The sequence below is a fragment of the Rhinolophus sinicus genome, chromosome 18 (assembly GCF_057876585.1).
Source record: "Rhinolophus sinicus isolate RSI-liver-muscle chromosome 18, RSI-T2T, whole genome shotgun sequence".
NCBI lineage: Eukaryota > Metazoa > Chordata > Mammalia > Chiroptera > Rhinolophidae > Rhinolophus > Rhinolophus sinicus.
In genome coordinates this window covers 93955877-94244234 of record NC_142518.1, presented here as the reverse complement: position 1 = coordinate 94244234, position 288358 = coordinate 93955877, and the positions used below count along the sequence as shown (strand labels likewise).

The window sequence follows — 288358 nt, the reverse complement described above, 5'->3', positions numbered from 1 at the left end:
TCCAAGTATGTTGGTTCTGGGGCCTGTTGGGAGGGGCTCTAATGCAGATCCCTGTCACCCATGCCTATGATTTGCTGGGGACTACCTTGTAAGAGCTACAAAGCAATCTGTGGTTGTTCACTGCTTGTGCTAAACCTGGAAGCGTGTGGGAGAGGCTACACTGCCAACTGAGGATGTCTGCCACCAGTACTGGGCCTGGGGTAGCTCCACAAAAACTAAGATACCCCAAGGCCTGCTGCTATCTGCCAGCTCCCTTAAGGTTTAGCCACTGATACAGCTTCATGCAGTACACAAGGTGGGTGAAGCAGGGTCTCAGAGAGTCACTAGAATGGGAAGAGTTGTGGTCACCAGGTTAATGTAAATTCTGGTTTGGTGCTAGTGCTGAGCCTGGAATTACTCAGCAAAAGTCTCAGAGCATACCAAAGCCAGTCACTGCCTGCCTGGGGCCTATGGACTCAAGATAGTTTTCCAAGAAAGAGTGTAATGTGGGCAGGGCTTGCAGAGAAAGTGCCTCTGGCATTGGGGGAGTTGGTGAGGCAGGTTCCCAGTGAGTCAGCAGGGTGGAGCAGTGGAGCACACCAGACCAGCCAGATTCAGATTTGGTCTCATAGGGGAGGGCTCAAAACAGGAAAGATGCTTAAAGATGGCGCCAGCCTGGGAAGAGGCCCCCTCACAGGGAAAATGGTGACTGTCATCCAAGGCAGAAAATGGTGACTGCCTTCACTACACACCTCAGTCTGCCCCCTGTATTCCTCTGACACCCCCCAAGTCACCATCCCTTGTGCTGAGTCACTATCCCTGCATCACCATGCCTGTGAATGAGTGAGACTGTGCATGGGCCCATTAAGAGGATGTCTGGGTTTCCTGTAGCACTCCATCCCACCTGCATGGTCGGAAATCCCTACTGTCTTTCTCAGTCAGATATTGTGGGGGTTCCTCTTCATGGCACGAGCACTGTGGTCTGGGGAGTCTGGTGTAAGGCAAGGCGGTCCTTTGCTCCTTTGGGGGTAACCTCTGCAGCTGAGATATCCCTCCTGATTCTCAACTGCCACACAGGTCTGAGGCCAGCCTGTTTTGTGTTCTGCCCCTCCTCCCAGTCTCAGCACTGCGTCTTCTTTAAATTCTTAGTTATAAAACTTCTGTTCAGCTAGACTTCAGATGATTCTCCAGGTTGATTGTTCTAGAATTTGGTTGTAATTTTAATGTATTCATGGAAGAAAGCAGGCACAATGTTTACCTACTCTGTCATTTTCAGACCTTATTCTGTATGAAACTCTATCATTGAGTGTGTTAGACCGAGATTGGTCATCTTACTGTGTATGTCAAAAGCAAAGGGAAATGACTTTCTACTACTTATAATAATGGAATGCAAGGTCTAAGGACCTTAGCAAAAGATTGCAATAAAGATAAAAGGGTGATATACCATTTTCTGTCAACACTTTTATAGGATTTGTTTTTGTTAAATAATTGAATGTTCTTTACTTCACACACAATCTAATTGCATCATACAGTTGGTGAACAAGTGCACCTGGGAAGGCTTAGAGGCTTTTAGAATTCTTAGCTCATGCTTAGATTTAACATATCTCACACCTCCTCTCTGATGCCACTGAACATCTTAACCTGATTATATCAAGTACTAATGGAACTGGTTTATGACCTCTGAAGCATTACTGGATACCACCAGAGTGGGTCTAAATAGTTTGCTTTGACATAGATCACTGCACTCTCTGGTGCAAACCTCATTTTTTTCCTATGTAAACAAGAAATCATCCGATGCCATCTCCATTATTATAGGCTATGAAGCTGTGTTCCTCTAAGTTAAGAGGCACTCTTCCTTTTTCCTCTTCAGACTGTGCTCAAGGTAGAAAAATAAGTGGCAGAGCCAGAATTAAATGCTTCAACTGACCCCAAGGCCCATGTTCTTTTCACTACATTAAACTGCCTCCCACGTTGTCCTCACAAACCAATGGAATATTTCCCAAATTGTAGCATTTCAGTGTCCAACCCACCTCTTCCTTGTGAATTCTTCATTCCAAGAAGCAACAGGAAATATCCTCCATGCTTTTCTTTATCAGGAAGATTTTACATCATTCAGAATAAGGTTCATTCTGCCAACCATGGCAGTAAGATATTTACATTAAGTTTTCATGAGGACTCTTCTAGGATAATTGCTTAAAATACTTCATCTAGCTTGTTACTAATTACATAGGAGCCTTCCTGCCCAACTGTTAATGTATCTTTATCTGAGGATAGGAATGCTAACACCTTATTTCCTTCTGCAAACATCTGCAACTATGCTGTGCCATCATTCCTGGTCTCTTTTTATCTAGCCTTGACTGTATTTTCCTCCACTGGACAATAAAGTTCAGTTTCTTTTTATTTTAAATCTATATTTAATCCTTTACTCATTACCTGGAATTGGATACACCTGTTTTCAAATAAAGAGCTTGGAGTTAACAGGCGTAGAATGGGGATGGTTGTCAAGGAAAAGGGAGGAAGAATTTCAACATTCTGAACCCCCAAATGATGGGGAAAATGATGTGATGCTTGTAAACATCATATAACTATCAAAAGTACGTGAAGCCAGCTATGTAACATGTTATACACTAATTTGTTCAACAAATATTTATCAAATGTCTGTTATGTGTCAAGCTTTATTTCAGATGCTGGAAATACATCAGTGAACAAAAATGACAGAGATTTCTGTTCCCATGGAGCTTACATTCTAGCAGCAAAGGAGAGACAATAAATAATATACATAAAAATAACTAAATTATATAGTATGTTAGAAGGTTATGAGTGCTATGGAAAATTTAACAAAAGATAGACCAGGGTTAAGGGGATTGGTAATGCAGGGTGTGTTGGGTAGGATGCTCTATAGAATAGTATGATCAGGGTAGACCTTACTGAGAAAGTCACACTTGAACAAAGACCTGAAAGAAGGATAGGAAGTAGCCATCCAGATATCTAGGGAAAAAATATTCTAGGCAGAAGGAAGAGACAGGAATAGTGCAAAATTCACCAAATTTTCATCAAGATAGAAAACCAATGTCTAATATTATATTACTAAAACAAAGTAATCAGCAACTTTGTCCCTATTTATATGTATTTAGTTGCATTGTGCCTATATTTCTAATTACAAAGATCTCAATTTGTTCCTGAATCTGCTATCTAAAAGGCTGTCTCCTTTATGGGCTATGTTATCTTGAAATGACATCTAGGCAGAAAGCAATGTTTTTAAAGCAGAAGTGCCTATAGCCAAAGATGTTACTACTCAATCTCTTATTGCAGCTCCTGAAGAAACTGGTTTAAACTAGGTTTTTCAGACTATTAGGATCTTGCCTACCTGTGTCATGATATTATCTACCTCTTAAATTATTGGATACTTCATCACATTTTTACTTTTTGTTTTACTCACACTCTGAAACAGATATAGCAAGCCAATAGGTGGCTGCTAGGAATTATCAACCAATGTAAAATTGAGAAGCCACACTTCAAGGTACTGTGCCATACTGTCTGTGCAGTTTTCCTTAGGCTTACCTATCTGCCTCTGCAATCTATAGTACCACTCTTTTAGCATTCGGAGCAGTAACTGCTATTTGTCTTCTACTTGCCTCTGGGGGGTGCATGCTACTTTCCCTCCCCTGCCTCCTGTTCCAGGTTCTTACTCTACATACCCTGCACTCTCATTTTCTTAGCCCCGACCATGTGCCTCCTGTCAACACCTCATCACTGCTTTCCCTGGACCCAGTCTGCACACTTACCCCAGAATGCCTCTTTAAGCCTGCAACCTCACCTGTTCTTTCCCACTTTCTATAAAGGAGCTTTTTCACTAGCATCACCCTCTGGACTTTATGAGATTCCGGCTTCATAGAGTGCATATTCCCTTTTCATCACCAACACTTTACTCCCCTCTTCCCTTTACTGGCTTGTCCTAAATGAAACTTGACTTTGCTCAGAACAAGAGACCTTTCTCAGACCACTTATTTAACACAATTATTCTACTATTTTTTACTATTCATTTTTAAACCATAGGTGTATGTGTTTATAGTGTTTGGGGGGGAGGTTTAGAGTTACCTCTGATTCACTTCAGAATTCAGGTTTTATTTATGTTAATTGCTCTTTATTGAGATATCATTCTTACGCCATAAAATTCACTTGTTTAAAGTGTACAATTCAGTAGTTTTTATTATATTCACAAAGCTGTGCAACCATCACAATGATCTAATTCCAGAATATTTTCATCACCTCAAAAGGAAATCCTGTACCCATTAAGCAATTGCTCTCCATACCTCCCTCAAAACCTAGGCAACCAGCTTTGTGGTCATAAAAATGGTGACGTGAGGTGAGCCTCTTGAAATCTCCCCTGAAATTCACAACAAATTGAACAACTATAACTCCACAAAGGACTCCCTGTGCAGCAGACAGGCAAGACTAAGAGGTGCACTATGGAAATCATCTAAAGGTGGGCAAATTGCATGAGTGGGGGAGGAGGGAAGGGAGAAGTGTGGAGACGGGGCCGCAATGGCACAGGACGCAGACATAGCTTGGTGCTCCAGGCTCTCTACAAACTACCACAGCTGTGGGACAGGGAAAACCTAGGACTGCTACGGCTCTGCTATGGCCCACAGGGCTGAGGGGACAGCATATAACATGGCTGAATCTAATGCTCATGGGAGATAGGTAGAAAAGAATGAGGGAAGAAAACTGAAAATGGTGGTTTATACCCTAATTGCCGAGCAGAGAATAGAAGCCTTAGGCACTGAGCCTAGCCATCCTCTCCCTACCCTCCCAGAACTTGCCCTGCCCCCATGTCTAGCAGTGGAATGGTAGCAATGTCACATCAAAAGAACAGAATATTTGCTGTTCTGAGAACTGTGGTCCGCAGACAAGCGTTTACAGCCCAATAGTTCTGGCAAAGAGGAGGGACCCCTGGAAGCAGGACTCGCTGTGGTGGAGGTTGCCACTATTGCTCTGGGCCACCACCCAAAATCCACCCAGCCCTTGTCCTCACCTATCTGGGCAGATTCCTGAGGAGTAAACAGAGCTGCTGAAATACACAGGCTCTGAATCTGGTGCAGAAACAGCTTTGGAACTTCAAAAGCTCTCCGCATCCCCCCTCAGAGGCAGCACCCTGTGACCCAGCTGAACTGTTTACAGAGGAGAAGCTTGCCTTCCAGGGAATCCTCACATTGTGGGAGAAGCTGGAATAGTGCATAGAAAATTAACACTATAGTGTCAGAGAGAAAAAAAGGCTGCAATTGGAGAGAAAATAAAACATTCTACCAACACCTACTGGAAAACAAAAGGAAGACCTCTTTCTATCAACTAGTTGGAGAACCCACTCCTGTAGAAGTCTAGGAAGAGAAATAATAAATAATTAATTGCCATGAATAACAAAGGCAAAAAGACAGCTCAAAAGAAAATGAAAAGTCTCCAGAAAATGAAATTAAAGACATGGAAATATGTGACTTAAATGATGAGAATTCAAGATTGCAGTTTTTTTTTAAATTTTATTTTATTAAATTTATTGGGGTGACAATCGTCAGTAAAATTACATAGATTTCAGGTGTACAATTCTGTATTACATCATCTATAAATCCACACAATGGGATTTATAGATGATGTAATACAGAATTGTACACCTGAAATCTATGTAATTTTACTAACGATTGTCACCCCAATAAATTTAATAAAATAAAATTAAAAAAAAAAATCCCATTGTGTGTTCATCACCCAGAGTCAGTTCTCCTTCCATCACCATATATTTGATCCCCCTTACTCTCATCTCCCACCCCCCACCCCCCTTACCCTCTGGTAACCACTAAACTATTATCTGTGTCTATGAGTTTCTCTTTCTCATTTGTTTGTCTTGTTCTTTTGTTGCTTTTGGTTTATATACCACATATCAGTGAAATCACATGGTTCTCTGCTTTTTCTGTCTGACTTATTTCGCTCAGCATTACACTCTCAAGATCCATCCATGTTGTCACCAATGTTCCTATATCATCTTTTCTTACCTCCGAATAGTATTCCATTGTGTATATATACCACAACTTCTTTATCCATTCAACTATCGAAGGACATTTTGATTGTTTCCATGTCTTGGCCACCGTAAACAAATCTGAAATGAACATTGGAGCACACGTGTCTTTATCTCTAAATGTATTCAGATTTTTTGGGTAGATACCCAGGAGAGGGATTGCGGGGTCATATGGCAATTCTATTCGTAATTTTTGAGGAACCTCCACACTGCCTTCCATAACGGCTGCACCAGTCTGCATTCCCACCAACAGTGTATGAGGGTTCCTTTTTCTCCACAGCCTCTCCAACACTTGTTACTATTTGTCTTGTTGATGATAGCCATTCTGACTGGGGTGAGGTGATATCTCATTGTGGTTTTGATTTGCATTTCTCTGATGATTAGTGATGTTGACCATTTTTTCATATGTCTATTTGCCATTTGTATGTCCTCTTTGGAGAAATGTCTCTTCAAGTCCTCTGTCCATTTTTCAATTCGGTTGTTTGTTTTTTTGTTGTTGAGTTGCATGAGTTCCTTGTATATTCTGGATACTAGCCCCTTATCGGAAGCACAGTTTGCAAAAATCTTCTCCCATTCAGTTGGTGGCCTCTTTATTTTGTTTCTTTTGCTGTGCAGAAGCTTTTAAGTTTCATATAGTCCCATTCGTTTATTTTATCTTTTACTTCCATTGCCTTTGGAGTCAAGTTCATAAAATGCTCTTTGAACCCAAGATCCATAAGTTTAGTACCTATGTTTTCTTCTATGCAGTTTATTGTGTCAGGTCTTATGCTTAAGTCTTCGATCCATTTTGATCCATTTTGAATTAACATTGGTGCATGGTGACAAATAGCAGTCCAGTTTCATTCTTTTGCACGTGGTTACCCAGCAACATTTATTGAAGAGGCTGTCTTTGCTCCATTGTATGTTTTTAGCTTCTTTGTCAAAAATTATCTGTCCATATTTATGTGGTTTTATTTCTGGGTTCTCAATTCTATTCCATTGGTCTATGTGTCTGTTTTTCTGCCATGCTGTTTTGATTATTGTAGCCCTGTAGTACAAGCCAAAGTCAGGAAGTGTGATACCTCCATTACTGTTTTTTTTTCCTTAAGATTGCTTTGGCTATTTGGGTATTTTGTGGTTCCAAACAAATCTGATGATTTTTTGTTCTATTTCTTTAAAATATGCCATTGGGATTTTGATGGGGATTGCATTGAATCTGTATATTGCTTTGGGTAATATGGCCATTTTAACTATGTTGATTCTTCCAATCCATGAGCACGGAATGTCTTTCCATTTCTTTGTGTCTTCTTCAATTTCTTTCAAAAATGTCTTATACTTTTCAGCGTATAGGTCCTTCACATCCTTGGTTAAGTTTATTCCTACGTATTTGATTATATTTCCTGCAATTGCAAAAGGAATTGCTTTTTGTATTTCTTTTTCTGAGATTTCATTGTTACTGTATAGGAATGCAATAGATTTTTTAAAAAAAGATTTTATTGGGGAAGGGGAACAGGACTTTATTGGGGAACAGTGTGCACTTTCAGGACTTTTCTCCAAGTCAAGTTGTTGTCCTTTCAATCTTAGTTGTGGAGGGCGCAGCTCAGCTCCAGGTCCAGTTGCCGTTGCTAGTTGCAGGGGGAACAGCCCACCATCCATTGCGGGAGTCGAACCAGCAACCTTGTGGTTGAGAGGACATGCTCCAAACAACTGAGCCATCCGGGAGCTCAGTGACAGCTCAGCTCAAGGTGCCATGTTCAATTTTAGTTTCAGGGGGCGCTGGCCAACATCCCTTGCGGGAGTCGAGGAATTGAACTGGCAACCTTGTGGTTGAGAGCCAGTGCTCCAACCAACAACTGAGGCATCTGGGAGGCAGCTCAGCTCAAGGTGCCGTGTTCAATCTTAGTTGCAGGGAGCAGAGCCCACCATCCCTTGTGGGACTCGAGGAATTGAACTGGAAACCTTGTGGTTGAGATCCCACTGGCCCATGTGGGAATCAAACCGGCAGCCTTCGGAGTTAGGAGCACGGAGCTCTAACCACCTGAGCCACCAGGCCGGCCCATGCAATGGACTTTTTTGGTTTGTTTGTTTTGTTTTGTTTAATTTATTTTTAAAATTTATTGGGGTGACAATTGTTAGTAAAATTACATAGATTTCAGGAGTACAATTCTGCATTACATCATCTATAAATCTCATTGTGTGTTCACCAACCAGAATCAGTTCTCCTTCCGTCACCATATATTTGATCCCCCTTACCCTCATCTCCCACCCCCCACCCACCTTACCAAAAACAACAAAAGAACAAGACAAACAAATGCAATGGACTTTTGTATGTTGATTTTGTAGCCAGCAACTTTACTGTATTCGTTGATTGTTTCTAATAGCTTTTTGGTGGAGTCTGTAGGATTTTCTATATATAGCATCATGTCATCTGCAAAGAGTGAGAATTTAACTTCTTCATTCCCAATTTGGATGCCTTTTATTTCTTTCTCTTACCTGATTGCTCTGGCAAGGACTTCCAACACTATGTTGAAAAGCAGAGGAAATAGGGGACAGCCCTGTCGTGTTCCTGAACGTAGAAAAAAGGGCTTCAGTTTTTCACCAATAATTATGTGATTAGCTGAGGGATTGTCATATATGGCCTTTCTCATGGTAAGTTATTTTCCTTCTATACCTACTTTATTAAGTGTTTTAATCGCAAAAGGATGTTGTATCTTGTCAAATGCTTTTTCTGCATCAATTGATATAATCATATGATTTTTGTCCTTTATTTTGTTTATGTGATGTATCACATTGATGGATTAGCAGATGTTGAACCATCCTTGTGGCCCGCAGATGAACCCCACTTGGTCGTGATGAATAATCTTTTTAATGCATTGTTGTATTCGATTTGCTAGAATTTCGTGTAGGATTTTGCGTCTGTATTCATCAGAGATATTGGTCTTTAGTTTTCTTTTTTTGTGTTGTCCTTACCAGGTTTTGGTATCAGGGTTATGTTGGCCACATAAAATGAGTTGGGGAGTACTGTCTCTTCTTCAATTTTTTGGAAGAGTTTGAGCAGGATTGGTATTAGATCCTCTTTGAAGGTTTTGTAGAATTCACTAGTGAAGCCGGACGTTTGCTTTTGGGAAGGTTTTGGATGACTGATTCAATTCCTTACTGGTGATCGGTCTGTTTAGAATTTCCAGTTCTTCATGGGTCAGCCTTGGAAGGCTATGTGTTTCTAAGAACTTGTCCATTTCTTCTAGGTTATTGAATTTCATGGCATATAGTCCTTCATAGTATTCTTGGAAGATCCTTTGTATTTCTGTGGAGTCCGTGATAACTTCCCCTTTTTCATTTCTGATTGTGTAATCAGTGTCTTCTCTCTTTTGATCTTAGTAAGTCTAGCCAAGGGTTTGTCAATTTTGTTAATCTTTTCAAGAACCAGCTCTTTGTCATACTAATTTTTTCTATTGTCTTTTTGTTCTCTATTTCATTTAGTTCTGCCCTGATTTTTGTTATTTCCTTTCTTCTGCTGACCTTGGGTTTCACTTGTTCTTCTTTTTCTAGTTCTTTAAGGTGTAACATGAGGTTATTTATTTGGGAGTTTTCTTGTTTCTTGAGATAGGCCTGTATGAGATAAATTTCCCTCTTAAAACTGCTTTCGCTGTATCCCAAAAATTTTGGTAGGATGTATTTTCGTTGTCATTTGTTTCTATGTATCTTTTGATCTCTCCTCTAATTTCTTCCTTGACCCTGTCGTTCTTTAAAAGTATGTTGTTTAATCCCCATGTATTTGTGTTTTCCCCTGCATTCTTTTTGCAGTTGATATCCAATTTCAAAGCCTTGTGTTCAGAGAAAATGCTTGGTATCATTTCAATATTCTTAAATTTGCTGAGGCTGATTTTATACCCCAATATATGGTCTATCCTTGAGAATGTTCCGTGTACACTAGAAAAGAATGTATTGTCTGATGTTTTAGGATGAAGTGCTCTATTTATATCAATTATGTCCATTTCATGTAATGTGTCATTTAGGGCTGCTATTTCGTTATTTATTTTCTGTTTGGATGATCTATCCATAGCTGTCAATGATGTATTTATGTCCCCTAGTATAATTGTGTTTTGGTCAATCAATCCCTTTATTTCTGTTAGTAGATGCTTGGTAAATTTCGGTGCTCCTTGATTCAGGACATAAATATTGATGACTCTTATGTCTTCTTGTTGTATAGTCCCCTTTATCATTATGAAATGTCCATCTTTGTCTCTTGTTACCTTTTTCACACTGAAGTCTGTTTCATCTGATATCAGTATGGTACACCTGATTTTCTCTGGGTACCATTTGCTTGGAGTGTCAATTTCCACCCTTTCACTTTCAGTCTATTCTTGTCCTTATAGTTGAGATGTGTCTCTTGGAAATAGCATATGGTTGGTTTTAGTTTTTTGATCCAGTCTGCTACTTTGTGCCTTTTTATTAGTGAGTTCAGTCCATTTACATTCAGGTTCATTATTGATATGTGAGGATTTCCTGTCATTCTATCTAGTTTTTTGGTAAGACTGTGTGTCCATCGTTTCTTTGCCTTTTTGTTGTTGTCTATGATTTCTGTGTGGTGGTATTCTATAATGTTTCCCTCTGTTTCTTCTTTTATTACAGTGTATATTTCAGTTCTGGATTTTTTTTTGAGTGGTTACCCTTAAGTTTATGTAAAAGAAAGTTTGATTCTTAGAGTTTTCCGTTTTCTTCAGCACGCTTACTTTCTCCATTCCCATATTCAGGTTCAGGCCTTTACTCTCCCCCTTTTTATGTTTTGGTTGCCACAAATTGTCCCTATTGATGGTGGTCGAATAGCCTCCTTTATTATTTCTTGTACTGTAGGTTGTGTATTAGAAAGTTCCCTCAGCTTCTGTATATCTGGAAAGGTCTTTATACCTCCTTCATATCTAAATGATATCTTTGCTGGATATATTATTCTTGGCTCATAATTTCTCTCTTTCAATAATTTGAATATTTAGTTCCACTCCCTCCTGGCTTGTACGGTTTCTGCTGAAAAATCTGATGATAAACTAATGGGCTCTCCTTTGAACGTTACCGTCTTCTTTTCCCTGGCTTCCTTGAGGATTCTTTCTTTGTCATTGATTTTAGACAGCTTCAATACAATGTGCCTTGGAGAAGGTCTATTGGGATTGAGTGAATTAGGTGTTCTGCTTGCTTCTTGAATTCGAGGATCCAGTCTTTCCAAAAGTTTGGGAAGTTCTCATCAAATATTTGTTTGAATATATTCTCTGTTCCGTTCTCTCTTTCTTCTCCTTCTGGTATGCCCATTATTCTTATATTGCCCTTTCTGATGGAGTCAGAAAGTTCTTGCAGAGTTCTTTCATTTCTTTTAAGTCTCAAGTCTCTTTCTTCTTCCATCTGTGTCATTTCCAGTTTTCTATCTTCGATGTCACTGATTCTTTTCTCCATCTGGTTAACTCTACTACCTAAGCTGGCTATTTCATTCTTAATTTATCCTATTGAGTTCTTAATCTCCAGAAATTCTATTTGGTTCTTTTTAAAAATTTCAATCTCTTTTGTAAAATTCTCATGTTGTTCTTTGATCATGTTTCTGAGTTCATTAAACTGCCTTTCTGTGTTTCTTGCATCTCATTGAATTTTTTTCAGAACTGCAATCTTGAATTCTCTCTCATTTAAGTCACGTATTTCCATACCTTTAAGTTCCTTTTTTGGATGCTTTCACTTTCTTTCTGAGTTCTCTTGTTGCCTTGGTTGTTCGTGGCAATTACTGATTTATTATTTCTCTTCCTAGTCATCTACAGGAGTGACTTCTGCAACAGGTTGATAGGAAGAGGTCTTTCTTTTGTTTTCCAGTACTTGTTGGTAGAATGTTTTATTTTCTCTCTATCTGCAGCCTTTTTTTCTCTCTCACACAGTGGTGCTATGTTTTCTCTGCACTATTCCAGCTTCTCACAAAATGAGGGGATTCCCTGGGAGACAGGCTCTCCTCTGTTAATAGTTTGCCTGGGTCACAGGGCGCAGTGTCCATTTGGGGATGCTGAGAGCTTTTGAAGGTCCAAAGCTCTTCCTGCGCAAGATTCAGAGCCCGTATGTTTCAGCAGTTCTGTTTACTCCTGCAGGGATCCACCCAGATAGGTGGGGACAGGGTCGGGGTGAGTTGTGAGAAGTGGCCCAGAGCAATGGCGGCGACCACCACCACAGCCGGTCCTGCTTGTACAGCTCCCTCCCCTTTGCCGGAACTAGTTGGGCTGCGAATCTGTGTCTGTCGTCCACAGTTCTCAGAACAGCAAATATTCTGTTCTTTTGATCTGACACTGCTACTGTTCCGCTTCTCACACCATGCAGGTGGGGGCGGGCGAGCTCTGGGAGGGTAGGGTGGGGGCAGCTAATCTCAGTGCCTAAGGCTTCCGTTCTCTGCAGCAGTGAGAACTTTAACCACCGTTTTCAGCCTTCTTCCCTCAGTCTTTTCTCCGAGGTCTCTACGGTGAGCATTGGGTTCAGCCGTGTTATATGCTGTCGCCTCAGCCCTGTGGGTCTGTCACGCCGGGTGGCCTGTGGGTTGTCTGCTCCCGCTCCCCACATAAGAACGCCGGATGTGGGCAGGCCAAAAAGGAACACCCACGGAGTCATAGGTAGGGGAGTCTTACCCCTATAGTCTCACTGGAGGCTGGATTCACACCTTGTGCGACCTGCTGTCTGCTTTTCTGCCAGCTGACCGATGACTGTCCTCAACTCCATTCCCCAGTGCAGCCATGGCAGTTATATTAGTGGCCAATGGCTCAATGGTTACAGCTGATGGCCAACTAGCTACAGGTGATGGCCATCCAATCACTGTTGATGGCCATTTACTAACCGAGCCAGCACCTTTCCATGTGAGGCCGAGAGGCTGAAAACTGCACTCCTGGCTCTGTCCCCCACAGGGCCATCAACGGAGCCCTAGCAGTCCGAATTCTTCCCTCTCCCGCAGCTGCAGTAGTTCCGGGATGCAGTGATCTCAGAGCACTGAGCTAGGTCTTTGTCCTGAGCCCACGTGACTCCATCTCTGCACTTCTCCCTTCAGTCCTCCCTCGCTCACGCCATTCGCCCACCTTTAGGTGAATTCAGTAGTGGGCCTCTTTGTCTGGCCTGTCTGCTGTGCAGGGTGTCCTTTGTGGATTTATAGTTGTTCGATTAGTTGTAAATTCTAGGGGAGATTTACAGAGGCTCACTTCATGCCGCCATTTTGATGATGTCTCCACTGTTCTGCTTTCTATCACTATCAATTAGTTTGCATTTTCAAGATTTGTATACAGAGGGTGCCCTAAAAATGTATACATGTTTTAAGAAAGGAAAAAAGCTTTTAAAATTGTAATAGTATACACCGATAACAAAAGATGAATACAAGTCACATTTGACTTCTGTAACTACAAGAGGTGCTCAAAGTGGTTACCATTAGCGTCCAGACACTTCTGATTACAGCAAACTACTGTTTGAGCAATGTTGACCAAAGTGTCCACTTGTATAAATTTTTTGGCGCCCCCAGTATAAATGGAATTATGTAGTGTGTACTTTCACTTGTCCAGTTTCTTTTGCTCAGCATCATTATTTTGAGATTATCTAAGTTGTTGCATGTATCAATAGTTAGTTCCTTTTTATTGCTGAGTAATTTTCCACCACAATTTGTCTATCCATTTACCCAGTGATGAATATTTGAGTGCTTTCCAGGTTCAGGCTATACAAAGGGAGTTTCTATCAACATTCTTGCACAAATGTTTATGTGGAACTATGCTTTCACTTCTCTTCAAGTAGATACCTAAGAGTTGAGTGGATTATATGATAAGTTCAGGTTTGATTTTTAAAATATATGTCAAAACATTTTCTAAGGTGGGCACCTTTTAAAATTTCTACCAGCAGTATGTAAGAGTTCCAGTTCTTCCACACACATCTTCATCAACATTTTGTATGGTCAGACTTTAATTTTAGTGGGTGTGAACTGGTATCTCATTGTGGTTTTAGTCATTTCCCTAATGATGAATGAGATTGGCCATCTTTTCATGTATTTATTCAGTATGTGTATATCTTCTTTGGTGAAGTATATGTTCAATTATTTTTACTATTTTTATTGAGAGTTCTTTTCTGTATTTCTAATATTCTGTATTTTCTGCTATTCTCTGCCTTACTTCCATTAGGTGGAGAATGGTGTTAGAGATCAAGGTCAGCTTTTAAAAGGTGTCCAGTATTTATCACCTTGCAAATCATTCTGGATTTGGGGTTCAAGTCTTTTATTTGGATACACATCTTTCACAAGGTTTGCAAATATTTTCTCTCCATCTATGTCTTGTTTTTTTTCATTCTCTTCACAGTGTCTTTCAAAAGCAGAAGCTTTTATGTTTGATGAAGTCCAATTTATCAGTATTTTTATGGATTGTGTTTTTATGGTTGTATCTAAGAAATCTTTGACTACTACAAGTTTTTTTTTTTTTTACTTTTTTTTTTGGAAATAATTTCAAACATACAGAAATGTTGCAAAAGTAAGACAGTGTAAGTATATGGGTATAACATGGAACCTAGTTTTACCTCTTCTAAACATTTGCCTCCTTTGTTTTTATCATATCTATCTATCTATCTATCATCATCATCTATCTATCTATCTCTATCTCTATATCTGTATCTATACTCCATGTCCCTCTGTTTGTCTTCTCTTTTCCTGAACCATTTGAAGGTAAATTATGTATATCATGTTTCTTTACCTCTAAATATTTCAGAATATGCTTCTATAGGGAAGTTATCGACTTCAAAAATTTACATTGATATATACTATTTTTATGTAATCTAGCATCTGTATACCCATATTGCAATCTTTTCAGTTTACCTAATGACATCCTTTATAGCATTTCCCTCACTCCAGTACAGAATTTAGTCTAGGATCAGATATTGCATTTAGTTGTCATGTTTTTTAGCCTCCTTTGTTCTGCAACATTCCACAAACTTGCTTTCATTTTATGACATTTCCAATGTTCCTTTTTCGGAGGTCAGTCAGGTTCATGATCATATTCAGGATATGCATTTTATGCTGGAATATGGTATAGGTGTTTTGTTTGTTTGTTTGTTTTTATTTGTTTGTTTTTTTAATTTAATTTTATTAAATTTATTGGGGTGACAATTGTTAGTAAAATTACATAGATTTCAGGTGTACAATTCTGTATTACATCATCTATAAATCCCATGAAGGTGCACAATGGTCATCTGTCCATGATTAGTGATGTTAATGTCGGTCACCTTGCCAAATAGTTGTCCACTGTGTAATTACTATGTTTCTCCTTGCAATAAGCAGTCTACAGGAAGAAATACTCTGCTCCTCACCAGAATTTCCACTTAGATTTAATATCCATTGATTTTCATTTTATCCCGTCTGTATTATGATGCTTACAAAATACTGATTTTTCAACTCCAGCACTTCGTCCTCATTTACCAGTCAGTATTCAGCATTCAATTGTAGGCAGGAGCTTTTCCTTCACCCTAGCTATTTATTATTGTTACAACCTCATGATTTACTACCTTTTCTTTTTTTTTTTTTTTTAAGTTTAAACGTTCTTGGATTTTTTTAATTAAATTTATTGGGGTGACAATTGATTTACTACCTTTTCCACAATGGTTTATGGTTATTACTTAATTATCTGTATGCTCAAATAGTTCCAGATTTGGCCAGTGAGAGCTCCTCCAAACTAGCTCCTGTGTCCTTGTGACATGCCCCATTATTTTTTTTAACACTTCATTGCTTTCTGATATGATAAGATGTCCTAGGCTCATCTTGTACCTTCCCTATTCTTGCCCTGGAATCAGCTATTTCTGTGTTGGCTTAGTTCCTTTAGGTGGGGCATGATGTTAGAGACGTTCAAGGTCTTGGCTCAGATTTTTTAAAATTTCCAGTAATTATCATTTTGCAAATCATGATGTTATAGATGCTAAGTCTAAATAGCTGTTTGGAGAGTTAGTAGCCTAATATTATTGTATCATTTTTACCACAAACTATATTTTAAACATATGTTTTCTACAATAATGCCATTAGTCTCAATTGACTGCAGTGTGACCTCCACATGGAATCTGAGAAAGCAGAGCTGCAAGAGCCTTTTGTGATCAGCTACTCCACTACCTCATTTAATAGATGAAGAAACAGTGTCTGACAAGTTAAGAGTGTTATCTAAGATCATAAAATCTGCCTATAGCAGGTATCATCTGATTTCTGTCCAGTGCTACCTGTTTCCCCGAAAATAAAACCTAGCTGGATAATCAGCTCTAATGCATCTTTTGTAGCAAAATTAATATAAGACTTGGTATTATATTATATTATATTATATTATATTATATTATATTATATTATATAAGACTCGGTCTTATATTATAGTAAAATAAGACCATGACATATATTATATCCAGGTCTCCACCAAGGAGTCTCCATTTAGCACAATTTCATTGATAATTTTATTAATGATTTTTAAAGAGAAGGGCAGTTATTCACCAGCTTCACAACCTTTAGACAACAAAAGTCCAGAGCCAAAATTTTAATTAGCAAAGCCCCACTGCAGCCTGTCAACTGCTTCTTCCTCCATTTAGCAAACAAGGTTATAGAAACTCACGGAGTTCAAGCAGCTTGTCCAAGATCAACAGGCAAAATTACAATAAGTGGCATTTGATGTGAGACCTGGTGCCTCTTAATCCTAATCCCTGTAACTATCTCCCTGCTCTTCACCTCTGCAGCATGAGGGTGGGGCACAGAGTCCATCCCCTGAAATGACTGCATATATTGACTCATGGAGCAGCAGGCCTGGAAAAAATGAAAACCTGCCCCGAGTTACTGCCTTTGGCTGACACAGATGTCTGAGGCAGGCAGAGAGCCTAAAACCAAGAAGTTATTAAGTGCTGCCAGACTAGATTGTAGAATGGAAAATGTAAGCCTGTGGACTCCCCTTTTGGAGGTGTTTAAGATATATCACTCTCCTTCTGGAGTTATGTGAAATATACCTGGAACCAGGAATTCGTTTACACAACGGTTCTCTTAAATTTCTGATCACAGAACTCTTGAAGGGTGGTGAGGTGGGATGGTGTTGGAGAAGTTGCCTGGAGTTATATGCCCAATAAATGTTGTCTGGAAATTGAATAAATAATACATTTCTCGCATATATATACTCTTATTTTTCAAATGTATCTAGATGTTGTGACTGATACAACACTTATTACTGAATTCATAGTAGGTTTTTTTTGTGTTTTTTTTTTGTCATTGTGCATTTGCTCATTCAACAGATAGCAAAAGTTCAAAATGCTATTATGGAGGGTCCACAACTTTTCTTATGCTCATACTCTAAAAGGCCAGTGTCCTCTGGACCCTGAACTCACCAAAGCTTTTTTATGCAAAAGTATAGTCTCTCACTCATAAATGTATTTCTGGATAATTTTACAGAATCTACGTCCACCCCTGAAATAGCACATAAATCGTTCAGGGATCTTCAGGTCCAAAAAGAATGAACAAATTAGAGAGAATTCTGGAAAGTACAATGACATGATAAAAAAAGACATGGATTACAGAGAATTCTTATGAACAAAACTGAAGTGGACATGAGTTTGAATAAGCATCAGCAAGAGAATAAACAGGGAGGGGAAGATAGCATTATGATTACCTGGGAGATGTACGTGCCAAGAATACAGAAGTATTATTTTGCTGCATACAAGTTAAAAGTAGGCTATCTGGGATTAAAGTAAGGAAGAGCAGGAAGTTTGCATTTCCCACATGTACTTCCTATTTCACAGTGATCATGACACAATAGAATTCAGAATAGAAAAGCAAAGAAATAAATCCATTGTGCACTCAATATTTGGAAAGGGGAACCGTGGAAAAACTGGACGCTAAGGAAAACACTGAAAAGTTGAGTTTGCAAATTAAATAACTTACAGGATGTCTGAGGACTATTTTAAAATAACTTATTGGAAGCTCAGAACAAATGTATGCCAGGGTTCAAAATTATTACATGCTTGGAAAAGAAAGTCCTATATGGCTTGATGGACAGATGGTAAGAGATTGCCAATGCTTTGTTTGTTTGTTTGTTCGTTTGTTTATTGTGGTTAAAAAAAAACAATCTCACATAACATAAAATTTACCAACTTAACTATTTTTTTTTGAGAGATTGGCGGAATACCTCACCACCCACAGGGTAATTTTATTGGGGAAGGGGAACAGGACTTTATTGGGGAACAGTGTGTACTTCCAGGACTTTTTTTTCCAAGTCAAGTTGTTGTCCTTTCAGTCTTAGTTGTGGAGGGCGCAGCTCAGCTCCAGGTCCAGTTGCCGTTGCTAGTTGCAGGGGGTGCAGCCCACCATCCCTTGCGGGAGTCGAACCAGCAACCTTGTGGTTGAGAGGACACGCTCCAACCCACTGAGCCATGTGGGAGCTGTGTCAGCTCAGCCCAAGGTGCCATGTTCAATCTTTAGTTGCAGGGGGTGCTGCCCACCATCCCTTGCGGGAGTCAAGGAATTGAACTGGCAACCTTGTGGTTGAGAGCCCACTGGCCCATGTGGGAATCGAACTGGCAACTTTTGGAGGTAGGAATAAGGAGCTCCAACTGCCTGATTCACCGGGCCGGCCCCAACTTAAATATTTTTAAGTGTACAGTTCCACAGTGCTAAGTGTATTCACATTATTGTGAAACAGATCACCAGAACTTTTTTCATCTTGCAAATCTGAAACTCTATACCCATTAAACAACAAATTCCCTTTCCTCCCCTCCCCTCAGACTCTGGTAACCACCATTCTATTTTCTGTTTCTATGAATTTGACTACTCTAAGTACCTCATGTAAATAGAATCATACAGTGTTTGTCTTTTTATGACTGGCTAATTTTACTTAGCATGATCTTTTCTTTAATTAAAATTTATTGGGGTGACAATGGTTAGTAAAATTACATAGGTTTCAAGTGTACCATTCTGTAATACATCATCTATATGTCACATTGTGTATTCACCACCCAAAGTCAGCTCTCCTTCCATCACTAATATTTAGCATAATCTTCTTAAGTTTCATTCATGTTGTAGTATGTGACAGGATTTCCTTCCTGTTTAAGGCTGTATACTATTCCACTGTGTGTATTTACCACATTTTGCTAATATGTTCGTCCATTGATGGACCTTTGGGTTGCTCTAACTTTTAGCTATTGTGAATAGAGCTTACCAAAGGTTTTCAATTGTAGTTTTCATCTTAGGCTTAATCCATTTATACCTTATTTCCCCGAATTTGGGGAAACCCATATTTCCCCCAAAATAAGACCCAGCCAGACAATCAGTTCTAATGCATCTTTTGGAGCAAAAATTAATATAAGACCTGGTTAATATAATAAATATAATATAATATAATATAATATAATATAATATAATATAATATAATATAATACAATACAATATAATATAACATTATATAATATAATATAATATAATATAATATAATATAATATAATATAATATATTATATTATATTATACCCGGTCTTATATTATAGTAAAATAAGCCTGGGTCTCAGATTTGTCTTGTTCTTTTGTTGTTTTTGGTATATATACCACATATCAGTGAAATCATATGGTTCTCTGCTTTTAATATAATATAACATAATATTATATTATATTACACCTGGTTTTATATTATAGTAAAATAAGATTGGGTCTTATATTAATTTTTGCTCCAAAAGACGCATTAGAGCTGATTGTCCGCCTCGGTCTTATTTTTGGGGAAACATGGTATGAACACATAAAATGTTTGCTATTCCTTCTGAACTCAAGGGACAGAGTATTAACTATTCAAAACTGGTCTTTTCCCTCATTAAGCAAATAGACAAAAAGAAAAGAAAAGAAAAGAAAACGAAAGAAAAGTAAAGAAAAGAAAAGAAAACTTCCCACCAACAACAGCCAAAAGAAACACACAAGCAAAACAACACCGAATATCTGACTGCTCTATCACCAAACAGCAGTAGAACCACTGGATACTTTTTAAACTATATGGTCTTTTTTTATCCTAATTTTTAAAAATGTATTCTTCATTTACCATTGACAGACAATATTATACTAGTTTCAGGTGTACAAAACAACATAGTACTTAGAAATTTATATCCCTCACAAAGTGATTACCCCAATAAGTCTATTACCCATCTGACCCTGTACATGTTAATTACAATATTATTGACTATATTGCCTATGCTGTACTTTACATCCCTGTAAGTTATACTTTGTCTTGAAAAGAAAGGGTACTGTTTGCTCAAATATCACAGATTTTAAAATAACAATTATGTATAAATTATTTATCAATTATATAACTTTTTTATCTTTTTTATTAAATTTATTGGGGTAACAATTGTTAGTAAAATTACATAGATTTCAGGTGTACAATTATGTATTACATCATCTATAAATCCCATTGTGTGTTCACCACCCAAAGACAGCTCTCCTTCCATCACCATATATTTGATCCCCCTTACCCTCATCTCCCACCCCCCTCCGCCCTTACCCTCTGGTAACCACTAAACTATTGTCTGTGTCTATGAGTTTTTGTTTCTCATTTGTTTCTCTTATTCTTTTGTTGTTTTTGGTTTATATACCACATATCAGTGAATTCATATGGTTTTCTGCTTTTTCTGTCTAACTTATTTCGCTTAGCATCATACTCTCAAGATCCATCCATGTTGTCACAAGTGTTCCTATATTATCTTTTCTTACCACTGAATAGTATTCCATTGTGTATATACACCACAACTTCTTTATCCATTCATCTATCGAAGGACATTTTGGTTGTTTCCATGTCTTGGCCACCGTAAACAAAGCTGCAATGAACATTGGAGCACACGTGTTCTTATGGCTAAATGTTTTCAGATTTTTTGGGTAGATACCCAGGAGAGGGATTGCTGGGTCATATGGTAATTCTATTCGTAAACATTTGAGGAACCTCCACACTGCCTTCCATAACGGCTGCACCAGTCTGCATTCCCACCAACAGTGTATGAGGGTTCCTTTTTCTCCACAGCCTCTCCAACACTTGTTACTATTTGTCTTGTTGATGATAGCCATTCTGACAGGGGTGAGGTGATATCTCATTGTGGTTGTGATTTCCATTTCTCTGATGATTAATGATGTTGAGCATTTTTTCATACGTCTATTTGCCATTTGTATATCCTCTTTGGCGAAATGTCTCTTCAGGTTCTCTGCACAAATTTCAATTGGGTTGTTTGTTTTTTTGTTGTTGAGTTTCATGAGTTCTTTGTATGTTTTGGATATTAGCCCCTTATCGGAGGCACTGTTTGCAAAAGTCTTCTCCCATTAAGTTGGTTGCCTTTTTATTTTGTCGATGGTTTCTTTTGCTGTGCAGAAGCTTTTAAGTTTCATATAGTCCCACTAGTATATTCTAGCTTTTACTTCCATCGCCTTTGGAGTCAAATTCATAAAATGCTCTTTGAACCCAAGGTCCATAAGTTTGGTACCTATGTTTTCTTCTATGCAGTTAATTGTGTGAGGTCTTATGCTTAGTCTTTGATCCATTTTGAATGAATTTTGGTACATGGTGACAGAAAGCAGTCCAGTTTCATTCTTTTGCACGTGGCTATCCAATTCTCCCAGCACCATTTATTGAAGAGGCTGTCTTTGCTCCATTGTATGTTTTTAGCTTCTTTGTCAAAAATTATCTGTCCATATTTATGTGGTTTTATTTCTGGGTTCTCAATTCTATTCCATTGGTCTATGTGTCTGTTTTTCTGCCAATATCATGCTGTTTTGATTATTGTAGCCCTGTAGTACAAGCCAAAGTCAGGAAGTGTGATACCTCCATTACTGTTCTTTTTTCTTAAGATTGCTTTGGCTATTTGGGGTCTTTTGTGGTTCCAAACAAATCTGATGATTTTGTGTTCTATTTCTTTAAAATATGCCATTGGGATTTTGATGAGGATTGCGTTGAATCTTTGGGTAATATGGCCATTTTAACTATGTTGATTCTTCCAATCCATGAGCACAGAATGTCTTTCCATTTCTGTGTGTCTTCTTCAATTTCTTTCAAAAATGTCTTATAGTTTTCAGCATATAGGTCCTTCACATCCTTGGTTAAGTTTATTCCTAGGTATTTTATTCTTTTTGTTGCAATTGCAAAAGGAATTGCTTTTTGTATTTCTTTTTCTGAGATTTCATTGCTAGTATATAGGAATGCAATGGACTTTTGTACGTTGATTTTGTAGCCAGCAACTTTACTGTATTCGTTGATTGTTTCTAATAGCTTTTTGGTGGAGTCTTTAGGGTTTTCTATGTATAGCATCATGTCATCTGCAAAGAGTGATAATTTAACTTCTTCATTCCCAATTTGGATGCCTTTTATTTTTTTCTCTTGCCTGATTGCTCTGGCAAGGACTTCCAACACTATGTTGAAAAGCAGAGGTGATAGAGGACAGCCCTTTCATGTTCTTGAACGTAGAGCAAAGGGCTTCAGTTTTTCACCATTAATTATGAAATTAACTGAGGGCTTGTCATATATGGCCTTTATAATGTTAAGGAATTTTCCTTCTATACCTATTTTATTAAGTGTTTTAATCATAAATGGATGATATGTCTTGTCAAATGCTTTTTCTGCATCAATTGATATAATCATATGATTTTTGTCCTTTATTTTGTTATTTTGTTTATGTGATGTATCTCATTGATGGATTTGAGGTTATTGACCATCCTTGTGCTCCGGGGATGAACCCCAATTCGTCGTGATGAATAATCTTTTTAATGCATTGTTGTATTCGATTTGCTAGAATTTTGTTTAGGATTTTTGCATCTGTATTCATCAGAGATACTGGTCTGTAGTTTTCTTTTTTGTGTTGTCCTTACCAGGTTTTGGTATCAGGGTAATGTTGGCCTCATTAAATGAGTTAGGGAGTACTGTCTCTTCTTCAAATTTTTGGAAGAGTTTGAGCAGGATGGTATTAGATCCTCTTTGAAGGTTTGGTAGAATTCACTAGTGAAGCCATCTGGTCCTTGACTTTTGCTTTTGGGAAGGATTTGGATGACTGATTCAATTTCCTTACTGGTGATTGGTCTGTTTAGATTTTCCAATTCTTCATCGTTCAGCCTTGGAAGGCTATATGTTTCTAAGAACTTGTCCATTTCTTCTGTGTTATTGAATTTGGTGGCATATAATCCTTCATAGTATTCTTGGAAGATCCTTTGTATTTCTGTGGGGTCCGTGATAACTTCCCCTTTTTCATCTCTGATTTTGTTAATCAGTGTCTTCTCTCTTTTTATCTTAGTGAGTCTAGCAAAGGGTATGACAATTTTGTTAATCTTTTTAAACAACCAGCTCTTTTTCACATTAATTTTTTCTATTGCCTTTTTGTTCTGTATTTCACTTAGTTCTGCTCTGATTTTTGTTATTTCCTTTCTTCTGCTGACCTTGGGTTTCACTTGTTCTTCTTTTTCTAGTTCTTTAAGGTGTAACATGAGATTATTTATTTGGGATTTTTCTTGCTTCTTGAGCTAGGCCTGTAGTGATATAAATTTCACTCTTAAAACTGCTTTTGCTGCATCCCAAAAATTTTGGTAGGATGTACTTTCATTGTCATTTGTTTCTATGTATCTTTTGATCTCTCCTCTAACTTCTTCTTTGACCCAGTAGTTCTTTAAAAGTGTGTTGTTTAATCTCCATGTATTTGTGTGTTTTCCTGCTTTCTTTTTGCAGTTGATGTCCAATTTCAAAGCCTTGTGATCAGAGAATATGCTTGGTTTTTTTCAATCTTCTTAAATTTGCTTAGGCTGATTTTATATCCCAATATATGGTCTATCCTTGAAAATGTTCCAAGTACACTAGAAAAGAATGTATAGTCTGATATTTTAGGGTGAAGTGTTCTATATATGTCAATCATATCCATTTCATCTAATGTGTCATTTAGGGTTGCTGTTTCGTTATTTATTTTCTTTTTGGATGATCTATCCATAGCTGTCAATGATGTATTTAAGTCTCCTAGTATAATTGTGTTTTGATCAATTTCTCCCTTTAGTTCTGTTAGTAGTTTCTTGGTATATTTCGGTGTTCCATGATTGGGGGCATAAATATTGATGGCTGTTATGCCTTCTTGTTTTATAGTCCTCTTTACCATTATGAAATGTCCATCTTTGTCTCTTGTTAACTTTTTCACCCTGAAGTCTGTTTTATCTGATATAATTATGGCTACACCTGATTTTCTCTGGTACCATTTGCTTGGAGTGTCAATTTCCACCCTTTCACTTCGAGTCTATGCTTGTCCTTGTAGCGGAGATGTGTGTCTTGGAGACAGCATATAGTTAGGTTTAGATTTTTGATCCAACCTGCTACTCTGTGCTGTTTTATTGGTGAGTTCAGTCTATTTACATTTAGGGTGATTACTGATATGTGAGGATTTCCTGTCAATCTATCTTTAGTTTTCTGGTAAGGCTGTGTCTCCTTTGTTTCTTTGCCTTTTTGTTGTTGTCTATTATTTCTGTGTGGTGGTATTCTATGATGTTTCCCTCTGTTTCTTCTTTTATTTCAGTATATATTTCAGTTCTGGATTTTTTTTGAGTGGTTACCCTTAAGTTTATGTAAAAGAAAGTTTGATATTTAGAGTATTCCATTTTCTTCAGCATGCTTACTTTCTCCATTCCCATATTCCGGTTCAGGCCTTTACTCTCCCGCTTTTTATGTTTTGGTTGCCACAAATTGTCCCTGTTGATGGTGGTCGAATAGCTCTGGGTGATGAACACACAATGGGATTTCTTTAATATTTCTTGTAGTGCAGGTCGTGTATTAGAAAATTCCCTCAGCTTCTGTATGTCTGGAAAGGTCTTTATTCCTCCTTCATATCTAAAGGATATCTTTGCTGGATATATTATTCTTTGCTCCTGGGTTCTCTCTTTCAATAGTTTGAATATTTGGTTCCACTCCCTCCTGGCTTGTACAGTTTCTGCTGAAAAATCTGATGATAATCTAATGGGCTTTCATTCGTAGGTTACCGTCTTCTTTTCCCTGGCTGCCTTGAGGATTCTTTCTTTGTTGTTGATTTTAGACAGCTTCAATACAATATGCCTTGGAGAAGTCCTGTTGGGATTGAGGTAATTAGGTGTTCTATTTGCTTCTTGGATTCAAGGATCCAGTTCTGTCCACAGGTTTGGGAAGTTCTCATCGAAAATTTGTTTGAATATATTCTCTGTTCCGTTCTCTCTTTCTTCTCCTTCTGGTATGCCCATTATTCTTTTATTGTTCTTTCTGATGGAGTCAGCAAGTTCTTGCAGAGTTCTTTCATTTCTTTTATATCTCACGTCTCTTTCTTCTTCCATCTGTGTCATTTCTAGGTTTCTATCTTCAATGTCACTGATTCTTTCCTCCATCCGGTCAACTCTACTACCTAAGCTGGTTATTTCATTCTTAATTTCTTCTATTGAGTTCTTAATCTCCAGAAATTCTTTTTGGTTCTTTTTTAAAATTTATTTAAAAATGCTCACGTTGTTCTCTGATTGTGTTTCTGAGTTCATTAGACTGCCTTTCTGTGTTTCCTTGCATCTCATTGAGTTTTTTCAGAAGTGCAATGTTGAATTCTCTGTCATTTAAGTCACATATTTCCCTATCTTTAAGTTCCTTTTCTGGAGACTTTTCACTTTCTTTCTGAGTTCTCTTGTTGCCTTGGTTATTCAGGGCAATTACTGATTTATTATTTCTCTTCCTAGACATCTACAGGAGTGGCTTCTGCAACAGGTTGATAGGAAGAGGTCTTTCTTTTGTTTTCCAGTACTTGTTGGTAGAATGTTTTATTTTCTCTCCGACTGCAGCCTTTTTTTCTCTCTCTCACACTGTAGTGCTATGTTTTCTCTGCACTATTCCAGCTTCTCACACAATGGGGGGATTTCCTGGGAGACGGGCTTCTCCTCTGTTAATATTTCACCTGGGTCACAGGGCGCAGTGTCTGTTTGGGCATGCGGAGAGGTTTTGAAGTTCCAAAGCTCTTCCTGCACCAGATTCAGAGCCCATATGTTTGAGCAGTTCTGTTTACTCCTGCAGGGATCCACCCTGATTGGTGGGGCCAGGGGCAGGATGAGTTGTGAGAGGTGGCCTATAGCCATGGCAGCGACCACCACCACAGCCGGTCCTGCTTCCACAGCTTCCTCCCCTTTGCTGGAACTAGTTGGGCTGCGAATCTGTGTCTGTGGTCCACAGTTCTTATAACAGCAAATATTCTGTTCTTTTGATCTGACACTGCTACTTTTCCACTTCTAGCACTGGGCAGTTGGGGGCGGGGCGAGCTCTGGGAGGGTAGGGAGGGGACAGCTAAACTCAGTGCCTAAGGCTTCCGTTCTCTGCTCAGCAGTGAGGGCCTAAACCACCGTTTGCATCCTTCTTCCCTCAGTCTTTTCTCTGAGGTCTCTGCTGTGAGCGTTGGGTTCGTCTGTGTTATATGCTGCCCCATCAGCCCTTTGGGCCATAAGCGGAGCCCTAGCAGTCCGATTTCTTCCCTCTCCTGCAGCTGCAGTAGTTCCAGGATGCAGCGAACTCGGAGCACTGAGCTAGGTGTGTGTCCTGAGCCCGCTCGGCTCCGCTCCGCAGTTCTCCCTTCACTCCTCCCCCGCTTGCGGTATTCGCCCACCTTTAGGTGAATTCAGTAGTGGGCCTCTTCGTCTTGCCTGTCTGCTGTGCAGGGAGTCCTTTGTGGAGTTATTGTTGTTCGATTAGTTGTAAATTCCAGGGAAGCTTTACAGTGGCTCATGTCACGCCGCCATTTTGATCCGATTATATAACTTTTTCCAAAATGCTGACAAGAATGGATCATTTTAAGTTTTCAAATCATTATTTTTTGTTATCTTGGAGTCTAAAGCCCTTCCAAGGAGCCTCTGGCTTCTTCTTTATGAGCTATGAAGATAGGTATTTGATTTCTTTGTGGCTCTAATGCATTTCTGGGACTTGTACCATGTCAGAACTCCATCACTCTGGCTTCCTTTCCCATGCCCACTGCCCATTGCTCTCCACAGCCATCCTTGACTTATTAGGTTAGTACCTCCAATACAAAGTCCTCTTGTTTCCTTCTCTGGATCAGAGCCTCTGTGATTTTTAAGGTGGCAGTTAGTCAAACTGTTAAATTATTCATGGGGATGTGCTAATAGGTTACCTCTCTGCTCTCAAGTGGTATGGTCCTTTTACAGAACCTTCTAATGATCATGCCTCTTACTTTATTCTCTCTCTCTCTCTCTCTCTCTTTCTCTCTCTCTCTCTCTCTCTCTCTCATTCTCTATTTCTTTAAAACCGGTACCATTTTTGTTGCCTCATCTGGGAAATGCATTTTAGAATAGATGAAAAAGGGAGGGAGAGAAAGATTTAATATATTTATCATTATGCTTTAAATCATCAAATCTCTGGCCTACACTCACCCATATCCAGCTACAGATGGTCTCTAAATTGTCACATGTTTGTCATTTATCCCCCTCCCCTAAATGTTCCTAAACTAACAGGACATTAAATGAGAAAATGCTTCTCCATAAAATTTGCTTATTTTATTATTTTTCTCTCAACATAGCATCCTTCTCATCATCTGTAATGTGCAATCAATCACATACCCCAGGGAAGGTTGTTCATTGGTCATTTACATGATTAAAGAATGGAGAAAATGAGACACTTCAAAGAATTTAGGTGTTTTAGTAAACTCCAATTTGAATCTGTTATCACTATCCACCCCCTACTCACATAATACAGTAAATATCACTACCTTCACCCTCTCTCTGAAAGGAGGTTTCAGATTTTCCCCTATGTGATACAATATTTTATTTATTAACGATGTTAGAAATATGCCAGGCCATTAAGCCTTATGGGAATTCCTATTCTGATTGAAACAGGAAAATCACCATGGATACATCTCTGCTCCACTGGATGATCAGTAACAGCTGTTGAGCAAAGCTTGGGAGCCCTCTCAGACAGCTTATCACACAAATTGTATTAGGTAAAACCATAAATGCCACATCTCACTTAGTGTCATAAGAATTAAACATCTTCAAGTAGCTTTGCCTGAAAGCAAAGTAGTCAACAATTCCCAGAATCTCCCATACCTATTTGAAATTCCCTGACCTTCAGTGACTGCCCTTGCTATCACTTAGATGGATGGAATTCCTCTGTAATCGATCTTCACCAAAAGTTCACCCCCAAACCATGAGCTTAACAGGTGGGGGAAACCATCTTCAAAAGACAGCTTAGAGTCCTCAGTTCTTTGATATTATATCACACACACACACACACACACACACACACACACACACACACACGGCTCCTACCAAATATTTGTTGAGCCTTATAAGAGTGTCAGACTTGCTCTATGATATGTTGTTACCGACTTGCTTTCCAAAAGCATGGTAGACCTTGCAGAATCTGAGATTATCTGATAATCAACAAAGAAGTAAAATAGCTTGAGTGCCTTGTAAGTGTTTGGTAAGAAATTAATTATGGTTACATAACATTGACAGGGAGTCCCAACCCCAGGCTGATTTATTTACAGGCCTCATTACTTCTGCCATGCTTTGTATTCCACACCTGTGACTAGCAGCCTGAGTTCTACTATAAGTGAGAGTTTCTTCTATTGGTCAGAAGAGTGGTGCTGGGAGGTGAAAGTGATGGAGTTCATCTCAGAAATACCAATGAGTAAGATTCTACTTTAAAGTAATGATTAACTCTTAGCTCTCCACTGCCTACAGAGTTTGGTTTCAGAGTTGAAGCAATGGTGGTGTCTGGGTTCTTTGCTATGAAGTCAAAGAAGGACAAGAAAGCCTGATTTTCTTGTAAGTCGTGTCCCTATGAAAGACCTTTCTTGAGAATATCACTGCAAAATTTAAGTATACCTTAAAATAAATCTCCAAAGTTAAATCTCTACATGTGTAGTTTTGTAATAGACACTTCTATAAATGAGGCTTAATAAAAAGAAATTTCAGAGATATTGAGATACATGATGGGGCAGTGTTTATGGACATAACAAAAGTGTAGAAAATAATAAATACAATAAAGTTCTAAACAAACAAATCTGTAAAAGAAAAAGTCAATGAAGAAAACACAACAAGACAATCAAGAACACTCATATTTTCTCTATAAACAATGCAATCTGAAACTTCTCCAAGTGAATACATCAATGTTGACAAACCTGTTTCAAGAGCTCCTAATGAGAGAATTAAAACAACTTGAAAAGATATTCAACTAAGCCTATCTCTTACATGAAAATTTAAACAGAGGATCTGGTCAAGATGATGGAGTAGGTAAAGGATGTGTTTGTCTCCTCTCATGACCGTATCAAAATTACAACTAAAATACAGAACAACTATCATTGATAACTGCCTGATGTCTAGCTGAATGGAAGTCTCACAACTAAGTACATACAAAAGAAGCCACCTCAAGACTGGTAGGAGGGGCAAAGATGTGGAATGGGCTGGTCCCACACACATGTGTGACTGTTAAAATTTTGGAAGGATATCTCGGTTGCAGAGGTCCCCCCTGGAGGAGCGAGGGGTCCCAGCTCCACACCAGGTTCCCTAGCCCAGGATTCTAGGGCTGGGAAGAGAAGTCTCTACAATGTCTGTCTCTATAAATCAACAGAGATTGTGGTTGAGTGAAACTAGGGTGGCTGCAGTCGCAGGTGCCATATACAGACTTACTCTCTGATGGATTTACTTTCTCTGAGCTCCAGTGCTGGGGTAGCAGCTGGGAAGTCAACAAGGACATGCGGGGAAGAATTAAATTGTCTGGCTGCAAGGCAAGGTCCGGAGGGCAACTTTCTCCCAGATAGAGGAGTTGGCAGAAGTCATTGTTTCTTTGTTGAGCCCTCCCTACTTCTGGTGTGCAGACAAAGTTGGCCATAATATCTGAGTCTCCATTAACCTGGCTAACAGCATTCATTTGCCCTGATTTCCCGGGACCCCACCACACCCAAATTTCCAGCATACTCAAGCCTCTTCCAGTGGCTTTTTGGTATAAATGCCTTGTTGTGGCTTATGTTGAGTACTTTCTTAAATTCTCTGAAAGATTCACAAAACACAAACAAGCAGCATCTGGCCTTGGCATGTTCTGTACATCTGGCTGAACAGTCCTAAGACTGGCACTGCCAACAGCCAGCCTCAGTTCGGGGCTTGGCCTAGCAAGGCAACTCCAAACCCAGTGTGAGTAGCGGCCATCTGGGAATTTCTTTGTGGCTCACACTAGCTGGCTCTGGGAAAGGCACAGGCTGTGGCTGAATTTGGCCTGCAGTGGGGCCCCTCCCAGGAGGCCAAAGGGGTGGCATGCCTGGTGGCCAGCTTTGGATTCAGCCGGAGCATCATCTGAACCACCTCAGTGGACAACATATACAAAGGGCACACAGGGCAGGCACCAGAGACCTGCTAAAGTGAATCCTGTTCTGTAGGGTCAGTCCCTGCACAATAGCTCCTCCACTATAATCACAGTCAGTCCTCACAACCAATCAGCCTGAGGGTCAATCCCTCACAGTGATGTGCAAAGAGCAACCAAGGCTCAATAAAACAGGAGGACATACACAAACCACATACACAAAACACAAGGGACATACCTGGAGTACCTGGTTAAGTGACCAGTGAGATTGTGCCACTGAGCCCGATAGCACACCTACTATTATATACTATTACACACCTACATATTTCATACTACATAACATACTACTAATACATAAGGCCACTCTACTAAGACTGGGAGACACTGAAGCCCTACCTAATACATAGAAACAAACACAGGGACGCAGCCAAAATAGAGAAACAAACAAACAAAAAAACATGTCCCACATAAAAGAACAGAGCAAAGATCCAGAAAAAGAACTAAACAAAATAGAGACAAGCAATATAACAAATGCAGAGTTCAAAACACGGGTTATAAGGATGCTCAGTGATCTCAGAAAAAAAACTTCAAAAAGAGATAGGAAACATAAAAGTGGAGCTAGAAAACATAAAAAAGAACTAGTCAAAAGTAAAGGGGATTAAATATATGGTGATGGAAAGAGAACTGACTCTGGGTGATGAACACAAAATGTGATATATAGATGATGTTCACAGAACTGTACACCTGAAATCTATGTAACTTTACTAACAATTGTCACCCCAATAAACTTTAATTTAAAATAATAAAGCACATAATAACAAAAAGGAAGATTATAGGAAATCAACAGTAGATTAGATGAAGCAGAGGATCAAATCAACGATTTAGAAGATAAGGTAGCAGAAAACATGCAATCAGAACTGCATAAAGAAAAAGTAATTCAAAAAAATGAGGCGAGTTTAAAGGGCCTCTGAGACAACATTAAGCATACCAACATTCACATCATAGGGGTACCAGAAGGAGAAAAGAGAAAGCAAGGAATTGAAAAATTATTTGAAGAAATAATGACAGAAACCTTCCCTAACCTGGCAAAGAATAGACATACAAGCCCAGGATGCACAGAGTCCCAAACAAGATGAACCTAAACAGGCCCACACCAAGACACATCACAATTAAAATGCCAAAGGTTAAAGACAAATAGAGAATCTTAGAAGTAGCAAAAGAAAAGCAGTTATTTACCTACAAGTGAGCTCCCATAAGACTATCAGCTGATTTCTCAATAGAAACTTTGCAGGCCAGAAAGAATTGGCAGGAAATATTCAGTGACGAAAAGCAAGGACCTACAACTAAGATTACTCTACCCAGCAAAGCTATCATTTAGTATCGAAGGACAGGTAAAGAACTTCCCAGACAAGAAAAAGCTAGAGAAATTTATCACCACCAACCAGTATTACAAGGAATCTTAGAGGGATTTCCTTAAGACAAAAAGAAAAGATAAAAAATATGAAAAACAAAATGGCAATAACTACATATCTATAACAATTACTTTAAATGTAAATGGATTAAGTGCTCCAGTCAAAAGATAGGGTGGCTGAAAGGATAAGAAAACAAAACGCTTATATGTGCTGCCTACAAGAGACTCACTTCAGATAGAAAGCGCACACAGACTGAAAGCAAAGGAATGAAAAAAAATATATTTCGTTAAAAAAAAACTGGGGTAGCAATACTTATTTATAGCAAACAAAATACACTTTAAAACAAAGGCTATACCAAGAGACCAAGGACTCATTAATCCCACTTCTGGGAATTTATCTGATGAAACCCAAAGTTTCCCCTACTTCGAAGAGAGTGTACATCCATATATTCATTGCAGCATTGTTTACAATGGCCAACATGTGGCAGCAACCTGTGTGTCCATCACTGGATATGTGAATAAAGTGTAGGTGGTACATAGATACAATGGAATATTGCTCTGCCAGGGAAAGGAATGACTTCTTGCCATCTGCGCCAGCATGGATGGACCTGATGGGTATTGTGCTTAGTGAAGTATATCAGACAAAGAAATATAGATGGTTGCCAGATGGAAGGGGTGTTGGAGGTGGGTGAAAAAGGGGAAGGGATTAAGAAGTACAAATTGGTTGTTACGCAGTAGTCATGGGGATTTAGGGTATAGCATAAGGACTATATTCAAAAATATTATCCTCTTTGGAGAAATGTCTTTTCAAGTCCTCTGCCCATTTTTCAATTGGGTTGTTTGTTTTTTTGTAGTTGAGTTGCATGAGTTCCTTGTATATTCTGGATACTAGCCCCTTATCGGAGGCACTGTTTGCAAAAATCTTCTCCCAGGTGGCCTCTTTATTTTGTGGAGGTTCCTCAAAAAATTACGAATAGAATTGCCATATGACCCAGCAATCCCTCTCCTGGGTATCTACCCAAAAAACCTGAAAACATTTAGAGATAAAGACACGTGTGCTCTAATGTTCATTGCAGCTTTGTTTACGGTGGCCAAGACATGGAAACAACCAAAATGTCCTTCGATAGATGAATGGATAAAGAAGTTGTGGTATATATACACAATGGAATACTATTCGGCGGTAAGAAAAGATGATATAGGAACATTTGTGACAACATGGATGGATCTTGAGAGAGTAATGCTGAGCCAAATAAGTCAGACAGAAAAAGCAGAGAACCCTGTGATTTCACTGATATGTGGTATATAAACCAAAAACAACAAAAGAACAAGACAAACAAATGAGAAGCAGAAACTCATAGACACAGACAATAGTTTAGTGGTTGCCAGAGGGTAAGGGGGGTGGGGAGTGGCGGGTGGGAGATGAGGGTAAGGGGGATCGAATATATAGTGATGGAAGGAGAACTGACTCTGGGTGATGAACACACAATGGGATTTATAGGTGATGTAATACAGAATTGTACACCTGAAATCTATGTAAATTTACTAACAATTGTCACCCCAATAAATTTAATAAAATAAAATTAAAAAAAAAAGAAAACAAAACTAAACAAAACAAACAAAAAAAATATTGTAATAACTATGTTGTCATATGGGTACTAGACTTATGGGGGTGATAAATGGGAGGGCTTTTGGGGCAGGGTGAAAAAGGTGAAGGGATTAAGAAGGACAAATTGGTAGTTTCAAAATAGTTATGAGCATGTAAAGTAAAGAATAGGGAATATAGTAAATAATATGGTAATAACTGTGTATAGTGTTGGGTACTAGACTAGTAATGGGGATCACTTCTCAAATTATATAAATGTCTAACACTATGCTGTACACCTGAAATTAATATAAAATAATATTGAATGTCAACTGTAATTGAAAAATTTTAAAGGGGGCAGAAGGTGAATGGGAATAAGAAGTACATATTTCCAGGTATAAAACAAATAAGCCATGGAGATGTAATGCATCTCATAGGGCATATTGTTAATAATATTGTCATAGTATGGTACAGTGTCAGATGGTTGCTGGACTTATCATGGTGATCAATTCTTTAGGTATGTAAATGTTGAATAACTATTTTGTATACCGGAAAGTAATAAAATATTGTATGCTAGCTGTATTTTAATAAAAATCTTAAAAAGGAATAGTTAAGCAGATCCTCAATCCAATTAGAGAATAATTGATGAAAATCAACTCAAATCTTGGGGCCCTAACAACTACAGTAAACAAAGCTATGTATGGAGATTAGATTAGTATCAAAAGGAAGTTCCCAGATTAAAATTAAGAAAAGTAGCTTTAAGATTCAAGTTTAAAAATTCACAATTATAAACAAAGGAAGAGTTGTATATATTTCTTGATTAGAAAAATAAACATAAAAAAGTACATGCACTCATATCAAATTAGTTAGCACAAACCTTACAACTAGGAGGAATAGAAGTCCAATGAGAGTTAAAACCTATGGAGTGGGGGCTTTATCATCAATGTTCCATGCACAACCAAGGGGTATTTTAGCAAGATTTTTAAACAAAAGGACCAAAGACAAAATCTGAAAGGAAGCAAAACAGAGAGGATTCTTATAGTACCAAAATAAGCATATTGCTCTATTGTAAGATACAGCATAAGAGTCATTAATAAAAGGACAGGAGATGAAATAGGTAACAGAAGTCTAAGTCATTGCAAAATGTGGAGGACCATTGGACCATTGACTCAATACAAAGGTGACATTTTATATGAAAAGTTTCCCACATTGGGATTCAAAAAAAATAGGAACAGGGACAGATTCATGGGTGTTTAACTTATGCAGTCACACAGGGCTTCACACTTAGTAGGGCTCTGCAGTTGGTTTAATGCTCTTCTGTTGACATCTTGAAATTCTTAATTTTTTCAAAAAACTTGACCTATTTAATATTCATGCAACAGCATGCAACAGCAACAGAATATATATTCTATTCAAATGCTCATGTAACATTTACCAAGGCAGACCATATTCTAGGCCAAAACACAAATTTCTATAAATTTAACTGGATTCAAATAAAATAATACAAAGTATGTTCTCTGATTACAATAAAATTAAATTAGAAACTAATAACAGAAAGAAATAGAAAATCCCCAAATATTTAAAAATTAAAGAACATATTCTAAATAAAACAAGATACCACAATTGAGATTCCGAAATGTTTTGAACTGAATTAAATAAAAACAAAATATCAAGATTTGTGGGTGCAGACCAAACAGTACATGGTGGGATAATTTTAGTAGTAAATACTTACATTAGAAAAGATGAGATAGATGTCACAGAAATGGCAGGGTGAGGAGTGCTTCTTGAAATCTCCCTGGAAGTTACAACAAATTGAACAGCTATAATTCAACAAAGGATAACTTATGCAACACACAAGCACGTCTGAGAGATCCGTGATGGAATCACCTAAAGGTGGGCAAATGGGTGAGCAGGGGAGGAGGGAAGGGGGAAGTGCAGAAATACGGGCCAAGGGGCCACAGGATGGAGACCAGAGCTCACTGCAGTCTTGGGGGAGGGAAGAATCCAGGCTGCAGGTGCACTCCCTGTGTCCCTCAGTTCTGCCTGAGGGATCAGCATATAATAAAGCTGAACCCAGTGTCCAGGACAGAGACCTCAGGTGAGAACTGTAGTTTAAGCCCTCACTGCCAAGCCAAAAACAAAGACACGGAGCCTGACCAACTTTCCCCCACAAGAGCTCACCTCACCCCCACCCTCCCAGTGTTAGAAGCAGGCTCCAGAAGAAACGGTATTGGTGTCATATTAAAGAACAGAATATCTATAGCCTTGAGAACTGGAGCGATGTTCCCACAGCTGCAGGCGCACACAGTGTGCGAATAATTCTGGAGATAAGGAAAGAGTTGTAGTGATGAGACAGCTGTGGGCTGGCAGTTGCCCGTTGCTTGGAGGTACAAACACACCAGCTACCTCTCACAGCCAACCCCACCCCCACCATTCTGGGTGGATCCCTGCTGGAGCAACCAGAGCCGCTGAGACACACAGGCTCTGCATCAGACTGCAGGGGCACCATTGAGATTTCAGAAGCTCAGAACTATCATCCTCCACACCTTCCATGGAGGCAGTGCCCTGAGATCAAGGTGACCTGCTCACAAAGGAGAAGCCCACCTTTTATTGTGTGAGAAGCCGGAAGAGTGCTGTCATGCAGGGTGTCATGTGGGGTCTCTGGTCCCACTCCCCACATAAGAACGCAGGACATGGTGAGGCCAAAAAGGAACACCCACAAAGCCATAGATAGGTGACTCATACCACTATATTCTCGCTATCAGCTGGGTTGGAGACACAGGAAGCAGGAGCCACACTATCTGCAACCTGCTGTCCACTTCTCCCTGCCAACCAACCTCCAGCGCAAAACAAAATAAAACGCTACAGCATGAGGAAAGATAAAAGGCTGCAGTGGGAGAGAAAATAAAACATTCCACCAACAACCTACTGAAAGTAAAAGAATGACCTTGTGGGGACAGAGCCAGGAGTGCACTTTCCAGGCTCACCCTCATGTGGAAAGGTGCTCACTCGGGTAGTAAACGGTCATCAACCATGATTGGATGGCCATCAGCTGTAAGCAGTGAGCCATTGGCCAGTAATATAACTGCTGTGGCTACGCTAGCAGCAAATGGGGGCTAGCAAGAAGATGGTGGCTGAGCTAGCAAGGACGATTGCAGTTAGCACGGTGGAGTGCAGGTTGCGTATTGTCCCTATCTATGGCTCCATGGATGTTCCCTAATTTAATGGGGAGTGGGAGCTGAGACCCTGCCTAACACCCTGCATAACACATGGCACAGCGAGCAGGGTACGGTGTTGGCCAAAGCTCTCCGAGGGGTGGTGGAGCAGTTTGTGCATATGAACACTCAGTCTCAGGAAGACCAGGAGGAGCAGCTGCTGGAGAGATGGACCCCCGTGGAGGGGTGGGAGGACGTGGGTGGTTCCCCAACCAGCATAGGCCGGAGAAAGCGAAGGTCATTGCGGCCCTGTGGGCTGGGAAGTGCTTGCTGAAGTCCTCACCCCCAGGTTGGGAAGGACTTGGAGCCTTCGCCCTGTGGAGAGGGCACACATTGTGAGGCTAACACACAACCCTGGAAAATGACTGTGGACTATGGGGAATGGGCTCCATCCCTAATTTAATGGACCACTTGACTGTTTGCTTGGGAACGTACCACCATGCAGTGGAACTTGCGGATGTTTGCTTTTGTGTATCGACTGGCCACCATTGAGAATATGTGAGAACCCTGACTGTGTCCTGAGAAACCCTGGCTGTGCCCAGAGAGAGTGGCAGTGCCCTGAGAGGCCCTGGCTGTGCCCGGGGAGACTGGTGGTACCCTAAGAAGCCCAGGAAGTCTGGCTGTGCCCAGAAGGACTGGTGGTGCCCTGAAAAATCTGGGCTGTGTCCAGAGAGCCTGGCTGTATCCAGGATATTGCATTCACCTCCAGGCTCCTTGCACAGGGCCCCTCGCGGAAGATGTTTTTGTGTAGATTGTGAGGTGAGACCCTGTAGGGGTGGAGTGTGGGGACAGAGCCCCAGAGAGCAGTTTCTAGGCTCTCGGCCTCGTGTGGAAAGGTGCTAGCTCAGGTAGTAAATGGCCATCAACTGTGATTGGACGGCCATCAGCTGTGGCTAGTTGGCCGTCAGCTGTAACCAGTGAGCCATTGGCCACCACTATAATGTCTGTGGCTACACTAGCAGCAAATGGGGGCTAGCAAGAAGATGGTGGCTGAGCTGGCAAGCAGCAGAGTGAAGGTTACAGATCGTGTGGCTCCTGTTTCCTGTTTCTCCAACTCCACCGCCAGCAAGACTATAGTGGTATGACTCCCTTACCTATGGCTCCGTGGGTGTTCCTTTTTGGCCTCACCATATCCTGCGTTCTTATGTGGGGAGCAGGATCAGCGACCTCGCATGCCACACTGCATGACACAACAAAACACAGTTAGGCAGTTTAATGAACTCGGAAACACAATCAATGAACACAATGAATATTTTACCAAAGAGATTGAAATTTTAAAAAACAACCAAATACATTTTCTAGAGATTAAGAACTCAATAAAAGAAATGAAGAATGAAATAGCCAGCTTACCTAGCAGACCAGATGGAGGAAAGAATTAGTGATACTGAAGATAGAAATCTGGAAATGACATACATGGGAGAAGAGAGACCCTTGAGAGTTAAAAGAAATGAAAGGACTCTACAAGAACTTTCTGATTCCATCAGAAAGAGTAATATAAGAATAATGGGCATACCAGTAGGTGAAGAAAGGTAGAAGGGAACAAAGTGTATATTCAAACAAATAGCTGACGAGAACTTCCCAAACTTGTGGAAAGAACTGGGTCCTCGAATCCAAGAAGCAAATAGGACACCTAATCACCTAAATCCAAACAGGTCTTCTCCAAGGCACACTGTGTTGAAGCTGTCAAGAATTAATGAGAAAGAAAGAATTATCAGGGCAGCCAGGGTAAAGAAGGTGGTAACCTATAAGGGAAAGCCCATTAGACTATCATTAAACTTTGCAGCTACAACTCTACAAGCCAGGAGGGAATGGAATCAAATATTCAAACTATCAAAAGAGAGAAATTATGAGCCAAGAATAATATAACCAGCAAAGATATCCTTTACATATGAAATAGGAATAAAGACCTTTCCAGACACACAAAGCTGAGGGAAATTTCTAACACATGACCTGCACTATAAGAAATACTGAAGGAGGCTATTTGACCTGACCCAAAAAAACAAAAGAATACAAAACCATGAGCAATGTTATGAAATGACAAACAGAAGCAGGAAATGACAACCCCATACACAAAATAGGGCATTATACACTTAAACATAATATAAAGGGTAAAGAAGATAAAAACATTTTTAAAAAGGAAAAAGAAGAAAAAGATAACTTGCTACAGCAACTCATAAATCTGTTCACAGCATAAGTAAGGATAAGGTATGACAACAAAAACACAAAAGGGGAGAGAGTAAAGGTCTGGATCTGCAAAGGGGAATGGAGATAAGAAACATGCTGTAGAAAAAGGACTATGGTATATATGAAACTTTTTTTTTAACCTAATCTTAATGGTAGCCACTCAAAAAAACAAAACAAAAAAACAAACAGAACTAAGATATTTAATATAAAAAAGAAGGAACAGATGGAAAAATCATAGAATACCATTACATTAAAATAACAGACAGCAACAAAAAGAGAAATAAACAATGGAGACATCAATATACCAGGAAATAAAAGACAAATGGATATAGGAAAACCTCATATATCAATAATCACCCTAATTTAAATGGACTGAACTCACCAATAAAAAGGCACAGAGTAGCACATTAGATAAATAAACTATACCCAAACATGCTGCCTCCAAGAGATGCTTCTCAGGTGCAAGGACAAATATAGACTCAATGTGAAAGGGTAGTAATCAATACTTCAAGCACATGGTATCCAGAGAAAAGCAGACGTAACCATAGTTATATCAGAGGTAACAGACCTCGGGATAAAAAAGGTAACAAAAGACAAAGATGGATATTTCATAATGATAAAAGGGGACAGTACAACAATAAGACATAATAGTTATCAATATATGCCTCAATCAGGGAGCATCAAAATATAAAAGCAACTACAAACAGAACAAAAGGGAGAAATTGACCAAAACACAATCATAGTAAGGGACCTAAATACATCATTGACAGCTATGGATAGATCATCCAAACCGAATAGTAAGGAAATACCAGCTTTAAGTGACACAATAGGCCAAATGGACATAACTGACACTTATAGAGCACTTCATCCTAGAACACCAGACTATACATTCTTTTGTAGTATACATGGTACATTCTAAAGGATAGACCATATGTTGGGACACAAAACTAGCCTCAGCAATTTAGGAAGATTGAAGTCTTGCCAAGCATATTCTCTGATCACAAGGCTTTGAAACTGGATATTAACTGCAAGAAGAAAGCAGGAAAAACAACAAATATGTGGAGGTTAAACAACATGCTTTTAAAGAATGATTGGATCAAAGAAGAAATAACAGGAGAGATGAAAAGATACATAGAAATAAATGAAAATACATTCTATCAAAATTTTTGGGATACAGTGAAAGCAGTTTCAAGAGGGAAATTTATATAATTACAAGCCTATCTCAAGAAAGAAGAAAAATTCCACATAAACAACCTCGAGTTATACCTTAAAGTTCTAGAAAAAGAAGAACAAACGAAACCCAAAGTCAGCAGAAGAAGGAAATAATAAAAATTAGAGCAGAACTAAATGAAATGGAGAATAAAAAGACAATAAAAAATTAATGTAACAAAGAGCTGGTTCTTTGAAAAGATTAATAAAATTGCAAACCCTTGACTAGACTCACTAAGATAAAAAGAGAATAGAGAAAAATAAACAAAATCAGAAATGAAAGAGACAAGTTACCACAGGTACCACAGAAATACAAAGGATCATACAAGAATACTATGAAGAATACTATATGCTACCAAATTCAATAACTTGGAAGAAACCTAAAAGTTCTTAAAAACATATAGCCTTCCTATAGTGGATCACAAAGAACTGTAAAATCTAAATAGAGCAATCAACAGTAAAGAAATTGAATCAGTAATGCAAAACCTTCCCCAAAGCAAAAGTCCAGGACCAGATGGCTTCACTAGTGAATTCTACTAAACATTCAAAGAGGATCCAATACCTGTCCTCAAACTCTGAAGAAGAGGCAGTACTTCCCAATTCATTTTATGAGGCCAACATTACCCTGATAGCAAAAACTGGTAAGAGAAAAGAAAAGAAAAAAATCATATGATTATATCAATAGATGCAGAAAAAGCATTTGACAAGATACAACATCCACTTATGGTTAAAACACTTAATAAAATGTGTATAGAAGGAAAATACCTTAATATAATAAAGGCCATATATAACAAACCCTCAGCTAATATCATAATTAGTGGTGAAAAACTGAAGCCTTTCACTCTATGTTCAGGAACAAGACAGGGTTGTCCCCTATCACCACTGTTATTCAACCTAGTATTGGAAGTCCTAGCCAGAGCATTCAGGCAAGAGAAAGAAATAAAAGACATCCGAATTAGGAATGAAGAAGTTAAATTGTCACTTTTTGCAGATGACATGATTCATTATTTAGAAAACCCTAAAGACTCCATCCACCAAAAGGCTATTAGAAACAATAAACAAATACAGGAAAGTGGCTGGCTACAAAATCAGTGTGCAAAAATCCATTGCATTCCTATATACTATTAATAACAATACAATTTTAGAAAAAAGGGATGAGAAAAATTATTTTTGCAATTACAACAAAAGGAATAAAATCCTAGGAATAAACTTAACAAAGGTTGTGAAGGACCTATACACTGAAAACTACAAGACATTTTTAAAAGAAATTGAAGAAGACACAAAGAAATGGAAAAACATTCTGTGTTCATGCTTTGGAAGAAACAATGTAATTAAAATGGCCATATTACGCAAAGCAATATACAGATTTAATGTGATCCCCATCAAAATCCTAATGGCATTTTTTAAAAAAATAGAACAAAGAAAATCATCAGATTTGTATGGAATCACAAAAGACTCCAAATATTGAAAGCACTCCTAAGAAAAAAGAATAAGGTTGTAGGTATCATACTCCCCAACTTCAGCTTGTACTGCAGAGCAACAATAATCAAAACAGCATTGGATTGGCAGGGAAACAGACACACAGACCAATGGAATAGAATTGAAAACTCATAAATAAACCCACATAAATACAGACAGATAATTTTTAACAAAGGAGCCAAAAACATACAATGAAGGAAAGAAACCTTCTTCAATAAATGGTGCTGGTAAAAGTGGACAGCCACGTGCAAAAGAATGAAACTACACTGCTATGTGTCACTATGTACCAAAATTAACTCAAAGTGAATCAAAAACATAATACCTGAAACAATAAACTGCATAGAAAAAAGTGTAGGCAGTAAACTTATGGACCTCGGGTTCAAAGAGGATTTTATGAATTTGACCTCAAAAGCAAGGGAAGTAAAAGTTAAAATAAATGAATGGGACTATATGAAACTAAAAAAGCTTCTGCACAACAAAAGAAACCATCAACAAAACAAAGAGGCAACCAAGCCGATGGGAGAACATATTTGCAAACAACACCTCTCATAAGGGGCTAATATCCAACATGTATAACGAACACATAGAACTCAACAACAAAAAGACAAACAATCCAATTAAAAAATGGACAGAGACTGACTCTGGGTGGTGAACATATAATGTGATATATAGATGATATATTACAGAATTGTACACCTGAAATCTATGTAACTTTACTAACAACTGTCACCCCAATAAACTTTAATAAAACAAATGGGCAGAGGACATGAATAGAAACTTCTCCCAAAAAGACATACAATCAGCCAATAGATATATGAAAAAATACTCAACTTCACTAGCTATTAGGAAAATGCAAATCAAAACTACAATGAGATATCACCTCACATCTGTTAGAATGGCTATCATCAACAAGACAAGTAATAACAAGTGTTGGAGAGGCTGTGGAGAAAAAGCAACCCTCATACATTATTAGTGGTAATGCAGATTGGTGCAGCTGCTATGGAAGTCATTGTGGAGTTACCTCAAAAAAAATTAGGAATAGAATTACCATATGACCCAGAAATCCCTCTCCTGGGTATCTACCCCCAAAACATGAAAACATTTATCCACAAAAATATATATACTGGTATATTCAATGCAGCATTATTTACAGTGGCCAAGACATGGAAACAACCAAAGTGTCCTTCAATAGATGATTGGATAAAGAAGAAGTGGTATATATACACAATGGAATACTACTCTGCCATAAGAAAAGATGAAATACTGCCACTTGTCACAACATGGAAGGATCTTGAAATTATTATACTAAGCAAAATAAGTCAGACATAAAAAGTCGAGAACCATATGACTTCACTGATATGTGGGATATAAAACTGAAAACAACAAAGGAACAAGACAAACAAATAAAGAAACAAAAACTCATAGATACAGACAACAATTTAGTGTTTACCAGAGGGAAGGGGTGGGGGAGGTGGTAGAAGAGGATTAAGATGGTCAAATATAAAAATAAAAAAAGAAATATCTTAATAATTTCTAACTCAAATGTATCCATTTTTGTGAATAGGAGATTTTTCTATAGGATTAAAAAAAATGCAAAGGTGATATAAATCTCTGAATGGATGATGCTATGGTCTGAATACTTGTGTCCCAAATTTGCCTTTCAAAATTCATGTTAAAATTATAACCCCCAAGGTGATATTATTAGATTGGCCTTTTGGAGGTGATCAGACCATTTTTAAAATGATGTGCCAGAGGGTAAGGGGGGTGGGGTGTGGGGGTTGGGAGATGAGGGTAAGGGGGATCGAATATATGGTGATGGAAAGAGAACTGACTCTGGGTGATGAACACACAATGGGATTTATAGATGATGTAATACAGAATTGTACACCTGAAATCTATGTAATTTTACTAACAATTGTCACCCCAATAAATTTAATAAAAAAAATATTAAAAAAAATAAAATGATGTGTAACTGAGTCTATGTATTGGTAGCTGATTCAGATAAATTTAAATGATGCCATGTTTTGATACAGTGATCTAACCCAGGAAGTATTTTGAATATATGTTAAAGGACATACTTTTCACTGCTGGCAATGGGGATATTCAAAGATCCTTTCAGGCTGCCAACCCTGGAACATGTCTTTTGATTTTCTACATGGTGATGTTTTCCTTCACAAGCACCGGCTGCTATCTGTGCACTGTTCACACTCATTAGGTCAAGTGTTCATCCTAGCTGCAAATGGTAAATATCTCCATTGTATTGTCAAGGTATTTGAATCCTATGATTAATGCAAGAAAGATCACACACAATTTATAGTAGTAACTAATGTAGCTGATAACATATAAGGTCAAAGAGAATACGAAGTCTAATTGAGATCAAAATGTCGTAATATTTTTCTCCAAATTATTTGTTGGAGCCCCCATCTGTTTACATTAGCAGAACTTAAAGCAGTGCTGTCTTTTTACTTTTCTCTTTTCCTACTTCCCATATCCTACTTTCCTTTCTCGAGCTCTCATACTTTGATTGTCCAAGAACTCTGTATAATAACTCTCAAAACCAAAGGGTCATTGTTATGACCAAATCTCATAAAAGAGAAAAACACAAGTATATTATTAATCTACTTATAATCCACAAACTCCAGTTCTCCTTGCTTTGGTCATTGCACACTATGCATCTGTTGGAAGTGAAGATCACATGACATTACTGAATGTACTCCTTATTGTAAAAAGTCCTTCATTTATCCCAACCCCTAAATTAGTTATATTGACTCTTAGAGGGGTGATGATTCTACTGCTTCCAATGTTATGTTCAATAGTATGTTCAATACATTAAAGTATAGTTTCAATTTAATTTTTTGCAAAGTTTTAATATGTATTCTTATACATTCTTCCCAAAATGTTTCCGTTACCTTGTGTTTAGGTTAAAGATGTCCTTGTAGCCTCACTTAAGAATTGCATCACAGGCATATTTACCTCCACAATAATCTAGAGCAGTGCTACTCTAAATGTTCTTTGTTATCAGGAGGTAATGTGATAAGTACAAAAGTGAGATTATGCATTTAGAAACTTTTACGGAAATGCATAATTGTGGCGATGTGCAAGTGCATTATCAGTATAGTCTTTTTATTGCACAGGGTGTAGATAAAGTTGGGTATTGATAAACTCATATGATGAGTTTCATGAGGTGTATACAATTTTTTTTCAGTTGTAAAAATTCTTTTTTTTTTTAAATTTTATTTTATTAAATTTATTTGGGTGACAATTGTTAGTAAAATTACATAGATTTCAGGTGTACAATTCTGTATTACATCATCTATAAATCCCATTGTGTGTTCATCACCCAGAGTCAGTTCTCCTTCCATCACCATATATTCGATCTCCCTTACCCTCATCTCCCACCCCCCAACCCCCACCCCCCTTACCCTCTGGCAACCACTAAACTATTATCTGTGTCTATAAGTTTCTGTTTCTCATTTGTTTGTCTTGTTCTTTTGTTGTTTTTGGTTTAAATAAAACAAGAGTTTGCTTTTTTAAAAAAAGAAAAGATGAAAAATCTCAAATCAATGATCCAAGCTTCAAGCTTAAGAAACTAGACAAAACGGGCAAGTCAAGCCCAAAGTAAGCATAAAAAATGACATTATAAAAATAAGAGAAGGAATTAGTGAAATAAAAAGCAGAAAATATAAAGAAAACCAATGAGTACAACACTTATTTTTTGCAAAGTTCAATAAAACTGATAAATCCGTAGCCAGACTGACAAGAGAAAAAAAAAAAAGACTGAAAGATTAAAGATGACTCCAATATTAGGAATGAAATATGACACATCATTACAGTTGCTACAGATGCTTTAAAAAGTATAGTAAAGGAGGGGGACTGACATCATAGGAATGGCAGCAGCGAGGTGGTCTTCTTGAGTTCCCCTCCGGAACTTACCACAAATTGAACATCTGTAACCTATCAAAGGACTCTGCTCATCACACAGAACAGCAAAGAGATTCGTACGAGGATTACTTGAAGGTGGACAAACTGGGCAACCAGAGGAAGAGGGAAGGGAGTGGAGTGGAGATGCGGTCTGCATCCTCGGCTGTGGAGACACAGGGGGCCCCAGGACAGAACAGAGACCACAAGAGCCAGGAAGTGGGCTCTTTCCCTGTGTCTCATAGCTGATCTCTCCTGCCAAGAGAGCAGCATATCTCTCAAGAGAGCAGGGTTTGAGGCAGTAACCTCAGCTGAGACCTCCAGCTGGGCCCTAGGTCAGACAAAGGAAGTAAACACCACACCTGGGCCCCTCCCCACACTCGCCCACAGCATTCATACCCTCACCCTTCCAGAGACTCAAGCTGGCCCCTGAACTGAGGAGTAGTGTCAGATTACAGAACAGCCATAGCACTCAGGATCTGGGAAGACCCAGTTTGCAGCTGTGACCTAGGGAAGTGGCTGGGAAGTGTGTGACACTGCTGGGCTGGGAAACAGAAGACTCCTACATCCCCAGCCCCCACTTTTTCTGGCCTGCCTAGGGCAGGGCAATTACAACTTCGGAGACACACCCAGGGGTCAGCAGCAGGTGGCAGAGGCAGCTCTGGGATTTCAGCAGCTCAGAAATCTCACGTCTTCCACAACCCCACCCCTACCCGGATGGAAGAAGTGCCCTAAGACTCAGGAGACCTGGGCACATGTCTGGCTGTGGTACTCTCAGCACGTGTATGTGCAGGTAAGAGCAGAAACTGCAATGACTTTGTAAAAACTACCATCCACACCCCATAGCTCCACTCATCTAGAACTGCAGTGCCAGGGTCACTCTGGGCGCGAGGTAGCCGGCTCTGCATGCACATGATGCAGAGGACTCTTTGGTACAGCAGAGGACAACCTGGAGATTACTTGTGCTTAAGCCAACTCTGGTGCTGCTTTTTTTTTTTTTTTTTTTTTGGTATTTTTGATGTTTTTGCCTGTGTTGAGCGTGAGTTATTGGTTGTTTTTACATGTGAGTGTATTTGTGTTTTTTGTTGTTGTTGTTGTTGTGCTTGGTGATTTGCTTTGTTCTGAAATTGCCCTACACCAGGGCCGAGCGCAAGAGGCACAAGATTCAACTCACGCAGAGGCCAACTCCAGACCAAACCAGAGTATTACCGGGTTTGACCTACAAGTGACACACACAGAGGAAATTCTCTACAGGCACAAGAGCCAATAGGGGCCAAACCTCATTTGAGCGGTCAACCTGCATGCAGCAGATCATCCACTGTGGGCATAGCCCAGTCTCACAACTAGTCAGCCTAGGGGTCAATCCCACCTACTGAAAAGCCAAAAGCAATTAAACTTCAACTTTAACAGGACAACATACACAACACAAGGGTCACCTTTGGAGCACATGCACAAGAGTATACGGAAGTGGTCCAAGTCAAATATAAAGGACACATACTACATAAGATCACCCAACAAAGACTAAGACACTAGGGGGTCTACCTAATATATTGAAGCAAACAGAGAGTCAGCCAGAATGGGGAAACAAAGAAACAATTACCAAATAAAAGAAAAGAAAAAACCTCCAGAATTGGAATAAAATGAAATAGAGTTAACAATCTATCAGAGAAAGAGTTCAGAACACTGATGATAAGAATGTTTAAGGAGCTAAGAGGCAACATAAAGAAGGCTAGAGAAATCATAATGAACAACCAGGTAGAACTAAAGAATACAATAACCGAAATAAAGAACACACTTAAAGGAATTACCAGTAGGTTAAATGAGGCAGAGGATCGAATCAGCGACTTAGAAAATAAGTTAGCAGAGATCACCGAAGTAGAACAACAAAAAGAATAAATAACAATGAAAATGGTTTAAGAGACCTCTGGGATTACATCAAGCGCAACAACATACACATCATAGGAATACCAGAAGGTGGAGAGAGGGAGCAAGGGATGGAGAACATATTTGAAGTAGTTATGACTGAAAACTTCCCTAACCAGGTGAAGGAAACCAACATCCAAGCCCAGGAAGTGCAGAGAGTTCCAGCCAGGATGAACCCAAACAGGTCCACACCAAGACATATTATAGTTAAAATGGCAAAATTAAAGACAAAGAGAGAATCCTAAAAGCAGCAAGAGAAGGACAGCAGGTTACATACAACGAAGCTCTTGTAAGACTATCAAAAGAGTTTTCTACAGAAACTTTGCAGGCCAGAAAGGAGTGGCAGGAGGTATTCAAAGTGATGAAAATCAAAGGCCTACAACCTAGATTGCATTATCTAGTAAGGCTATCATTTAAAAATTGTAGCAGAAATAAAGAGCTTCCCAGAAAAGAATAAGCTAAAGGAATTCATTACTACCAAGCCAGCATTAGAGGAAATATTAAAAGGGCTTATGTAAGCAGAAGAAAGATGAAAACAACCTAACAACAAATTAAAAAATGGTAATAACTATGTACCTATCAATAATCACTTTAAATGCAAAAGGTTTAAACGCTACAATCAAAAGACATAGGGTGGCTGAGTGGATAAGAAAACAAGACCCCTTGGTCATCATAATGACGGTGAGAGGTGAGCCTCTGTAAATCTCCCCTGGAATTTACAAGAAATTGAACAACTATAACTCCACAAATAACTCCCTACACAGCAGACAGGAAGGATGAAGAGGCCCACTACTGAATTCACCTAAAGGTGGGAAAATTGCAGAAGCAAGGGAGGAGGAAAGGGAGAAGTACGGAGACGGAGCCGCGCGGGCGCAGGACGCAGACCTAGCTCAGTGCTCCGAGCTCGCTGCTTCCCGGAGCTACCGCAGCTGCGGGAGAGGGAAGAACTCGGACTGCTAGGGCTCCGCCAGGGCTCCACAGGGCTGAGGGGACAGCATATAACATGGCTGAACCCAACGCTCACGGCAGAGACCTCGGAGCAAAGACTGAGGGAAGAAGGCTGAAAACGGTGGTTTAAGCCCTCACTGCCGAGCAGAGAATGGAAGCCTTAGGCACTGAGACTAGCCGCGCCCTCCCTACCCTCCCAGAGCTTGCCCAACCCACACCTGCCTGGTGCTAGAAGCCGAAGAGTAGTGGTGTCAGATCAAAAGATCAGAATATTTGCAATTCTGAGAACTGATGTATGCAGACATAGATTCACAGCGAAACTAGTTCGGGCAAAGGGGAGGAACCTGTGGAAGCAGACTGACTGTGGTGGTGGTCGCTGCCATTGCTCTAGGCCACCTCTCACAGCTCACCCTGCTCCTCTCCCCACCTATCTGGGCGGATCCCTGCAGGAGTAAACAGAACTGCTGAAAGACACAGGCTCTGAATCTGGTGCAGGAAGAGCTTTGGAACTTCAAAGGCTCTCCACATCCCCACACGGACACTGTGCCCTGTGACCCAGGCGAACTGTTAACAGAGGAGAAGCCCGTCTCCCAGGGAATCCCCCCATTGTGTGAGAAGCTGAAATAGTGCAAGAAAACACAGCACTTCAGTGTGAGAGAGAAAAAAGGCTGCAGTCAGACAGAAAATAAAACATTCTACCAACAAGTACTGGAAAACAAAAGAAAGACCTCTTCCTATCAATTTGTTGTAGAACCCACTCCTGTAGATGTCCAGGAAGAGAAAAAATAAACCATTAATTGCCATGAATAACCAAGGCAACAAGACAGCTCAGAAAGAAAGTGAAAAGTCTCCAGAAAAGGAACTTAAAGATAGGGAAATATGTTACTTAAATGACAGAGAAGTCAAGATTGCAGTTCTGAAAAAACTGAACGAGATGCAAGAAAACACAGAAAGGCAGGTTAATGAACTCAGAAACACAATCAAAGAAGAGCATGACCATTTTACCAAAGAGGATGAAATTTTAAAAAAATGACCAAATAGAGTTTTTGGAGATTAAGAACTTGATAGAACAAATTAAGAATGAAATAGCCAGCTTAGGTAGTAGAGTAGACCAGATGGAGGAAGGAATCAGTGACATCAAAATAGAAACCTGGATATAAGATGGATGAAAGAAGAAAGAGACTTGAGACTTAAAAGAAATGAAAGAACTCTACAAGAACTTTCTGACTCCATCAGAAAGAGCAATATAAGAATAATGGGCATACCAGATGGAGAAGAAAGAGAGAAGGGAACAGAGAGTATATTCAAAGAAATTGTCGATGAGAACTTCCCAAACTTGTAGAAAGGCTGGATCCTCGAATCCAAGAAGCAAATAGACACCTAATTACCTCAACCCCAACAGATCTTCTCCAAGGCACATTGTATTGAATTTGTCAAAAATCAACGACAAAGAAAGAATCCTCAAGGCAGCCATGGAAAAGAAGACGATAAACTACAAAGGAAAGCCCATTAGATTATCATCAGATTTTTCAGCAGAAACTGTATAAGCCAGGAGGGAGTGGAACCAAATATTCAAACTATTGAAAGAGAGAAATTATGAGACAAGAATAACATACCCAGCAAAGATATCCTTTAGATATGAAGAAGGAATAAAGACCTTTCCAGACATACAGAAGCTGAGGAAATTTTCTAATACATGACCTGCACTATAAGAGATACTAAAGAAGGCTATTTGACCACCATCAACAGGGACAATTTGTGGTAACCAAAACATAAAAACGGGGACAGTAAAGGCCTGAACCGGAATATGGGAATTGAGACATCCTGAAGAAAATGAAATACTCTAAATATCAAACGTTCTTAAACATAAACTTAATGGTAACCACTCAAAAACAATCCAGAACTGAAATATATACTGTAACGAAAAAAGAAACAGAGGGAAAAATCATAGAATACCACACAGAAATAAGAGACAACAAGAAAAAAGCAAGGAAACCATAGAGACACAGTATTATCAAAAAACTAAAGATAGAATTACAGGAAATCCTTACATATCAATAATGACCCTGAATGTAAATGGACTGAACTCACCAATAAAAAGCCACAGAGTAGCAGATTGGATCAAAAAACTGAATCCAGCCATATGCTGTCTCCAAGAGACACATCTCAGATACAAGGACAAGCATAGACTCAAAGTGAAAAGGTGGAAATTGGCACTCCAAGCAAGTGGTATCCAGAGAAAAACAGGTGTAGTCATACTGATATCAGATGAAACAGACTTCAGTGGGAAAAAGGTAACAAGAGACAAAGATGGACATTTCATGATGGTAAAGGGGACCATACAACAAGAAGACAGAACAGTCATCAATAATTAAGCCCCCAATCAGGGAGCACCAAAATATACCAAGCAACTAGTAACACAACTAAAGGGAGAAATTGAACAAAACTCAATTATACTAGGGGATCTAAATACATCATTGACAGCTATGGATACCTCATCCAAACAGAAAATAAATAATGAAATAGCAGTCCTAAATGACACATTAGATGAAATGGACATAATTGACATATATATATAGCACTTCATCCTACAATATCAGACTATACATTTTTTCCTAGTGTACATGAAACATTCTCAAGGATAGAGCATATATTGCGACATAAAATCAGCCTCAGCAAATTTAAGAAGATTGAAATCATACCAAGCCTATTGTCTGATCACAAAGCTTTGAAATTGGATATCAACTGCAAAAAGGAAGCAGGAAACACAACAAATACATGGAGATTAAACAACATACTTTTAAAGAACGACCAGGTCAAAGAAGAAATTAGTGGAGAGATCAAAAGATACATAGAAACACATGAGAATCAAAATACATCCTACCGAAATCTATGGGATGCAGCAAAAGCAGTTTTAAGGGGGAAATTTATATCACTATAGGATTATCTTATGAAACAAGAAGAATCCCAAAGAAATAACCTCACCTTACACCTAAAAGAACTAGAACAAGAAGAACAGATGAAACTCAAGGTCAGCAGAAGAAAGGAAACAATAAAAATCAGAGCAGAACTAAATGAAATAGAGAACAAAAAAACTATAGAAAAACTTAATGTGACAAGGAGCTGGTTCTTTGAAAAGATTAACAATATTCACAAACCATTAACTAGACTCACTAACATAAAAAGAGAAAAGACACTAACAAAATCAGAAACAAAAAAGGGACGTTTTCACAGATGCCATAGAAATACAAAGGATCATCCAAGAATACTATGAAGGATTATACGCCACCAAATTCAACAACCTAGAAGAAATGGACAAGTTCTTAGAAATATATAGCTTTCCTATTGAATCAGTCATCCAAAATCTTCCCAAAAGCAAAAGTCTTGGACCAGATGGCTTCACTGGTGAATTCTACCAAACCTTCAAAGAGGATCTAATACCAATCCTGCTCAAACCCTTCCAAAAAATTGAAGAAGAGACAGTACTCCCCAACTCATTTTATGAGGCCAACATTACCCTGATACCAAAACCTGGTAAGGACAACACAAAAATAGAAACCTATGGACCAATATCTCTGATGAATACAGATGCAAAAATCATCAACAAAATTCTAGCAAATCGAATACAACAATGCATTGAAAAGATTATTCATCACGACCAAGTGGGGTTCATCTGCGGGGCACAAGGATGGTTCAACCTTCGCAAATCCATCAATGTGATACATCACATAAACAAAATAAAGGACAAAAATCATATGATTATATCAATTGATGCATAAAAAGCATTTGACAAGATACAACATCCATTTATGATTAAAAAAACTTAATAAAATAGGTATAAAAGGAAAATACCTTAATATAAGAAAGGCAATATATGACAAACCCTCAGCTAATCTCATAATTAATGGTGAAAAACTGAAACCCTTTGCTCTATGTTCAGGAATAAGTTAGGGCTGTCCCCTATCACCTCTGCTTTTCAACATAGTGTTGGAAGTCCTTGCCAGAGCAATCAGGCAAGAGAAAGAAATAAAAGGCATCCAAATTGGGAATGAAGAAGTTAAATTCTCACTCTTTGAATATGACATGATGCTACGTATAGAAAACCCTAAAGACTCCATAAAAAGCTATTAGAAATAATCAAGGAATACAGTAAAGTTGCCGGCTACAAAATCAACATACAAAAGTCCATTGCATTCCTGTATACTAACAATGAAATATCAGAAAAAGAAATACAAAAAGCAATTCCTTTTGCAATTGCAACGAAAAGAATGAAACACCTAGGAATAAACTTAACCAAGGAAGTGAAAGACCTATATGTTGAAAACTATAAGACATTTTTAGAAGAAATTGAAGAAGACATAAAGAAATGGAAATATATTCAGTGCTCATATATTGGAAGAATCAACATAGTTAAAACAGCTGTATTACCCAAAGCAATATAAAGATTTAATGCAATCCCCATCAAAATCCCAATGGCATTTTTTAGAGAAATGGAACAAAAATTCATCAGATTTGTTTGGAACCACAAAAGACCCCGATAGCCAAAGCAATCTTAAGAAAAAAGAACAATACTGGAGGTATCACACTCCCTGAATTTAGCATGTACTACAGGGCTACAATAATTAAAACAGCATGTTATTGGCAGAAAAACAGACACATAGACCAATGGAATAGAATTGAGAACCCAAAAATAAAACCACATAAATATGGACAGATAATTTTTGACAAAGAAGCAAAAAACATACAATGGAGAAAATAGAGGGTCTACAATAAACGGTGCTGGGAGAATTGGATATCCACGTGCAAAAGAATGAAACTGGACTGCTATCTATCACCATGTACCAAAATTAATTCCTAATGGATCAAAGACTTAAGCACAAGACCTGACACAATAAACTGCATAGAACAAAACATAGGTACTAAAGTTATGGACCTTGGGTTCATAGAGCATTTTATGAATTTAACTCCAAAGGCCAGGGAAGTAAAAGCTAAAAGAAACGAATGGGACTATATGAAACTTAAAAGCAAACAACCCAATTAAAAAATGGGCAGATGACCTGAAGAGACATTTCTCCAAAGAGGACATACAAATGGCAAATAGACATATGAAAAAATGCTCAACATCACTAATCATCAGAGAAATGCAAATAGCAACCACAATGAGATATCACCTCACCCCAGTCAGAATAGCTGTCATCAACTAGACAAACAATAACAAGTGTTCGAGAGGCTGTGGAGAAAAAGGAACCCTCATACACTGTTGGTGGGAATGCAGACTGGTGCAGCCGTTATGGAAGGCAGTGTGGAGGTTCCTCAAAAAATTACGAATATAATTAGCATATGACCCAGCAATCCCTCTCCTGGGTATCAACCCAAAAATCTGAAAACACTTATAGATAAAAACACGAGTGCTCCGATGTTCATTGCAGCTTTGTTTACGGTGGCCAAGACATGGAAACAACCACAATGTCCTTCGATACATGAATGGATAATGAAGTTGTGCTATATGTACACAATGGAATACTATTCGGTGGTAAGAAAAGATGATATAGGAACATTTGTGACAACATGGATGGGTCTTGAGAGTATAATGCTAAGCGAAATAAGTCAGACCAAAAAAAAGCAGAGAACCACATGATTTTACTGATACATGGTATATAAACCAAAAACAACAACAAAAGAACAAGACAAACAAATGAGAAACAAAAACTCTTAGACACAGACAATAGTTTAGTGGTTACCAGAGGGGTTGGAGATGAGGGTAAGGGGATCAAATATAGGTGATGGAAGGAGAACTGACTCTGGGTGGTGAACAGACAATGGGATTTATAGATGATGTAATACAGAATTGTACACCTGAAATCTATGTAATTTTACTAAAAATTGTCACGCCAATAATTTTTTTTTAAAAGAAAAATACGGGGAAAAAAAGGATTGCTTTGGCTATTAGGGGTCTATTGTGGATCCAGACAAATCTGATTAATTTTTTTTCTATTTCTTTAAAAAACACCATTGGGATTTTGATGGGGATTGCATTAAATCTGTATATTGCTTTGGGTAATATGGCCATTTTAACTATGTTGATTCTTCCAATCCATGAGCACGGAATGTCTTTCCATTTGTTTGCATCTTCTTCAATTTCTTTTAAAAATGTCTTATATTTTTCAGCATATCAGTCTTTCACATCCTTGGTTAAGTTTATTCCTAGGTATTTTATGCTTTTTGCTGCAATTGCAAAAGCAATTGTTCTTTATATTTCTTTTTCTGATATTTCATTGTTATTATATAGGAATGCAACGGACTTTTGTCCGTTCATTTTGTATTCGGCAACATTACTGTATTTGTTGATTGTACCTAATAACTTTTTGGTGGAGTCTTTAGGGTTTTCTATATACAGCATCATGTCATCTGCAAAGAGTGACAATTTCACTTCTTCATTCCAAATTTGGATGCCTTTGATTTCTTTCTCTTGCCTGATCACTCTGGTGATAACTTCTAAAACTATGTTGGAAATAGAGGTGATAAGGGATACCCCTGTCATGTTCCTGAATGTAGAGCAAAGGGCTTCAGTTTTTCATAGTTAATTATGAGAATAACTGAGGGTTTGACATATATGGGCCTTATTATGTTTAGTTATTTTCCTTCTATACGTGTTTTATTAAGTGCCTTAATCATAAATGGATGTTGTATCTTGTGAAATGCTTTTTCTGCATCAATTGATATAATCTTATGCTTTTTATCCTTTATTTTGTTTATGTAATGTATCACACTGATGGATTTGCATATTTTGAACCATCACTGTGCCACTGGGATGAACCCCACTTGGTCGTGATGAATAATCTTTTTAATGCATTGTTGCATTCGATTTGCTAGAATTTTGTTTAGAAGTTTTGCATCTATATTTATCAGAGATATTGGTCTTTAGTTCTCTTTTTCTTGGGTTGCCTTCTCCAGGTTTTGGTATCAGGGTAATGTTGGCCTCATAAAATGTTTTAGGGAGTACTGTCTGTTCTTCAATTTTTCGGAAGAGTTTGAACAGGATTGGTATTAGATCCTCTTTGAAGGTTTGGTAGAATTCACCAGTGAAGCCATCTGGTCCAAGATTTTGCTTTTGGGAAGATTTTGGATGACTGATTCAATTTCGTTACTGGTGATCAGTCTGTTTAGATTTTCCAGTTCTTCATGGTTCAGCCTTGAAGGCTATTTGTTTCTAAGACCTTGTCCGTTTCTTCTGGGTTATTGAATTTGGTGGCATATAGTCCTTCATAGTATTCTTGGATGATCCTTTGTATTTCTATGGCATCCGTGATAACTTCCCCTTTTTCATTTCTGATTTTGTTTATTAGTGTCTTCTCTTTTTATCTTAGTGAGTGCAGCCAAGGGTTTGTCAATTTTGTTAATCTTTTCAAAGAACAAGCTGTTTGTCAGAATAACTTTTTCTGTTTTCTTTTTGTTCTCTATTTCATTTAGTTCTGCTCTGATTTTCATTATTTCCTTTCTCCTGCTGACCTTGGGTTTCATTTGTTATTATTTTTCTAGTTCTTTAAGGTGTAATGTGGGTTATTTATTTGGGATTTTTCTTGTTTCTTCAATAGGCCTGCAATGACATAAATTTCCCTTTTAGAACTGCTTTCTCTGCATCTCAAAAATTTCAGTAGGATGTGTTTTGATTCTATTTTTTTCTATGCATCTTTTGATCTCTCCTCTAATTTCTTCTTTGACCCGGTCATTCTTTAAATGTATGTTGTGTAATATCCATGTATTTGTGGGTTTTCTTGCTTTCTTTTTGCAGTTGATATGTAATTTCAAAGCCTTGTGATCAGAGAATATGCTTGGTATGTTTTCAATCTTCTTAAATTTGCTAAGGCTGATTTTATGTCCCAATATATGGTCTATCCTTGAGAATGTTCCACGTACACTAGGAAAAAATGTATAGTCTGATGTTTTAGGATGAAGTGCTCTATAAATGTCTATTATGTCCATTTCATCTAATGTGTCATTTAGGGCTGCTATTTCATTATTAATTTTTTGTTAGGATGGTCTATTCATCGCTGTCAATGACGTATTTTGGTCCCCTAGTATATTTGTGTTTTGTTCAATTTCTGTCTTTAGTTCTGTTAGTACTTGCTTGGTATATTTTGGTGCTCCCTGATTGGGGGCATAAATATTGATGACTCTTATGTCTTCTTGTTGTAGAGTCCTCTTTAACACTATGAAATGTCCATGTTTGTCTCTTGTTACCTTTTTCACCCTGAAGACTCTTTCATCTGATATCAACATAGCTAAACCTGATTTTCTCTGGATACCATTTGCTTGGAGTGTCAATTTCTACCCTTTCACTTTGAGTCTATGCTTGTGCTTGTAGCTGAGATATGTCTCTTGGAGACAGCACATGTTAGGGTTTAGTTTTTTGATCCAGTCTGGTACTCTGTGCCTTTTTATTGGTGAATTCAATCCATTTACATTTAGGGTGGTTATTGATATGTGAGGATTTCTTACCATTCTGTTTTCAGTTTTCTGGTAAGACTGTGTCTCCATTGTTTCTTTGCCATTTTGTTGTTGTCTATTATTTCTGTGTGGTGCTATTGTATGATGTTTCCCTTTGTTTCTTCTGTTATTTCAGTACATATTTCAGTTCTGGATTTTTTTGAGTGTTTACACTTAAGTTTATGTAAAATAACATTTGATATTTAGAGTATTCCATTTTCTTCAGCATGCCTACTTTATCCATTCCCATATTCCAGCTCAGGACTTTACTCTCCCCCTTTTTATGTTTTGGTTGCCACAAATTGTCCCTGTTGATGGTGGTTGAATAGCCTCCTTTAGTATTTCTTGTAGTGCAGTACATGTATTAGAAAATTTCCTCAGCTTCTGTATGTCTGGAAAGGTCTTTATTCCTCCTTCATATCTAAAGGATATCTTTGCTGGGTATATTATTCTTGGCTCTTAATTTCTCTCTTTCAATAGTTTGGATATTTGGTTCCACTCCCTCCTGGCTTGTAGAGTTCTGCTGAGAAATCTGATGATAACCTAATGGGCTTTCGCTTTATAGGTTACTGTCTTCTTTTCCATGGCTGCCTTGAGGATTGTTTCTTTTTCGTTGGTTTTTGACAGCTTTAATACAATGTACCTTGGAGAAGGCCTGTTGCAGTTGGGGTAATTAGGTGTTCTCTTTGTTTCTTGGATTTGAGGATCCAGTTCTTTCCACAAGTTTGGGAAGTTCTCATCAACTATTTGTTTGTATATACTCTCTGTTCCCTTGTCTCTTTCTTCTCCTACTGGTATGCCCATTACTCTTATATTGCCCTTTCTGATGGAGTCAGAAAGTCCTTGTAGAGTCTTTCATTTCTTTTAAGTCTCAAGTCTCTTTCTTCTTCCATCCGTGTGATTTCCAGGTTTCTGTCTTTGTTGTCACTGATTCTTTCCTCCATCTGGCCAACTCTACTACCTAAGCTGGTGATTTTGTTTTTAATTTCTTTTATTGAGTTCTTAATCTACAGAGATTCTATTTGGTCCTTTTTAAAAATTTCATTCTTTTTGGTAAAATGTTCATGTTGTTCTTTGATTGTGTTTCTGAGTTCATTAAACTTCCTTTCTGTGTTTCCTTGCGTCTCGTTGAGTTTTTTCAGAACTGCAATCTTGAATTCTCTGTCCTTTACGTGAAATATTACCCCATCTTTAAGTTCATTTTCTGAAGACTTTTCACTTTCTGAGCTGTCTTCTTGCCTTGGTTATTCATGGCAATTAATGATTTATTATTTCTCTCCTAGAAATCTACAGGAGTGGGTTCTACAACTGGTTGATAGGAAGAAATCTTTCTTTTGTTTTCCAGTACATGTTGGTAGATTGTTTTATTTTCTCTCCGACTGCAGCCTTTTTCTCTCTCACACTGTAGTGCTATGTTTTCTCTGCATTATTCCAGCTTCTCACTCAATGGGGGGATTCCCTGGAAGGCAGGCTTCTCCTCTGTTAATAGTTCACCTGGTTCATAGGGCACCGCAACCCTGTGGGGATGCAGAGAGCTTTTGAAGTTCCAAAGCTCTTCCTGCACCAGATTCAGAGCCAGTGTGTTTCAGCAGTTCTCTTTACTCCTGCTGGGATCAGTCTAGATAGGTTGGGACGGGCTTGGTAAATTATGAGAGGTGGTCCAGAGCAATGGCAGCGACCACTACCACAGCAGGTTCTTCTTGAACAGCTCCCCCCCTTTTTGGCAACTAATTGGGCTGCAAATCTGTGTCTGTGGACCACAGTTATCAGAACATCAAATGTTCTGTTCTTTTGATCTCACACTGCTACTCTTTCGCTTCGAGCACTGGGCAGGTCTAGGTCTGGGAGGTAGGGAGCGGGCAGCTAGTCTCAGTGCCTAAGGCCTCCGTTCTCTATGGCAGTAAGGGCTTACACCACCGTTTTCAGCCTTCTTCCCTCTGTCTTTTCTCTGAGGTCTCTGCCATGAGCCTTGGGTTCAGCCGTGTTATATGCTGTCCCCTCAGCCCTGTGGGCCATAAACGGAGCCCTAGCAGTGCGAGTTCTTCTCTCTCCCGCAGCTGCGGTAGTTCCGGGATGCAGTGAGCTCAGATCACTGAGCTAGGTCCACATCCTGCGCCCACGCAGCTCCATCCCCGCACTTCTCCTTCCCCTCCTTCCGTGCTCATGGAATTTTCCCACCTTTAGGTGAATTCAGTTGTGAGACCCTTCGTCTTGCCTGTCTGATTTGCAGGGAGTCATTTGTGGAGTTATAGTTTTTTAATTTGTTGTAAATTCCAGGGGAGATTGCCAGAGGCTCACTTCACGCTGCCATTTTGATCAACATTCCATATTTTAAACATAAAAATAATTGCTGTCTCTTTAGGGGCCATAAACTTACTCCAGGGGGATTGAGGGTCTGCCAACACTTGGCCCTTCTCTTTGGGAACTGCCTTCAGAGCCAATTCTTATGATGCTTAGTGTTGTAAATGTTTGGTCTTTTGAGGGTGGATTTAATTTTTGTTAAGGGCATGCAGTCTGAAAAAAGCCAAGTCTGATGAGCAAAGGGGGGTGGGGGTTCGAACTGGGTAATGTTGTTTTTATTCAATGACTGAGTTTGGATCTGAAGGAATGAGTGTGTTTTTCTTGTATGACTCAGATACTAGCTCTAAAGGCATTTCCCTAAGAAGAGTTCCAAGATGTGAAGTATTGGTAATGAAGAGTCTAGTTTTGAAAGACAAAAGTCACTTGTATATTTTAAATGCTGAGGGTTTTATGGAAACAAAGTAGTCTCACTGCTTTTTAGGCAGGTAGTGGTCATTACAGTGTAGAGCAGCAGTGTCCAAACAGCGGCCCACGGGCCAACTGCGGCCCATGATCCATTAATTGGCCCACAGCAAATTCCAAAAATATATTTAGTTTACTTAAATAAACCAGGTGAGGCAATAGGTACTTCATCTCCAGTGAGTGGCCCGGCTGTTTGTGTATTTTACCACGTATGGCCCTTGGTGAAAAACGTTGAAAAAAGTTTGGACACCCCTGGTGTAGAGGAACAGCCTGGTCCCTGAGGATTTAAATAATTTACTTTCACTCACCACACCTTCTGTAAAACAATGCCTTTAACTACTCAGAAGGAGTCATTTATTTTGAAAACCCTAGGCCCTGCCTACTTAAATAATACTAACCCTTAGTAGGCATTACTATAGGATCAAAATGAAGAACGAATTGACTGTCTTGCCAATGTAGGAAACATCTTAATGAAGAGAAGTGTGACTGTTGATTGGATTAAGGAATCTGAAAAGTTAGGTGACTTACTCTAAATCTCCCAAATATAAAGAAACCTGGTTCTATGCAGATTGTACTGTGCTCATAGGAACAGAGATTAAGTTCAGGACTGCGAAACAAATGTAATTGGCAACATTCAACAACCTTTTAATTCTGTGTGGCCACAGTGTTAAAAGGGACTTTAATCAAGGACCCAGTGACAGAAGTGTGCTGAGAAATAATATATAATGGGATTCAAGGAAATCACACTCAGGAGTATTAAGGAGTAGTCACAGTTCTGTGGTGTCTTTCTTCTTTGCTACTGAAATACAGCCAACTCTTGGGGGCAGGGCAGGCAGCCCACTTGTGCACAGCACATGGCACAGGACGAGTGGGACAAAGAGGAGGGGGGCTTTCAGTGCCTTTCCAGAAGGTCACCAGATTTTCATAGTCCTGTGAAGAAACCTTAATGTTTCTCCTTGTAATGCTTTGTCTGGAAAGAGTAAGCATCTGGAAATTGACCTTAGTTAGGGATCTAGGAAGCTATAAACCCATGGAAAAATGTGTTTTTCCATTACATTATGCAATGACATAGTCAGGGGGTTCAATTCTCTGATCATTATACAATAAAGGAGCACACAAATACTCTTTAAGAATATATACTTGTGATTAGAGTTGGCTGCTGTGTCATATGTTTCCTTAAAAGACAAAGAACCCTGCAGAAGGATGGTACTGGCCAGAGAGGGCTATCCTTAATGTATGTTTTGACTTTTACAGCTAAGGCCAGACTGCTCTTTTCCTTTTGGGCTTTGATCTAAGCCTTAAGTATTCATTACACATTGTTATGAACCATTAATTTAAATTCCACAACCTTTTCTCATACTGTCCTCCTTGTTTCACCTTTCTAGATTCATTAAAGGAATTCTTTCATAGAAACCATATTAAGAAAAACCAACAGTCCTTCTATATTTCCGTATTTCACTCTTTCTCCACCCCTGCCCCTCTCATAAAATCACCTGCATTATGAGATCTTATATTTGTACCTGAGTGTTTTACCCTTTTAAATACCAGAAGTATACAAAGAAAAAAACTGAAAAATGTGCAACTTAAGTATACTGAATTTTTCAAATTGCTTTTTCCTCTGAGTTATGTAAAATGTAAAGGTCTAAACAGTTTTGTAGTCACACTCCCACTTAATTGTCACCAGGGCAACCAGAACCTTCAAGCAACTGACAGACATTGCAGCTGGAATCTGGGGAAGCCTACACTGTCCTAGAGACTTGCACTCCATAGCTGGATGCTTAAGTCTTCCCACACAGCAGGAAAGAGTTTGAAGTTGCTTAGAAATATTTCACATATGTAAATTGCAGCCATCAGTAGTTTTGGAAGTAAGGGGATTCTGTGTTTTGATCTGCTATTTGTGGCACATTATTTGTTTTTTTGTGTATCTGAAGGGAAGGGACCAGATTAGTATTAAAAGGGTTGCGTTTACCAAGGAAATACTGCACAATACATGGGCTGTCCCTATGGTGCTAGAACACTTTTTTTTTATTTTGTTTTGGTTTTGTTTTTTAGAATAAACATTGACACAGGATGGTGGAAAAGTACAATTATATAAAAATTTCTCTCTTTGCCTTAGAAAAGAGGAAAGCATATTTTAGCCCATAGGATGAAGGAAACAAAGATGGGAGAGGCAGCATATGAAATATGAAAGATTTAATGCACTTGCCTATAATTTACTATGTTCTCCTGACTCGTTCTATTATCTAATCTTGAACCTATACAAAGTTTGGTTTTAATTGGGGTGGGGACGTATTGATTTGACCTGTGGTGGGGAGTTCTCTGAAGATGTGTAATCCAACCATTCTCGCTATTCATTTGTTTTTTCATTTGTTCTTTTCTTCATTCATTTATTCCTTAAACAGTTTTTAATGCTCACTACATTCAAATGATAGTAATAGAAATACAAGTAAGACATAGTCTCTATTCTGAAAGCATTCACAGCCTAGTGGGGGAGGCAGAGATACAACAGTGCATTAATAGCCAGAATGGGAAGAGAAAGGATTGAGTTGTGTCCAATATATAGTGGGGACACAAAAGGGAAGATGATCACTTTTGCCAAGGCCAGTTTAAAAAATAATAATAATCCAAAGAGTAGATGACACCATTACTGTTGAAGAAAACAACGCCTGGAGAGGGGAAGGGAGCTCTGGGAGGGAGTCAGAATTTGACACCACCTTGCCATTGTCATAAAGGCCTTTGGGGGGTCACATCTCAGCACAGTAATAACACGTTGGCTTTGCCCCAGTAAATACTTAAGGATACCTAAAACATTTAATCAAAGAACTCCACAAAAACAAAATTACATTCTCCTGTGGACCATGGGATGACAGAGAGAATGATTAGAGAGAAAGATTCAGTGCTCCCTCCCTTTTTTATCTTTCCTCAACCTTATTCTGCTCAGCCAGAGCCACTCAAGACAGCCTGGACTTTGGGTCTTTATGAGCCTTTCCTAAGTGAGCCATCACCAGGGTTGATGGTCTGGCTATAAGAGTGAAGTCTTAGGGTTGGTAAATAGTTGTATTTCTAAACATCCGTAACTGAGAGCTTTGATCAGTTAGTGCACAGGTCACCCTCATCCAGGAGTAAAGATGAGTCCACTCTGATGGCACATCATCAGCAGGGAGAAGTTTTATTGCATAAAGGGAAAATAATCATTTCTTCTCCCACATTAATATGACCACCCTCTCAAGTCAGATTTAACTTCTTTTTGGTCACATTACAATTAGGAAGTAAAACTGTGTGCATAAAATATGGAAATTAATGTGTCGTGTATCTACATTATACAGCTAGCCAGTGAGAGGAATATTGTTCCACAAAAATTCCTTTTTACGTGTTACTTAAATGGGAATGTTAGCCATACAAAATAAAAGGAGGTCAATATGATGTTTACTAGTTTGTTCTCAGATTTTTTTTAAACTTTTATTTATATGGCAAGCATTTACATAGGGCTTCTTATGTGTCTACACTGTTCTAAAACTTCAAAAAGTTGTATACTCATTTAATTCTCACAACTACCCTTTGAGGTATACTCACATAATATCATATTCTCCAATTTACAGATATTAAATAAGTTTGCTTTCTTTTTTTAAAAAATAAGTTTGTTTTCAATTCAAATTTGTTAATAAAGGGAAGAAGCAGTTATGTGTTTATCTTCCATAATTATTCAAATGGAGTAGACTCATTTATTCCAATAAAAATGACCACATTAGTAAATATGTGGAAATTAAGCAACATACTCCCAAAAAACCAAAGGGTCACAGAATAAATCAAAAAGGAAATGTTTAAAAATCATGAGACAAATGAAAATGGCGACACAACATACCAAAATTTATGAGACACAGCAAAAACAGTTCTAAAAGGGAAGCTTGTAGTGATAAATGTCTATACAAAGGGGAAAAAAGATCTCAAATAAACAAAGTAATTTACACCTCAAGGAACTAGAAAAGTAAAATCAAACTGAGCCCAAAGTTAGCAAAAGGAAGAAAAACATAATAATTATGCAGCAGAAATAAGTGAAATAAAGATTAGAAAAACAATAGAAAAGATCAATGAAACTCAAGAGTTGTTTTCAAAAGTTAACCAAAATAGTCAAACCTTTAGCTAAACTAAGAACAAAAGAGATAATTCAAATAAATGAAATAGGAACACTACAACTTCTATCACAGAAATACAAGATATCATAACAGATTACTATAAACAATTATATGCCAACAAACTGGACAACCTAGAAGAAACTGAAAAATTTCTAGAAATGTACAACCTAGCAAGACCGAATCATGAAGAAATAGAAAATCTGTTCTATATAGACCAATAACATAAAAATTAAGGATATTTAGTCAGTAATCAACTCCACCCCACCCCACCCCACTCCTCCAAAAAACAAGCCCAGAACCAGATGGCTTTACTGATGGATTCTACCAAACATTTAAAGAAGAATTAATATAAATTCTTCTCAAACTTTTCCCAAAAAATTGAAGTGGAAGAACACTTCCAAAACAACACCTGTTATTACTTGTCTTGTTGCTGATAGCCATTCTAACAGGTGTGAGGTGGTATCTCATTGTGGTTTTGATTTGCATTTCCCTAATAGCTAGTGAGGCTGAGCATCTTTTCATGTATCTGTTGGCCGTATGTATGTCTTCTTGGGAGAGGTATGTTCATGTCCTCTGCCATTTTAAAAATTTGATTGTTTGGGGGTTTTTGTTTGTTTGTTTTGTTGTTTTGTTTTGTTTTTTACTAGTTTCATGTTTACAAAACAACATAGGGAGTAGAATTTATATACCTCACAAAATGATAAACCCAATAAGTCTATTACTGTCCCACTCCCCTCATAAGGACCCAGGATATGGTGAGGCCAAAAAGGAACACCAATGGAGCCATAGTGTGGGGACATAGCCAGGAGTGCAGTTTCCAGGCTCTCGGCCTCACATAGAAAGGTGCTGGCTCAGGTAGTAAATGGCCATCAACTGTGATTAGATGGCCATCAGCTGTGGATAGTTGGCCGTCAGCTGTAACCAGTGAGCCATTGGCCACTAATATAACTGCTGTGGCTATGCTAGCAGCAAAATGGGGACTAGCAAGAAGATGCTGGATGAGCTAGCAAGAGCAGCAGATTGCAGTTAGCAGGGCGGATTGCAGCTAGCAATTTGGTTGGTTGGCAGGCAGAGAAGCAGACAGCAGTTTGCAGGTCGTGTGGATCCAGCCTCCAGTGAGACTATAGTGCCGCCAGTGAGACTATAGTGGTATGACTCCCCTATCTATGGCTCTGTGGGTATTCCTTTTTGGCCTCACCATGTCCTGCATTCTTATGTGGGGAGCGGGAGCTGAGACCCCCCATGACACCCGGCATGACACATAGATAGGGGAGTCATACCACTATATTCTTGCTGGCGGCTGGTTTGGAGACACAAAAGCAAACATCTGCCAGTACCCCAACGAGGGGTCTTCCTGCACCCCCATCTCGCTGGCGGCTGGGCGAGACACAATAAGTAGGATCAACACGATCCACAACTCACAATTCGCTTGCTAACCACAGTTGCTAGCCGCAATCCGCCATCTGCTTCTCTGCCAACCAACCAACCAGCCCCTTGCTAACTGCAATCAGCGCCTGCAAGCTTAGCCACGGCAGTTATATTAGTGGCTAATGGCTAACTGGTTACAGCTGATGGCCAACTAATCACAGCTAATGGTCATCAACTACCTAAGCCAGCACCTTTCCACATGAGGTCGAGAGCCTGGAAACTGCTCTCTGGGACTCTGTCCCCATAATTACTCATCTGACACAGTACATAGTTGTTACAATATTATTGACTACATTCCCTATGCTGTGATTTATATGCCCGTGATTATTTTTTTTTATTATAGTTGACATTCAATATTATTTTATGTTAGTGTCAGGTGTACAGCATAGTTGTTAGCCATTTATATAATTTATAAATTGATCCCCCTGATGAGTCTAGTACTGATCTGACTCTATAGATAATGTCATGCAGGGTCTCAGCTTCCGCTCCCCGTGTAAGAATGCAGGATATGGTGAGGCCAAAAAGGAGCACCAACGGAGCCATAGATAGGGGAGTCATACCACTATATTTTCACTGGAGGCTGGGTTGGAGGTTGGAAGCAGGAGCCACATGATCTGCAATCTGCCGTCCACTTCTCTGCCAACCAACCAACAACCCCCTAGCGTAGCCACGGCAGTTATATTAGTGGCTAATGGCTGATTGGTTACAGCTGATGGCCCCCCAGCCACAGAGGATGGCCATCTACTACCCGAGCCAGCACCTTTCCATGTGAGGTCGAGAGCCTGGAAACCGCTCTCTGGGGCTCTGTCCCCATACATAGTTTTCACGATATTATTGACTATACTCCCCATACTGTAATTTATATCCTTGTGACTCTTTTGTAACTACCAATTTGTACTTCTTAGTCCCTTTCCGTTTCTCACCCAGCTTCCCAACCCCTTCCCATCTGGTAACCATGAATTTGTTCTCTATCTCTATGAGTCTGTTGCTATTTTGTTTGTTCCTTCGTTTTGCTCTTTAGATTCCACATATAAGTAATATTACGGTATTTATCATTCCATATCCATTCCAAATACCATATCATGTGGTACTTATCTTTCTCAGTCTGACCTATTTCACTTAGGATGATAACCTCTAGGTTCATCCATGTTGTTGCAAATGGTAGTATTTCATTCCTTTTATGGCAGAGTAATATTCCATTGTATATATGTACAACATTTTTATCCAGTCATCTACTGAGGGGCATTTTGGTTGTTTCCAAAATTTGGCTATTGTAAATAATGCTGCAGTGAACATTGGGGTGCATATATTTTTTCAAATTAGTATTTTTGATTTCTTTGGATAAATACCCAGGAGTGGAATTGCTGGATCATAAAGTAGTTCTATTCTTTTCTTAAAAACATTTTTTATTAGTTTCAGGCGTACAAAAAAATGTAATAATTAGATATTTATCATTTATATCCCTCACACAGTGATAACCCCCCTCCCCCATCTACTACCCTGACATCACATACAGCCGTTACATTTATATATGTATATTCTTGTAATTCCTATTTCCTATGTAATTCCAATATATATATATATATATATATATATATATATATATATATAATTTCTTGTAATTCATATATATATATATATATATATATATATATATATATATATATACACATATAAATTGTAGTTGACATTCATTATTGTTCAGCTTCAGCTTCAGGTGTACAGTGCAATGATCAGGCATCCGCATCATCCCTGAGGTGGTCTCCCTAATGAGACAAGTGTCCATCGGATACCCTACAAAATCTTGACAACATTATTGATTATATTCCCCAAATTGACTTTCACATTCCCGTGGCAATCTTGTGGTTACCAATTGTGCTTTCTAATTCCCTCACCTTCCCCCTTATCCCCACCCCACCCTCCCATCTAGCAATCCTCAGTTTTTCCTCTATGTCTCTGAGGGTAGTTCTATTCTTAATTTTTTGAGACAATCCATACTGTTTTCCATAGTGGCTGTAGCAAATTGCAACCCCACCAAGAGTGCTCTGCATCCTCACCAACACTTGCTGTCTGTTGATATATTAATGATGGCCATTCTGACAGGTGTGAGGTGAATGTCTCATTGTTGTTTTCATTTGCATTTCTCTGATGATTAGTAACATTGAGTATTTTTTCCTTTTTTTTCTTTAATTTGTTTTTTAAATTTATTGGTGTGACAATTATTAGTAAAATTACATAGATTTCAGGTGTACAATTCTGCATTACATCATCTATAAATCCCATTGTGTGTTCACCACCCAGAGTCAGTTCTCCTTCCATCACCATATATTTTATCCCCCTTACTCTCATCTCCCAACCCCCACCCCCCTTACCCTCTGGTAACCACTAAACTATTGTCTGTGTTTATGAGTTTCTATTTCTCATTTGTTTGTCTTGTTCTTTTGTTATTTTTGTTTTATGTAACACATATCAGTGAAATCACATGGTTCTCTGCTTTTTCTGTCTGACTTATTTCGCACAGCATTACACTCTCGAGATCCATCCATGTTGTGACAAATGTTCCTATATCATCTTTTCTTACCGCCGAATAGTATTCCATTGTGTATATATACCACAACTTCTTTATCCATTCATCTATCGAAGGACATTTTGGTTGTTTGCATGTTTTGGCCATGGTAAACAAAGCTGCAATGAACATTGGAACACACGTGTCTTTATCTATAGATGTTTTCAGATTTTTTTGGTAGATACCCAGGAGAGGGATTTCTGGGTCATATGGCAATTCTATTCGTAATTTTTTGAGGAACCTCCACACTGCCTTCCATAACGGCTGCACCAGTCTGCATTCGCACCAACAGTGTATGAGGGTTCCTTTTTCTCCACAGCCTCTCCAACATTTCTTACTATTTGTCTTGTTGATGATAGCCATTCTGACTGGGGTGAGGTGATATCTCATTGTGGTTTTGATTTGCATTTCTCTGATGATTAGTGATGTTGAGCATTTTTTCATATGTCTATTTGCCATTTGTATGTCCTCTTTGGAGAAATGTCTCTTCAAGGCCTCTGCCCATTTTTCAATTGGGTTGTTTGATTTTTGTTGTTGAGTTGCATGAGTTCCTCGTATATTCTGGATATCAGCGCCTTATTGGAGGCACTATTTGCAAAAATCTTCTCCCATTCAGTTGGTGGTCTCTTTGTTTTGTCGATGGTTTCTTTTGCTGTGCAGAAGCTTTTAAGTTTCATATAGTCCCATTTGTTTATTTTAGCTTTTACTTCCATTGCCTTTGGAGTCAAGTTCATAAAATGCTCTTTGAACCCAAGGTCCATAAATTTAGTACCTATGTTTTCTTCTATGCAGTTTATTGTGCCAGGTCTTATGCTTAAGTCTTTGATCCATTTTGAATTAACTATGGTACATGGTGACAAATAGCAGTCCAGTTTCATTCTTTTGCACGTGGCTATCCAATTCTCCCAGCACCATTTATTGAAGAGGCTGTCTTTGCTCCATTGTATGTTTTTAGCTTCTTTGTCAAAAATTATCTTTCCATATTTATGTGGTTTTATTTCTGGGTTCTCAATTCTATTCCATTGGTCTATGTGTCTGTTTTTCTGCCAATACCATGCTGTTTTGATTATTGTAGCCCTGTAGTACAGGCCAATGTCAGGAAGGGTGATACCTCCATTATTGTTCTTTTTTCTTAAGATTGCTTTGGCTATTTGGGGTCTTTTGTGGTTCCAAACAAATCTGATGATATTGTGTTCTATTTCTTTAAAATATGGCATTGGGATTTTGATGAGGATTGCGTTGAATCTTTGGGTAATATGGCCATTTTAACTATGTTGATTCTTCCAATCCATGAGCACGGAATGTCTTTCCATTTCTGTGTGTCTTCTTCAATTTCTTTCAAAAATGTCTTATAGTTTTCAGCATATAGGTCTTTCACGTCCTTGGTTAAGTTTATTCCTAGGTATTTCATTCTTTTTGCTGCAATTGCAAAAGGAATTGTTTTTTGTATTTCTTTTTCTGAGATTTCATTGTTAGTATATAGGAAGGCAATGGACTTTTGTGCATTGATTTTATAGCCAGCAACTTTACTGTATTCGTTGATTGTTTCTAATAGCTTTTTGGTGGAGTCTTTAGGGTTTTCTATATATAGCATCATGTCATCCGCAAAGAGTGAGAATTTAACTTCTTCATTCCCAATTTGGATGCCTTTTATTTCTTTCTCTTGCCTGATTGCTCTGGCAAGGACTTCCAACACTATGTTGAAAAGCAGAGGTGATAGAGGACATCCCTGTCGTGTTCCTGAACATAGAGCAAAGGGCTTCCGTTTTTCTACATTAATTATGAGATTAGCAGAGGGCTTGTCATATATGGCCTTTATTATGTTAAGGTATTTTCCTTCTATACCTATTTTATTAAGTGTTTTAATCATAAATGGATGTTGTATTTTGTCAAATGCATTTTCTGCATCAATTGATATAATCATATGATTTTTGTCCTTTATTTTGTTTATGTGATGTATCACATTGATGGATTTGCGTATGTTAAACCATCCTTGAGCCCCGGGGATGAACCCCACTTGGTAGTGATGAATAATGTTTTTAATGCATTGTTGTATTCGATTTGCTAGAATTTTATTTAGGATTTCTGCATCGGTACTCATCAGAGATATTGGTCTGTAGTTTTCTTTCTTTGTGCTGTCCTTATCAGGTTTTGGTATCAAGGTAATGTTGGCCTCATAACATGAGTTAGGGAGCACTGTCTCTTCTTTAATTTTTTGGAAGAGTGTGTGCAGGATTGGTATTAGATCCTCTTTGAAGGTTTGGTAGAATTCACTAGTGAAGCCAGCTGGTCCTGGACTTTTGCTTTTGGGAAGGTTTTGGATGACTGATTCAATTTCCTTACTGGTGATCGGTCTGTTTAAATTTTCCAGTTCTTCATGGTTCAGCCTTGGAAGGCTATATGTTTCTAAGAACTTGTCCATTTCTTCTAGGTTATTGAATTTGGTGGCATATAATCCTTCATAGTATTCTTGGGTGATCCTTTGTATTTCGGTGATGTCCGTGATAACTTCCCCTTTTTCGTTTCTGATTTTGTTAATTAGTGTCTTCTCTCTTTTTATCTTAGTGAGTCTAGCCAAGGGTTTGTCTATTTTGTTAATCTTTTGAAAGAACCAGCTCTTTGTCAGATTAATTTTTTCTGTTGTCTTTTTGTTCTGTATTTCATTTAGTTCTGCTCTAATTTTTGTTATTTCCTTTCTTCTGCTGACCTTGGGTTTTACTTGTTCTTCTTTTTCTAGTTCTTTAAGGTGTAACATGAGGTTATTTATTTGAGAGTTTTCTTGTTTCTTGAGATAGGCCTGTAATGAGATAAATTTCCTCTTAAAACTGCTTTCGCTGCATCCCAAAAATTTTCGTAGGATGTATTTTCATTGTCATTTGTTTCTATGTATCTTTTGGTCTCTCCTCTAACTTCTTCTTTGACCCAGTTGTTCTTTAAAAGTATGTTGTTTAATCTTCATGTATTTGTGTTTTTTCCCTCTTTCTTTTTGCAATGGATATCCAATTTCAAAGCCTTGTGATCAGATAATATGTTTGGCATCATTTCAATCTTCTTAAATTTGCTGAGACTGATTTTATATCCCAATATATGGTCTATCCTTGAGAATGTTCCGTGTACACTAGAAAAGAATATATTGTCTCATGTTTTAGGATGAAGTGCTCTATAAATGTCAATTATGTCCATTTCATCTAATGTGTCATTTAGGGCTGCTATTTCGTTATTTATTTTCTCTTTGGATGATCTATCCATAGCTGTCAATGATGTATTTAAGTCCCCTAGTATAATTGTGTTTTGGTCAATTTCTCCCTTTAGTTCTGTTAGTAGTTGCTTGGTGTATTTCGGTGCTCCCTGATTGGGGGCATAAATATTGATGACTGTTATGTCTTCTTGTTGCATAATCCCCTTTACCATTATGAAGTGTCCACGTTTGTCCCTTGTTACCTTTTTCACCTTGAAGACTATTTCATCTGATATCATTATGGCTACACCTGATTTTCTCTGGGTACCATTTGCTTGGAGTGTCAATTTCCACCCTTTCACTTTGAGTCTATGCTTGTCCTTGTAGCTGAGATGTGTCTCTTGGAGACAGCATATGGTTGGGTTTAGTTTTTTGATCCAATGTGCTACTCTGTGCCTTTTTATTGGTGAGTTCTGTCCATTTACATTTAGGGTGATTATTGATATGTGAGGATTTCCTGTCATTCTATCTTTAGTTTTCTGGTAAGTCTGTGTCTCGATTGTTTCTTTGCCTTTTTGTTGTTGTCTATTATTTCTGTGTGGTGGTATTCTATGATGTTTCCCTCTGTTTCTTCTTTTATTATAGTATGTATTTCATTTCTGGATTCTTTTGAGTGGTTGACCTTAAGTTTATGTAAAAGAAAGTTTGATATTTAGAGTATTCCATTTTGTTCAGCACAATTACTTTCTCCATTCCCGTATTCCGGTTCAGGCCTTTACTCTCCCCCTTTTTGAGTTTTGGTTGCCACAAACTGTCCCTGTTGATGGTGGTCGAATAGCCTCCTTTAGTATTGCTTGTAGTGCAGGTCGTGTATTAGAAAATTCCCTCAGCTTCTGTATGTCTGGAAAGGTCTTTATTCCTCCTTCATATCTAAAGGATATCTTTGCTGGATATATTATTCTTGGCTCATGATTTCTCTCTTTCAATAGTTTGAATATTTATTTCCACTCCCTCCTGGCTTGTAGAGTTTCTGCTGAAAAATCTGATGATAATCTAATGGGCTTTCCTTTGTAGGTTACCGTCTTCTTTTCCCTGGCTGCCTTGAGAATTCTTTCTTTGTCGTTGATTTTAGACAACTTCAATACCATGTGCCTTGGAGAAGGCCTGTTGGGATTGAGGTAATTATGTGTTCTATTTGCTTCTTGGATTTGAGGGTCCAGTTCTGTCCACAAGTTTGGGAAGTTCTCATCGACAATTTGTTTGAATATATTGTCTTTTCCCTTCTCTCTTTCTTCTCCTTCTGGTATGCCCATTATTCTTATATTGCTCTTTCTGATGGAGTCAGAAAGTTCTTGTAGAGTTCTTTCATTTCTTTTAAGTCTCAAGTCTCTTTCTACTTCCGTCTGTGTAATTTCCAGGTTTCTATCTTCGATGTCACTGATTCTTTCCTCCATCTGGTCAACTCTACTACCTAAGATGGTGATTTCGTTCTTAATTTCTTCTACTGAGTTCTTAATCTCCAGAAATTGTATTTGGTTCTTTTTAAAAATTTCAATCTCTTTCGTAAAATGCTCATTCTGTTCTTTGATTGTGTTTCTGAGTTTATTAACTTCCTATCTTTGTTTTCTTGCATCACCTTGTGTTTTTTCAGAACTGCAATCTTGAGTTCTCTGTCATTTAAGTCACATATGTCTGTATCTTTAAGTGCCTTTTCTGGAGATTTTTCACTTTATTTCTGAGCTATCTTGTTGCCTTGGTTATTCATGGCAATTACTGATTTATTATTTCTCTTCCTAGACATCTACAGGAGTGGCTTCTGTAACAGGTTTATAGGAAGCGGTCTTTCTTTTGTTTTCCAGTATTGTTAGTAGAATGTTTTATGTTTTCTCCGATTGCAGCGTATTTTTCTTCTCCCACACGGTAGTGCTATGTTTTCTCTGCACTATTCCAGCTTCTCACACAATGGGGGGATTCCCTGGGAGATGGGATTCTCCTGTTTATAGTTCACCTGGATCACAGGCCGGTGTCCCGCTGAGTATGGGGAGAGCTTTTGATGTTCCAAAGCTCTTCCAGCTCTAGATTCAGAACCCGTATGTTTCAGCAGTTCTGTTTACTCCTGCAGGGATCCGCCCAGATAGGTGGGGTCAGGGGCGGGGTGAGTTGTGAGAGGTGTCCCAGAGCAATGGCAGCGACCACCACCATAGCCAGTCCTGCTTCCACAGCTCCCTCCCCTTTGCCGGAACTAGTTGGGCTGTGAATTTGGGTCTGCGGTTCACAGTTCTCAGAACAGCAAATATTCTATTTATTTGATGTGACACTGCTACTGTTACGCTTCTAGCACCTGGCAGGTGGGGGCGGGGTGAGCTCTGGAGGGTAGGGAGGGGCCGGCTAGTCTCAGTGCCTAAGGCTTCTGTTCTCTGCTCGGCCGTGAGGGCTTAAACCACCGTTTTCAGCCTTCTTCCCTCAGTCTTTTCTCCGAGGTCTCTGCCGTGAGCGTTGGGTTCAGCTGAGTTTATGCTGCCCCCTCAGCCCTGTGGGCCATAAGTGGAGCCCTAGCAGTCCGAGTTCTTCCCTCTTCCACAGCTGTGGTATTTCCGGGAAGCAGGAGCTCGGAGCACTGAGCGAGCTCTGCGTCCCGCGCCCGCGCAGCTGGGTCTCCGCACTTCTCCCTTCCCTCCTCCTCCCCCCACTCACGCGAATCTCCCACCTGTAGGTGATTTCGGTAGTGGGCCTCTTCATCTTGCCTGTCTGCTGTGCAGGGAGTCCTTTGTGGAGTTTTTGTTGTTCGATTCATTGTAAATTCCAGGGTAGCTTTACAGAGGCTCACCTCACGCCGCCATTTTTCCTCTCAATCGTCAGGGAAATGCTTTTAACTTTTCCACACTGAGTATAATATTAGCTGTGGGTTTGTCATATGCAACCTTATTATGTCGAGATAATATGTTTCTCTATTCCCACTTTGTTGAGAGTTTTTATCATAAATGGGTGCTGGATAGGGAATGTAGTCAATAATATTGTAATAACTATGTATATTGCTAGATGGATACAAGACTTATAGAGTGACCTCTTGTAAGGTATGAATATCGAGTTCTTATTCTGTACACCTGAAATCAATATAATATTGTGTCAACTGTGGTTGAAAAATAAATGTAATAAATGAGTAAATGAATAAATAAATAAATAAATAAATAAATAAATAAATGAATGAATGAATGAATAAAGTGGTTGCTGGATATTGTCAAATTCTTTTTCTTCATCTATTGATTTGACCATACCATTTTTATCTTTCATTTTATGTGGTGTATCACATAAATTGATTTGTGGATATTGAACCAACCTTGCATCCAAGGATTAAAGCCCACTTGATCATGGTGTATGGTTTTTTAATTTTTATTTTATTTTATTTTTTAAGGAGGGCGCAGCTCAGAGTGGCCCATGCGGGGATCGAACCGGCAAGCTTGGTATTATTAGCACCAGACTCTAACCAACTGAGCTAACTGGCTACCCCAAATGTATGATCTTTTAAATGTGTTTCTGAATTTGGTTTTGTTGAGGATTTTTGCATCTGTGTTCATCAGGCATATCAGCCTATAATTTCTTTTCTGTAAAGTCTGTCTGGTTTTGGAATCAGGGTAATGGTAGCTTCATAGAATGACCTCGGGAACCTCCCCTCCTATTGAATTTTTTGGAATCATTTGAGAAGAACACTAGGTGTTAATCCTTCTTTGAATATTTGGTAAAATTCACCTGTGAAGCCATCCAGTCCAGAACTTTTGAATGTTGGGAGTTTTTTGATTACTGTTTCAATTTTGTTTGTAATTGGTCAGTTCAGTTATTCTATTTCTTCTTTATTCACTCTTGGAAGATTATGTTTCTAGGATTTTATCAATTTCTTTGAGATTGTTCAATTTTTTGGCGTATAACTTTGTAGTGTTTTCTAATAATCCATTGTATTGCTGTGGTGTCAGTTGTTGCTTCTCCTCTTTCGTTTCTGATTTTATTTGAGTCCTCTCTCTTTTTTTCTTGATGAATCCACTGAAAGGTTTATCAACTTTGTTTATCTTTAAAAAAAACCAGCTCTTCATTTCATTGATCTTTTGTATTGTTCTTTAGCCTCTATTTCTGCTCTGATCTTTATTATTTCCTCCCTTCCCCTCACTTTGGCTTTGTTTACTGTTCTTTTACCAGTTCCCTTCAGTGTAGAGTGTTTAATTGATATTTTTCTTGTTTCTTGAGGTAGACCTGCATTGCTAGGACTGCTTTTACTGTGTCCCATAGATTTTCAGTTGTGGTTTCATTTTTGTTTGTTGCAAGTATTTTTATTATTTATTGATCTTCCTTAATCTCATTGTTAATGCGTTCATTGTTTAGTGGCATGTTATTTAGCCTCTAAGTGATTGTGTTTTTCAAGGCTTTTTCTTTTGTAATTGATTTCTAGTTTTATACCATTGCGGTCAGAGAATATGCTTGATATGATTTCAGTCCGCCTAAATTTATTGAGACTTGTTCTGGGGGCTAACATGTGGTCTATGTTGAAAAATGTTCCATGTGCACTTGAAAAGAATGTATATTCTGCTGCTTTGGAGTGAAATGCTCTAAAAATATCAATTAAAGCCACCTGGTCTAGTGTATCATGTAAGGACACTATTTTCTTGTTGATTTTGTGTCTGGAAGATCTGTCCATTGGTGTTAATGGGGTGTTAAAGTCCTCTCTTATGATTGCGTTACTGTTGATCTCTCGATCTCTCCCTTTATGTCAATCAATATTTGTTTTATATATTTAGTTGCTCCTATTTTGGGTGCATAAATGTTTACTAGGGTTATATCACTTTGTTGGATTAATCCCTTTATCATTATGTCATGTCCTTCTTTGTTTCTCACTGTGTTTCCCCGAAAATAAGACCTAACCAGTAAATAAGCCCTAGCATGATTTTAAATATAAGACCTGGTCTTATATTTGCAGAAACATGGTATTATAGTCTTCATCTGAAAGTCTACTTTGTCTGATGTAAGTATTGCTACCCCCAATTTTTTTTTCCTTTTCATTTCAGTGAAATATCTTTTTCCATACCTTTACTCTCAGTCTATGTGTGTCTTTCAATCTGAGCCGCGTCTCTTGTAGACAACATATGAGGTCAGACAATTAAATTCACAAACTCATCCTAGAAAAAGTGCTACATACGTCATTGCTGAATATCACTACAGTCACCTTCAAGTCACTCCCTTTGGGAAGCTATGCACTGATGCCAGCACCTAGTCTACCCTTCAAAGCAATTTTGGAACTCTTTTTCTGGAATGGCCATCAGAGCTGTCGTCATATTACCCTTGATGTCCTGAATGTCATCAAAATGTCTTCCTTTCAATATTTCCTTTATCTTCAGATAAAGAAAAATGTCACTGGGTGCCAAATCAGGTGAGTAGGGAGGGTGTGCCAATACAGTTATTTGATTACTGCCTAAATACTTCCTTACAGGCAGAGCCATGTGAGCTGGTGCATTGTCATTATGCGAGAGCCATGAATTGTTGGTGAAAAGTTCAGGTCGTCTAACTTTTACAAGCAGCCTTTTCAGCACTTCCAAATAGTAAATTTGGTTAACTGTTTGTCTAGTTGGTACAAATTCATAATGAATAATCCCTCTGATATCAAAAAAGGTTAGCAACATCATTGCAACAAAGTTCGTGAACTTAATTGTCAGACCTCATATATACGTATCTTGTTTTCTTATCCATTCAGCTACCTTATGTCTTTTGATTGGAGCATTTAATCCATTTACATTTAAAGCGATTATTGATAGGTACATAGTTATTGCCATTTTATTATTTATATTTTTTAATCTTCTTTTGTTTGTTTGCCTCTGTTCTTCATCTTAAAGAAATTCCTTTTACAGTTCTTGTAATACTGGCTTGGTGGTAATGAATTTCTTTAGCTTTTTCTTGTCTGGGAAACTCTTTAATTCTTCTTCCATTTTAAATGATAGCCTTGCAGGGTAGAGTATTCTTGGTTATATGCTTTTTCTTTTCATCACTTGCCTGCAAAGTTTCTGTTGAGAAATCAACTAATAGTCTATGGGAGCTCCCTTGTAAGTAACTAGTTTTTTCTTGAAACTTTTAGGATTCTTTCTTTGATTTTAACATTTGCCATTTTAATTATAATGTGTCTTGGTGTGGGCCTGTTTGGGTTCATCTTGTTTTGGATTCTGCATTTTCTGGACTTGTATGTCTATTTACTTCACAAGGTTCAGAAAGTTTTCAATCATTATCTTCACACATGTTCTCTATCCCTTGCTCCCGCTCTTCTTGTTCTGGTACTCCTCTGATGAGAATGTTGTTACTCTTGATGTAATCCCAGAGGTCCCTTGAACTATCTTCGTTTTTTAATTCTTTTTTCTTTTTGTTGTTCCGATTGCGTGTTCTCTGCTATCTTGTCTTCTAAATTGCTGATTTAATATTCTCCATCTAATCTGCTGTTGATTCCTTCCAGTGTATTCTTCATTTTAGTTATTGTATTCTTTATTTCTGACTTTTTAATGGTTTATGTGTCCTTCATTATGCTTTCTGTCTCTGTTGAAGTTTTCATTAAGTTCCTTAAGCATTCTTTCAACCAGAATTTTAAACTCTGTCTCCATTAGGTTGGTTGCCTCTATTTAATTTAGTTCTTTTTCTCGAGTTTTCTCCTGTTCTTTCATTTGGGACATGTTTCTTTGTTTTCTCATTCTGGCTGCCTCTCTGTATTTTTTCTTTATTCCTAATTAAAGTTTATTGGAGTGACAGTGGTTAGTAAAGTTACATAGGTTTCAAGTGTACAATTCTGTAATGCATCATCTATATATCACATAGTGTGTTCACCACCCAGAGTCAGTTCCCATTCCATCACCATATATTTGATCCCATTTACTTTCATCTAGCACCCTCTCTCCCCCCTTACCCTCTGATGACCACTAAACTTTTGTGTGTGTCTATGAGGTTTTGTTTCATTTGTTTGTCTTGTTCGTTTGTTGCTTTCAGTTGTATATAACTAATATATGAGCGAAATCATATGTTTTTTTTTTTTTTACTTTTTCTGACTTATTTCACTTAGCATAATAATCTTAAAAATCCATCCATGTTGTCACAAATAGCACTATTTCATCTTTTCTTATGGCAGAATAGTATTCCTTTGTGTATATATGCCACATCTTCTTTATTCAATCATCTATCCATAAAGATATATGTGCTCTGATGTTCATTGCAGTTTTATTTACAGTGGCCAAGACATGGAAACAACCAATATGGGTTTGCTTTTATGTACTAGGTAGATCTCCTATGTCTTTCAGTCATTGCTGGGTGGCCTCGTGTATCCTATGTGGTCCAGTGGTGCTGTCTCCCTCGTCACCTATTCAGGTGTTCTGGAAGTGTGCCTTGTGTGTATTCTCCTGTTGTAGTTGAACCTCGATTGCTTTTGGTGTGTCAGTGGGGGGACTAACTCTCGGGCTGACTGGCTGTGAGGATTGGCTATGTCCAATGTATGAGCTGCTGTGTGGGGGCTGACCTCTCAAAGGGGATTCACCTCAGCAGGCTTTTGTGCCCGTTGAGACCACCCTTTGGGTGTGTCACTTGTGGGGCTAATCAGGTAGTGCTATTTTATGGTCTGAGGTTGGCCTCTTGTTGTGTTGTTTCTGGTACCTCTTGGGAGGGGCTCCTGTTCAGGCCAATTTCAGCCTTGCTTCTCACAGGCCCTTCACTACCTGGTAGGAGCTACATAGCTATATACAGTTAGATTCTGCCTTTGCTGGACCTCGGGTCACGTGGGGTGCGTTAGCTCTGAACAGAGTTTGGCTATCACCAGTATGGGGCCTGGGACAGCTTAACAAAAGGCCCAGGGAACCCCTAAGCCTGTAGCGATCTGCTGGCTGCCTGTAAGTCTCAGCAGCGAAAAGAGCCTCCTTAGACTTGTGTGCCAAGCTTGCTGACCCAGTGTTGACAGTGCCCCTGGTGATACCTCCTGAGTTCGGCAGGACAGGGTCTGAGGGAGTCATGAGGTGTGGCCAGTAGTTTGTTACAAAATTAATGCAGATTCATTTCTTGCCCCAGTGCTGAGCCTGTAACCACCACACGAAATGCCTTGAAAACACTGCAGCCAGCCACCTCTTACATGGGGCCTGCAGTTCTCCAAGAGCCATCCAAGAAAGACTGCAGCGTGATCTAAGGCTGATCACCTGTCATGGAAAGTTTCCCAGGCCATTGAAGGCAGTCCACTCCTGTGAAAGTCTTCTGCAGCTTGTAGAGCAGGGCTGGCTGCACAGGAGCCAAATGTACTGGAAAAATACACCACCAGCTAGACAGTGCGGGTGCATGGAGAGTCATGACCCTGTGGGGGAGGGTTCAACACAGGAAAGATGGTGCCCTTCTGTGGTTGACATATGAGGCAGGCTCTACACAGGGATAATCGTGGCTGTACCTCTAGCCCTTGCCCTGAAGTCCCTCAACCCAGTCTTTCCCTGTATGTCTCTGGCACTTCTTGACTTGCCACCCTTCTGCTGAAGCCCATGGTGAGTGCTTGCAAGTGAGTGAGTCTGTGCACGGGTCCTTTAAGAGGATGTCTGGGTTTCTAGCCACTTTCTGCCTCACTGGGATGGACAGAAGGAATCCCCACTGATTTTCACAGGCAGATGTTGTCAGGTCTCCTCTTCATGGCACAGAACCCCTGGGCTGGGGACACTAGCATGGGCCTGGGACCCCTCACTCTTCAGGGGGCACCTCCACCACCAAGTTATCCCTCCCGGGCCCCAACCACTACTTGTGGTTTTGAGGTCAGCTCCCTTCATATCTCCACCCCTCCAACCAGTCTTGATGTGGCCTCTTCTTTATATCCTTGGTTATAGAGATTCTGTTCAGCTAGTCTTCAGATGATTATCGATGTTGATTGTTCTATAATTTAGTTGTCATTTCAATGTGTTCATGGGAGGTGGCAGACACAGCGTTTCCCTATTCCTCCATCTTGGACCTTCCTTCTGGATTATTTGACATTTTTGTTGTTGAGTTGCATGAGTTCTTTATATATTTTTGATATTAGCCCCTTATTGGAGGTGTTGTGAGCCAATATCTTCTCCATTCAATTGGTTGCCTCTTTGTTTTGTTGATGGTTTCTTTTGCTGTGCATAAGTTTTTTGGTTTTTATCATATGACCCAGGAATCCCTCTTCTAGGTATCTACCTGAATATTTTGAAAACATTGATTTGTAAAGATATATATATATACCCCCATGTTCACTGCAGCATTATTCACATTGTCAAGATATGGAAACAACCAAGGTGTCCTTCAATAGATGGTTGGGTAAAGTAGATGTGGTACACATATAAAATGGAATACTACTCAGTCATAAGAAAAGATGAAACACTGCCATTTGCAACAATGTGGATGGATCTTAAGAATATCATGCTAAGCAAAATAAGTCAGAGAGTAAATTTTGAGAACCATATGATTTCATTTATATGTGGGATATAAAACTGAAAGCAACAAATGAACCAGACAAACAAACAAAAACTCACAGACACAGACAACATTATGGTGGTTACTAGAGGGAAAGGGCAGTGGGGGGAGGTAGGAAAGGGTAAAAGGGGTCAAGAATATTGTGACAGAAAAAGATTTGATTTTGCATGGTGAACACACAATGCAATATGCAGATGATGTATTATTGAATTGTACACTTGAAACCTGTATAATTGTATTAACCAATGTCACCCCAATAAATTTAATACAATTAAAACAATAATAAAGTGTTCATACTTCCTTAAAGCAGTCTATAGATTCAGTACAATCCTATCAAAATTCCAGTGTCATTTTTCAGAGAAATAGAAAAGAATCCTAAAATTTGTATGGAACCTCAAAAGTTCTTGAGTAGCAAGAAGATCAAACCTGGAGGCATCGCACTTCTTGATATTAAATTATATTTCAAAGCTGTAGTAATCAAAACAGTATGGCACTGGTATTAAAAACAGACATGGAGACCAATGGAATAGGATAGAGAGCCAAGAAATAACCCCCCATGTATACAGTCAACTAATTTTCAACAAGGGAATCAAGAATACACGATGGGGAAAAGGTAGTCTCTTCAATGAATATTGTTGGGAAAATCAGATATCCAAATGCAAAAGAATGAAATTGGACCCTTATCTTATACCGTACGTTAAAATCAACTCAAAATGGATGAAAGGATTAAACTTAAGATGTGAAACCATAAAACTCCTAGAAGAAAACATAAAGGGAAGGCACTTAACATTGGTCTTGGCAGTGATATTTTAATATGACATCAATAGCAAAAAACACATAAATAAACGGGCAGAATTGCTTCAAACTAAAAGCTTCAGCATGGTAAAGGAAACAACAAATGAAAGGCAAAATATGGAATAAAAGAAAATATTTACAAACCATATATCTGGTAGGGGGTTAACATCCAAAATATGGAAAGAATTTATACAAATCAATAGCAAATAATACTACAATTAAAAAATGGTCAAAAGACCTGAATAGACATTTCTCTTAAGAAGAAATACATGTCTTTATCTCTAAACGTTTTCAGATTTTTTGGGTAGATACCCAGGAGAGGGATTGCTGGGTCATATGGCAATTCTTTTCGTAATTCTTTGAGGAACCTCCACACTGCCTTCCATAATGGCTGCACCAGTCTGCATTCCCACCAACAGTGTATGAGGGTTCCTTTTTCTCCACAGCCTCTCCAACATTTGTTGCTATTTGTCTTGTTGATGATAGCCATTCTGACTGGGGTGAGGTGATATCTCATTGTGGTTTTGACTTGCATTTCTCTGATGATTACTGATATTGAGCATTTGTTCATATGTCTATTTGCCATTTGTATGTCCTCTTTGGAGAAATGTCTCTTCAACTCCTCTGCCCATTTTTCAATTGGATTGTTTGTTTTTTTGTTGTTGAGTTGCATGAGTTCCTTGTATATTCTGGATACTAGCCCCTTATCGGAGGCACTGTTTGCGAAAATCTTCTCCCATTCAGTTGGTGGCCTCTTTATTTTGTCGATGGTTTCTTTTGCTGTGCAGAAGCTTTTAAGTTTCATATAGTCCCATTCGTTTATTTTAGCTTTTACTTCCATTGCCTTTGGAGTCAAGTTCATAAAATGCTCTTTGAACCCAAGGTCCATAAGTTTAGTACCTATGTTTTCTTCTATGCAGTTTATTGTGTCAGGTCTTATGCTTAAGTCTTTGATCCATTTTGAATTAACTTTGGTACATGGTGACAGACAGCAGCCCAGTTTCATTCTTTTGCACGTGGCTATCCAGTTCTCCCAGCACCATTTATTGAAGAGGCTGTCTTTGCTCCATTGTATGTTTTTAGCTTCTTTGTCAAAAATTATCTGTCCATATTTATGTGGTTTTATTTCTGGGTTCTCAATTCTATTCCATTGGTGTATGTGTCTGTTTTTCTGCCACTACCATGCTGTTTTGATATTGTAGCCCTGTAGTACAAGCTAAAGTCAGGCAGTGTGATACCTCCAGTATTGTTCTTTTTTCTTAAGATTGCTTTGGCTATTCGGGTTCTTTTGTCGTTCCAAACAAATCTGATGATTTTTTGGTCTATTTCTTAAAAAAATACCATTGGGAATTTTATGGGGCTTGCATTAAATCTGTACATTGCTTTGGGTACTATGGCCATTTTAACTATGTTGATTCTTCCAATCCATGAGCACAGAATGTCTTTCCATTTCTTGGTGACTTCTTCAATTTCTTTCAAAAATGTCCTATAGTTTTCAGCATATGGGTCCTTCACATCCTTGGTTAAGTTTATTCCTAGGTATTTTATTCTTTTTGCTGCAGTTGCAAAAGGAATTGTTTTTTGTATTTCTTTTTCTGAGATTCATTGTTACTGTATAGGAATGCAATGGACTTTTGTACGTTGATTTTGTAGCCGGCAACTTTACTGTATTCGTTGATTGTTTCTAATAGCTTTTTGGTGGAATCTTTAGGGTTTTCTATATATAGCATGATGTCATCTGCAAAGAGTGACAATTTAACTTCTTTATTCCCAATTTGGATGCCTTTTTTTTTTCTTTCTCTTGCCTGATTGCTCTGGCAAGGACTTCCAACACTATGTTGAAAAGCAGAGGAGATAGGGGACAGCCCTGTCGTGTTCCTGAACGTAGAGCAAAGGGCTTCAGTTTTCCACAGTTAATTGTGAGATTAGCTGAGGGTTTGTCATATATGGACTTTATTATATTAAGGTGTTTTCCTTCTATATCTATTTTATTAATCTTATTAATCTTTTAATAATGAATAATCTTTTTAATGCACTGTTGTATTCGATTTGCTAGAATTTTGTTTAGGAATTTTGCATCTGTATTCATCAGAGATATTGGTCAGTAGTATTCTTTTTATGTCTTATCCTTACCTGGTTTTGGTATTAGGGTAATGATAGCCGCATAAAATGAGTTAGGGAGTACTGTCTGTTCTTCAGTTTTGGAAGAGTTTGACTAGGACAGGTATTAGATCCTCTTTGAAGGTTTGGTAGAATTCACTAATGAAGCCATCTGGTCCCAGAATTTTGCTTTTGGGAAGGTTTCAGATGACTGATTCAATTTCGTTACTCGTGGTCAGTCTGTTTAGATTTTCCAGTTCTTCATGGTTCAGCCTTGGAAGGCTATATGTTTCTAAGAACCAGTCCATTTCTTCTAGGTTATTGAAATTGGTGGCATGTAGTCCTTCATAGTATTCTTGGATGATCCTTTATATTTCTGTGGTGTCCGCGATAACTTCCCGTTTTTCATTTCTGATTTTGTTAATTAGTGTCGTCGCTCTTTTTATCTTACTGAGTTTAGACAAGGGTTTGTCAATTTTGTTAATCATTTCAAAGAACCAGCTCTTTGTCACATGAATTTTTTTTATTGTCTTTTTGTTCTCTATTTCATTTAGTTCTGCTTTGATTTTTATTATTTCCTTTCTTCTGCTGACCTTGGGTTTCATTTGTTCTTCTTTTTCTAGTTCTTTAAAGTGTAATGTGAGGTTATTTATCTGGAATTTTTCTTGTTTCTTGAGATAGGCCTGTAATGATATAAATTTCCCTCTTAACACTGCTTTTGCTGCATCTCAAAACTTTTGGTAGGATGTATTTTCATTGTCATTTGTTTCTATGTATCTTTTGATCTCTCCTCTAATTTCTCCTTACACCCTGTCTTTCTTTAAAAGTTTGTAGTTTTGTCTCCACATATTTGTGGTTTTCCTGCTTTCTTTTTGCAGTTGGTGTCTGATTTCAAAGCTTAGTGATCAGAGAATATGCTTGGTATGATTTCAATCTTCTAAAATTTGATGAGGCTAATTTTATGTCCCAATATATGATCTATCCTTGAGAATATTCCATACACACTAGAAAAAAATGTGTAATCTGATGTTCTAGGATGAAGTGCTCTATAAATATCAATTATGTCCATTTCATCTAGTGTGTCATTTAGGATTGATATTGCTTTATCTATTTTGTATCTATACCTGTCAATGATGTACTTAGGTTCCTTAGTATAATTGTCTTTTGGTCAATTTCTTCCTTTAGTTCTGTTAGTAACTGCTTGGTATATTTTGGTGCTACCTGATTGGGGGCATATATATAGATGACTCTTATGTCTTCTTGTTGTATAGTACCCTTTACAATTATAAAATGTCCGTCTTTGTCTCTTGTTACCTTTTTCACCCTGAAGTCTGTTTCATCTGATATCAGTATAACTACGGCTGATTTTCCCTGGATGTCATTTGCTTGGAGTGTCAATTTCCACCCTTTCACTTTGAGTCTATGTTTGTCCTTGTAGCTGAAATGTGTCTCTCGGAGACAGCATATGGTTGGGTTTAGATTTTTTTATGCAATCTGCTACTCTGTGCCTTTTTATTGGTGAGTTCAGTCCATTTACATTTAGGGTGATTATTGATATGTGAGGATTTCCTATCATTCTATGTTTGGTTTTCTGGTAAAACTGTGTCTCAATTGCGTCTTTGCCTTTTTGTTGTTGTCTATTATTTCTGTGTGTGGTATTCTATGATTTTACCATACGTTTCTTGTTTTATTATGTTACATATTTCAGTTCTGGATTTTTTTTAGTGGTTACCCTTAAGTTTCTGTAAAAGAAAGTTTGATATTTACAGTATTCCATTTTCTTCTGCATGCTTACTTTCTACATTCCCATATTCCAGTTCAAGGTTTTACTCTCCCCCCTTTTATGTTTTGGTTGTCACAAATCATCCCTATTTATGCTGGTTGAATAGCCTCCTTCAGTATTTCTTGTAGTGCAGGTCATGTGTTAGAAAATTCCTCAGCTTCTGTATGTCTGGAAAGGTCTTTCTTCCTCTTTCATATCTAAAGGACATCTTTGCTGAATATATTTTTCTTGGCTCATAATTTTTTTTCAATAGTTTTAATATTTGATTCCACTCCTTCTTGGCTTGTAGAGTTTCTGCTGAAAATTCTGCTGATAATCTAATGGGCTTTCCTTTGTAGGTTACAGTCCTCTTTTCCCTGGCTGCCTTGATGGTTCTGTCTTTGTTGGTAATTCTTGACAGCTTCAACACAATGTGCGTTGGAGAAGGCCTATTGGGATTGAGGTAATTAGGTGTCTATTTGCTTCTTGGATTTGAGGATCCAGTTCTGTCCACGAGTTTGGGAAGTTCTCATCAACAATTTGTTTGAATATATTCTCTGGTCCCTTCTCTCTTTCTACTCCTTCTGGTATGCCCATTATTCTTATTGCCCTTTCTGATAGAGTCAGAAAGTTCTTGTAGAGTACTTTCATTTCTTTTAATTCTCAAGTCTCTTTCTTCTTCCGTCCATGTCATTTCCAGATTTCTATCTTCAATGTCACTTATTCTTTCTCCCATCTGATCACCTTCATTTATTTCTTGTTCATTTATTTTACTGAGTTCTTAATCTCCAGAAATTTTATTTGGTTCTTTCTTAAAATTTCAATATCTTTGGTAAAATGTTCATTTTGTTTTGCTTGTTTTCCTGAGTTAATTAAACTCCTTGTCTGTGTTTTCTTGCATTTTGTTGAGTTTTTTAAGAACTGCAATATTGTGGAAGAATGAACATAGTTAAAATGGCCATATTACCCAAAGTAATATACAGATTCAATGCAACCCCATCAAAACCCCAATGGCATTTTTTAAAGAAATAGAACAAAAATCATCAGATTTGTTTGGAACCACAAAAGACCCCGAATAGCCAAAGCAATCTTAAGAAAAAAGAACAGTAATGGAGGTATCACATTTCCTAACTTTGACTTGTACTATAGGGCTACAATATCAAAACAGCATGGTATTGGCAGAAAAACAGACACATAGACCAATGGAATAGAATTGAGAACCCAGAAATAAAACCACATAAATATGGACAGACAATTTTTGACAAAGATGCTAAAAACATACAATGGAGCAAAGAGAGCCTCTTCAATAAATGGTGCTGGGAGAATTGGATAACCACGTGCAAGAGAATGAAACTGAACTGCTATTTGTCACCATGTACCAAAATTAATTCAAAATGGATCAAAGACTTAAGCATAAGGCCTGACACAATAAACTACATACAAGAAAACATAGGTGCTAAACTTATGGACCTTGGGTTCAAAGAGCATTTTATGAATTTGACTCCAAAGGCAATGGAAGCAAAAGCTAAAATAAATTAATGGGACTATATGAAACTTAAAAGCTTCTGCACAGCAAAAGAAACCATCGACAAAATAAAGAGGCCACCAAGTGAATGGGAGAAGACTTTTCAAACAGTGCCTCAGATAAGGGGCTAATATCCAGAATATACAAGGAACTCATGCAACTCAACAACAAAAAAACAAACAACCCAATTGAAAAATGGGCAGAGGACCTGAAGAGACATTTCTCCAAAGAGGACATACAAATGGCAAATAGACATATGAAAAACTGCTCAACATCACTAATCATCCTGGAAATGCAAATCAAAACCACAATGAGATATCACCTCACCCCAGTCAGAATGGCTATCATCAACAAGACAAAAAGTAACAAGTGTTGGAGAGGCTGTGGAGAAAAAGGAACCGTCATACACTGTTGGTGTGAATGCAGACTGGTGTAGCCGTTATGGAAGGCAGTGTGGAGGTTCCTCAAAAAATTACGAATAGAACTGCCATATGACCCAGCAATCCCTCTCCTGGGTATCTACCCAAAAAATCTGAAAACATTTATACATAAAGTCAGGTGTGCTCCAATGTTCACTGCAGCTTTGTTTACAGTGGCCAATACATGGAAACAACCAAAATGTCCTATCATAGAAGAACGGATAAAGAAGTTGTGGTATATGTACCCAATGGAATAGTATCTGGCAGTAAGAAAAGTTGATATAGGAATGTTTGTGACAGCATGGATGGATCTTGAGAGTGTAATACTGAGCGAATTAAGTAAGACAGAAAATGCAGAGAGCCATGTGATTTCACTGATATGTGGTATATAAACCAAAAACAACAAAAGAACATGAGAAACAAATGAGAAACAGAAACTCATAGACACAGACAATAGTTTAGTGGTTACCAGAGGGTAAGGGGGTTGCGGGGTGGGAGATGAGGGTAAGGGGGATCAAATATATGATGATGGAAGGAGAACTGACTCTGGGTGGTGAACACACAATGGGATTTATAGGTGAAGTTGTACAGAATTGTACACCTGAAATCTATGTAATTTTACTAACAATTGTCACCCCAATAAATTTTTAAAATAAATTTAAAAAAAAAGAACTGAAGAGAGTACGGAAAAAAGGCGGCGTTAGGTGAGCCACTTTAAAGCTCCCCGGGAAATTACAAAGAATCGAACAACAAAAACTCCAAAAAGGACTCCCTGCACAGCAGACAGGCAAGACAAAGAGTCCCACTACCGACTGAAATCACCTACAGGTGGGAGATTCGCGCGAGTGGGGGGAAGAGGAAAGGGAGAAGTGCATGGAGACGGAGCTCAGCGGGCGCAGGACACAGACCTAGGTCAGTGCTCCGAGCTCGCTGCTTCCCGGAACTACCACAGCTGCGGGACAGGGAAAAACTCGGACTGCTAGGGCTCCGCCTGGGCTTCACAGGGCTGAGGGGACAGCATATAACACGGCTGAACCCAACGCTCACGGCAGAGACCTCAGAGAAAAGACTAAGGGAAGAATGCTGAAAACGGTGATTTAAGCCCTCACTGCTGAGCAGAGAATGGAGCCTTAAGCACTGAGACTAGCCGCCTCCTCCCTCCGCTCCAAGAGCTCGCCCCGCCCCCACCTGCCCGGTGCTAGAAGTGAAACAGTAGCAGTGTCAGATCAAAACAACAGAAAATTTGCTATTTTGAGAACTGTGGACCGCAGACACAAATCCACAGCACAACTAGTTCCGGCAAAGGGGAGGGAGCTGTGGAAGCAGGACCGGTTGTGATGGTGGTCGCTGCCATTGCTCTGGGCCACCTCTCACAACTCACCCCACCCCTGGCCCCACCTTTCTGCGTGGATCCCTGCAGGACCAACAGAACTGCTGAAACACACGGGCTCTGAATTAGGAGCTGGAAGAGCTTTGGAGCATGAAAAGCTCTCCGCAAACCCACTGGGACACTGCGCCCTGTGACTTAGATGAACTTAACAGAGGAGAAGCCTGTCTCCCAGGGAATCCCCCCACTGTGTGAGAAGCTCAAATAGTGCAGAGAAAACATAGCACTACCGTGTGGGAGAAGAAAAATAAGTTGCCGTTGGAGAAATAATAAAACATTCTACCAACAAGTACTGGAAAACAAAAGAAAGACTGCTTCCTATCAACCTGTTGCAGAAGTCACTCCTGTAGATGCCTAGGAAGAGAAATAGTAAACCAGTAATCGCCATGAATAGCCAAGGCAACAAGAAAACTCAGAAAGAATGTGAAAAATCTCCAGAAAAGGCACTTAAAGATACAGAAATATGTGACTTAAATGACAGAGAATTCAAGATTGCAGTTCAGAAAAAACTCAACGAGATACAAGAAAACACAGATAGGCAGCTAAATGAACTCAGAAACTCAATCAAAGAACAGCATGAGCATTTTACGAAAGAGATTCAAATTTTAAAAAAGAACCAAATAGAATTTCTGGAGATTAACAACTCAATAGAAGAAATTAAGAATGAAATAACCAGCTTAGGTAGTAGAGTTGACCAGATGGAGGAAAGAATCAGTGACATCGAAGATAGAAACCTGGAAATGACACAGATGGAAGAAGAAAAAGACTTGAGACTTAAAAGAAATGAAAGAACTCTACAAGAACTTTCTGACTCCATCAGAAAGAGCAATATAAGAATAATGGGCATACCAGAAGGAGAAGAAAGAGAGAAGGGAACAGAGAATATATTCAAACAAATTGTCGATGAGAACTTCCCAAACTTGTGGACAGAACTGGACCCTCGAATCCAAGAAGCAAATAGAACACCTAGTTACCTCAATCCCAACAGGCCTTCTCCAAGGCACATTGTATCGAAGCTGTCTAAAATCAACGACAAAGAAAGAATCCTCAAGGCAGCCAGGGAAAAGAAGACGGTGACGTACAAAGGAAAGCCCATTAGATTATCATCAGATTTTTCAGCAGAAACTCTACAAGCCTGGAGGGAGTGGAACCAAATATTCAAACTATTGAAAGAGCGAAATCATGAGCCAAGAATAATCTATCCAGCAAAGATATCCTTTAGATATGAAGGAGGAATAAAGACCTTTCCAGACATACTGAAGCTGAGGGAATTTTCTATACGTAACCTGCACTACAAGAAATACTAAAGGAGGCTATTCGACCACCATTATCAGGGACAATTTGTGGCAACCAAAACTCAAAAAGGGGGAGAGTAAAGCCCTGAACAGGAATATGGGAATGGAGAAAGTAAGCGTGCTGAAGAAAATGGAATACTCTAAATATCGAACTTTCTTTTACATAAACTTAAGGGTAACTGCTCAAAAGAAATCCAGAACTGAAATATGTACTGAAATAAAAGAAGAAACAGAGGGAAACATCGTAGAATGCCACCACACAGAAACAATAGACAACAACAAAAAGGCAAAGAAACAATGGAGACACAGCCTTACCAGAAAACTAAAGATACAATGACAGGAAATCCTCACATATCAATAATCACCCTAAATGTAAATGGACTGAACTCACCAATAAAAAGGCACAGAGTAGCAGATTGGATGAAAAAAACTAAACCCAACCATATGCTGTCTCCAAGAGACACATCTCAGCTACAAGGACGAGCATAGACTCAAAGTGAAAGGGTGGAAATTGACACTCCAAGCAAATGGTACCCAGAGAAAATCAGGTGTAGCCATAACGATATCAGATGAAACAGACTTCAAGTTGAAAAAGATAACAGGAGACAAAGATGGATATTTCATAATGGTTAAGGGGACTGTACAACAAGAAGACATAACAGTCATTAATATTTATGCTCCCAATCAGGGAGCACCGAAATACACCAAGCAACTACTAACAGAACTAAAGGGAGAAATTGACCAAAACACAATTATACTAGGGGACTTAAATACATCATTGACAGCAATGGATAGATCATCCAAACAGAAAATAAATAACGAAATAGTAGCCCTAAATGACACATTAGATGAAATGGACATAATTGACATTTATAGAGCACTTCATCCTAAAACATCAGACTATACATTCTTTTCTAGTGTACACGGAACATTCTCAAGGATATACCATATATTGGGACATAAAATCAGTCTCAACAAATTTAAGAAGATTGAAATCATACCATGCATATTCTCTGATCACAAGGCTTTGAAATTGGATATCAACTGGAAAAAGAAAGGAGGAAAAAACACAAATACATGGAGATTAAACAAGATACTTTTAAAGAACAACTGGCTCAAAAAAGATATTAGAGGAGACATCAAAAGATACTTGGAAACAAATGACAAGGAAAATACATCCTACCAAAATTTTGGGGATGCAGTGAAAGCAGTTTTAAGAGGAAATTTACATCATTAGGCCTATCTCAATAAACAAGAAAAATCCCAAGATAATCACCTCATGTGTCACCTTAAAGAAATAGAAAAAGAACAAGTGAAACCATGTTCAACAGAAGAAAGGAAATAACAAAAATCAGAGCAGCACTAAATAAAATAGAGAACAAAAAGACAATACAAAAGATTAATGTGACAAAGAGCTGGTTCTTTGAAAAGATTAACAAAATTGACAAACTCTTGACTAGACTCACTAGGATAAAAAGAGAGAAGACACTAATTAAGAAAATCAGAAATGAAAAAGGGGAAGTTATCAGGGACACCACAGAAACTCAAAGGATCGTCAAAGAATACTATGAAGGACGATATGCCACGAAATTCAATAACCTAGAAGAAATGAACAAGTTCTTAGAAACGTATAGTCTGCCAAGGCTGAACCATGAAGAACTGGAAAATCTAAACAGATCGATCACCAGTAACAAAATTGAATCAGTCATCCAAAACCTTCCCAAAAGCAAAAGTCCAGGACCAGCTGGCTTCACTAGTGAATTCTACCAAACCTTCAAAGAGGATCTAATACCAATCCTGCTCAAACTCTTGCAAAAAATTGAAGAAGAGACAGTACTCCCTAACTCATTTTATGAGGCCAACATTACCCTGATACCAAACCCTGGTAAGGACAACAGAAAAAACGAAAACTACAGACCAATATCTCTGATGAATACAGATGCAAAAATCCGAAATAAAATTCTAGCAAATCGAGTACAAGAATGCATGAAAAAGATTATTCATCATGACCAAGTGGGGTTCATCCCCGGGCCACAATGATGGTTCAACTCCATCTGTCTTGTTGGATCCACAAATCCATCAATGTGATACATCACATAAACAAAATAAAGGACAAAAATCATAAGATTGTATCGAATGATGCAGAACAAGCATTTGACAAGATACAACATCCATTTATGATTAAAACACTTAATAAAATAGATGTAGAAGGAAAATAACTTAACATAATAAAGGCCATATATGACAAGCCCTCAGCTAAGCTCATAATTAATGGTGAAAAACTGAAGCCCTTTGCTCTATGCTGAGGAATACGACAGGGATGTCCCCTATCACCTCTGCTTTTCAACATAGTGTTGGAAGTCCTTGCCAGAGCAATCAGGCAAGACAAAGAAATAAAAGGCAACCAAATTGGGAATGAAGAAGTTAAATTATCACTCTTTGCAGATGACATGATGCTATATATAGAAAACCCTAAAAACTCCACCAAAAAGCTATTAGAAACAATCAATGAATACAGTAAAGTTGCTGGCTACAAAATCAATGTACAAAAGTCCATTGCCTTCCTACATACTAACAATGAAATCTCAGAAAGAAAAATACAACAAACAATTCCTTTTCCAATTGCAGCAAAAAGAATAAAATACCTAGGAATAAACTTAACCAAGGACGTGAAAGACCTATATGCTGAAAAGTATAAGACATTTTTGAAAGAAATTGAAGAAGACACAAAGAAATGGAAAGACATTCCGTGCTCATGGATTGGAAGAATCAACATAGTTAAAATGGCCATATTACCCAAAGCAATATACACATTCAATGCAATCCCCATCAAAATCCCAATGGCCTTTTTTAAAGAAATAGAACACAAAATCATCAGATTTGTTTGGAACCACAAAAGACCTCAAATAGCGAAGGCAATCTTAAGAAAAAAGAATAATGGAGGTATCACACTTCCTGACTTTGGCTTGTACTACAGGGCTACAAGTGATGAACACATAACGGAATTTATAGATGATGTAATACAGAATTGTACACCTGAAATCTATGTAATTTTACTAACAATTGTCACCTCAACAAATTTAATAAAAAAAAAAAAAAAACAGCATGGTATTGGCAGAAAAACAGTCACATGGACCAATGGAATAGAATTGAGAACCCAGAAATAAAACAACAGAAATATGGACGTACAATTTTTGACAAAGATGCTAAAAACATACAATAGAGGAAAGACAGCCTCTTCAATAAATGGTGCTGAGAGAATTGGATAGCCACATGCAAAAGAATGAAACTGGACTGCTATCTGTAACCATGTACCAAAATTAGTTCCAAATGGATCAAAGACTTAAGCATAAGACCTGACACAATAAACTGCATAGAAGAAAACATAGGTACTCAACTTATGGACCTTGGGTTCAAAGAGCATTTTATGAATTTGACTCCAAAGGCAATGGAAGTAAAAGCTAAAATAAACGAATGGGACTATATGAAACTTAAAAGCTTCTGTACAACAAAAGAATCCATCGACAAAATAAAGAGGTAACCAACTGAATGGTTGAAGATTTTTGCAACAGCGCTTCTGATAAGGGGCTAATATCCAAAATATACAAGGAACTCATGCAACTCAACAACAAAAAAAACAAACAACCCAATTGAAAAATAGGGAGACGACCTGAAGAGACATTTCTCCAAAGAGGACATAGAAATGGCAAATAGACATATGAAAAAATGCTGAACATCACTAATCATCAGAGAAATGCAAATCAAAATCAAAATGAGATATCATCTCACCCCAGTCAGAATGGCTATCATCAACAAGGCAAATCGTAACAAGTGTTGGAGAGGCTGTGGAGAAAAAGGAACCGTCATGCATTGTTGGTGGGAATGCAGACTGGTGCAGCCGTTATGGAAGGCAGTGTGGAGGTTCCTCAAAAAATTACGAGTAGAATTGCCATATGACCCAGCAATCCCTCCCCTGGGTATCTACCCAAAAAATCTGAAAACTTTTAGAGATAAAGACACGTGTGCTCTAATGTTCATTGCAGCTTTGTTTACGGTGGCCAAGACATGGAAACAACCAAAATGTTCTTCGATAGATGAATGGATAAGTTGTATATATACACAATGGAATAGTATTTGGCAGTAAGAAAAGATGATATTGGAACATTTGTGACAACATGGATGGATCTTGAGAGAGTAATGCTGAGCGAAATAAGTCAGACAGAAAAAGCAGAGAACCATGTGATTTCACTGATATGTGGTATATAAACCAAAAACAACAAAAGAACAAGACAAACAAATGAGAAACAGAAACTCATAGACACAGGCAATAGTTTAGTGGTTACCAGAGAGTAAGGTGGGTGGGGGGTGGGTGGTGGGAGATGAAGGTAAGGGGGATCGAATATATGGTGATGGAAGGAGAACTGACTCTGGGGAATGAACACACAATGGGATTTATAGATGATGTAATACAGAATTGTACACCCGAAATTTATGTAATTTTACTAACAATTGTCACCCCAATAAATTTAATAAAATAAAAAGAAAACATGATATAGGAACATTTGTGACAACATGAATGGATCTTGAGAGTATAATGCTAAGCGAAGTAAGTCAGACAGAAAAAGCAGAGAACCATATGATTTCACTGATATGTGGTATATAAACCAAAAACAACAAAAGAACAAGACAAACAAATGAGAAACAAAAACTCATAGTCACAGACAATAGTTTAGTGGTTACCAGAGGGTAAGGGGGTTGGGGGGTGGGAGATGAGCATAAGGGGGATCAAATATATGGTGATGGAAGGAGAACTGACTCTGGGTGGTGAACAGTCAATGGGATTTATAGATGATGTAGTACAGCATTGTTCACCTGAAATCTATGTAATTTTACTAACAATTGTTACCTCAATAAGTTAAAAACAACTGATTAAGGAAAATTGAAAATTTCCGTTTTTCTTGGAAATAATATTAATGATGTGTCCTCAATCCTGCCTTATATCCAACCCTGCTCTTCTCTCTGACAATGAGGTTGTATTACCATTGGCTTTTTGAAGAAGTTGGTAACTACGATATAATTACTGACTACTTCTCAGGAGCAAATTGGACTTGGGATCCCTGTATCATGACATACCATATCTGAATGTTATTTACAACTCTGTATTCTCTTCCCCAAGACTTCTGCTGTCTCTGGCTAATTTTAGTTGTGTGAAGGAGGAAAAGTGATGGATCCAATTGCCAAGACAGTCAGAGTGTGGACATACAGTGCCAGATTCATGCCGTAACTTGTGATCACACCTCAGTAGAACCTTGCAACACTTCTTTTAATCCCCGCTGGGCCTCCCCTGAGCAGAGACAGCAATTATGAGTAGTGGTTTTCAAATGTAAACAAATGTTCATGGGGGACTGACTTATAATCAGCCAAGTCATTTCATTTATGGGTTGCATCAAATTGAAATGAAGGGCTCTGATCAGGGTAATCGAGCACATTCATTACTGTCTCAGCAAGTATTTTTAGAACTTAGGTACATTTCTCTTCCCTTTCAGAGATATGACAGTATGGTATATTTAAGGCTCACAAAGCACTTTAGAAGTAGAGTGTATCTTAAAAATAACTCTATATCTCCTTTTGTACTTAAGCACATCAGTGTGCATTTGGCCATTTTCCATTGCTATTATTTGTTATGACTCAGTGCCATATGTCTGGAAAGGATAACAGAAAATTATGTTTTATGGGAATTTTGGTGGTACTATATTGCTTCTCTGTCTCTCTCTTTCTATCTCCTATTAACATTCTTCAGCAAATGCTTTAAAATGATGACAACTGAGAGAATCACTTAAAAAATTAGAGAAAAGGCATGCTAAAAGTTTATATAGAGTGTGTTAAAAAGCATATCATTTCTTTCAGCCATTGGTTAGTGTGAAACCAAAACTGTGAAAATGAATGGACTGATGTGGAAAATGTTGGCTACATAGACCAAGGGATTCTAAACCATTATTATTTGCAGTATGCTTGTCCCACTCAAAATTTTGTAAGGCCACCACTCCATTTAAGATCCGTGGGTATGATTTCAATTCAAACACAAAAAAATGCTGGGCATTTTTGAAAGATGACAAGAAGTAAGTGAAGTCTTTAAGAATAAATGCATAAGCTAATATGGGGAACAAGATAATATGCAGGAAAAAAGTTTATATCTACTCTTGTGACTGAGTATTAAGCTGTGAATCAAAGTACGGATTGGTCAGGAAAGTTTCCTGGGTGATTGAGGAATTCAAGGAGTCCTTGAAGAAAAGTAAGATTTGGGATCCATGGAGGAGTTAGGAATTGTGCTAAGACTGACTGATTTGCACCTGGGCTCAAGTCCTGCCTCTTTCTCATATAGTCACATAACCTTGGGCAAATTTATTTTATTTATTCCACAAATACTCATATAACATTCCATATGTGGAAGACACTGTTCTAAGTATTTTGTAAATGTTAATGCCTTTAAGCCTTATAAAAATTATATAAAGTAGGAACTTGTCACGCAGCAGCCTACCTGTCTGTCCCCTTGTACCTACCCTTAAAGAAAGAAGAGTCTGTGAGACGGATCCTTTCAGGGACTTTGCTTCACCTTTGTGCTTACACCTTATGTCTGTCTCCCTGTTTGGCCCCAAAGGATGTCTGGTTAGTCAATGACGGGTAAGATTCCTCAAGGGAGGAACAACCTAAGACAGGCACAGTCTCATAGAGGCCATCAGGAGAACTCACGGGGTTGATAGAGGTGGGCATAGACCCCCACCTTCCCCCATCAAAGGAGAGCTTCTGCCTCTGTGGCTATGTTTCTTCCCACAACCTGCTTGGGAAGTGATTCAGTGGTGTGATAACATCAGTTCTCCATCTATTCTTATCACTAAGTTTTAGCATAAAGGTTTTGTCCCTTGGGGAGGTACATACAACAATTACTAATACATCATGTGACTTTCGGTACCGGCCACTTGCAGGCAAGGGTGATTGGTTTGAATCAGTTTTCTGGTATGATGTATGGGACTCACAGACCATGGAAAAAACAATGCTACTTCCTTGTGTGTACATCAATAAGAGCCATACGGTGGCCCGATTCTGGGCTCTCAGTCCTTTGAGGCTGTGAGACCCTTGGCCCCTATTGCATAAATCTCTTGACTTCAGTTTCTTTCTTAACCTTTCATCACCCCTTCTCATTCTCTCACTGCCCGTGTCGTGCTGGACGTGACAGGAACTATTATTATCCTAATTTTTACTGAAGAGGAAACTGAGGAACAGAGAGGTTCAATAACTTGCTCAAGACCACTCAGCTAATAAGTGGCAGAGCCAGGATTCAAACCCAGGTAGATTAAGTCCAAGTCTATGCTCTTAGCCACTATAGTATGCTACAATTTGCCCAGCATTTCTGATGATCAGTTTTCCCATTTATAAAAAAAAAAATAGAGACAATAATTAATTTTGACCCTATTGTGAGGATAAGGTCAATGAAAGTTCCTGAAACAAAAAAGCAGTCAGTAAAAAGCTGCTTTTCTTAATTTCCTCTCTTTTGGAAACAGCTTTCTCCTGGTTCCTGGAATGAATACTGCCTTGGCATTTTCTTGAATGTGTACCACTTCTATGCTTGGATCTTCTACCTCTGCCTAATTCTCGAGTGCCCATCAGTGTACTCTATTTGTTCTTTGAGTACTTTCTTAGAACATGTTAAGTTATAGTTTCAAGTGCCAGCCTCACCCTATGAAGTAGGTCAACATCTAATATATGACCCTTCCTAGTCAGTAGTTTTTGAGCCGTATCTAGTGTGTTCAAGATAGCATACCCCTGAAGTATTTGGCGACTTCTGACACTTATTTACTCAGCAGGTACTTCATAAATATCTGTTGATTGTGTGCCTGGCCCTGTCTTATGTGATGTATGGTACACAAAAAAAATGGAAAATAAGACAGGATAAAGAGAGTAGGGAAGACTCAAGGGGTAAGGGTGTTCTATGCTCCATCCAGGGGCCCATGTAGACCCTGGCTTTGTTTGGCTTTAGTCCGCAGTAGCCCTCAGGCTGCCTCCAGATGCCCTTTCCCTCTTCCTTTCCTCCCAGTATTATTTAGCCATCCTCCATTGCTGGCTTCATCATCCAGCTTCCAGAAGCTGAGTAATCTGATAAAAGTAATCTGTGCTAAAGTGTTCATCCAGCTAACAGGTTAATGTGTTATTCTTGCTGGGTAATTTGTTCATTTCGAGAGGGATTTTTGAAGACATTATGTATAATGGCAGGACATTTTGGGACTTTTTCCAGCCTAAGGAGTAAGAGTGCCCCTATACGATCCAGGCTTTCAGGATTAGCCTCAGTCTGGTTTCTATGGTCATTTCCAAAGTCTCCCTGTGTCAAAGGCATTACCTTATGGCTTTATTGTGCTCCACTAAAATATGGATCAAGGAGAAAATAGATCATTATCCTCCTTTGTATTTGGTATGCATCCTCCCTGGACCCAGGAAGAAAATTCTCCTGATTGCAGGAGAAGCTAATAAATGGCTATTTGCTTATGGATAAAAATAGCCAGCACTCATGATCTCCTAGGCAACATTCTAAGTGCTTTGCATAATGTTATTTTATGTAATTCTCACCACAAACCCCATGAAATAGGTACTATCATTGTCCCCACTTTTCTTTCTTTTTTCTTTAATTTATTGGGGTGACAATTGTTAGTAAAATTACATATATCTCAGGTGTACAATTCTGTATTACATCACCTTTAAATCCCTTTGTGTGTTCACCACCCAGAGTCAGTTCTCCTTCCATCACCATATATTTGATCCCCCTTACCCTCATCTCCCACCCCTCTCCCCCCTTACCCTCTGGTAACCACTAAACTATTGTCTGCGTCTATGGGATTTTGTTTCTCATTTGTTTGTATTGTTCTTTTGTTGTTTTTGGTTTATATACCACATATCAGTGAAATCCTATGGTTCTCTGCTTTTTGTGCCTGACTTATTTCGCTCAGCATTACACTCTCAAGATCCATCCATGTTGTCACAAATGTTCCTATATCATCTTTTCTTACCGCCGAATAGTATTCCATTGTGTATATATACCACAACTTCTTTATCCATTCATCTATTGAAGGACATTTGGTTGTTTGCATGTCTTGGCCACCATAAAAAAAGCTGCAATGAACATCGGAGCACTCGTGTTTTTATTTTTTCTATAGTCTCTTTGTTCTCTATTTCATTTAGTTCTGCTCTGATTTTTGTTATTTCCTTTCTTCTGCTGACCTTAGGTTTCACTTGTTCTTTTTTTTCTAGTTCTTTAAGGTGTAACATGAGGTTATTTATTTGGGAGTTTTCTTGCTTCTTGAGATAGGCCTGTAATGAGATAAATTTCCCTCTTAAAACTGCTTTTGCTGCATCCCAAAAATTTTGGTAGGATGTATTTTATTTTCATTGTCATTTGTTTCTATGTATCTTTTGATCTCTCCTCTAATTTCTTTTTTGACCTGGTCGTTCTTTAAAAGTATGTTGTTTAATCTCCATGTATTTGTGGTTTTTCCTGCTTTCTTTTTGCAGTTGTTATCCAATTTCAAAGCCTTGTGTTCAGAGAATATGCCTGGTGTGGTTTCAATCTTCTTAAATTTGCTGAGGCTGATTTTCTGTCCCAATATATGGTCTATCCTTGAGAATGTTCCGTGTACACTAGAAAAGAATGTATAGTCTGATGTTTTAGGATGAAGTACTCTATATATGTCAATTATGTCCATTTCATCTAATGTGTCATTTAGGGCTGCTATTTCGTTATTTATTTTCTGTTTGGATGATCTATCCATAGCTGTCAATGATGTATTTAAGTCCCCTAATATAATTGTGTTTTGGTCAATTTCTCCCTTTAGTTCTGTTAGTAGTTGCCTGGTATAATTCGGTGCTCCCTGATTGGGGGCATAAATATTGATGACTGTTATGTCTTCTTGTTGTATAATCTCCTTTACCATTATGAAATGTCCATGTTTGTCCCTTGTTACATTTTTCACCTTGAAGTCTATTTCATCTGATATCATTATGGCTACACCTGATTTTCTCTGGGTACCATTTGCTTGGCGTGTCAATTTCCACCCTTTCACTTTGAGTCTATGCTTGTCCTTGTAGCTGAGATGTGTCTCTTGGAGACAGCATATGGTTGGGTTCAGTTTTTTGATCCAATCTGCTACTCTGTGCCTTTGTATTGGTGGTGCAGTCCATTTACATTTAGGGTGATTATTGATATGTGAGGATTTCCTGTCATTCTATCTTTAGTTTTCTGGTAAGGCTGTGTCTCGATTGTTTCTTTGCCTTTTTGTTGTTGTCTATTATTTCTGTGTGGTGGTATTCTATGATGTTTCCCTCTGTTTCTTCTTTGATTACAGTATATATTTCAGTTCTGGATTTATTTGAGCGTTTACCCTTAAGTTTATGTAAAAGAAAGTTCGATATTTAGAGTATTCCATTTTCTTCAGCACCCTTACTTTCTCCATTGACATATTCCGGTTCAGGCCTTTACTCTCCCCCTTTTTATGTTTTGGTTGCCACAAACTGTCCCTGTTGATGGTGGTCGAATAGCCTCCTTTAGTATTTCTTGTAGTGAAGGTCATGTAGTAGAAAATTCCCTTAGCTTCTGTATGTCTGGAAAGGTCTTTATTCCTCCTTCATATCTAAAGGATATCTTTGCTGGATATACAATTCTTGGCTCATAATTTATCTGTTTCAATAGTTTGAATATTTGGTTCCACTCCCTCCTGGCTTGTAGAGTTTCTGCTGAAAAATCTGATGATAATCTAATGGGCTTTCCTTTGTAGGTTACCGTCTTCCTTTCCCTGGCTGCCTTGAGGATTCTTTCTTTGTCATTGATTTTAGACAGCTTCAATACAATGTGCCTTGGAGAAGGCCTGTTGGGATTGAGGTAACTAGGTGTTCTATTTGCTTCTTGGATTCGAGGGTCCAGTTCTGTCCACAAGTTTGGGAAGTTTTCATCAGCAATTTGTTTGAATATGTTCTGTGTTCCCTTTTCTCTTTCTTCTCCTTCTGGTATGTCCATTATTCTTATATTGCTCTTTCTGATGGAGTCAGAAAGTTCTTGCAGAGTTCTTTCATTTCTTTTAAGTCTCAAGTCTCTTTCTGCTTCCATCTGTGTCATTTCCAGGTTTCTATCTTTGATGTCACTGATTCTTTCCTCCATCTGGTCAACTCTACTACCTAAGCTGGTTATTTCATTCTTAATTTCTTCTATTGAGTTCTTAATCTCGAGATGGAAGGAGAACTGACTCTGGGTGATGAACACACAATGGGTTTTATAGATGATGTAATACAGAATTGTACACCTGAAATCTATGTAATTTTACTAACAATTGTCACCCCAATAAATTTAATTAAAAAAAAATTCTATTTGGTTCTTTTTTAAATTTTCAATCTCTTTTGTCAAATGCTCATGTTGTTCTTTGATTGTGTTTCTGAGTTCATTAAAATGCCTTTCTCTGTTTTCCTGCATCTCCTTGAGTTTTTTCAGAACTTCAATCTTGAATTCTCTGTCATTTAAATCACATATTTCCATATCTTTAAGTTCCTTTTCTGGAGACTTTTCACTTTCTTTCTGAGCTGTCTTGTTGCCTTGGTTATTCATGGCAATTACTGATTTATTATTTCTCTTCCTAGACATCTACAGGAGTGGCTTCTGCAGCCGGTTGATAGGAATAGGTCTTGCTTTTGTTTTCCAGTATTTTTAGGTAGAATGTTTTACTTTCTCTCCGACTGCAGCAGTTTTTTCTCTCTGACACCGTAATGCTATGTTTTTTTCTGCACTATTCCACCTTCTCACACAATGGGGGTATTCCCTGGGAGATGGGCTTCTCCTCTGTTAATAGTTTGCCTGGGTCACAGGGTCCAGTGTCTTTGTGGGTATCCGGAGAGCTTTTGAAGTTGCACAGCTCTTCCTGCACCAGATTCAGAGCCTGTATGTTTCAGCAGTTCTGTTTTCTCCTGCAGTGATCCGCCTAGATAGGTGGGGCCAGGGACAGGGTGAGTTGTGAGAGGTAGCACAGAGTATTGGCGGTGACCACCACTATAGCTGGTCCTGCTTTCACAGTTCCCTCCCCTTTGCCGGAATTAGTTGGGCTGCGAATCTTTGTCTGTAGTCTACCGTTCTCAGAACAGCAAATATTCTGTTCTTTTGATCTGACACTTCTACTCTTCCACTTCTAGCACCGGGCAGGTGGGGACGGGGTGAGCTCTGGGAGGGTAGGGAGTGGGCAGCTATTCTCAGTACCTAAGGCTTCCGTTCTTTGCTTGGCAGTGAGGGCTTAAACCATCGTTTTCAGCCTTCTTTCCTCAGTCTTTGCTCCGAGTTCTCTGCCGTGAGCGTTGGGTTCAGCCATGCTGTATGCTGTCTCCTAAGCCCTGTGGGCCATAAACGGAGTCCTAGCAGTCCAAGTTCTTCCTTCTCCCATAGCTGCGGTAGTTCCGGGATGCAGCTAGCTTGGAGCGCTGAGCTAGGTCTGCGTCCTGCGCCTGCGGGGCTCCGTCTCTGCACTTCTCCTTTCCCTCCTTCCCTGCTGCACGATTTGCTCACCATTTGGCGAATTCAATAGTGGGTCTCTTCGTCCTTCCTGTCTGCTGTGCAGGGAGTCCTTTGTGGAGTTATAGTTGTTCGATTCAGTTGTAAATTCCAGAGGAGATTTACAGAGGTTCACCTCACACTGCCATTTTGATGACGTCTCTCCAGTTAGAAAATGTTAACTGAAAATCTTGGCATGAGAAAGGTGTGTGCAAAAATGGTCCCAAAGGAGCTCACCAATGAACAAAAGCAAAGGAAAGACAAAGTTTGCCAACACCTTTTGGAGAGGCAAGATGTTTTAGGTCGTCATGTTATCACAGGTGATGAAACATGGCTGTACTAATAGGACCCTGAAAAAAAGAGTCAAAGTACACAATGGAAGTCAGCTGATTCTCCACAACCAAAAATGTTCCATCAGTCCAAGTCAAGAGTCAAAATTATGTTGCTAACGTTTTCTGATATCAGAGGGATTATTCATTATGAAGTTGTACCAACTGGACAAACAGTTAACCAAGTCTACTCTTTGGAAGTGCTGAAAGGGCTGCATGAAAAAGTTTGACAAAAATGACCTGAACTTTTTGCCAGCAATTCATGGCTCTTACATCATGACAATGCACCAGCTCACGTGGCACTGTCTTTGAGGGTGTTTTTAGGCAGTAAACAAATCACTGTATTGGAACACCCTCCCTACTCACCTGATCTTGCCCCCAATGACTTCGTTCTTTACCATGATTAGGATCCCTGGTTCCAACACTATGAACATTTTTATGATTTTTGGCCCAGTTTGCAAGGCAATCAGCAATTTGAATGAGCCTGTTCTTCCAAAACTTGTGAAGTATTACTTTGTAAATTGTTATTTTTGTCAATTAAGTATGAAATGGTGCCTCCTAGTTGGAACTATATTTCTTCTGGCTTGACGATATCCTTTGACTATTTGTCCCTTGGGGATCTGGTAATGGTCTTGTAAATTAGTAGAACCTCTGTATACAGTTTGGATGCTATTCATTTATCCATGTGCTTCCTAGTATTTCCACCATTTAATCTTTTGATAATGGTTTTACATTTTTATTATGTTCTCTGACAAGTATTTCTTTTGCAATGTTTTGTATTACTTTCAAACTTAAAAATTTCCTATAATTGAGTTAAATACTCTAGTCTATCCTTAGTACATTTTTTAAAGTTTTCCTTAAATATTTAGTTTTTTAGTTCATGTGGAAAGAATCATTATACGGTATATGGTAAGAGTTAAAGGCTTATGTTACTTCCTTTCCATAGTCATGACCAGTTACCAAAGTTGAATTTACTTAATAGTCAGTACTTTCTCCATTGTTTTGTTCTGCTCTGATCATCAAACATTCAATTCTTACTTTTATTAGAGCCTTTTTCTGGTATCACTATTCAGTTTGCTGATTAATATTTCTGATTTTCATCAGAATTCTGCCATTTCATCTAGTGTAATTTATAATACATTCTAATTTTTTATATTCTTTTAGACTTTTGTTTCCCTATATAGTCATTTACAATTGTTACTACAAATTACTGTGATAACATTTTTGAGATAAGAGATATCTTCATTGTAATTGTTTACATCTATAAATCATCCTGTGAAGAAGCTCTATACTATTGGTCTTCCCATTCAGAAATGTAGTATGATTTTACACTTATTCAGATTTTTCTTCATTTCTGCCATTAAGGTTTCATATTATTTCTTTTTCTCACATTCCTTTTCTTATTAGCTTCAGGCATACAGAACAACATAGTGATCACACATTTGTGCAATTCACAAAGTGATAATCCCAACAAGTCTACTACCCACCCAACACTGTAAATAGTTATTAGAACATTATTGACTGTATTTCCCATACTGCACCACACATCCCCGTGACTATTTTTTCTTTTTTTTCCTTTTTTCTTTTTTTCTTTTCTTTTTTTTTTCAATTGTAGTTGAGATTCAATATTATTTTATATTAGTTTCTGGTGTACAGCCTAGTGGTTAAACACTTATATAATTATGAAGTGATCACCCCAATAAGTCTGCTACCCATCTGACACTATACATAGCTTTTACAATACTATTGACTATATTCCCCATACTGTACTTTACATCCCCATGACTCTCCTATAACTATCAATTTGTACTTCTTTATCCCTTCCCCTTTTCCACTCAGCCCCCCACCTCCCCTCCCAACTAGTAACCATCCGTTTGTTCTCTGTATCTGTTTCTGTTTTGTCTGAAAGTTTATTTTCTTCTTTAGATTCCACATATAAGTGAGTTCATATGTTATTTGTTTTTCTCAGTCTGACTTATTTAACTTCCATGATACCCTCTAGGTCCATCCATGTTGTTGCAGAAGGTAAGAATTCATTCTTTTTATGGTCGAGTAATATTCCATTGTGTATATGTGCCACTTCTTTATGTAGTCATCTATTGGTGGGCATTTCCATTGCTTCTATATCTTGGATATTGTAAATAATGCTGCCATGAACATAGGGGTGCATATATCTTTTCGGATTGGTGTTTTGGATTTCTTTGGATAAATATCCAGAAGTGGGATTGCTGGGTCATAAGGTAGCTCTATTTTTAAATTTTTAAGGAACCTTCATACTGTTTTCCATAGTGGCTGCACCAATTTGCAATCCTATCAACAGTGCACAAGGGTTCCCTTTTCTCCACATCCTCACCAACTCTTGCTGTCTGTTGACTTATTGATGATGACCATTCTGACAGGTGTGAGATGGTATGTCATTGTGGTTTTAATTTGCATTTCTCTGATGATTAGTTATGTTGAGCATCTTATCATATGTCTATTGGCCATCTGTATCTTTTTCTTACATTCTTGTGTATATATTTACTTATTTTCAAATACTTTAATGTTTTTGCTTTATTGTAAATGTGTTACTTTTTCTCCTTTGTGTTGGCTTACTGGTACATATTTTATTGGCTTTTATAATGCTACTTACCTTGCATTTTGTGAATTTGCTGAACTCTGTTGTTTTTGTCTAATCACTTGAAGTTGATTCTGTGGCTTTTCTATGTATATACTAATGTTGTGTAAAATTTTTCTGTCTGAAATTTCTTCCTTTCCAATATTTACTTCTAATTTAATTTATTTTCATACCTTGTTACCAAAACAAGAATTTCTCAGAAACTGAACTTATAAATGAATAAAAGCTCCCCTTTTTTGGTCCAGTTTTTATGGGAAATGACTTTGTTTTTCTAATAGGTAGGACATTAGGTATTTTTTGATTTTTGAATATACATTTTTTATCACTTTAGAGAGATAGTTCACTATCCCTATATTTAAAAGATGTTAACCACAAAAAGGAGTTGGATTTTATCAAATGCTTTTTTGGCATTTACAGGGATAATGATACATTTTTCAACAATATTGTTATCTTTGTCTGAAATCATCTTTACATTTCTGGAATAAACAATACTTGATCAAGGCTTAAAATTATTTTAATAAGTTCCTGTATTTTATTGGTAGAACTTGGCTAAAATGCCCACATCAATGAGAGGCAGTATGGCATACTAGAAGGACCAATTGTCTGAGTTCAAATCCAACTGGACCACATAAGAGTTCTATTTGGTACTGTGTAGTGAAAAGCATGGGTCCTGTCGTCAGAGACAACTAACTTTGAATCCTTGTTCCACCATTTAATAGCTTTATTACTTTAATTTGGACAAGCCTCACTTTCCTTTTCTTAACATGGAAACATAATAATATATACCTTATGGAGATTGTTGTGAGGATTAAATGAGCTAACTTGTGAGAAATGTTTCTTAGTACAGTGCTTGGCATGTAGTATTTCCACATTAAATGGTTGCTATTATAATTACCACATTCCTAAGTGATAATAGCCACATTTTTCTTTTTTATACCATTCTTACCTTCTGTATTATTCTTATGTTTTTGTGTCATTTTTATCTGTATCATTCTTGTCACATTTCACTCTGAAAATAATTTTAAGAAATATACCATTCTTTTCAATACTCAAGGAAATTTTGTATAATAGTCTTCAAAGGCTTAGGGGGAAAAAATCACCTTATAAACCCATCAGGTCTAGGTGTGTTTTGGAGGATGTGATTCTTTAATATTTTTCCTGTTTTATTCTGTGTTTATTAGAACATATTCAAATAATTCTGATGACTTTTTCCAAGTGAAGGAAAAATCTGAATTTCAGACATTTTTTTACAACCTGAGAATTGTTGATCAATTTATTATCTATGCTTGCAATTATTTTGGCATACAAGTAGTTATTTGATTACTGCCTTATCTCTTCTTCTGTAAGAAATACAGTCTGGGTTGGAGTTTCCAGAAAAATGGTGGCGTGAGGTGAGCCTCTGTAAAGCTCCCCTGGAATTTACAACGAATCGAACAACAAAAGCTCCACAAAGGACTCCATGCACAGCAGAGAGACAAGACGAAGAGGACCACTACCAAAATCACCTACAGGTGGGAGATTTGCCCGAGCGGGGGGAGGAGGAGGGAAGGGAGAAGTGCGGAGACCGAGCCGCGTGGGCACAGGACGCAGACCTTGCTCAGTGCTCCGAGCTCGCTGCTTCCCGGAACTACCTCAGCTGCGGGAGAGGGAAGAACTCGGACTGCTAGAGCTCCACTAGGGCTCCACAGGGCTGAAGGGGCAGCATAAAACACGGTTGAACCCAACGCTCACAGCAGAGACCTCGGAGAAAAGACTGAGGGAAAAAGGCTGAAAACGGTGGTTTAAAACCCTCAGTGCTGAGCAGAGAACGGAGCCTTAGGCACTGAGACTAGCCGCCCCCTCCCTACCTTCCCAGAGCTCGCCCCACCCCCACCTGCCTGGTGCTAGAAACGGAACAGTAGCAGTGTCAGAGCAAAAGAACAGAATATTTGCTGTTCTGAGAACTGTGGGCCACAGACACAAATTAGCAGCCCAACTAGTTCTGGCAAAGGGGAGGGAGCTGTGGAAGCAGGACCGGCTGTGGTGGTGGTTGCCGCCATTGCTCTGGGCCACCTCTCACAACTCACCCCGCCCCTGGCCCCACCTATCTGGGTGGATCCCTGTAGGAGTAAACAGAACTGTTAAAACATAGGGGCTCTGAATCTGGAGCTGGAAGAGCTTTGGAACATCAAAAGCTCTCCACATACCCACCGGAACACTGCATCCTGTGACCTTGATGAACTATTAACAGAGGAGAAGCCCGTCTCCCAGGGAATCCCTCCATTGTCTGAGAAACTGGAATAGTGCAGAGAAAACAAAGCACTACCGTGTGGCTGAAAAAAAATAAGCTGCAGTTGGAGAAAAAATGAAACATTCTACCAACAAGTAATAGAAAACAAAAAGACCCAAAAAGACCGCTTCCTATCAATCTGTTACAGAAGCCATTCCTGTATATGTCTAGGAAGAGAAATAGTAAACCAGTAATCACCATGAATAACCAAGGCAACAACATAGCTCAGAAAGAAAGTGAAAAATCTCCAGAAAAGGCACTTAAAGATACAGAAATATGTGACTTAAATGACAGAGAATTCAAGATTGCAGTTCTGAAAAAACTCAACGAGATACAAGAAAACACAGATAGGCAGATAGAACAGCATGAGCATTTTATGAAAGAGATTGAAATTTTAAAAAAGAACCAAATAGAATTTCTGCAGATTAAGAACTCAATAGAAGAAATTAAGAATGAAATAACCAGCTTAGGTAGTAGAGTTGACCAGATGGAGGAAAGAATCAGTGACATCGAAGATAGAAACCTAGAAATGACACAGATGGAAGAAGAAAGAGACTTGAGACTTAAAAGAAATGAAAGAACTCGGCAAGAACTTTCTGACTCCATCAGAAAGAGCAATATAAGAATAATGGGCATACCAGAAGGAGAAGAAAGAGAGAAGGAACAGAGAATATATTCAAACAAATTGTCGATGAGAACTTCCCAAACTTGTGGACAGAACTGGACCCTCGAATCCAAGAAGCAAATAGAACACCTAGTTACCTCAATCCCAACAGGCCTTCTCCAAGACACATTGTATCGAAGCTGTCTAAAATCAACGACAAAGAAAGAATCCTCAAGGCAGCCAGGGAAAAGAAGACGGTGACGTACAAAGGAAAGCCCATTAGATTATCATCAGATTTTTCAGCAGAAACTCTACAAGCCAGGAGGGAATAGGACCAAATATTCAAACTATTGAAAGAGAGAAATCATGAGCCAAGAATAATCTATCCAGCAAAGATATCCTTTAGATATGAAGGAGGAATAAAGACCTTTCCAGACATACAGAAGCTGAGGGAATTTTCTAATACACGACCTGCACTACAAGAAATACTAAAGGAGACTATTCAGCCACCATCAACAGGGACAATTTGTGGCAACCAAAACTCAAAAAGGGGGAGAGTAAAGGCCTGAACTGGAATACGGGAATGGAGAAAGTAAGCGTGCTGAAGAAAATGGGATACTCTAAATATCAAACTTTCTTTTACATAAACTTAAGGGTAACCACTCAAAAAAAAAATCCAGAACTGAAATATATACTGTAATCAAAGAAGAAACAGAGGGAAACATCATAGAATACCACCACACAGAAATAAAAGACAAGAACAAAAAGAAAAAGAAACAATGGAGACACAGCCTTACCAGAAAACTAAAGATACAATCAGAGGAATCCTCACATATCAATAATCACATTAAGTGTAAATGCACTGAACTCACCAATAAAAACTCACAGAGTAGCAGATTGGATCAAAAAACTAAATCCAACCATATGCTGTCTCCCAGAGACACATCTCAGCTACAAGGAAAAGCATAGATTCAAAGGGAAAGGGTGGAAATTGACGCTCTAAGCAAATGGTACCCAGAGAAAATCAGGTGTAGCCATAATGATATCAGATGAAACAGACTTCAAGGTGAAAAAGGTAACTAGAGAAAAAGATGGACATTTCATAATGGTAAAGGGGACTATACAACAAGAAGACATAACAGTCATCAATATTTATGCCCCCAATCAGGGAGCACCGAAATATACCAAGCAACTACTAACAGAACTAAAGGGAGAAATTGACCAAAACACAGTTATACTAGGGGACTTAAATACATCATTGACAGCTATGGATAGATCATCCAAACAGAAAACAAATAACGAAATAGCAGCCCTAAATGACACATTAGATGAAATGGACATAATTGACATTTATAGAGCACTTCATCCTAAAATATCAGACTATACATTCTTTTCTAGTGTACATGAAACATTCTAAAGGATAGACCATATATTGGGACATAAAATCAGTCTCAACAAATTTAAGAAGATTGAAATCATACCAAGCATATTCTCTGATCACAAGGCTTTGAAATTGGATATCAACTGTAAAAAGAAAGCGGGAAAAAACACAAATACATGGAGATTAAACAACATACTTTTAAAGAACGTCTGGGTCTAAGAAGAAGTCAGAGGAGACATCAAAAGATACATAGAAACAAATGACAATGAAGACACATCCTACCAAAATTTTTGGGATGCAGTGAAAGCAGTTTTAAGAGCGAAATTTATCTCATTACAGGCCTATCTCAAGAAACAAGAAAACTCCCAAATAAATAACCTCATGTTACACCTTAAAGAACTAGAAAAAGAAGAACAAGTAAAACCCAAGGTCAGCAGAAGAAAGGAAATAACAAAAATTAGAGCAGAACTAAATGAAATAGAGAACAAAAAGACAATGGAAAAAATTAATCTGACAAAGAGCTGGTTCTTTGAAAAGATTAACAAAATTGACAAACCCTTGGGTAGACTCACTAAGCTAAAAAGAGAGAAGACACTAATTAACAAAATCAGAAACGAAAAAGGGGAAGTTATCACGGACATCACCGAAATAAAAAGGATCATCCAAGAATACTATGAAGGACTATATGCCACCAAATTCGACAACCTAGAAGAAATGGACAAGTTCTTAGAAACATATAGCCTTCCAAGGCTGAAACTTGAAGAACTGTAAAATCTAAACAGACCGATCACCAGTAACTAAATTGAAACAGTCATCCAAAACCTTCCCAAAAGCAAAAGTCCAGCACCAGATGGCTTCACTAGTGAATTCTACCAAACCTTCAAAGAGGATCTAATACCAATCCTGCTCAAACTCTTCCAAAAAATTGAAGAACAGACAGTACTCCCTAACTCATTTTATGAGGCCAACATTACTCTGATATCAAAACCTGGTAAGGACAGCACAAAAAAAGAAAACTACAGACCATTATCTCTGATGAACACAGATATAAAAATCCTAAACAAAATTCTAGCAAATCGAATGCAACGATGCATTTAAAAGATTATTCATCACGACCAAGTGGTGTTCATCCCAGGGGCACAAGGATGGTTCAACATCTGCAAATCCATCATTGTGATACATCACATAAACAAAATAAAGGACAAAAATCATATGATTATATCAATTGATGCAGAAAAAGCATTTGACAAGATACAACATCCATTTATGATTAAGACACTTAATAAAATAGGTATAGAAGGAAAATACCTGAACATAATAAAGGCCATATATGACAAGCCCTCTGCTAATCTCATAATTAATGTAGAAAAACGGAAGCCCTTTGCTCTACGTTCAGGAACACGACAGAGATGTCCCCTATCACCTCTGCTTTTCAACATAGTGTTGGAAGTCCTTGCCAGAGCAATCAGGCAAGAGAAGGAAATAAAAGGCATCCAAATTGGGAATGAAGAAGTCAAATTGTTACTCTTTGCAGATGACATGATGCTATATATAGAAAACCCTAAAGACTCCACCAAAAAGCTATTAGAAACAATCAACGAATACAGTAAAGTTGCTGGCTACAAAATCAACGTACAAAAGTCCATTGCCTTCCTATATACTAACAATGAAATCTCAGAAAAAGAAATACAAAAAGCAATTCCTTTTGCAATTGCAGCAAAAAGAATAAAATGCCTAGGAATAAACTTAACCAAGGATGTGAAAGACCTATATGCTGAAAACTATAAGACATTTTTGAAAGCAATTCAAGAAGACACAAAGAAATGGAAAGACATTCCGTGCTCATGGATTGGAAGAATCAACATAGTTAAAATGGCCATATTACCCAAAGCAATACACAGATTCAACGCAATCGTCATGAAAATCCCAATGGCATATTTTAAAGAAATAGAACACAAAATCATCAGATTTGTTTGGAACCACAAAAGACCCCGAATAGCCAAAGCAATCTTAAGAAAAAAGAACAATAATGGAGGTATCACACTTCCTGACTTTGGCTTGTACTACAGGGCTACAATAATCAAAACAGCATGGTACTGGCAGAAAAACAGACACATAGACCAATGGTATAGAATTGAGAACCCAGAAATAAAACCACATAAATATGGACAGATAATTTTTGACAAAGAAGCTAAAAACATACAATGGAGCAAAGACAGCCTCTTCAATAAATGGTGCTGGGAGAATTGGATAGCCACGTGCAAAAGAATGAAACTGGACTGCTATTTGTCACCATGTACCAAAGTTAATTCAAAATGGATCAAAGACTTAAGCATAAGACCTGACACAATAAACTGCGTAAAAGAAAACTTAGGTGTTAAACTTATGGACCTTGGGTTCAAAGAGCATTTTATGAATTTGACTCCAAAGGCAATGGAAGTAAAAGCTAAAATAAACGAATGGGACTATATGAAACTTAAAAGCTTCTGCACAACAAAAGAAACCTTCGACAAAATAAAGAGGCCACCAACTGAATGGGAGAAGATTTTTGCAATCAGTGCCTCAGATAAGGGGCTAATATCCAGAATATACAAGGAACTCATGCAACTCAACAACAAAAAAACAAACAACCCAATTGAAAAATGGGCAGAGGACTTGAAGAGACATTTCTCCAAAGAGGACATACAAATGGCAAATAGACATATGAAAAAATGCTCAACATCACTAATCATCAGAGAAATGCAAATCAAAACCACAATGAGATATCACCTCACCCCAGTCAGAATGGCTATCATCAACAAGACAAATAGTAACAAGTGTTGGAGAGGCTGTGGAGAAATAGGAATCGTCATAACACTGTTGGTGGGAATGCAGACTGGTGTGGCCATTATGGAAGGCAGTGTGGAGGTTCCTCAAAAAATTACGAATAGAATTGCCATATGACCCAGCAATCCCTCTCCTGGGTATCTACCAAAAAAATCTGAAAACATTTAGAGATAAAGACACGTGTGCTCCAATGTTAATTGCAGCTTTGTTTACGGTGGCCAAGACATGGAAACAACCAAAATGTCCTTCAATAGATGAATGGATAAAGAAGTTGTGGTATATATACACAATGTAATACTATTCGGAGGTAAGAAAAGATGATATAGGAACATTTGTGACAACATGGATGGATCTTGAGAGTGTAATGCTGAGCAAAATAAGTCAGACAGAAAAAGCAGAGAACCATATGATTTCACTGATATGTGGTATATAAACCAAAAACAACAAAAGAACAAGACAAACAAATGAGAAACAGAAACTCATAGACACAGACAATAGTTTAGTGGTTGCCAGAGGGTAAGGGGGGTGGGGGGTGGGGGGTGGGAGATGAAGGTAAAGGGGATCAAATATATGGTGATGGAAGGAGAACTGACTCTGGGGGATGAACATACAATGGGATTTATAGATGATGTAATACAGAATTGTACACCTGAAATCTATGTAATTTTACTAACAATTGTCACCCCAATAAATTTAATTTGAAAAAAAAAAAAAGAAATGCAGTCTGCATCATTTTACAAAGGGGTTACCTTGGAAGCCAACACTTTGGATTGTCTAAACCTTTTTAACAAGCAGATTATGCTTTTTTTTTGTTTATTTAAACGAAACCTTTGTGTGAACCCCAATCCCCCCAACTCTGAATGATAAAAACTTTTCAGAAATGGATGAATAATCAGTGCCTGTAGCTCTTTAACCACCCTTAAATGGCAATAGACTTCTGTGTGGAATGACCACAAATTCTGTTGTGGGGCTGCAGCCTGTGAAGCCATCACTAGAACACAGCAACAACAAATAGTAGCATTTGCTAATAGTAGTAGGCTGTTTGGGATAATTCTACAGGTTCAAAAGAGGATGAAGATCCTTCCCCTTTTGTGCATAGCATGATCATTCCTGTATGTCCAATAGTATATGTTGACTAGCTTTTAAAAAAGAAAAATACGAGTTATGTGCCTTTGCAGAGGAGTAAAAGGATAATTTTGATAGAATATATTGAAAGTTCAAAAACCCCTCAAAACCATGGTGCACTGATATATGAGAGAGTTTAACTTTTCACCTATCCAGCATCTTCAAAATACAGCAACATTTGTTTAATTGTGAATTACAATAATCCTTTTGTTATATTAAGCCATTACATAACTTTTAGAATTCTTTCCTGCATCAAAGTTAATTAAATTTATTCCATGCCACTTAAGAGACTGCTACACCCTAACTTACAGTCTCAGCCTTACATTTGTATGTATAAGTGCCCATTTCAAACATTAAGACACAGTGAGAGCACGGGGAGCATGTTTCCTGTGTTTAAATGTTTGCTTATATGCCTCTATTTGACTGGCTAGGGGAGAGGGACAAGACTGAAAATTTAAATCCAAGTGTTGTGAGACACTGACCTTTGAAGATTCATCAGGAAAAGTGGTTCTGATATTAGCCCAAAATGCAATGGGAGAATGTGTTAAGTATTCAGAGACTACAACATATGTGCATCATTTTAATAACTCATCTAGTGGATCAGTCAACACAACTCGATTTTTCCTGGGTCATGCCCCTAAATCATGCCTAAGGGGAAGAAAAGAAAAGAAAAATGTTGGTTAGCTCTAACCACTCTACTAAAGTAGAAAGTAATTCCAAGGGGATTCCACCCCAGAGAGCAAATGAATCCTTTTAAAACGTTGAGGGGAGGGGACAGCTATTTCCTACCGCCTTTGAAAACACTCTCTAGTGACCTGGTGGCATGGAAATTTGCCTAGCTTCATTTGTGCAGGTCATACCACCCTGGATAAAAGGAGGACAGTTACCAGGCTAAAATTTGTTTATAAGGTTTCTTTCATCTCCAGTGTGAAAAAGAGAAAATAATAGTCTCATTTGCAACTTTTCATTGGTGAGAAATTTCAAGCAAGAGACAATGTTGAAGCTATGCTATCCCCAGAACCAGCCAATTCATCTATCTATGACTTTAAATTTATTATCAAACAAGTATTTCAATATGCAATAACAATAAAATCAAGCCAGTTTGTATGGGATTAGGGAAACCTGGAGTGTCCCACATGAGATGTGGTTTGCAACCGTGGACAGAAAGGTAAGAGAACTGGTGTTGACCCAAGTTATGTTTAGTATAAAGACTCCTTTGTTGACTCACTGTGATAACAGTTCCTCGTTTGTTAGATCGTTGGGTATAAAGTTATATAATTCAGCCTTGCCCTTCTCTCCAGTCTACTGTGGTAGCCAACACCTCCTACTTTTAGCTATGGTAGTTCCTGGACTGCCAAAGCCACTTCCTACGTATATGTCAGCCAAATTTGACTTTTAGAGTAATGCAGGTAATTTGGCAAGTTCAGAGGGAGGTAGAGAGAGGTGGTTTGTAATTAGTCTTTCTTTATTCCCTTTTTTCAAATACTGAGAAATTCCTCTCTTCTGTTTGATTTATGCTAGGAGATTCTACCCATTATTACAATAGCATCAGTCACTGTCCCTGCACATTGTCCTGATAACTTTCACAAAACTTGCCAAACGCCATGGGTTTTTTTCTCAATTATTGAAAGGACAGTTTGTGCCAGTGTTCTCCTTCCAACCATTATAATCTTGCTTCTATTATCTCTCATTTAACGAACAGATTGATTTGTTGCCTAAAATTACCTAGAGAATTCTATTTGGATCAGTCCGGCAGAATTAAAAAAATATATATTATTAACCTGAGAATTCATTCCACTTCTCACCTAATTGCTGCTTAAATATCTCCTGTGATGTTTTTTTGTGCTTTCTGACTAGCATGTAGAAATCTGTCTGGGGGTGAAGTAGTTCATTGCAGGAAAGCAGACCATGCATTGCTATTGAGCTTGTCACTGAGAATCCTGCATATGTATGTGTTGTCAACTACAACTTTCCTTCTAAAATTAAAAGCACGCATTTATTATCATAGGGCTCCAATTAAAGGACAACTGCTATTCCTATTACGCTTGCATTAAATTGAAACTTGTAATTTAGCTGTCCAGATGTACATTTTTAAATTAAAATATAAAGTTGTATCTGCTTTGTTTATTTCTCATTCAAAAGTATCTGGAGCCCTACCTTAGGGCTCCTCCTACCCTTCAAACTCCATTGAAGAAGGGAAACTATTCGCACAGATCAACATTTCCCTCTCAGAGGCTGCTGAAGAGAACTAAAGAATGGGGAATTTTATAGAAAAGAGAGGACCCAAGAAAGCAGCTGGTGAGTATTTCTCTCTCTCTCTCTCTCTCTCTCTCTCTCTCTCTCTCTCTCTCTCTCTCTCTCTCGCCCTCGCCCTCGCCCTCGCCCTCGCTCTCGCTCAACACCCCGCCCCGTCAGTGAGCCGATATATTTATTGACTAAAGTCATTTTTTAAATTACCTGTTTCACCTTATCTGTAGATGAAATGATTGTAAGCCTATACAGCTTTGAACCACTCTCCATTTTTCATTGGCACTTCGGTTCCTGAAGCTCTAGAAACTTTGCTGCATTTCCACCACCACCACCCCCACTCCACCCCTAGGATGAGTGCAAGCTGTTTGTTTTCTCTTTTGTAAAAGCTGAGCTTATGATTTGCACCCCTCTTCCCTTAATAATGAAATGACTAAGAGTATTTGTAACGGGGGCTGGGCCAGGGAGCGTTGGGGGAGAGGCGCCACACCCCCTGAGAATAAAGCCCGCGCTGCGCACTCTGAGAACCGTGCACGAATGAACGAACCACACACAGAATATATTTGGCGATGAAACAGCGCCCTACAGGAAGAAAGTGCCCACATTCGGAGTGTGATCAGAAGCACGAGTTTTTGGCGCTCTTTGGGAGCTGCGAGCAGGAGTAGCCAAAGGACAGAGACTCACAGGGTGGGCATGGGCGCAGGGTTGGCACTCGGCCGATTTCCCGCTCACCCGCAGCTTCGAGCCAGGTGAGGGTGGCGGCAGCTGCGTCGCTGGGTGCGCCGCGCGGCGCTACCTGGCCTGCCGGGGCGGGGATGGGCAGCCGAGGGCGGCCCCGCGCTCCGGTGCCCGCGCGCGGCTCGGCTGCCGGGCAGTTTCGCGGGAGTTGCTGTTTTGGCGCCTAAAGTCCCCTCATTAGCGCCGTCCACGCAGCGCGCCCTGTCTGCCGGGCTCAGAGCACCGGGAGGGCGGACCTGGAGGCCGGCCCAGGCTGCCCGGGTCGGCGGACTCTGCCAGCGGACAGCTGGTGGAGGGCACGCCTTTGGCTGGGGCCGGGCGGGGTTTGGGCCCGGGTTGCCATGGCAGCCGCTTGCCGGGCCGCGAGCCCCCACGCCTGCCGGCCGCCGGGAGGTATGCTCCAAGCAGACTGAACCAAGAGCGTGCGAGAAGGGGGGAGGCCGTGCCCGGGGCCCTCTGACCCTCCCAGCCCGTCAGCCTGTCCCGGGAAAGGGTCCCTGTGTTGTCGAAAAAAGAAAATATTCTTTCCTCTGGGCCTGAAAGGAGGCTTGCAACAGCACGGGGGGTTAGGGGGCAGAGGGGAGCAGAGGGATTGCCGCCTCCATCCGGCAGTCCTCATGTGCGTGTCTCTGGGCTTGACATTTTATACCCCGCAGCGGTCGACTTGGAGCCAGGTTACACGTCCCAGCCATGAAGTTATGTAGTTGGGGCGGGCTTTAATTTGCTTATATCTAATGATTTCAGAGCCTCGCTTTAAAATGGCGGCATTCAGTATGCACCCATGCTAAAGGCTCTCCCGGTACCGGGACCACCTCGCGCAGCGCTGCTTTTGCTTCTGCCGCTAACAGATGGCATGTGCCGCTGTCGCTGCCGCTGCCCCTGCCGCTGCCGCTGAGAGCAGGACCCTTTAGCTTCTGGGTTTGCGCTAGCAGTATAAGGTAAGGCTGGAGATGAGTTGGGGTTCGTAAGAATGGCTGTCTTCCTAGGACGCTGACGAAATAAAACGCCTTTTAAACTTTATTTTTCAAAATGGCAAATAGAAAGAAAAGTAGCCCTGCAACTTTGTTGCAATTTGGGGGCTTTGATCTTTCTTCCTCTTGTTCTTTTCTTTCCTTTTTCTTTTTCATATATATTTTACATATGTATATTTTACATCATGTATATATAGTATGTACCATATATACATTATATATATATATATATATATATATATATATATATATATATATATATATATATAGTAATTGAAAGAAACTTCCTGCATAGTGTTTCAAATGCTTTTAACAACTAATTTCCCCCAGAGTCATGTCATATCCTGAGCAGTGCCACGGCTTCCTTGCAGCCTGTGCCTTTTCCCGTTCTAAATCAACACATTTGGGCAGTTTGCTTTTAGTACCAGCATCTGAAGGGTATGAGGGTAGATTTTAGGAGACTATTAAAAAGATAACTTAAGTTTTTAGCATTCACACAATAGGTTTATATGGCAAGAACAAAATTAAATCATGAGGAGTAACAAAAGTTAACATTTAGGTGATTCATTTATGTAGTTTTATCATTACTGTGGTAGATCTATGCGTTTTTCTGACTGCTGTCCGTGGATTGGTATATATAGGTACTACAGTGATGGTGAATTTATTGGGTTGCTGTAGTGACGGTAGTGTGTTTTAGTGGAGTTCTTTTTTCTTAGATGTTTCTATTAATAAATTGCTAGTGTTTGTAAATTGGGCACAGAATCCCCAAAGCCTATCTCTACACATGTATTGCATTCCTGGGAAAGCCTAAATTAAAACAAAACTATTACAAGATTTAATTTTGGAATCAGTGCTGGTTTTTCACTATGTTGACTCGCTGGTTTAATCAGTAAGTCTGGGTGAATGGTTGGAAAGCGGGCTGTTAAAATAGCTGTACAAATGACTACACATCAATGCTTAATACAATTCATCTGAGCTTTTTTCCCCCCTCTGATGAAAGGCATACGGACAATAGGCTTACCAGAGACCTCAGACTTTTCTGATTATATTCACATTTTCTCTTTTGTCTATGCAAATGTTTAAATACTTTTTAAAGTTGTTTAAATTTTTTTTCCAATATGCAGTTCTTTGGGGAGATGACTTCAATATATAGAAAGTTTCCTAAACATAGCCTAAAAAGGCTTTTGCCCCTAGCCCAGCTAATATAATACCCCTATCTCCTTTTTACTTCTCCCCAAGCAATAGAAGTTTCTTGGCTGGCAGACTGTCCTGCTGTTAAATTTATCAAGCTTCTGGGAAGGGGGGAAAGAGATTGTTTTGCGCCTATTAAAGAACTGTGCACTTTTCCTGCCCAGGTGCTATAGTGTGCCTAGAAAAGAAGAAGTGAACTGTTTGCAATGGAATTTACTATATAATAAATTTTGCACCAGTTTTTCAGATGATCATTGAGAGAAGTGTGTGGGGCAATACGTTGCTTCACGTCTGAAAGGAGAGTTCCTACAGATAGAGCAATAGATACTTACAGTTTTACAAGGGGTGTGGTGTGACCAAAAGCAACTTCTCTCATTTTTAGTGATTACGTATTTAGATCCCAGTTCAGTAAGCTTTGCTTCCTGATGCAATGCCTTGTTGCTGAATGACTTCAGACCAAATGCATCCTTTGGGGGAAAAAAGTGAAAATACTAAACCTTGGCGCCAGAATACACAAGCTAACCTAGTGTCAGAGACCTTAGAAGGAAATTTTGCCAGTTAACATTCTACAGCTTCATATAATGATGATTGGAGACCTTGTATGAAAACATATGTGAAGGAGTTTATAAAAATATTTTGAGATAGAATTGATATAGTGCTGGGCTAGAGGTGGTGATTGCATATTTTGCTCTACTTCTAAAAGCGACTTCATTTCTCTAATTTCCTTTGTTGCTTTAACCACTCATAATGATTTCCAGGAGTATTATGAAGTCCTTTTTTTTTTCCTCAACTGTCCACGCCAGGCATTTCACAACAGCTGCTTTTTTAAGGGGGATAAAACCTATGAATATGAGCTGATATCCAAAGTATCTTTGGTATTGCCTTGCACGCAACCTTTACCTAAGCAATGCTTTGCCCGAAGTAGGTGCTTAATAAATGTTGAATTAAAAAGAAAAATGAGTAGTTTGTAAACTCACAGAAGAGCAGATTTTGTGCACAGATTTTAATTTAAATACAAAGCATTTTTGTATACTTACAAAAACCTAAAAATTTAAAGTAGATTAAAATATACAGCCCCCTAATTTCCTGAATTCTATTTGCCTCAAATTGGTTCTCTTGCTTCTCGTTGTACTTCTAGACACTTGTGTAATCCATCCTTTTGACCAGTAGGTATATTATTATCTGCTCAGCTCTAAAGTATGAAAAAAGTAATTACAGAAGCTTGTGGGGAAGAAAGGTTTTGTCTTTTAAGGCTGTAGAGTGCTGCATGTGCTGGAACAGTAAGTCTTGGCTGCTGTGCAGATGCTGACAATGTAGTTTGAAGTTCAGTTTTGTTCTCCGCCCGCTTGTCTTTATATGTGAGATAGAGGGGAAGGAAGGAAGAGGTGAGAAGATTTTCATTCCTAAAATTTTGTACTTATCCCGCTTATAGCACAATAAATTCAGGAAGGTGGCACAATTTTTCTGTTTTGAAATAAATAATGCCGTCTGACAGGATTACAAACAGGGACTGGGGCAGCGCAGACAAAAATAAGTTACAGTACATGTTTGACAAGTAATTTGATCCTATAATTAAAGTTAGATCATGGTCGCTGCCATGTTAAAACTATCAAGTGTCTAAAAGAGCATGAAGGCTATGCTCACCTTTCCATCATCAAGGTTCTTCCATGCTGTTGGGTTTTCATATAACAATGTCTAGTAGGTTGAACAGATGGATTTTCCTCCATTATAAATGTATGTGATGTCAAGAAAATAGAAATCAGAAGTTTTGTTTCTTTGTGGGATATGTGTGCCTCTCCCTGGGTGTGATAATGGCTCTCACTTCAAAAATGGAAAGAAACCTGTGTCTCAGATAAAATGAGGTGGACATTTTTCCTCTATGAAAATAAACTGTGTTTGGGAGCAAGTAGTTTAATTGCCAACCAACCAAACAACAAACAAACACAAATTATGACCAAAAAGAAAGCAATTAGATCAGTGTTAATGTGGGCTTTTAGATTTTAAGGAACCCAGATGGTTCCATGGCATCCTACTCTTCTGAATGGTTATATGTTGCCTCAAGACAGCCAAATGACAATGTTGGAAAGGCAACTTTGAGAATTAGGATAAATAAGGTATCAGTTATGTTATCAGGTGTGAATAACATCCATGTGACCTAAAAGGGATCAGAAAATATTTTTTTCCAAATGATTCTAATACAGACACAATGTAAATCTATTATTTAGTTCTACTTCGTGCTAAATTGAGTGACTGTTTTTAAAAGATTGGTGGGGAAAATAATATAAGCTGGGAAGATAGACATTATTTTTACTTGAGAAATAAAGATACTCTCAAAGTGTCTGGGCACATATACACAAGCACATGCATGTGCACGTGTGTGCAAATTAGATGTCATTTTAGAACAATTCATACAGCTATTCATTGATTTCTCCATGGAGATTGATGGGAAAAGACAGCATTCCTCCAATTTTAAGAATGAAAGAAAAAAAGGTTCACAATAAACTATAATACGTGTTTGTATTAAGCGATATCTCTCTGAGGCTCAGTAAAAGAGCTGGGGCTCTGAATTTTCAACTCCAGGTAGTTAATTGTCAGGAAAAGGATACATTGCTCAGAACTGAAGAAGAAGCAGTATTCCTGGAAGCATGATTTAAATGTGTGTGTGTGTGTCTTGTGTGTATGTATGTGAATATACAAAATGTGTCTGTGTATATGTATACAGACACAGTCTGTGTCTGTGTATATATGTATATTATATATATTCACATAGATGCATATATTGCGTGTATATATAGGCACATGTATCTTATGTAAGTTTACATACACATATACGTGACATAGATATATATTCTCCCTCTATATGTATATGATGCTTTTCAAGAAACTCAAGCATAGTAATCCCAGAACTCTTAACTCTTTATAACAGCCGTAAGAACAAAGTGTGCAGAGGAAAAAAGGAGCTTGATTAGAGTTTTAGGAATCAATTTGGCACGCTTGTTAAAATATTATGTCTACTCTCAAGTCCTACTTCCATCAGAATTAAGTTGTCCCATGAGAAGAGGGAATGATTTGTTTCCAATTTTAAGCAGGAGTGTTTGTTTGTTTGTTTGTTTTAATGCCCACACAGTGGGTGAACTACAGCAGCACAGAAAGAGATGGCTTCCAATTGAGAAAAACAATCTGAACAGAAATTCAGGGGGTTGGCCCTAGAGACTTCCAGCAGGCTGTTTGATCTCCTTAAAACATGGGAGCATCCTGGAGACTGACAGTTTGCTGGATCTTGTTTTCCATTTTGGATCACTCAAATTGGCTTAAAATTGTCCCCATCCAATTCTTTGAATCCTGAGCTTCTTGGCATTGCCCACAACTGGTGTGGAAATTTGAGAAAGGTTTCTTCAGGCTTATTCAGGTTTCCCTGAATGTACGAGTATGAGCAGCTTTCTATTAGAAAGGTTACTGGGTCTCCTTACCTGATAGCCCCAATGCTTGGCACATAGTAGGCACTCAGTAAAAGTTTGTTAAATAAATAGAATAATAGATTAGTCTTTCTAACTTGGACTTGTATTTTATAAACATCCTTCCTGTGACTTCAAGTAGCGGTATCTCTATTTTTATTGACAAAAAAGTCATCATCAACAACAACAACAAACAGACTAAACACTAGGTTGAATGTCCTGCTGGAGGCCAAAGTAGCAACTAACTCTCTAACAAGTTCAGAGGAAAGCAAGCAATGTCAAACTTTGGGCTGAGACCTGGAGGGTAGGCCTGAAAGCTAGCGGCTATTTTTCTGTCACCTGTAGTTGCATTTAGTATATCTCCTCTAAATCCAAAGGGAATCAGTCTTCAACACGAAGTCACGTAGAAACAGTTCTTCAAACCATTTCACCAAATAAAAAAGGAACAAAATAAGAAATACTGTGACTCAGATGCCTCTTGCCATGTATAGTTAGTTGAGAAAGCAATGAAGTCACAGACAAAAACCAAAAAGGACATTGGGAGCTGTCTCATTTTCAGTCAAACACTGATTGCCCATTTAGAGGTTGAATTTGCATAGGTTTTTGTTTACCAAGATACAGGTATGAATGGCTCCTCTTTTTACTGTATCTAGAAAGCAAAGTCCACACAGTAGAAGAGACAAGAGCTGCCATTTCAGATCCTCCACAATCACCTTTTGTGCCCAGAGGACCATCACTCTTTAGGTACAGCTTTTGCAGTCTCCACTTATGTAGCAGTATGAAGAAAACAAACACGGGGGTGTTTTTCTTTGGGGGGGGGGTGTCCTGTTAGCAAAAAAACGAGAGAATGAAAGAACCAGAGAGCTTGCATTTCACCTTTTGTAGTCTTCAACCTTCATGCAGGAAAACAAAGCAAAGCAAAACAAAAGCACCGTGTATAATATTAGCTTGGTCATATATCCCATAGTATAATTCCTCAGTTGTTTGCTTTACAAACTGAGAAAATGAGATTGTCACATAATATTAAGGTGGCTGCTTTATTATGAACTATGTAGCGGTTTTTCTGAGTTCTATTTAAAATATATAGACACACATTCAACAAGACCCACAGCACAGTGATGGAGATCACGTTTCACCTTAGTGCCCAAGTGGAGTTTGCATTTTTGTCCTCTGAAAAGTAGGTGTTCAATAAATGGTCCAATTATGGGTGCTATTTTGTTAAAGGATGAATTGATGTTTCTCAAAATTCTTAGTGTCTGTGATTGATGAGGATCCCAAAGAAAAGGACTGTATTTCTTTTCAGAAGGATTTCTTTTTGAGAAATCTAAACTCCCAACTAGTTTATGTCAACATTTTTTCCTAACTAATTGGATAGCATGAAGGAAAACCTTATTAGCTCACCCAGAAGTATTAAGTGTAAAATAGCACACATTATAGGGTCACATTTTATGTCTAAGGGCTTCAAAATACAGAAAAACGTGGGGGGGGGGGCGGGTGCCGCGTAATCTGATCTGTTTCTTGAATTCGTAGCGGTGGCCTCAGCTGCCCCCAGAGACTGTCAATAAGCGCTCTGCTGCTTTTCTGAAGCCAGGGTCTGGGCTGGACTCAGATTGACAGGCTCCCCAAGGGAGAGCCTGTTTTTCAGGAAGACCTTGGGCTTTGGTGGAACTTTTGACTGGTCAGCTAGCTGCCCTTTTAAGTAACTTGTATTAACCGTTTATTAATCCTCTTTCTTAGAGAGATAAACTTGATTTTGCTGGGGGACTCACTCAGATATACTGAGAGCTTCAATATAGCAATAATATGAGGGCAAAATAATTTTACTTTCTGACTGAAACTCCCCGTCCAAAGCTCTTTTGTGATTGAGAAGATGACAGGCTGGAAAAATGTAGCATAGGGCTTGACATTTTACAGTGCTGGAATAAAACGAGAATACCTCCATGCATTGTAGAGACTGTGATGATGATGATGATGATGATGATGATGATGATGATGATGATAATCGTGATAATAAAAGGATCTAAAAAGTATTCCCTTAGAGAACTGTCATACGTGCACATACTTTGAAGTTGCACAAGTTGTGTTGTGGGTTGGAGAGAGAGAAAGAGAAAGAGGGAGGGAGGGAGAGAGAGAGGGAGAAAGAGAGAGAGAGAGAGAGAGAGAGAGAGAGAGAGAGAGAGAGAAAGAGAGAGAGAGAGAGAGAGACCAACTCTAAGAAACTAGTTCCTCTTCTAGGGGATACTGTAGTCTGCACTTCTATTTCTTACAAATTAGATGCATGAAAATTATGGTTCTGAGTATTGATCCTAAATTAATAGAAAACAGCAAGGCTAACTAATGTCTGATTCTAAACACTTTTACTTTTATTAATGTAGTATATTATTTCTGTGTTTATTAAATGCAGAAGTTCAAGTGACTGGTTGTGTTACCTGTGCAAAGTAAAATTGTTTTTGGTAAAAGTCACATTTTTTACTTTCAAGCCTAGATAATGTAATAGCCTTCCTTATTGCCTTCCATCTATCCCTGTAATATTTCCGTAATATTTTTAGCTGTCTAAGAAAACAATTCATACGAGGCATTCATAAATGGTGACAAGTGACGACAGGAAATGTTGGTTGCACTGGTCTCCTTCATAACTTAGCGAGGCCACAGCTAGCTGATTTGCTTTTAACTTCCTTTTTGGAGGCTGTTTGGGTCAAAAGTAGCATTGTTTTCCATATAAAGGGTTATTTTTGTTTTGTTTTGTTTTGTTTTTTGCTTTATTCTGTATGGCTACAATAAATCTGTCACTGGACTGCATGTTTCATATATTTTATGGACTGTATCATGTGGTTTGAGTTTAATTTGGAAGGCAGTGCTTTTACAATCAAGATTCCACCCCCCCTCCACACACACACACACACACATGAAGTTTTAGGGTCTGGGATTGCACCAGCCTTCAAAAGTTTATAGCTCTATTTACACAATAGTGATTGCTGAGGAGGGCATTTCCTGCCAGTTAATGACTGGTTGGGAAGGCTAACAGTCCAAATCCAGGGAGAGAGGACCATTCATTAAATGCCACGAAGAGACCGAAGAGACCGGGTTGCTTTTATCATGAAGTGCTGAGGAGAAAGTGAAACCACTTCCTGCCTTTTGAAGAGCCCAGAGCAGCATGGGCAGAGCTAGATAGTGATGTCGTGCCTCCTGGTATGGAAAATGGAGCTTCTTTTCATGCTGGGGAGCAATTAACTTTTCCATAAGTTGCCAAAGCAGGACTTGGATGAGGAGGGCATTTCCTTTAGGTTATTGACTCATTTGTGGAGAGGGGGCAAATAAAGATGAAGGCCCTGAACTTGCCAAGTATTAACTGCCTGAAAATATTCATCACACAGGTGTTACATCTACCTTAAATATGTATAGTGCCAGGTGGGTACTAGACTAACTGGGGGGGATCACTGCATAAATTATTTAAGTGCCTAACCATATGCTGTACACCTGAAACTAATATAAAATAATATTGAATGTCAACTGTAACTGAAAAATAATAATTAAAAAAATTAATAAAATAAAAAAGAATTTGTCAGAAAAACCCTTTAAAGTCATAGGAATGAATTCCCTAATTAGTTGTATAACTGACCATTGCTAAAATGGACAGGAATTGAATGGGAAGAATTATTAGGTTGGTGCAAAAGTAATTGCGGTTTTTGCAATCATTTTTAACCTTTTAAACCGCAGTTACTTTTGCACCAAACTAATATCTCTTTTCAAGGTCAGTTTAGCAGGACACAGATACTCCAGTTTGATTCTCTAATATAATAAAGGTAAAAAATATACATGGAGGGTGCTTTGACTTTCGTGGAAGTACCTTTGAGGGCTGTAAAATTAACCATTTAACCTAAGACATTCCCAGGAAACAGTTTTGTCCCCCCATATAATTAATTCTTGCCTGCTATAAAGCTGCTGAGGTGTGAAGAGTTTGGCATTGATTTAGAGCAAAAACAGAATAAGATCAAGATTAGGTTCACATCTAGGAATTCCTGACTTCTTGGCCTGTCCTTCACTCCCTTAGCTTCCTAAGCCTTCAATTTGCCAAAATGTTAAGTGTTTATAAAAGGTAAACATCTGTTCTAAGATCTTTAGTAAATACTTCCACATAAAGGAGGTTGTGAGACACCCCCACTCCAGAACTTGGCTTGGTCCTTTACTTTGAAATTTTAATTTCGTTCATATTTTCCAAATTTGGTGGGGGATAGCAGGGGTGGGCTGGACCTCTAAAATACAAGCTATCATTATAGGCCAAACACCTGGATTTCTTCATGGGATTGAGTAATCTGTCACATGCAGAAGAAACCAAATGTTAAGTTTCATTTTTGGGTCTGGAAAATGTCATTATATGCTTTAAATATTCAGTAATCCAAGGATTGCCTGCCATTACCAATTCACAAAATAAAAGTTTTCTGAAGTTTAAAACATTCTACAAATGAACTGTATACCCACTTGCTGTTATTATTAGATGATGCCATGAGCAGATTTAAAAACAAAAAAGTGACTGGATGAACTAAAAAATATATATATTTTAAAACATGATTTTATTTTTTGGAATGTTCTTGAATTTGAATGTTAAGATACACTAAAATTTTGCTAGTTCAAATTAAAGACAATATTCTGATTATAAAATTTTTGGAGTAAGCAAAAACAAGGGTTTTCTAAGTCAGTGTTCTAATGGCCTGAGTATTAACACTCATGGGTAATTAGCAACCCGGCTGCATTTAAATAATGATCCAAAAACCTTAGAAGTATTTTTTTTTCTAAGAGGTTAAACACCCCTTCCATCTTTTTGACATCATTATTTTGTTTATCAAGCCTTTCTTTATAGGTTATCTATAAATATATATCAAGCTGGTTCAGGTTCAGGTACTACAGTCTGTACCAGTAGCATCAAAATTAATTAAGATTTACCCTACTATATGTGGAGCCAACAACATTACTTTGTGGTGTTAGAAAAGCCTATTTGTTCTATCATTTGTAGTTTTCAAGTGGTGGGCAACAACTCATTAGTGCATAATGAAATCCATTTAGTAGATTGTGTCTGGCATGTCTTTTAAACAACTTTGAATAAAATAGTAAGAAAATATCAGAATGCATCATGTAGTAACGTTAGGTGTTTTTGGTCAGACTGTTATTTCAGATCCATGCACATATGTACTTAGGATGTAAAATGTGTTTCTTACTATTTGTTGCTGTTGAAAGGTTTGAAAGTCAATGTTTTAGTGAATGTTATTTCAAACTAGGTCAGAGATGTTTTTTCCTCTTCTTTTTGAGGGGAAGGTGGTCAAGGGATGCTGAGTGATGTTGGTTAAGGACCTTGAGAGTTATGTGTCCATTTCACAAACTAAGAAGTGAGACATATTACTATGCTAAGTATGCTATAAGATTTAATGTCTGCAGTATTTTGTAGTCCTGAGTGGATGCACATTAGGTAAGCGTTATGTATTTACCAAGTGGCATTACTAGAACAGGAGACAGAAAATAATGCTAGTTAGGAACAGAAGCCAAAATGGCATCTTAGGAAAAACAACAACAACAACAGCAACCAAAAATCTTGGGGTGGCTGGGTGTGAGGTGCTTCTAGCAGCAAAATAATTGTCAAAAAAAATTTAATGTACAAAAAAGCCCACCTTATTTTAGGATGAGTTAAATATAAATTAAAAGAGTTCAAAAATTAGTTTTGGTTTTCACAAATCAAAAATGGTCACATCAAGAGAATATGTTTGCAAGAAGAAAGCTGATTTTTAAATAAATATAAATGTACATATTTACTATATTCATACATTGGAAGAAAACCTGTGGATGTCTATTTTTTCTGCAATGCACAAAGGCACACATTAAAATGAATTTTATGATTGTGGGATGAGAGGCGTAAGTTGGATCTGTTAAATATATGTGCGATATCAATGGGAATGAATATACAAATAAAGAAGACAATAGCCACATGGCCTTTCTAATTACTTTTTGTACTGATGAGAATTAAGCCCAGTAGTGGGAAAAATTCACTTATATGAAGTACTGAGTATAATCCATTAGAAGATTGGAAATATCCTTAGAAGTCTGGGTAATATTCATTTGATTTAAATAATTGTTAGAGGGGAGGAAAATATTACCTTCTGGGGTACTGTTATATCTCTAGTAAGATCATTAAGGAACTTGTCCGCAACCCCCACCCTCAGGTCCCTCCCCATTGTTCCATTAAATATCTTTTATCGCTGGACACGTTGGCTTCATTCCCAAAGGTCTCTTCCTGTGGACATGCTCCAGAGCCTCAAAGCACTGCTGCTTTCTCAACTCTGAGAATTTGAAATGCAATTAGGCTTTTCATTATAGACATTTAAATGTTAAACTTAAGTTACTGCTCTGAAAAATAAAATATAATTGCAGCTCTAATGAGTTGATAACTAAGCTCTGTCATTCTAAATGAGTTATTTCCCTCTTCAGGTATACCATATTTAAAACTTAAGAATAGAGAAAGACTTACACATTTAATGGTTGTGTAATTAGCAATCAATTTATGAAATGAGATGTAAAACAAATTAAGCACCATAATAAAGTGTTACACTATCACCAAAAAAAGTTATATACATTATTCATGATAAAAACTAAAAAATGTTAATGGGTGAACCTGCTCATATTTCCAAATCCTGGGAGTGACATGTTTTAACAATTTCTTATTGTTAAATTTCTGTTTGTTAAAGCCGTTTAGAAAGCACTGATATGTATGCTTTGAGGCCAGAGGATAACTTTGCGTATAGCATCTATTTCACTGTAAACATTTACAGAGTAGCATGGAGTAGGTGGAATAAAGTGTGGGAAGTTTAAATGTGTGTTATTCAGGATTTTCAGCTTCAATAAGCACATGGCTCGTTGTGTGTTTTAGGCAAACACAATTAATCATTGGTTTGGGGTGTCAGCTTCTTTTTTCACTTTAGCCTTCTAGGTTTTTTGTTATGGAATACTTGGCAAAATAATAGGGATAAGAAAAAGTTATGTAAGAAGATGTGCTCCAGTAAGAAGGTAACTCCAAGCTATCATTCATTTTACATAGCATTCTAGCTTTCCTCAGTTTGTGAAATATTAAGATCCTTTGTGTAACACATCTGCCATTTAAAACTTTGAGGTATACATAGATCTCAAGACCTTTGACAGGTGAGTTTATTTTGTTTATTGTGAATGAAAATTTTCCTCAGAAGTCAATGAGATTGTGAGGACAAACTGTCTTCTAGAATGAAGAAGGAAGGTGGAAAGGAAGAGATGCTAAATTTGCTAGTCTTTTGCTTAGATAATCCCTTATACCATATTTCTCATTTTCGTGGAACTGTATTGGCCAAAAGGAAGTTAAGATGTTGGTGTTGCTGTTGGCAGGTTTTTTCCTAACTGATAAATGAGGAAAGCCCCTTGGTCCTAAGAATTACAACCATTAGCACTTTCAGGAAGCTTGCAATGATTGGATGTAAGGAAAAGAAAAGCCTAATAATCTCAGTTCCAGGAGAGAAGCTCTGGCTCATTTTGTTCCTTATGTTGGATAATAATTCAAACAAAACAAAACCTTCTTGAAATTAGAGGTTTGTTTGATTGTTTGTTTTTAAGTGAAAATAACTTGGGTTTCCTCGTATACCTATAAAGGGAACGTAATGACGCACAAATCCAGACTTCTGAGATTTCATACTTTTAGCTTCCTGGAACAGGACAGACTTAGGAAATAGGAAGTTAGAAAATAAAATCAACAACCATTGCATTTTTGTTATTACGAGTCCTTTTCTGATTTGCTTGGTATAAATAGTGGTATAGAATTTAACCACATGAGATGTCAGAGGCCTGTGACTTCCCTTGACACTTCCCTGTGCTCAGAGGTCCAGACAGGGTGACATTGGCTCTTGGAGTTCTTAGGTGGCAGAATTTACTACCGTGTTTCCCTGAAAATAAAACCGGGTCTTATATTAATTTTTGCCCCAAAAGACGCATTAGGGCTTATGTTCAGGGGATGTCAGCCTGAAAAATCATACTAGGGCTTATTTTCCGGTTAGGTCTTATTTTCGGGGAAACACGGTACCACCTCCACCTCCAGGAATGTATTATACTTTTAAACCAATATCTGTAGGCTGGAGTTTATATATAGGACTAAAATTTGAACCCCCATTTTTACACCCAATAAAAGTTTCCTATAATAGGTATTTATTTAGAGTCAACTGACATTTATTGAACAATTACTGTATGCCATATGCTCTGCTAGCTGCTTTCATTTTGTTATGACAAAATTTCCTTTAACTATGAAATACAATTGGTTCTAGCCAGGCAAGTACTCTCTTTGGCATCTAATAGGTATCAGGCTAAAATTGCACCTCCAATTCTTTGCTAACATTTTAATGCAACCTCACACCACAATCATTTCTTCATTGTCTAGTCACGTTCTCTTCATCATTTGGGGACTATATCATGACCTCATGATCCATAGCCTGCCTCTTCCATCAATGAAGACATTTATTTCCTTATAAGTCAAGCCAACATTAATCTCTTACTCATCTTGCTAGAACAAAGACTGGTTTGGCTATCTTGTGGATAGTGCTGCAGTAGAATATGAAATACCAGAGGTTGACAAGTGGATATAGAGTGAGGAGTCAGTAGTGTGAAATGGTGTTGAGTGAAAGTGCTGCCGAAGCAGCCATGTAGAAATATCTAGAGCCAAGTTGGATTAAACTTGTTCAGAATGCAGAGAAAATGTTTAACAGAGCAAGACCTTGGGAGTTGGTCTCTTAACCCTAGAAATGGCCAAGACAGCCCAAGGAGAGCACCAAAGGAGGAATCTCTGTGTCACAGAAGCAAAGGAGAAAGAGTGTTTCTAGAAGAGTGGGGCAAACAACAAATACCACAAGAATTATACAAGATGAGACCACTGGTTTTGGTATTTAAGAGTTCGTTTGTGATATTTTAGAGACCAGAGCCAATTTAAAGGGTTGAGGAGTAAATGAAAAGTTGGGAAATGAAAGTGATAATGATTACTCTTGTGAGATATTTGATGAATAAGATGAGAAATGTTGGAACCTCACAAGAAATTAGGATCCAGGGAAGGAAGAGTTTTGTTGTTTATAGGGTAGGAGTGACTTAGATATGCTTACTGGCTGACAAGGAGGCAGAAGTGAAGCAGAATTTGATTTTTGATCCTACTTTTACTCATCAGATGTAGACTATAAGAATTGTCTGTAAATCACCAAATATGTAGAGTGCCTTCCTTACTTACCCAGGATCTCTATTAATATGCACAGTATTATTATGTAGTCTGATTAGGTAATCCATGAAGAACTCTGGTGTTTATTCTTTTTGCCCTTAAGGTACAGAATTAAGCTTGTAATAAAAGAACCGGGATAGGTTTGGACAAAAAAAAAGTGGAATTCAGCCAGAATAATAGATAAGATTGTTTTGAAATGGCTTTAGGTACGAGACAATGCTACTGAGTTAGTGAAAATGTGACTAACATCTTTCTATAGGTCAGGCTCAATCAAAATGAAAGAGAAGATGGGGAACGCTATAAAAAATAATGAGGATTCAAATATAACTCCCAAGGATGGACTTTTATTCTATGATTTCCCTTTAGACTAAATTTCAGTGTCAGTCCTTCATGAAGTTAGAAATTTTAACATGGGCAACACCTTCCCTGTGTTGCATCTGGCAACTTCCATTTTGGGGGGATTTTACATTTTAACAGGTAATTTAAAAAATAAACCTCAGGTCCAGATTAAATTCCCCTCATTTTAATCACCTCCTCATTCTCTCTTCTAGAACATATTTTGTTCTTCCTTTCTCAGAAGCTGACGATTATTGGCACAAAATATCTCTAACCTAAACCTTGTTTATAACGTCTAGGTTGATGGTAATTCTACTCAAATAGAAAGGTTTGCTGCTTTGAGGTTCTGAAAATCCTTTTTACTTTAAAAAGCAAGATGATGCAATTTTTGTGACATGTTGAAAAACTTAAATCTTTGAAGTTATTGTAAAGGTAATAATTATCTAAACCAACATTTCCCAAACTGTGTTTATTTTGCCACATGTTCCAGGGGGGTGGAATAAGATTTCTTAGGTGGAATGCCTGTGAATTTACGGTTAAAGGGAATATCACATTCTGAGAATTAAATTGCATGAAAGCAACCTCTCTCTCTCTCTCTCTCTCTCTCTCTCTCTCTCTCTCTCTATATATATATATATATATATATATATATATATATATATATATATATATATATATACACATACATATTTCAGCTTTTAGTTTTATGTTGCATGTCAAGTTACTGTGCAAACAAGCATTACTTGTTGATGAGAATTTAAGAATACTCCATCAACAGGAATCAAAATAATTTAATGACATCATCCTGCCAAGAAAATACACTGCACAAAATCAGCAGTAACTTAGGTTAAAAGATTCCCCCCACTCTGGGGAAAATGTTTGTTAAATGTATTTCTAAAATGACTATGAAAATTTTGCTATTGATTTCTTGTTTATGATTTCTAGTTTAAACTTCTTCCTTACCATTTTACACTGGAGAAAATAGATTTCTATAGTATCCTAAATAGAGAAGCAAACCAAATGGTTTCATATTTAAGTTATTGAGGATATCTTTTTACTTTGTTCAAGTAAAAATATTCAGCAGAACTAAACTTAAAATAACAGCATAAATGGGCTTGTTAAATTGTGATCAACAGTTTTCAATTCTTTGCTGTATAATTGAAGGATTTGTAAGGAAAGCAACTTCATGTGATTGGCTTAAATTAAGGGTATTGTTTGGTGGGAATTAAACAGCTCGGTAATCAAGTTGTGAACTCTGTGCATCTCTTAAATAATTAATTTAGTCTCATATCTCTTCACAGGCCTTGTTCCATGGTTACCAATTAATTACATGTTATAGGCATCTAAGTTCCTCTTCTAGGGTCTGCTCTCTGGTTTATTCTTTTTTTTTTATTAAATTTATTGGGGTGACAATTGTTAGTAAAATTACATAGATTTCAGGTGTACAATTCTGTATTACATCATCTATATATCCCATTGTGTGTTCATCACCCAGAGTCAGTTCTCCTTCCATCACCATATATTCGATCCCCCTTACCCTCATCTCCCACCCCCCCACCCCCCGCCCCCATTACCCTCTGGTAACCACTAAACTATTGTCTGTGTCTATGAGTTTCTGTTTCTCATTTGTTTGTCTTGTTCTTTTGTTGTTTTTGGTTTATATACCACATATCAGTGAAATCGCATGGTTCTCTGCTTTTTCTGTCTGACTTATTTCGCTTAGCATTATAATCTCAAGGCCCATCCATGTTGTCACAAATGGTCCTATTTCATCTTTTTTACTGCTGAATAGTATTCCATTGTGTATATATACCACAACTTCTTTATCCATTCATCTATCGAAGGACATTTTGGTTGTTTCCATGTCTTGGCCACCGTAAACAAAGCTGCAGTGAACATTGGAACACACGTGTCTTTATCTATAGATGTTTTCAAATTTTTTTGGTAGATACCCAGGAGAGGGATTTCTGGGTCATATGGCAATTCTATTCGTAATTTTTTGAGGAACCTCCACACTGCCTTCCATAACGGCCGCACCACTCTGCACTCCCACCAACAGTGTATGAGGGTTCCTTTTTCTCCACAGCCTCTCCAACACTTGTTACTATTTGTCTTGTTGATGACAGCCATTCTAACTGCAGTGAGGTGATATCTCATTGTAGTTTTTATTTGCATTTCTCTGCTGATTAGTGATGTTGAGCATTTTTTCATATGTCTATTTGCCATTTGTATGTCCTCTTTGGAGAAATGTCTCTTCAAGTCCTCTGCCCATTTTTCAATTGGGTTGTTTGTTTTTTTGTTGTTGAGTTGCATGAGTTCCTTGTATATTCTGGATACTAGCCCCTTATCGGAGGCACTGTTTGCAAAAATCTTCTCCCATTCAGTTGGTGGCCTCTTTATTTCGTCAATGGTTTCTTTTGCTGTGCAGAAGCTTTTAAGTTTCATATAGTCCCATTCGTTTATTTTAGCTTTTACTTCCATTGCCTTTGGAGTCAAGTTCATAAAATGCTCTTTGAACCCAAGGTCCATAAGTTTAGTACCTATGTTTTCTTCTATGCAGTTTATTGTGTCAGGTCTTATGCTTAAGTCTTTGATCCATTTTGAATTAACTTTGGTACATGGTGACAAATAGCAGTCCAGTTTCATTCTTTTGCACGTGGCTATCCAATTCTGCCAGCACCATTTATTGAAGAGGCTGTCGTCGCTCCATTGTATGTTTTTAGCTTCTTTGTCAAAAATTATCTGTCCATATTTATGTGGTTTTATTTCTGGGTTCTCAATTCTATTCCATTGGTCTATGTGTCTGTTTTTCTGCCAATACCATGCTGTTTTGATTATTGTAGCCCTGTAGTACAAGCCAAAGTCAGGAAGTGTGATACCTCCATTATTGTTCTTTTTCCTTAAGATTGCTTTGCCTATTCGGGGTCTTTTGTGGTTCCAAACAAATCTGATGATTTTTTGTTCTATTTCTTCAAAATATGCCATTGGGATTTTGATGGGGATTGCATTGAATCTGTATATTGCTTTGCGTAATATGGCCATTTTAACTATGTTGATTCTTCCAATCCATGAGCACGGAATGTCTTTCCATTTCTTTGTGTCTTCTTCAATTTCTTTCAAAAATGTCTTATAGTTTTCAGCATATAGGTCTTTCACATCCTTGGTTAAGTTTATTCCTAGGTATTTTATTCTTTTTGCTGCAATTGCAAAAGGAATTGTTTTTTGTATTTCTTTTTCTGAGATTTCATTGTTAGTATATAGGAAGGCAATGGACTTTTGTGCGTTGATTTTGTAGCCGGCAACTTTACTGTATTCGTTGATTGTTTCTAATAGCTTTTTGGTGGAGTCTTTAGGGTTTTCTATATATAGCATCATGTCATCCGCAAAGAGTGATAATTTAACTTCTTCATTCCCAATTTGGATGCCTTTTATTTCTTTCTCTTGCCTGATTGCTCTGGCAAGGACTTCCAACACGATGTTGAAAAGCAGAGGTGATAGGGGACATCCCTGTCGTGTTCCTGAACGTAGAGCAAAGGGCTTCAGTTTTTCTCCATTAATTATGAGATTAGCAGAGGGTTTGTCATATATGGCCTTTATTATGTTAAGGTATTTTCCTTCTACACCCATTTTATTAAGTGTTTTAATCATAAATGGATGTTGTATCTTGTCAAATGCTTTTTCTGCATCAATTGATATAATCATATGATTTTTGTCCTTTATTTTGTTTATGTGATGTATCACATTGATGGATTTGCATATGTTGAACCATCCTTGTGCCCCGGGGATGAACCCCACTTGGTCGTGATGAATAATCTTTTTAATGCACTGTTGTATTCGATTTGCTAGAATTTTATTTAGGATTTTTGCATTGGTATTCATCAGAGATATTGGTCTGTAGTTTTCTTTTTTTGTGCTGTCCTACCAGGTTTTGGTATCAGGGTAATGTTGGCCTCATAAAATGAGTTAGGGAGTACTGTCTCTTCTTCAATTTTTTGGAAGAGTTTGTGCAGAATTGGTATTAGATCCTCTTTGAAGGTTTGGTAGAATTCACTAGTGAAGCCATCTGGTCCCGGACTTTTGCTTTTGGGAAGGTTTTGGATGACTGATTCAATTTCGTTACTGGTGATCGGTCTGTTTAGATTTTCCAGTTCTTCATGGTTCAGCCTTGGAAGGCTATATGTTTCTAAGAACTTGTCCATTTCTTCTAGGTTGTTGAATTTGGTGGCATATAGTCCTTCATAGTATTCTTGGATGATCCTTTGTATTTCTGTGGTGTCCGTGATAACTTCCCCTTTTACGTTTCTGATTTTGTTAATCAGTGTCTTCTCTCTTTTTATCTTAGTAAGTCTAGCCAAGGGTTTGTCAATTTTGTTAATCTTTTCAAAGAACCAGCTCTTTGTCATATTAATTTTTTCTATTGTCTTTTTGTTCTCTATTTCATTTAGTTCTGCTCTAATTTTTGTTATTTCCTTTCTTCTGCTGACCTTGGGTTTTACTTGTTCTTCTTTTTCTAGTTCTTTAAGGTGTAACATGAGGTTATTTATTTGGGAGTTTTCTTGTTTCTTGAGATAGGCCTGTAATGAGATAAATTTCCCTCTTAAAACTGTTTTCGCTGCATCCCCAAAATTTTGGTAGGATGTATTTTCATTGTCATTTGTTTCTATGTATCTTTTGATCTCTCCTCTAATTTCTTCTTTGACCCAGTCCTTCTTTAAAAGTATGTTGTTTAGTCTTCATGTATTTGTGTTTTTTCCCGCTTTCTTTTTACAGTTGATATCCAATTTCAAAGCCTTGTGATCAGAGAATATGCATGGTATGATTTCAATCTTCTTAAATTTGTTGAGACTGATTTTATGTCCCAATATATGGTCTATCCTTGAGAATGTTCCATGTACACTAGAAAAGAATGTATAGTCTGATGTTTTAGGATGAAGTGCTCTATAAATGTCAATTATGTCCTTTTCATCTAATGTGTCATTTAGGGCTACTATTTCGTTATTTATTTTCTGTTTGGATGATCTATCCATAGCTGTCAATGATGTATTTAAGTCCCCTAGTATAATTGTGTTTTGGTCAATTTCTCCCTTTAGTTCTGTTAGTAGTTGCTTGGTGTATTTCGGTGCTCCCTGATTGGGGGCATAAATATTGATGACTGTTATGTCTTCTTGTTGTACAGTCCCCTTCACCATTATGAAATGTCCATCTTTATCTCTTGTTATCTTTTTCACCTTGAAGTCTGTTTCATCTGATATCATTATGGCTACACCTGATTTTCTCTGGGTACCATTTGCTTGGAGTGTCAATTTCCACCCTTTCACTTTGAGTCTATGCTTGTCCTTGTAGCTGAGATGTGTCTCTTGGAGACAGCATATGGTTGGGTTTAGTTTTTTGATCCAATCTGCTACTCTGTGCCTTTTTATTGGTGAGTTCAGTCCATTTACATTTAGGGTGATTATTGATATGTGAGGATTTCCTGTCATTCTATCCTTAGTTTTCTGGTAAGGTTGTGTCTCCATTGTTTCTTTGCCTTTTTGTTGTTGTCTATTATTTCTGTGTGGTGGTATTCTATGATGTTTCCCTCTGTTTCTTCTTTTATTTCAGTATATATTTCAATTCTGGATTTATTTTGAGTGGTTACCCTTAAGTTTATGTACAAGAAAGTTTGATATTTAGAGTATTCCATTTTCTTCAGCATGCTTACTTTCTCCATTCCCATATTCCGGTTCAGGCCTTTACTCTCCCCCTTTTTGAGTTGTGGTTGCCACAAATTGTCCCTGTTGATGGTGGTCGAATAGCCTCCTTTAGTATTTTTTGTAGTTCAGGTCGTGTATTAGAAAATTCCCTCAGCTTCTGTATGTCTGGAAAGGTCTTTATTCCTCCTTCATATCTAAAGGATATCTTTGCTGGATAGATTATTCTTGGCTCATGGTTTCTCTCTTTCAATAGTTTGAATATTTGGTTCCACTCCCTCCTGGCTTGTAGAGTTTCTGCTGAAAAATCTGATGATAATCTAATGGGCTTTCCTTTGTAAGGTACCGTCTTCTTTTCCCTGGCTGCCTTGAGGATTCTTTCTTTGTCGTTGATTTTAGACAGCTTCAATACAATGTGCCTTGGAGAAGGTCTGTTGGGATTGAGGTAACTAGGTGTTCTATTTGCTTCTTGGATTCGAGGGTCCAGTTCTGTCCACAAATTTGGGAAGTTCTCATCGACAATTTGTTTGAATATATTCTCTGTTCCCTTCTCTCCTTCTTCTCCTTCTGGTATGCCCATTATTCTTATATTGCTCTTTCTGATGGAGTCAGAAAGTTCTTGTAGAGTTCTTTCATTTCTTTTAAGTCTCAAGTCTCTTTCTTCTTCAATTTGTGTCATTTCCAGGTTTCTATCTTCGATGTCACTGATTCTTTGCTCCATCTGGTCAACTCTACTACCTAAGCTGGTTATTTCATTCTTAATTTCTTCTATTGAGTTCTTAATCTCCAGAAATTCTATTTGGTTCTTTTTTAAGATTTCAATCTCTTTCGTAAAATGCTCATGCTGTTCTTGATGAGTTTCTGAGTTCCTTTAACTGCCTATCTGTGTTTTCTTGTATCTCGTTGAGTTTTTTCAGAACTGCAATGTTGAATTCTCTGTCATTTAAGTTACATATTTCTGTATCTTTAAGTGCCTTCTCTGGAGATTTTTCACTTTCTTTCTGAGCTATCTTGTTGCCTTGGTTATTCATGGCGATTATTGGTTTACTATTTCTCTTCCTAGACATCTACAGGAGTGACTTCTGCAACAGGTTGATAGAAAGCGGTCTTTCTTTTGTTTGCCAGAACTTGTTGGTAGAATGTTTTATTATTTCTCCAACTGCAACTTATTTTTCTTCTCCCACACAGTAGTGCTATGTTTTCTCTGCACTATTCCAACTTCTCATGCAATGGGGGTATTCCCTGGGATACGCGCTTCTCCTCTGTTAATAGTTCGTCTAGGTCACAGGGCGCAGTGTCCCAGTGGGTATGCGGAGTGCTTTTGATGTTCCAAAGCTCTTCCAGCTGCTGATTCAGAGCCCGTATATTTCAGCAGTTCTGTTTACTCCTGCAGGGATCCTCCCAGATAGGTGGGTTCAGGGGCGGGGTGAGTTGTGAGAGGTGGCCCAGAGTAATGGCGGCGACCACCACCACAGCCGGTCCTGCTTCCACAGCTCTCTCCCCTTTGCTGGAACTAGTTGGGTTGTGAATTTGTGTTTGCGGCCCACAGTTCTCAAAACAGCAAATTTTCTGTTGTTTTGATCTGACACTGCTACTGTTTTGCTTCTAGCACCGGGCAGGTGGGGGCGGGGCGAGCTCTGGGAGGGGTGGGAGGGGGCGGCTAGTCTCAGTGCCTAAGGCTCCGTTCTCTGCTCGGCAGTGCGGGCTTAAACCACCGTTTTCTGCCTTTTTCCCTCAGTCTTTTCTCCGAGGTCTCTGCCGTGAGCGTTGGGTTCAGCCGTGTTATATGCTGTCCCCTCAGCCCTGTGGGCCATAAGTGGAGCCCTAGCAGTCCGAGTTCTTCCCTCTCCCGCAGCTGCGGTAGCTCCGGGAAGCAGCGAGCTCGGAGCACTGAGCTGGGTCTGCGTCCTGCGCCCGCGGGGCTCTGTCTCCGCGCACTTCTCCCTTTCCTCCTCCCTCCACTCGCGCGAATCTCCCACCTGTAGGTGATTTCAGTCGGTAGTGGGCCTCTTCGTGTTGCCTGTCTGCTGTGCAGGGAGTCCTTTGTGGAGTTTTTGTTGTTCGATTCTTTGTAAATTCCAGGGGAGCATTACAGAGGCTCACCTCACGCCGCCATTTTTTTCTGGTTTATTCTTATTACAATTTATTATTGTATTCAGTAAAAAAAAATTGAATTTGCAAATTGAGCATTGTGGGATTTGATTAGTATCAATAATAACACATTATCAGAGTCCTTTTGCTTAGTGAAATTATATGTTTAACAACGAGGTTTACACATTGAAATTAAAATGATTAATTATTACAATTATTAATAATTAAAATACATATAGAAAAATGTATTTTTCCAGAAGTCTTTACTTTGTTATCTTTGTGTGTGTGCATGATTAATATTGTCATAAATACCGAGGAAATGACGAGTTGTCTGTTGAGCTTAAAATGGAAAAATTCCAGCAAGGAAGACAAAAGTGAGTGATGAGAGAGTATTTCCCAACAAACCCCTCTTAAAATGGCTTTTCAGTAAAAGCCTTTGCCTCCACTTCTGCCCAGCTGCATTAAGTTGAGAGGAACATTTACTTGAGGATGCCAAGTACCTTGTCTTTTTCAAAGCAAGGAAGTCAAGTTTTTTGATACTTGCCTTCTTTGAGAGGTAGTCATTCACTTTTTCAGATTCAAATTCTACTTGATTTCTCTTGTGTATATTTATCATCTAAGCTCCCTCTTGTTTCAAATGGTAAGCTTACGTTTGGCTCTTTAGCCTCAGTTCCTGGTACAACATGAATGTTAATAAATACCCATGTTGACATCCAAAGGTCTATAGCCCCCTTTTTTGGCAGAAATTTGATTTTTCCAATATTTAGATTGAAAATTGAAGCCTTATAGGTGCAGAGCAGTTGGCAAATAGGGGAAGGAGACCAATTTATCTGACTCCAGTCAACAAGATACATAAATTCATATGAAAAAAAATCTGCAAAAATGCATGGAGAAAAGTCAGTCATACCAGTTGTGTGTGACTTTTGCAATTGAGTTTCTACAATATATCAACCCTGGCAACCTTCCAAAGCAGTCTCTGACCAGGAAATCCCTATACTATAACCTTGGAAAATTGCTGCAGCAATAAAATGTATTAGATATTGTGTCTTCTTTTTGTTTGAAAAGTGTATTTACAGACTACGTATTTATTAGGAGTTTATATTAGGGTATCCAAAGTGCTAAATGCTCCCTCTCCCCAACACACACACATGCACACAAACACACACAGGAATGATTTCAACTTATATTTAAACCTGAATACTGTAGTAGATTGCAATTCTATTATAGATATGCAGTGGCTGTTGATCTTTTTTTAAATTGTATCTTCCCATGTAATATCTGACCTAAAATAAATCAATCATACCTTTTTATTTAAACAATGTTAATTGATAACTAGTTTTTATTGTCAGAACATGCTTTACTCTAGAACAATCTACTACAGAGAAAAAAAGAAAATAAAAGGAATATTAAGATCATATTAAGAAGTGATAGGAAGAGGTGATATAATTTTGTAGTCTTTTCTAATAGAAGCAGCTACTTACTCTGTGTCAGGCACTGTAGTAGGCACTTTACACATATGATCTCATCTAATTGTCACTGCAAACCTGTGATGTTGGTGTTATTATTTATCTCCTTTTTACAGATGGGAAACCTAAGGCTCAGAGAGATTAAGTAGCATGCCCAAAGACATTCTGCTAGTAAATATTAGCGTCAAAACTTGAACTTACCTCTCTAACCCCACAGTCTATGCTTATAACCCTTATAGTTCTATTATGGAAATTAGAAAAGGTTTCATTGGGACCTTGAGTTTGCTGCTTGTCTCCTTCACTATGTATTAGCGACAGCACTGAGCACTGGCGAAAGACAGTAAACATCTGGAATGACCAAATGCAGGCTTTGCAATATACTTCTGAGTTATAGAACTATAAACTGTTATTAGGTTGATGCAAAAGTAATTGCGGTTTTTGCAATTGTTTTTAACATTTTAAACCGCAATTACTTTTGCACCAACCTAATAGAAGTGGAGGGAAGAAAACATCATTAAATTAACAATACACTTGCGCAGGATAAATCTGTTCTGCATAATATTGTCAGTAACAGCTGCCACACTTAAAAGTTATGTTATGGTGGGATATATTATTATTTAATAATGGCAGTTCCTGAATTTTTATAGGAATCTTGTTTAGATTTTAGTGTAAAAGTATGTTGAATGCGTGGAGATACCACAGCCCATTTTAAATCCCAAGTTGATTTTTCCCTGATATTTGACTTCTCAGGACTTTTCTGTTTTACTCTCCTTTCCACCCTACTTTCTGCTCTTTTTTTTTTTTTTGCATTGGTTGTTCATTCAACATACCTTTATTGAGCACATTCCACAAGTTAGCCATGTGTCTAGGTGCTGAGGATATACCCCTGAGCAAGTATTCAGATAATGTTTTAATATTAAGGTAAGGAACCTAGGCTTTTTCTATAACTTGAGCATCACAAAGCATCATTGTCTTTATTGCCTTTCATGTCTTTCTTTAGCCTAATCATGTTTTTAAAAATTTTACTGACTTACACATAATAGCCAAAACGAGAAAACAGCCCAAATGTACATCAGCGGATGAATAGATAAACATAATGTGGTATATCTATAGAATGGAGTATTAATCAGGAATAAAAAGGAATGGAGTACAGATACATTCTACAGCGTGCATGAACCTTGAAAACTTTTTTCTTAGTGAAAGAAGCCCGACACAAAAGGCTACATACTGTATGATTCACTCCATTTATATGAGATGTCCAGTAGACAAATCCATAGAGACAGAATGTGGGTTAGTGGTTTGTTATGGATGGAGGAGTGGGGACATAGCTAAAGGGTACAGGATTTCTTTGATGGGGGATGAGAAAATATTGCAGAATTGATTGTGATGATGATTGCTCATATCTGTGAATATACTAAAACCACTGAAGTGTACATTTTAAAGGGTGGATATTATGTGTGAATTATATCTCAATAAAGCTGTTATTAAAAGTTGTACTGACTTATATAAGATGAAAATAAATTCCCATTTTAAGAATTACAGAAGTAGTAAAGTAACAGCTAAATTGAGATCTATTTTTAAAGAGAGGCAACGGATTGGGACAGTTTTGGATTCCCACTTGTTCTGTAACCTTTATGGGGGAAAGTTTATTTCTCATATGAAGACTCACACTGACCATTTCTGTTCTTTGGGGTGCCTCCCTTATCGGTCCCACCATGTACTGGGAATTTTGCCATGATACCCTGCATGTGGAACAAATCTTTATTTTCCCACCAGCTAGCACAATGTCCTCCATATAGTAGGTGATCACTACTTCCATTGGTTTAGCAAATATTTGTTGACAACTTACTGTGTATGAGGCATTGAGCCAGACACTGAAGATGAGTACGATGTGCCCTTGAGAACTTCAGAGTCAAGCAGACAGCTGAGCAAGAGTTCCACTATAGTGTGACAAGTGTTCAGATGGAGATGAGCCAACATGTTTGATGGGGATGCTGAAACCCTGAGTACAGTTCCGTGTCTAGATCTAATTCAACCACTCGTCTGATATGCATATCCCATCTGGGTTATTCTCTTCTACATTTCAACACATCCATGAAGAAGACACTCGCTTTTCACCAAGACAGTAAAGTTAAACTGCATTTTTCTAATCTGCCAAATGCCCATGTATTTTAACATAAAATCTATGAATACAATGCAATTATATATTTCGTTTGTAAATAAAATTTAAGGAGAGCTGTCAGTATTGCTTGGCACCTCCAGAAATCATATTATATCTTAAGAGAACTTTGAATAATCTTTACAATCTTAAAAAAAGTACTTGGATTCATATGCTAAAATCCCTAGTAATAAGCCTATAAATTTTAGGCTATATTTGTGCACTTTTGTGCCCATGGGAGGCGTACAAAGTAGCGGTTGACATCCAGAGTTCTGGAGCATGCCTGAATTTGATCCTGACTCTTCCACTCAGCCACTGTGTGACCCTGAACCAAGTTACTTAATCTTTCTGTGTTTTAGTTTTCTCATCTGTAAAATGGGGATAATAATGGTTGCTACCTCAAAGGACTGTTATGAGCAGTAAATGAATTCATGTATGTGAAAATGCTAAGATTAGCACCAGGCACATACTAAGCATGGTGTGCACATTTGCTATTATTATATTTTTTATTCAATTGAAATTTCATATCTTATTCTGTTTTTCATAAATCATGCACACTCACTTTTAAATGACATTCAAATCACTGGAGATTGATGTGAAGGTTTCTCTTACATGGAAAATATAACCCTTTGACTTTACTCCTCTGACCTTTTGGTCTTTTCACACCAAAAGCCACCAATGTTCTCTCTTATCTGTACTTGGAAACAGGAGGCCAACTTTGACATTCCTTTCCACTCCCCTCTCCCCCTTTTTTAACATGGCTTCAGAGGTTTACAATAAATTACATGACAATCTTGTATCATTTAGCTTGATAAAATCTCCATAGCTCACACATTATCCCATGCTAAGAGATCAGTGCTTTTAGAATGTTTGAAGTATAGCTTAAAATCCACAAGAAATAAAGCATACAACAGACTTAGATTTACACTTCTTGACTGCACTGACGCCATTCTTTTTGCCAGCCTTGTGATTTAAACGGGCAATTTTTTAGTCAGCCAGTAACATCATTGGCCAGTATGCTGTGTAAGGGCCAAAATTTAATGGTGGCCTTCATTCTTCTATTGCTGATAAATATCTTTTGGCAGTGTTTAGAGATTCTATTTGGCCAAAAAAAAAATGGACAAATACAAATTTGTTTAGAATAATGGTGAATTAACTTTGAGATGAATGTTTTTGCATTAGTGCAGGTTATTGTTAACCTTTCATCTTTCTATATAGCCTCACATTTATTATTTCTAGTAAAGTTATGATATAGTCATTTTCAGGATTAAACAGAGAAACAAAGTTCTGAAATGGCATGAAGTAGTGAGATGGCCAGTTTGATACAGAAAACAGAAGCTTGGTGGGACTAGATGTTGTACTAAGTGCAGCTCAGTCCAGTGTCGGGGTAGACCCAATTTGTATGGACCAATTGTTACAATATCCTCATCATATTTAAATTACAATTTTATCTTTGTCATTAAATGGAAACATTAATGTTGTGCCCACCAAAAAAACTTCCTCAGTAGTGATAAGTAAATGGGTTAATTTATAGCTTTCACATGTATGGTCATTATCGATTCAGAAGTTTCCTTAAATATTTTTATTCAGAAGTTCCCTTAAATACATTAAGCAGTTAAGTTGGGTTTAGAAATTGACTAACAAATAGTCTTTACTTAGTGTAATTATCTCTAGAAATCATCATGTGTTCCGTGACTAACTCTCCAGAGCTTTTACTAAGATAAATAAACAGAAGCAGCGATAACCAGTTCCCTTGTATTTCCCAATCATTGGCATGCCTTTTAGTCGTTTTAGATCTAAGGAGAGCTTTGCCTCTCCCTAGGAATCCAAACGATGCTATCTCCTAGTTAGTTCCCTGGGATATCTAAGCCTCCCTCTTGCTCAATGACTTAAGTCCAACCAAGCTCTTGTACATCCCTTTATATCTTGAATATAATATTGAGGGATCTGAACATGTGGTATGTGTTAGCAAGCACCTAACACAAACTAACAGTGTGATAGTCCAATAGTATACCTCAGTATGGTCATGTATTATTGAAATACTTGTTGGAATACTTCCTTATTGCTTGGTAAATAGTCACTGACCAGAAATCCTTTCCACTGGTCACTTCCTGGACACCACCACGATTCAGATACAAAAATGGCAATTCCTGACAAAATAGCGTAAGTCCTGATTGTCAATATGCCCATGCTGTAAGTGTTGTTTAATATTTTGAATATCCTCCCTAGCTCATAGCCGATTGTGAGACCCTACTCCTGCCCCCACCACCCATGCCATTGAAGCTCAATGACCTCACAGTCTTTTCATGGGCTATTTTCCCTGGTTGTGTCCTAAATGTTAGCTAACATTCTAAGAGAAGAGTCATATCCCATAAAGAGATGGGGCACTATTTCCAGACCTCACCTTTTAACAGACACTTTAGACCTTGTGAAAGCCAGGTCCGAAAGCTTTTGAATTGTATTTATAGGGAAGCCCCCAAGGTCCTCCCTGAGAGCACTCCTGAGTCCATGCTATTTGCATTTTATGAGTATATCTAGCATGCTTGATTCAACAAGAGCAATTGTTTGCTACATTTTATTTGATTGAATCTGGTTTTGTAAGCCACAGAAAATTTAATTGGTATGCTTGTGGGGGAGGTAATAGAGGCAGGTATACTCTGAAGGCATAGCCAATAAATAGCTGCCAGTGAGGAAGAAGACAGACAAACTATAAAAGTAGACACGAGGACTCCAAACACACAGGCATCTGGGACCATTTAACAAAGTGCCCGACATATACTTCAAGGTATGCATAATCATGACCTAGAATTATCAGAAAAAGCATAACTTTTATTTACTATCCTATGTCTAAGGGGGAAACAAAGTTTTAAAAAGGATTTCAGAAAGATTTCTATCCAGATTGGTTAAAAGAGACAAATATTAATGTTTAAGAGTTTTATTTTTTGAAATTTCACTTTTATTGATCCTCTTCTTGCCAGACAATGTTCCAATAAACTGGCTGTTATTGTAATAATACCTTAATGTGAACTTAGGGACTTTTGTAGTATCTGATGGACCAGACATATAAATAAAACTTATATCATAGAAATTATGGTGTTGACAAAATAGCTTTGGGACCAGAACCAGCATTAAAAAGAGGTAGCTGCTTTCAGTTAAAAGCACTTCCAAGCTCACAGAGTTTGTTTGTGGGAAGAAAGAATACAAAATATTAATCTCCTGTGTTCTCTTTTTTAATGAAGTATGATTGAAGAATTATTTTGTCACTAATAATAGTATAAGGGAGCATGGCGAAGACAAGACTAAAATGAACTGGTATCATCATTGAATTTTTGCATGTGTACCTTTTTTCCATAAATATGCATTTGTATCTGGAGGGAAAATTATTTTCTCAATATTATACATGCTCCAAAATATTTATGCATTCTTTAGAAATAGAAATGTAGACTAAAAGAAGAATAAAGACGAAGAACACCTTAAAATGATTTTTGAGGTTCCGTTTGCCAGTGGAAATTTTTTCAAATAACAATAATACTTTGCTTATCATAGGATTTTCAAGTACCATGTGGATGTGAATGCTCACACTACTCTTTGTTAGAAGCAGTATTCTCCTGAAAAGAAACTATACAAATGGAAATGTTGCTTCTATGTGCTTAGTGAAAACCTACATGCATTTTCTTCAGAAGCATAGCTTTTATTTATTAATTAAATTAATTGGGGGTGACATTGGTTAATAAAATTATATGGGTTTCAAGGGTACAGTTCTATAATACTTTATCTGTATATTGCATTGTGTGTTCACCACCCACAGTCAGTTCTCCTTCCATCACCATGTATTTGACACCCTTTCCTTCTCCTACCTCTCCCCTCCCCCTTACCCTCTGTTAACCACTAAACTGTTATCTGTGTCTATGAGTTTTTGTCTGTCTTGTGCGTTTCTTGTTTACACTTTTATATCCCACATACAAGGTATGACAATTAAGTTTGTGAACTCATCCTAGAAAAAGTGCTACGTACCTCATTGCTGAATATCACTACAGTCACCTCTGAAGTACTCCCCTTGGGAAGCTATGCACCTAGTCCACCCTTCAAAGCAATGTTGGAACTCTTTTTCTGGAATGGCCATCAGAGCTGTCGTCATATTACCCTTGATGTCCTGAATGTCTTACTTTCAATATTTCCTTTATCTTTGGGTAAAGAAAGAAGTCACTGGGGGCCAGATCAGGTGAGCAGGGAGGGTGTTCCAATACAGTCATTTGCTGACTGGTGAAAAACTCCTTCACAGACAGTGCTGTGTGAGCTGGTGCATTGTCCTGATGCAAAAGCCATGAATTGGTGAAAAATTTAGGTTGTCTAACTTTTTCATGCAGCCTTTTCAGCACTTCCAAAGAGTAAACTTGGTTAACTGTTTGTCCAGTTGGTACAAATTCATAATGAATAATCCCTCTGATATCAAAAAAGGTTAGCAACATTGTTGCAACAAGTTCGCGAACTTAATTGTCTGGCTTCGTATGAGTGAAATCATATGGTTCTCTACCTTTTTTTTCTGACTTATTTCGCTTAGAATGACAGTCTCAAGATACATCCATGTTGTCGCAAGTGGCAGTATTTCATCTTTTACTATGTCTGAGTAATATTCTGTTTATATATATATATATATATATATATATATATATATATATATATTTCAAATCTTCCATATCCAGTCATCTATCGAAGGACACTTTGGTTGTTTCCAGGTCTTGAATAATGCTGCAATGAACATAGAGGTTCATATATATCTTTGTGGATAAATGTTTTCAGATTTTTTTGGTAGATACCCAGAAGAGGGATTGCTGGGTCGTATGATAATTCTATTCTTAATTTTTTGAGGAACCTCTATAGTATTCTTTATAGTGGCTGTACCAATTTACATTCCTACCAGCAGTGTATGAGGGTTCCATTTTCCCCACAGCCTCTCCAGCACTTATTATTACTTGTCTTGTTGATAATTGCCATTCTAACAGGTATGAGGTGATATCTCATTGTGGTTTTAATTTACATTTCCCTAACAGCAAGTTTAGTTAAGCATCTTTTCATATATCTGTTGGCCTTTCATATATCTGTATGCCTTCTTGGGAGAAGTGTCTGTTCAGGTCCTGTGCCCATTTTATAATTGGATTATTTGTTGTTGAGTTGTACAAGTGTTTTATATATTTTGGATGTTAGTTCCTTATCTGAGGTGTTGTTTGCAAATATCTTCTCCCATTTGGTTGGTTGCCTCTTTGTTTTGTTAATGGTTTCTTTTGCTGTGCAGAAACTTTTTAGTTTGATATAATCCCAATCATTTATTTTAGCTTTTCCTTCCCTTGCCTTTGAGGGCAAACTCATAAAATCCTCTTTGAACCCAAGGTCCATAAGTTTAGTACCTATGTTTTATTCTATGCAGTTTATTGTTTCAGGTCTTATGTTTAGATCTTTGATCCCTTTTGAGTTACTTTTGGTATATGGTGACAGATAGCAGTCTAGTTTCATTCTTTTGCACGTGGCTTTCCAATTTTCCCAGCACTGTTTACTGAAGAGGCTTTCTTTTCTCCATTGTATGTTTTTGGCTCCTTTGTCGAAAATTATCTGCATATAGATATAGACATAGATATAGATATAGATGGATATATATATATATATGGGTTTATTTCTGGGTTTTCCATTCTATTCCATTGGTCTGTGTGTCTGCTTTTCTACCAATACCAAACTATTTTGATTATTGTCACTTTGTAGTACAAGCTGAAGTCAGGGAGTATGATCCCTCCAGGCTTTTTCTTTTTTCTTAGGATTGCTTTGGCTATTCGGGGTCTTTTGTAGTTCCATAAAAATCTGATTTTTTTTTCTTCTATTTCTTTTTGAAAATGCCTTTGGGATTTTGATGGGGATTACATTAAATCTGTGTGTTGCTTTAGGTCAGGGGTGTCAAAACTTTTTTCAACGTTTTTTACCAAGGGCCATATGCGGTAAAATACACAAACAGCCGGGCCACTCACTCGAGGTGAAGTACGTATTGCCTCACCTGGTTTATTTAAGTAAACTAAATATATTTTTGGAATTTGCTGCGGGCCAATTAACAATGGATTGTGGACTGCTGTTGGCCCGCGGGCCACAGTTTTGACACCCCTGCTTTAGGTAATATGGCCATTTTAACTATGTTGATTCTTCCAATCCGTGAACATGGATTATTCCATTCCTTTGTGTCTTCAAATTCTTTTAATAATATCTTGTAGTTGTAGGGAGCCGGAGCATTAAGGGTTAAGAAAATGTAACTTCAAGCAGAGGTTGGGAGGATGGCTGAGGGGAACTCCGATAAGCATAAAGAACAAACAGACACCTGCTACCCTGGGAATGGGAAAATATCAAAAGGTCTAAAAACAGTCAGGGCCAAACTTTGAGAAAACATAACTAATCTGTACTTGCTGCCTCAGCCGCTTTATGTAAACCTTCTTGTTTCTGTGTGTATAAAAGAAAGCTGAAAAATAAAGTAGGTGCAGCAGTCTAGTTAGAACTGCTCGCCCTCCCGATCCCATCTTTGTCTCTTGTCTATTTTTCTCTCAATCCTCACTCCCCACTTCAGGAACCGTTCGTCTCGTCGGCAGGCTCCGACATGTAGTTTTCAGTGTATAGGAGAGAAAGAAATAAAAGCCATGCAAGTTGGGAATGAAGATGTCAAATTGTCACTTTTTGCAGATGACATGATTCTTTATATAGAAAACCCTAAACTATTGTCTGTGTCTATGAGTTTCTATTTCTTTATTTGTTTGTCTTGTTCCTTTATTGTTTCCAGTTTTATATCCCACATATCAGTGAAATCGTATGGTTCTCGACCTTTTCTCTCTGACTTATTTCACTTAGCATAATAATCTCAAGATCCATCCGTGTTGTCGCAAATTGCACTATTTTACAGGGGGGTGGTAGATGAGGGTAAAAGGGATCAAACATATGGTGATGGAAGGAGAACTGACTGGGTGGTGAACACAATGTGATATATAGATGATGTATTACAAAATTATACACCTGAAAACTACATAACTTTACTAACAATTGTCACCCCAATAAACTTTAATTAAAACAAAAAAGAAAGAAAACCCTAAATACTCCACCAAAAAACTATTAGAAACAATAAACAAATATAGTCAAGTTGCAGCATACAAAATCAGTGTAAAAATATCCAGTGTGTTCCCATATACTGACAATGAAATTTCAGAAAAAGAAATGAAAGAAACCATTCCGTTAGCAATTGCAACAAAAAGAATAAAATACCTAGAAATAAACTCAACAAAGGCTGTGAAGGACCTATACACAGAAGCATAGCTTTTAAAGTTAAATTCAGGGTGGATGGGTGGCTCAGTTGGTTAGCGCGTGAGCTCTGGGCAACGAGGCTGCCAGTTCGATTCCCACATCGGCCAGCGAGCTGCGCCCTCTGCAACTAGAATGAAGTCGATGAGCTGCTACTCAACTCCCCGGTGGCCAGATGGTTCAGTTGGTTGGAGCGCATCCTCTCAATCACAAGGTTGCCGACTCCCGCAAGGGATGGTGGGCTGCACCTCCTGCAACTAACAGCGGCAATGGGACCTGGAGCTGAGCTTGCGCCTTCCACAACTGAGATTGAAAGGACAACAACTTGACTTGGAAAAGTCCTGGAAGTACACACTGTTCCCCAATAAAGTCCTGTTCCCCTTCCCCAATAAAATCTTTTTTTTTTTTAAATTAAAGTTTATTGGGGTGACAATTGTCTGTAAAGTTACATAGATTTCAGGTGTACAATTCTGTATTACATCACCTGAAAATAAATAACGAAATAGCAGCCCTAAGTAGTTTAGTGGTTCCCAATAAAATCTTTAAAAAATAAAATAAAATAAAGTTAAATTCAGCTTTGTATTATTCATAGTGTAATGAGCAACAAATATTCTAATTTATTTAAGAGTTATCTCTATCATAACAACAAATACCGTGTTTCCCCGAAAATAAGACCTAGCCGGACTATCACCTCTAACGCGTCTTTTGGAGCAAAAATTAATATAAGACCCGGTATTATATTATATCACATCACATCACATCACATCACATCACATCACATCACATCACATCACATCACATCACATCACATCACATCATATTATATTATATTATACCTGGTGTTATATTATATGAAAATAAGACAGGGTTGATGGTCTGGGTAGGTCTTATCTTCACGGAAACATGGTACATAGTAGCTTACAAGATGTGCCCTAAACAGAGTTTTCTATGTAAAAATATTTATACTCAAAGAAATTTACTCAAGCAAAACTTTTTGATAGGCTGTTTATTAAAATCCAATATTTATGCAATTTTTAAAATAGCAAATCTCTATTTTTTGTCATTTTTAATAATTGTTTTATTTTTCAATTACGGTTCACATACAATATTAGTTTCAGGTTTACAACATAGTGATTAGACGTTTATATATCTTTCAAAGTGATCACCTATTTTTAAAAACCTACTATGTGCTCAGAACTAAAAAGTCTGTTTTAGTTCCCCCTTTTCTGCATAGCTCTCTTCCCTTTTACTTTTTTTTTCTTTTTTCTTTTTTTAATTTTATTTTATTAAATTTATTGGGGTGACAATTGTTAGTAAAATTACATAGATTTCAGGTGTACAATTCTGTATTACATCATCTATAAATCCCATTGTGTGTTCATCACCCTGAGTCAGTTCTCCTTCCATCACCATATATTCGATCCCCCTTACCCTCATCTCCCACCCCCCTTTTACTTTTTAATCCTGTTTTATCATTGCACCTTCCATCTGCTTTTAGAAAGTGGCATTTCTTTTGCCTCAAATGTTTTTTAAATATGTTCTTCTTCTGCTTAGCATAACTAGTGTATTTGGGTAGCAAATATAATAGGACTTTTTTTTGGTGATTTCACCTTTAGCTGATACAGTACTACTCCACTTATCACTGATGGTTTTTCTGATTCTTCTATTGCCATGAGTAATCTAGTAAAGAAATGGGATATGGAATTACTGTTTTTCTCAGGTTTTAAGTTTGAATTCTAGTTCCCATTGCATGTGAGAATTGAGAGTCCCTCCACTTTATGTTATCAACCTTTGCAATTGTAAGGGGTAAATTTTCTTGATTTTAGCTTGCATTGTAAGATATATATTTAATTTTGAGTTTACATTGTAGGATCATATTTTTCCTTTTACTGGGGTTGTTAACACATTTTGTTAAATGAAGTGGAAAATTAAGGGGAACTCAACTGAAACCCAGTCGATAAGAATTTTATCTGCATTTGATCATTGGGAAAAATAAAATATGAATTTATCAGAGATCAAGTGTAAGAAAAAAAACTACCTTGTTATAGTCTAGGGTCAATTCATATTAAAGCCAAACACCAATAGCTTCTGGTAATCAGAATTGATGTTCAGGAATGTTGGCCTTGAGGCATTATAATATCTCTAGTAATTAGAGAAACATATAATTAGGTTTACTGTATGTTATTTATTAAGACACACACACACACACACACACACACACACACACACACACAATGTATATTGAAAAGATTTCTACCCAAAGTGGTTTATAGTAACCACAATTGAAAAAAAACCACACAGTATTTTTATTAATTGAATGTATTTTATATGATGTACTGATTTCAGACAATAGCATACTTTATCTTTTTATAAAACTGATGAAAAGCTATTTTTTCTCATGCATCCATTGTTTATGTTCATAATCTCATGCCACATTTTTCTCCTCTTATATCTTAAAAAAAATTCAGCCAAGCTTTTTTAGGCAGTGATGGCTGAACCTTTGTTAAATTTACTATATATACAGATCATGTTTATTTGACTGTTTATGAATGAGAAATCCACTCGTTTTATAAATCTTATTCATTGATAGAAACCGCTATGCAATTGATTCAGCTGTAATATCTGTATTTTAAATGTCACCCAAGTGATAAAAGCAGTCATTGTAAAGGCTTAGCTTTAGATATTTGGTGACATTTTATGGGATACATATTTCTTCTTAAATTATGCTTGCAATTCTGTTAGCTGCCATTAAGTGGTGCCTGGTTATAAGTTGTAACCACCTGGGCTTTCCATGTGTGGATAACAGTGAGAATAGGTTTATAGTATACAAATGAATCAGGTTTTTTTCCTATGAAAATTAATTCTTTATTAAAATGGTCAATATAAATATTCAGTTACCAATTATAGACAGATTGATACACAATATTTACTAATATTTAAAGAAATGAAAGTGCATTATTGTGAGTACCTTTCTCCCACCAACCTTTGTTATTAATAACCATACATGCTTCCTTTGGTTTTTCCTTTAAGGAGAACTTTTATCTTCCTTTTACTCAAAATACTTTGTCTTTTAAGAATCTCTGGGCCATATGTCTATATACAGCTTCCTGTAGGCTTTCCGCTTATAGCTTTCTTTTCTACTGCCCTATTTAATTGTTTTTGCTGCTAGTTCCAATTGCCCTAAATGACTAAAGTCTGAATTATTTAGGTTTCAAGTGAATTATTATTTCTTGGCACTATTTATAATAGGAAATAACTGTGTTGTGTATTCAGTACAACATTTCACTAGGTTTAGCTCCTTTTTAGCCAGCAGAGGTAAGATTCTATCCCTCTCCCCCAATAACACACACACACACACACACAAGTGTGTGTGCCTCTCCCTCCACCCACTCACTGGTTCCCAGCAGTATAATATACACATGAAGATATGTGGCTGTATCTTCCTTTGGTCTTTGAAAAATCCTGTGGTGGTCTCACTTCCACCAGCTAGCTGCCACCTTCTGTCACTTATTTTAATTCCTGCTTCTTTTGGACTTTGATGCTTGAATTGTTTTAAAAGCTAATTTGCATGAAATAATAAAGGTTATCTACTAACTTCTCTAGCAGGTTCCTGGCAGTTTTATAGTATTCTCTATAAAAAGCGGCTATTACTCTTTCTTCTGAGCTTTTGAAAGCATTTATTTCAACTTCCCATTCAAATAAATAGCACGGTTTTAAGTAGAGACAGTGGTTTCAGTTCTTTTGATCACATATATTCTCATAGCATGAAAATTAAGAGTTTAAATATGAAGAGAAAGAGAGAGAGAGAGAGAGAGAGAGAGAGAGAGAGAGAGAGAGAGAGAGAGAGAGAGAGAGAGAGAGAGAGAGAGATTAAAACTTCTCCAAGGTGAAGAACAAAGTGTTCAACTCTGGTGATTAGAATTTAGCTCTTGTGCTGGCTATGTCACTAACTCTCTTTGTAAATGTGACCAAGTCCTTTATCTTTACAGTCCTGCTGTCTTGTCTGAAAAATGAGGGAATTGGTCTCCAGATCATCATTCCCCACATTGTGAGTCTGTGACTCAGGCTCATATTAAAGCAAAAATGTGAAGAATGCATCTTAGCTTCAGGTCTGCTCGAGTTCATGACTGAACAACTCAACTACCAATAAAATGCACAGATTTTTATGCATAATGCAAATGTATGTTTGTTCTTTTTCTTTACTTCATTTCATGGACCTGCTGCTATCAACGTAGAACTTTGCATTTGGGAGACACTGGTAAACTTAATATTAATATTATATTTTCATATTCACATTAAAGGAAAACAAGAACCTGTGGTAGCTATTTCGTTCATTGACATAGATATGGTCATTGTGATTTACAAGAAATATTACCTTTGCATACGAGAGAGTATTCTAAGAAGGCATAGCTTGTCATTTTATATTTCTAGGTATTTGTGGTTATAAAGCAAATGACATTCAGAATTTAATCACATGCTACCTCTAACAATTTTGGGATGTGAGATTATCTCCCCAACTAGATTATAAACTCATTGAGGGAAGAATCTGTCTTATATGTGCATTTTGCATTACCCATAAACCAAATGCAGTGCTGTGCATGTCGTACACAAGTTAGCAATGCACTTCCTCTCTGATACAGTATAAAAAGTTACTGACTCATGAAATTTTAGTCTTTAGTCTTGTATGGTGACTTTGATGTTTCGAACCCAACTTCCCATGTAATGTGGTAGAAACCAAGGGGGGAGGGGAGCACCACCTAGTGAAGCAGTCCAAAGCACTCTTGGACATCTCAAGCTCTGAGCCTGCCCTTCACTCTGTTGAGCTAAAATGTGCTTCTAAATGATTCTCTTTAGTTTTTACCTATAGATTCTTCTAAAGAAACAGAAAACAAGTCAACTTCTTGTATTTACTTTTTCTTCTTCAACTCTAGTTTCTCATTTTCAAAGTATTTATATAAGGAACTTAATGGCTTCAGAGTGAATACAAGGCAAAACATTTTTTTACCCTTTTTAAAAATTTTTTGGGGTGACAATTGTTAGTAAAATTACATAGATTTCAGGTGTGCAATTCTGTATTACATCATCTATTAATCCCGTTGTGTGTTCACCACCCAGAGTCAGTTCTCCTTCCATCACCATATATTTGATCCCCCTTACCTTCATCTCCCACCCCCCACCCCCCTTATCCTCTGGTAACCACTAAACTATTGTCTGTGTCTATGAGTTTTTGTTTCTCATTTGTTTGTCTTGTTCTTTTGTTGTTTTTGGTTTATATACCACATATCAGTGAAATCATATGGTTCTCTGCTTTTTCTGTTTGACTTATTTCGCTTAGCATTATACTCTCAAGATCCATCCATGTTGTCACAAATGTTCCTATATCATCTTTTCTTACCGCCAAAGTGTATTCCAATGTGTATATATAACACAACTTCTTTATCCATTCATCTATTGAAGGACATTTTGGTTGTTTCCATGTCTTGGCCACCGTAAAAAAGCTGCAATGAACATTGGAGTACACGTGTCTTTATGGATAAATGTTTTCCGAATTTTTTGGTAGATACCCAGGAGAGGGATTGCTGGGTCATATGGTAAATCTATTCGTAATTTTTTAGGAACCTCCACACTGCCTTCCATAGCGGCTGCACCAGTCTGCATTCCCACCAACAGTGTATGAGGGTACCTTTTTCTCTACAGCCTCTCCAACACTTGTTACTATTTGTCTTGTTGATGATAGCCATTCTGACTGCGGTGAGGTGATATCTCATTGTGGTTTTTATTTGCATTTCTCTCATGATTAGTGACGTTGAACATTTTTTCATATGTCTGTTTGCCATGTGTATGTCCTCTTTGGAGAAATGTCTCTTCAGGTCGTCTGCCCATTTTTAAATTGGGTTGTTTGTTTTTTTGTTGTTGAGTTGCATGAGTTCCTTGTATGTTTTGGATATTAGCCCATTATCGGAGGAATGTTTGCAAAAATCTTCTCCCATTCAGTTGGTTGCCTCTTTATTTTGTCAATGGTTTCTTTCGCTGTGCAGAAGCTTTTAAGTTTCATATAGTCCCATTCGTTTATTTTAGCTTTTACTTCCATTGCCTTTGGAGTCAAATTCATAAAATGCTCTTTGAACCCAAGGTCCATAAGTTTAGTACCTAAGTTTTCTCCTATGCAGTTTATTGTGTCAGGTCTTATGCTTAAGTCTTTGATCCATTTTGAATTAATTTTGGGACATGGTGACAGGTAGCAGTCCAGGTTCATTCTTTTGCACGTGACTATCCAATTCTGCCAGCACCATTTATTGAAGAGGCTGTCTTTGCTCCATTGTATGTTTTTTGCTTCTTTGTCAAAAATTACCTGCCCATATTTATGTGGTTTTATTTCTGGGTTCTCAATTCTATTCCATTGGTCCATGTGTCTGTTTTTCTGCCAATACCATGCTGTTTTGATTATTGTAGCCCTGTAGTACAAGCCAAAGTCAGGAAGTGTGATACCTCCATTATTGTTCTTTTTTCTTAGGATTGCTTTGGCTATTCGGGGTCTTTTGTGGTTCCAAACAAATCTGATGATTTTGTGTTCTATTTCTTTAAAATATGCCATTGGGATTTTGATGAGGATTGCGATGAATCTGTGTATTGCTTTGGGTAGTATGGCCATTTTAACTATGTTGATTCTTCCAATCCATGAGCATGGAATGTCTTTCCATTTCTTTGTGTCTTCTTCAATTTCTTTCAAAAATGTCTTATAGTTTTCAGCATATAGGTCTTTCATGTCCTTGGTTAAGTTTATTCCTAGGTATTTCATTCTTTTTGCTGCAATTGCAAAAGGAATTGTTTTTTGTATTTCTTTTTCTGAGATTTCATTGTTAGTATATAGGAAGGCAATGGACTTTTGTGCGTTGATTTTGTAGCCAGCAACTTTACTGTATTCGTTGATTGTTTCTAATAGCTTTTTGGTGGAGTCTTTAGGGTTTTCTATATATAGCATCATGTCATCTGCAAAGAGTGACAATTTAACTTCTTCATTCCCAATTTGGATGCCTTTTATTTCTTTCTCTTGCCTGATTGCTCTGGCAAGGACTTCCAACACTATGTTGAAAAGCAGAGGTGATAGGGGACATCCCTGTCGTGTTCCTGAACGTAGAGCAAAGGGCTTCAGTTTTTCTCCATTAATTATGAGATTAGCAGAGGGCTTGTCATATATGGCCTTTATTATGTTCAGGTATTTTCCTTCTATACCCATTTTATTAAGTGTCTTAATCATAAATGGATGTTGTATCTTGTCAAATGCTTTTTCTGCATCAATTGATGTAATCATATGATTTTTGTCCTTTATTTTGTTTATGTGATGTATTACAATGATGGATTTGCAGATGTTGAACCATCCTTGTGCCCCTGGGATGAACCCCACTTGGTCGTGATGAATAATCCTTTTAATGCATCGTTGCATTCGATTTGCTAGAATTTTGTTTAGGATTTTTGTATCTGTGTTCATCAGAGATATTGATCTGTAGTTTACTTTTTTGTGTTGTCCTTACCAGGTTTTGGTATCAGGGTAATGTTGGCCTCATAAAATGTATTAGGGAATACTGTCTGTTCTTCAATTTTTCGGAAGAGTTTGAGCAGGATTGGTATTAGATCCTCTTTGAAGGTTTGGTAGAATTCACTAGTGAAGCCATCTGGTCCCGGACCTTTGCTTTTGGAAGGTTTTGGATGACTGATTCAATTTCGTTACTGGTGATCAATCTGCTTAGATTTTCCAGTTCTTCATGGTTCAGCCTCGGAAGGCTATTTGTTTCTAAGACCTTGTCCATTTCTTCCAGGTTATTGAATTTGGTGGCATATAGTCCTTCATAGTATTCTTGGATGATCCTTTGTATTTCTATGGCATCCGTGATAACTTCCCCTTTTTCATTTCTGATTTTGTTTATTAGTGTCTTCTCTTTTTATCTTAGTGAGCCTAGCCAAGGGTTTGTCAATTTTGTTAATCTTTTCAAAGAACCAGCTATATGTCAGATTAATTTTTTCTGTTGTCTTTTTGTTCTCTATTTCATTTAGTTCTGCTCTGATTTTTGTTATTTCCTTTCTTCTGCTGACCTTGGGTTTCATTTGTTATTCTTTTTCTAGTTCTTTAAGGTGTAATGTGAGGTTATTTATTTGGGATTTTTCTTGTTTCTTCGATAGGCCTTCAATGACATAAATTTCCCTCTTAAAACTGCTTTCTCTGCATCTCAAAAATTTCGGTAGGATGTATTTTGATTCTCATTTGTTTCTATGTATCTTTTGATCTCTCCTCTAATTTCTTCTTTGACCCGGTCATTCTTTAAATGTATGTTGTTTAATCTCCATGTATTTGTGGTTTTTCCTGCTTTCTTTTTGCAGTTGATATCCAATTTCAAAGCCTTGTGATCAGAGAAAATGCTTGGTATCATTTCAATCTTCTTAAATTTGCTTAGGCTGATTTTATATCCCGATGTATGGTGTATCCTTGAGAATGTTCCACGTACACTAGAAAAAAATATATAGTCTGATGTTTTAGGATGAAGTGCTCTATAAATGTCAATTATGTCCATTTCATCTAATGTGTCATTTAAGGCTGCTATTTCATTATTTATTTTTTGTTAGGATGGTCTATCCATTGCTGTCAATGATGTATTTAAGTCCCCTAGTATATTTGTGTTTTGGTCAATTTCTCCCTTTAGTTCTGTTAGTACTTGCTTGGTATATTATGGTGCTACGGGCTTGGGGGCATAAATATTGCTGACTGTTATGTCTTCTTGTTGTATAGTCCCCTTTATCTTTATGAAATGTCCATCTTTGTCTCTTCCTACCTTTTTCACCCAGAAGTCTGTTTCATCTGATATCAGTATGACTTCACCTGATTTTCTCTGGATACCATTTGCTTGGAGTGTCAATTTCTACTCTTTCACTTTGAGTGTATGCTTGTCCTTGTAGATGAGATGTGTCTCTTGGAGACAGCACATGGTTGGGTTTAGTTTTTTGATCCAATCTGCTGCTCTGTGCCTTTTTATTCGTGTGTGCAGTCCGTTTACATTTAGGGTGATTATTGATATGTGAGGATGTCCAGTCATTATATCTTTAGTTTTCTGGTAAGGCTGTGTCTCCATTGTTTCTTTGCCTTTTTGTTGTTGTCTATTATTTCTGTGTGGTGGTATTCTATGATGTTTCCCTTTGTTTCTTCTTTGATTACAGTACATATTTCAGTTCTGGATTTTTTTTGAGTGGTTACACTTCAGTTTATGTAAAAGAAAGTTTCATATTTAGAGTACTCCATTTTCTTCAGCACTCTTACTTTCTCCATTCCCATATTCCGGTTCAGGCCTTTACTCTCCCCCTTTTTATGTTTTGATTGTCACAAATTTTCCCTGTTGATGGTGATCGAATACCATCCTTTAGTATTTCTTGTAGTGCAGGTCATGTAGTAGAAAATTCCCTCAGCTTCTGTATGTCTGGAAAGGTCTTTATTCCTCCTTTATATCTAAAGGATATCTTTGCTGAATATATTATTCTTGGCTCGTAATTTGTCTCTTTCAATAGTTTGAATATTTAGTTCCACTCGCTCCTGGCTAGTGGAGTTTTTGCTGAAAAATCTGATGATAATCTAACGGGCTTTCCTTTGTAGGTTACCGTCTTCTTTTCCCTGGCTGCCTTGAGGATTCTTTCTTTGTCGTTGATTTTAGACAGCTTCAATACAATGTGCGTTGGAGAAGGCCTGTTGGGATTGAGGTAATTAGGTGTTCTATTTGCTTCTTGGATTCGAGGATCCAGTTCTGTCCACAAGTCTAGGAAGTTCTCATCCACAATTTGCTTGAATATATTCTCTGTTCTTTTCTCTCTTTCTTCTCCTTCTTGTATGCCCATTATTTTATATTGGTGTTTGTTGGAGTCGGAAAGTTCTTGTAGAATTCTTTCATTTCTTTTAAGTCTTAAATCTCTTTCTTCTTCCATCTGTATAATTTCCAGGTTTTTATCTCCGATGTCACTGATTCTTTCCTCCATCTGGTCAACTCTACTACCTAAGCTGGCTATTTCATTCTTCATTTCTTCTGTTGAGTTCTTAATCTCCATTAATTCTATTTGGTTCTTTTTTAAAATTTCAATCTCTTTCGTAAAATGTTCATGTTGTTCTTTGATTATGTTTCTGAGTTCATTAAGCTGCTTTTCTGTCTTTTCTTGTATCTTTTTGAGTTTTTTGAGAACTGCAATCTTTAATTCTCTGTCATTTAAGTCACTTATTTCCATATTGTTAAGTTCCTTTTCTGGAGACTTTTCACTTCCTTTCTGAGCTGTCTTGTTGCCTTGGTTATTCATGGCAATTACTGATTTATTATTTCTCTTCCTAGAGATCTACAGGAGTGGCTTCTGCAACAGGTTGATAGGAAGAGGTCTTTCTTTTGATTTCCAGTTTGTGATGGTAGAATATTTTATTTTCTCTCCAACTGCAGCCTTTTTTCTCTCTCACATGGTAGTGCTATGTTTTCTCTGCAGTATTCCAGCTTCTCACACAATGCAGGGATTCCCTGGGAGATGGGCTTCTCCTCTGTTGACAGTTCTCCCGGGTCACAGGGAGCAGTGTCCATGTGGGTATGTAGAGAGCTTTTGAAGTTCCAAAGCTCTTCCTGCATCAGATTCAGAGCCCGTTTGTTTCAGCAGCTCTGTTTATTCCTGCAGGGATCCGCCCAGATAGGTGGGGACAGGGGTGGGGTGAGTTCTGAGAAGTGTCACAGAGCAATGACCGCAACCACCGCCACGGCCAGTCCTGCTTCCTCAGCTCCCTCCTCTGCTGGAACTAGTTGGGCTGCGAATCTGTGTCTGTGGACCACAGTTCTCAGTACAGCAAATATTCTCTTCTTTTGATCTCACACCGCTACTGTTCCACTTCTAGTACTAGGCACGTGAAGGCAGGGCGAGCTCTGGGACGATAGGGTGGGGGCGGCTAGTCTCAGTGCCTAAGGCTTCCGTTCTCTGCTCAGCAGTGAGGGCCTAAACCACCGTTTGCATCCTTCTTCCCTCAGTCTTTTCTCTGAGGTCTCTGCTGTGAGCTTTGGGTTCAGCTGTGTTATATGCTGTCCCTTCAGCCCTGTGGGCCATAAGCGGAGCCCTAGCAGTCCGAGTTCTTCCCTTTCCCGCACCTGCGGTAGCTTCGGGATGCAGCTAGCTCAGAGCACTGAGCTCCGTCTACTCCCTGTGTCCGCAGTTTTCCCTTCCCTCCTCCCCTGCTCGTGCGATTCGCCCACCTTTAGGTGAATTCAGTAGAGAGCCTCTTCGTCTTGCCTGTCTGCTGTGCAGGGAGTCCTTTGTGGAGCTATAGTTTTTCAATTTGTTGTAAATTCCAGGGGCGATTTACAGAGGCTCACCGCACGCCGCCATTTTGATGACGTCTTGCAAAACATTTTTTAAAATTTAGTCATTATAAAGTAATGGGGATGATGAGTTCTTATTTCCATCATGAACAAGATGAGTTCAGTATATTTATTTCAGAAGCACTTAATTAGTACTTATTTTGTGCCAAGCACTGTTCTAAGTGCTTTATAAATGTCAACACATTCTAAAATACCTAAACAACCCCATGAGATAGATACTATTATTGACACCACTTTATGGATGAGGAAACTGAAGTACAGATCATTTAGGTAACTTGCCCAAGGTCTTTGAACTAGTAGGAAAGAGGTGGTATTATGAACAATGCTTTCTGGCTCCAACCACTGTGCTATGGTGGGTTATATTTTATGGGTGTTTTTAAAAAGAAGGGACATTTAATTTTTTCTCTCTTTTTTTTTTTTGTTCTCTGAAGTAAGTACCTAGTTGCTTAATATTTCCATTTTTTATGAGACTTTATTTACTTATTTTTAAATTGTTTTTCTTTTAAAGATTTAGAAAGATACTGCATTTATTCTTTTTTTTCAACCTTGAGGCACTATACCTTTAGTTTGATTACATAAAACTTTTTCCTGTCTAATTAACAGATGTTGCTAATATCTGGGCAAGTTTTACTCTAGTCTCTAAGGATGCTATTACATCAGTTCTGTTTTCTATCCCTAGGGCAACTCTACTTTTTTCCATCTAGTTCCTTCACATTCTCCCACACTGAATTCATTTAAATATTCACTTCAGCTAAAGTCAAGTCTAAAATATCAAATAAATACTGTAATTTGGTTATTTATATTTTTAATTGTCTTTAAATTCCTAACAACACACCTACCCTGTCTAATACCAGTTCTGTCATTAAATGGCATCTTGAGTTTATTAAGTGCCCTCTTCACACCAGGGGTTTTCACATTGTCATATGATTTAATCCTGCTAGGAAATAGATGCTGAGGTTAAATATCTTGACCAAGGTTCAAATTCAGATCTTTGTGATTCTAAAGCTCATTCTGCACTTTATAGGCCAACTAACCTTTCTTTACTTTTCTGAGCCTTAGTTTCCTCATATATGCAATGAAAACAAATGGACTGAGAGCCCACTAAGTGCAAGGCACCAAGTTAGGTCCTGCCCCAAAGTGGTTCACAGAAATAGCTGCACAACTCTGATATAATTGGCTCAGTGTGGAGAGTTCTATTTGAACAGTGCTTTGAGAACTTGGTGATCCCTTGTGTTTGGTGGAGTTGAGAAGCTGACCTTAGAGGAACAAGTGGGATTTCTAACTTTCTAAGGAGGTGCATTCCGTAATTCTATATAACTTTTTTAAAAAGTATACGGAGGTCTGACAATTAAGTTCCCAAACTTGTTGCAACAATGTTGCTAATGTTTTTGGATATAGAGGGATTATTCATTATGAATTTGTACCAACTGGACAAACAGTTAACCAAGTTTACTATTTGGAAGTGCTGAAAAGGCTGCATGAAAAAGTTAGACAACCTGAACTTTTTGCCAAGAATTCATGGCTCTTGCATCACGACAATGAACCAGCTCACACGGCACTGTCTGTGAGGGAGTTTTTTGCCAGTCAACAAATTACTGTATTGGAACACCCTCCCTACTCACCTGATCTGGTCCCCAATGACTTCTTTCTTTACCAGAAGATAAAGGAAATATTGGAAGGAAGACATTTTGATGGCTTTGAAGACATCAAGGGTAATACGATGACAGCTCTGATGGTCATTCCAGAAAAAGAGTTCAAAAATTGCTTTGAAAGGTGAACTATGTACTGGCATCTGTGCATACCTTTCCAAGGGGAGTACTTTGAAGGTGAGCATAGTATTATTCAGCAATGAGGTATGTAGCACTTTTTCTAGGATGAGTTCGAGAACTTACATGGCAGACCTCGTGTGTGTGTGTGTGTGTGTGTGTGTGTGTATGTGTAGCAAATTCAAGTGTGTGGCATCAAAATTAGTTTTCTAGACTATGTAAATCCATGATAACAGCAACTATGTCCAATATCTTATACATAGTACTTAATACATATTTTAATACATGTTTGTAGGTGAATGAAGGAAAAGATCAATTTTTATAAATATAAAACTTTTGCCTACACATAGCTGACAATTCAAAGATTTTTTAATGATCTACTATGTTGTGCATACTACCATCTCTATTATTTGTACAATGTTCAATTCAGTATTTATTGAGAACCAAGTTGTGCCACGTACTGTGCTGACAGAAGTAACAGTAAATGTCCCTACGGTTACAGCAGTATTTAATTCAAATTAGTGTGTTTGTTGTTGTTGTTGTTGTTTTTGTTTTGTTTTTACTTTTCAGCTTTATTGAGGTATAGTTGACAAATAGGACTTGTTTATATATAAGGTGCACAACTTGATATTTTGATATATTGTATACATTGTAAAATAATAACCACAATCAAACTAATTAACATATCCATATCCTCACAGTTACCATATTCTTCACTCCCTCCCTCTCTCCCTCCCTTTTCCTCCTTGCCCTCCCTCCCTCTCTTCCTTTCTTCTTCCCTTCCTTCCTTTCTTTTGTTTTAATAATTTTAAAATTACAATTGACATACAATATTACATTAGTTTCAGGTGTACAACATAGTGATTAGACATTTATATGACTTACGAAGTGATAACCTGTTAAATCTAGTACCCACCTGGCACCATACATAGTATTACAATATAATTGTCTATATTCCTTATGCTGTACTTTATATCACCATGACTATTTTGTAGCTACTAATTATACGTCTTAATCCTTTCCCCTTTTTCACCCTCCCCCAACCCCCTCCCTTCTGGAGACCATCAAAATGTTCTCTGTATCTGTGAGTCTGTATCTCTTTGTTTATTTTGTTCTTTAGATTCCACATATAAGTGAAATCACATTGCATCTGTCTTTCTGTCTGACTCTCCACTCAGCACAATACCCTCGAGGTCCATCCATACTGCTGAAGATGGCAACATCCCATTACATTCCATGGCTAAGCAAGATTCCATTGTATATTTGTACCACGTACTCTTTATCCATTCATCCATTGATGGACACCACGGTTACCTCCGTAGCTTGGCTATTGTAAATAATGCTTCAATGAACGTATGGATGCACATGTCCCTTTCAAGTAGTGTTTTGGGTTTCTTCAGATAAATACCCAAAAGTGGTATTAATGGTTCTTTTTTGTCTCTTGTTATAGACTTTGTTTTAAAGTTTATTTTATCTGATATAAATATTGCTAACTCAGCTTTTTTGTTTTGTTTTGGTTTGGTTTGTATTTTTTTTTAGATTCCATTTTCATGAAATACGGAATTTTTACTTTCTGTCTTTTGATCTGAAGTGGTAGGCAGCATATGTAAGGGTTTGTTTTCTTATCCATTCAGCCCCCCTATCTTTTGATTGGAGCGTTTAATCCACTTATATTTAAAGTAGTTGTTGATAGATACGTAGTTATTACCATTTTATTATTCATATTTTTAATCTTTTTTTCTTCTTCTTAAAGAAGTTCCTCTAAGATTCCTTGTAATGCTGGTTTGGTGGTGATGAACTCCTTTAGCATTTTCTTGTCTGGGAAGATATTATTTGTCCTTCAATTCTAAATGACACATTTGCTGGGTGCAGTAATCTTGGTTAATGGTCTGCTTTTCATCACTTTGAGGACTTCCTGCCAGTCCCTTCCAGCCTGCAAAGTTTCTGTTGGGAAATCAGCTGACAGTCTTATGTGAGCTCCCTTGTAGGTAACTAACTGCTTTTTTTCTTGATGCTTTTTAGATTCTCTCTTTGTCTTAACCTTTGGCATTTTCATTATGATGTGTCTTGGTGTGAGCCTCTTTGGGCTCATCATGTTTGGGACTCTCTGTGCTTCCTGGACTTGTATGTCTATTTCCTTCTCCAGGTTAGGGAATTTTTCCGTTATTATTTCTTCAAATAGGTTTTCAATTCCTTGTTCTTTCTCTTCTACTTCTGGTACCCCTATGATGCAAATATTTTTATACTTGCTGAGGTCCCTTAGACTATCCTCATTTTTTGTATTCTTTTTTTTCTGTACTTATTGGTGTTTTCTGCTACCTTATCTTCTAAATCTTTGATTTCATCCTCTGCTTCATCTAATCTACTGTTGATTCCATTTAATGTAGTCTTCATTTCAATTATTGTATTCTTTATTTCTGACTGGTTCTTTTTTCTGCTTTCTATTACTATGTTTCCTATCTCTTTGTTGAAGTTCTCCCTGAGATCACTGAGCATCCTTATAACCAGTGTTTAGAACTCTGGATCTATTAGATTGCTTGTCTCCATTTTGTTTTACTCTTTATCTGGAGCTTTGTTCTGTTCTTTCATTTGGGACATGTTTCTTTGTATCCCCATTTTGGCTGCCTCTCTGTGTTTTCTACGTTCAGGTAGAGCTACTATGTCTTCCAGTCTTAGTAGAGTGGCCTTATGTAGTAGGTGTCCTCTGGGGCCCAGTGGCGCAGTCTCTCTGGTCCCCTGAGCTGAGTACTCCAGGTGTGTCCCTTGTGTGGCTTATGTGTGCCTTCCTGTTGTAATTGAGTCTTGGTTGCTGTTTACACATCAGTGGGATATATTGACCCTTGGGTTGATTGGTTGTGAGGACTGGCTCTGACTACAGTGGAGCAGCTATTGTGCAGAGGCTAACCCTACAGAGTAGAATTTGATTCATCAGGGCTCTGGTGCCTGCCTAGTCTTCCCTTTGGGTGTGTCATTTGTGGAGGTGGTTGAGTGGTGCTCTGGTGTGGTCTGATGATGGTCACCAGGTGTGTTAGTTCTGGGACCTCTTGGGGGGGCTCTATTGCAGGCCAAGGTCAGCTTCTGCCTTTACCGTGCCTGAGGCCACTTGGTATGAGCTACAAAGTGATTTGCAGATGGTTGCCACTTGTACTGGGCTTATAGGTGCCTTGGAGAAGCTAAGCTATGAACCAAGGCCAGCGGCCCCTTGTCTGAGCTTGGGGCTGCTTACAAAAGATATGGGGCAAGCCAAGACCAGATGCTGCTTGTTTGGGGCTTGTGAACCTTTGAGAGATTTTAGGAAAGTCTGCAGCATAAGCCAAGACAGGCTTTTTATATGGAAAAAATGCTGGAAATGCCTTGGGTGGGCCTGCAAATTGGGTGGCGCCTGGTCTCAGGGAATCATCAGAGTGGGTCAAGTGGTATAAACTAGGTTGATGGAGACTCAGATATGGTGATTGCTTTCGTCTTCACACTGGTTGGGGGTAGGTTCAACAAAGGAACAATGGCTTCTGCCAGAGAGAAAGCTGCCCCTCCATCCCTACTCTTGCAGCCAGACAGTTCAGTTTCTCCCCATACATCCCTTCCACCTTTCAAGCTGCTGCCCCAGTGCTGGAACTCAGAGTGAGTGAGTCCATCAGCAAGTAAGTTTGTGCGTGGGCCCTTTAAGAAGAACACCTGGGACTCCAGCAGCCCTCTGTCTAACATTATCTCCACTGGTTTTCATGTCCAGAGTTATGGGGAATTCTCTCCCAGGCACTGGAACCCTGGGCTGGGGAGCCTGGTATGGGGCTGGGACCCTTTGCTCCTCTGGGTGGGACCTCCACAGCCGAGATAGCCCACCCAATTTTTAACTGCCACACGTGGGTGTGGGACCAGCCTGTTCCACATCTCCACCCCTACTACTAGTCTCTGGTTACCTCTTCTTTATGTCCTTAGTTGTATGACATCTGTTCAGCTAGTCTTCAGGGGATTTTCAATGATGGTTGTTCTGTAGTTTAGTTGTAATTTTGATGTGGTTATGAGAGGATGCAAGCACAGTGTGTACCTACTCCAACATCTTGACCAGAAGTCAAATTAGTGTTGTTCTTGAATTCCATTGAATCTGGGGCAGTGTTGATAGAATGGTGGTGATGGAAGCCATATTGTAGTGTGTGCAGGAGTGATTGGGAGTGAGAAACAGGAAGTATCAAGTGGGAAATATTGCAGCAATGACAGCTTAGGAAGTCTTCCCTGAGATAGAGGCAGAGCTAAAGTGTAGAAAAGTGATATGGATGTTTTTTGGGAGAGACAGAATTGCAGCTTAAGAAATAAGGGAAAGATGCCTGAAGAACATGGTCAAGGAATGGATGAGTTCATGATATGATTTGGCCTATACATCAGTAACCTTGAGGGTCTAAACATAAGTTTTTTTTTTAAAAAAATGAAGACTAAGAAGAAATATAATCTTTATGTTGAATAAAAAGACCTGATTAAGATTGTTGATTTATCAAATTATGTCAAGATAATAATATTCAACATAGGTAATTTGATAATAAACATTTATGTTATTTTTATGTGCTTTTAAAATTTTACATGATTTTGTCTATAGGTTATTAATAAAAAGTGGATGCAAAAAATGAAGAGTATATAACATCTGGATTACTAATTTTATGTCATCTATCCACTAAGATTATCTTTTGGAAATTTATTTGAAATTTTGAAAATAAAATGTAAATGTGAGGGGCTGTGGCTTATTCATGTTTTTGCATCATAATATCCAGCTATGTGACCCCAAGTTAGTACTTAATACATGTTTGTTGAGAGAATATATTTATGAAAGGGAAATGATAGAGAACTACTATTGATATGCATTCAATAATTGAATATGAGGCATTTACCCTGAATAGTTTAGTCCTTCATTTACTTGCTTGATTGTAATGAAATAAACTTGATCTTTCATGATTACTTGTAGCTCTAGAATTCTCAAAATTCTTATGCTTTGATTAAAGAGTATCATGTGACTTTTGACAAACCTGATAACCCAGACTGTATTGTTTCCGTGATTACTACTATAAAATCTGCTTTGTTGCTTGAGGTTTGAATGCTTTTAATGGAACAAGTGTTTAGTAGTACATGTTTCTGATAATACTATCCATATTCAGACCCTGGAATTTAAGCTCAGTTTTGTGTCTTTGTGATTTTAAGAAGTTTATTTTATGCTGAGAACCTTTATGATCTTTTGTGGGATTATACTCTTACTGCAATAGAATCAATGCATTTTAGTCTCCTTCACTGATATATTAAATTATATGGCAGTCAAATGTAATCATTTAAGTCATTCAGTACTTGGTGATAGATATAATATCTATATACTTATAGAGTTAACATTATATCATATAATATATACATATACATATTATATGATATAATGTTAACTCTAATTTCCTCTTCATCCCTGTAAGGTGTACTTACATAATTTTAAATTGGTGAACATAACTTCGTAACTACAGTATAGAATTTCACCAGCTTTGATGGATAGTCCGTTCACCTCATCATAAATGTAAGTGCTCTCTTTAACTCAGTATCGAAGCTATTATTGCTTCTCCTCTTTCTTCTTTATTGCTTCGCCATTTAAGCTGAGTTGATTTTTTGAATGATTCTTAATCTATACGTATCTTCTTACTTTCCATATATGTTGGTGTTTACCTTAGTGTACAGACTTCCTTGCTGATTTAAGAATTTTACCTGAGTTTTATTTTCAAATTTGTCCTTTCTTTTCAGGCTCTTACTTAGATATTGTACCAAAACCCTCATGTGGAGGAACCTTTTTTATTTTGCCTTCTCTTTATGATTTGCATACTCCAGGTTTTGATATAGCAAGCTTACAAATTAGCAACAGAGAGAGGAGTTTTTGAAGGCACTGGTTAACTTCTTGTAGTATTTATATAGCTTCACAGATTTTTTTTTTTCACAATTTCTAAATCTTGGTTCAAAGTTTTCTCTTTGATTTGGATAACCATTTTTTTGTAAAGAATTTTTATTATTGGGGGAGGATTTAGTATCCCCAAAGGCTTTTATGCTTCCCTTCTGCCAGATGGATGCCAGATTTCTGGACCACATGCTCTCTTGAATAGGAATTTTTAAACCCAATGTGTCAAGCATTTTCTAACTTATTTGCCAGACATGCATGAGATGATATATTAAAAAATAACTGTAAGTAATTCAGGATCTTCAGACTTCCATGGAGAGGCAGTAATGAGCTTTCATATTGTAATTACAGGAAGCTGGGAAGAAAATTGAGAAACTGGAGGGTTTTAAATTAGTGTTCATGACTCTATTACTATGATATCTGAGAACTTTAAATATTAAAAATCTCAATATCTCAATACCATATTTGGTGACAAGTGTAGAATTGAGATTTGTAACAGATTTTGTTTTAAAATGAAACTTTAACATTGTTCCTTAATATTATTTACTTCATAGGGTATTGGAATGATTGAGCGCGATGATGAATATAAAACACTGAACACAGTGTCCGGCACAGAATAAGAGCTCCATAGGTATTATTAACATCTAAGATTACCAATTGTTTAATAACCAAGATACCACTTCAGAATACACCATAAATTGTACTCAACAAAGCAAATTTATCCTCATTGTGTTTTAGTGGTTATTTTGTTAACCCTAAACTCACTCTTGGAATATTTACTCAATAAAATTCCCAGTATCCCAATAGATTAGAAATTGATATAGAGATTTTTTCTTTAAATTTAAGTGTAGTTGGTTTACAATATTATATCAGTTATATTAGTTTCAGGTGTACAATATAGTGATTTGACATTTTTATGCCTTACAGTATGATCACTCCAATAATTCTCGTGATCACCTGTCACCATGCAAATTTATCACAATATTATTGACTATATTCCTCGTCATATTTTTCACGTATCCCCCCTCCCCTCTGGTAACCATCCCTTTGGTCTCTGTTTCTGAGTCTGTTTTTATTTTGTTTGTTCATTTGTTTTGTTTAGATTCCATATATAAGTGAAATCATATGGTATTTGTCTTTCTCTGTCTGACTTATTTCACTTCGTATATTAATACCCTCTAGGTCTATTCATGTTGTCACAAGTGATTTCATTCTTTTTTATTGCTGCATAATATTCCATTGTATATATACACCCCATCTTCTTTATCCAGTGATCTATCGATGGACACCTAGATTGCTTCCATATCTTAGGTATTGTAACCAGGGCTTCAGTGAACATAGGGGTACATATATCTTTCCAAATTGGTGTTTTGGATTTCTTCATATAAATACCCAGAAGTGGAATTGCTGAGTCATATGGCAGACCTACTTTTAGTGTTTTGAGGAATTTCCATACCGTTCTGCATACTGGCTGCACCAATTTGCAATCCCACCAAAAGTGCACAAGGGATCCCTTTTCTGCACATCCCCACCAACATGTTATTTGTTGACTTATTGATAATAGCCATTCTAATTGGTATGAGGTGGTATCCCATTGCGGTTTTGATTTGCATTTCCCTGATGATTAGTGATGTTGATCATCTTTTCATATGTCTGTTGACCATCTGTATGTCCTCTTTGGAGAAATGTCTTTTCGTGTCCTCTGCCCATTTTCTAATTGGATTGTTTATTTTATGTTTTTGTCATTGCTTTGTGTGAGTTCCTTATGTATTTTTTTATATCAGCCCCTTATCAGATATACCATTTGCGAATATATTTTCCCATTCAGTAGGTTGTCTTTTTATTTTGTTGACAGTTTCCTTTGCTGTGCAGTAGCTTTTTAGTTTGATGAAGTCTGTTTGTTTATTTTTGCTTTTGTTTCCCTTGCTCGCAGGAACATATCCAAAAAGATATTACTCAGAATGATGTCAAATCATTTACTACCTATGTTTTTTTCTAACAGTTTTATGATTTCAAGCCTTACATTTATGGAATATTTTGTATGTATGTTTATCCTGACCAGAGGATAGTAGAAGAAATGGTCTCTCAAGAAGAAACAGGAAATGAGAGCTCAAAACCTTTGTTAACATTTGGTTAAAAGGAGAAATATGCTAGATTATGTGTTTTGTCTGGCAATAGACAGTGGTCAGGAAGGCCAGATGGTTATAAAGCAGTAAGCTGAGTCTGATTTTAAAGGTTTTTAGAAATTACAGAGGATCATGTAGAGTGTGCTGGAAAAGCAGATTCCAAAGTTTGGCAACCTATAGTTGAGGGGCAGTTGGGACAAAACCATGTGTGCCAAGAAAGTGGTGTTTTCTGAAACTGAAAGAGGGTATCAAGGCAATTGCGTTGAAATTAATGTAAGACACAGACCCACAGGAGTCAATAAATCTTTATAATTTCAGAGCAAGGGACTGCTTTTCCCCAGGGATTCAATGCTACAGAGAGTGAGTGCCCTTCTGATTTTTAGTAGTGTGAAATGCCACCATAGCCAGGAATTAAACTCCAACATGGATGTGAGCTATCAATGAAAGAAATGAATCAGGACAATTGGGTTAAATTTTTGGGAGTCTGCCTACGCACTCTGATCACAGATTGCCAATATATCAGATATGATGAAACTGGATCATAAACTCCTCATACATACACTAAAAATTTCAAACATTTTAGCTAAGTAGATGAAACATTCTGGGCCTCTGTTCAAGGTCGAAGTAATCAATAGCTTACTTTGTGCCTCACTGGTTTTAATAACTCTGTTGTGAGCTCATTTAAGGTTATTTGGACTATTTTTTTTCAATTTATTGGGGTGACAATTGTTAGTAAAATTACATAGATTTCAGGTGTACAATTCTCTATTACATCATCTATAAATCCCATTGTGTGTTCACCACCCAGAGTCAGTTCTCCTTCCATCAACATATATTTGATGCCCCTTACCCTCATCTCCCACCCCCACCACCCTTACCCTCTGGTAACCACTAAACTATTGTCTGTGTCTATGAGTTTTTGATTCTCATTTGTTTGTCTTGTTCTTTTGTTGTTTTTGGTTTATATACCACATATCAGTGAAATCATATGGTTCTCTGCTTTTTCTGTCTGACTTATTTCACTTAGCATTATACACTCAAGATCCATCCATGTTGTCACAAATGTTCCTATATCATCTTTTCTTACCACCGAATAGTATTCCATGGTGTATATATACCACAAGTTCTTTATCCATTCATCTATGGAAGGACATTTTGGTTGTTTCCATGTCTTGGCCATGGTAAACAAAGCTGCAATGAACATTGGAGCACACGTGTCTTTATGTATAAATGTTTTCAGATTTTTTGGGTAGATACCCAGGAGAGGGATTGCTGGGTCATATGGTAATTCTATTCGTAATTTTTTGAGGAACCTCCACACTGCCTTCCATAGCAGCTGCACAAGTCTGCATTCCCACCAACAGTGTATGAGGGTTCCTTTTTCTCCACAGAGTCTCCAACACGTGTTACTATTTGTCTTGTTGATGATAGCCATTCTGACTGGGGTGGGGTGATATCTCATTGTGGTTTTGATTTCCACTTCTCTGATGATTAGTGATGTTGAGCATTTTTTCATATGTCTATTTGCCGTTTGTATGTCCTCTTTGGAGAAATGTCTCTTCATGTCGTCTGCCCATTTTTCAATTGGGTTGTTTGTGTTTTTGTTGTTGAGTTGCATGAGTTCCTTGTATATTTTGGATATTAGCCCCTTATCGGAGGCACTGTTTGCAAAAATCTTCTCCCATTCAGTTGGTTGTCTCTTTATTTTGTCGATGGTTTCTTTTGCTGTGCAGAAGCTTTTAAGTTTCATATAGTCCCATTCGTTTATTTTAGCTTTTACTTCCATTGCCTTTGGAGTCAAATTCATAAAATGCTCTTTGAACCCAACGTCCATAAGTTTAGTACCTACGTTTTCTTCTATGCAGTTTATTGTTTCAGTTCTTATGCTTAAGTCTTTGATATATTTTGAATTAATTTTGATACATGGTGACAGATAGTCCAGTTTCATTCTTTTGCACGTGGCTATCCAATTCTCCCAGCACCATTTATTGAAGAGGCTGTCTTTCCTCCGTTTTATGTTTTTAGCTTCTTTGTCAAAAATTATCTGTCCATATTTATGTGGTTTTATTTCTGGGTTCTCAATTCTATTCCATTGGTCCATGTGTCTGTTTTTCTGCCAATACCATGCTGTTTTGATTATTGTAGCCCTGTAGTACAAGCTAAAGTCAGGGAGTGTGATACCTCCAGGATTGTGTTTTTTTTCTTAAGATTGCTTTGGCTGTTCGGGGTCATTTGTGGTTCCAAACAAATCTGATGATTTTTTGTTCTATATCTTTAAAATATGCCATTGGGATTTTCATGACGATTGCGTTGAATCTGTGTATTGCTTTGGGTAATATGGCCATTTTAACTATGTTGATTCTTCCAATCCATGAGCACGGAATGTCTTTCCATTTCTTTGTGTCTTCTTGAATTGCTTTCAAAAATGTCTTATAGTTTTCAGCATATAGGTCTTTCACATCCTTGGTTAAGTTTATTCCTAGGCATTTTATTCTTTTTGCTGCAATTGCAAAAGGAATTGCTTTCTGTATTTCTTTTTCTGAGATTTCATTGTTAGTATATAGGAAGGCAATGGACTTTTGTACGTTGATTTTGTAGCCAGCAACTTTACTGTATTTGTTGATTGTTTCTAATAGCTTCTTGGTGGAGTCTTTAGAGTTTTCTATGTATAGCATCATGTCATCTGCAAAAGTTACAATTTAACTTTTTCATTCCCAATTAGGATGCTTTTTATTTCTTTCTCTTGCCTGATTGCTCTGGCAAGGACTTCCAACACTATGTTGAAAAGCAGAGGTGATAGGGGACAGCCCTGTTGTTTTATTTGGACTATTTTTATATTTGATGTGGACTTGATTTTTCTCACTCTCCTTTTAAAAATCTGAAATCTGGATTTAAGTTGCACACCTTACAAAAGTAGGCACTTAAGTTATTTCCCTATTATTGAGTTAAACCAGAGTTGAAATTGATAGATTTCACAGAGTTGTTCTCCTTGAAAATGAGTATTACTTTTCAAGGTTAAGGTGTTGCTTTCCATTCTTATCATATAATTAAACCAATTTTCTTTCTAGTTCCCCTCTGTTTTAAGGGTTTTGTAATCTTTCCTTTGAGACTTGTTGAGATTGATCTTGAGAGATAGAAGAGAACTATTCTGTCTGGGCTAGGAAGATGACTTTATAATGACTGTATTATACTTACACACCTTTCTTTAGCATTAGCAAGGGCATTGACTACTTGTCCAAAATTCAATTAAGAAATGTTAAAAAGCAAGCATATTTTCTATTTCCTCTTAATTTTTCTATAAAGAAACGCCCATAGTTTCCAATCCAGCATAAATCCTCTGCAATATCAAGAGAAAAAAGAAATACTCATTTTAGAGGTGCTTAAGGAAGAAAACTCTGAGGTCTGTGTGAAGATTGGGACATGTAGAACTTAAGATTCTGTAGTGTCTGTGGTCCCAACAATTAAATCCGAACTCTTTCCTAAAGCCGTCAGCTTTCCAATTAACTCTAGGCAATTGTGATACATACTGGGGGTGCCAAAAAAATGTATACAAATGGACACTTTGGTCAACATTGCTCAAGCAATAGTTTGCCATAATCAAAAGTGTCTGGACGCTGATGGTAACCACTTTGAGCATCTCTTGTAATTGCAGAAGTCAAACGTGACTTGGAGGGATAGTGGATGGGGGGAGGGGGTTCACACAGTGTGAGGGATATAAATGATAAACGTCTAAGTATTACTTTGTCTTGTGCACCTGAAATTAATTTAAAAAAAGAGAAAAATCGTGACTTGTATTCATCTTTTGTTATCAGTATACATTATTACAATTTTAATACAGTTTTCCTTTCTTAAAATGTGTATACATTTTTTGGCATTATATATATATATTCCAGTCATGTGTATGATATGAATGTGAAATAATGCCTCTGACAGCAGTAACTTCAAACCCAAAGGGTAGAAGTCCTGTGTACATTTAGCCAGAAAATTCACTTTCCCAGAAAACTCCCTTCAAGTCCACTAGAAGTATTGGCATTGATGTATTAAACTACTTGGTCCTTGAAATCTGGGTATTTTTGGTCCTCTCCCAACATTTTCAGCCACAAAGCTTTTTTCTCTATGCTTTCACTAGTTTTATAAATGCTCCTAATAAGGAGTGGGGACATTGTATTGAGATTGAGAATCTGAATTTACTGGCTATAATACCAGTGATGAATTCATGTAAGGAAGCCTTCGTTGGATGACAACTAGGATACAGTGATGGATCCCTATACACCATTAAATCAGTTAGATGCTACTTTTGTTTAACTCTCTGACAAATAATCATCCTTATGTGACTCGCAAGTTTGACTAGAGCTACTTGGACTGTTTATAAGTATTCAAAGGATAAATAAGCATTTAGTGGTAACATTTTTTAAAAAATTTAAGTTTATTGGGGTGACAATTGTTAGTAAAGTTACATAGATTTCAGGTGTACAATTCTGTATTACATCATCTATAAATCTCATTATGTGTTCACCACCCAGAGTCAGTTCTCCTTCCATCACCATATATTTGATCCCCTTTACCCTCATCTACCACCCCCTCCCTCCTTACCTTCTGGTAACCACTAAACTATTGTCTGTATCTATGTTTTTGTTTCTCATTTGTTTGTCTTGTTCTTTAGTTGTTTTTGGTTTATATACCACATATCAGCGAAATCGTATGGTTCTCTGCTTTTTCTGTCTGACTTATTTCGCTTAGCATTATAATCTCAAGGCCCATCCATGTTGTCACAAATGGTCCTATTTCATCTTTTTTACTGCTGAATAGTATTCCATTGTGTATATATACCACAATTTCTTTATCCATTCATCTATCGGAAGACATTTTGGTTGTTTCCATGTCTTGGCCACTGTAAATAAGGTGCAATGAATATTGGAGCACACATGTCTTTATGTGTAAATGTTTTCAGATTTTTTGGGTAGATAACCAGGTGAGGGATTGCTGGGTCATACGGTAATTCTACTCTTAATTTTTTGAGGAACCTCCACACTGCCTTCCATAGCTGCTGAATCAATCTGCATTCCCACCAACAGTGTATGAGGGTTCCTTTTTCTCCACAGCCTCTCCAACACTTGTTACTCTTTGTCTTGTTGATGATAGCCATTCTGACTGGGGTGAGGTGATATCTCATTGTGGTTTTGATTTGCATTTCTCTGATGATTAGTGATGTTGAGCATTTTTTCATATGTCTATCTGCCATTTGTATATTCTCTTTGGAGAAATGTCTCTTCAGGTCTTCTGCCCATTTTTCAATTGGGTCGTTTTTTTGTTATTGAGTTGTATGAGTTCCTTGTATATTTTGGATATTAGCCCCTTATCGAAGGACTGTTTAGTGATAACTTATGATTATTGTTTTGCGGTGTGTGTGTTTGTGTGTGTGTGTGTTGGTGAACAGTGAATGAATGTTCAACCAAATCTTATCAGTGAGAAAATTGGCCTTTACAGGATGCCATTATAGCTCAAACATTATTATCTGCATTTAACTCTTGGCACGAGCTTATTCTGTAACAATATCTAACTGGAAAAAAAAATCCTGTTGAAATTTCAACTCTATTTTTAAAAGGAATTTCCATCATAGAGATTAAGATTGAAAAGTATTTGAGTCCATTCATAAAATAGGAATATAGTTACCTGCCCTTAATGACTGGGGTCATTGATGAAAGAGTAGTTAGCAAAATGCAAACAGGAAGCTGCACTTTTCAGCATGTTTCTCTACCCACTTTTCATGCTGGGCCGACATGATTCACTGCCTGTCCTGGCCTAACAGAGCCTGTGAACTGGAGAGAAACACTCTGACTTTAATCCACTTCCTTTCATCTTTTGTTCTTCCAGAGTATGTTGGATGCATAAACTTTGCTTTGATTGTGTGTTGTAGGCCACTTAAATAAAATGATTTTCCAAGGGCAGATCATTGTTACCATACCGCATTTATGGCCACTAAGTTTCTACTCTGCTTAAAATCTTTGAGAGAGTCTCAGGTTTCTATAACAAATATACACTCCTTGACTCACTTTCAAGGTCCTTCAGAAACTACCCACACATTATTTCTCTTCCATAGTACGAACCTGCCATCGCAGCCAGCCCACGTCTGCTCACCATCCTACAAATATCAGGTGCCTAATCTTCTCTTCTCATGCTTATTCATGCTGTTCCTCTTTCCAGAAATGCTCTCTGCCCCTCCACCCTCACCTAGGTCCTTTTCATTCTTTAAGGCCCAACTCTATTTTCTCCTCTTTTAGTACTCTTGACTACTCCAGGCCTGAGTGACATTTGTTTCTCAGAAATCTCATTGCATTTGTTGTTAATGTTACTGAATTTTGCTCTCAGTTCTCTATATTGTTTGCTATTATTTCATATCATGTTGTTCTTGCCTCCCCAATTCGGTAGAGGCTTCTTGAGTGCAGAGCTAGTGTCTTAGAGCACTTCTGATTCCCCAGAAGCATGTGACACAACTCTGTGCATATAGCTGGTGTATAATTGTTTGTTGATTGATTGATGTTTTCCCACATGAATATTTTAAAATCTTCATTTGCTTGAATTTTAGGGAATGGTAATAAATATTTGCTAAATGAATAATATGAATGATTAATATGTTTCTTTGTTTATTTTCACTCTCCCCTCATCCCCATCCATGGCCAACCAATTGATTGTATGATTCTCAGGACAAGGATTTTATCTTGTTCACCTTGTATCCCTAGCACCTATATCAGTACCTGGGTCATATCAGATGCCCAATAAATATTTGTGGAATGAATATTCAGGAAAATCACCCTGCATATATTAAATTCAGTCAGCCTTTTGATTCATTTTGTATTTCACTCATTTCAATTACTTGAACATTATAGGACATGATTTGCCAAATACGTTAAGTTCCCGTTGTCTTCAAGTTTAAATCCAGTATTGGGTGAATGAAGATGTTTTAATGGCACTGGGACTTCTGTCCCATGCACATAAACAAGCAATTTACCTGTGTTGTTTAATAACGACTGTTTAGAATCCTGGTTTTAAGTTGTTTTTATATTATATTGGATTAGTTTAAAATATTTAAATGACATTTATTAGCAAGTTCTCATAATTTCCTATACTATTTAAAAAGAGACAAGCCTTTAAAAAAAGGATGAACTTCTTTTACAAAAACTAGTCAGATACATCGCTAAAACTGTTTGAAAGAGACACTGTAGCACCTGTTTGTTTTCCTTTCTATGACCATATGTATGAGCTAAGGTGGGTCTTTTAAGTTCTTTATGAAATGGAATAACTTATCTGCTTTTTGTAAAAGGTATATTAAATTTATTAGTCTGGGAGTTTTGTGAGAAAATGCAGTGAAGCTTTAGAAAAACCTTAATGAAAAAATTCTGCACATAGACAAAAGATATCATTATTTTTACAGCTTTTTTTTTTTTTTTTCAGAAAACTCAGTTTTCCGTAGGATGCCTATGAAATCATGGTTTCCATCTGCAGTGCTAAGCACCTCTAATATGCCTTAAAGAATGTGTATTGGTGGACCACTAATGAAAACACGTGAAGGAAATAGAACTTGAAGCAAATTCGAAAACTTGAAAGCTTTTAAACCTTGTCACCCTGCCAATTCAAGTAGCGTGTGGCAGGTGTGTCATATATTTGTAGAGCCAAAATAAATGGCCACAAGAAATTCCGAGGTAATATAGATGTAAGGAAAGCTTAAAATGAAAAGAAAGAAAACATTGTTTTCATTGTTTATTCAGGAGCTTGATGAATGCATTTAAAGATATTGCTTTAGGTGCCAAATGGTATCTTTGTGATCTTCTTGGAGCAGGCATTGGCAGTGTTTCTGTTATGTGCTGGCTTGTGGAGGGAAAACAAAAGAAAGGAGGAGACAAGGAAAATGTAGGAAAAGTGGGGCAAAAGTAGCTGCTGGCAGTGATCTTGCAAACAGCTCTGAAACAAGTTACTGTTTCCATTAGATCAGTGGAAAATGTTTATTTCTTTTGTTTTACCAAGAAAACTTCCATGACAAAAGGTGTGAATCCTTAAAAAATATGTAATCTACTTTTTAAAAAGGAAACACATAAAAATGAATCTAACATGTGTATAACTTTAAAGTTAAAAACTTTTATATTTTCCTTATGTTATGTCTTATGTAGAATTCTTATAGATGAGCATTAATTAAAAGTCAAAATTAACTTTTATTTTCAAGGATGAAAACTTTGGGAACGTTTCTTCCTACAGCCCGAAGTTCAATGTTCTCCACTCCCCACTCCCAGTTCAGTTTCATCACACCAATTGTTGGGCAAAAACATTCCAAAGATTAACCTACTCCCCAAAGATATAGACAGAAATCATTTGGGTATCCCAAATTTTTACTCTAAATCCAGGATAAGATCTTGCTACTATCAAATGAGCAGGGATAGACCATTATTTATGGAAACTAAATGCTCTATAGATCAGGAATCCCAGGTATTAACATTCCAATTTCAAAGCTAGAATTGTGAGAAAATACTCACCTTCATAGATCTAATAGATTCAAAACGAACAGGGGTGGTCAAAGCTCAGACAACCTAGAGGGTGCTCATCTGACAAAACTCCTTGCTAGCATCGTACAACATAACAGTTAATGTTAAATTATCATTTAGTCTTTGACTTTTCAAATAGGAATCCTGGGTAATGTTGTAACACTCTAACTTCCAATGAGAAAACAGGGCCAGGAAAACAGTAAGACATGCTCTCTACCCTCAAGGAATTTACAGTCTAATTATGGAGAAAGATTAAGGACTATAATTGAAGAATGTGATACATGCCATGAGAGAAACACAGTATTTTGATATGGTTAAGACAGTGAGCTCTGGACTCAAGACTGCCTGGGTTTGAACCATGATTTGGTAACCTACTAGTAACATAAAACTGAGCAAATTAAATCACTAAATCATTCTCCTCCTTTGTTTCCCCATCTGTAAAATGGGGACAGTAGTACACTCTCCATGAGGAATCTGGAGAGCACTAAGACCCAATGTAATTCCGAGGTATTCCTTTTAGTGACTCATTTCTATGCATTAGTGTTTGAGTGTGTGTTTAAGAATGTTCTTAAGTCACAGTGCTTGGTGTACCATTCATGGTAAATTAGAGGCCAATATTGAACTCAGAGTACCTAACGTCTGCTTCCAGAACTTTATAAACTCTCAAAATCATTTCACTTCTCTGTTCCTTAAGTTTCTTCTCTATTTAAATGAGCAATGGAAGTTCCATGACAGCGGGGACCTTATCAGTTTTATTCAACATCTAGAATAGTACCTGGCACATAGTTGATAATGGATAAGTATTGGTACAGCACAACTCAGGGATAGTATGGTGATGGTGATACAACAGGTATGAACATAATTTTTTAAATTTTATTAAATTTATTGGGGTGACATTGGTTAATAAAATTATATAGGTTTCAAGTGTACAATTCTATAATACATTATCTGTATATTGCATTGTATGTTCACCACCCAAAGTCAAATCTCCTTTCTTCACCATATATTTGACCCCCTTTACCCTTTTCTACCTATCCCCCACCCCCTTATCCATCTGGTAACTACCATACTGTTGTCTGTGTCTATGAGGTTTTGTTTGTTTGTTTTATTAGTTTGTTGCTTGCAGTTTTATATCCCACATATGAGTGAAATCATATGGTTCTTCTTCTGTTTGACTTAATTCACTTAGCATAATAATCTCAAGATCTATCCACGTTGTTGCAAATGGCAGTATTTCATCTTTTATTATGGCTGAGTAATATTCCTTTGTATATATGTTTCACATCTTCCTTATCCAATCATCTATCGAAGAACACTTTGGTTGTTTCAATGTCTTGACCACCATGAATAATGCTGCAATTAACATAGGGGTACATATATATCTTTATGGATAAATGTTTTCAGATTTTTGGGGTAGATACCCAAAAGAGGGATTGCATTGCTGGGTCATATGGTAATTCTATTCTTAATTTTTTGAGGAACCTCCACACTGCCTTCCATAGCAGCTACACCAATCTTCATTCCCACCAACAGTGTATGAGGGCTCCTTTTTCTCCACAATTTCTCCAACATTTGTTATTACTTGTTTTGTTAGTAATAGCCATTCTAGCCTGTGTAAGATGGTATCTCATTGTGGTTTGGATTTGCATTTCCCTAATAGCTAGTGAAGTTGAGCATATTTTCATATATCTGTTGGCCATTTGTATGTCTTTTGGGGAGAAGTGTCTGTTCAGGTTCTCTGCCCGTTTTATAATTGGATTATATGGTTTTTTGTTGTTGAGTTGTATGAGTGCTTTATATATTCTGGATATTAACCCCTTATTGGAGGTGTTGTTTGCAAATGTTTTCTCCCATTCAATTGGTTGCCTCTTTGTTTTGTAAATGGTTCTTTTTTCTGTGCAGAAGCTTTTTAGTTTGCTGTAGTCCCACTTATTTATTTTTTATTTTATTTCCCTTTCCTTTGAGGTCAAATTCATAAAATCCTCTCTTAAGACCAAGGTCCATAAGTTTAGTACCTATGCTTTCTTCTATGCAATTTATTGTGTCAGGTCTTATGCTTAAGTCTTTGATCCATTTTGAATTAATGTTTGTGTATGGTGACAACCATCTAGTTTCATTCTTTTGCATGCAGCTTTCTAATTTTTTCAGCACCATTTATTGAAGAAGCTTTCTTTTCAGCATTATATGTTTTTGGCCCCTTTGTTGTAAATTATTTGCCCATACATATGTGGATTTATTTCTGTATTCTCAATTCTATTCCATTGGTCTGTGTGTCTGGTTTCCTGCCAATACCATGCTGTTTTGATTATTGTTGCCCTGTAGTACAAGCTGAAGTCAGGGAGTGTGATACCTCCAGCATTGTTCTTTTTTCTTAGGATTGCTTTGGCTATTCTGGATCTTTTGTGGTTCCATACATTACTGATTTTTTTTGTTCTATTTTTTAAAAATTCCATTTGGATTGTGATGGTGATGCATTAAATCTGTATATTGCAGTATGTACCGGGCCATGCTACTTATGGAAGCATTGGAGAGGGAGGTACTAAGCTGTTGGGTATGAAGTGTAACAGAACAGACTTTACCATTTGAAAATTGTGGTTTCAAGTTCAGATCAGGCACGGAACAAACCTCAAAATAACGAAGAAGACCAGAGAAGAGTACACTTAAGTTGAAGACACAACACTTGATCTGAAATAAGAAGTTTGTGCCTTCTCAACAGCTTTGAAAGAGCACTTCCCACTGCTGCTAGAAGTGTTTGTTTTCTTCAGTGCTGTGCTGAGAGATTGTCTGGTGCAGCAGCAGTTGTATTCTTTTTTAGCTTGATAGATAATTTTCTCATATTCTTTTTTTTTTCAATACTAGCAACTTTCATCCTTTGAAATGTATGCTGAAAAAAAAAAAGAATCAGCAAACACAACTGAAAGTGCAATATTTGATTTTTACTGTGAGATGAGCTTTGATCCAGACCTTCTCCACAACAGTGGACACAATAGGTACCCCAATGGTACTTCAGCAGCACTGCGTGAAAGTGGGATTCTTGAAAAACTCCTAACCTCTTACAGATTTATTCAGTGTTCAGAACATCAAGCTAGACTTTTCTTCCACTGTTCACAGTGTAATGGCAATCTGCAGAACTTAAAAGTAGGATATGATGTTGAATTCGAAGTATCATCTGACTGGTGGATTGGGAAAACCATTACTGTTAAACTGCTGAAGATAAAACCAGAAATCCTCCCTGAAGAACAAATGAATGGACAAGAAGTGTTTCATCTGACTCAAACCCCTGAAGATGTAGAAGGGAACATTCAGCTGGAAACCGGAGATAAAATAAACTTTGTAATTGATAACAATAAACATACTGGTGCTGTACGTGCTTAAAGTATTATGCTGTTGAAAAAGAAACAAGCCTGCTGTCAGGGAATAGTTTGTGCCATGAAGGAGGCACTTGGCTTTACTGAAAGCAGTGATGTTGTAAAAGAGATATTATTTCACTATAGTGAAGTTAAGGTGACTTAGAAGCCTTACAGCCTGGATTTGATGTGGAATTCACAATCAAGGACAGAAATGGTAAAGAAGTTGCAACAGCTGTCAGATTACTGCCTCAAGGAACAATCATTTTTGAAGATGTCAGCATTGAACATTTTTTTTAATTTTATTTTATTAAATTTATTGGGGTGACAATTGTTAATAAAATTACATAGATTTCAGGTGTACAATTCTGTATTACATCATCTATAAATCCCATTGTGTGTTCATCACCCAGAGTCAGTTCTCCTTCCATCACCATATATTCGATCTCCCTTACCCTCATCTCCCACCCCCCACCCCCCACCCCCCTTACCCTCTGGCAACCACTAAACTATTATCTGTGTCTATGAGTTTCTGTTTCTCATTTGTTTGTCTTGTTCTTTTGTTGTTTTTGGTTTATATACCACATATCAGTGAAATCACATGGTTCTCTGCTTTTTCTGTGTGACTTATTTCGCTCAGCATTACTCTCTCAAGATCCATCCATGTTGTCACAAATGTTCCTATATATAGGAACATTTATAGCATTGAACATTTTGAAGGAATTGTAAACCAAAGTTATCTCCAAAATGCCCAGAATGACCCATTGCCAGGATGCATCACAAAGTTGACTTTGTGATTCCTGAAGAACTTCCCTTTGGAGAGAAAGATACAAAATCCAAGGTGACCCTGTTGGAAGGTGACCATGTCAGGTTTCATATTTCAACAGATCGACGTGACAAATTAGAATGAGCAACCAACACAGAAGTTCTATCAAATACATTTCAGTTCACTAATGAAGCCAGAGAAATGGGTGTAATTGCTGCCATGAGAGATGGTTTGGTTTCATAGTGTGGACCATGATGCTCGTATGTTCTTCCACTGCAGTGAAGTTCTGGATGGGAGCCAGGTCCATTCTGCAGATGAAGCAGAGTTTACTGTGGTTCCTGATATGCTCTCTGCCCAAAGAAATCATGCTATTAGGATTAAAAAGCTTCCCAAGGGCATGGTTTCATGCCATTCCCATTCAGATCATCATTTTCTGAGCACTGTAGAAAAAGAAGCTACTTTTTCCAGTCCTAAAATCACTAGCCCAAATAAAGCAAAGAAAAGGAGGCTGAGGATGGTGTTATTGCAGATGATGATTATGGGGTGAAACTGACTATTGCTTTTCAAGGATGTGGAAAGATCTACTCCTCAAATAGGAGATACGGTTGAATTTAGTATTAGTGACAAACAGACCTGGACAGCAGATTATAGCGTGTGTGCAGCTTTTAGGTCGTAATTCTAACACCAAGAACCTTTTGGGTTATGTGGCGACTCTGAAGGATAATTTTCATTGAAGGATTCATTGAAACAGCCAATCATGATAAGGAAATCTTTTTCCATTACAGTGAGTTCTCTGGTGATGCCAATATCCTGGAACTGGGGGGCATGGTCGAGTACAGCTTGTCCAATGGCACGGACAACAAAGTCAGTGTAGAAAAAGTCAACAAAACATATTCGGTGAATGGCATTACTGAGGAAGCTGATCCTACCATCTACTGTGGTGAAGTCATTCGCCCCTTGAAAAGTGTTCATCCAACAGAGATTTAATCTAAGGAATAACTGAGATCATGGAGGAGGGGGATATAAAAGGAGAGGTCTACTTGTATCCATTTTCCATAGTTGGAATGGCCAACAACGGGATCACCTACAGAAAGAGGAGAGTGTCAAGTTCCCATTGTGTGCCCTGGGCCAAAATGCGCAAACTGGCCTACAACATCACACTCCTGCAGAGGGCCACAGTGGAGTGTATGAAAGATCAGTTTGGTTTCATTAACTATGAAGTAGGAGAGAGCAAGAAGCTCATTTTCCATGTGAAAGAAGTTCAGGATGACATTGAGCTACAGGCTGGAGATAAGGTGGGAATTGTCATTGATTCTTAATAAGTGCACTGGCAATTGCAGTGCTTATGATGTTTGGCGAGTCTGTGAGGGCCCCAAGGCTGTTGCAGTTCCACAACCTGATAGGTTGGTCAATCGCTTGACCAACATCACCCTGGATGACTCCAGTGCTCCTCGCCTAATGGTTCTTTGTCAGCCAAAGGGATCAGATAAGTCAATGGGATTTGGTGCAGAAACAAAGATCCATCAGGCTGGTGTCATTGACTAATCACATCCACAAAACACATCATTAATCCACTATGATCAAGTTGGGGGGATTCTGGTGAAGGGTTCTGAATATCTCCCTCTTTATCCCTCCCAAAATCTACAATACTTATTCTATTGAGCTATTACACCAGTTTTAACACCTTCCTCATGATATGTGTAAAAAAATAAATTTAAGAAAACCATTTTAAAATTATGCATAGTCGCAACCTTGAAAACTTAAGGTGGCACCTTATAGTATCAACTTTAGGAGCCTTATTTGGTGCATTTAGTGCAACTGGTAATTGCAAAATCCTCTTCACCTGTATAAGTGAAAAGTGTACTGGTACCTTGTTCACCTTATGAAATTTTTCACTTTATATTTAGTATATACTCTACCTTCATTACTTCTGGCAGTATGTTCTGCCTTAGCACTCAGTTGCATTCTTTTCTTTCCTTTTCATTATGCTTTAGTTCTGAAGACCATATGTGGTAGACTATATTAAAAATTACAAAAATTTGTATAGACAAACCATTTTCTTAAGTTGATGGCCAAATGTTAAAATGTTATTTTTCATATCATTTACAATCTTGTCAGAGTCCACTTAATGAAGTTTGGTTAGATTTCAATGAAAATTATCTTTCAGAGTAGTTTCTCTTTCCACTGGGATGGGAGGGGGGATAAATTTGAGTACAATTAGTATGTATGGTGCAGAAATTCATGCAAATGAGGTGTGCCAGCAGTGTGATAATTTAAATGTATTTAAACAAAAACAAAAAAGGGCAAATGCACAAACTTGCTGCTGCTTAGATCACTGAAGCTTCTGGGACCCAGTTTCTTTTACTGATTTAAAAACTAAATAAATAAATAAAAAGTTGTACCTGAAATGAATCTTGTTTTTGTTTGTTTGTTTGTTTGTTTGTTTGTTTGTTTTTATAAGCAGCCACCTTGTTCCTGTGTCCTATAAAATACAGGCACTTGACCCTTGTTGTAGCTTCTGTTTAACTTTATATAATGGGAACGGATTGGTCTGATTTCTTGGCCCTCATCTTGAATTGCCCACATACAGGACAGGGTCCCTGGCCAGCGTAGTGAAGGCTTTGTCCACAAGATGACAAGGCTCAGCTCAAGGGGTGTGGGGGAGGGACTTTTTATCTTCTCCGTTGTCATTTGAAGTTTTGATATCTGAGTAAAGAGGCCATTTATCTTTGTAAACACAAAACATTTTTGCTTTCTCCAATTTTGTTAATGATGAAAGAATAGAAGAGAATAAAGTTTTACTGATTTGGATTTGGGGGGAAAATCTGCATATTGCTTTGGGTAATATGGCCATTTTAATTTAACTATGTTGATTTTTTCCAATCCATGAACATAGAATATTTTTCCATTTCTTTGCATCTTCTTCAATTTCTTTTTAATACTGTCTTGTAGTTTTCAGTGTATATAGGTCCTTCACATCCTTTAGTAAATTTATTCCCAGGTATTTTATTCTCTTGGGGTATGAATGTAATTTTGAGAAGGAATCATGAATACTACACAAAAATGACTGGCTTTTCTTGTTTAAGAATCCCAAGAGAGATAAGAGATAAGAAATGATCTCTATTACAGTTCTCTGCTGGAATCTAAACATGAGTTTTGGAGTCAGAGGATCTTGCTTTGTTTGACTTGTGGCTCTACCACTTAAGGTTTTGTGACCTCAGATAAGTAACCTCTATGTGCTTCATTTCCTTCATCGGTATTTTTTGGTTATCACCCATGCTTCAGGGTATTTTTTAGAACTCCAATGAATGATCAATGAAATAAAATCACTTATGAAGTGCAAATACTATACAAATACAAATGTACTAAGCAATGGTAGCTTTTCATAGTCTATATTAGAGGACTGCAAATCATAAAAAGCAAAATTTTATTTCTATTACTCAGGTCTAAGGTAGTGAAGCTAAAGCTGTATTGTCCCCAAAACAAAGTTGATCTTCTTTAAAATACAGGGGAAAATGGACCCCCTTCCTGTCTTCTATATACAGTCAGACAAGCAGAGTTGCGTGAGAGAATGTCTTTCCATCATCACACCAGCTCCCTTTAGTTGTTGCACCTAGCTTCTTCTGCACCAGCTCCAAAAATAGTTCCAGTTTGAAGGAAGACATGCACTGGCTAGAACTGTTTTGAGGAATTGGCTAGGGTCCCATCAGGGGTTACAGGCCTACTTAATAAAAAGAAGAAAATTCCTTCTTTGATTCCCTCTGTCTTACATAAAATTCATGGCCAGAGTAGAATTTCTGTTTGCATTTTTCATTTGTGAAAGCTCAAAATTCAAGTTTATTATTTATTATCTGTTTCTATACTTCATGGACCTCTGTAAAAAAAAATGTTTCTCCAGACCCTCACCCCTCACTGTTTGTATTCTGAGCAAATTATATATATATATATGAATGATATATTTCTTTTGGGGTTATTTTTCTTTCAAATGTGTTCAAACAGCCTATGTAATTTAGTTGTAGGATTGAATTTTAATAATTTGAATATTTTTAAATATAAACTTACAAACTCACAGAATATATTCTTTTAGGGTACTTTCTGTTATAACACTAAGTCATGTACAGTATGGGAACTAATTTACTCTTGAAATTCAACTTAATAGCACTACTTAGAAGTATTTGTGTCTAAGGAGAATCTAAGAAAGATTGGGGTAACCTATACCATCACTCATGAGGCTTTCTTTTTTGCTGTCATGTCTCTGTAGACATTTAAAAATATAATAACCTTATTAATATATAATACACATACTATTCAGTTCACCCATTTAAAGTGTACAAGGTAGTGAATGGATTTTAGTATATTCAAAAATTGTGCAACCATCACCACTATCTAATTCCAGAATATTTTAATCATCCCCAATGGAGACCTCCTACTCATTAAGAAGTTACTCTAGGGGCCAGCCCCAGGGGCTCAGGCGGTTAGAGCTCCATGCTCCTAACTCCGAAGGCTGCCGGTTCGATTCCCACATGGGCCAGTGGGCTCTCAACCACAAGGTTGCCAGTTCAAGTCCTCGAGTCCCGCAAGGGATGGTGGGCAGCGCCCCCTGCAACTAGCAATGGCAACTGAACCTGGAGCTGAGCTGCGCCCTCCACAACTAACACTGAAAGGAAAACTTGAAGCTGAACGGCACCCTCCACAACTAAGATTGAAAGGACAACACCTTGACTTGGAAAAAAGTCCTGGAAGTACACACTGTTCCCCAATAAAGTCCTGTTCCCCTTCCCCAATAAAATCTTAAAAAAAAATAGTGGGGATAATATATTTAAAAAAAAAAAAAAAGAAGTTACTCTACTTTCTGCCCTCTCCCAGGCCCTCACAACCACTACTTTGCTTTCTGACTATGATTGCCTATTCTGGATATTTAATATAAATGGAACCATACAATATGTGGCCCTTGTGACTGGTTTCTTCCATTTAACATAATGTTTTCGAGGTTCATTCATGTTGTAACATGTATTAGGACTTCATTCCTTTTGATGGTGGAATAGTATTCTCTTCTGTGGATATATCACATTTTGTTTATCCACTCATCTATTGATGGGCACTTGAGTTTTTCCCATCTCTTGGCTATCGTGAACAGTGCTGCTATGAACATGAGTGTACAAATATCTCTTTGAGACCCTGCTTTCAGTTCTTTGGGTAAATACCTAGGTGTAGAAGTGCTAGGTCATATGGTAAATGTTTAACATTTTGAGGAACTGTCAGACCGTTTGCCACAGCAGCTGCACTATTTTACATTCCCACCAGCAATGTATGACAGTTCCAATTTTTCTCTTTTTTTTTTATAGCCATCCAAATGGGTGTGAAGTAGTATCACATTGTGGTTTTCATGTGAATTTCCCCCATCCAGCTATTTTTAAAAAACATATATATTTTAAATGTTTTTCTGGAGGTCATTTGCCTGACAACCTTCGCCCTCTAGAACATGGTCCTGCATGAAACTTATTGCGAAAGGGCCCCCAATCCAGTAAAAGCAGTTGTAGACCTTCTTCACGAAAGCCTTGCACTTTGCTCCCTTAGGCCTCTCACTTAGTGAGTAACTCTTATTCAACATTCATGATTGGCTATTATATTTTCCAGAAGGGAGACAGACAGTCCACTATGGCAGATATTGTGGCAGAAAGAGAAGTAACAGAAGTGACAATAATCTACCACTGAAGGAGGAGAGCTATAATACTTCCCAAGACATTTATGACCCCAAGTCTTCAACTTGACCAAATTTTGTTCAGTATTTTCTAAGAAGGCAAAGCTACATATAATATATTTTAGAAAATTTCCATGAATGACTCAGAGAAGCACATTTTCCTCTTGAACGGATAAGCTGGTGTGGATTTTCTAGATACTTAATTTACCAATCGTATCTGAATACTTAGGTGATATTGAGCTTCATCTTGAATGTGGAAAGGACAAATAGATTTAGATTCTATAAAGTTATTGAAGATATTGTTTTAAAAAGTAAATGAGATGTTTTCAAGAACTTTAATTCTATTTTTGATGAAATGAACAATTAGTTGATTTGTCTGGTACTCCGAGCTTACTTTAGCTTCAGAAAAATCCCTGTTATTTCGGTATGTGTTCTGGGCTCAATGCCAATAAATTAACCTTTCATCTGTCTTATCAGCTGAGTTGCTTGAGGTTGTTGCTGGTTGACACTGGGTTAAACTGCAAACCTTAAAGCTGCAGAATATTTAATGTATGAGTGAACAGTGCTTTCTGTCTCTCATATATATATATATATATATATATATATATATATATATATATATGCTGAAACCTCCTTCTGAGTTGTCCCAATATCCCTTCATAGAAACTAATAACTAATAGTGCATACAGAGAAAATAAAATCCAGCATCTTTTCAAAGGATTTCTTTACCTGAGCACATTTTACATTTCCATCCTCTTTGCTATCTCATTTGCAGTGGGTCTCCAGCTAGTTATGTCATGACCATTTTATGTGATCATCAGCAATTTCAAATACACACACAGAGTTCCCTCTTAGAGCAACTTAAATTTTCTTACCAATTACTGTTGTCTGGATTTTGATAGCAGATAATCAAGCCTACAATCAGAACAAAGTAAAGCCAGTTTAAAGACAAATCTTTGGTAACCTCTAAAAGCTGGAGACATACAGGTGGATCATGACTGCATAAGGGGCTGTCATGTCCGGCTCTAGCGTTTTCTGTGCAGTGGACCCCAAAATGAATTTCTGCCCCAAAACAGATCAAAATGAAGCATTCTTTTTTTCCCCCATGGATTGTTTCTGGGTGTTGTACTGCAACAGTAAATCTACTGTTATTTACTGTTAATAAGGAAAAGGTTATTTCCTTTTACTACGCACAGTTCTACACTGGGAAATGCCCATTTTATTGACCATGGCTGACTGTACTGTGTTGTGTTGTCAGTATGTAGATGCTTCCTGTTTTAAATAGGATATGGTTACTTCTTTTCCAAATCTAGGGTTTAAATCAGAAACATTGTATTATATTAGCTAATTTTATTTTATTTTTTATTGCAGGTTTCTGAAAAAGTGTGTTTTCTGAAAACTCTGCTGATTGGATTCCACTCTACAGCTATTTCTTTACAATCCCCTCTCCCTACCAACCCCATCCCCCCCCCAAAAAAAAAAACACCTGGTGGGCTTGTAGTTCACTTTCAGCAAATATCCATTCTTTTTTTTCTTTGATTCTCAGTTTTTCATAGTCAATTTTCCTCTTCCCGATTTTACAGCAAAAAAATTTTTTACAGTTGTACCATCCTTACCAATCTTAATCTTTAAAGCCAAGAAATAGAAAAACTTTTCTCCCCTTGAACTGAGACTTTCCCACAAATTGAAGGGCAGCCAACAGCATATGCTTTTTGCAAGAATAATTGAAAACATCAACTGGAGAACAGAATTCTTTTTAAAAGTCTACCAGTTATTTGAAGTAACTTTGGCAGAAGAAAAAATAAAACACTCAATATCTCAACCTTTACAGTTGCCTTTTTAGGGTTTGGTCTCTAATTTGAATTTTAGTTATTCTGATACACTTTTTATTTTATGATTGGCTTTTTGTTTGACTAAACCAAATTTAACTTAAATGAAAACCTAAGTGCTAACAAAAACAAACCAAACCAAAAAAAAAAATAAAACAAAAAAAAAACACATTTCACCAAAACAAACTGTGATCTCCTTATATTTAGTTTGAACTCATTTTTAGTCTTTTAGCAAGAGCAGTAATACTGCCCTAGAGAGGGTGCACTTGATTTTAATTTTGCTTTCAATATGACAGCTGTCAATGTTACCCTGGTTCGTGATACGAAGTGGCTGACTTTAGAAGTCTGTAGAGAATTTCAGAGAGGAACTTGCTCTCGAGCTGATGCCGACTGCAAGTTTGCCCATCCACCAAGAGTTTGCCATGTGGAAAATGGTCGTGTGGTGGCTTGTTTTGATTCTTTAAAGGTGAGTCTCATCTAAATGTGCATCATGTTGAATGTAAATCTATTGATTTCTGTTTTTCTGAAATATGACTGCTTTGAAATTGGTAAAGTTAATAAGAGCATGAAAGTGGTTAACTTTTGTTTGTTCTTTAAGACAGGATGGAGACTTTGTGTTTGTAGAACTAAGCCAGACTAAATCCCACCCCATCAAAGTCCACTGATCAAGAGAAACAGACTTAAAGAAAAAAATTTCAAGAATCTTTGTAGGAATGAGAAATTGCAGCCTTGCCATACTTCTTTGTGTACGATTTAGGCTTTGAATTCAGTGATCATAATCATCATATAGCCAGAGAAGCCCTTTCCTGAATTATGGCTTATTATCTATGTTATCAAAGTACACTTGACAGGGACCAGTCAGCTGTCAGAGGATAAATAAAGTCAGACCAAGAAAGTATAAGACAAAAATCTCACTACCCAGAAAGAAAATGATGGCATTTTGAAGTTTCTTAGTCAAAGTATATTTTGAATGTTTAACTTAAATATATTGTTACAAAACTAGGTTCACTAGTTTTCTCTTCCTAAACTACTTATTGACCAATTTCAGATTTGTGAGTACATTTGATAAGGAAAGTTCTATCATCAAGGTCATCAAACCCTAATAATATGTATTAGGGGATAAACAAAATATGAAAGCAAATAAGATATTATGTAGAATAGAACATATATGATTGCAGAACAAGAAAATGCACTGGTTTTCATGTTTTATTCATAGTTATCCTTAAATTAAGGATAAATATGTACAAATTAAAGTATAGAAGTAAAGTAATAATTCCTGGTTTAATTAATAAGATTTGCTAGGATGCATTCAAAGTTTTTCTTTCAAAATATGTCAAAATGAATTAAGCTTACTAAGAACCTTTTCAACTTCTTGATGTTGTTTTATCCTCATCATAACCAGTTTTACCTCATTAACATTTTTATTTATGGATGCATTGGCTAATAGCGATGTATTCTTCATGTGATCTTTTCTTCGGAAAACATTTTATCAAGTGATATCCTACTTAAGTAGTTTTACTTATTTTGTGGTTACTAGTTTTTATTGCAGATCATTCCAATTCAAGAATGGATACTTGTTATCATAAAGATAATGGTAATTCCTACTATTGAAAATGTCTGGATTGCTTTTATTTGCAGCAGATATTAGGATTGAGGGGCTTATTCTGTTTTCTTCATTTCACATTTTATCTACAATTATTTCGTGTATTATTCAGATCTACTGCTGCAGGACTGGGCAGTGCAATGAAGTAGAAAAGAGCACTGGGTTAATTGGGGTGGGGGAAGGTGTCTTTCATTCAGTCCGTATAGAGGGTCTGGCACTGCACTAGGCACTTTACATATGTTGTTTCAGGTCCAAGTCCCACTGCTGACCTCAGCTACTTAATCTGACAAAGCTTGAGTTACTTCATCTCTAACAGATGGGTAATTATCCTCTACTTAACCTCCATGATTATTGTGGAGATTCCAATAAGATAACATAAATGAAAATCCATGTATCACTATAAAAGTGAATTAAATGAGAGTTATCTTCTTACCATTAACTAAGATTTGTTTTAGGAGTCTTCAAAACAATTCTATTTAGTTAGGGTTTATTATTTAAAACTCAAACTCATGTTGCAAATGTATATGGTCCATTCTAGTTGCCATGATTGTAATGTTACATCTTCAAGCTAAGTATCAGTTTTTATGGTTTATTCTTTGATACAGAGGTTGTAAATTCTATCTTTCCAGGCATCTGGTAAAAGGAGATATACTATGATCTTCCTAATCATTGATATACTTCAGGTCAGTTCTCCCATTTAAAGGCAATAAAATGCCATAATATGGAAAGTGATGGTTAACAAAATACATACAGCACTACCTCTTTAAAGCTTGGAAAATGTTTAATTCAGAAACTATATAGATAATGGCCAATGAATATTAGTAAGCCACGTAATTATTTAAATATACTATCTACTCACTGCATTCAGTGTTTTTAAAATAATTTTTATATTATGTTAATATCTTAATGACCAACCACACAGGATATAGACAATTTACATAATTGTTACATTTTCAAATTTTAATGAAAACCTTAATATTTCAAATATACAATGCTTTAAAACAATTAATTAATTTGCTATGTAGATAGCACATTCATCATATTTCCATGTCTGCATAAAAGCTTTATAGTGCTCTTCTTTTATATCATTCCTTATTCATGATAAGTTGAGGGTAATTGACCTATATGGGTTGTACTATCATATATGTAATACACAAATAACATACCTCAATGGTTAGTGCAACATATGCTACCCCCCCTTGAGTTTGTATAATTGAAACACCTTTGAAATGTATCTGTATAGTGTTTCTTCTTTCATGAGTGGTTAAATAACTGAAGCAATCATTTGATGAGTTTGGGGCTGCTGTTTGTTTGTTTGTTTGTTTTGGGGGGTTGTTTGTGTGTGTTTTTTATTTTTTGTGAGAACTCCATTAGCACTAGGTTCTCTTCCAGATGGTGATGGTTCTTTGCCTTCATAATAGGCACAATACATATAATGCCCTATACTGAACTCATAATGAGGGGATGTTATGAAAATAAGGAGGGCAAGCTTGACAGCTAATTGTGCATTGCACTGAAGTGCTATGCCCATTACTCCATGAATGTTGAGTGTTCAGTGATGAAGGTTGCACCTTCTTCAGGTAGAGTTCTAGACAGTGCAGCCCATAGATTAATTTCCAGCTACATAAAAGTATCATGTTATGTTGATATGCAGCTGTTTTTAACTCAGTTACCTAGTCTGCTTGACACAATTTATTTCAGAATTTCTCTCCAAATATTGCTTAACCCATTCTGCACCAATTTCTTGATATTACAGCTTGCCATTGATCTAGGTTGATATTTTTAGTGAATGTCCTTGGGAGTTAACAAAAGATCATGACTAAAAACACCAACCTGGAATCTCTGTGATTATTATCATAACCAAGATTGTTATCTTCATGCATTCTGCTTCAACAATGTCATGATGTCTTGAACATTCCCCTCCATACTTGAAGCAGGGTGATATCAACCACCTGTTTTCCAGAAAGACTATAAATGCTGTCATTATTTCATTATGACAGATCAATACACATCACATCTGCCCACGTGACTCACCACTTTGGGTAGTTTTCTAAAAAAAAGTTCTAGTGAAAGGCCTTAGCAGCATGCATAGTCAGAGAATAGTCATGTCAACCCATATACATTCCTAAAATATTTGAAATGGATGAAGAATGCACATAAAACAGCTCCACACTGTCATCAAACATCACATATGATCACAAGCATATTTTCGCAAGTGAAATTTGTTCTATAGGCATATGAATGGGAATCTATCATTTTAGGTCAAATTATCCTGAATTATCAGTATATTGTGTACTAGTATCACTAGTCATAGCAGTTTTTACTAGTTTAAAATTTGATTATTTTTATTGAGTATTTACCTCATCCCTGTTTGCTAAGGGAAAACTTACCAGGAGCAGAAGAATCCTAGCAAAATAATCCCAGGGGTCACTGAATTATGCAAGATTTAGAACCATTTATGGACTCCATCTGAGAGGTCAGACTCACTTTTTAAACTTTTTATTTTGAAATAATTTTAAACTTACACAAAAATTGTACAGGGAATTTTTGCATACCCTTCACCCAGCTTCCTGTAATGTCAACAATTTATGTACCATACATAGTACAGTTATGAAAACTGGGAAATTAACTCTAGTACAACATTAACTAAGCTAGAGACCTTATTTGAATTTCATCAATTTTTCCCCTAATGTCCTTTCTCTGTTCCAGAATCCAATGCAGGATCCCACACCGTATTTACTTGCAATGTCTCCTTAGACTCCTTCAATCTGTGATGGTTCCCCAGTCTTTGTTTATGTTTCATTACCTTGACATTTTGGATGAGTACTGGTCAGTTATTTTGTAGAATGCCTCTCAATTTGGGTTTATCAAATGTTTTCTCATGATTTGATTGAGGTCATGTATTTTTGGCAAGAAAACCACAGAAATGATGTGCACTGTATCCGAGAGTACATGATGTTTGTGTATCTTATCACTTGTTATGTTAACTACGTATAATCACTTGGTTAAGACGGTGTCTGCTAGGTTTCCCTGCTGTAAAGTGATCAGTTTTCCTTTTGTGAAAATTGATAATATCCCCTACGACATGTCATTGATTGTAAGGGGCATCCCAATAGCCAACCTATCAAAATGTGAACAGTTGTCCATCTTAAAAATGATGGGTAATGAACTTTTATAATTATAGTCAACCAAGAAGGTGAGGGAGGGGAAAATAGACCAAGGGTATGAAAGAGAAAGTAGCAGCAGCAGGCTACCAGAAAGAAAGAACACTGGAAAATGGCAAGCCCAAGAAGTTTTGTGATGTGCATGTCCCTGGCCCATGCTCCTGTGGGGTGGCCCCTGCACTGGAGTCAGTTCCCCTGGCTACCTCTAACTCATGATCCTCCTGCATCTGGAAACAGATTTTCTGCCTTTTTTTCATTATAAATAACATCTCCCCTCCCCATTATAAAAGTTGTGCATCTTTATGAAGGGAAAAGAAAATACAAAAGAAATTTTTAAAATTATCCAGAAGTAAGAATAAAAATAAAATTAACAAAATGTAAATAAAATGTCACCCCCACTATTTACTACCACCAATACTATGTGCTTCCTTCCAGTCTTTCTGTCTCATATAACAGGATATATGCCGCATAAACCTTGCCTTACCTCCTGCCTCCTTGCAGACCACACTCTGTCACTCACTCCCCAATGATGATCCTGGAGAGCCAACCACTCCCTCCATTTATCCTTCCTATTAGCTTCATGTTCTCCCAGGTTACCAAAAAAAAATCTAGATACTGCCTGATCTCCCACTCATAGACTTAAAAATATTCCTGCCCGTTGTTGTGGCTATTTTTCTGATCACAAAATAAAAACACACCCTTTCTAGAAAACTGTGATACAGAGATAGGCATTTTTTTTCATTTTTTAGAAGTACTATATTTTTATCCTCATAATTATATACACTATCAGACTGCAATTTATCTGGGCCATACTTTCTCTGTCCCTTTCCTGAAATGCCCTCCTTGAGTTACTATTTACTATAACCCTTCCTATCTTTGCACAAGAGTGATTCAAAAGTAGTTGACTCGAATAACTTTTCTATGCCTTGCCAAATTGTGGTTAATTATGTTTTCTATTCTTTCCCCAGTGTCTTTTAAAAAGAATTGGTGTGATAATTCTATGCCTGAGATTAATCACAAGCTACATTGTATTCTTCACCTTTTGTTGGTATATATTGATCAGAAAATGAAAACTGTAACCTTCACTGTATTTTTTCTTTTCTGTTTACTGTAAAACTAATGAGATTCAGGATCTCTTGCCCAATTGTATTCTGTTTTGGCACTTAGGGATGTCTACATATTCTGTCCCTTGATAACTAGGTTTTGCAAGGGAGCTAAGGTGAGACAAGTATAGGAATTTGCCCAGTTGAACAGAGCTCAAATTGCCAGACCACTGAGTCATGAGCTAAAAATCATTCTTTAAAGCACTAAGTTTTGGTGGGGGTTGTTTTCGGCATTTTTTTTAATGCAATTGAAACTCTTCACATGTTGGTGTATGTCCTCTCAAAATTAATGACAACTGTTTCTTTTAAAAAAAGATTCATTTCTTCCATAGAATTCCAAAGGATTTTCATACATGTGAAGGAATAATATTTTAGAAATATACTTAATTTAAAACATACCATCTTTAAATAATATGCAGTCATCAAAAATTATGTTTATGAAAACTATGCAGTAACAATAATAATAAACTCTACCTTCTATTGACTGCCTGCTATATTCCAGAAACTTTACACATGCTGACTCCTATCCTTACAATAACCCTGTGTAGGCTTTACCATTGGATGGGCTACGTTTTCCCACCTATGTGGTCTTGAATAAGTACAGAACCTCCCTGTCCCTATGTTTCCTAGCCTGTGAAAACAAAGATCCTACTAACAGCTACCTCTGGAGTTATTTAGCATTCAAATGAGGTGATCCAAATAAGGTGCTAAGAACAGGGCCTGGCTCATCATAAGCACGCAACACATGTCTGTTTTTTTCACCAAATAAATTCTGAGTACGCTGAAAATTTAAACATGAAAAATTAAATTAAATCATGACAATACTAGAAGAAAGTGTAGGTGAACACTTTTATAATCCTGGATGGGAAAGACATTCTAAGCATTCTATCAAAGGCAGAATCAATAAAGGCAAAGGATTATTAGAACTGACCACACAATAAAAATCATTTCTCAACAGCAGAAAACACCACAAACTGACTCTGGGTGATGAACACACAATGGGATTTATAGATGATGTAATACAGAATGTACACCTGAAATCTATGTAATTTTACTAACAATTGTCACCCCAATAAATTTAATAAAATAAAATAAAATAAAATAAAAAAGAAAACACCACAAAGTTAGAAGACAAGCAATAATTTGGAAAAAATTGTGACATATATGACAGACAAAAGAGTATTATTTTAATATACAATGAGTTTTACGAATAAAAAAATACAAACACAAGAAATATTTTCTTAGAAAAATAGAGAAAGGACATAAACAGCAGAGCAAGACAGTCTGAGGTGGCCAGTTTATCCGTGGAGATATTTTATGAGCCCTATTGATACAACTTCTCTGATGCAGCTGCTGTGTTTCAGCTGTCCCTGCCACAATGAGCTCACACGCCCCAACCGCCAGTCCAGAGGACTTTCACTTTCTACTTTAGTCCTTTCTGCATTGTTTACACTTTCTTTTACAAATGCATTACTTCTAATCAGAAAAGATGGGAGGGACGGAGGAAGGAAGAAAGAGAAAGAAAACCTTGTTAGGGCTAGCCTCTAAAGGGAAACCAAAATCATCTCTGTAAAAGAAATTTTATAATAGTAAATATAATATTTGCGTACTCAAGTCCTGAGAGAAAAGTGCTGGAGCTGAGACTAAGGAATCTTATTGTGCTCCAAACACCTTCCTTGTCCCCCTCCACTCAGTGGCTACATCTGTATCTGATTCACTCATTCATTCGTTCATTCATTCATGAACTGGACAAGTACCTACTGAGCACCTATTGTGTGCCAGGCATTGTGGTAGGCATAGGATCTAGCAATGAAATGGAAACAATCCCTGCCCCCATGGAGCAGACAGTCTAGTTGGAGGAGGGGCAGGCAAAAAGAAAGTAAATGTTCACGTTAATGACATATTGTCAGGTGTGAAGAAAAATGAAGCAGGGAAAGGACACAAAGAATGGCACGCACTGCTGTTTTAGACAAAATGGTCAGGAAGGCCTCTCTAATGAGGTGAAATTTGAGTAGAGGCATAAATGAAGTAAGGGAGTGAGTTACTGAGGATTTCTGAGAACATTCCAGGCAAAGAGAACAGCAGGAGCAAAGGCCCCAAAGCAGGAGTAACCCTGGTGTGTTTGAAGAAAATCAAGGTCATTGGGGTGCCTGGAGTATAGGGATGAAGGTGGGGGAGCAGTAGGAGATGAGATCAGAGACAGCTGTGTATATCATGGTAAAGATGGGGGGGGAGCATGTCCTGTGTGGCTTCAGATAAGGAGGGATATTGGAAGACAGTGATAAGCTTCTCTGGACTTTCTTGATGGGTGTATTTTTCCTGCTGCTTTTTCTCTGTATATTTTGCTTAATAAATCTTAGCCATTAGTATAATCTTCTCGAGTCCTCTGGCAAATCACCAACAAAGCTTTTCTATACATTATTCTTCTTCATACATGATTTACTTGATGGTTTTTAAAAAAATTATTATTATTAATATTATTTTGCTTTATATGAAGGGATTGTTTCTTTTCCTTTTTCCTATTTTTATTTTTTTAATTAAAGTTTATTCGGGTGACAATTGTTAGTGAAGTTACACAGATTTCAAGTGTACAATTCTGTAATACATCATCTATATATATCATATTGTGTGTTCACCACACAGAGTCAGTTCTCTTTTCATCACCATATATTTGACCCCATTTACCCTCATCTATCACCCCCTTTCCCCCTTACCCTCTGGTAACCACTAACTTATTGTCTCTGTCTATGAGTTTTTGTTTCTATGTCATTTGTTTGTCTTGTTCTTTTGTTGCTTCCAGTTTTATATACCACATATCAGTGAAATCATGGTTCTCGACTTTTTCTATCTGACTTATTTCGCTCAGCATAATAATCTCAGGATCCATCCATGTTGTCGCAAATGGTACTTTTTCATCTTTTCTTATGACAGAACAGTGTTCCAATGTGTATATACTGTGTTTCCCAAAAATAAGACCTAGCCAGACAATCAGCTCTAATGCATCTTTTGGAGCAAAAATTCGTATAAGTATTATATAATTATATTGTATATATTATATTATATTATATATATTATTATATTGTATATATTATATTACAATTGTATATATTATATTATATTGTATATATTATATTATATTATATTATATTATATTATATTATATTATATTACATTACATTATAAGACCCAGTCTTATATAATAGTAAAATAAGACCAAGTCTTATATTAATTTTTGCTCCAAAACATGCATTAGAGTTAATTGTCCAGCTAGGTCTTATTTTTGGGGAAACACTGTATACCACATCTTTATCCAATCATCTATCGAAGGACACTTTAGTTGTTTCCATGACTTGGCCACCATAAATAATGCTGCATGCACATCGGAGTACATATATCTTTATGGATAAAGGTTTTCAGATTTTGCAGCTAGATACCCAGGAGAAGGATTGCTGGGTCATATGGTAATTCTATTCTTATTTTTTTGAGGAACTGCCACACTGCCTTCAATAGCTGCTGTACTGATTTACATTGCCACCAACATTGTATGAGGGTTCCTTTTTCTCCACTGCATATCCAACAGTTGTTATTATTTGTCTTGTTGATGATAGACACTCTATCAAATGTGAGGTGATACCTCATTGTAGTTTTGATTTGCATTTCCCGAATAGGTAGGGAAGTTGAGCATTTTTTCATATATCTGTTGGCCATCTTTATGTCATCTTGGGAAAGTGTCTGTTCAGGTCCTCTGACCATTTTTTAATTGGATTGTTTGTTTCTTTGTTGTTGAGTTGTATGAGTTCTTTAAATTTTTTGGATATTAGCCCCTTATTGGAGGCGTTGTTTGCAAATATCTTCTCCCATTCAGTCGGTAGCCTCTTTATTTTGTCGATGGTTTCTTTTGCTGTGCAGAAGCTTTTCAGTTTGATATAGTCCCATTCTTTTTTTTTTTTATCTTTTTTTTATTTTTTTAATTAGTTTCAGGTGCACAAGACAAAGCAAAACTTAGACGTTTATCATTTATATCCCTCACACTGTGTGAACCCCCCTCCCCCCATCCACTATCCCTCTGTACGTTCCCAAAACCTCTCACCTTCCCCTTATCCCCACCCCCCCGCCCCTCTAGCAACCCTCTGTTTTTCCTCCATGTTTCCAAAACTGTTTCTGATTAGTTCATTCACTTATTCTTTTCTTTAGATTCCGCATATAAGTGAGATCATATGGTATTTGTCTTTCTCTTTCTGACTTATTTCACTTAACATAATGTTCACATTCTTTTATTTTAGCTTTTTCTTCCTTTGCCTTTGGAGACAAATTCATAAAATACTCTTTGAACCCAAGGTCCATAAATTTAGTACCTATGTTGTCTTCTATGCAGTTTATTGTTTCAGGTCTTATGTTTAGGTCTTTGACCCATTTTGAGTTAATTTTGGTACATGGTGACAGATAGCAGTCTAGTTTTATTCTTTTGATGTGACTATCCAATTCTGCCAGCACCATTTATTGAAGAGGCTATCTTTGCTCCATTGTATGTTTTTTGCTTCTTTGTCAAAAATTATCTGTCCATATTTATGTGGGCTTGTTTCTGGGTTCCCAATTCTATCCCATTGGCCTGTGTGTCTGTTTTTCTGCCACTGCCATGCTGTTTTGATTATTGTTGCTCTGTAGTACAAGCTGAAGTCAAGGAATGTGATACGTCCAGATTTAGAATTGTTTTTTTAATTTCTTTTTCTGAGATTTTATTATTAGTATATAGGAATGCAATAGATTTTTGTACATTGATTTTGTAGGCAACAATGTTACTGTATTCATTTATTGTTTCTAATAGCTTTTTAAAAAATTATTTATTTAAGTGTGTTTTTCTAGGACCCATCAGTTCCAAGTCACATAGTTGTTTCACTATAGTTGTGGAGGGTGCAGCTCACAGTGGCCCTTGTTGCCGGGGATCGAACTGCCAACTTTGTTTTTAAGAGCACAGCACTCTAACCAGCTGAGCTAACTGGCTACCCCTTCTAATCGCTTTTCAGTGCAGTCTTTAGGGTTTTCTAAATAAAGAATCATGTCATCTGCAAAAAGTGACAATTTAAGTTCTTCATTCCTCATTTGGATACCTCTTATTTCTTTCTCTTGCCTGATTCTCTGGCTAGGACTTCCAATACTGTGATGAATAGCAGTGCTGATAGAGGGCAACCCTGTCTTGTTCCTGAACATAGAGCAAAGAGCTTCAGGTTTTCACGATTAATTAGGATTATTAGCTGAGGGTTTGTCATATATGGCCTTTATTATGTTAAGGTATTTTCCTTCTATACCAATTTTATTAAGTGATTTAATCATAAATGGATGTTGTATCTTGTCAGATGTTTTTACGGCATCTATTTATATAATCATGAATTTTTTCTTTTATTTAGTTTATATGGTGTATGGCATTGATCGATTTGCATATGTTGAACGATATTTGTATCCCTAGGATGAACCACACTTGATCATGATAATTAATCTTTTTTTTTAAATTAAAGTTTATTGGGGGTGGCAATTTTAGTAAAGTTACATAGATTTCAGGTGTACAATTCTGTATTATATCATCTATAAATCATATTGTATGTTCACCACCCAGAGTCAGTTCTCCTTCCATCACCATATATTTGATCCGCTTTACCCTCATCTACCACCCCCCACCCCCCGCCCCCTTACCCTCTGGTAACCACTAAACTATTGTGTGTGTCTGTGTCTGCGTTTTTGTTTCTCATTTGTTTGTCTTCTTCTTTTGCTGTTTTTGGTTTATATACCACATATCAGTGAAATCATATGGTTCTCTGCTTTTTCAGTCTGACTTATTTTGCTTGGCATTATAATCTCAAGGTCCATCCATGTTGTCACAAATGATCTTATTTCATCTTTTCTTACCGTCGAATATATTCCATTGCATATATATACCACAACTTCTTTATCCATTCATCTATCGAAAGACATTTTGGTAGTTGCCATGTCTTGGCCACTGTAAATAAAGCTGCAATGAACATTGGAGCACACATGTCTTTATGTATAAATGTTTTCAGATTTTTTTGGTAGATACCCAGGAGAGGGATTGCTGGGTCATATGGTAATTGTATTCGTAATTTTTTGAAGAACCTCCATGCTGCCTTCCATACTATTTGTAATTTTTTGAGGAACCTCCACACTGCCTTCCATAGTGGCTGCACCAGTCTGCTTTCCCACCAACAGTGTATGAGGGTTCCTTTTTCTCCACAGCCTCTCCAACACTGGTTACTATTTGTCTTGTTGATGATAGCCATTCTGACTGGGGTGAGGTGATATCTCATTGTGGTTTTGATTTGCATTTCTCTGATGGTTAGTTATATTGAGCATTTTTTCATATGTCTGTTTGCCATTTGTATGTCCTCTTTGGAGAAATGTCTCTTCAGGTCGTCTGCCCATTTTTCAATTGGGTTGTTTGTTTTTTTGTTGTTGAGTTTCATGAGTTCCTTGCATATTTTGCATATTAACCCCTTATTGGATGCACTGTTTGCAAAAATCTTCTCCCATTCAGTTGGTTGCCTCTTTATTTTGTCTATGGTTTCTTTTGCTTTGCAGAAGCTTTTAAGTTTGATATAGTCCCATTCATTTATTTTAGCTTTTACTTCCCTTGCCTTTGGAGACAAATTCATAAAATGCTCTTTGAACTCAAGGTCCATAAGTTTAGTACCTATGTTTTCTTCTATGCACTTTATTGTGTCAAGTCTTATGCTTAAGTCTTTGATCCATTTTGAATTAATTTTGGTACATGGTGACATAGCAGTCCAGTTTCATTTTTTTCTACATGCTTTCCAATTTTGCCAGCACCATTTATTGAAGAGGCTGTCTTTTCTCCATTGTATGTTTCTTCCTCCTTTTTAAAAATTATCTGTCTGTATTTATGTGGTATTATTTCTGGGTTCTCAGTTTTATTCCATTGGTCTATGTGTCTGTTTTTCTGCCAATACCATGCTGTTTTGATTATTGTGGCCCTGTAGTACAAGCCAAAGTCAGGGAGTGTGATACCTCCAGCATTGTTCTTTTTTCTTAAGATTGCTTTGGCCTTTCGGAGTCTTTTGTGGTTCCAAACAAATCTGATGATTTTTTGTTCTATTTCTTTAAAAAATGCCATTGGGATTTTGATGGGGATCGCATTAAATCTGCATACTGCTTTGGGTAATATGACCGTTTTAACTGTTGATTCTTCCAATCCATGAGCACGGAATGTCTTTCCATTTCTTTGTGTTTTCTTCAATTTATTTTAAAAATGTCTTGTAGTTTTCAGCATATAGGTCTTTCACATCCTTGGCTAAGTTTATTCCTAGGTATTTTATTCCATTTGCTGCAATTGCAAAAGGAATTGTTTTTCTTTTTTTTCTTCTGAGATTTCATTGTTAGTAGTATACAGGAATGCAATGGACTTTTGTACGTTGATTTTGTAGCCGGCAACTTTACTGTATTCATTTATTGTTTCTAATAGCTTTTTGGTGGAGTCTTTAAGGGTTTTCTATGTCATCTGCAAGGAGTGGCAATTTCACTTCTTCATTCCCAATTTGGATGCCTTTTATTTCTTTCTCTTGCCTGATTGCTCTGGTGAGGACTTCCAACACTATGTTCAAAAGCAGAGGTGTTAGGGGACAGCCCTGTGGTGTTCCTGAACGGAGAGCAAAGGGCTTCAGTTTTTCACCATTAATTATGAGATTAGCAGAGGGCTTCTCATATATGGCCTTTATTATGTTAGAGTATTTTCCTTCTATTCCTATTTTATTAAGTGTTTTCATCATAAATGGATGTTGTATCTTGTCAAATGCTTTTTCTGCATCAATTGATAGAATCATATGATTTTTGTCCTTTAATTTGGTTATGTGATGTATCACATTGATGGATTTGTGGATGTTGAAACATCCTTGTGCCCTGGGGATGAACCCCACTTGGTCGTGATGAATAATCTTTTTAATGCATTGTTGTATTCGATTTGCTAGAATTTGGTTTATCATTTTTGCATCTGTATTCATCAGAGATATTGGTCTGTAGTTTTCTTTTTTTGTGTTGTCCTTACCAGGTTTTGGTATCAGAGTAATGTTGGCCTCATAAAATGAGTTAGGGAGAACTGTCTCTTCTTCAATTTTTTGGAAGAGTTTGAGCAGGATTGGTATTAGATCCTCGCTGAAGGTTTGGTAGAATTCACTAGTGAAGCTATCTGGTCCCGGACTTTTGCTTTTGGGAAGGTTATGCATGATTGTTTCAGTTTCCTTTCTGTTGATCGGTCTGTTTAGATTTTCCATTCCTTCATGATTTAGTCTAGGAAGACTATATGTTTCTAAGAACTTGTCCATTTCTTCTCAGTTATTGAATTTGGTGGCATATAGTCCATCATAGTATTCTTGGATGATCCTTTGTATTTCTCTGGTACCTGTGGTAACTTCTCTTTCATTTTTTATTTTGTTTATTTGTATTGTTTCTCTTTTTATATTAGTGAGTCTAGCTAAGGGTTTGTCAATTTTATTAATCTTTTCAAAGAATCAGCTCTTTGTTGCATTAATGTTTACTATTGTCTTTTTGTTCTCTATTTCATTTAATTCTGCTCTGATTTTTATTATTTCCTTCCTTCTGCTGACTTTGGGTTTCATTTGTTCTTTTTTTCCCTAGTTCTTTAAGGTGTAATGTTCAGTTGTTTATTTGGGATTTTTCTTGTTTGTTGAGATAGGCCTGTAATGATATAAATTTCCGTCTTAAAACTGCTTTTACTACATCCCAATAATTTTGATAGGATGTATTTTCACTCTCATTTGTTTCTATGTATCTTGTGATCTCTACTTTCATTTTCTCTCACCCAGTCATTTTTCAATAACATGTTCAGTCTTCACATAGTTGTGGTTTTCCCTGCTTTCTTTTTGCAGTGAGATCCAATTTCAAAGCCTTGTGATCAGAGAATATGCTTGGTATCATTCCAGTGTTCTTAAACTTGCTGAGGCTAGTTTTATGTCCCAACATATGATCTATCCTTGAGAATGTTCCATGTACAGTAGAAGAGAATGTATAGTCTTGTGTTCTAGGATGAAGTGCTCTATAAATGTCAATTGTGTCCATTAGGTCTAATATGTCATTTAAGGCTGATATTTCCTTACTTTTCTTTTTGGATGATCTATCCATAGCTTTCAATGATGTATTTAGGTCCCCTATTACAACTATGTTTTGGTCAATTTCTTCCTTTAGTTCTGTTAGTAGTTGCTTTGTATATTTCGGTGCTCCCTGATTGGGGCCATATATATTGATCATTGTTATGTCTTCTTGTTGTATTGTCTCCTTTATCATTATGAAATGTCCATTTTTGTCTCTTGTTACCTTTTATATTCTGAAGTCTGTTTCATCTGATATAAGTATGACTACATAGGCTTTTCTCTGGATACCATTTGTGTGGAGTATCAATTTCTATCCTTTCACTTTGAGTCTGTATTTGTCTTTGTAGCTGAGATGTATCTCGTGGTTTTTGAATGGATAGTATGTTTTAATAGTTTAAAATTTTAAGAAACAGCTATTCATCAATTGATGAATAGGTAACAACATGTGGTTTTATGCAAGGCAGTATTACTTAGTTATAAAAAGAAACAAAGTTCGAGTATATGCTACAACATGGATGAACCTTGAAAACAAGCTAACTGAAAAAAATGCTAGCTCAGAAAGACTACATATTGTATGGTTCCATGTATAGTAAATATCCAGAGTCATCAATTCCATAGAGACAGAAAGCAGATTAATGGTTGTTAGGGGCTTTGGGGGAGAGGGGAGAATAGGTGAGAGAACAGTGGAAAGTGACTGCTAATGTGTGTAAGGTTTCTTTTGGTGGTGATGGAAATGTTGTAGAATTAGATAGTGTAATGACTGTACAACTGGGTGAGTATACTAAAAACCAGTGACATGTACACCTCAAAAGGGTAAACATGGTATATAAATAATATCTCAATAAAAAGTAAGTACAAAAGTGTATGCAGTGAGGTTTCCCTATCATCTCTTTTCTCCAGTTAACCTGTTGACTTCTCAACTAATATATTTAGTTTTCTCTCACTCATAAATATTTTATGCATATGCATGCAAATATGTACATACCTTTTCTGCCTTTTTTACACAAATAGTTGCATATTTTTCTTGCATTTTTTTTTAGTTAAAAACGTTAAAAGTAATAGGATGTGAAAAGATATACCATGCTGATATTAATCAAAAGAAATCTTGGGGTGCTATATTTATATTAAAGATAAACAGAATTGCTCATAAATACTGGACTCTAGTTAGTAATTGTTTCTCATAAGCATATGTAAGTACTTTATGTGGATATTAGGTTTGAACAAATAAGTGAATAGATAATAGATAAAGATATCCAGGTTTCTCACCATTATTGAAAATAATTAAAAATAAGGAAAGGTGGAAGGCTAGAATGAATCCTGTGACATGAATTTAAGTGAAGATATCAATATGAACTCACCTTTAATTAAATATGTATACAGATATACAGGTACAAAAATAGACATAAATGTGTGTGTTCATGGGTTAGTATGCTTGCTTATATTTTCTATCTCTATCTTAGGAGGACCTAGAAGCAAGGACAGCCCAATAGTCATAAGCGCACCTAGCTCCCACATCCTGGTTTCTAATACCATTCAACAGTGAAGGAACCAGAGGTCCTCTGAGTAGTGGCTGATTCTGGATCAGGGAAGGGCAAATAAAAGGTGAATCTGTAATGTCTTGTGCCAGGAAATAAGGAAGTACTCAGAAAAGTTGGGAGCACAACAAGAGGATACAGGAGCCGATCTGAAGGAACTCCTAATGGCCAATGTGTCAAGATCATGATACATAAGGAAAGACTGAAAAACTGTCATGTGTTGGAGGAGACTGAGGAGATAAGACAAGTAAATGCCATGAGGGATCCTGGAACAGAGAAAGGATATTAGGGGGGAAATCGGTGAAGTTCAAATAAGGTTTCTAGCTTAGTTACTAATATTGTACTAGAGTTAATTTCCTGGTTTTGATAATAGTGTTAAGTATGGTATGTAAGTTGTTGACATTACAGGAATTAGAGTGAAGGGTATGCAGGGACTCTACTATTTTTGCAATCGTTCATTAAATCTAAAATTATTTCAAAATAAAGTGTTTTTAAAAGTTAGCTTTTTTAGTCTTACATATGCATCTCCTGTCTTTTAATGCTCAGAAATACAGTGGTGTATTGTTTCTTTTCATTTTTCTTTCTTCCTTTTTAAACTTTGCTTGTGGTAAGGAGAAAACTCTGAAATTCATGCAATGGCTGATACTGCAACTGACCCCAACTAGTTGGATAAGTCAGATAGTTAAATAGTTAAAAAAGCATTCATATCCATAATAACACTTCACATGCCTAGCAAATAAAGAATTTTGCTGTAGAAGGAAGAGCATTCAGTTCAAATTGTTAACATTTACAGATTAAGAAGCTGGATCCAGTGAAGAAGAGTGACTTGCCTTAGGTCACATAAGCAGTTATCAAAAGAGCCTGAGGACGCCAGTGTTCTTCTAGTCATTTCAGTGATTTTTTTTCCTCTGCGGAGAAGAAGGAAATGAAGTAAACGTAAATTGGGCTATATTGTTTTATTAAATCAAAAGCATCTGGCTTTTATCATGTTATGACTGTCCCACATTACATTTGGATGCACTGCCTATGAACTTTTGTAGTTCTCCTTTACTTTTTATACTTCAAAGGGTCGAGGGAAGCTAACTCTCCCTTTCCTAATCCCTCCCTCATTTATCGTTTCATGATACTAAAGTTAGATTAATACTTTAAATTAAGGTTCATATTTGGTTATTTGATAATCATTTGGACTATTAGCTTTTGAGAAGAAGGAAGAGATGAGGGTGCTCTTCATTTTCAGACAAAATTATCTACCTTAGTGATACTAAGCTTTGTTTAATTGCTGAGAGTCAGGACACTGAGCTATCTCTGCTCCCTTGTCCATCCTTCGCCCTCACCTTGCTTTGATGAGTTAGCTAGCCACAATTGGGGATTATAACTGGCTATGAAACATGCATGAGGTGTGATCAAACAATATGGTGAATGTTTAAATTTAAAAAGTTTATTGTAGTAAAAGACACATTGCCATTAACCCCTCTCAAAGTACTCCCCCGTGCTTCGAACACACTTATCCCATCATTCTTGCAATTTTCTGAAGCAGTTCTGGAAGTCCTCTTTTGTGGGTGTCTAGTTGCACTGTTGTGGCTGCCTTGATGTCCTGAACCAAATGTTTCGTCAAAATGTTTACCTTTCGTCATTTTGACTTTGGGGAAGAGCCAGAAGTCGCACAGTGCCAGATCTGGTGAATACGGTGGATGAGGACACACTGTAATGTTTTTGTTTGACAGAAATTGCCATGCCAGAAGCAATGTGTGACATGGAGCCTTTCCGTTGTGGTCAACAAATATGGTGAATGCTGCTACCAAGTGCCAATGGAAAGGCAAGGATCTTCAGTACAGGAAAGAGATGCGTTGAACCTTAGTAACAGTGTGTGACAAGTTTCAACTTGTTCAGTGCAGTCAATGGGTGTGAGCTACGGTTGAGAGAAGGTGTGTTTTAGAGTGTGCTGTAGATCATCCTCCATAATGAGACCACTCTGTACCACACATCATTTCTGGTACGGCAATTACTATCAAATAAAAACATTACGGTGTGTCCTCATCCACCTTATTCACTGGATCTGGCACCTTGTGACTTCTGGCTCTTCCCCAAAGTCAAAACGATTCAGGACATCGAGGCAGCCACAACAGCACAACTAAAGACACTAATGACAGAGGTCTTCCAGAACTGCTTCAGAAAGTGGCAAGAATGTTGGGATAAGTGTGTTCGAAGCAAGGGGGAGTATTTTGAGGGGGATTAGTGGTAATGTGTCTTTTACTGTAATATTTTTTTAATTTAAACATTCATCATATTGTTTAATCACACCTCATACATCTTTTTTTTCTTTTTTTTTTAATTTTATTTTATTAAATTTATTGGGGTGACAATTGTTAGTAAAATTACGTAGATTTCAGGTGTACAATTCTGTATTACATCATCTATAAATCCCATTGTGTGTTCATCACCCAGAGTCAGTTCTCCTTCCATCACCATATATTCGATCCCCCTTACCCTCATCTCCCACCCCCCACCCCCCGCCCCCCTTACCCTCTGGCAACCACTAAACTATTGTCTGTGTCTATGAGTTTCTGTTTCTCATTTGTCTGTCTTGTTCTTTTGTTGTTTTTGGTTTATATACCACATATCAGTGAAATCACATGGTTCTCTGCTTTTTCTGTCTGACTTGTTTCGCTCAGCATTACTCTCACAAGATCCATCCATGTTGTCACAAATGTTCCTATATCATCTTTTCTTACCGCCGAATAGTATTCCATTGTGTATATATACCACAACTTCTTTATCCATTCATCTATCGAAGGACATTTTGGTTGTTTCCATGTCTTCGCCACCGTAAACAAAGCTGCAATGAACATTGGAGCACACGTTTCTTTATATCTAAATGTTTTCAGATTTTTTGGGTAGATACCCAGGAGAGGAATTGCTGGGTCATATGGCAATTCTATTCATAATTCTTTGAGGAACCTCCACACTGCCTTCCATAACGGCTGCACTAGTCTGCATTCCCACCAACAGTGTAAGAGGGTTCCTTTTTCTCCACAGCCTCTCCAACACTTGTTATTATTTGTCTTGTTGATGATAGCCATTCTGACTGGGGTGAGGTGATATCTCATTGTGGTTTTGATTTGCATTTCTCTGATGATTAGTGATGTTGAACATTTTTTCATATGTCTATTTGCCATTTGTATGTCCTCTTTGGAGAAATGTCTCTTAAAGTCCTCTGCCCATTTTTCAATTGGGTTGTTTGTTTTTATGTTGTTGAGTTGCATGAGTTCCTTGTATATTCTGGATACTAGCCCCTTATCGGAGGCACTGTTTGCAAAAATCTTCTCCCATTCAGTTGGTGGCCTCTTTATTTCGTCAATGGTTTCTTTTGCTGTGCAGAAGCTTTTAAGTTTCATATAGTCCCATTCGTTTATTTTAGCTTTTACTTCCATTGCCTTTGGAGTCAAGTTCATAAAATGCTCTTTGAACCCAAGGTCCATAAGTTTAGTACCTATGTTTTCTTCTATGCAGTTTATTGTGTCAGGTCTTATGCTTAAGTCTTTGATCCATTTTGAATTAACTTTGGTACATGGTGACAAATAGCAGTCCAGTTTCATTCTTTTGCACGTGGCTATCCAATTCTCCGAGCACCATTTATTGAAGAGGCTGTCGTCGCTCCATTGTATGTTTTTAGCTTCTTTGTCAAAAATTGTCTGTCCATATTTATGTGGTTTTATTTCTGGGTTCTCAATTCTATTCCATTGGTCTATGTGTCTGTTTTTCTGCCAATACCATGCTGTTTTGATTATTGTAGCCCTGTAGTACAAGCCAAAGTCAGGAAGTGTGATACCTCCATTATTGTTCTTTTTCCTTAAGATTGCTTTGGCTATTTGGGGTCTATTGTGGTTCCAAACAAATCTGATGATTTTTTGTTCTATTTCTTTAAAACATGCCATTGGGATTTTGATGGGGATTGCATTGAATCTGTATATTGCTTTGGGTAATATGGCCATTTTAACTATGTTGATTCTTCCAATCCATGAGCACGGAATGTATTTCCATTTCTTTGTGTCTTCTTCAATTTCTTTCAAAAATGTCTTATAGATTTCAGCATATAGGTCTTTCACATCCTTGGTTAAGTTCATTCCTAGGTATTTTATTCTTTTTGCTGCAATTGCAAAAGGAATTGTTTTTTGTATTTCTTTTTCTGAGATTTCATTGTTAGTATATAGGAAGGCAATGGACTTTTGTGCGTTGATTTTGTAGCCGGCAACTTTACTGTATTCGTTGATTGTTTCTAATAGCTTTTTGGTGGAGTCTTTAGGGTTTTCTATATATAGCATCATGTCATCTGCAAAGAGTGAGAATTTAACTTCTTCATTCCCAATTTGGATGCCTTTTATTTCTTTCTCTTGCCTGATTGCTCTGGCAAGGACTTCCAACACTATGTTGAAAAGCAGAGGTGATAGGGGACATCCCTGTCGTGTTCCTGAACGTAGAGCAAAGGGCTTCAGTTTTTCTCCATTAATTATGAGATTAGCAGAGGGCTTGTCATATATGGCCTTTATTATGTTAAGGTATTTTCCTTCTATACCCATTTTATTAAGTGTTTTAATCATAAATGGATGTTGTATCTTGTCAAATGCTTTTTCTGCAACAATTGATATAATCATATGATTTTTGTCCTTTATTTTGTTTATGTGATGCATCACATTGATGGATTTGCATATGTTGAACCATCCTTGTGCCCCGGGGATGAACCCCACTTGGTCGTGATGAATAGTCTTTTTAATGCATTGTTGTATTCGATTTGCTAGAATTTCATTTAGGACTTTTGCATCGGTATTCATCAGAGATATTGGTCTGTAGTTTTCTTTTTTTGTGCTGTACTTACCAGGTTTTGGTGTCAGGGTAATGTTGGCCTCATAAAATGAGTTGGGGAGTACTGTCTCTTCTTCAATTTCTTGGAAGAGTTTGTGCAGAATTGGTATTATATCCTCTTTGAAGGTTTGGTAGAATTCACTAGTGAAGCCATCTGGTCCTGGACTTTTGCTTTTGGGAAGGTTTTGGATGACTGATTCAATTTCGTTACTGGTGATCGGTCTGTTTAGATTTTCCAGTTCTTCATGGTTCAGCCTTGGAAGGCTATATGTTTCTCAGAACTTGTCCATTTCTTCTAGGTTGTTGAATTTGGTGGCATATAGTTCTTCATAGTATTCTTGGATGATCCTTTGTATTTCTGTGGTGTCCGTGATAACTTCCCCTTTTACGTTTCTGATTTTGTTAATCAGTGTCTTCTCTCTTTTTATCTTAGTAAGTCTAGCCAAGGGTTTGTCAATTTTGTTAATCTTTTCAAAGAACCAGCTCTTTGTCATATTAATTTTTTCTATTGTCTTTTTGTTCTCTATTTCATTTAGTTCTGCTCTAATTTTTGTTATTTCCTTTCTTCTGCTGACCTTGGGTTTTACTTGTTCTTCTTTTTCTAGTTCTTTAAGGTGTAACATGAGGTTATTTATTTGGGAGTTTTCTTGTTTCTTGAGATAGGCCTGTAATGAGATAAATTTCCCTCTTAAAACTGCTTTCGCTGCATCCCAAAAATTTTGGTAGGATGTATTTTCATTGTCATTTGTTTCTATGTATCTTTTGATCTCTCCTCTAATTTCTTCTTTGACCCAGTCCTTCTTTAAAAGTATGTTGTTTAATCTCCATGTATTTGTGTTTTTTCCCGCTTTCTTTTTACAGTTGATATCCAATTTCAAAGCCTTGTGATCAGAGAATATGCATGGTATGATTTCAATCTTCTTAAATTTGTTGAGACTGATTTTATTTCCCAATATATGGTCTATCCTTGAGAATGTTCCATGTACACTAGAAAAGAATGTATAGTCTGATGTTTTAGGATGAAGTGCTCTATAAATGTCAATTATGTCCATTTCATCTAATGTGTCATTTAGGGCTACTATTTCGTTATTTATTTTCTGTTTGGATGATCTATCCATAGCTGTCAATGATGTATTTAAGTCCCCTAGTATAATTGTATTTTGGTCAATTTCTCCCTTTAGTTCTGTTAGTAGTTGCGTGGTGTATTTTGGTGCTCCCTGATTGGGGGCATAAATATTGATGACTGTTATGTCTTCTTGTTGTACAGTCCCCTTCACCATTATGAAATGTCCATCTTTGTCTCTTGTTATCTTTTTCACCTTGAAGTCTGTTTCATCTGATATCATTATGGCTACACCTGATTTTCTCTGGGTACCATTTGCTTGGAGTGTCAATTTCCACCCTTTCACTTTCAGTCTATGCTTGTCCTTGTAGCTGAGATGTGTCTCTTGGAGACAGTATATGGTTGGGTTTAGTTTTTTGATCCAATCTGCTACTCTGTGCCTTTTTATTGGTGAGTTCAGTCCATTTACATTTAGGGTGATTATTGATATGTGAGGATTTCCTGTCATTCTATCTTTAGTTTTCTGGTAAGGCTGTGTCTCCATTGTTTCTTTGCCTTTTTGTTGTTGTCTATTATTTCTGTGTGGTGGTATTCTATGATGTTTCCCTCTGTTTCTTCTTTTATTTCAGTATGTATTTCAATTCTGGATTTATTTTGAGTGGTACCCTTAAGTTTATGTAAAAGAAAGTTTGATATTTAGAGTATTCCATTTTCTTCAGCACGCTTACTTTCTCCATTCCCATATTCCGGTTCAGGCCTTTACTCTCCCCCTTTTTGAGTTTTGGTTGCCACAAATTGTCCCTGTTGATGGTGGTCGAATAGCCTCCTTTAGTTTTTCTTGTAGTTCAGGTCGTTTATTAGAAAATTCCCTCAGCTTCTGTATGTCTGGAAAGGTCTTTATTCCTCCTTCATATCTAAAGGATATCTTTGCTGGATAGATTATTCTTGGCTCATGGTTTCTCTCTTTCAATAGTTTGAATATTTGGTTCCACTCCCTCCTGGCTTGTAGAGTTTCTGATGAAAAATCTGATGATAATCTAATGGGCTTTCCTTTGTAAGTTACCGTCTTCTTTTCCCTGGCTGCCTTAAGGATTCTTTCTTTGTCGTTGATTTTAGACAGCTTCAATACAATGTGCCTTGGAGAAGGTCTGTTGGGATTGAGGTAACTAGGTGTTCTATTTGCTTCTTGGATTCGAGGGTCCAGTTCTGTCCACAAATTTGGGAAGTTCTCATCGACAATTTGTTTGAGTATATTCTCTGTTCCCTTCTCTCTTTCTTCTCCTTCTGGTATGCCCATTATTCTTATATTGCTCTTTCTGATGGAGTCAGAAAGTTCTTGTAGAGTTCTTTCATTTCTTTTAAGTCTCAAGTCTCTTTCTTCTTCTATTTGTGTCATTTCCAGGTTTCTATCTTCGATGTCACTGATTCTTTCCTCCATCTGGTCAACTCTACTACCTAAGCTGGTTATTTCATTCTTAATTTCTTCTATTGAGTTCTTAATCTCCAGAAATTCTATTTGGTTCTTTTTTAAGATTTCAATCTCTTTCGTAAAATGCTCGTGTTGTTCTTTGATTGAGTTTCTGAGTTCCTTTAACTGCCTATCTGTGTTTTCTTGTATCTCGTTGAGTTGTTTCAGAACTGCAATCTTGAATTCTCTGTCATTTGAGTCACATATTTCTGTATCTTTTAGTGCCTTCTCTGGAGATTTTTCACTTTCTTTCTGAGCTATCTTCTTGCCTTGGTTATTCATGGCGATTACTGGTTTACTATTTCTCTTCCTAGACATCTACAGGAGTGACTTCTGCAACAGGTTGATAGGAAGAGGTCTTTCTTTTGTTTTCCAGTACCTGTTGGTAGAATTTCTTATTATTTCTCCAACTGCAATTTATTTTTCTTCTCCCACACAGTAGTGCTGTTTTGTCTGCACTATTCCAGCTTCTCACACAATGGGGGGATTCCCTGGGAGACGGGCTTCTCCTCTGTTAATAGTTCGTCTAGGTCACAGGGCGCAGTGTCCCGGTGGGTATGCGGAGAGCTTTTGATGTTCCAAAGCTCTTCCAGCTCGTGATTTAGAGCCCGTATGTTTCAGCAGTTCTGTTTACTCCTGCAGGGATCCGCCCAGATAGGTTGGGTCAGGGGCGGGGTGAGTTGTGAGAGGTGGCCCAGAGCAATGGCGGCGACCACCACCACAGCCGGTCCTGCTTCCACAGCTCTCTCCCCTTTGCCGGAACTAGTTGGGCTGTGGATTTGTGTCTGTGGCCCACAGTTCTCAAAACAGCAAATTTTCTGTAGTTTTGATCTGACACTGCTACTCTTTCGCTTCTTGCACCGGGCAGGTGGCGGCGGGGCGAGCTCTGGGAGGGGAGGGAGGGGGCGGCTAGTCTCAGTGCCTAAGGCTCCGTTCTCTGCTCGGCAGTGCGGGCTTAAACCACCGTTTTCAGCCTTTTTCCCTCAGTCTTTTCTCCGAGGTCTCTGCCGTTAGTGTTGGGTTCAGCCGTGTTATATGCTGTCCCCTCAGCCCTGTGGAGCCCTGGTGGAGCCCTGGCAGTCCGAGTTCTTCCCTCTCCCGCAGCTGCGGTAGTTCCGGGAAGCAGGGAGCTCGGAGCACTGAGCTAGGTCTGCGTCCTGCGCCCGCGCGGCTCCGTCTCCGCGCACTTCTCCGTTTCCTCCTCCCTCCACTCTCGCATATCTCCCACCTGTAGGTGATTTCAGTCGGTAGTGGGCCTCTTCGTCTTGCCTGTCTGCTATGCAGGGAGTCCTTTGTGGAGTTTTTGTTGTTCGATTCTTTGTAAATTCCAGGGGAGCTTTACAGAGGCTCACCTCACGCCGCCATTTTTCCGGAAGTCCATACATCTTCAATGCATGATATTCTTTGATGTTTGATTCCGTTATATACTCATTAGTGCAATGCCCTGGCCAGTTGGAGTGCAGGGTGGTACCTGTCACAAATCAGCTGAAAATATTGCAGTAGGTGTACAGCCTATTATGGGTCAAATATTGTTCTGTAAAATAACTTGGAATCTAACTCAACTCATTCAAAATGTTGTTTTATGGGAGCTCAAGATCATTTTTCTCTCCCCTTGAAAGCCAAGGTTGAATTGGACACCTGGTGATATGACTAAGGATGTATTTATTCCTCAACCACTATTAAGATTGACCTTTTATCACAGGAACCCCATTTAATATGAAAGATCTGAAAGTCTGAAGTTTGAAAACTGTCTATCAGCTCTTTTGTTTGAAAGAAACTCTTACATGTTAGGGAACTATATACTTGATCCTACTTGATCATTATATAATTCTCTTCACGTTGCATAGCTGTATAAAGTCATTACAAATAGTGTCTTTTGCTCTATTTTATATTTTTGTGAACTGTGGATACAAGATACTTTTCTGCATCTCAAAATAGCAATTAGTTCTTCTCGTAACATGACTTTATTCATAAAACATCATTTACTTGCTGCTCTTTTTACCTTTATGATTAGCTTTCTTCTTGTAACATCCCTGAGGTTGCCCTATTTTCCTATATCTCAGTCTGCTGCTTGATTGTTGATCTATAAGGTTATATACTCTAAAGGAATCTTAGTGGTCTGTTATTTCCTCCTTATCACTAAATAATCTTTCCTTTTTATCCCTGTATTTCCTCCACTATGTAATCAGTCTTTGGTTTCTTTTATTTATTTATTTATTTATTTATTTATTTATTTATTTATTTATTTATTTAATTTATTGGAGTGACAATTGTTAGTAAAATTACATAGATTTCAGGTGTACAGTTCTGCATTACATCATCGACAAACCCCATTGTGTGCTCACCACCCAGAGGCACTTCTCCTCTGGGTGGTGAGCACACACCATATATTTGAACCCCCTTACCCTCATCTGCCAACCCCCACCCCCCTTACCCTCTGGTAACCACTAAACTATTGTCTCTGTCTATGAGTTTTTGTTTCTCATTTGTTTGTCTTGTTCTTTTGGGGTTTTTTTTTGGGGGGGGGGGGCGGTTATATACCACATATCAGTGAAATCATATGATTTTCTGCTTTTTCTGTCTGACTTATTTCGCTTAGCATTATCCTCTCAAGATCCATCCATGTTGTCACAAATGTTCCTATATCATCTTTTCTTACCGCCGAATAGTATTCCATTGTGTATGTATACCACAACTTCTTTATCCATTCATCTATCGAAGGACATTTTGGTTGTTTCCATGTCTTGGCCACCGTAAACAAAGCTGCAATGAACATTGGAGCACACGTGTCTTTATGTATAAATGTTTTCAGATTTTTTGGGTAGATACCCAGGAGAGGGATTACTGGGTCACATGATAATTCTATTCGTAATTATTAAGGAACCTCCACACTGCCTTCCATAAGGGCTGCACCAGTCTGCATTCCCACCAACAGTGTATGAGGGTTCCTTTTTCTCCACAGCCTCTCCAACACTTGTTACTATTTGTCTTGTTGATGATAACCATTCTTACTGGGGTGAGGTGATATCTCATTGTGGTTTTGATTTGCATTTCTCTGATGATTAGTGATGTTGAGCATTTTTCATATGTCTATTTGCCATTTGTATGTCCTCTTTGGAGAAATGTCTCTTCAGGTCGTCTGCCCATTTTTCAATTGGGTTGTTTTTTTGTTGTTGTTGGGTTTCATGAGTTCCTTGTATATTTTGGATATTAGCCCCTTATCGGAGTCACTGTTTACAAAAATCTTCTCCCATTCAGTTGGTTGCCTCTTTATTTTGTCGATGGTTTCTTTTGCTGTGCAGAAGCTTTTAAATTTCATATAGTGGTTTCTTTCTTTTAAAAAAATATTTTTCAGTTACAATTGACATTCAACCAGTTTCCTAAATTTATGTTTTTTGTCATTGCTGCTGTCTAATCCAGATTTGCAATCCTGCTTGGATTTTTGATGTTTTTATTTTTGTGCCTTCAATTCTCACTGGTTTTGTAAAAACATAATCTCTAGAGTTTTTGTAATTTCCTGATTATTTCACTTTTTCTATTAGCCAGGAAAGCATTCTATATGGAAACAAATTCATTCTTAACTTCCAAACAACTGAAAAATTTGAAAACCGTGTCTGTCCATTTTTATTTTGCTAGTGTTTCACTAGAGAAAAGATTTGTTTTTTTCTTCCAGTTTTATTGAGATTTAATTGACATAAAACATTGTGTACATTTAAGTTGTACAATGTGATGATTTGATACAAGTATATATCGTGAAATGATTACCACAATAAGTTTAGTTAACACCTCTATCACCTCACATAATTGCCTTTTCTATTTTTTTTGTGGTGAGAACATTTAAGATCTACTCCTTTAGCAACTTTGAAGTATATAATACAGTACTGTTCACTATAGTCACCCTGCTGTATGTTAGATACCCAGAGCTTATTTGTTTTGTAACTGGAAATTTGTACCCTTTGACTAATATCTCCCCATTTCCCCGACCCCCTAGCCCCTGGTAACCTCCATTCTACTCTCTGGTTCTGTGAGTTCAGTTTTTTTCAGATTCCTCATATAAATGAAATCATACAGTATTTGTCTTTCTGTGTCTAGCTTATTTCACTTAGCATAATATCCTCAAGGTTCCATGTTGTCACAAAGGGCAGGATTTCCCTCTTTCTTGTGGCTGAATAATATTCCATTGTATATATTTTGGGCCATAGTCTTATTTTTCAAAGAAGCCTTAGAAGTAGTCTTGATAAATGCCTCTTTCTTGGGTGAACTACAGATGTAACCCTGGAAATATTTGAAATGAAACATTGTATCAATCAGCAAGTGGCATAAACATAGAAAATGCTGTCTTGCAATAACAGCTCTAACAAGGGCTCCTTGTATGGCCCTGAGCAAGTCATGGGAATCCTACTACTTCTGTTTCTCTTCATACAAGGGCAAGCAGCAGTGCTCAATTTGTAGGACTATCAGTTGTGGTTTACTACAAGGAGTTTATAAATGTCAGGGGTCATTTAATACCGAAAGTCCTGTTAAATCCATTAAGAGTTCTGTATACATTCAATTCCCCAGAGAAATGATTCATTCAACAAACATTTATTGAAACCTATTACTTGTTATGCACAGGGCTCAGTACTTTGCAGAAAACATTATGGAAGATGTGGTCCCTGCCTGACTTGTTAGTATGAAGCTGTTTGTGTTATTTGCCGTAAACCAGGTACAAATTAACAGTTTAAAGTCCAAGGGGAGAGGCAGAGGCTAGGATTACATCCAGCTGTGTTGGTTAAAGATGCAGTCATGTGAGAAGTGCTGTTTGAGGTACTCTTTGAAAGAGGGATAGGAAGATATTCCAGGCAGATGAGATAACCCGAATAAAGACAGAGGGGGAACACTGTGATGTGTGTTTGGGTAGTTGAGTGCTAAGTCAGCCTGCCTGAAGCATAGAGGTTATGTTGGCAGAGGAGTAGGCTCAAAAGTCAGTGAGGAGTTTAAACTTTATTTTGTAGCTCTAAGGAATCTGACGTTTTTAAGGTAATGAAATCCTCAGCCCATGCACGCTGAATTGGTAGAACAAAAGAGACTGGCAAGAAAACTGTTTACGTATTGGAGATATGACACAGTAAGACTTTAAATTAGATGGTGGAAGTGAGAAGGGAAAGCCAGTAATGGAGTTGAGATCTTAAGCTGGGGTTGACATTATATTCCATCCTACTGCTATTGTGCTAACCTTAATATCCAATCTCATTGAATTTTAAGTGAAGGTCTGCCTCACTTGCTTTGGTTTCACGTTAGATGCTGTCTTGTTTACACTGTATCTTTTGTGCCTAGCACATATAGCACATATTGGGAGTTTTAAAATTATTTGTTGAATGAAACATGAGCTTGAATCACTTTGAGAGAGGGAGAATAAATATGGACTTCTCTGGAAGGTGCCCAGTCATCTCTCCATCTGCATCTGTGCTTCCACCCCCAGTTCAGTTTTTACTTAAACATGAATGAAAATTGTATACACTCATGTGCTGACTTTCCTCACTCAACCACATTATAACATAGATTTGATGACCTACAGATTGCTGATTTTTGTGAATTTAATTCTTTCCCTTAGTATCATAGAAATATTCTTTGGCCAGACACCACTGGATGCTCTCCAAATGATGCATGTTGAGTGCTTTTACCCTATATGTGGATTTTTTAAATGTTGCTGAGTGGCCATTGTTAAATATTATTTTAATGTAATTAATGTGATAATCTAGTAATATTGAAACATTATTTTTTGCCTTAAAATATTTGAAATTGAATTTTACAGCAGATGGCTAGCTTGCAAATCCAGGTACTCTTGGAAGCATGATTAGTGAATAAGGTCATTCTGAGTCAAGTATACAGTCATAATCTGCAAAAAAAGGGTTTTGTGTAAAAGGTGACTGCTTAGTCTAATAAAAATAGATTTCGAGTTTAATTAATAACTATTGCTCTGATGTACACTGATATTTTCAAAGTCCAAGGAGTTTGATCATAGAAATGCAAAGAAAAATTCTCATAGAGAGAACCCATGCATTGACATTTGTAAATAAACTTAACTAGAGTCCTCAATAACTAGAACTTAGTCCAATCTGCTTTTAAAAGAAATGAGAAAATAAGCAATGGGAAAGTAGTTTCAAGATTTTTTTTTAAAAAAGGATCTCTAGGCTTATTAGCTATATCTTGGAGTTTGTACAGGCAACTCAATCTCTTATACCTTTTTCATCTTCATCTCCATTTCTGCATAGTGATTTCTGTTTTTCAGAACAGATGACCCTGAGGCCTTGGGTGCACTTCTCAGTAATCAAGATATGATTCAGGATTGGGCAACTGACTCTACTTTCAGACACAGGAAAGGTACCTGGAATACTAAAACTAAATCAAGACTCTCACTTTTCCTGAATTCTCAAGACCTCACATGACATTTATTCCATCTTTGAAGTATTAGTGATAAAACATATTTAATCATATTTCATTTGTTTCTCCCCCAGATTTCCTATTCTCCCCCTAGAGAAACATAAGAAAACATGACATTACTTCTGAGTCAGAGATTGTAGAGAAAAGGGAAAGTAAAAAGAAGAAAGGAAGGAAAGAAAGAAAGAAGGAAGAAGGAAGGAACTTGGAAACACCTATTGAGAAAGGCTTTTCATTCTGAAATACTTCAGCCCCAACAATAATGTATTTGAAACAAAACCAGAATGAAGGTGTAATGAATAAAATATCACCCAATGAAAAGAGGGTGATAGAGTAAGGCTCCCCAGAGAGAGAATTATTTATGTCATTGTATCACACATTTTACACTATAAACTCGTTTCTTTGAAACAAAACTGAAGAACTAAGATTAATTATGGCTCAGAGAAGTCTTATTCTCCCCATTAAGCTTGCTCTTCCTCCTTCTCAATAGCACCACTAAATGTGAACCCCCTAGTCATCTTTGATTTCTACCCCATGGTTTTTCTTTGATTTCTATCCTAGCATGTCAAGTGCTAGAGCCCCTTCCAGCAACATTCTTCATGCCTCTGCAATTGCAGGAGAGATAAGATATGTAAACTCCTTGTGGGCAGGTTCCCTGTCCTATTCTTTGTGTCTTCCACAGTATCAGCAGGCTTTTTACAGAGAGGTGCATATTAACCAGTATACTTTCTTTTATCAGGCAGTAAGAACAATGCAATTCAATAAATATCTTACTTATTATGGTTGCCAGAAAGCTCATAGCTACATTTATGTAGCTAAACTGTTCACCTTAGTCTAGATTTTTGGTATTTTTTATATATTTGTTCCTATCATCCCACCTTCACCATTATATCACTCTTACTCTTAAGGCTTATGATAATGATCGTATTGGAAATGTGTTTTTCTGGAAGAATGTAGTTGCATAACTAGTGAAAGAGTAAGGGAGCAAAAGAAGGGGCTAATTCTGTTTCTAAATTTCTTATTTACAGCTTATTAAGCTATCTGAGTGTTTTTCATTTAGATGTGTTAATGTATTGCCGGCATTTCAGTAATGCAAACTGGGGGCCTCAGTTTTAATAGGCTTCCAGTGATACTAAGAAGTAAACTAAGTGCTACTGAGAGTACTCTTAGTACATAATAAGCAAAAGAGTAGCAAATAGTTGGAACTCCTTAGACAGCATTTGTTTTCTTTACAATGAAAAGGAGAAAGTATTATATGAGATATACTGTTACTTTACTGTATCACTGCAGGGTACAACTGATAAAGTATGTATTCAGTGCTTGCTTTGAGGTTTGGGAATCTATCTATACTTCAGCTTCTGTTTGTCCATGCTGAAATGCCATGATCAGCATCAGGTTGTTTGCTTAGTTAATGTGAAAAGTATTTCCTTTCTTTTAGCTTCTCTTTTTCTAGATATTTTTTGGAGTGAGGAGAAGCCATAATGCTTACAACTGAGTGTGGTTTCTGCAGTGAGTAAAGGTATTAATTTATTGGAAAGCCAATTACTACAGAATCCTTTATCTGCTTAAATTTGGGTACATAGCAAACATTTAGAAAAACACTCTAGGGAGGTTTGTAGAGCAAATGTAAGCAACATGTCATACAGAGCTCTTATGTATTTAACTTTATAACAAATACCACTACTTTGTAAATAGAAAATGAATGTTTCTGAGTAGTAGAGTAGAATTTTGAAAAGCCCAGTCCTTTCTTTCTTTCTTTTTTTTTTTTTTTTTTTTTTTTGCATAACTTGGACTGGCTTTCTTTTATATGACTGCTAACATCATTACTGAGGTCAGAGGTGTGGAATTAAGATACCAAAATCCCTTCCATAAGCTCCTTTAGAAACTGAATTATCAGTAACATGAAAAAAATACTTAGTGAACACCTAAATCCATTGTTGGATTAAGACAGTATTCCCGTAGAGCAGAGGCTCTGAAAAGAGTTGTTCGCAGTATAGCAGCACCAGTTCCACTTGGAAACTTATTAGAAATGCGAATTCTCAGGTCCTATTCCAGACCTACTGAATCAGAAACTCTGGGAGCGGGTGTGAGAGTCTGTTTTAAGAAACCCTCCTGGTGTTTCTGATGAGCACTAAAGTTGGAGAACCATTAGTGTAGAGAAAACTGTTACAGTCCAGGATGATATTTCTCAGTTTCCGAATTCTCAGCATTCTGTACAGTTCCCTCAATGCTTCTTCCTTTTTTCCACTTTTTTCCAAATGGCTACATTTTTGGGTAATTGTATATGTTTAGATCTGGTGGAAAGAAAATGGTGTCTGTTATGGAAGACTTGTATATCTTTGAGAAGCTTATGATATTTCTCTCTGAAAGAGCACCACAATGCTTATTAGCTTATAAGGCTTTATTAGACATAAGGTTCTGAGACATACAGCACAAAAGACAGCAGTTTAATTCTGATTAATCCAACATTTCTTAAAATTCTTTGACCATAGAACTGTATTTTTGTGGAGCACGTAGAAACTTCTCATGGAACATTACATCACAGGTAGTTGGGCAAGAATAATATCAGTGCCTAAATATATGAAACCAAATAATAATAATGATAATAATTACTTATCTATTATAACCCTTTGGAAAGATTAGTGACTTTTTGAATACCCCAAAAGCTCTATTGTAGGTGTTGCTAGCTGTTGCAAGTGGACTTTCAAAATTTTATATGCAGCAAGTGTGGGGACATAAAAGGACATACAAATATATGCCTGTGTATATTATGTGTAATATACTTATTAGTCCTTTTCAATAGAAATATATATGTATGTACATATATATCACATATTCACATTTCACATTTATATGAGTCAATTTTGGCTTCTAGGAGGTTGGCCTATTAGAAAATAAGAAAAATGAAAAGTAGCTCAAACTTATAGCAGTTTTATAATAAGATTCATTTTCAATATTTCACCAATTTATATCCATAAATTGCAAAATCCCTTTGCGATAATTAATTACTTGTTAGTATTTTAAGCACCATTAACATCTTCTCTTATAGTCTGTTATTTGTTTTGCTTAATCCTCCTAACTTAACAGGAAAAAATGACATGTGATTTCTTTTTATCAGTTTAATGTAACATATTAAAATATAACAGCAGTTGTGGCCAAGTAAAAATTTTTAAAGTACCAGCCAAAAAGTGTGATGCTCCAAACATTTTCATAAAATAGAAATTACTTTAAATGTTTATTCATTATGATTCTAAAGTGAATTTTTATTATAGGAAATTTTAAAATAAGAAGCTTGTGATGGTAGAAATGTATCTCTTGATTAGATAAACTGGTCTCCTAAGAAAGCACTGGCTTATTGCCAGTTGAAAAGGGAGTAATAATTCTTTTATCTTTTCAGTTATTTGCAAGGATAAGATTAAAGTCTGAATCAGCTTCTTAATCCTCTGCTCTTTCACCTACCATACCACCGAGCTGTGGGAGCAGCAACTGTTTAACAATATCCAGTTCTAAGAAGCAAAGTGTCCTTGGCTCTTTAACATTGTATATAAATTCCTTCTCTAGGCACATGATAATTTATATTACTCACAATATCAAGAATTACTCATATAATAATGCGTTACTTTTGTGGAGAGGTAAAGCATATGGTAAAACATAGTTTGTAATAGCATTTTTTATACTTAATTCACAGTAACAACTTTAGTTCTATCATAAAGAACTAATAAAGAGGAATAAATATAATATTTTTTACATTTTGTACTGATTTTACTTTCAAAACATACTAAATTTCACTTTTTATATTTATTCATTCAAAGTACCTATGAGGTATGTAGGGGCAGAAACTATTTTTAGAAAGACTGATTGAAAGAATTGGAAAATAATATAGCCATGATCTAAAAGTAATTAGAGTCCAGGGTACTTAAATCCCAATCTAGCACTCTTTCTAATAAAATACTGCATTCATATTAAAATTTAGATTTATTCCTGCTTTGTCTAGGAATAAATGTATGAGATAACTCAAAGTATAAATATGAGCAAATATCTATAACACTTTGTTTTTTAAAAGCTATGGAAAAACCTAAGTGATAAGTTACATTGAATAGAATTGATGTGTTTATATTATTGAAATGTTTATCTAATGTATCCACATACTGATTTGCATATGAAGTCTTTAGTACTACTTACTTAATCAAAAATAAATTGGCAACATAGAAAAAAATAAACATAACTCTTGTTCATAACCTACAGTTGAAGCAATGAAAAAGTCAAACCCTAGTTCCCTGGCCCACAGATCATCACCCTACTTTGCACCATCTCAAAGTACAGAGGGTGCCAAAAAAAGGTATACACATTTTAAGAAGGGAAAACTGTATTAAAATTGTAATACTCAACATATACCGATAGCAAACGATGAATACAAGTCACGTTTGACTTCTGCAATGACAAGAGGTGCTCAAAGTGGTTACCATCAGCATCCAGACACTTCTGATTATGGCAAACTACTGCTTTAGCAACATTGACCAAAGTGTCCATTTGTATACATTTTTTTGGCACCCCTGGTATATACACTCTGTGGTCATTTAAATCAAATCCCCACTAAAACTGAGATTTGGTTGTGTAGTCTTTTATTAGGTGGTATGTGAAGCATACATGGATTCTCATTGCCTGTGCTCTTAGTGGAATGAAATGCTTCAGAAGAACACTTCGTACTACTTTGTGATAAGGTTGTTCTTTTGTCCTTGTTCAGAGATTTTCTCTGCTTTGTGATAGTGTTGAAGCTACGAAACTTAGACATTTGTGGTCCAAGTAAACCTGCCTCTAAATGGCACTACTGCATTTTTAAAAGATTCTTCTTTTAGCATGGTAATAATGTCACAAAATGCACACAAACAGCTCTTTCACTGAACCCCACTTCCATTCGTTCTGTGTCTATCAGGTTTTGCTGGACTGTTCTTTTGTCAGGTCGTGGTCGTTTGTGTTTAAGCTCTCAACCCAACTCTTGATAACATGACACTGCTTCACCCAAACCAACTGGCAAAATTCTATTGTGCAAACATTTAGTAAAAAGCTGAGCTAGGAGAGGACAGGTTCGCACTAATTGTTCTGCTTCGGTAAGGATGAAAGACTTAATGCATATAAAGCACTTTGAACAGTGCCCAGTACATGGTAAATACACAATAAAGTTAGCTGTGATTATTCAGGTGGACGTGCTGTAAAAAAAAAAAAAAAAAAGTTGGACATTCAGTTACCTTGCCTTATTCATTTTCAAGTCACACGAGTCCCTAGATACTTAACAAAACATCTCACTCTCCATAAATTTATTTTAAATATTAGGTTGGTGCAAAAGTAATTGCGGTTTAAAGGTTAAAAATAATTGCAAGAACTGCAATTACTTTTGCACCAACCTAATAGTTTCTGGACATACCAAACAGCTAGTTGATGTGCAATCTTTGTTATAGTATTAGAGGGAAAAGTAGCCCAGACTGTAGAAACATTTGAACTAGCTCATTCCTCAGTTTAGCACACGTCAAAGTGTTGGGAGACAATAGTGTGCTGGTTAGGAGTGTGAGCTCCTAGGCCCAGAGCACCTTGGTTCCAAGCCCAGCTCTGCTACATTAGTTCAGTCATCTTCAGGTGTTTCTTCACTTCTCTGTGTCTCTCTTCCTCAGTAAAACCCTGACCTCCTAGGCTTGTTTATTGTGAAGATTAAATGAGGTAATGCAAATAAAGCATTTTGAACAGTGTCTAGCACATGATAAATACATGATAAAGTCAGCTGTCATTATTCAGGTGGATGTGCTGTGAAAAAAATGCAAACCATATCGCAGTGTTCTATAAATCCCTTAAAGGAGTTTTGTCATCTTGATCACTTTCAAGGTATTAATGGAAAGTATAATTTTACAGTCTCTAAATGAACGTCGACAATTGTCACATACCAAGTAACATGAGCTAAAACTGTATATACAATTATTCTCCAGCAAACTCATAAATGGTCTGAATTAATTTGCTTCTAATGGGTCATTCGACCTTATGTACTAGAGTTTTGTATGTAAAGTCGATGTAAAACATGAAACAAAATAAAACCAATTAAATGCTCTGGTTATCTTTAGTAGAAAAGTAAGTGTAAAAGATTAGCACACTGATGTTTTACACTACCTGGTTTATTTCACTGTATCACTTTATAAAGTATTTTTTTCTAGAATGGAATTTTATTTACCTTATATAAGAGTCACATAAATTGGATTCATTTTTTTCAGAAAGACATGTTTTCTGAATTTTCTAATTTTCATGGAAGGCACAATGAAGCTAGAGTAGATTTGTTTTATTTTGTTTTTCCCTCACTAAACTAAGGAGTCCACTAGTTAAAAGGTATTGGTTAGACTATCACCATGACCCTAGAAACCTTTTTGTGATTAATATAGAGGGTATATGTTTTTAAAGACCACTACATCCTTACAAGTGTACTATTTTCCCAATAACTCTTGTTCCAGCTGTTGAAACTGACTCGAGGAGGTCAATGAACAGATTTTTAAATTACTAATTAACTTTTTCTGTTCTTTGCTTTGCTTTATTTTTTCCTTGTTTTAGATTTGGAGATAGCCATTCTTCGGCAGAGGTCATATTTCAAATTCTTTTCTGTAAGAATATGAGACATTTATGGTTGAGGGATTGATTTGTTTTAAAACATAAAACCTCCACTTATCATTTTATCTTCTTTAAACTAACCCCATTTCTAGTTACATTGTTTGTGAATGGCCTTGTTTAGTTCTTTAAATACCAGGAACAGTTTCAAAATCATCAAATATTAACTTCTCACTGAAAGCAGGTGAGCTTAACAAGGTTACTATATTTACTAAGTTAGACTGAGAAAGGATCGTTTAAAAACGTATTTTTAAAAAAAGTAATCTCAGCAGTTTTATCTAGAACTTTGTCAATTCCGTTCACATCTCTGAATTACATTTTGGATGAAACTTAATATACTTTGTAGATATTCAGGCCAAGCAGAATAGATCTTTATTTTTAAAAGAGAAAGAATTTGTATCAATAAATTGCTATTTTTAAATGGCTGCAGAACGGTACACAGTAAGTCGACCTAATTTTAAGATGACTCCCTTGGCAAAAATATGCCACTTTATTTAAATACGCAATGCATTTTGAGTTCAGAGTTTTGGGGAGGTGATTTTTCTGATAGTTTAAAATGCCTACAGTTTGAATAACAAGTTAGCACAAAGGTTTCACTAAGACCTTTGGTGATAAAAAAATATATTATCATTAACAAAATGTACACGTAGTCCGTGCCTCAAAGTATTTTAACAACAGTCCATGTCACCAAGTAAAACTTTCTGCTTGGAAATTGCATATTTGATGTTAATTTGATAGGTAGGATTGTGAGGAAAATACTTATTTAAAAATGGATGCATTTGGCTCTGTTCGGGGTTTGAAATATGATTTCACACTTAAGAATTTAGCAAGACCCTATAAACAACCATTTTGACATCATGCTTTTAATTTTCTTTATCTGAAAGAAGACTTATGTTTAGCAAAAGAGGGATAGATTTTCATCTTTGTGCCTCTAATTTCAAAATGCAGAGGTAAATCAATAACTATATCTGCCCTTTATATAACCTCTGGGTGGAGGGGTATGTGGCTGGCTATAGTGTTGTAACTATTTAATTTATTCTTAGCAGCATACTGAGCCGTACAAGGATAAAGTGTTTAACTGTGAAAAATAATCCAAAAACAACAAAAGAACAAGACAAACAAATGAGAAACAGAAACTCATAGACACAGACAATAGTTTAGTGGTTGCCAGAGGGTAACGGGGGCGGGGGGTGGGGGGTGGGAGATGAGGGTAAAGGGGATCGAATATATGGTGATGGAAGGAGAACTGACTCTGGGTGATGAACACACAATGGGATTTATAGATGATGTAATACAGAATTGTTCACCTGAAATCTATGTAATTTTACTAACAATTGTCACCCCAATAAATTTAATTAAAAAAAAATAATAATAATCAGTGCCTTTCTCACCTTACACTTTCCTTGTAAGTTTGCAAGATATTTGTCTAAATTTAATTCTTCTTTTTAAATTTCTTTTTACTTAAGGACAGGAAATTTAATTTTGCCAAGTGGAAACCCCAAGGTTTAAGTTGAGTGCAGAGCTAAGACCCTTAGGAATTGAAGGGATTGCCAAATACGTTCTTATTTCCTAAGTTTTAGTGCAGTTAAAACTCTCTTGAGACCCTTAAGTCATGGAAAACCTAAGGTAACTGGCATGGGTTCAAGGGACAGAAGTCACAGTGTAGGAAATCCAATTAGACAGAGAAGACCTGAAGTTGTAACTTCAGAAGTTACCCGACTAAAGCATTCAAACAAAAGAAGAAAAGCCCCAGCAGCGATTTGGAAATATAGGACAGAACTTACAGCTTTGGCAAGGGGTATTGGGAAGATGATTGTGGAATCTTTATAGCAATCATAGGAAAAGTCACCATGTTGTTACCTTTTGGGAAATCAAGTAAGCAGATTCTCGAATAACGTTGTTTTGTTACTATAAAACTGATATGGAAAAAAATGGATTCCCACCAGGGGCCATTGTGTGTGCTTTCTCCGAATCCTCTGGTTTCCTCCCACATCACAAAGATATGCATGTGAGGTGAAGTGGCGTTGTCTGAATTGTCCCAGTCAGAGTGAGTATGGGTATGAGAGGCCCTGGGATGGAAGGGCGGGTGTCCTGTCCAGGGTGGGTCCTCCCTTTTTCCCTGAGCTTCAGGGATAGACTCTGGCCACCCACGACCCTGAACTGGGATCAGCAGGTTGAAAAATAATTCCCTTACTTGTTTTGATTCATTTTTCTTATATGTATTTATAGCTCACATTTATTTCAGTGTTTCATATTAGAAGTGTTTGGGTCTTTATTAAGTTTGGTGATGTTTTTGTGACCAGAAATATCCTATGGGAACTTAACTCTTGTTTATATCAATTAGCCTGCAATAAAATTGGTTTCGTCATAGTCGTTTCACTTAAAGTCTCAGTTTCCAAGAACCTATTGATGACGTTAAGTGAGGACTTACTGTATAAGCAAAAATGTTAAATGTCATTTTAATGGAAGATCCAGTTTTTTGGAGTTCACTATATTTTTATATTTAGGAGAGAAATAGAGAAAACGTATGAAAGAAAACTAACTTGACTTACAAAATGCCACAGGACTAGGTTTGAGCTTTGGTAGGAGGAAGTTGAATTAGGTCAGTATTTTCATGAGGATACTCTAGTGAGATATGTTTAAAGGTGTTTTTTTGTTTTGTTTTGTTTTGTTTTTAAAGTAAAGAAGGATGGCTTCTGTGATTAAACTATGCTGGGAAATGCTGAGTTGACAAAAGTAAGCAGGTTTCTTTACTGCAGGACATATAAGAGAAACTTTACTACGCTCTGGTGTGTTGTCAGTCTCCAAAAAAAGGAATATAGTTTGCCATTTCTTACAAACATTGAACCAGGAAACTCAGTTTTTGAAGCTTCTTGGGAATGGTGGTCTGCAGTACACACTCTGGCAAATGATGGACTAATTGATCTCTAAGACCCTTTCCAGCTTTACTATTTAATATTTCTATGACATGTTGTCTATAAACATATAAATTTCCCCAGTGCAATACAATTTCATTCTTTCTGACTGCTAATTCTGCATCTCTGTTAATTCCAACAAATGAGTCTGCCTTCTTAATGAATAAAAAATAAATTCAGGACTGTGTCTAGAAACTGATTCCTAAAGATTCATAATTGCCACTTTTGTGATATACATATTCTGTAATGTGGGGTTATTATGGATTGCGATTTTTCCTGAATATGTATTTTGTTCATTAGAATTAACTATGACCCTCTACTTCTCCCTCTCTTAACATGCATAATCAAGGGTTGACTGAAAAAGAAATCTATGCAAATAATGGCTATTCATGCCATTTTCTGTTTTGAATACGTAGCTTCATAGATCTTAGGTGTGCATGTAGAAACATAATGCTTAAGCAGTTATTTTCCTGGGGTTCAATGGACAGCTTTTGCTTGAATTTAAGCATTCCACAGACAGAGCTAAAGAAAACTGCCCTACTGACTCCCCTACACACATATAAAAAAACCTTAAAAACATGAAACCCTCATCTTCCTGTAATAATTCATATGTTCAAAAACTGTGTATAAATTTAGAGTCAGGAGTTAGGCGTGGTGGTCACTCATCATGCCTCTCTTCATCCTAACCTGAAGGAGGAGCTCTGGTAGGCACCAAAGTTATTTGAATATGCAGTTGCTCCACCGTGGGTGGGAAAGTGGCCTGGCTGACAGAGTAGAGAGCCGTGTGAAGCTTTTGGTGGGAGGAGCCATGGAATAAAAAACTGCTTTCCCCAACAGTCAACTTCCTTAAATTCCTTGTAGCTGGTCAGGTAAGCTGGGACTGAGAGTGCCTTTTGCTTTGCTTTGGGCAATTGAAGGCCAAATAGAACCTGGGCTGATTCCATGGAGAGGGCTGCTTACAACTTTCAGGTAAAGGAGGTAAATTGGGTTTCGGAGAATTTGACTTTGTTTAGTTCAACTCACCAGGGTAAAAAAATAAATAGGGAGAGGGTTGACAGATAATGTATATTGTGTTGAGCATACTTATACTAAAACGTTGTTCGTTGTTTATCTGAAATTCAAATTTGATTGGGAGTCCTGTATTTTCATTTGATAAATCTGGCAACTGTAGATAGGATTCTAGGCAGAAGCCCTAGCTGGGAAGAAAAGGTGCAAGCAACTGGTGTCCACTTTGTCCTTGTTCTAAATCTCTGTGGTAGGTGACTGGATGGGGTGTCCAGAAAAGGGAGCTGAGGGAACTCTAAGAGCAGGAGATTTGACTGACTGGGGGCTGAAAGAGACACCCCTTTTGTGTTGTTTCATAACAAACTGTAGGTAGTAGTAAGTAGCTTTTTGAAGTTGCATGATTTTATGTGTATTTTATTTCTTGGAGTAACAAATTGAATGTCATGATTTTTTTCTTTCCTTTTTTTCTGTATTTTAATGATGTTTTATGTCCCCAGCCATCAACTACTTTAAAGACAGCTTCCACGAATATTTAGCAAAAGAAATGCCTTCTGACTTTTGGTAACTTGGTACCAGTGTGCGTCAGTTGTCTCTGGGTTTTAATTTGATTCTGGTTGGCTGTTTTGTAACAAAGAGTGCATTCTTGAGGATCTTACTACCAAACAGATATTCAGTTAATATTTTCCTAAAACGATTGAAGGTATTTGATTAGATCAGGGGGAAATTGGTAAGAGGGCAGAAAGCATTTTGGGGTATTGGTGAGGCAGGCTTGGTTTCACTGTGAATGGCAACTATGATTTTTTTGTTATTCGCTCTTCAAAAAATTTAAAGCTCATGATTATTTGAAAATAAATGTTTAATGTGAATGCAGTTGAATGTGCGTCTTGAAGTACAGGGGAACATTTTTCTTATAAGAAGTCAGCATATGCAATAGAGATCCACAAGAAGGCCCCACCCTGTGTGATTGTCCACAAGCCAGGTATTCATTCCATCTTTATCCAAGTAGCCTCTGGGAATTTGACTTGCAGCTTGTTCAGAGAAATGCAGGGTGGGAGTGGAGTAGTTTGAGAAGGCAGTTTACAGTAAGCCAACCCTGGAAATGTAGTGCTCTCCTTGGGCAGGCCCAGGTGCTGTTTAAATATGAATCTAATGCAGGTTCCTTTATTCAGCTCTGTGGGACCCTATATCCTGGGGTTTCTTGTGACCACAGACCCCTGGAATTAGACCAGAGTTAGTGTCTGTGTGCCTCATGGATTCTTGACACTTCTGTTTCAGTTATACTGAATTACCAGAATTTTTCAGCCATGATGGTAACATGCACTTTTGGGTATATATTCATAGCAAATAAAAAAGTTATGAACTAGCTATTTTCTGGACCTGAATAGAATAACGGTTCATTTGGAACAGAAAACCAGGAACAGCCTCAGTCATGTGTTGTTTATTATTCTCTTCTTGGAGGAAGAAAAAAGAACTTATGAAAGGAAATAGCAAGAGAGGACTTAGGCTTCTAAGGCAGACTTAGTGTTAGGCCATACAAGATTATTCTTACAAAGGTTATTCATTCATTTAGCCAACTTTTATGGAGTAGCCACTATTAACCAGGCACAGAAACATTCCTGGAGATTCAAAGATGAGGAAGATATAGTCCTGCTTTTAGATAAGCTCAAAGTCTAATGGGGAGATAGGCATGCAAACAATTTATCACAGTGTACACAGTGATAAGTGCTACCATAAAACTGAGTACAAGGTGCAGCTGGAGGCACAAAAGAGGGAGAGATAAATGGGAATGGGGGTGGGGAGATGGGCTCAGGAAAATTTTTACAGAGGAAGAGTTATTTGAACTGAAAATCCATTAGTGAGAATCTAAAAACTTGGCTTCTGTCCTTACTGAGCTGCTTGTTAATTAGGACAATTCACCTCACCTCTTTGGCCTTCACTTTCTCTCTAAGATAAAGGTGCACAAGATGTTCCTTAAAATCTGTTTCAGTGCACGAGATGTTCCTTAAAATCTGTTTCAGCCCTAAATGTTAGATTCTGGTAATCAAGTTATCTTAGTGGGCTATTTCAGAACAGTGGTGTGATTGTTGAGCCTCTTCCTCCCTTCATCTTTTGGAGGGCACAATTTGAAAGCTTTCTTGAGACAGATAAGCAAGAAAATTATTCTGCCCTCCTCCCAGCCTCTTATCTATTGGAACTTGGTGTCTGGTTTGCTCCAGTCATTGCCCTGTATATGTGTATATGGAATATCAAGAAAGCAGAGTTCAACAGCATAAAGAAATGAGATGCAGTGCTGACTACAGTGGTGGGGGATGTACTTGGCTGGCCTTCTCCATGGGGTCTATGTTCAGCTTCATTAATTTTGCCTTTAACATATTCAGGAAATGGTTTATTATAGACCCTTTTTTTTTTAGTATATGTGCTGCCGAAGTGAGCTAGACCCTTTTTTTATATACATAAAAAAAGTCTGCATCCCAAATTCAAATTAAAACTTGTATGCAAAATTTTAAAGATGCTCTTCATGCATATACCTATATCGATATTGATAGATGGTACAATATTGGAGGAGAAAATAATGCAGATTATATCTATTTTTATAAAGACAGAATTCAAAGAGGATGAAAGTGGGAAATTTGCCATTAGTATGCTGACATCTGGCTAATTAATACTATTTATGTTGCTGTACCTCCCTCTTAGCTCTTTCAGATTGTTCTTAGTCTTTAATAGGTCTGTGATGGTTGTAGGAACCAGGCAACCTAGTACATATGATTTGTAATTCTAAAATTGCTATTACTTCTTCTGAGAGGCCATGTCTATGCATGTAAGTATGTTTCAGTGGAGCAGTATAATCAACCTATTCCATTTTCATTTAACACATGATCAGTAAAATGGAATAACAATTTTTTTCATAGAACAAATCGTCTCTTCGTTGCCTTTATTTAACATTTAACTTTTAACTCTTGGTAGTCTAGCAGAGCAATCAGATGCCTTTGTAAAGTTAATCCAGTTATTGTATTTGAGAGTTTTTTCCCATAATTCCAAATGTATTTGAAGAAGCAAGTCATTTTGCAAACAGCTGTTTCTGTTAAGATACAATGATTGACAAAGGGTAATTTTCAGCTTCCTAGGGTCCTTTCCTTATTCTGATGGATAGTAGAACTTTCTCTCATGAACATAAAAAAAAGTACATTTCACAGGGTTTTTCTACGACCAAGTGCGTGGAAAATCTTGCTTCTGACAGACTCTCACTTTCATGGCTCCCAAGACTTAGGTGAGATTTGAATCTCTACAATGCTATTTTTCTCTCTCAGTCAAAGGCTTTGTACTCATTTGTGAAAAACCTGAAGGTAGAAAAAAGGAAGTGGATTGAATTTTGGAGGTTTTATAAATGCTCTGTTTTTCCTTTGTCATCAACTTTTTGATGTAGATGTATTTTAGAAATTTCATTGACCATTTTCTCTCCCTGCTGCTTTTTGAGTGCATTTTCAAAAAGAGTAGGTGGGAAAGGGGCGTGGGGAGATTCATAGGTATAGTAGCACTTGTTTCGCAGAGAATCACTTTCCTATTTAATCACTTTGTTATTTTCTTAACTCAGTTACAAAGCAAAAGGCCAAAGAAAATGGAAAACGAGTGAAACTGAGGCAAGCATAAGTGAGTCTGTGCTCTAATGTCTTCAATGTGTTTTTTAATTTTGTATGTATAGGTAGGGGAGGGAGAAAGAGATTTATATGGCTTGACTAGTCTTTGCTGCTGTTTTTAGGATATAGCCAGCTCTGCCAGTGGATGGCGACTGTCCTGGCTACATTTGTAGAATTGTTTATGACATGGTCTAATGCTTTGCACTGAACACATGGCCAGTCTAAACCTGTGGGTCTAAAAGGAGGGCTTGCAACACCATTGACTTGGCTTGGGAAAGCTGAGGGGTGATTTTTATTTTCAGACCAAGATCCCTTCTGGGCTGTGTGATACCCAATGTGACAGGGTATCTTGTAGCCCATTCAGAGTGCTTAGCTAGCCTAAGGAAAACATAGGACTCTTTCTAATTCATAGTCATCGATTTTCCAAAGGTCAAAAACAATAGGTGATTACATATTGTACTGGGTAGTCCCTTCCCTGCCTCCAGCCCATCCCATCCATACATGCTTACCAAAGTCTTAATCCCCTACCAGGACTAAAAGCAAATGTTAGCCAATGTCAAAAAAAGTCTGCCCCCACTCCAAATTCCAATTAAGGTATTTTGGTGTATAATTAAGTTTGGGCCTCTTGAAGAATGAATACTATACAGAGGAGATTTATTATTACCAAATGTCGTGCATATAAATATATTGTCCTGAGTTCTAAAGTTGTTTTGAAAAAGACTTAAGGGGCTTGGTTTTCTTTTGAAACATTGTGTTCCACAGATAAAATTGATATTAAATTATTTGGTCTTCTCATCTGTTATTTGGATAGAAAAATGCAGATATTTTTGTCTTTTATAAGCTTTCTTTAACATAAGCAGCAGTCTCTGGTAACGTAGTATTGCTATGCGTCTGCATTGTTATAGAATTAAAATATCGATTCTGTTATTGAAAAGAGAATGCTTGATAAATCAAGTAAAATCTCATAAATAAGATGAACAAGTTTTTTCTTTAATCTTATGCTGCCTCATATTCCATACTTTAGTTTTAAAGCCCAACTTGATGTAATTTTTAAAGTGTAATTCTTTTTTCCTATTTCTGTATACTGTTTTGCTTTGTAAGAAAATGTTTTTAGTTTTCCAGAGAAAAGCTTAAGAAAAGTTATTATATGTAAAGGACAATTAGTATATAAAAGCACAAAGGCAGGTAGTAATTCTTTATCTGTAGATTGGCAAGAAATGTGCCAAATACCCCGTTTTCTCCCTTCTTTCATTCCTCTCCACCTCTGATTGCATTTAATGTAAATTATGTTAAAACTCTAAATTGTAACAAATAAATAGTAAAATCCTAATGTATTCCTCTTCTTCTTAAAAAAAACCTGATCTATTGTTTGGAATTTCTGAATATAAGAAAAGTCTTCATTATACAACTTTTTTGGAAAGGGGTTACAAAATGGTGTTCTGTATAAATGTCTGCAGTTGTGTTTGCCACTTGTTTAGGAAAGCTATCAAGGTGGGTTTTTAATCCTAAGGCAATACTGCTCAGCAGGTGCCTAATTTCTTTTTTCATTGCTGCTATGTAACTGTCTCAAAGTATGGGAAGTGGAGCAAGGGTCCTAAATGTGAGTAAGGAGGAAGAAGAAGAATAGTCTAAGGAGAAGGGCAGGAGTAAGTTATTTAGACCTGGTTAGGGGGCAGGATTTCCAAATGCCACTGCAGTTAGTGATAAAAAGGACAGAAATTCAGAGGAGGGTCAGAGGTAGAGATAGAGATTTAGGAACTGAGCAATTGCTGTGATAGATGAAATTTTGCAAGAACTTTATTTCTCTGGGGAAAAGAGATTAGAGAGGAAAGCAGAGGTTTTAGGACTGAACTTTGGGGAAATCTTTAATGTTAGGGTGTGGGAGGAGGAAGATAAATGCCAAAGTTAAAACTAGCATGCTTGGCTGTGGAAGCCACCAAGTGTCACTGCTTCCCAGGGCTGTTAATTCTGAGCCAGATAACCTCAATTATGCTGGGTGGAGGGTGGAGAATCTAAGGACTAAAATCCTTGTGATTATCTTTGCCTTGGTGCAGGTTGTGGTAAGTATAAAAAGAAGCTTATGTTTTTCTCTTAGAAGGCCTATTAATGGGCAAAAAGAATCTCCATTATTGTGATTTTTCATACATATAAGAATTTTCTTACAGCCCTTATGTGTGCTGAAATTATGTAGCTATTCTTAGGCTACTTTTATGAATTCAGAAAGATTGGATTAATACCATTCTCAACTTTTACTACCAATAAATTCTTCCTCTTCCAGGATTTGCAAAGAAATGTAAAGGTACATTGAAACTAAGATATTACTTGACTTTATAAATAATTTAATTTGATTAAAAATAAGTTGATCAATAGGAGAAACAAAAGGTTAAACCTGACAGAAAGCAATAGCTGAACCTTAATTTCTCAAGCTGTCTTTTAAGTTGTACCCAGCTTCATGCCAGGGGAGGTAAAATACTAGAGCCACTTCATCCAAGTGATCTAATATTTCAAAGAGCAGTTGGCATGCATCTGATTTTGCATTACGTGTAGCTCTATAAAATTTTGAAGGAGGCACCTTTATTCTCAATGAAATTATAGGAATGCTTTAATAACAAGATAACTAAATATGGAGAAGGGATTTTGTAAACCATTTAGACATCATAAATAAGGAAAATTCATAGCATGTGTTGAAAACACGTGATAAACGAATTCATTTTCTTCTGGAAATTCAGGTGGCCTAGCGACTTGCGCTCTTGGGTCCAAAAAAAAAAAAAAAATGCCCTTTTTTTCCTCCAATAAGCTCATGCACTATAAAGAGTCTTACCATCTGTGGAAAAAAGAATCGCTTGCAGTTGTGCTTGTCTTAAAAGGATTATGGTGGATCTAGTAATCCAAATGAGAGAATCATTAACTGCTTTGCATAGTGCTCATGAGTTAAACACAACAGGTTACATTTGACAATGTGATAAATATCTGTCCAGTGACATACTTTGCTGCAACATAGTAAACACCATATTTAGCAGCCATGTCAACATTTAGGCAACACCAAACACATGTTTGATTCTACAAGACTGACATATTATCATGTTTGGAAGTGCTTAAAAATTGCTGTGACTCCAAAATACACTTTAGTCTAAATTATCCAAGTCATCTAGGGCCATTGCCTCTGGAACCTAAAGAACAACATGGCTGCTAGGTGTAGAGATTTATTCTTTGGTTAACAGAATCTCAGTGGATTTCAGGATGTTTCTCACATTGTATGGATTCAGGAAGAATAACTTTAGAGCCAAAATTGTCCAGACTAATGGATCTAAAATTTATAAAATATATTTATGTGTATGTAGTTATTTATCATTTTCCCTCAAATTTCCTCATTGTTAAACATAGTTTTATTATTCTTAGCCATACCAGATTTTTAGAAATATTATTGAAAATTTGTCTAATTCTTCATTTTTTAGGGTCGGTGTGCTAGAGAGAACTGCAAGTACCTTCACCCTCCTCCACACTTAAAAACGCAGCTGGAAATTAATGGACGGAACAATCTGATTCAACAAAAGACTGCCGCAGCCATGTTTGCCCAGCAGATGCAGTATATGCTCCAAAATGCTCAAATGTCATCACTTGTGAGTCACAGCATTGTCTTTGAAAAATGTGTATGTGTGTCTTTTATTTTTTAAGACTACATATCTACATTGGAAAACCTTGTAGGGCCTTTGGGAAGTTAATTACAGAAGGATTTAGGACACAAGCTAATATGTTAATAGATACTACAAAGCTGTCCTGCATGTGAAGGGAGCAATCAGGTGTGTTCGATTTAAAATGGGTTGTGTTTAAGCATGAATTCAATTGATAGGAGAACATTAGTGAGTAGGAGCATTTTAAGATGAGGGTAAGGTTTGATTATTATTACATGTAAATCTTTGAATTCTAGGATATTAATTCAAACAGTCTTTTTTTAAAACTTTTATTTATTTTAAGTGTGTTTTTCCAGGACCCATCAGCTCCAAGTCAAGTAGTTGTTTCAATCTAGTTGTGGAGGGTGCAGCTCACAGTGGCCCATGCGGGGATTGAACCGGTAACCTTGTTGTTAAAGAGCACCTCACTCTAACCAACTGAGCTAACGGGCTGCCCCAAATTCAAACAGTCTTTGATTGTGGTTTTATTGTTACTTTTTAATAGACTTTCTATTTTGAAATAATTTTAGATTTAAAGAAAAGTTACAAGGGTAGTACAGAGAGTTCCCATATTACTCCTCACCCAGTTTGCCCCACTGTTAATATATTTCCATGGTATATTTTTCAAAACTAAGAAACTGACATTTACATATGTCATATTAACTAAACTCCAGACTTTATTCAGACTTCACTTTTTCCATTAGTGTACTTTTTCCGTTCCAGTGCCCAATTCAGGGTACCACAGTGCATTTATTTGAATCCTGTCTCCTCTCTCTCCTGTGGTGTGTGACCATTTCTCAGTCTTCCCCTGTTTACCGTGACCTTGACAGTCTCGAGGAATACTGGCCAGGTGGTTTTAACTTAACCTAGCCACAGATCTCCCTTTGCAGAAATTAATAAGATGATGGTGTCATTCCGGACAAATGTCTGGTATTTTTGTTGATCACTATGTTTAGACAAATCCTTTAAAAAATAATTTTGTCCCATTGAGAATTCATCTTGTACTGATACCTGAAAATATAAAGTTGCAGTTTGGTCTTAGATCATTCAGGGGGATTGTAAACTGTCCCTTTTCTGCTGCATCCTACCAGGTCTCAAATTAAGTTCAGTGGTGTCTCAATCTAATTCCAGCTGGCCTACTTCCTTTAAACCATTAACAAGATACTAATTTGAAAGAATGATGTTATCTTTATTTGTTACCCATTTCATCAGTGACTATGTAATAAACACACTGAAAGCTTAAAGATGTATATAGTATTTCAATGCAATGAAAATGTGGGGGTAAATCGATCTGCCCTTGGCAAAACCTATCCCATTATAAAGTTGATTCTCAGAATTCAAGGAGATCTGTGTAGATAGGGCACCCCTTAACTAGTCCATCTTTATAGACAATGCACAAAACAGGTGGTGAGGGCATTGATGAGTCAATAAATTTTGCACTATGATTATCCACAATGTCTAGACAAATTTCAGTAAAAGATATGAATTTCATGTTCTATACTATTAGTTTGCCAAAAATATTTGCCTTGGTAGTCAGTGCTGATTAATTACATTATAAATTAGTTCCTGGAAGGTTACCAATGAGCTCCTCAGAGCTCCTCTTTGGCCTTCAGGATTACTTTACATGGTTGAACTCCTTCAAACTTTTTCCTGGGCTTCCATACACTGAAGCATTTCAGTTCCTTCCTATATCTAAAGGAGTAGGGATAAGAAGGTCTTCTAAACACTGACAACCATATGAAAAAAGCCACAGAGAAATGAATTTGCTTGGTGAGTCCAGAAAATATGAGTAGATGGGAATAAATCAAGTGAACTTTTCACCCACCATTACTACACTCGGCCTCTTGTGGGATGTTCCAGTTTGAGACTGAGCAAAGAATAGGAGCCAGATTTTATCACACCTGAGCCCAGTGTTTCCAAAAAGCTGGAGCATATATCTTTCCACAAGTCAAGGGAGCATCAGGACACCAAGCAAATGCCCTGTTTCAGGGAATCAGAGAGCAAGACCTGGGATAAAGTAGGGCTGAAGACATAAGGCTGACTATTCATCCTCTATTCATCCTCTAGTAGAGTGTCTCCATTCTAACCCTCAACGCTTCATGCATTATTGATTATGCTGGAGAATAGAGAGTGGCTTTTTTAGAGTCCAATAAGAGATACATTGAGATCATTTCCAGTCCAGATGTGGAATAGGCAAACACTGTGCTTATGTCCTCTCATGACCACATCAGAATTACAGCTAAACTACAGAACAACCATCATTGAGAATCGCCGGAAGTCTAGCTGAAACAAAGCCCTACAACTAAGGATATACAGAAAAAGACACCTAGAGACTGGTAGGAGGTGCAGACATGCAGAACGGGCTGGTCTCACACCTGCATGTGACCATTAAAAATTAAGAGGGATACCGTGTTTCCCTGAAAGTAAGATCTAGCCAGACAATCAGCTCTAATGAGTCTTTTGGAGCAAAAATTAATATAAGACCCGGTATATTACATTATATTATATTATATTATATTATATTATATTATATTATATTATATTATATTATAGACCCAGTCTTACATTATATAAGACTTGGTCTTATAGTAAAATAGGACTGGGTCTTATATTAATTTTTACTCCAGAAGACGCATTAGAGCTGATTGTCTGGCTTATTTTGGGGGAAACACTGTATCTCAGCTGCGGAGGTTCCCCCCGCCCACTCTGGAGGAGTGAGGGGTCCCAGCCCCCACCATGCTCCCCAGCCCAGGGTTCCAGTGCCAAGTAGAGAAGTCCTCACAACTTCTAGTTGTGAAAACCAGGGGAGATTGTGGCTGAGTGAGATGGAGGATGGCTAGAGCTCCAGGTACACCTCTTAAAGAGCCTGCACACAGACTTACTTACTGATGGTCTCACTCATTCTGAGCTTCAGTACAGGGGCAGCAGTTCGAAAAGTGCCGGGGACATACGGGGAGGAACTGAGTTGTCTGGGCTTCAGGACAAGGTCTGCAGGGGCAGCTTTCTTCTACATGGAGGAGCTGGCTGAAACCATGATTTCTTTGTTGAGCCTTCCCCATTCCCAGCCTGCAGATTCAGGTGGCTGCCATATCTGAGTCTCCATCCACCTCAATAACACCATTGGTTCACCGCACCCTGGTTATTCTGAGACCCCACCCAACATGTGGGCCCACCCAAGCCACCTTCAGCAGCTTTTCTGTACAAAGGGCCTGTCTTGACTCATGCTGCAGACTTTCCTATAATCTCTCAGAAGTTCACAAAACCAAAACAAGAAGCATCTGGCTTCAATGTGTCCCATACCTCTGGCTGAGCAGCCCTAAGCCTGGCACTAGCAACAACCAGCCTTGGTTTGCAGCTTGGCCTCTCAAGGTACTTCCAGTCATGGCATGGAAGTACCACCACCATGGGGTGGTGGCCATCTGCAGACTACTTTGCGGCTCATGCCAGGTGGCCCTAGGGAGGGCACAGGCTAATGCTAAACTTGGCCTGCAGCAGGTCCCCTTCCAGGAGACCTCACAGCTCATATGCCCAGTGGCCAGCTTCGAACCAAGCCAGAGCATCACCTGGGTGCCTCCTAAAGCGAATCCTGCTCCATTGGGTCAGCCCCTGCACCACAATCCCTCCACTGTAGTCACAGCCAGTCCTCACAACCAGTGAGACTGAGGGTCAGTCCCTCCCACTGATGTGTAAAAATAGCAACCAAAGCTCAACTACAAGAGGAGGGCACACACAACCCACACAAGGGACACACGTGGAGTGCATGGCTCAGGTGACCAGGAAGACAGTGCCACTGAGTCACACAGCACACCGACTACATAATGTCACTCTACAAAGACCGGGAGACATAGCAGCCCTACCTAATACATAGAAACAAACACAGGGAGACAGCCAAAATGGGGAGACAAAGAAACATATCCCAAATAAAAGAACAGAACAAAGCTCCAGAAAATGAACTAAACCAAATGGAGATAAGCAATCTACCAGATGTGGAGTCTAAAACACTGGTTATAAGGATGCTCAGTGATCTCAGGGAGACTTCAACAAAGAGATAGGAAACATAAAAATTGAAGTAGAAAACATAAAAAAGAACCGTCAGAAATAAAGAACTGAAATAAAGAATACATTAAAGGGAATCAATAGTAGATTAGATGAAGCAGAGGATCAAATCTGTGATTTAGAAGATTAGGTAGCAGAAAACACCCAAATATAACAGCAAAAAAAGAATCCAAAAATATGAGGACAGTTTACAGGGCCTCTGGGACAATATCAAGCATACCAACATTCACATCACAGGCGTACCAGTAGGAGAAGAGAGAGAGCAAAGATTTTAACACCCATTTGGTAAAATAATGACAGTAAACTTCCCTAAACTGGCGAAGGAAATGGGTATTCAAGCTCAGGAAGCACAGAGAGTCCCAAACAAGATGAACCCAAAGAGGCCCACACCAAGACACGTCAGAATTAAAATGCTAAAAGTTAAAGACAAAGAATCACCACCAAACAAGTATTATAAGGAATGTTAGAGGGACTTCTTTAAGATGAAAAAAGGATAAAAAATATGAGTAACAAAATGACAATAACTACATATCTATCAACAATTACTTTAAATGTAAATGGTTAAATGATCTCATCAAAAGACATAGGGTGGCTGAATGAATTAGAAAAACAGACCCATACATATGCTGCCTACAAGAGACTCATTTCAGATAGACAGACACACATAGACTGAAAGTAAAGGGATATGATCCTCTTTTGTGGTCTAGACAGCTGTTTTGTAGGTGTGTTGTAATTAGGCTACTGACAATTTTAAGTTACATTCACCAGTCTGATTCAAAAGAAATGTTCTTTATTATGGATCTTGATATTACTATAGAAGTAACACATAATTTTACTTAATTTCTCTGGCACATACTCTCCTCAAACAATTATCTATCCCTTTTAATGCCTCCCCCTGTAATCTGATTATTTTCCCTGAAACAGTCAAGCTTTTGTTTAAATTTCCAGTCCTGGATGTTTGTATGGTTGCATATTAAGACCTGTTTGATATTACTGGCTTGAACTTCAGGTTTTTCCACAGAGCATAGTTTGATCTGTTTCTAGGATACCAAAAGAGCACATCTGCTTTTGGAAAACTGAGTATAGTTTGCTTATTATAAACCCTCAGATTAAGGGGATGTCAACCTAAATGGGATGGTAGCTAGAGAACGGATTCTGTTCAGTGTGACTGAACAAAAGCCACACCTAATCGATTTGGGTGGAATGCTTGCTGTAGCAGGCAAGCTTATTTACTGTATTTAACAGGTCCGAATTGATATTTGCTAGTATAAAATTCCACCTCTGAAAGCTTTTGTTAGCTTTATTGAGGAAGTTTAGCAAGTGAGACAAAGGGTGTGACTCCCTAATATATATTTTTCAGTGCAGTTTAAAAGAGAGAGTTTCTGATGTTCACAGCAAAAAATTATAAGTTTAAGAACTCACCTTAGCATAATTAGGAGGCAAACATGAGCACTATAGAAGAATTTTAGGAAAAGGCGACACACTATTACTCTGAAGCAAAGCGAATGTTTTAAAATTTCAGTTTCACAACTAGGAATTTTCATTACAAGGAGGAAGGATTCTCACTGCTAGATGTAATGGATGTAGGTATAAAGTGGACTTGATGTTATAAGGCTATTAAAATAGTTTTTATTTAGACCTTTAGCATAATTTAGACCTCTCCATATCTAGTAAATTCCTTTAGTTTCTTTCTCTGACTGTGGTGATCCACATGAAGGCAGTTCTTTACACAGAGGTAAACTTGACTCAGTCGAGTGTATTCACCTGATGATTCATATAGAAGTTACTGGTTCAGCACATTTGGCTCGGCCATTGGGGTGTGCCGAATCCTCCGGTCTGTTATGCACTTTTCATGGCTTGTGTTTCTGTATCCAAGTTTTGGTGTTCCAAATCACAGAGACTATCAGCATGAGTTCCACTCCAGGCTTTTCCTTTATCTCAGAATCATCTGATGTCTGTCTGAACCCTCCCCACCTTTTTACATCATTTTTATAATTCTATTTACCAAATACATTTCTCATGTTTATCTGACATTAATAAAGTAAAAAGTGAAGGTGATGTAACACTTCAGAACCAAAAGGGGAAAAATAGGAAGTTCCAATAGATAGGAAGAAGCAAGATACACTAATTAATGAATAATGTAATAATTTTTAGACTCTAAAGTTTTTAATGTTTTTCTTCTTTAATTAAATAAGAGCTATAAGGTATATTTTATTCTATGAAACTTTGGACTAAAACAGTTTTAAATGAATAGAAGTAAAATTGCAAAATATTTATTTATTTTTTAATTTTTGAAAAAGTTTAATAGTTAAATGGTTTAGTAGTTATCTCACCGAGATACTTTATACATTTTGCAGATTCACATCAGAGTTACAGGTTTTCTAGTTCACATAAACTAATTTCGTTGACTGAAGTATCTATGCTATCTCCCTATTGTCATGGTTCTTTTATTTAAAATTGTCTTGAAAGCAGTGGGTAAGGCATTTGGTAGATTTCACAGAAAAGGAAACTGTCCCTATTCCAGATTACTAGTTTCAGTCAGTGCAGAGGTTATACTGTTTTAATGGTAGTTCTTCAGTGGGTTTCTCAGTTTATCTACTCACAAAATGATAAATGATGACATTTAGCTATTTCATCTCAATGTGGTGACATTAAATGTTTTGTAAAGTTATTTTTGCAAAATGTTCAAGTCAGTAGATGACAGGCATTATGTAATTATAAAGCTAATATGCTCTTCATATAATTATGACTGTCGTTATCATGTGAAGTTCCCTATTGACTGAAGTTGACTAAATCACATCACAGGAGTGCATGGGTTAAAACCATACTAAAATTTCATCTGAATTTCACTGTTTTCTAAAAGTTTAGAGAAGGTTTTACTTATAGATATAGCAACTGAATCCTCAATTATTTGTTTGTTTAACAAATTATCCCAGGGTTAGACTTACCTTGAGGTTAATGAAGGCTCAGGGCCCCTCATTTGCATGGTCTCTTTCCAAGGTCCTAGGAGGAGCCCTAACAATATGTTTACAGTGTGTTTGTAAAATTTGCAAAATATGTTTCTGTATTCTTTGTTTTTAAAGCTCCTCTCCCCTACTCTAGTGCCTAAACTTCAGGCCCCACAGATCCTGAATTTACTCCTGATTGCAATTACTGGTCGAAAGTAGAGTAGTTTTTCAGGTTCATTCCCGAGGCTTTGTATGTTAAACTGCTTAAAGTTCCTTTTATAGTAAAAGAAAATAAATCACATCAGCAGTAGGTTTGCTGCCTTGTGCCAACTCTATTAATACACACTATGAAATCTTTTTTTTTCAAAAGTTAAACAAAAATGCTACACTTCTGCAGCCAAACAGAGCGCATATAATTTTACTAACCAATGTCACCCCAATAAATTTAATAAAAAAGAACAACCCAGAGGGCATTCATACATTATGTCTTTTACAGAGCCCAATTTCTTTGATAGTGATAAATCTCAACATTCTCCCTTTATCTTATCTCATATATTCCCATGGGATAAATTAAACATAATCTCCTTTCAGTCCATTTTGTGTCCTTTTCCTCTGGGACTGGTTAGCTCAGCTGGTTAAGAGCCTGGTGCTAATGGGTTTGCCTGCCTCCCTGTTCTTCGTCACAGTCTAAGCCATAGCCAGTAGGAAATTTGGAGTGTTCTGTGAAAAGCTTTTTATCTGACAGAAGATAAAACAACAACAGTAAGCAAAACCAATGCTTGACAATCTCACCTATAAGGAATGATGTTTTTCTTATCAAAACCATCCCTGTGCTCTGATCTCCATCAGGAGACCTAGTATAAATCCTGTGGTTGCCTCCTGCACTTGATAATAATCTTAAAGTTAAACTGGTCCCCCAAATTTGCCATGATATCCTTTATGGATCTACAAAATATTTTAAACCCTTTTTTACCTAGTCTTCTCTCTTACAACATTTTGTGGATACCAGTCATATTAACAATTCACTAGTCCCCTGGAACCACACATTTCGTAATAACTTGCATATTTTGGTCTATAGTATTACTAAATTGTTTTTTCCCCCCAGAACTCTTCTGGTATTCATGATTTAGCCGTTCCAATTAAAAATGCATACGTACATATGTGTCTGTGTATGTGTTTCTCATACTGTTTGATCTAGCATTTTACATCTATATCAAAAGAAAATTCATGAGTGGCCTTCAGCTTAAAGTCTCCCTCAGTAGAGAGCAAAACTGATGGATTTATGCACTATTTTTGATCCCTGAGTGTTACTTTTGTACTGTGATTTTTGAATTGGATTTTTCTAATTGCTAATCCTAAAAGTAATCAATGGTTTAGGAATCCCTTTTCACTCTAATTCAGTAAATATTTATTGAGCATCTACTTTGTGCCAAACATTTGAAAAGGTTAGAGGTGGATAAAAAGATAAAAACAGTCTACCCTCTAGGAAAGCATGACAATAGTAAGATGGTGAATTAACATTTGTATGATCCCCTTAATTTATGATTTATACCCGATCTTCTGTATTTTTACAGCTTTGGCCTTTTCTTTTTTTCTCCATAGAGTCATCTTTCTATTAACCATGTGAGGTTATGTTTTGATTTTTGTTTTTATTTTGATGGATGTGGTGGTTGCTTTTTGAATCCCTGATCATTACAACCCTTAGCATCCATTTATCCTGCACTGAGATGTTTGTAATCAGGCTTCCTGTGGGCTCTCTGCTTTTCTAAGCTCTTGCCATTCCTCCTTTAAGCAATCTATATTTTGTTTCATACCTTTTGTTTAAATTGGGTAACCACTTGATTTTTAAAAAAACTTTTCCTTTCCTAGTGGAATGCTAAAGGTAATTGAATTGTCATTATCATTACATGGCGATTCCCCAACAAATAATTTTTAGGTCCGTTCTTGTTTACTTCTCAGGAGCAAAGTCAAAATTGCTGGGTGGTTAACACACAATATGATAAATAGATGATGTACTATAGAAATGTGCACTTGAAACCTATGTAATTTTACTAACCATTGTCACCCCAATAAATTCTAATTAAAAAATCAATTAAAAAATTGCCTTGCCCATCTAAGGAAGAAGTTATTTGCCCTCTTGCCAGATCCTTACCTTTAGCAATCATCTTGGTGTTATGCTGAACTGTGTGTGTAGGTGCCTACTTTGCAGCTTCTCTTCCACCAAATACAGGCAGATCGAAACCATGGTTTGTCCTCTCTTTCATGCTATACTTTATACTTTTTATATCCTCAGTAATCAACTGATCTTTCACCTTTCTGCCTACCTTCAATGCTTCCTCTTACTTGGAGACTTCTGTGATTAATAAGGTCAGAAAATCCAGGTCTAGGTGAGAACAACTATCCACTTTTGACCCTTGAACTTATTTTTTTTTTCTTAGCTCTTTCTGTGAATTACTCACTACCAAGTGTGATAAGTACATAAATACCACTATCTGCTTGTGTCTGTTTATAAAGTTAACTCTCAATTACTGAGGGACCTATTAACTAGTCTGGCGGTTATGTGGGCCTCCTACCATGCCTTTTGGCCACTTCAGTCCCCACAGAAAATCACTCCAAAAGTGTGGGGATGACCAAGCAAAAACTATGAAACCATTTGTGCTCCATGTGAACACTTACTAAAGTCTGATAGATATTAAAATTATACATTTCAATGTGCTTTGGGATAATCTAAGGCTAGAAATACACAAGGTGATGGTGAAAGGGGCTTCCTTTTATACTGTACCAATGCTTGTAAATGAGCAATAAAATTAAGGTATGAGTGCTAATAAAACTTACGAGTGCTGTTTTTCTGGTGTTAAAAATCAAGTCAAGAAATCGTTACCAAATGTTCACCATCCTATAAAAGAAAATGTTTAGTCATCCACCTCTAGACAGGAGCGCAGAGAGGGAAAGCCTCAATTATTATATTGACTTCTGGCCAGGATTAGCCACAGAGGTGACTTAAAGTATTTTGCATTCATTCAACAATAATTGTAACTGACCGTGGATATTACTGAAATAACTACAAATAGATATAGGCTGTTGGGGACACACCTATGCCTATATCTATTGATTTAGCACAACATTTAATGTTTATTTCTTTAGACTAGCTTGAGGAGTAACCCATTTTAAGTAATAAGTCAATGTTCCTAAAATGTATGTATAAACTAGACATACTTATTTGAGGCATAGTTTTTCATTGAACTGCATTATTATTCAAAGGTGTTTCAGAATCCTTTAATACTAACCATGTGGTGACTCCTAAAATTTTACCTTTACAGGATTCCATCTATCTCTGCATTCCTAGTTACTGAGTAGTTATTCTTCTATTAACGAGTAGTGAAGAATCTTAATTTTAGTGACCATTTAAAAGAACATTTTAGCTAATTCTTTAGTATTGGTTTCTAAAGCCAAACTTTTCCAACTTGTGGAATCTTGCCACAAGTATTAAATTCACATCAATAGATTTATACAGAATTAGCACTTTACTCCAGAAAGTGGTGGAATGCTTTATTTTTTGGAATCCTCTAGAACGAGGGTCAGCAAACTTTTCTGTAAATGACTAAATTGTAAAGATTTAGGCTCTGTGGGAGAAGAGACAAAGTTGAGGTTATTATTAATATGCAGGTACTTCTATAACAAGAAAGAAAGCAAGTATCCACAACTTTTTTGTAATACAGATGTACTAATAAGCACAGTGGAATTTATTTATGGACACTGAACTGTGGATTTCATAGAATTTTCATGCGTTATGAAATATTATTTATCCTTTACTATTTTTCAACCATTTAAAAATGTAATGGAAGGAGAACTGACTCTGGGTGGTGAACACACAATGGGATTTACAGATGATGTAATACAGAATTGTACACCTGAAATTTATGTAATTTTACTAACAATTGTCACCCCAATAAACTTTAATTAAAAATAAAAAATAAAAAAAATAAAAATGTACAAGCCATTCTTAACCATTCTGGCCATACACAAACAGGGTGGGCCGGATATGGCCCAGGAGGTATTGTTTGCCTATCCTAACCCTAGAACACAAGCTCTTAAATGTTAAGTAGTCCATAGGCCTGCACCAGAGGTAAATTTCATTGAGGTCCTTAAACTTCCTGAGATCACATGCAGCATTTTGTACACACATCAACTTTTCTGTGGACACCTCCACAACTTTCATCTGACTCTCAGAGAAATCCAGGACTAAAGAAGATTAGGTCCCATTTTTCTAGAGACAATTCACTGATTTTTAGGAGGCATTTCCTAATACCCTCATAGTTTCTAGGTACTGTGCAAGTCACTGGGAACCCGTGGGAATTCCTACCCTAGAAGCTGCTAGTCCTGCTAGAGACATTGAGGGTAAATAATTGTCTAGGTGATTTTTCATTCATAAAGTCAATTGTCTCCACCATTTTTGTTGGTTTCATAAAACTCAGAGAAAGTTGAAAATCCATACCTCTAGTTCTAGGAGGGAAAGCTTTCTCATATTTTCAAATATTTAGTACATAATTTAGGTTTGAGTGAATATGTGAAACAGTTAAGTGTCCAGACGATTTCAGGCTATAAATAGAAATTCAGATTCAATCTGTTCGAATCCTTCTTTAATATAAAGATCACCCCACGGACTGGTTCATGTTAGTTCAACTGACATCTAGGGCTGCAATATAGGTGTAAATGGGATTAAAGTTGCTTATTAAAACGGAATGTGTGAGTTGAGGTTGCAGGCAGCTTGACTTAATTGGTGACTGTTAGCCAAAGCTAAGCCCTTGAATGCTCAAATCCATGAAATGGAATAGTTACCCTGAGGTAGAGTTGGTACTGTGTTTCCCTGAAAGTAAGACCTAGCCAGACAATCAGCTTTAATGCATCTTTTGGAGCAAAAATTAACATAAGACCCGGTATTATTATATTATATTATGTTTATTATATTATATTATATATTATATTATAAAGACCCGGTCTTATAGTAAAATAAGACCTGGTCTTATAGTAAAATAAGACCGGGTCTTATATTAATTTTTGCTCCAAAAGACGCATTAGAGCTGATTGTCCAGCTAGGTCTTATTTTTGGGGAAACACAGTAGTAAGAAAACCATTTGAAAAGAAATAAGAAGCTCAGGAGTTCCTTCCTATGTCCTAGGGTTGGGAGTAGAAGAACTTGCTTTTTCTCAATAAACAGTGTTATAGAAGGAAGTTTGTACTCAAGGAGGAAATGGTTATAAAAGTTATAATACTCATTTTAAAACCTAAAGATGGCACAATGTAATATGTGGTGAAACCTTAAAAAAACTCAATATTTTCAGCAAGGCCCTTGTACTTTTTATATAGACTTTTAATTAATTGACAGCTTGTTTATACACTTGGAGCATATAACAAATGTAAGCAGGCTAAAATATATTCCAAAGAAAGAAGAAGTTAACTAAGAACCCCCCCCCCCCCCAAAAAAAAAAAGGAAGGAAAAATTATGGAAGTTCAGAGCTATTGTAAATAGAAAGCATTGCTTACATGTACATCAAACTCAACTATTATTAACTGATCAGTATTTATTAGTCATTAATGATGTTTTTAATCTGGAAAATCCACTCACCTGCATGTCTTTCTTTTAATTCAATAGGTTTGTTTTTTTTTAAATGTAATGGTGGTCCTTCCTAGTTCTGTAAAAGGCAAAAGAAAAAAGTATCCAGGAGAATATGATGGTCACTTTAGTGAGACATTTACTATGAAGGAGAGAAAAGAAGTACAACAAAGAGTATTATTGTGTGGTTCAAATCTGGAGTTTTTATGATTAGAGAGTCTTGCTGATTTTAAGACAACCATAAATCATCAAATTGATAAGGTCTGCCTTTTTTAGTGGAAGCATGCCTGGGTGGCTGTCTCCAAGAGATTTCCATCTCATTATATAAACTAATATTATATCAGCTAATTCCTGGAGCTTCATATCTCATGCAATGAAAAGTATGACATGTCCCTATGACCTTTTACATCACAGTACCTAGTTAGGTTGAGTCAGCCTTTGGCTGACTGTTCTCAAACCTTAAAGCACCTCCCCTGACTTTCCTGGCACCTGGTGTTACTCCTTTCCTCTTAAAGCTCTTGGCTACCATGCCTTTTCTACTCACCCTAGTGAATCTTGCCAGCTTGGTGAGGAGAGAGTTCTTTATATCCTTCCTAATTGCCAATTAGCTAATTTGATAAACTCATCTAAGATAGAGTGCTTCCTTCTGAGTTGAACATGGTTTACAATAGGGACTTCGTGGAGAATGCTGTGCTGGTGAAAAATTCAAGTCAGACTATAGGGTGATGTAGTCAATATACCATATTGCTCCTCACTTCATGCTCCACAGCCTCCTATTCTACCTGTATTTAGAACTGTTCCTATTAATGTGATTTAGCAGAAGGTGTGGGCACAGCTTATGAGTATAACAGATTCATTATTTTTTTGATGAACAAAATAAAAAGAAAGCAAGAAGATATGCTATTAGTAATGCACAGTGAAACACCACCACTTGCACAACAATGTACTAGAGTCTCTGTTGGTAATGTACTGCATTTAACCATGATTTGTTATTAATTCATTAAAATACTTAAATTTATTTATGTACTTTTTTAAATACAAATTTCTTTTTTAATATTTGTTTTATTTTATTTTTAATTTTATTGGGGAATATTGGGGAACAGTGTGTTTCTCCAGGGCCCATCAGCTCCAAGTCGTTGTCCTTCAATCTAGTTGTGGAGGGCGCAGCTCAGCTCCAAGTCCAGTCACCGCTTTCAATCTTTGGCTGCAGGGGGCTCAGCCCACCATCCCATGCGGAAATTGAACTGGCAACCTTGTTGTTGAGAGCTTGCACTCTAACAAACTGAGCCATCAGGCCGCCCCTTAAATTTATTTTTAAATGTCAGCATTGATTATATCAGCCAATCAGTCATTCACTAACTATTTGGTACTACAGAGGACACACAAGAACTATCGAAGAAATTATAACCACATTGAGAAGCAAAGACTTCCACATGTGGACCAAACTGGAAAACAACACAGTAAAATAATAAATTGTGTGGTTACAGATAAAAGGCAAAGCATATATCAAGCTCTTCAAGGTCAGGACTTTTTAAAAAGAGAAAAACCAGTAAGAGCCCTTTGCATTTCTAAAGATTTTCCTTACAAGTTGTACTCCAGTTTATGTACCTTATAATCCTGTTATCTTATTTCTTCCTGCCTAACAGGGATCCTTGTAGTATTTTTAGGGCCTCTTTTTGAAATATGGATATCATTTGGCCCCTAGGTAAAGACAAGGCTAGGCAAGTCAAATTAGTTTGTGAAATAGGACCTCTATTTTTTTTAATGACCATACCAACCTCATTTTAGGTAGATGGCATAAAGTTGTTAAAGCTCCCACTTTTTCAATCTACCCCTTTCTTCTCACTCATTGCTGTATTCCATAATTGATAGTGGACCAAGAAGAGAAGCAAGGGTTTGGTAGAGCAGGTGGGAACTATGGTAGGACAGGCAGCTTTAAAACCAAGTACTGGTGGGGAAGAGGAAGGAGGAGGGTGAAACAAAGGGGGCTTTCAGGAGAACCTGAAATCTGCCTGCAAAGGCCATGCCTATGGAAGGAGACAAGGGAGACTGCCTGTATGTATGCTATCATTGGTGACATGGTTTTTAGGTAAAAATGGAAGTGCTAGAGAAAACATATTTGCAACAGGCTCCATCAATGAGATTTAATTTGGCTAATTCATGACGGTTAAAATTATGAGGCTTGTTTTGTCAGTTTACCAATAAATTTGTTACTCAAAGAGATTTGTTGGTTTAAAAGCAACTCTTATATAGATATTAGTATGAGACTAAAAATAAATCAGAAGAAACAATGGCAAAGTTGGATATGGCATAGGCTTTCTGAAAGAATGCTTCCTTGTGTAATAATAGGAATAATCTGTTTACCTCTAACGCCTTTTTTTTTTCTCTTTTAAACATACAGACTTCCTTTCCTATGACTCCATCACTTGCAGCTAATCCTGCCATGGCTTTCAGTCCTTACTTACCTCATCCTGGTATGGGCCTGGTTCCTGCCGAACTTCTACCAAATGTACCTGTTCTGATTTCTGGAAACCCACCTCTTGCATTGCCAGGAGCTGCTGCTCCAAAACTGATGCGTTCAGATAAGCTGGAGGTATTTGTTTAGAAATATATAAATACCTATAGGGTAGATAGTAACCTTATGCATAAAACAACATTCTCAGAGCCCAATGTTTTGAATGCTTTAAATAAGTGCACCTGGGTTTTAGATAATGGAGTATAACCTCAGAGAATGTTAAACATTTTTATACTGCAGTTATACCCTGTTGTTAAGTGCACTGATCAGTTGTACAGTACGTCAAACAATGTCTTAGTGTACCCGGCCACAGACTGGGATGCAGAATCTCTTTTGCTATGGCACAGGAAGTCTGGTTGGAATGCTCCTTTTACCCAGGCTCCAGCTTCATAGACTGGAATTACTCTATTTGTTGATGAGCCTCTACTTGCTAAAATAATCAAACTGAAAAAGTAGACACTCTATGAATGAAGAATGTAAATGGGTCTCCTAGTGTCTAAACTTTTTTCTCCATTTTAAGAATGATGTACTAGATATTAAATATACGTTGATGACTAAGAAAAGAGACACAGACAATAGTTTAGTGGTTACCAGAGGGTAAGGAGAGGGTGGGTGGTAGATGAGGGTAAAGGGGATCAAATATATGGTGATGGAAGGAGAACTGACTCTGGGTGGTGAACACACAATGGGATTTATAGATGATGTAATACAGAATTGTACACCTGAAAGCTATGTAACTTAACTAGCAATTGTCACCCCAATAAACTTTAATTAAAAAAAAAAGAAAATCTGAAAGAAATTTCAAAACAGCTTTCTGATTTATGGAAGTCCTTCAAACATCTTTTAATTATCATTATTCATAAATTGAAATACATAACTAGTCAATTTCTCCCACAGTCAGCTCCATTGACAGCTCCTTAAATGCCTGGCAGTATATCATAATGGAATCTGATTGTACATGTAATGTAATTAGGTCATGGTCCACAAGTCTGCTTGTGGAAAAGCACATTGCTGTGTGATAAAGTCTCATCTTGGACCTTAACAAAATTACTTCTTACAAACTTAGCTACTTCCACTTTAGGCTGTGTATTATAAGTGGAGGATTTAAAAATGGTTTCCAGTAACACTTTTAAGCACTTTTATTTCAATGTAAGGAAAACAGACAACTTTCCTTTGGGGAGAATGGAATTTTTTTTCTAGGAATAGAAATTTTGTCTATGTTTACATCTCATAGTCAATATGGTTTCACATTATCCTTCAGCTTTTTAGATTTTTTCTAAATAGATGACAAAATAATGTGTATTATTGCTCTTAGATTCACTGGCAAAATAAATAAAAGCTAATCACCTTCAGGCATCAATGTGATATTTTTTTTCTTTAAGGTTTGCCGAGAATTTCAGCGTGGAAATTGTACCCGTGGTGAGAATGATTGCCGGTATGCTCACCCTACTGATGTTTCAATGATTGAGGCAAGTGATAACACTGTGACAATCTGCATGGATTACATCAAAGGCCGATGCTCCCGGGAGAAATGCAAGTATTTTCATCCTCCTCCACACTTGCAAGCCAAACTCAAGGCATCTCATCACCAGATGAACCATTCAGCTGCCCCTGCGATGGTAAGAACAGGCCAGGACTTGTGTACTGTATTTCGGGGTAAATGATTAGTAGCTTCCTCAACGTGTGTAATATCTTGTAACTGTAATCTTGGATGCTTATGAGTGGACCTCAATACGAATAGCCAAGGTGATAAGCTTGAAAAGAGAACCTATTTATTCTACTTCATTCACTAAAATTTTCTGAAGGTAATTATTTAAAAGCTTTACTGATGATTTTAATCTACTGTGCTTTTTCTCCCATTTTTAGAGAAAGAGAAATTTATATAATTTAAACCATCAATTATTTTTGAGTGGTTTTAAGAACCTGACTAACCTTAGTATTCCAAAAAGGCAGCAAATTGCTTTTCTTCCTGTGAGCCATAATTGATAGTGGACACTTTTCTACTAACATCCTTTAAAGCCTTTCAAAAACAGAGGACTTGGGGGGCCGGCCCGGTGGCTCAGGCGGTTAGAGCTCCATGCTCCTAACTCCGAAGGCTGCTGGTTCGATTCCCACATGGGCCAGTGGGCTCTCAACCACAAGGTTGCCAGTTCAATTCCTCGAGTCCCGCAAGGGATGGTGGGCAGCGCCCCCTGCAACTAAAATTGAACATGGCACCTTGAGCTGAGCTCCCGCTGAGCTCCCGGATGGAGCGCGTCCTCTCAACCACAAGGTTGCCGATTCGACTCCCACAAGGGATGGTGGGCTGCGCCCCCTGCAACTAGAAACGGCAACTGGACCTGGAGCTGAGCTGCACCCTCCACAACTAAGATTGAAAGGACAACAACTTGACTTGGAAAAAAGTCCTGGAAGTACACACTGTTCCCCAATAAAGTCCTGTTCCCCTTCCCCCCACAAAGAAAAAAAAAAAATAATAAAAAAAAAAAATGGCCAAATCTTAAAAACAAAAACAAACAAACAAAAAAAAACAGAGGACTTGGAAGATGGGATGGTAAGTAGGCTCTAATTTCCCAAAGGTTAAGGTTTTTTTTCCTTTCTGGAGTATTGGTTTCAAGGCAGCAGCGAGGGGAGGCTGGGGACACATTTCTGCATGGTTGGGAGAAGAGGCCTGGCAAAAAGTTGTCCTAGCGAGTCAGTTTTGTGGAAAACTTTGTTTTACTTAACACTGAAAGGTAGGAGCGAGGAAAAATATTTGCATACCACACTACAGTGTGTTAGATTGAGAAATAGGAATTATGATTACTTAAGTTTGTCACAGCTGTTAATTATTTTGATAAGCTACTTGCTATTTCTTTATTTTTTAGCCTGAGACTTTCCTCATGTAATAGGGTATAACAGTCTAATAAGGGACAACACCCTGAGGAAACTTCATATTTTTGTGGAAGAAAATCACCTGCACAACCCTGAAGTCCCTGACAGAGACCTTACCTTTTCATAAGAGAAGATATTTATTTTCAAACACTCCTACTTGTTAACATTTTCCTCATAATGAATTGAAATCTACCTTGCTGTAACTGGAACTTACACTTATTTTATAACACAAAACAAGTCCATCCCTATTCCATATGAGTGTGAGTCTAATGTCTTTTCTCTAAACCAGGTACCCCACATTTCTCCAAGCTTTTCTTGTAGGTTATGGCTTTAAGGACACAGCACCAATTTTGGACTTGTTCCATTTTTTCAATCCCCCTGTTATCTCAGAACTGAACCCATTACTCCATGAAAGATCTGAGTAGAACAAACTTATTTTCTACCTTGATCTGGACAACATAATCTGTTAATGAATGTTAAAAAAAGACTTCACCACATGTTTTTATCTTAAATTATTTTGAATGAGGGTATTTTAAGCTATGAAAATAAGAAGCTACCCAAAATGTTCAATGCAGAATTTAAGCCTCCAATTTTTGGATTATTTCCATAGGTGGCATAGAGCTCAGAAACAGTGTGGACCTATTACAAAGGAAAGGAATGTAGTTGGCTCCCTAAAAATAAAGATTATCATATGCGTGGGGCATACAATAAATGGCTTACTTGTGCCATTGTGTACCTGTCCCACACTCAGGCGTGGAGCCTTCATATGTATGGGCCCATTTCTGATGATCGGAGTGGGTTTGGTAGAATGCATATAAGTCAGCCCCAAATTGCCACATAGAAATTTAAATTGTATATAGTAGGCCTTCAATTGGTACTTATGAATGTCAATATAAAACTCCTTTCTGAGTAGCTGATCAGAACAGAATCTTAGTGGTAAAGTCAAATTGGCCCGTAGGAATTTGAAGTAAGATTAAACAAAGGAGGCTTTCCATAAAGAAGTGTAAGCTTTCTATATGTTTAAGGATTCAGAGTAGAAATGCTTTGTAAAAGAGATATTTTTACACTTTTCATGTGCATAGCTTAGTTTGGCTTCACTGAAAGCAGCTTGCATTTAAAAGAAAAAGACTTGAAGGGTTATTTAATTTCTCAAAGAAAATAGAGATAACCTTTTGGCCTTCTTTATCCACAGGAGTAAGGAGGTCATGGTATATACCTTTTTAGCATGCTGAAGTCTAGTTACTCAGCACAAGTGTTCCTGTCTCCTTAAGAATTTGGAGCATATCTAATTGTTGTTGCTGGGACATGTTTTTTAAGTAATGTGCAATTTGCTGAGAAAAAAATGTAATGCCAGACTTCTCCAATGAATCTGATCCAGGGACAAGTCTGACTGAGTTCTAAGCACGGTGGGATTTTGAAAGAATTGTAGACGTGAAAGAAGGATTTTTAAATGCTAATACGTTTTCGAATTAAACCTTACAAGGACTTAACAAAGCAAATAGCACATACTGAAATGCACAACAAGCCTCTACAAGTGAGAATTGCATACATTTTGCTAACTATCTATGGTATCTGGGTGAGGTGGGTGATGGGGGAGAAATAATTCATTTGCTTTTTCCTTACATGGTAGTTGGGAGATATACAGTTATAAGATTGGACCTAAAGTCCTTGTAAAAATTGGATTTTGTTTTATAGAGCTCCAGTATCAGACTCCAACTACTCATATCTGTTTTATCACCTATATAGTATTTATCTCATAGACCCACATCCAAATTTTAACTGGAAGAAATCTCTTTCCTGCTATAGCTGTTGCCTCTGCTAATATTGTTTTAATAGATTAATTTATGAGCATTCCCTGACATGTTAATTTTAGATGCTTATTTGCTTAGTTTCTCATTGATGGGAAAGTCAATTATAGATTTTGGTGTAATATTCTAATATTAAATTTCAGCTGTTTCATTTCAGCCAACAGAAAACCTTTTGAAATTATTTAACTTAAGATCTCTATAGATTTATAGTAGAGACATACTCCAGACCTGCTAGTTGCATAACCAAGTGTCCTTCAGAAAGGAAATAAATTAGATTTAAATAAGATTTTTTTTCCAGAATACTCTTAAATGAAAAAAAAGGTAAGTAACATTCAATGTTATCAGAGTAGAAGAGAAAAAATGTGTAATTTACCCATTACACGCAATTTGAATTTTTTAACCTATTCATTTCTTTATAGTTAGAAATATTCATTAGGAATTCAAATGTATTTATATGTGTAAGAGTAGTGTATTTATACATAAAATAGGCAAGGTATTTTTGAACTTGTGAGCATAATATCTGGTCTTATAAAGAACTGCTTTAAAATAATTCATTAATCAGAAGTTAATCTAGCCATTGTAATAGTGTGGTGAGATACTATCTATTAGAAAAATTATATTGGAATTTTCTGTTTAAAATTTAAGTTAGTTTTTTTATAAGTTGGTGCTTCATGTCTATCTTCATAAAGAAAACAAGTTTTCTTATATCTAAAATGTGTATACAAATAAAACTCATAACAGTGATTATACAGATTTTTGTCTTGGTGATTGTAAATAAAAAGACTAATCATATGATTAAGAGTACAGCTTTAATAGTGGAATATTACACATATCAAAAAGAAATACAACATTTTCAGTCTATTTAAATACATATCTTGACAATGAAGATTGGTGTGCATATTTTTGTTATTTTTCCAATAGCACTTGAGTATATTATAATTTAGTGAATTTCAGGGAGTTTGAGGATTTTGTAGGTACTAAAGTATATTATTTTTTTCCTCTGTGTACTAAATGTAAATGTATTACCAATGTGATAAAATCTATTTTATATAGGTATATTTTTAATTAAAGGCATTCAACAACCATAAGCTTTCAGTATGTAACAGATTTCTGTGCAACGAAGAACAATGTGATCTCTAGGCAGTCTTTCTGTGTGGATTTCCATCGATAATACATTTCAGAACACTGTAATATAAAAATGAACAAAGAAAAAAATTTTATCACCATCTCTGGGTAGTGTACAATGCAGATTTTATCAGTTCTTTTGTAAGGAAAAACACAAACCTCTCACCTATTAAACATGATAAATTAACATAAAGGATACACTGGAAGTCCAAATACAATGGAAGAACTTGAATTATTTTTACCATTATCACTGTGCAACAAAAGAGCCGTAAAAGACATTGCAAGTTCATCACACATATTCTTTTTTATTTGTACTTTTGTTCTCCTTGTGAAAATGTATTATTTGATATATTGAATAAATCTATTCCCCACATAATGGTAAAAATAAATAAATGCTTATTTGCTGTTAACAATTTCCTATCACATCCTGCCCAAATTATGAGGTCCTTTTTTATTTGCCTAACTTAGTGAAATTGAAAAGCTTTTCCCCCCCTTGTTTGTTTATTTTCTGTTTTGGACTAAGTCCTCATTTAGTGAACTGTTTCATCTCATCTCTGCAGTTGGTTACCTTGCTCAATGGATATCCTTGCAGTGGGTTCCCAGACCATACCTTATCTAACTGCTGCTTACTTGGTTTGAGTACATTCTTTATTTTTGTTTAGTGCTATTTATTAATCCATCCCTCCCTCACAGGCCCTACAGCCTGGTGCATTTCAACTGATACCAAAGAGATCGGCACTTGAAAAGACCAATGGGGCCACCCCAGTCTTTAATCCCAGTGTTTTCCACTGTCAGCAGGCTCTGGCTAATCTGCAGCTCCCTCAGCAGCCAGCGTTTATCCCTGCAGGTGAGAACAGGGCTCTGGGCACTGCCAGTTTAGTGATGTTGTCAATGTATACAATGCATACCAGCTCCCAAAAGAGCTTTTATGCGAGGACTGTCAGCAGGTGCTTTGACTGGGAATAAAACAAGGCAGTTACATTTGATCTGCTAGTATATAGAACAAACTTTTTCTATGGTTCTCGAAAACTAATGGTTTGAAATCAAAGTAGGAAAAACTGTCAACATTTTTCTGTTTAGTGTTTCTTAAGTTTTGCTTCTTATCATTGATTCACTTGGTTCATTCTCAAACTAATTCCTTGACTCTTAGGTATCATTTTCAAAGACATTGGTCTGCCCTCAAAAAAAATGTTTCCCAACTTCAGCATTGCAAAAATATGTAGTCTATATCTTTGATAAACCTACCCTTCAATTTATAAATTTATAGTATAGTTATATATATATATATATATATATATATATATATATAGTTATAGTTATAGTTATAGTTATAGTTATAGTTATAGTTATAGTTATAGTTATAGTTATAGTTATAGTTATAGTTATAGTTATAGTTATAGTTATAGTTATAGTTATAGTTATAGTTATAGTTATAGTTATAGTTATAGTTATAGTTACAGTTATAGTTATATAGTCATATAATGATATATATGTGTGTGTGTATGTATGTGTATGTGTGTGTGTATATATCAGGTGGTTTTAACCTCTAATTCTTAAGCCAGTTAATATAAAAAATATAGCAGTTTTCCTGATATATTTTCCTGACACTTTGCAGCATATTTTGTTACCTCCCACATTTAACTATATTTAATAGCATAATAGTTTTGTACCAAATTGAATAAAAAATTTTAAGTCAAAATTTTGTTCAAATAAATGTCATATATGAGGGAAAATACCTTTTTTCTAGTGGTTTAAGAATGAGCATATAGTCTCTTAGGAATAAATTGAAAAAACTAACCACCCAGAGTACAGTAGATTTTTTTTGCTAGAATTATAAATGCAAAGTTTGGTAACTTATTAAATGAAAGTGACATGCTTTAAAAATTAATTTAGGAAGCCTTGTTAATTATATAAACATACTAAATGCACAGTATTATATAATGACTTGAAAATAACCTGTTGGTTAATTGATAAATTGATCAGTTAATAAATTTTGAAATAAGCTATTAAAAAAAAGTTTTGTCTAGTTATTAACCACAATACTTTTCCATCATGTCATTTAAAAATCACAATTTTTACAATATTTAGACTTTTTGCTGGATTTGGCTTATTTAAAATCTAGATTTATAAGTGAAAATATCAGAAGAATCTTTTCCCCCTTAATTAATAGGAAAATAAAAACCTCTCAGGCTGACAGCCCCCTCTAATATGTGTAATAAATTAAAATTCTCCCTTTTATGATTAAAGTTACTTATAATATGTTTGTCCAAAATAAAGGATGTAATTTAAGTGAGGTGATTCCTTTAAAAAACAATTAATATTCATTTTTATACCTAAGAATCTAAGAATTACTTTGATTACTTGTGTTTGTGATCTTAAAACTAAGCTGTAATTGTAGGCATGGAAGATTATTGGATTTGCATGTGCTGATTAATTAATATTGCAAAGAATATCTTTCTAGTTAAAAATTATTTCTATCAGTAAAGCTTTAATAATGAAATATCTCTTTTCTTTACTTTTCACGCTTTTCTGCATGGTGTACAGGGCAAATACTGTGCATGGTACCTGCTTCAAGTATTGGTAGGTTTTGTACAAAAATTCTCAACTTTTTCTAACCTGAAAAGAATGTTTTCCTGTTGTGACTATAATAGAGACGAGCGAATGAATGATGTGGCTGGACATTTTCTGAGTATTTAAGGTTTGATATGGTACTGTTTTCATGTCTTTGTAGAATCACAGTAGTGTTGTACTCTCAAGTCCTAGTTGGTTGCTACTGTGGCCAAATACTGACCCTGCCATTTCTCTATTTTCACCCTAAAAATTACAGCTGAAATATTTTGAAACATTTCCTTATTAGCCAGAGTGGGCAGTTTTGTTCTTAGCTTTACATCTGTTACTAAGAAATTATAAAATGTTTCAAATGCACAATTTATAAAGTACAAAAAACACTTCTCCAAAAAAGTTATCCATAAGATCTAAGTTATTCAATACTCAGATGTTTAGAAAGGATGAGTTAAGCAAAGTTAGAACATCCCATATTGTTCTGTGATGAATTCTATGAATGTTCTGGAATGAAGTGTCATCTGCATAGAAACCAGGCAGAATGATTTCAAAATGACTCCTTGGGGGTATGTGATTTTTAACCAGTTACATGCAGATCCTTTAATTAGCCACCAATACAGTATGGTAGCCATCTTGAAACAATTTTGTGCCTCACTAATACAGAAGAAGACACGAAAGTGACTTGTTTCCCTCTTAAGAATTCCTGGGGAGTTCACAGCTCCTATAGTCCCCTATGGGCACCAGGAACAGACCAGGAGAAAATAGCTCTGTTTGATAAAGGAAGGAATTATCCCACCTCACTCCACCATCTCATATCAATCCAGTTCCTTTCATCCTTTTTGAGTGATTGCAATAGCTTGACCTCTATCGCATTGGTCGACCAGAGTAGATGCAGAGCCCAAAAAGGACTAAAAGGCTTATTGAGATTAAAAAAAAAAAGTCAAAATGACAACCATATAATAGCACTCAGTAATACAGCAGGGCGTGAACCCTGGCAACCTAGGTGAGGCCTCTATTATTAAGGGATTGGCTGTCCCCTGTAAGAATTAAAAACATTTCCACTGATACTAACAAGAGCACTGTATGCATATGATTAGAACAAACTTCTGCAAGTTTGTGAAACATGTCTCTGTCTTCACATTTTGTGACTTCTTCCCTGCCCTTTCACCTAAGAGCTCTGTGTAGGAATGCAAATTGCATGCTTCTGTAGTGTTGCTTCCAATATAGTTGCTGTACTCCTAATAGGAAAACAAGAGTGTTTTGAGAATTGGCACATTGTGCAGTAAGGGATGTCTATAAGTAATGGATAACTAAAGATAAGCATAATGAATAACTACAGTCTGTGAATCACCATTTGGGGTACAACTGTGATTTCTAAGACATTGCATATGTTGATTTTCTTCTCCCCAGGCCATTCACTTTCTCTGTAGACTCAGAAAATCTGAATTTCGTCAATGTAGATGTAAATTATTATATATGCATGCTTTCTATTCACACATTAATTCCTTGATTTGCTTTCCAAAATGAACGAGAAATGAGAAGAGCATCCAAAAAATTTTTCAAATGAGGTAGAAACTAGAAAAGGCAACGAGAAAACATCCTGAAAGAGATGTTGCAGCTACTAGCCATCGTAGCTCTAATATTTACGGTGAAGATGAGATTTTGTCAGACATTTACTATGAAATATCCCATGTGTTTGTTTGATAAATAGCCTAAATTTCAAGGGGTTTGCCAGACAGAGGTGTACTTAAAAACCTGCACACATAGGCCATTGTATTCTTTATATCTGCTTCCCTACCACGTACCCACCAATTGAACTGCCATTTTTTTGGCATGCGGATCAGGTAAGTATACATATAACTGTCCGTTTGAACCTGCAAATCTAGTGACAGCACTCATGGCTGTAAGTTAGTGAACCCAAACACCAACTCACAGTTCCTCAATCCAGTTTTGAATGTGCAACCCAGTTACTTGTTCGTTTAACTAGCTATTCATGCTGATAGCCTTGGTAAAATCAGATTTTATTATATGCACCCATTGTAACCCCTTCTGAAAATTTGGCCTTTTAAGTGAAATAAAATGTAATTCTACTCAAAAACTAACTAAATGTTGAGAATAACTCAGTTTTCCTTAATGTGAACTATAATGGGCTTTCCCTTTCCTCTTTTTAAAATTGTCCCCATTCTATTGTATGTTGCTTTGCACTGACTGTGATTGCATGATGCCCCCTGGATACATCATGATGATGTCACATGGCTTGTTGCTGTGATACCTGCCACGCCCCATTCCATCGTTTATGTCATGGATACATATATGCTTCACCCTCCCGTGTGTGGCTCCCATGGTTTCCTACTGAAAGTGCCCATGATGCACGGCACTACACCTACTACTGTGTCTGCCGCAACAACACCTGCCACCAGCGTTCCTTTCGCTGCAACAGCTACAGGCAATCAGGTTTGGCCATTTATTTCACCTAGATAACTACAGTGTGGTGGTTAAGACACAGTATATGCTTTTTGGATTGGTGAGAGACATTGATCCATATTCCTATGTAATTCTTAAGCAGTTGTTACATTTAGAATTTTTATTTTTTGTGTTTATTCTAGAGGGATGTATCTGCTTTGCTACTTATCCTGAGATGAATCAGCAGAGTTTTCTCATTTTCATTCGGTTACCAGATTTCTCTCTTGATATGCTACTACACCAATCCTTAAATGTATATACTAAATATTTCCTAAATGCTTCCTCATTGGTCAAGAAGTGAATTCGTTTTATTTTACTACCATTTTTGGTTGTTGCTTTTAAATTTTACTTAGTACAGTCATCACCTTTACCTTCAGATCTCCTGGAAAGAAAGCAAGTAAACACATTTCTTTCCAAGGCACAGATGTCCCTATCATTACCCCGTAATTGCATCAGAAATCCTCATGCTGACATTAGATGTGCTTGTGTTGTTTTGATTTTCATTTGCTTTAGGTATGTGCAGGCAGAATCACAAGGGAAATTATAAATTTTGGGGGAGTCTTGAAATCGTAAGGAGAAACAAACAATAATTATTGTGTAATGTTATGGCCCGTTTTGCCTTATTAAAGTGGTATCAATGCTGAAAGACTGCAAGTTCCACTGCTGTTTCAATTACAAGTATGATAACCATATAGCACACAAAGCACTAACTAATTGGGGGAACAAACCACATTCTAATCTGTGCTTTGCAAAATTAACTATTAGTGGATATAGTTAATATGTCTAAATTTTCCTGAGAAGTTGATTATGGTACTGATTACCATGTCCAAGCAACGAACAAGATGAATGGAATTCTCTCAAGAAACTATTTTAATCTAAAATCTTTTTTACTACTATAGATACCCCCATTATCAGTAGATGAACTGAATAGCACCATGTTTGTTTCACAGATGTAGAAGTTACCAGTAGAACAGTAAGTTTTTTTAAGTATTAATATAAGTAATATTTATAGGTTATTTATCATTTATTTATACAATTGCATTTGTTAAAGCTTTGGTAAATATTTTCATTAATAGACATTGCTTGTAATGTAGAGCTTGATTTAAGCATTCTGAAATTTCCAAATTGAAATGTAGAGAGCAAATATGCAATTTTTATATGAAGATAACATCTGTTTCTATATTTTCCCAATGAGCTTACATATTCTGAAATGTTTTCCTGTTGTTAAAAGGATATGATTTGTTAGCCAAAGTCAGAGATCACTTTTGAATTTTAATTCTTTAACATATTCTAGCTTCTTTTTTAAATTATAGTTAAGCAAAGTAATTTTGTCACAATTTGACTGCGATGGTTATCTTAAAGACAGTAAGCAATATGCTTCTCCCATGTCATGATAGAAAATGATGTTTTTACAGTCTGCCACTTTATATTGCTTCCCATGTAAGTCTATCAGAATTGCTCCAGCTGTTTTGAATTTTGAGTGATATAATTTAGTAATTTAATCATTATTTTCATTCAAATCCTGGCTTTTTTGTGTGTAGTTTTTGTTGTTGCTGGATTTTCCCCCGTTCACCTTTTATCTCTTTGCCTGGTCCATGAGCCTGTAATAGTACACATTTAATCTGAACAATTGTTCACTTGAAACATGTGACTTTTGAAGCCACTTAAGACTCCTAGATATCTTAATTAATTAATTATAGGGACTTATTGAACAAATGCACCAATTCTGAATTGCATACATTAGTCATTGAAAATTCGAAGTTCTCACAACCAGAGTGTTTCATTTGATTGAAGAAGACCACAGTTTGTTCTCTTGAGGGGCTAGTTCCCCAGAACCTGGGTAGCATTTCTTTCTTGCTGAGGACACAGGCCCAGAACACTAACTGTTCTGGACAGAGCCTATAGCTGATGTACATTAGATAAATAGGTCCCTTCAATCAAGAAATGTTTTTAAAAGATACCTTTGAGTACAGGAAATAACTGAAGTAACTGTGAATTATAATAGTTTTCAAGGGTATCATTTGGGATAGTGGCAACTTGGGAGTAGCACCAAGCATGAGACTGTGGGTTTTGCAAACACTTGCCTGATTCTCACGGGCAGCTTCACATTAAGGTAAACAAAAGTTGTCAAATTAACTTTCCAACAGAATGTGTTTAGGAATAGCGATCCCTTTTTGCTTGATTCCATTAGAAAATTTAGAGGTATTTGGCACCCCATAATCAATTCAACATGTAACAGATGTTGAAAATTTCTCCAAAGTTCAAAAAATGTAATTTTATATAAAATACTATATAGTACCTGGATTTCACACTTAGGCTATTTCTGCACAGCTCTGACACACTCAGAAAAAACGTTTTCTGCAAGGCTCCAAAATATTCATATAAAAAGTTTAAAGTTTATTTAATATTTGCATATTTCAAATATTTGGAATCAAACATGTTTTTTCAATGTATGCTTGTTGAAGGAAGTAGTTGGATGGGTGGATGTTCATCAACAAGTTTTGGCATTGTGTAGATAATGCCTTAAAGAATTGAGCACATCACTGTTAACTTAGGGCAATTCTGTGCATTAGCTCTCAGAACCAGACTGTCCTGCTATATGATTCTTCAGAGACCGTCTCCAACAGCCCCATTTTTACGGATATAGAATATTAAATTCAGAGTGGGGAATATCTTGGCATAGTTCACATACAGAACTGGAGCAAGGCCCAATATCCTGACTTCTACTTAAATAACCCTTCAATATTTCTCACTCTTTTTTTTTCCATTTCAGTTGTAATTCTGAACAACAGAGTTATGAAGTATCAGAATCCCTCCGTGAGACCTCCATATGGCCTTTCTATATATATTCTTGCATGTCCTCTTCTACCAACACAACAATAAGCATGGTGTAGTCAATATATTAATACAAAAATACCAACCAACAAATTCAAACTAAAAATAAAGCATTAAACAATCAATGGGTATGTTAAAACAAAACATGAATAGCAAACTAACTACCATCTATCTTATTTGAATTATTAGGTAGAACACCACCATAAAATTTTGTAATTTGTTACATTATTCTTTGTGATTTTCTAATAACTATTATGCTGAGTGGATCTCCACAGTGGATTTTTGGCTTACTGTGCATTTTTGGTGGATAATTGTTTATCTGTTTTGAAGTGTTACCTTACTGCTTTGTTTACACAGTAGCCTATTGGGTTGATTTAGAATGTAGAAATTATATCCAAAAACCATTTTCTCCATTATTGTATTGTATTGTATTGTATTGCATTGCATTGTATTGGGGTATATTGTGTTCGGTTTTTACATGCTACAGTGCTTTGCTGTAATATGTATGGTGTTTGATTTCAGCTAAAATGTTATGATTGGGAAATAGAAATATGTGGGCTTGAAAAACATAACAGGTTAATATTAATATGCTTTCTCTCTTTAGAATATTTCTGTAGGTTTCTTGGGGGAGACATTTAAAAGACCTTACTTTTGAATGTTCACAAAACCTGTTCATAAACATGCATGTGAATAAGTTACACCTGAAGATCTGACCTTGCATAATGCAATCACATTACTAGGTTTTTTATGAGACATAATCACCTGCAAAAAACAGGGAACTTCTTAAAACATTAACCGCTAATTTCACTCCTTAAATAGCTTGAAAGACTAGAATTTACTTTCAAATGATTTTTTCAGCATTTATACTAAAAAATATGTGAAGTGCCCATTACATTTTTTTTTTGTGGTGCATGTATCCTATCTCCTAAGTTGAGTGTCTAAAACAGCCATTTGTCATCTTCAGCTGAAGAATTGGTACTTGGAGGCTTAAAGGTATGCTAATTACAGGTTATAAATTGAACAGGAGATAGGAGCATGGAGATATTTTTTACATATTGGAGGAAAGTGTGTAAAAACCATTGCAATGTAACCTTTTACACAAGAGATATTTTCCAAATGGTAAATGGCTCATGCTCTTTAGACTACTCTTTGAATAATAAGTAAGATAACAATCTAGCAAAAGTCAGTTAGGGTGAAAGAGAATTGGTTCCAAGTGAGGTCTTTCTCCTCAGATGGACAAATCTTTTCTGTTGATCACAGTTGGAGCTTGAGTATAGGTTTGGAGAAATGACAGGGGTGGGGATAGACATTTAATATTATTCTTTGATTTATTTAAAATTTCTAGAAAGGGTGTTCATAGTTGTCTTTAGCTCCAGCTCAACTGAGTTTCCAGTTTTGTTAAACACTTCAGTGAAGGAGCAAGCACCTGTGATACATGTCAAGTGTTACCATTCCCAAACTTTATTAACAGAGTCTCTCTCATCATAACCAATGTTGGTTTGCATTTTTGAGTTTTTATATGTATTTGAAAATTATAGTAGAGAGGTTTTTAAGATCCTTTGGATGAGCCAGAGTGGCTGCACTCCACAGAGCTGAGCTAAATTCACATTACTAATTCTTATGAAATAATTTTATAACCAAGTAAAATAATAATTACTATGTTATGTGGCATAACTCCACTCAGTTATTAAAGTTACTGTCATTATACAGTGGTGGACCCATATGATATTTTGCATCAACTTAGATTTAATATTTTCTACTAAATACATACTGTGTCACTAGAAAGTATAAAATCATCAAATGTGTATAACAGGTTTGTTTACTTCATGAAAATGAGAAACAAAGAGAAAATCTGACTTAGGATACCTTAAGCAGCCTAGTAGTATTTGAATCACAGAAATATCTCCTGACTCCCAGTTGTTCCTCTGTTCCATTGTTTGTACTTCAGAACATTTGAGACTCAATCCCAAAGCAGATCAATTTAGTTCAGAATACAAAAGAGTAAAATTAGTTCTTTTGTAGTTGATAACCTGTTGATCTTAATTATCAATCCAAATCATGATCATCAGTGATTTCTAAATGGTTTTGCTTACATCGAGCCATTGCCGTCTGTTAACAGTGTTGCGTGGAGTTAAAGAAAAAGAGGTGTCTTGACTTTTACCTATTGATTCTTTGAACCACTTAATTTCTTTTTCTCCAAATCTTAATATTGTTAGAGAAGAAAGAAGAGTATACCTTTGTTAAATTACTTGTGTTTGGAACTGAGTTTTGTATAACCTGTGCCAGTGCCTCTCCAGGAGGGCAGATATGATCACAGGACTTCAGGAAGTTTGCACCTGAGCTGGTCTGGATGTATTCCTGAAGGAGACAGATGTTTTCAGTGCAAAATGAACTTTTTTGTGTAGTTTGACATTTTGATGCAACATACTGTCTCATTTAACTTTTTAAGCTTCTGACAAAGATGTTCATAGACAGTAAACCTAGAATACAGCTGTTTTCATGTTGCTTTAAGCACTGGAGGACATTAATAATGACTTACTTTTTAGTAAGAGGTTTGGTGAGGAATATTCAGGGTAGTTGTGTTTCAGGTGCCACGGTTTTTTATATTGTTGGCCTTTTAAAAGTTGCTTTGTAAATGATTTTAAAGAAAGAAAAGTCAAAGCACTAAAGTTTTGATCTAGATGCTGAAGAATTTTGACAAAAATGCAATTTTAAGATAGCATTCTTTGAACTAGTTGTGTAATGACATATCTTTATTGAAGAAAAGAAAGGAAGAAAGGTTAGTCATTAGACTACAAATTATCTTTATTCAAGAAAAGAAGAAGAAAGGTTAGTCATTAGACTATAAAAAGAGAAGTCACAAAACTAATCAGTGACTCTAAACAATAATTTACTAAATGAGTTGTATATATAAAATTCTAATCACTTGTGATTCTTAGTTAACATTTTATAAGCTTTGTAATTTGCAAGGGCCTCTAGTTTTACTTTTCCAAAATTAATGTTTTCGTCCATTTCTCTCAGCCTTTTGCAAAAATGTGCAAGAGTGCTGAAACTTGGATAAAATAAGTCATGTATACAGAGAAAATAATTTAAAAGTTATCTTTTAAGAGGGTTTTAGTAGTATCAATTTTTTTTAAAGCACTGTGACCATAACATATTTTAAAGAGGGGTGAAGATTAAATTAAAATTAAATGGATTAATAAAATTGCTATTTAAATACAGTATTTACTTTTACAATTGGAGCATGACTCCACAGCCAGCTGTTGCATTTTATTTGTCTAGATTCTTCTTTCTTTAATCATGATGTGAAAAGCCATCTTCTCTCAACTCCATCAATCTTCTCCATCCGTTTTTGAACGTGCTTTAACGTACTCTGATCTTGCCAAAAGCATTGTCCTATACCACTAGGCTATGTTCACTAATGGGCAGCCTCAGCTCACCAACTCTCCAATTTGGGGAAAGCAAGTACCTCCTCACTTTAATCAGCAGGAACCGAATAAAATTAACCTTTACAACTTGAATCTGTTTTTAATGGCATGACCAGTAAGCGTACTAATGTCTAAAGAAGGACAACATTGGCATTAAATTTTATTAAACAATATGTAAGTAAGGCCCGTGTGCTACTTGGAATGTTATTTGGTTCTTTCCCCTCTCCTTTGGAGAGTGTAGGTGAGGATGCTCTTAGATAAAATGCAGCCACAGGATTTCTGAGTTATTTTAATTTGTAGGGTAGGCTGTTATGCACAAAATGATTAGAAACTGGAACCCTCTTTATTTAAACCTCTTCTACATTAAACACACATTGAAATTGAAATAGGGAAATATGATTTCCCAATTCTGTTGAATAGATTTAGAAAGATAGTGGCCTAATTTTAATTTTGCCAGTGCCTGAGGAAGGCAATAGAATGAATAGTATGTGAAAGAGTATAACTTTGATTTGCAAATTTAGTTGATAGTCTAATCAAACTGTAAATATAATTACAAATTAAGTTTCTCAGCACCAACTCACTAATTGGTGCCATGTTTTAATTTTTCTTGTTAGTTTTTAAGTTTTTGATTTTTTTGTTTTATATCTCTAAGTAACTAACGAATTTACTTTTGAAGGAGATCTAAAGAAACTTTAAGATTTTACTACATGTATTCAACCTGCCTAGATAGGTTCTAAACTGACACTGAAGCATAACAAGATATAGATTATAATCCATAACTATTCCTTACAGTTCACAGTTTAAGAACAAGCTTAACTTTATATACAAATAATAATTTTAACTAATTATATTTAGTCGTTGCTTTAGCAACAAACTACAACATGGCTACCTTAAGACACCTTTTTTGGTGAAAACTTTACTTGTAAACTGTACATGGTTTTTGACAGTATGAGCAAATAGAAGATACATCTCAAATTTCAGAAAACAGATATGGTTAATTTTCTTTTTATCCCAAATTCCCATGTGAAAGCTGAATTTGTGTTCTTGTGTGACTTTTTCATCAAAAAGTTTACAACGCGTGGATTCTAGAATCAGGCTTCATAGCTTATAGAATGTGTTGTGTGGATAGGGTTATTCCACAGTATTTAGACTTCAAAACACAACTGCTATGTTTGTAATACATTACCTGACCTTTTTTTCATAACTTCATTTATTCAAAATTATTCAAGTGGCATAGCTGTTAGATACAAAAATTCTTTTTTTCTGGCATTATATACTTACACAAATATATCCAAATGAGGACTAAAGAATGATGAACGCATGTTATGAAATCAATTCATTTGTGAAACCATGCATAAAGATACTGTGGAATGACCCCTTAACAGTGTTTGAGAGCCATATGCTGCAGTTAACTGATTGTCTCAGTTAGGGTGCGAATGTGTGAGACACACCTTTTTTGCACTTATGTACATAGTCCATGAAAGCAACCCTTGGAGCTTTTTTTAAAAAAATAATATAACAAGTCTGTGATAATAGTGGAAAAATTAGTAGGAGAGAGTTATTTCTAAGGCTTTGAGATGGAGGGTTTTTTTGCTATAAGAGTTAACTAAAGCATGATGTTGCTTTGCCATTGTGGAGGCTTTCTTGTTTGCTACAGCTGACCAAAAAGAGTAGACTGGTAACAGGTAACAGGTCAACTTCAGCTAACAGTACTGAGCAAGAGTAAAAGTATTTCATCTTTTAGCAAGAATCACTAGCAGAGAATGTTTGCTTTTTAAATTAATCCTCTATAAACACACACACACACACACACACACACACACACACACACACACACACACACACACACCAGGCAGGTTTCTAACTGAGGTTTTCTGTTTTTAATGGTTGCAAGTAGTGAAATACTCAGTAAATTCCAAGATGGATATTCAAATTAGATTGCCTCTTTCACAGAAAATTATCAATTGATATATATCAGTTACATAAATTAATATCTATTTAAGTAACAACCAAATTGTTTTTTTATCATTATTATTATTAGTTAATAGCCAAATTGTTAATATTTAGCCAAATTGTTAATGTTTAGCACTATTTCCCCTTAAAATCTAGAACCCAAAACCAAATTGGCAGCCATTGAAAGATTTAACAGTTAAGTATGGCCAGCATGGGGCATTTCATTCCCTTCAATGTTCCTGGTACCACTTTATTAATGGCTTTATTTATCTATACCTGTTCAGTGGAAGCTTTTCTGATTTACCTTTACCAGATTAGAAACTGCTTCACTGTGCCACTTCAGCCTCCCACTGTTTTAACTAAGCAGAAGAGAATCAGCCCAAATCTTACAGACTTAAGAGCTGGAAAAGAATGTTTCCAATCAGACCTTCTCTGCCAATTTCAGCTCCCATTTCACCTACACATCACCATTTAACTTTTTGTTGCCTCCAGGCAATGAGGCCTAGAAAAGGTCAAGGTTAGAAAGGTTTAAGGATAGATCACCACAGGTACTTTCAGTCTGCATCTTGGGACTTGTTGCCCTTACCCTGAAGAAGGAGCGATCCTGGGATTGAGGGAGTTGTTATTAGTATTGATACCCATTTTGATAGCTCTCACATACAGAGACAGGAAGATAAGCCAAAGCTAGAAAGCAATTTAAGCCTTACATTTGTCCAATAGCTCAGGGCCAGTTGGTTAGAATATTTTTCCCCCTTCAGCCCATATCACTTAGAGTGAACCATACAACTAACAACCTGACCATCTGACCAGCACTTTCATTGATATAAAATGTAAGCATTCATTCATTCTGTATTTAAGAACTCCAACCTTATCACCAAAGTGTTTTCCCAACTTAACTCACGTTCTTGTGTTGACATTTCCTTGTGAATCTTTAAGTCCCAATAATATATTTTCATAAGGTCAATAGAAATAGAGTAAGATTTTAAGTCAAGAAACTCGTCGATAAAATAGTAAGAATGAACCTAGAAACATCACAAAAGATCCAATTAATTGATGGCATGTTGTGCCTGTTAACAGCCACTGGGTCACACTCTTTGAAGCTTAAACATAGTGGCTGGGTTTAAATAAGCAAAATTAGAGAATAAAGCATAACAGAATGTGAATAACTTGAGGCCAAAAGAGGACCTCTGTTATTAAACCCAGGAAAATATTTAGTTGACTAATTCATACAATTTCCAGCCTCTACACTTGTCCTTGCTTGGAAGAGAACTACCCATTTAATACTCCAAAACAGGATTATTCCAGAGAAATCTTATCTTTAAATAGAACCCATCAATTATAGTACTCTACCTAAAAGGAAAAAGCTGTATCACTATGAAATAAGTCCCAGCTATTTGCAGATATTGCAAAAATCCTCACTAGTCATCTCCTATATCATATTACTTTAATAAAATAAAATACCTCTGTAACAAGACCTAAAAGTAACCCAGCTTTAAACAGTGCTCTTTTTTTCCCAAAACACACAACCTAAATATTTATCTTCATAGAATTTCATGGTTCCAAAGCTTTATTTCTATATACAGATGCTATTTGTTAATGATGAAAACCAATTTTTTTTTTTTTTGCTGTCTCATGTGTCTAGCAGTTGAGAGAATGATATGACCATCATATCATTGGATTCTGGGGTTGCCCTTTTCAAAATAAATTGCCTTTTGTTGCTGCTTTAATTATTAGAAAATGAACCATTTGTTATCATGTCCCCAAATTACAATAATTTAAATTAAGATTTTTTTTAAAAGATGTTCTTAAATGTACTTTTTAAAAGGGCTAACTCTGAATTTATATAACAATTTAGTATAATGTAGAAAATGGAAACAAGCATTTTGGGTATAAAAGATCAATTTAAAAATACCTATGGATAAGAAAATAATTAGCCCTGCCTGTGCAACAATGATAGATTTTGATTACAAAATTTCATAAATATAAACTTCCCATAATATTTTGCCTCCAGAATGCCATAGCTCATTCCTTCAACTGCTATCAAAGGAAAGATGCTTTGATTTTTGTTTTTTTCCAAGTTATAGTGCTGTACTGCTTGTTTGTGTTTAGAAGTATGCATTATACAACTCATTTTAGTATGCTTTTTCTATGCTGTTTATTTTTTGTTCTTTTAATAAAATGTTAAATTTCTTGATTATGTCTTTTTTATGAATCCATATTTATACATTAGGAATTCACTTAAAAGCTTTTCATGTCCTAGTATATTAATCCTAATATTTAGCAATTCTATCATAAAATTTGTTTGTGATTTAGTTCAGTGTTATATTTCATACATAGAATAAATGTATTTCCAAATACACATTCAGTATTTTGAATTATATAGGTAATACATCCATTGTATTAGATTTATTATTCCTATGATAGTGGATTTACTAACATAAGAAAAACACACTTGTATTTTCGTAGAAGAAAACTAAAATTTTTGAAATAATGCTTAGTAGTTTCTATTGTGCTTCAGAAATTCTGAGGCATATTCTAAGATATATTATTAGAAGTTTGTATTTTCCAGTTATCCATTTCTACCCTGCATCTTCAATGTAACATATGAAACCAGTGCTGTTCATTTCATTCTTTTCAGATGAGCATCAATGGTTTTATAACAATGGGATGCATGGATTTTTCCATTAAAATGTTTTCTCTCATTCAAAATTAGTTTTGTCCAATAAATGGCACAGGAATGAAAGAATAATTATTTTGTTTTTTAAGAAAGCAAAATGTAACTTGGGAATACTTTATTCTGTCAGATTTCTAAATACTTAAAAACACTAATTGGGAATGTCTCATTGGCCACCATTCAATAATGGGGCTGATAGAAAACTGTGGTGAAGAGACTTTGGATGAGAGGTCATGACAGAATAAAGTATTATTGTTCACACATTTATAACAGTGAAAATAGCCAGGATGGAGGTTGGATCCCTGTCCTGTATCAGCTGAATCATGCAGAGCTACTAACTCCCTTGCCCATTGTGCTTTAATATTTCTAAGTATGGTTCCCATTGTGGCATTTCTTGATAAGCCGAATTTGAGTCCCTTCATGTGTTGTGCCTGTTTCTGTGAGTCTGATAATCCCAGCACTAAAACCAATTCAGTATATAGACATCTACAAGAGGCCTTTGGCCTCTTCAGAATTCAGTTTATGTCTTTCTCTGAAGTTGTTGAATGATAGGTAAGAATTCCTGATCATCATGAAAATGGTCTATTGGCCAGAAGAAAGTTGACCCACAAGCAAAACCGGATATCAACCAAGTTTACCTTGGCGCTTTTCAACCTCTTTTTCCAGCATTCTTCTAAGTCCCTCCTTTTCTCGTCCCTCATGGTAGCCTCCGGCCCAGCCCTCTAGAAGCCCCATAGTAGCAAATTATCAGGCCTGTTTTCCCAGGTAGATCTGGACTTTTCTCCTTTAGAACTTTCCTATTGGGCATCTCAGGCCATAGAGACCAGCTCATAGCTGTGATCTAAGCGATAACTCAGTCTACGGTGCTTCATGTGCTGTCCCTCCTAGGAATGTTGATGTTTAAAAAAGGCATGACTCTCCAGTGGTCAAATATCAGACGGCCACATGTGTAGATGAGTAAATAGGTTTTACTCTAAGCACTTGAATAATAGCATTTAGGCAGTGATCAAATTCCTGTGGATGAGTGGTACAGTCATTTACCAACTCAAGAAAGCCAAAAAAGGAAGACTTGTAATTTTGTTATTGTCAGGAAAGCTCTGATATAATAATGAACCTAAAATACTGACTAGATAGTGAATTCCCAAATTCCACAGGCTAGAGTCCACTCACGTGGTCAGCATCTGTAGTAGAAAGCATAACAGTGATAGTCCTGATGCATGATCACATTTCTGGAATGGTCTGATGCCTATACTTGCTAACATTCAGCAGATAGACACACATACTTGACTCTTTCCTGTACTAGAAATGCCAACTTAACTTAGCCCTCCCAGGTTTTCCTTTCAATACCTGGACTTACATTTCTCCCATAGGCAAGAGGACAGTGAGAGTCTGGGGAATCAAAATGAAGAGCGCCAATTATAGAAAGGGCAGCCACCTAGACAAGCGTGAGGTTTGTGAGAGGAACAGGAAGTCTGATTTCTGCCCTTACAAACTGATGTCCAAAGCAAAAGCACAACATTCCAAAATAGATGCAGAAATCAGTATAAGAAGGAAGTTCTGGTCAACGTAGTCCAGCATTTTTGTATTGCGTGTGAAAACAGAGTACAGTGCAGAAGCAGGCAGGGCACCCAGGCAAAGCACAACCAATGCAAGAAAAATCGTAAGGTTTTCCTAATAAAGAAGAAGGAGGTTTCTCCCCAGAAGTGATTCAGTGCATTGCATGCATCTACAAGTACAAAGAAAGATTGCTAAAATACCGTAGAGTAACAGTGGATGAAAAGCAGCAAGCAATAGCAACAGCATCTGTTAAAGCAGATAGTCTGCTCATTAACAACTGGACTTGAGAGAATGCAGAAGGTATCTGAGCAGTCTCTGCCATCAGCATGCTGCTTCTAGAGATGTTATGGCTACACATTGTTATGGTGTTATGGTCAACCCATTGAGTATTAATGTAGGTCTCAAGAAGAGGGTGGGGAAGAGTAGGATCTGGAGTGAGACTTTGCTTTAAGCCTTCATGACCTGCAGAGTTGAGCATTTCTTTCTTGGGGAAATTAGCAATTCAGAGAGAATTATATCTGTGTTAATTATATATACATACATATATATATAGTAAGTGGTTATTGATGTGCCTTTGCTAACTATTTAATAAATATATGTGTCATTCATTCAAAGTGTTTTGGGTCTTTTCAATTTCTATTTACAAAGTCCCATGTTAAAGAAATCCATTTATGGGCTGTTACACTAGGAAAACCTGAACCCACATGAATTCAGGTAATCAATGGTCACAATTTGGGGCTCCAGGTAGAGGTTGCTGAAAGATAGGTAAGAATTCAGGGCAGGCATTCCTGATCATCATGAAAATGGAGTTAAATAGAGCATTTGGGTTAACAGTCACACCTCAATTTGGTTGGTGTACTCACTGAATATCAAACATTTACCATAAACTGAGCACCAGTTAATGGTAGAGACCACTGTAATAAGTCGCCCCTTTCTCCTGATGAACACTCTCAGAGATATGCTAGATCCTGAAGATGTGTAGGACCTCAAGAGTCATTGGGATGAGACTGTGGGGCCAGAGGAGCACCCAAACCATTCAAGAAAAATGGCCAAGAAGTGCCACACATACAGCCACACCCACTATTGTTGTCCTCTACTCTTCACATCCTGGAGAAATGTCCTTGTGGTAAAAATTAAAATATACAGATCCAGATATTGTTAGGGGACTTAAGGTCAGTCCAGGAAATACTTTTGAGTAATAGACTAAGAAAACCTTTAAATAGTATTTTAAATTATTATTGTGTTCACATTCAGTGCTATGCCATTTGACCATTCTCCCTTTCAATCCACCCTCCACAGTACTGCTGGAGTCATTTTTCTAAGGTCAAAAATTGATTACTTCACTTCCCTGACTAAAAATCGCCATAACTCCTCATGGCCTATGGAATAAAGCCTGCGATGTAGCATAACACTCTTCCTTGCTCTGGCCTTAAGCTTGCCCTCTGTAGCTTCATCTTTCCCCCTGCCTTCTGTCACCTGAGCACTCCAGACAAACCAAAGCACTGTTGGGGAAATATAATTTAAAAAGAGATCTTCCAACCCAAAAATCCTCTCCACAAAGGTAGTAGTGGAAGAAAACACTTTTATTATTGAATAAACATTAAACCAGAATTTGATGTGCACCACAGGCAATCTGAGAGATTGCAATGGTAGAAAGGAATCCTCCTCCCTTATATAGCCAAGCAGATAAAACCCATTTATATATGTTTTCAAAATAAACTATAACCAGTTCTCCAATAAGAGGACTTGACAGCACCTTTTGTCATTCATAGTTCGTCCTAACTTTATCATCATAATTGGGGATACCACCGTTGACTTAATTCATAGGAGAAGTTCACAGGAGATAGTTTTGCAAATTGAAGGGAGGTGCTCAGGGTTGGTAGGCTGTATCTTAGGAAATAAGGCTCTACCTCCCTTGATATTTTCTTTTGAAAGAGATGGCTCCCAGGTCCTTGAAACATTTTCAGAGTTGTGAGACTAATGAGAGGCTTATTTAGCCATTATAAAGATTTAAACACATTTGAAAAGGACAAGGGAGAAAATTTTGAAAGACAAGGGAGGAGGTAGGGGAGAAGTCTCTTCCCTTATTTTCCTCAAGAAGAATTTAACATCTTATTTTAAATTTGTATTTGCTTTTACACCAATTACTGTTTCCCAGATGTCTTTTCCTCTTTTTTCTCATTATTCGTCAGATATAGATCAACATTTTATATATACAGAGGGTGCCAAAAAATGTGTACACATTTTAAGAAAGGAAAACTGTATTAAAATTGTAATACTCAATATGTACCGATAGCAAAAGGTGAATACAAGTCACATTTGACTTCTGCAATTATAAGAGGTGCTCAGAACGGTTACCATCAGTGTAATTTAATAGTTTTTTCCTTTCTTAAAATGTGTATACATTGTTTTGGTACCCTCTGTATTTCAAACTCATCATTCAAGGTATATATCAACTATCACCTCTTCCTTGAGGTCTTCTCTGGCCTTACCAGATACCACTGAGATGCAGCTAATATTTATTTAGTGCTTCACAGGTAATTTCAAAGCTCAGGAGCCACCTCCCCTACAGTGCTTCTAACAGTGTCTATACGACTCCTCCATTAAACTGAGCTTCTCAAGGGCAAGAACAAGGTCTAGTTGATCTTTGTATCCTTCATGTTGCCTCCAGCAATAGCTACACAGTAAATGCCTAATAGATTTTTTAGAGAAAAAATCAACTAAGAAATCAGGACACTTATTGTATAGAAAAAAACCCTCATTCAAATAAAAAGGATTTATGTAATGATACAGGGAAATGTTACAAAGTCCAATTGCAAGAAGAACTCGGTCTTGTGAAGTGGAAAGTTATCAGGTAGCTTATTTCTCTCTCTCTCTCTCTCTCTCTCTCTCTCTCTCTCTCTCTCTCTCTCTCTCTCTTCTCTCTCTCTCTCCACCTTCCCTCTTTCCCAGCTTTTTTGCTTACTTATCAGCACTTGATTGATCATGATGACTCTCAGAATGGTAGTCTTATCCTTAGAGTTTGTATCAGTGATAGCCTGTACCAGAAGCACCTGGAAGGCTTGTAAAACATAGGTTGCTGGGACCCACTCAAGAGTCTCTGATTCAATAGATATGGGATGAGGTATGAGAATTTGCACTTCTAACAAGTTCCCAAATGATTCTGATAATCTGAGGACACAATTTGAGAATGATTAATCTATTTGACCTTCCAGCTTGGTTCCCCACAAACAATTGACTCAGTCACTGGGCTCCAATGCCTGATTCTGATGAGAGAGAATATGATTGATGAGTCAAATGTTGATGTCTGTTACATTTCGTTGTGGCCAAAAGGTTGGAGTCACATGGTACATACATGAAAGGTTGCCACTTTGAGGCTGTGTGCTGGGAAACATTCTGAAGAAGGTGGATTTCTAGCATAGTCACTCCCCATGGATCCTTTTAAAGCTATAAGCATTTCCACACTAAACTAGATCTTTGGTCTATGCAGCTCAACTCTCCATAGCCAATAGAGCCAATAAAGACATAATGACCATCTAACTGGACATCTCCAGCCGCTCATCTCAAAGTAAATCCACTCTTTACATTTAGCCCTAAACTCATAATCTTCCCTCTCAAATATGCTGCTCCTCCACCCAGATGTACAAGCAAAAAACCTGGAAATCACCTTTGACTCCTCCTCCCCCACCCTCTGTATTTAATCTATCAGGTCCTGTTAATTCTATCTCCTAGTTATTTTCTCTAGCCTACTATACCTGGTTAGTTTAACTTGACACCCTGCCTTGTGCTGCTTTCTTCCAATCTGTTCACAGCACTGTCAAAATGATCTATGTAAAACAACTTCCCAGTCTTACCTTTTGGGACAGCTGTGTTAGCCTGGGGCAGCTGAAGTCTGGGCCTGTCCTCCCCAGTAGCATGCAATGGCAAGTTTACCTACCTCAGAATGCATACAAAAATTATCATGCTATGTATGCAATGATGTAATGTGAGAAAAACAATTAGGAAGCTCTTATCTAAAACAAAAGTCTGACTACATAACTCCTCCTCTTAAAACCTTTCAATGACTCCACATAGTGGAAGACTGTCTCTGGGAAACACTAAAATTGGTCAGGATGGGGAACCATGTCAGCAACCTATTTCAAATGGTTCAGGGAAACTAGTGTTTTACACTGCAAATATAACTTTTCTGTAAGCTCAAGACTGACTTAAAGGTTTTATCATTAAAATAAAAAGGAACTATTGCCTCTTAAAAAAAGATAAAGGCTAAACACACCTTATGTTAACCTATAACATCTGGCATGATCCAGTCCCTGTCTGCTTCCCCAACCTCATCTCTTGCCACTGCCTGCCTTGGACTTGCGACTTCAACAACAGGTAAATGCTTGTAGTTTCCAGCACACACCCTGCTGTTTCATGCCTGTAAACCATCGCTCATTGGTTCCTTTTTGCCTGGAATGTTCAAACTCCTCCCTTTTGGCCTGGCTAGTGTTCTTTGGGACTCTACCGTATCCTCCAGGGAAACTTCCATGTCTACTTCCATCTCCATGAGTGTACCCCTCTTTGAAACTCTCATAATACCTTGAATATATAATTATCATTGGATTTGCCATACTGCATTAGAATATTATCTGCTTCTCCCACTAGCTGGTGAGTTTGTTGAGGACAGGGTCTGCGCCTTATCCATTGCTATGTTTACAGCACCTAATATAGTGAATAAAAAGTAGTATTATACAACTCAACAGAAAAAAAAATAACCTCAATTTGAAAATGGACAAAGGAAGGAATTGAATATTTTCCAAAGAAGATATATAAATGGCTAGTAAACATATTAAAACATGTTCAACATATTTAGTCATTAAGGAAATTCAAATAAAAACTACAATGAGATACCACTTTGCACTCACTAACATGGCTATAATTAAAAATAAAAAGAAAATAGTGTTGGTGAGGATATGAAGAATTTGGAATCCTATGCATTGCTGGTAGGCATGAAAAATTATATAGCCATTGTGGAAAACAGTTTGGCAGTTCCTCAAAAAGTTAAACATAGAATTATCATATGAATCAGCAATTCCACACTTGGGTATATACCCCAAAGAATTGAAAGCAGGAACTCAAACAGATACTTGTATACCATGTACCTAGCAGCATTATTCACAACAGACAAAAGACAGAAGCAACCCTGTTCATCCATCGATGGACGGAAGTGTCCATCGATGGATGAACAAAGAAACAAAATGTGGTATATACATAAAATGAAATATTATTCACCTTAAAAAAGAAATATATTCTAACATGTGATACAATATGGATGAACTTTGAGAACATCATGCTAAGTGAAATAAGCCAGTCACAAAAGGACCATACTGTATGATTCTACTTATATGAGGTACCTAAAGTAGTCAAATTCATAGAGATAAAAAGTAGGATGGTGGTTGCCAGGGACTGGGATCAGGGTAAATGGGGAGTTATCGTTCAGTGAGTACAGAGTTTTAGTTTTGAAACATGAAAAAAAGTTTGGGAGGTGAATGTGATAATGGTTGCACAATAACGTGAATGTACTTAATGTCACCAAACTGCACTTAAAAAGATGGTTAAAATGCTAAATTTTTTCCAGTTTTATTGAGATATAAGTTTAAAGTGTGCAATTTGATGATTTGATGCACACATATATTGTTAAATGTTTACCACAATAAGGTTAGTTAACATATCCTCACATAATTGCCATTTTTGTTGTCATTGTTTTCCCCCCTCCCATCTAGCAACCCTCGTCATTGTTGTTATAGTGAGAACATTAAAGCACTATTATCATAGCAACTTTCAAGTATACAATACAGCATTATTTACTATAGCCACTAAGTTGTACATTATATCCCCAATTTATTCATCTTATAATTGAAAGTTTGTACCTGTTGACCAACATCTTCCCATTTTCTCCACCCCTCAGCCTCTGGCAACCACCATTCTACTGTCTATTTCTATGAGCTTGATGTATTTAGATTCCATATATAAGTGAGATCATAGAGTGTCTTTGTCTGATTTAGCATAATGCCCTCAAGGTCCATCCATGTTGTTGCAAATGGCAGGGTTTTAAGGCTGAATAACATTACATTGTATATACATAGCATCTTTTCTTTATCTGTCCATCTTAAGATGGTAAATTTTATGTTATGTATATTTTTTCCACAATTTAAAAAATGCAGGAGACCCTGCTATTTCTATGTTGTTTGGATGCAAGAATCCCAATATAAAACTGGGAAACAGTTCCTAGGGATCAGCCTCCCTCATTGTACCACCCAGTCATTTCCTCCTGAGGTTCTGTCATTTCCCCCAAAGAACTGAGAGGGTACAGAGTGCACAACACAACATCAGTAGCTTCCCAGTGAATGCCCTTCCTTCTGTTTGGTCTTCTAGGTCTTCCAGGAAGTTTTCCAAACTTCTCTTCCATTTTACCTTTTCTGTCTTTTCCATCCCCAAGCCTTCACCTCTATTCCTTTCCCCTTTGGGACTATCCAAAATAATTCCTTAAATAAAGCAATGCTTATAAAACAAACAACATCATCAAACAGGATGAAAGTTGGCTTCTCATATGTAGCTCAAAAGCAGATGAGACAAAGAAGAATAAATTCTTTGCTACTCTTGTGATATGGGAGGGAAAAATACCTATAGAACTGTGAAAACAATATAGCTACTGTCAGCAAATGATCCTTAGAATAACTAAAGTGGGAGAAGGCGTGCATTATAAGGATGTGGGTATCTTTTTGTCACATTATTTTGGTTATAATTGACAGAATTCAAAAGCTAGTTTAGAAAAAGAAGACATGTATCACATCAAATAGTTGAAAGACCCATGGATGGTTTGGCTTCAGACAAAGCTGTATGCTGGTGCTCAACCTGTGAGGTTAGGAATCTGCTCCTATCCTTTTCTCAGCTCCAATTTCCTTTATGTTTATCACTGGAAGGTCCATACTTCCATCTAACTAGATTAGTAATCCAGAAGAAGAGAGTGCATTGCTCCCAATAGTTCTAGCATAATCCCAAAGGATAATTCATTGGCCTAGTTTTGGGCACATGATTATACCAGCTCACATCATATGCCATTTCTGAAGCCAGGGAATAGAACATTCCAATTGGCCAAGTTAGAGTTTATGCACCTACTCTTTGAAACAGGAAATGGGACAACTGCTCAAACCTTGTGGGGAGAGAGAGAGAGAGAGAGAGAGAGAGAATCAAAGTACTATTCCCAGAACAATTGGGAGTGTGTGTTGGGCAGAAAAAAAATTTTGAACTTGACATATCCCACATAATTTACAAAAGGTTTATTAGCTAATATTATTCCACTATATCATATATAAATGAAAATGTACTCATGACTTCTATACAGAGAAACAATCCAACTTCATGTGTCCCAAGTGCACCCAACATTAAGCCTGAGATCTTTCAGTAATTCACAGTCACCTTGGGCAGGCCTTAATGTAGCTACTGATGGTTTTATATCTATAAGTAAATGATACATTTGACCCATCCAAAACACCCAATATCTAATATTGGAAGGAAAACAGGATCTACTAAATAAATGTCTCTCATTTAGAAATGGAAAAAAGTGGATACAATAGACAAAGATTATCAATCAATATATCAATTTATGTATCATATATATGGATATCAAGAACTTCTTGACCTAACTATAGGGTGGTTCCTAGTCATCTCAGCTGGATGTCTCAGATTCTATTCTCTAAGAGATTCAATTCTCTTGTCCATTTCTCTACTTGGCTACTCCTGAACGGGGCATTGGGAAAGTTTACCCTTCTTGGGACTGCACAATATCAACAACCCAATTCCTGTACATATGAGTTCAGTGACTTGAGGATTGCCTTAAGGTTGAAAAAAATCATAGGCCATTAGGTTTCTTTGGCCAGGCTAGGCTCTTCTCTGGCAATGCAGTTCCTTAAAATTTAGTAGATACACCACTTAGTATTAAATTTAGTTTCCAAAACAGTGACCTATCCAGTATTAAAGTTTATTTCCTTCTTTCATAAAATACACCTAGAGGTAAATTGTTCTAAGTTAGTATGAAGTACACAACTTCCTTTTAGTTCTCTGCTCCACCACTCCTAGGATATGGCTGTCATCCTCATGGCCCAAGATGGCTAATAGAACTCCAGTTATCATATCCACATTCCAGACAGTAGGATGAGGAAAGGTGAAGGATATGCCTCCTCCCTTCTAAGGAGACTTCTCAGAAGGCCCACAAAATGCTATTGCCTCTGTATATCTCATTGACCAGAACTTAAAGGCATGACTGTGCCTAACAGTAAGGGAGGTTGGGAAATGTAGTCTAGTCTTTTATTCCAAATGACAATATGCCAACATAAAAATTGGGGATCTTTACTACAGTAGGAGGAAATAGATATTGTAGTAGGCAACTAGAATTCTACATTCCACCACAATAGATCTGATTTAAATTCTACTTTATGGGGTAGTAGTCAAAGGAAGAGATGTTGTCATCTCAAGTCCTTAAGTCTTCACACCAGCCTAAATAGTTCTGTCTTTTAGCAATAGGTCTTAGGACCTGCCCTGGAGCCCTAGACCCTCAATTAAAAGACCTGTATGTTGGCTTTTGCATTGAGGTCATTAACAAATCATCTTAGAGTAGGGGAGGCACAGTTAAATTTCTTTTAATTTTTTCAAAGATTTTTATTAAAAAATATAGCTAATATACAACATTGTATCAGTTTTAGGTGTACACCATAGTTGTTCAACATTTATATACCTAAAGAAGTGATCACCATAAGTCCAGCAACCATCTGACACTGTACAGTGCTATCACAATATTATTGATTACATTCCCCATGATGTATGTTACATCCCCGTGACTTACTTGTTTTAAACCTGAAAACTTGAACCTCTTATTCTCCTTCACCTCCCCTCCTTTTTTAATTTTTCAATAACAAATCCACAGAGTAGCAAGGGACCCTAGCCTCACACCAGGCTTCCCATCCAGGAGTACTGGTGCCAGGAAAGAAGCATCCACAACATCTGGCTGTGAAAAACAGTGGGAATTCTGACCACCCAGGTGGAATGGAAGGCTGCATGAAACCCAGATTGAGGTGTGTGGCCTGGTGGAGGGAAGGGTGCAGCCTGTAGGACAGCCTGCAATTTCCCTGTTTGGTTCCTCCTCCCATGCAGCTGGTAGGCTGGCACCATCTTTCCTGTGTTGAGCCCGCCCCCTATGCTTATGGCCAAATCTGAATCTGATTGGCCTGGTGACATCTGCAGCTCCACCCTGCTGACTCACTGAGATCCCAGCACCATACCACAGGAGGCTTTATCTGCCACTGAACCTTACCAGAGCAAGCAATAGGCAACAGGTGGCAGTAGGCATCAGGGTGTGCTGGCTTTTTGTGGAGCTACCCCAGACCTGGTACTGGTGACAGCCATCGTCACTTCATAGCGTGGCCTCTCCCACATGCCTCCAGGTCAAGCACAGGCAGCGATCAACTATGGGTCACTTTGTATCTCCTACCAACTAGTCACCAACCGGTCACAGGCATTGGCTGACTTGGGTCTGCACTAGAGCCCCTCCAAAAAGGCCCCAGAACCAATATACTTGGAGGTTAGCTTCAGATCACAGAAGAGTACCACCCAATTAGCCCCATAAGCAGCACACACAAAGGGTGGTCTCACCAGGCACCAGAGCCTGCAGGAGTGAGTCCTGCTCCATGTGGTAAGCCCCCCAGTACAGTAGCCTGTAAGCTGTGGATGTGGTCAAACCCCATAGCCAGTCAGCCTGAGAATCAATCCCACCTACTGAGGTGCCAATAGCAATCGTGGCTCAAATATAACTAGAGGACACACACAACCCACACAAGGAACACTCCTGGAACACCCAGAACAGGTGATCAGGGAGATTGTTACTGAATCCCACAGGGCACCTTCTACATAAGGCCACCTGGCAAGACAGGGAGAATGTTCCATGTACACTAGAAAAGAATGTATAGTCTAATATTCTAGGATGAAATGCTCTTTAAATGTCAATTATGTCCATTGGTCTAATGTGTCACTTAAGGATTGTATTTCCTCACTGAATTTCTGTTTGGAATACAAGAAAGGAAAAATAGAATAAGAATCAATACAATATCTCAATAAATTACCTTGCCTCACTTAAGTACCAGGATAAAATAATACTAAGAGCTTTTGTTTTTTGAGTGGCCACTATGTA

At 37.2% G+C, this 288358-nt stretch overlaps 1 protein-coding gene and 1 pseudogene across 13 annotated transcripts; both read left to right on the top strand.

The window, feature by feature from the left end:
- The first annotated feature begins 116091 nt into the window (after window positions 1-116091).
- On the top strand, window positions 116092-276099 carry MBNL3 (muscleblind like splicing regulator 3). 13 transcript variants are annotated; one of them, XM_088795209.1, is made up of 10 exons: window positions 116092-116237; window positions 191058-191981; window positions 239512-239706; window positions 254747-254938; window positions 256243-256479; window positions 261358-261511; window positions 263209-263244; window positions 265586-265680; window positions 266589-266662; window positions 268463-276099. In XM_088795209.1, exons 2-9 carry the CDS (start codon window positions 191805-191807, stop codon window positions 266643-266645), a joined length of 1143 nt encoding a protein of 380 aa, XP_088651335.1. In that variant the 5' UTR covers window positions 116092-116237; window positions 191058-191804; the 3' UTR covers window positions 266646-266662; window positions 268463-276099. The 13 variants fall into 13 exon arrangements, with proteins under 13 accessions (XP_088651335.1, XP_019574679.2, XP_019574676.2 ...); XM_019719117.3 differs by lacking the exon at window positions 116092-116237 and adding an exon at window positions 116925-117164; XM_019719118.3 differs by lacking the exon at window positions 116092-116237 and adding an exon at window positions 116933-117164 and having other exon boundaries at window positions 239512-239676.
- On the top strand, window positions 182589-186324 carry LOC109438930 (cold shock domain-containing protein E1-like; annotated as a pseudogene).
- Window positions 276100-288358: the final 12259 nt, after the last annotated feature.

Excerpts from the sequence above, each read along its gene's own strand:
- MBNL3 (XM_088795209.1), top strand. The coding sequence starts at position 191,805 with ATGACAGCTGTCAATGTTACCCTGGTTCGTGATACGAAGTGGCTGACT. Across the intron at positions 239,707-254,746 it reads GCATTGTCTTTGAAAAATGT|ACTTCCTTTCCTATGACTCC; the intron begins GTATGTGTGTCT and ends TTAAACATACAG. Across the intron at positions 263,245-265,585 it reads GGTACCTGCTTCAAGTATTG|TGCCCATGATGCACGGCACT; the intron begins GTAGGTTTTGTA and ends TCCTACTGAAAG.